The sequence below is a fragment of the Vipera berus genome (assembly GCF_964194415.1).
Source record: "Vipera berus genome assembly, chromosome: 1".
NCBI classification, from domain to species: domain Eukaryota; kingdom Metazoa; phylum Chordata; class Lepidosauria; order Squamata; family Viperidae; genus Vipera; species Vipera berus.
Window position 1 is genome coordinate 189,931,729 of NC_138202.1, and position 236,126 is coordinate 190,167,854.

At 41.6% G+C, this 236,126-nt stretch overlaps 7 protein-coding genes and 1 long non-coding RNA gene across 18 annotated transcripts in view; 4 read left to right on the forward strand and 4 right to left on the reverse strand.

Annotated features, from left to right (window-relative positions):
- Positions 1–6,630: 6,630 nt before the first annotated feature.
- Positions 6,631–38,826, reverse strand: LSS (lanosterol synthase). 2 transcript variants are annotated; one of them, XM_081318952.1, is made up of 22 exons: positions 38,721–38,826; positions 37,006–37,174; positions 36,433–36,571; positions 35,483–35,591; positions 30,111–30,232; positions 28,796–28,892; positions 27,420–27,555; positions 24,100–24,208; positions 23,063–23,181; positions 21,164–21,261; positions 20,081–20,108; positions 19,188–19,244; positions 18,693–18,764; positions 18,106–18,156; positions 16,622–16,771; positions 13,467–13,563; positions 13,100–13,205; positions 12,868–12,933; positions 12,443–12,523; positions 12,103–12,273; positions 11,213–11,291; positions 6,631–8,152 (listed from the first exon to the last, which is right to left on the reverse strand). In XM_081318952.1, exons 1-22 carry the CDS (start codon positions 38,729–38,731, stop codon positions 7,940–7,942), a joined length of 2,280 nt encoding a protein of 759 aa, XP_081175078.1. In that variant the 5' UTR covers positions 38,732–38,826; the 3' UTR covers positions 6,631–7,939. The 2 variants fall into 2 exon arrangements, with proteins under 2 accessions (XP_081175078.1, XP_081175079.1); XM_081318953.1 differs by lacking the exon at positions 38,721–38,826 and adding an exon at positions 37,472–37,529.
- A 522-nt stretch (positions 38,827–39,348) lies between these two features.
- Positions 39,349–52,173, forward strand: LOC308659936 (general transcription factor II-I repeat domain-containing protein 2-like). Of its 2 annotated transcripts, XM_081314089.1 has the most exons (4): positions 39,349–39,595; positions 48,007–48,086; positions 49,019–50,967; positions 51,055–52,173. In XM_081314089.1, exon 3 carries the CDS (start codon positions 49,026–49,028, stop codon positions 50,961–50,963), a length of 1,938 nt encoding a protein of 645 aa, XP_081170215.1. In that variant the 5' UTR covers positions 39,349–39,595; positions 48,007–48,086; positions 49,019–49,025; the 3' UTR covers positions 50,964–50,967; positions 51,055–52,173. The 2 variants fall into 2 exon arrangements, with proteins under 2 accessions (XP_081170215.1, XP_081170216.1); XM_081314090.1 differs by lacking the exon at positions 48,007–48,086.
- Positions 52,174–56,811: 4,638 nt separating this feature from the next.
- Positions 56,812–137,507, reverse strand: MCM3AP (minichromosome maintenance complex component 3 associated protein). Of its 2 annotated transcripts, none has more exons than XR_014026697.1 (30): positions 137,371–137,507; positions 131,516–132,737; positions 131,126–131,346; positions 127,357–127,435; positions 124,589–124,736; positions 118,891–119,087; positions 116,105–116,244; positions 114,033–114,230; positions 112,584–112,852; positions 110,972–111,134; positions 106,770–106,930; positions 105,765–106,006; positions 103,962–104,134; positions 102,613–102,713; positions 99,497–99,628; positions 98,705–98,818; positions 95,900–96,052; positions 93,919–94,116; positions 91,188–91,256; positions 90,088–90,222; positions 85,861–86,014; positions 84,494–84,752; positions 82,408–82,505; positions 81,089–81,479; positions 80,597–80,854; positions 76,753–76,882; positions 73,530–73,724; positions 60,844–60,994; positions 58,176–58,402; positions 56,812–57,637 (listed from the first exon to the last, which is right to left on the reverse strand). XR_014026697.1 is itself a non-coding variant. In XM_081329670.1 (30 exons), the coding sequence occupies exons 2-30, from the start codon at positions 132,675–132,677 to the stop codon at positions 57,551–57,553; spliced, it is 5,907 nt and encodes a 1,968-aa protein (XP_081185796.1). In that variant the 5' UTR covers positions 132,678–132,737; positions 137,371–137,507; the 3' UTR covers positions 56,812–57,550. The 2 variants fall into 2 exon arrangements, 1 of the variants encoding a protein (XP_081185796.1); XM_081329670.1 differs by having other exon boundaries at positions 58,274–58,402.
- Positions 137,508–137,655: 148 nt separating this feature from the next.
- YBEY (ybeY metalloendoribonuclease) lies at positions 137,656–143,499 on the forward strand. 5 transcript variants are annotated; one of them, XM_081315222.1, is made up of 6 exons: positions 137,656–138,021; positions 138,501–138,668; positions 138,866–139,108; positions 141,107–141,238; positions 143,028–143,096; positions 143,306–143,499. In XM_081315222.1, exons 3-6 carry the CDS (start codon positions 138,899–138,901, stop codon positions 143,390–143,392), a joined length of 498 nt encoding a protein of 165 aa, XP_081171348.1. In that variant the 5' UTR covers positions 137,656–138,021; positions 138,501–138,668; positions 138,866–138,898; the 3' UTR covers positions 143,393–143,499. The 5 variants fall into 5 exon arrangements, with proteins under 5 accessions (XP_081171348.1, XP_081171350.1, XP_081171349.1 ...); XM_081315224.1 differs by having other exon boundaries at positions 137,657–138,021; positions 138,501–138,610; XM_081315225.1 differs by lacking the exons at positions 137,656–138,021; positions 138,501–138,668 and adding an exon at positions 139,185–139,331 and having other exon boundaries at positions 138,969–139,108.
- A 288-nt stretch (positions 143,500–143,787) lies between these two features.
- On the forward strand, positions 143,788–170,241 carry POFUT2 (protein O-fucosyltransferase 2). 2 transcript variants are annotated; one of them, XM_081315220.1, is made up of 10 exons: positions 143,788–143,856; positions 144,021–144,251; positions 148,737–148,987; positions 149,451–149,595; positions 150,943–151,050; positions 152,196–152,262; positions 153,515–153,640; positions 158,942–159,122; positions 168,233–168,356; positions 169,394–170,241. In XM_081315220.1, exons 2-10 carry the CDS (start codon positions 144,100–144,102, stop codon positions 169,545–169,547), a joined length of 1,308 nt encoding a protein of 435 aa, XP_081171346.1. In that variant the 5' UTR covers positions 143,788–143,856; positions 144,021–144,099; the 3' UTR covers positions 169,548–170,241. The 2 variants fall into 2 exon arrangements, with proteins under 2 accessions (XP_081171346.1, XP_081171347.1); XM_081315221.1 differs by having other exon boundaries at positions 143,793–143,856; positions 144,088–144,251.
- On the reverse strand, positions 160,977–179,584 carry LOC308660708. 2 transcript variants are annotated; one of them, XR_014024803.1, is made up of 4 exons: positions 179,144–179,584; positions 178,004–178,043; positions 175,773–175,834; positions 160,977–161,095 (listed from the first exon to the last, which is right to left on the reverse strand). It is a non-coding gene; the product is annotated as an uncharacterized lncRNA (long non-coding RNA). The 2 variants fall into 2 exon arrangements; XR_014024802.1 differs by lacking the exon at positions 178,004–178,043.
- Positions 179,578–190,163, forward strand: IRS2 (insulin receptor substrate 2). 2 transcript variants are annotated; one of them, XR_014024801.1, is made up of 3 exons: positions 179,578–183,272; positions 186,547–186,634; positions 188,113–190,163. XR_014024801.1 is itself a non-coding variant. In XM_081315219.1 (2 exons), the coding sequence occupies exons 1-2, from the start codon at positions 179,960–179,962 to the stop codon at positions 188,115–188,117; spliced, it is 3,318 nt and encodes a 1,105-aa protein (XP_081171345.1). In that variant the 5' UTR covers positions 179,578–179,959; the 3' UTR covers positions 188,118–190,163. The 2 variants fall into 2 exon arrangements, 1 of the variants encoding a protein (XP_081171345.1); XM_081315219.1 differs by lacking the exon at positions 186,547–186,634.
- Positions 190,164–231,708: 41,545 nt separating this feature from the next.
- TNFSF13B (TNF superfamily member 13b) overlaps positions 231,709–236,126 on the reverse strand; it is a 5,713-nt gene continuing 1,295 nt past the window's right edge. The window contains exons 2-6 of the mRNA XM_081326473.1: positions 236,044–236,126; positions 235,346–235,402; positions 234,680–234,792; positions 234,449–234,599; positions 231,709–232,472 (exon numbers count right to left, since the gene is read on the reverse strand). The exon at positions 236,044–236,126 is cut by the window's right edge and continues 14 nt beyond it. Coding sequence (XP_081182599.1) covers positions 232,360–232,472; positions 234,449–234,599; positions 234,680–234,792; positions 235,346–235,402; positions 236,044–236,126 — 517 coding nt within the window. The 3' untranslated portion in view covers positions 231,709–232,359. The remainder of the gene's footprint in view (positions 232,473–234,448; positions 234,600–234,679; positions 234,793–235,345; positions 235,403–236,043) is intronic.

The window sequence follows — 236,126 nt, forward strand, 5'->3', positions numbered from 1 at the left end:
GTTTTTCTTGTTTTTTCAGTGAAGACTATATTCTCCTTCTCTGAATAAAATGATCAATTTAACCACTCCTTCTTTATCTTCCTTGCTACGGAAATAGTGTGTATTTCTATTCACAACTAATTATCTTTGTAAACTATCACCATTTTTATTAACAAGGTACACTGTATTCTTTCAGTTTCTTTAACCTTACAGGAAGAATACTCTTTTTCTTTTTTTCACCCTTTTTAAAATGTGAAACTTTTCTTTAAACACATTTCTAAAATCAAAACTTTCTAATGCATCTTTTTCCTTAGCTTCTTAATGTACAGGGTTTGAACTTCAGTATTAAATAAAGATCACTCCCTCCAAACTACCCTTATAGAATAATATTTTTTTTTTCTTTTATAAACATCCTTTTTAAAACTCAAAAATTTTCTTTAAACTATTACATTTTCTTTAACTTAACACAGATACTCTTAAATACATTTTCAATAACATTTTGCATACTTCAAGAGTTATGTAAGCATTATATATATATAAATTATATATATATATATATAAATTATATTTTCAAATTTTGGATTAAGACTTTCAGTTACAATTATCAAACAAGTAAAAATCCATCCTGGATCCCATTAATACATTAAGTTTAAATCACTCCTTCCAGCTTGTGTTCATGGAGTAAAATCTTTTTTTTTCTCTGGAAAGTGTATCAAGTAGTTAAAAGCCTCCCTTTTTATCAAGCATTTTTGACCTTGTTAATGTCCTTAAAGAAAAAGTCCTAAACTTGTCTTTTTAGTTGCAGATTTTCTTGAAGCTCTTCTTTCAGTTGTGTTGAGAGATTTATGTTTAAACCATCATAATAAAAGTTGGTGTCGGGTTTATATTCCAAAATTGTAGTTAATTCGTCTGCATTTTCAGCAACTTGTAAAGTTGCCTCAGTAATTTGGTAACTTTCTACATGTTTGCATCCCTAAAGTAGTTTGAGGGGTTTTTTATCATCCTTGGAGCACACAGCTGGTCAACAAACTGATGGATTTTATTTAGAGAATATCTCTAATAATAGCTCTTCCACCTTCACTCTCTCTTTGGTCAAAGAATAGCTTTATTTTATAAGTCACTTAGGAATTGCTAGGAGTTCAGGAATCATAAAAGTCAGAAAGTTTTAGCCACCCACAGCAAAGCAGACCAAGCTACAATTTAATACAATAATAAACTAAAACCACAGCTTTCAGTCTTTATGTTTCTCCATCAGCTTTTCTTTTCTTTCTTTGCTCCACACTTCTTTATTTTGGCTTGCCTTCCTTGTTGTTTAACTCTAAAGAAATCTGCAAAATGGTGCAGTTCTTCAAAAAGATGTAGCACGCTATGACTAAAAAAAGTCTTTCCTAACTTAACTTAGTAAAGCTTAATAGTCCTTAAAGGTAATTAAGAAATGAAAGGCACAACTTACTGTACATTTGAAAGATAAATTTCAAAACAGCGGCTTCTTCAACGACGAACAGATTGCAGCCCCTTCCCCCCAGCATTTGGCATGCAGCAGCTTCCAAGTGCAGCTCCTGAAGTTGCTTGCAGACCTCAACTGTATCAGAGGCTCTTGAAAGGTAATTTGTAGACTCTCCCTGAGCCAGGTGGGTCATAAAAACTGAAGGAATGCCAGTCCCTTCAGTTAGTAGTTGAAGAGCTACAGCCCAGGGAAAAACCCTTTACGCATCCCTTCTTGAGCATGGCCATCTTGGTGGGAAGTTGTTTATTTTCTATTTTCAAGCAGATTCCTCCCCCGCCCCAATTCTGTAATATGCAGAACCTGAATTGCCTATTGTAAGTTAAAAGACTACTTTTCTGTCTGTGACTTCAAATTCCATTCTGTGCTATGTATGTATGTATGTATGTACTGTATGTATGTATGTATGTATATGTATGTATGTATGTATGCTAATCTATTGGAGAACCCCATATAACTCAGGAAAAATAAGCATCCCCTTTAAAAAAATGAAGGTGAAAAAAAGGAATCCAAATGTCATGGTTCCAATAGATGAGACCAGTAGAAATAAGAACTCTGAGGCAATTGCTTTCCTCAAAGAATACTTTTAATGGCTACAAAGTATCAGCATGAACAAAGGTGAAACCAAGACTGAAAGTTCCCTCCCCCCAAGATACAAAGTAATAAGTTGAACTTCCCACCCCATAATATGTTATAAATAACAATCCCCAATTAACTACCTTGGCGGGCTTTCTAACGGAAGCTCCAGCCCACCAAAACTCATATAGCTTGACCTTGGTTCCCACAGGAAAGTTATTGTTATGGCTAAACTAGAAGAATACATCTCCCCCCTCCCATTGCTGTGGCAACCGAAAACAATGTAAAGATGGCTGCAGACAGAATCGTTTGAAAGTTGATAGTCGGATCCCCTAAAGAAGAGAGAAATCCTGTAGGTAGAAAAGAAATTAGAATCATATATCATCCCTAGAGTTATTTGGATGTTTATCATAAAATTTACATATTAATCTATCAGCTTTTACATCAGCACTTTTTACCCAGGTGGCCTCTGATAGTGGGTAACCTTTCACCTGCCCTAGATACTGTAACCTTCCCTTATACAACCTAGAATCAAGGATTCATTGTATTTCATAATGAGTTACTCCTTCCACTACAAGGGGACCAGGTGCCTGCTTTGGAGGAGGTCTCAGTAAGGACTCTCTGTATGGCTTCAATAGACTGCAGTGGAACACCGGGTGAACTTCCCCTAAAAGGGGAGGGAGCTTTAGTTCCACGGTGACTGGGTTTATGATCCGCACTATGCGGAAAGGTCCAAGGAATTTTGGTCCCAATTTTTCACTAGGCAGTTTGTGTCTTAAATATTTTGTAGAGAGGTAAACTTTTTCACCCACATGAAATAGCCTCTGTGGGGCCCTTCTCTTATCTGCCTGCTCTTTGTAGATTTTTGAGGCTTTTGTTAGAGCCACTAAGCATTGTCCCAAATGGTTTTCCAAGAAGTCACCCTTTGATCTAAAGTTTGAGAAACAGGAGGGTCTTGTGGAAGTTCAGGCATGGGAATAAATCCCCTACCAGTAGCTATTTTAAAAGGAGCAAGTGAGTCCAGTGCTGCTTTGTACTGTGTTATTGTAAGCCACCTCGGCAAAGGGGAGGAGGTCAGCCCATGTTGTTTGTTGGTAATCAACATAGCATCTAATATATTGTTCTACCATAGAGTTAGCTTTTTCAGCAGCTCCATTAGTAGATGGATGAACAGCTGATGACAGTCCCTGCATAGACCCAATAAGTTTCAGAAGTCTTTCCAGAACTTGGCAGTGAACTGCACCCCCCTATCTGAAATAATCCGCTTTAGAGCTCCATGGTGCCAATAGATATGCTTGAGAAACATTCTTGCTAGTTTCTTTGCAGAAGGAAGACTGGTGCAGGCAATGAAATGAGCTTGCTTAGAAAAAAGTCAATCGCAATTCATATTACCGTATTTCCCCTACTTTTTGGTGATTCCACAATAAAATCCATGGCAATTTCTTCCCAGGGTTGGGAAGGGTCTGCGACTCGCTGCAATAGTCCAGGGGGCTTACCTGGAAGTTTTTTCATTGTTGCATAAGTTGCACAGCTTTTCACATAATTCTCAACATCTTTCTTTAACCCTGGCCACCAAAACTGACATTGAATTAAATGTAAAGTTTTTAAGTGGCCAAAGTGACCTGCTTGTTTGCTATTGTGGCTGCGTTGGAGGCCCTGAACTCTTAGGGTTTCTGGTAGATACAGTTTCGACCCCTTCCAAGCCAGTATGGTTTTGTCAGGAACCAGGAATCGGTTTTTAGCCTCTTCGCTAATGGGCTATCATGTTCAGTTGATTTTGCCTGTATTGCCCTCTATTGTTACTTGAGTGATCAACTCCGGTTGAGGAATAATGGAGTTCACAATCTCCTCTTGTCGGCTTTTGGATTGAGGCAACCTGGATAGGGCGTCAGCTAGGAAATGTTTTTCCTCCCAGGATGTATTTTAGTGTGAAGGTGAAATGGTTACAATACTGCAGCCAGCAAACTTGTTTAGGAGATAACTTATGGGGCGGGGTTTCAATGCCTCTAGATTTTTGTGATCACTCTATACTTCAAACGGTAAATTGCTCCCTTCAAGGAAATGATGCCATGTAAGCAGAGCCCACCTTACCACAAAAGCCTCTTTTTCACAGACCGCCCACCTCTGTTCAGTGTCTGTTAATTTTTTAGAGGTGTAGGCACAGGGCTCCATTCTTGTTCTTTTGCAAGAGAATGGCTCCTACAGCCACATCGCTGGCATCAGCTTGGATGATGAATTGTTTTTCAGGATTGGGATGTTTGAGAATGGGTTCTGCTGCAAACAGTATCTTTAAATTCTCAAAAGCAGTCTAGCATTCAATGGACCATGGCAGTGGCTGGCAGGATCGTGGCTTCCCCCCGTTTTTCCCTGTTTTTAACAGTTCAGTAATTGGTAGAGCAATCTCAGCAAAGGAGGGGATAAACTACCAATAGAAGTTTACAAATCCCCCAAAACTCTGGACTTGCTTACAGGTTCATGGGGGCTGCCATTCTAGAACCACTTTCATTTTAGCTGGATCCATCTCAATGCCTTTGCTGGAAATCCTATACCAGGGATGGCGAACCTATGGCATGTGTGCCACAGGTGCCATGCAAGCTGTCCCTGATGGCACGCGAGCCATTGCTGGGTCACTTCTCCCTTCTTCCTCTTCATGCATGCGCAGCTCTTTGTGCTCTCTGTGCATGTGCAGCTCTTTGTGCTCTCTGCGCATGTGCAGAGAGAGTATAAAGCAGGAAATTTTGGAGGACACAGCATTTGCAGCAGAAAGTGCAAGAGAGAGGATGAGCGGACAGCGGACAAGCGACCAAGTGAGTGAGCCAGCCGACAGAGGTAGGTTTCAGCAGCGGGAGTAGTGGCGGGGGCAGGGGCGGGGGGTGCTTGCCTTCAATGGTGGGAGTGGGGGTCTTGCCTTGGCCTTCCTAGGCCTCCCTCATGCGATCCCGCCCCCTTCCTACCGGCCTTCAGGCCTCTGGAATGGCTGTTGCCGCAGGCCACTGCAGGCCCTCCATGGGTCCTGCCCCTCCCTACTGGCCTTCGGGCCTCCAGAACGGCTGCTGCTGCTGCTGCCACAGGCCCTCCAGAGGCCCAGAAGTTGCCAGCAGGGGCCGGGGCCAGTTGCAGCCTCCCTCCCACGTCCTCCCATCCCAATGGGACCACGGAGCTACCTACCAACGTGGCCAGCCTCTCAGGGTATCCAGACGAGGTAGCTGTGAATGGGACTTTGCCTTACTTCTTCCTGCTCGTCGGGCGGCCTGATGGGAGGGGGAGGAGAGCCTTGCAGGACGCGTATAGAAGGGAGACGGTTCAGTGAGGCGAGGGACATGGCTGCTGGTTAGGAATCACACAGCTGGGGGGGAGCTGCAGGGGAGGGCGGGGGGGCTGCTTCGGCCTTCCTACGCCTCGTGCAATTGCAGCTGTAAGGGCGGCGGGGGGGCTGTCTTACCTCGCCTTGCCTCATGCTCCTGCAAGGCGGCGGTGCCAATGGTGTGTGTGGGGTGGCCTGGTTGTCTGAAGCTGCCTCATCTGGCTGCTGTGCTCAGCAGGCCCAACGAGGCAGCATTCACACTCACTCAGCTGCCCAGCCTCATGGGGCAGTGGCAATGGTGTGTGTGGGGTGGCCTGGTTGTCTGAAGCTGCCTCAGCTGGCTGCTGTGCTCAGCAGGCCCAACGAGGCAGCATTCACTCACCGGCTGCCCAGCCTCGAGGCAGCAGCAAGGGATGGGTGTGCATGCAGCAGTGTGAAAAATGGTCTTAAGTCACTTTTTAAAGTGCCATTGTCACTTCAAACCATCATTAAGTGAATTGTTGTAAGATGAGGACTACCGTACTTTATCACTTTTTTTCCTTTTTTGGGGTCATCAAGTTTACATCAAGTTTTTGACACCTTGGTAGGTGACTGGAAAAGCCCTGTTACAGCACCCGGATTGCAGCTGCTTTCTTGCAGGTATGTGGAATGGCCTGGGACCCACAGGATTTACAAAGTTAGGTGGGGAAGTTGGTTACAGCTTTTTAGGAAAGATAAAATAGACAACCAAGAATGCTTCATTGACCATTCTTTGTTCAGATTTTATATCAGTTGCATCTGCTAATACAGGCGTTCCGCTACAGATTTCTCTGCTATTTTCAGTATCTGTTAAAATGAAGGAGTACTTTTCCAACACCTGTAAAATCCAGGACACTGCTTTCATTGTTTAATTCCCCCCTCCTAGATTGTTGATTCAGGGAATATTCATTTCTTTAGTGTTAACTAATATTTTTATTTAGAGATAGATTTGTATTGGTTTCTTCATATTTTTTTAATTTTGTGTTTTTTTAGACTCAAGTCTTATATACTCACCCAAAAATGACAACAGCAAAAAATCCAAAACAGACAGTGGAAGATCATTCCAAGAGGCCTGGATACAGTCATTTGGAGTGATTGAACACGGTGGTAAAACATTATGTGTCCTATGCAACGAAAGTGTTGTGTGTCACACATCAAGTGTCAGACGGCACTTTGAAACCAACCATAAAATGTAGCCCAACTTGGTGATAATGAAAGGAAAGAGTTTATTGAAGGGAAATCGAGGAGCTATCATTCCCAGCATCTTAGTTTTTCCAACTATCTATACAGAACCAATCATCTGACAGCTGCCAGTTTTAAAATTTCACTGTGCATAGCAAAACATGGTAAGCCCCTCTCTGTATGCAAATATGACCTTTTTGATAATGAGCCCAGAGAATTGAGGAAAGCTTGAAAACCAAAACTAAGCACATCAAAGATTACAAATGTTTTTTAAAACATTATTTATTAAAGCAAACCTATGATGAATGAAAAGTCAGAAAACTTGGATCATACAGTAGATACGAAAGACATTAAAAAGCATTTAAAAAGCAGAGATCAAGAGGAATTTAAAACTATTTAATAAGGATCTTAATAAAACCAATTCTTCAAGGGGGAGACAAATAGTGGACAGGGATAAAATATAGATAAATAGATAAAGTAGCAAAAGGAAGTAGGGCTATCTTAAGAAATATTAAAAGGAAGAAAGGAAAAAATCTTAGTAAAGGATGCTCTTTTGATTGAAGAAATCCTAAAATCTAGACATATGTAGCATTTTTATCTCCAATTGTACAATTTAATAATTGAAGAAAATGAAAATTTGTTTAAAATGCTTCATTTTAGCATAAGAAGACATTCTGAAGATCCTCGAGAAAAAGGAGAAAAAAACTCCTCCTCCTTGGTGTAATATGTGTGTATGGAGAGATATTTCAGTGCATCTTTGCCCAAAATGGTGAACAGAACTGAAGAAGCTTCTTGGATGAGAAGTGAAATGTCTTCAAAGATAAACAAGGAAGTCCAGTTGCTTCTTGAAAAAGCACTTTTGTGACTTCCAGCCCTGATTTTATATTCTAATTATGTCAACAGGGTGTGGAAAATAACAATTTTAGAAATAGCAAGTTATACCCTCTGACTCTTTGTGAGATAAAAGTTAGCACTTTTTCTTCCCATTTTTGTTTTGTCAAATAGGGCATATAAATGACTGGACAGAATAAAGGTGGATAATATTTTTCCTCCTATTTCCACTTAAGAAAGAGGAGCTTCAAGCAGTCAGAAGAGCAAAATTCCACAAGCCTTCAAATTTTCATTTCTTCCTCAGATGTGTTTGCCTTTGCCAGATTAGGGCTTTTTTTTCCAAATGCAGTTGACTTTCCCCAAAGTAGCAGAATTTAGGGACACCTTATAAGGAGCAACAATCAGCAGGGCAGCAGCAGGGCTTCACTGACTTCCATCTTCACTGGTTCGTTGGAAAAGAGTCCCTTGACTCAAGTGAGTGCTTCAGAAAGAACCTCAGACAGACAGGCAGCGCATTCCTTCAAGGTTGGTTATAAGCCCCACATTTACGAAGCAGCAAATGCTAAGCTATGTCCATTGGTCACTTCTGCAGCCAGTTCTTCCCCTCCATTTCTTATTGCCTTTGTTGAGCATTTGCCTGAAAGGGCGCTGGTAGGATATAGGGAAGAAAAGCGCCCCAGGGTCCAGATGGGGAAGACATTTCGATAGGAGTTATAATTGATAGCACAAGTCTTGTTAAACACACCTGCAATATTTTCCTGTAAGCAAAATAAGAAATACAATGTAAAGCTTCCCTCTCATCTTTCCTGTGCATTACATAGCACAAAACATCCTGCAGGAAAGGAAAATAAAACATGTGAGTCACCTGCCACCTAACATACATGACCACACATATATTAGAAAACTTCTGACAAGTTGACTTGCCTTGTATATCAAAAGAATAAAACGTCTAGAGACTTCCGGTTAGGTGTCGTGGAGTGATGGGCGCAGGAAGACGGAGCTCCGTCTTCTGAATTTAATTTCACCCCGCTGGGGACCCTAAAAAGGATCGAAAGTCACCCCGGAGAGGCGAAAAAGAAGGACGGAACCCTTGTTGATCTTGGAGGGGCGGGCCCCCCTATGTTTGATTTGAGGAAGCCCTCCAAACCAGCAGGGGAAAGACTGGCTACATTCGTGTGGCCAGTCAGAAGCTGCTGACAACCAAAGGAAATAGGTACTAACAAGCAGCTTTTGAGCAACGTGGATGAAACTGGGTGAGACTTTATGCTCTCTTTATAACTTTAAGACTTTTTCCTGGAAAAACCTGTCCAAAGCAAAGAATCCTCCCCGATGAGAGAGGGAAGAGGAATTTTTGCCCCATTCCCTCAGGAAAAGAAGAGCAGTGAACTAATTGCTAGGGGGAAAACAGAGAAAATTACAAGATTAATTTGGAATCAGTACAGATATATAGCTTTGAAATTTGGGGACTAAAAGTGATATTGAGACTTTTTTAGAAAAGAGACTTGAAAAGCTTTCAATATGTTTGGATTTAAAAAGCTGGAAGGCAGCGTCAACGACATCTAGTGGCAAACCACGGCACTACAATTTATTATGCTTAAAGGAAATTTGGCTTGAAGCCCAGAGTCAGATAAGACTTTTGTTGTCCTTGGAAACTCACTTTTGAAGACTGCAGCTGGGAAAAGGGGAAAAAAACTCTTGGACTTCTTATCTATGTGGCAGAGACGATAAACTATTTTGAAACTGGCCTGCCTGGATTACAAATATAAATACTAACTGACTTTTAGAGCTGTGTTGTGGAACTATTTCCCTATAAAAGAAACATGCATTACTGATTGAGATGGTGGAATACTTGGGATTATAAACCTTTGATTGATCAACAACTTTTAATTGCTTTTTTGTCTCTGGACAGAAAGAATATGTTTTTCATTGGACAGAAAAACTTATATTGCTTATATTTGTTTAGGGGAGGCTTAAGGATGGACTGATAGGCTGGCTGAATAATTTGAAGTTTACATGACAATTGACTGAAACTTTTAAAATCCCTAAATAGATTGGACTATAAAGACCACATACAAAAACAAAATGGATGTTTCATACTTAACCTTAAATGGTTAAAAAACCCCACTTGTCTTCAAAACTCCCAATAAGAAAATGTTGATGAATCTCAGAAAGAAATTCTATGTTGAAATCAATAAAAGAGATAATTGCCTTAGCTCATGATGAGACTAAAAATAATGCAAAGGAGATAAAAGAACAATTTTCTAATCTAAACCTACAAATTCAGAAAATGACTACAAATAAGGAACTAGTAACCCAGAAAACAGAAGGAAAATTAGAGGAAGCAAATCCAAGGATGGAGGACCTAAAGGAAGGAATCAACAGACAGACTCAAATAAATGAAGAATTAGAAGGCATAGGGATAATACTGGAAATGGAAAAAATATCTTACATCAAGATCTCAGAATACATTTGAGGATAAGGAAGAAGAGCTGATCAAATGTAAGATAAATCTGTTAGGAGAATTGTGGAAAATTGGAGAAGGAGGGAGACTGTTTAATGAATATAAATGGGCTGAGCGCTCTTCCAAAAATACTTTAATCAAATTGTCTTTCTTATTCCAAACAATATACACAAAAATAGAGGAAGAACTACTTGATGATTCAAATGCATTGACTTGAAAAGTTAGTTGGCAAAGGAAGAAAGCTAGAGTAAGCCTGAAGAAAATAGAGATTTGACTCATTAGATGGGATATTATACTATTAAATAGATGTTTGAACATGGCTAAGAGAATAGATAATTGTTAGAAATAAAACTAGAAAGATAGGATTTGTAACCAGAATAATATATTTTGGTATGAGAAGGAAAATGCCAAGAGGGTCTGAATAAGAGAAGCTTTTGGTTACCCAAATATAATTTATTATGAGAAAACTATAAGTGATAGAGACACTTTGAACATTGATGGGAAATCAAAAGTTAAAAAAGCAGGAAAACAGGATATTGACTGAATAAATGGATTTTAAGTACAAATGCAATTGAGATATGTTTCGGTTAGAAAAGATATTTTAAACTGACACTATTGATATTATGTATAATATTAGAAAAATGTGATAAAGATGTTGATATTCAGTTTATGTATTAACAGCAATTAGAATTGTATTTGCCTAGTGTGGAAAAATGTATATCATTGGAAGAAGAGAGGAAGTACTGGATGGTGTAGTATTGGATCTGGATTGAGTAGTTAATATGTACCACGAATTTCTAGTTTTACAATCATAAGTACTTAACAAACAACGTGTTATTTGGGTCCATTAGTGTGCATGATGTTACTTTTAATGATTGGTTCACAGTGATGTGTGTTTCTGTGACTGGTTCATGGCAATGTATGCTTTTCAGACTTGTGTAAAAGGGAACCCACTGAAAGCAGGGATATGCCCATTTTGGAACTTACTTCTGGGCAACAGAAGTCTTATTCCTTTCCCACCTGTCTGCTGTGGTTCATTGTGTCTGCGTTCCAGGTAAAAGGGCCTGGGCTTTCTGGGACAAGAGGACTCTGAGAACTAGACCTTTTAAGCATTAATAACTGCTGGCATGACGGTTCCTTGTGAGCAGCCTAACAGTGAGAAAGAGCATGCCACCTAACCAGGATGGGGCTATGCAGAAGACAAATAAGAACTTATCAGTAGGTCCTACACGGCAACAGCAAAGGAACTCCTTTGATGCTGAAAAATTTGCATGCAACCCAGGAAGGTTTATAAGGGCTAAGTAATTGAGGCATGATACTCATAGGTAAAGGCAGGTGAACTGAAGAAACATTTTACCTGAGGCCAGTCCCCATTAGGCAGCTGTTTCTCAATCAACAATTTAATTCCCTTTTCCAGAACTCGGACATCTGGGTACCTGCAAAGCAAAATGAACCAATCTGAGGCTGGACAGAAATGGAGCCAGTGAGTTCTAGTCCTCCCTTAATCACAAAAGCCGGCTAGATGACTCTGGGCTGGTCACTCATTCCCAATCTAATTCACCCCGCAGAGGGCAAGCAGAGGAGGTTGGAGCATAATGTGCATTGCCTCGAGTGCACCATATAAAGGCAGGAGGGAAATCCTCCTCCTCCTCCGCTTCTCCTCCTCCTCCTGCTCCCTAGAAAGCTGCTACAGGCAGGTTCAGGGAACTTAATTTGCAGTTAAATTTAGAGAAAGAAAAGGTAGCAGAGGAATCATCTATGTTCAGAAAAGCTCTTTCTGTGTGTTGCAGTATCCCAACCGCAAAAATCCAGGCCAATCTCTTATGAAAATTTCCATTAGAGGCCTGTGATTTGTTACCCAGTTCACAGCAAACAACTAGAAAGGTGGCTGAGGGCATTGCTGAATGCTCTTGTGTGTCTAATAGGTTTTCAGATTCCCATTCCCCTTCAGATTCTATTCCCAGCTCAGCACACTTTATGTGGAATTATAGAAAATGGACTGTGGATGTGAGACTATGGAGAAAATGCTGTTTCAGGAGACCGTCCTAAGGATACTATTTTGCACAATCAGTTACAATACCTATACTGGAAGTTGTTGCGTGGACCTGGAAGGGAACTCTGTCCATCCCCAGCTGCCAGATAATTGGAGTATCAAAATAATTGGTGCTACCTGACTCATGATTAGAACAGAGGCCACCGGCGACCAGAAATGGGAAGCCGGAGGCCAGGGGTCCTGCAAGCTCTTACCGGACAGCCATGAGTCCCAAGAGAGCCCAACAGGTGTTGTGGATCTGCGACGTGGTGCTCTGGACATATCTGCGTTGTTCACAAGACTCAAAGTCCTCTCCCCAACCACCATCCTCCATCTGCTTGGAGACCAAGAACTCACAAGCCCGGGACACTGCCTGACAGGCCACTCTAGGAGAGGAAAGGTGGAAGGATGGAAATTCAGGGCCGCTCTTGCCAAAGGAGGGATTGGAAGAGCAAGGCCAAAAGATTTTACCCTACGTTGCTCCTGAGAAATTTCTTCCACTGCCAATTTTTCCTCCCATCCAGCAGAAACGAAAGGAGAAGGGGGGTGACTCACCCTCCACAGTAGGTCTGCTGCATACAAGCATGTGCTTCCAATCCAAACCATGTGCCATAAGTGAAGCACACACCCCAGCTTCTGAAAAGGAGAAGAAATCAGTCAGCAAATTCACAGAGAGAGAGAGAGAGAGAGAGAGAGGGAGGGAGGGAGGGAGACACACACACACACACACACACACACACACACAAAGAGAGAGAGATGTGCCTGCCAGAGGCAGGAGTCGATCTTCCAAGTCCACAGTGTGTATCCTTCTGCTACAATGACAAAGGGCCACCAAATGCAACCCAGCAAGTGAGAAAACAGGATCTGTGAAGCAAACCAGGGACCTCAATATCTGCGCTGAGACATTTTCCTATCCAAAGAAATGTCTGAAGTGGACAGCCCTAAAACTGTCAACCTGCATTTATTCAGAAGATACTCACCCTTCCCAGGAGCCATCAGCTCTCTGCTTTTTCTGACAATACCTCAAGCCCTTTTCCAGTATCTCTCTAAGTAAAAAGGCAAACACAATGGGAAATCATTTCAACATATCCACTCTCCATTCTCTCCCCCCTAAGCAATCAAAATTTTCTCTCCCCTTAATGATGTTTCCTCCCCTGCCCCGATTCTGCAGTTTGTCCTCTAGCAGACTTTCTCAGAAGGAAGGTTCTTTACCTGACTTCCAGGGTTCTGTGTTCCGGGAAGAACTTGTGGAAGTGCTTCAGTGCCTGCATCACAGCTGAGGTGCATTCCACATAGGTATAGTCAACCATGATATCACCTAAACACCACACAACAAGTAGGTGAGCACAGAGTGGTCTGGATGTTGGATGCAGGATATACTTTTCTTTCTTCCAGTGAAATTCTGAGACGTATTTTAGATGGTGAAGCCACGAAAAGGCCAAGAAAGCTTTTTATTCTACAAAGGCAACAATCCCCTTGGCCAGAATAAACAGTAGCACAGACTGACATCAATTGTCCAGAAGGGGAGCTGAAGACCCTCTAGAGAAAATAAAGAAGCCATACAAGTCTTTATCCTTACCAAATACCTCTGAAGGATTCAATAGCTCCAGCAACCAGCCCCCGCGCATGGTTTCATAAGTTGAAAAGCCACCGTCAGCATTTTGCATGTTCAGCAACTAAAGAGAGAGGACAAAGAACAATCTGACTTGGCCAAAGAGGAATCTTCAAGAAGCTAAAAAAGTTTCAGAAGTTATCTGCCTTGAAAATCTTCTCTAATGGAGCCATCATTCCATCTGGATGTATATTCAGCCCTTATTTCCCTGTGTATCACAAGGTATGAATTCAGTCTAAACTTATTGTTTAGAATAGAATAGAGCTGGAAGGGACCTGGGAGGTCTTCTAGTTCAGCCCTCTGCTCAAGCAGAACCTATACTGTCTCAAGACAAGTGACTGTCCAGTCTTTTTTTAAAAACTTCGTGATGGAGCACCCATGTTTTCTGAATGTAAGCTTTTCCACTGGTTGATTGTCCTCGCTGTCAGAAAGTTTCTCCTTAATTCCATGTTGCTTCTCTCTTTGATCAGTTTCCAACCATTGTGCTCCAGGACTTTTGAAAGATATGGTGCAATGGTTCTGAGATAATGTCTGCCAGCTCTTTCAGAACTGTGGGTTGTAGTCTGTCGGGTCCCGGTGATTTATATTCATCAAGGTTGGATAGGTATTCCCTTACCATTTTCTTGTTTATTTTAATTTTTGGTTCTAATATTTCTTGCAATGTTTTTTTGTGTGTGTTTTGGGCTATAGTTTCTTTTTGTGTGAAGACTGACGGAAAGTATGAGTTAAGCAGCTCTGCTTTCTCCCTGTTGCCTTAATTTCCTTGCCATCTTCTCTCTTTAGTGGGCCTACAGTTTCCTTGATTTTTTTTTCTTGTTGTTAATATGTTGGAACTTTTTTTATTGCCCTTGATTTCTGTTGCAAGTCTGCTTGTTCTGAGCCTTTGCTTTCCTGACTTCATCTTTACATATTCTGGCTTTCTGCTGATAATCGGCTTTAAGTGCCCCTCTTTTCATTTTTTTGTATTTGTCCTTTTTATCTTTTAGTTTGTTAGAGAGATCTTTGTGCAACCATGCTGGTTTCTTTTTGGATTTCTTGTTTTTCTTTCTCAGTGGTATTGTGCTGGTCTGGGCTTTTATGATCACATTTTTCAGGGTTTCCCATGCTTCCTGTGTTTTTTTCCCCTTTAGGATTTTCATCGATGGGATTTTTCCTAGGTTCTCTCTTGAGTTTGTTAAAGTAGGCTCTTTTTAAGTTTAGGACATTGGTTGGATCGTTTTCTATTCCTAGTGTTTGCATTACCGTATATACTTGAGTATAAGCCGACTCGAGTATAAGCCGAGACCCCCAATTTCACCCCCAAAAACTGGAAAAAGTTGTTGACTCGAGTATAAGCCGATCCGCCGTTCTGCAAGCCTCTGCCGCCAGCAGAGGCTCGATCCGCCATTTTGCAAGCCTGAATACACAGGAATACACTGTGTGGCCGCGGCTCTCGGGGAAGCCCTGGCTGTCCGCTTCCTCGCTCCACGCTGCCATTCGGGGCCCGCGCGTTCCCCGGGCAAATCGCGACGCCCAGCAGGCGAGGAAACATGCCCGCTCCAGTCGCCCCCCCCTTCCCTCAGGAGACGCGAAGCAAGTGACCGCCCGGAGCTTACCGAAGACTTGCTTCGGTGCTTCCAGGATCGCGCGCACCTCTCCCAAGCCGCCGCCGTCCGGAGACCTGCCGAAGTTTGGGGAGGTTTGGGGAGGTGCGCGCGCACCTCCCCAAACCTCCCCAAACGTCAGCAGGTCTCCGGACCTCTGCGCCCTGCCTGCCTGCTTCTTTCCGCAGCGGAAAGAAGCAGGCAGGCAGGGCGTGGAGGAACGGAGACCCGGCGACATTTGGGGAGGTTTGGGCGCCTCCCAAAACCTCCCCAAACGTCGCCGGGTCTCCGTTCCTCTGCGCCCTGCCTGCCTGCTTCTTTCCACAGCGGAAAGAAGCAGGCAGGCAGGGCGCGGAGGAACGGAGACCTGCCGATGTTTGGGGAGGTTTGGGCGCCTCCCCAAACCTCCCCAAACGTCGCCGGGTCTCTGTTCCTCTGCGCCCTGCCTGCCTGCTTCTTTCCACAGCGGAAAGAAGCAGGCAGGCAGGGCGCGGAGGAACGGAGACCTGCCGACGTTTGGGGAGGTTTGGGCGCCTCCCCAAACCTCCCCAAACGTCGCCGGGTCTCCGTTCCTCTGCGCCCTGCCTGCCTGCTTCTTTCCGCAGCGGAAAGAAGCAGGCAGGCAGGGCGCAGAGGAACAGAGACCCGGCGACGTTTGGGGAGGTTTGGGCGCCTCCCCAAACGTCGGCAGGTCTCCGTTCCTCCGCGCCCTGCCTGCCTGCTTCTTTCCGCAGCGGAAAGAAGCAGGCAGGCAGGGCGCGGAGGAACGGAGACCCGGCGACGTTTGGGGAGGCGCCCAAACCTCCCCAAACTTCGGCAGGTCTCCGGACGGCGGTGGCTTGGGAGAGGTGCGCGCGATCCCGGAAGCACCAAAGCCTCGGCCGCGCACAAGTCCTCGGTAAGTTTTTTTGTTACTGGAGTATAAGCCGAAGTGGAATTTTTCAGCCCAAAAAGTGGGCTGAAAAATTCGGCTTATACTCAAGTATATACGGTATATTAAATTTCAGTATGACGTGATCACTTTCACCCAAGGTTCCGATAATTTCAATTCCCACTATCACTTCTTCTCTGGTTGTAAGGATTAAGTCCAGTATAGCTTTACGTCTAGTTTGTGAGCACACCTTGTATTGTTGCTCTTATTTGGCTATTATTGCTTTGTTATGTACCACCTAAAGTCATAATTGATCAAGGCAGCCTAAAAATACAGTTAAGAGAGAGCATATACATTGTTCTACTTCTTGTCTGAAAATCTCTACATGTAGTCATCGGGTTATGACCCTAATTGGAACTGGAATTTCTGTCACTAAGCAAAGCAGTCATTAAGCAAAACATTATAGGACCATGCCATTTAGCAATGATCATTAGGCAAGGACTTCACACTTCTCTGCCCTGCATGAACTGCCTCTGCTTTAACTCCTCCCCAACCCAAGCTATCTCCTTAGTATCTTTGCCCTTTTGGTTGCTCTGCAAAGCATGGCCAAGATGAAGATAGCTGGGGGAGATGGATTCGCAGGAAGAAATTTACTTTTCTGTGCTCACCACATTTACAGCATCAAAGAGACGACTGGGTGGGATGTGTTCCTTGATGAATGGGCACTTTTCCTGTAACAGTATCACAGACTTCAGACCTTCTGCAGTACAGTCAGCAACGATCCAGCCACAGTCGCGAGTACTGAACGGATATCCACCCTATTGGTTATTAGACAATATGGTTTAGTTTGGTTTGAAGCACAGAACACAAAAGAAAACAAATTTGCAAACTAAAATAGCATCAGTCATCAAGAAGAAAAAAATGAATTACATACCCTGGTTAACTAAAGTTTATGAAATATGGTGAAAATCAAAGACAAGCAAATACTTATAAAAAGCTACTGATTAATATGTAAACTATTAGGAGGAATGAATAAGTTGAATGAGGTGGGAAAAATAACCTTGAGAAATATGTGTCATAAAACAAAAAGAGACAAAATCAAGAATGTATGCTTAAATGAATATTAATTGAATGCAAAATAGTCAACACAAAAGATGTACATTGAGATTATAAAGAAAAACTCAATGAGCTGAGAGAAAGAGAACAACTAAAAAGTTATTGTATGTCTGGATGGAGTTGACGAGATTGTAAAAAGGAAAAATAGTAAATTACACAAGGCATCTATGCAGCAGTGTCAAAACATGGAATCAAGGATGACTTACAAGGATGAAAAAGTGAATGGTGGTGTTGCTGTAATCTAGGCTCAACTATTTTTCCTTTTTTTTCTTATTCTTATCTTCTAATTTCTCTGGCTTACTCTTTCTTTCTCTCTTTCGGCACTTTGCATAGCACTGTTTACCCCCAAAGGGCTATGTATGCATATAAATTACCTGCATGGCCACAAATGTTGATTTAAACACATTGCTCTAGCACTCAGACATTAGCAACAAGGTCATGAAAATACTGGAAATCTCCAATTCCTTCCTTGAGGTAAAAATTACCAGGCAATATACTCTATCTGCCTCTGTTTAACATGTATAGCTGAAGTCTAGATATTTGTTAACCTGTATCTAGAAGATGGCAGCAATGAAACTCTGCTTTTATAGTGATGATGCAGATTTTTGCAGCATGGATCCGATAGCTTTGCTTTAAATGCTTTGAGTGAATGAGAGTCAATAACTTATCATTACAATCAATTCCAATGCCACCATATTTTGCCTACTGGGGAAAAGAGAACAATTCTGCCACATCTAGAAAAAAGGGAAATGCTAAAATATGCCTCAGTGGCTACAGCCTTTCACTGAACAATCTCATGCACAATCCTACAGTGTGACTGTCCCTGATGTTTTACACTGTTAGATCATTCAGCATAGAAGCAGGAATGCAGAAAACGTCTTCAAACAAACCACAAAATCTACTCAACAATTACAAACCTACTTTGCTCGTTTCAGCCTTTTTATTCACCCTAGCTGTTCTGTTCTAGGGTACAAAGAAGCTTTCACAGCTAATTTAAGATCTTGTTTCCACTTTCTGTCACCTTGTATAATCATACCTTGTTCATCTGACGGTAGTACTTTTCATAATTAGGTGGATTATCTGGAATCTGGAGGAGATAGAAAATTATAATGAACACATCTTGCAGGAATAAACCACAAGAAAGCTACTTAGTTCTAGCTATGGGGTTGAGAAGAGAGAACCAGTTTGGTGTAGTGGTTAAGATGGTAGACTAGGAACCTGGAGACGGTGAGTTCTAGTCCCACCATAAGCATGAAAGCCAGCTGGGTAATTTTGGGGCCAGTCACTCTCTCTTAGCCCAGCCCACCTTACAGGGTAGTTGTTGTGGGGGGAAACTTGAGCTATTTACAAAAGTAATAAAGGCAGGATATAATAATAAAAATCAGAAAGGATGGGAGGTATCATTTGCTTTCTCCACAGTACTATTTCTAGATTCAGGGTTTTCATTTTCAAGAAGAGCTATGGACTTAGAATTTTTTATCCACTTATCATCTACTTTCTAAGGATCTTGGATAGGCAGATGTTGTTGATGTGCAACTAGACACAATGTCTGCAGTATATAGCTTGAAGCTCGCTGGGAAAGAATCCTTCAAGTATAATCAGGACTAGAATGTGACATTTTACCTGTGCGATTCTGAAGTGCTGATGTGCATGTATCAGACAGCTGTCAAATTCAGGGTTCTCCTGGGCACCAGCCTTTTAAATAAAAGAGTTTAACTTGAAGTAAAGCAAGGAGATCACTTTAGATTCCGATCAACTTCTGCAATTTTTTCTTTAATATTTTATTACCATTAATTTATGTTCAGGATTTATGGCTAGAGTACTATGTACAGTCACTACAAATCACAGCCAACATAATTATATTAATTATATCCATTTTAAAAATATAAATAAAATAAGGAAGGAAAAGAAGCCAGAATAAGGCTATCAGCACCCTGAGTAGAAGGTGATGCAGTTTCATTTCTTTCATTTTTCTCTCACAATTGCAACATGAAACTGGAAGAGCAGCTTTGGGGCAGGATTCTTGTTTAAATTATGATACAGGAAAGTGCAGCTAGTTAACTTCTCCACAAAGTACACCAAAATTAACAAGAAAAACCTGTAAAAAAAAGCTGTTACCTCCAGAAAAGCTTGAACAGCAAATGCTGTATCCCAAACCTGTGATCCATTGGTACCCTAAAAGAGAAGATAGTTTGAAATGATGCTTTTTGGTTGCATTCTGAAATATTCAGCATGCATACTGTTTCAGCCAGCAGACTACAAGCAATCAATTTCAATTCCAATTCCTTCCCAGAGTACAGTATGCTAAGGGATATTCTTCCAGGAACCCTTCCTCTAGCACAAACAGCCTTCTACTTGGAACCTTAATGTACTCTTCAAGACAATCTCTCTCTCTTGCAATATAACCTTTGATAATCCTTTGCTACTTAGGAATTGCTTTCTAAATGTACTCCTTTCCACACATGGAGCAAGAAAAAAATGTGTGTCACTCCTGCTCTCATAACTTGCTTTATCACTCTTGTTTTTTCACATTTAATGGCCCAGGTGGAGAGAGGAGTGAGGCTGAGGTGTGGTAGGGATTTGTCAGAAGATCAATCAGAAGAAGAGAAACAGTTCTCCAAATCCCTGATCCCAACTTTCTCTTTGGAAATGATTTTTAGACAGTCACTCATGCCTAGTCACATCCTGGCTTGACTACTCAATGCACTCTAAATGGGGCTCTATTTGAAGACCACCTGGAAGTTTCAACAAGTCCAGAATGTAACAACCTACAGGCAGCGACAGGCATGCCTCAGTATGCCCATCTTGCCAACGTTTAGCTTTTTGTTTTTTATTGATTTTATTGTAAGTTTTCATTGTTATGAAAAATTGATAGGATGACATGTAAGTTTAATAAATTACTATTGTTACTGCTAATTTTAAGCAGAGCTCTTGGCAGACACTGCAGCAGTCACTACCCTGTGAGATGGGTTCAGACCTCAGCAAAATAAAAATATGCCAGGAATTATTACCTGCATCTTCATGCCATCCAGACCTAGCCTGCAAGAAAAGAAAAAGTCAGCATGAGAGGCATGGCAAAGCACAAACAGAGGTCTGTAAGTTTCCCTACCATAAACAGTGAGTCCACTGCCATGGGTAGCATGAACACTGGGCCTCTAGCCATTCCTGGACAGGCCTTGTGAATAAGAGACAATGGCTGAACTAAGGACTGGATGTGAGGAAGGAAGCAGACTTGGCCTAGATCTCTCACCTTTACCTACTTACTGACCTTTTGCTCAAACTCTGCAGTGATCTCCTACATGGGTGGGCCACAACACAAGTGTAAGGACCTTGTGAGATTTTCTACCTGTACTTCAAGAGATATCTCTCTCCTACGATACAGATAGCCCTTGACTTACAACCACAGTTGAAACCAGAATTTCCGTTGCCAAGCAACATGGTTGTTAGGTGAGTCATGCCAGATTTTACGAACTTTTTGCCATGGATGTTAAGCAAATCACTGCAGTTGTTAAGTGAATCATGAGATCCTTAAGTGAATCCAGCTTCCTTCATTGACTTTGCTTTTTGGAAACTGGCTGGGAAGGTCACAAATGGCAATCATAGAACCCTGGGATGATGTAACCATCATAAATGCGTGCCAGCTGTCAAGAGCCCAAATTTTAATCATGTGACTATGGGGATGTTATGATGGTTATAAGTGTGAGGACTGGTTGTAGGTCACTTTTTTTCAGTGCCGTTGTAACTTTGGTCACTAAACAAATGGTTGTAAGTCGAGGACTGCTTGTATAACCTTAGATAATCCATCTCTATTCAGGAATTACTTTCTAAATGTATTTTGGAGTAAAGTATGGTATCTCCTAAAGGATATTAGGCAGTGGAAGTATTTAAGAGAGTCATGTTGCACTTTCAAACTACATAACAGCGTTCATAACATGGCATCTTTTAGCTGTGTTGCACTAGACTAGAATTCACACTTTGCAAAGTAAACTCCCAAGATACCTAACCAGAATGGCTAATTCTATAGTCCAACACATCAGGAAGATTCCAGACTGACAAAGTTTGCTGGACAGGTTTGGATTTCAACAAAGCCTTACCAGAGATAGTCAGAGATTCTGGAAACGTGTCCCTGGAATGCAGGAGACTTCTCTCCTTCCACATGCCAGCGCACTAGCATGTTAATTGTTTTAGATATCTACAAAGGCAAAGAAAGAACAACTATTATTTTCCTCCTAAAGTCTAAAGTCATCTGAGAGTAACAGCTGTGCTTCTTCACAAATGTAGCTCTTCAAAAACTCCTAAGAAAACCAGTATCTTCTGTTTAAGTACAGACATGGATGAGAAATATTTCAAAGTACAATCTTTTTCATAAAATCAAAAGGATGTGTTCAACGTAGCACTGAGTTTAACTCTGAAGGACAAAAATATTACAGAAAAGTACCTTGAAACATGGAATCTCAACAAATGCATTCTAGTTTTTTATTTACAAAAAAACCCCATTTCATTCGTTTTATTTAGAAGTGGATGAAATTTCTAAACATGGAATATTCCCATTTGATGAAAAATGCACAATGCCAACTGATGCATTTCCTTTCTTCAGGGCTGTAAGAAACCAGAAATACAGTTGACACCTTCAAGCCGCCCATTCAGGCTGATGTCCAAACACCATCATGCCTTTCTGGTGTAAAGGATGTTCAATTCATCTCCCTTAAAGCATCCTATGCATCCTTTCCATGCCAATTCTTTCCACAGCAACAGCACACACTGAGTAGTAACCAACAATACCATCCCTTACCCCACTGTAGGCTGGCATTAGTACATTGTTTCCCACCACTCATCACAGAGAGGTTTCCTCCCCAAAATCAACATTTCTCTTAATTATTGCTATGCCTAGAAGGCAGACCGGGGTGGCTGCAGAAAATATTAGAGACAGAAAAAGAGTAGTGGATTAGATGAGATGGTTGGGTAGCCGGAATGTTCAGAAATGATGTGTTCATTTTTTGAGAGTCCAAATTGCTCCTCCACATTTGCAGGAGAAAGAAACAAAACATTCCCCTTAAGACACACTCATAGCCTCCAAACTGTGCCTAGAGCTGCAGGAGGCTGCTATTTCTGTGGGAGGCGAACACAACAATTGACTGTCAAGAGCAATGAGTCTTCTCAAGAGATCTGAGAATTAGAGGCAAGTGCAACCTGATCCCAGCAGCAGATACTACATCAATTTCTCTTTCACTTTCAGTTTATTACAGTCTATAAACAAGTAGAGTGCTCTGTAAATATATATCTAGACATCTAGATATAGACACATATATAGATAGAAATAATGATTAAGACAAAGTTAAATTACATTTATAAAACAACCTAACCAACATCTATGAATTTACTACTTAAAATTGGGGAACTTTCTTCTTCCACGATAGTCAGCTGGATAATTAAAACCAGGTCTAGTTAAGGATTAATACTGAGGTTTAGTGGCTAGGCATAGACTTTATAATATTATACTTCATGATGTGGAGGAGACAAATGTTCTCCTCTCCCTCCTCCTCTTTCTAATGGGATATGTACCATCAGCCTGATTGCAAAGCATAATACACTAGGAAAAATGTTTTCAAGAAAAGTTGATGAGAATTCCGGGTACTTTCTAAAAACTCCTCTGTTCTGGCCAGGGCTAGTGCTTGTGCAAGATAGCAGATATCTGGTTCTGCACATTCTTATCAGAAGAAAACAATATCCTAATCTAGGAATAACCAAGGAGAAAACCACAGCCCCACCAATACTGGCAATGTAAGCTGCTATATAGAAACAGGGAGAAAACCCCACACTCACCAGCACTGACCATGATGCTTGCTGAGTAATGAAACTTGGTTGCAAACAGAAAATACCGAGCTCAGAGAGCACCAAGGATTCCACAAACTACGGTGTCTCTGATTTTCTGCAGAGCAATTCATGATACAGTACAGAGCTACTGAGTTAAATGATGATTAAAAACAACTTACAGGGCCAATGCTGATGAACTTGGTAAATTGGTCATCAGCCTTGATGTGATTATATAATTCCTCCACAGCTCGCTGTCTCAATTTTTTGCTGTGGAATTGCTCATAGATATTGGCTATTGCTGGAATAGAAACAGAAAGAGACCTATGGAAGACTCAGTTTACCTCCTGAAAAATCGGAAGCAAGTACAACAAAAACTGTTATTCAATCTATTTGCAAATCCAAGATACCCTTCCATCGTAATTCAAATTGCAACTGAGAAACATACAGATTTCTAATTCCCATTTAACATATTGCTCCAGGCAAACAATGCCTAGTTTTTACACCTTTCTTAATCTTCATTCCCCACCACCCCCAGCAAAGGCTTTGGCTTATAGCTTTGCCATTCCCTGTTAAATTTACAGGTAGTCTTCTGGTAATGATGGCAATCGGGAGTGAAATTTATATTGCTACACAACGTGATCATAAAGCCTAAGTCACATGACTGCATCACTTAGCAACAGCAAGTCCCTGTTGTTGTTATTAAACAAGGATTTTTAAGCAAGCACTTCCTTGCAACTTCCTGCCAACTTCCAATAATCAAGATCAGTGGGGAAGCCAGCAGAAAGCTGCAAGTCCCAGGTGCTCACAAGGCAGACAGCAGGTAGATAAGTGGCTGCTGCCAGGTGGGGGGGGGAGTGAGGGAGTATGCAGGTGAGTGAGGGAGTGCACAGGTGATCAGGAAGGCGTGGTGTAAGTGCAGTGGGGCTTGGGGTAGCTGCTGCCGGATAGGGGAGGTTGTGCGAGGGTATGCGAGTGACTAGGGAGGTGCTGTCAGGTAGGAGAATAACATATCTGTTACTATCACTTATTTGGGGGAACCACTAGGTACAATGAAATGTTAGGGAAAAACAACTGTTAGGCTTATCTTTCTTATATTCTGATGGACCCTTTTGGAATTACAGAGATGTTTCCTTGACAGCATTTTTATTCTGCAGTGAAACGGAATCCGGCAAGAACAAAGGAGGGGGCCCCTTCAGCAACAGGCAGGTTCACATACCATGGATCACTTTCAGTAGCCAGCTATGTGGTGTGTATAAATCCCCAGAAGCAATATTATTTTTTTGTGCTGGCCAGTCAATACTGTCATAATCTTCTACATAGAGTTCCTACAAAAAAAGCCCGGAAGGATAAAGAATTAGCATTTGAAAATCCACAAGAAATCTCAGTGGGTTTTGAACAGGCAAAATTGTTCCTTAAGGAACATGCCAAGAAGCACTGACCTCCAGAATGCCTTCAGGCAGATTCCACCTTGGTTTATCCTCATGAGACCAGAAAAAAACCAAAACAATTGTGCCTGCCGGTTATTTAACATTGTGTCCCAAGACAGATTGGACAATCATTTGTCTGAAATGTTATATTGTTAGCCAATAACAGAATAACGGAGTTGGAAGGGAACTTAGAGATCTTCTAGTCCAACCCCCTGCTCAGGCAGGAAACCCTATACCGTTACAGACAAATGGTTGTCCAGTCTCTTCTTAAAAACTTCCAATATTGGAGCATTCACAACTTCTGGAGGCAGGTTGTTCCACTGATTAATTGTCAGGAAATTTCTCCTTAGTACTGGGTTGCTTCTCTCCTTGATTAGTTTCCATCCAATGCTTCTTGTCCTGCGTTTGGGCGCTTTGGAGAATAGCTTGACTCCCTCTTCTTTGTGGCAGCCCCTGAGATATTGGAACACTGCTATCATGTCACCCTTGCCCTTCTCTTCATTAAACTAGACATACCCAGTTCCAGCAACTGTTCTTTGTATGTTTTAGCCTCCAGTCCCCTGATCATCTTTGTTGCTCTTCTCTGCACTCTGCCCCACTCACTCCAGCAGAAGAGCCTTTTTTGGATCCCATCTGCCAAGTAATTTCTTTGGCAGGGTCTAAGAGAAGAGCCTTTTCTGCTGTGGCCCCCAACCTCTGGAATATTCTTCCATTGAAGGTAAGGTTGGCCCCACATTCCTGGCCTTCCAGAAAAGCCTTAAAACCTGGTTCTGCCGGCTGACCTAGGGCTCCAATAGGGTGGCTGACAGTGCAGAAAGAATATCCCCACCATGTCATATGTCCCCTTGTTTTTTTAGTCTGTACTTAATCTTTCTTAATTTTTAAATTGTTTTGTATTACCTTTTTATTATGCTGCAAGTCACCCAGTGTCACTGTTACAGTGAGATGAGTGTCATATACATTTAATAAATACATTTAATAAATAAATTAGATTAGCCCACTGTAATGCCCTTCCACCTGCTCTTTTCGACAGCCAATTTTGCAGCACCGCTAAAGAACAGCTGAAGGAGAAAAAAAGAAACTGTGGGCCAGGTCCTGCTGTGCTGCCTCTTGGTAGAGATATCTGGACTACAATTTACAACCATTAGTTTAGTGACCATTCAAAGTTACAATGGCGCTGAAAAAAGTGACTTATAACTGTTTTTCACACTTACAACTGTAGCAGCATCCCCATGGTCACGTGATCAAAATCCAGCTGCTTGGCAACTGGCATATATTTATGACAGCATATATTTATGGCTTCCAAGAAATAAAGTCAATGGGGGAAGCGAGGTTCCCTTAACAACCGCATGACTCACTTAACAATTAACTGTGCTAAAAAGTTAATTAAATGGGGCACAACTTACTTAACAACTGTCTTGCTTAGCAATGGAAAGTTTAGGCTCAATTGAGGTGGTAAATCAAGAAGTACCTGCATGTGTATTTTCCTAATTACAACACATTTAGGCAGAACTAAGGATGATTTTCTCAACCAACATCTATTAGCTGATCAGGTGGAAATCTCAGGTAATATAGTGAGGTTCTGTATACTGCCTATGATGAAATGTAAACAAATGCTTCACCTCTGAGTATTCACATAAGATTATAGGTATCTTGATATAGTATTTCAGTTCATCATGCTTCTGTTTGGTACATTTATTTTATTATGACTTTATTTTAACTTGATCCCTAGTTTACGACTGCAATAAACTTAAATAGAATAAACAAACAAACATCATAAAATCAAAGCTGGAAGCAACTTAGTGCAGCACTGGGTTAGTAGTATTCTGTCACAAACTATTATTTTGATAAATCATTTTATCCAGGTAGAGACAAAATCATGTTATTTGCACTCTAGCTCCCAATTTATCACACACATATTCAGAAGATTCCAACTTTAAGGATTATGCAAAAATTAAAAAATAAGCATTACATGTCAATACTGCAGCATAAAACATCAGATGTAAAGTACCACATTATAAATAAAGAAAAGTGACAATGCAGGAACTTTTAGACTCACAAAATTTTATGTGTGTACAATTATGTAGCTTGAAACATGGTATTGTTCATAATTCAGAGGGAGAACCTGTTGAATTTGATCTTTACTTTTTTTCTTTTCAACCTATGAGGGCAATTCGGAAATAAATCTCCATTTGGTTATCAATGACAGACACTCGCAGATACAGAACTTTTATTATACACATTAGAAAACATTACATTACTTTTTGACATAATCACCATTCAAATTGAGGCACTTGTCATATCGTCTTACAAACAGTAGTTGCTCAGCGCCAAATCTGGCCTATGGAACTGCTTCAAAAGTTCTTGGGTGCATCTTGTGGTGTGTGGGCGAGCATTATTGTGAACCAACACCACACCCTGTCAACATACCCTGAGTCTTGTTATGGATGGCTTGTCTGAGTTTTCGTAATGTTTCACAGCAGACTTCTGAATTGATGGTCGAACCACGTTCCATGAACTTCACTAGCAGTAACTCTTTGGCATCTTCACATTTCGTGGGATTTTCTATGGCACCACTTCTGGTGTGGTGTTGGTTCATGCTAATGCTCACCCACACACCGCCAGATGCACCCAAGAACTTTTGAAGTAGTTCCGTTGGGATGTTTTTGATCTCCCCTCCATAGCCCAGATTTGTGTCAATTAGTTTTCTAATGTATATAATAAAAGTTCAGTATCTGCGAGTGTCTGTCATTGATAACCAAACAAAGGTTTATTTCCGAATTGCCCTTGTACATAAAGTAGCATGATGGAAATATGATTATAGGAAATGACTTTTGACATCGCTTTTCAACATTGTAAGGTAGACGTGTTCATTTTAATGGGAGTTTAAAATAAACACACTTTAATGCGACAAATGGTGTGCCTGGTGGGAGTTATATTTTATAAATATCAAAAGGATATTTTCCTATCAAATTTCTATTTTGGAGTGCTTTGGGGACTGTAAACCGGGAAACTGGAAATTGGCCCAACTCTGCATCTTAAGCAAGATCAGAGATTCCATTAACTGAAAGTCATTGGATTAATATGAAAGCTATGCTTTGGCAACTACCTGTCGAAGGCTCAAGATAAGTTCATCTTCTTCTGCAGTGAGGCGGACAGCATAGCAATAGGCCATTGGCAGGTAAACCTGACGGCAATGACACCAAAGTGTGGAAGGGTTAGCTGGCATCCATGAAGGAAACAACCTATGGTGAAGTAGAAAGAAGGAAAAAGCTCGTAATAGTGGATTGATGCTTGCAAAGACAATTTAACAACTTGACTGAAGGAAATCTGCAAAAAGACCATAAGAAAACACGGAGTGACTGCCTATGCACACTTCATTCAACAGGCTTTGAAAAATTGGCCACTGGCATGCCCATCTCTAGCATCTATCAGACCTCAAAGAGTCTCCATGAAGTTGTTCAATGTATAAATTTCACAAATTTCACATTTGGGGACAGTATCAAAAATTCTGGAATAAGATTGTACTCTTTTGGTCTTAGATGAAAGTTGTGATATAGTGAACTCCACAATACCGATTTACTCTTACTACTCTAATAGGTAGACAAGTTTAGAGAGCCATTTGGTCTAGTGGTTAAAGCATCAGTCTAAAAACCAGGAGATTGTGAATTCTAGTCCCACCTTAGGCATAGCTAGTGTCATTCTATGTCTCTATAATTCTAAGGTAAGGACAATAGGCATTCCACATGTTTGCTGATAGATAGATAGATAGATAGATAGATAGATAGATTTATGTTATGTTATGTTATGTTATGTTATGTTATGTTATGTTATGTTATGTTATGTTATGTTATGTTATGTTATGTTATGTTATGTTATGTTATGTTAATGTTATGCCTATTGTCCCTACCTTAGAATAATAAAGTCATATATATACTCTTTCTTGGGAGTGGGGAGGTAACTTTGGGTGAATTTTTTAAAGTAAATATAGGAAATTCCTCCTCAGCTTGTAGGAAAAAAAACACAGATGAGAACGTCAAGCAGGCATTTAGAGGATATTCAAGAGCCCGTATTGGGGGAAAATTCAAAAATGCCACAATGAAATACTACTCCCATAGTAAATATTGAAATAGATTCCACTAATAATGTGACTTCCTAATTCTCACAATGAAAATACAACTAAGAATTCATTGTGAAGCTTTCCCTATAACTCTTACCTCATAAATAATTTTTCAGCAGTTTAAACCTGTAAGTGGTCTGTTTTAGAAGGAGATAGGGGCCATAATCAGGGTTGAAAGGTAGTAAACTGATCTGAATGAATAGGAAATTAACTGACTGGCATACAGCACGTGCAAATTCTAAGACACATCTGTCTTTTGGGAGGGGAGATGATAAACATTTTTTTGGGGGGGGTCAGGTGTATCTATACATGTAGTGAAGACAGACAGAAGCTGGGTATAATTTTCTTGATGATGATTTACACACCACATCTCAGGAAGCAATGTATTCATTCCTTCCCAACTGTAGACATTCAAGACAGCCAGCCAAAATTTACCCCAGGAAGCAACTCCTACAGCACCACCTGAAGAATTTCCAAAATAGAATAATATCAAAACAGCTGCCAACTTTATAAAACATAAAACAGTTCATAATTATTACAGAGGAGTAGAAGGGGGAGAATTGATCACTCTAAGAGCTAGGGTTCTCCTTCTTCCCTCTGCCTGTGTGATGTTTCTTGTCCTCTTAGTCCAGAAAAGGCTCTTCCATCTAATAGGCTGGCTTCATCCTTCCTCTTCTTCTATTAGTCCTAATCATAACAGCAGTTTTTCTGTGGGTCACTCTCTACAGATAGACTTGCAATATCTCCTGAGGTTTCTGGCCAGGAAAATGTAGAATACAGAAAACACGAAGTAAAAGGTTGACTTCAATTTTAAGAGTCAGAGAGAAAAAAATAGCTAGTGAGTAATTTCTGACCTCCCATAGAACTAATACAAATATGGCAAATGACATCAATGTCAGATAGTAACTGGCTCCAAAAAGATCAAATGAAGATGGAAGAAGATATTGAAACTCTGTATAGCAGAGATGTCAACTTCCTTTTAGAAGATGAACCCTGTTTATGAGAACATCTAGAATTAGAAACCAAAAATAGATCAGCACACCAAGCATTACCCAGTTGGGAGACTACAGGAATTGAAAAAATATCTACAGAAACATGGCAAGCAACAGAAGAAAAATCTTTACAGGTCATAACCAAATTATCCCAAAATTGCAACTTTGGAAAATGACATTGTCCAACAGATCGGAAGATGCCAATTTACATATCAAAGAAAAGAAACTTAACATAATATGCAAACTAATATACGATATCTTTATTTTCACATGCTAGCAAAATAATACTTAGGATCAGCCAATATAGATTAGGGCCTGATATGGAAAGGGAGATGCCAGATGTTCAAGCTGGCTTTAGAAAAACAGAAGAATAAGAGACAGTTCTGCTGATGAAAACTGTATCACCAAGACAGCCCCAAAGAAGACAATAAGTCATCCATGGCTGGGGTTGATTACTGTGACAATAGAAACATCACTGGAAGACCTGAAGGGTCAGAATGGGGACAAATATTCCTGAAGACACTGTACCAACATGGTCATTAAGAGCTGACATCAACTTAATCCATGAACACAAATCTTAATGTATGATTATTCTATAAGCAGAGAGAGTCTTTTTTTTCAAAGCAAATGATGGTAAAATGAAAAATAAAAGCCACATTAATTTCCAGGCTCTAGCTTGTTTATTCACCTTTGCTGTGGAGGTTATTTCGAGCCTTCACTAAGTCTGGATCATCAGGGCTGACTCCAAGAATACGCATGGCCGTGTAGTTCAGAGCAGTAGAAAATACCTTGCATACGTCCTCAGTGTGTCTAACAGACAACAAACAAGAAAAGTGTTAGGTAGATGTGTTCACATAAGAAAATCCAACTGTTTTTCAAGTTCTGTGAATTTCTGAGAATTGGTTAAGCCAAAGAAGGCAAAATAAAAGAACGTGGAATAATTTTATTACAACTTGACTAAGAATGGCTATATTTTAGAGCTTTATTTTAAACACATAAAAGAGAAATATAATGCTACAGATTGAGATTATGTTGAATTACAGTTTGCGTGCAGAATCGATTCACCTGAAGTTGGAAAAATTAATATTGTAATCCCTAGGCATTCAGATGATAAATCTGAGGAGCAAAGCTTAATGAGCACTAGCAATAACAAACTCTATGGATTTGTTTCCTATTCATCTAGGAAGCCATATAAACATTAGGAATATGGTGTTATCTGGGCTATTTTGTGTTTCTCTCTATCTTCTATTAATTAAAAATTCTAAACAATGTGGAAGACAGAAGACAACGTCTTTTAGACAGAAAGTAATTTCTCAGCCATACTTGTGCAAGGAAGCTATTAGCCCATTTTAACAACGCAGTAAATCTAAAACTTCTTTCCAAGAAATATAACTATATGAAGGACAGCTTTCAAAAGAACACAAGTCTGGACATTTCACGATCTGTAGCTAAGATTAATGTATCTGTTAAGAGAAGCATTGGGAATGACTGCAGGAACCATCCAGAAGAGGAGTTCCCAGCCCACAGCCGGGTAGGAAGCATTTCAAAGTAACTCCATATTAATTGACCTGCTATGAATTTGTCCCCCTTCATGGATTACTGCCTTGTCGTGGCGAAGGGGCTTGCGTAATTCAATGAAGCTATGAGCTATGCCGTGCAGGGCCACCCAAGACGGACAGGTCATAGCAGAGAGTTCTGACAAAACGTGATCCACTGGAGAAGGAAATGGCAACCCACTCCAGTATCTTTGCCATGAAAACCCTATGGACAGTACCAAAAGGCAAAACGATATGACGCTGGAAGATGAGCCCCTCAGGTCGGAAGGCGTCCAATATGCTACTGGGGAAGAGCAGAGGGCTAGTACTAGTAGCGCCAGAAAGAATGAAGCGACTGGGCCAAAGCCGAAAGGACGCTCAGCTGTGGATATGTCTGGTGGTGAAAGGAAAGTCCGATGCTGTAAAGATTTTTTCTCCATAGGAACCTGGAATGTAAGATCCATGAATCAAGGCAAGCTGGACGTGGTCAAACAAGAGATGACAAGACTGAACATCGACATCTTAGGTATCAGCGAACTAAAATGGACAGGAATGGGTGAATTTAATTCAGATGACCATCAGGTATACTACTGTGGGCAAGAATCCCTCAGAAGAAATGGAGTAGCCTTCATAGTCAATAAAAGAGTAGGAAAAGCAATACTGGGATACAATCCTCAAAATGACAGAATGATCTCAGTTCGAATCCAAGGCAAACCATTCAATATCACAGTAGTCCAAGTCTATGCCCCAACCACCAGTGCTGAAGAGGATGAAATTGACCGGTTCTATGAAGCCCTACAGCACCTTATAGAACTAACACCAAAAAATGATGTCCTTATCATCATGGGGGATTGGAATGCTAAAGTAGGAAGCCAAAAGATAACCGGAATAACAGGCAAGTTTGGCCTTGGAGTACAAAATGAAGCAGGGCACAGGCTGATAGAATTTTGTCAAGAGAATACGATGGTCATAGCAAACACTCTTTTCCAACAACCCAAGAGACGGCTCTACACATGGACATCACCAGACGGTCAACACAGAAATCAGATTGACTATATGCTCTGCAGCCAAAGATGGAGAAGCTCTATACAGTCAGTAAAAACAAGACCAGGAGCTGACTGTGGCTCAGACCATGAGCTTCTTGTTGCAAAGTTTAGGCTTAAACTGAAGAAAGTAGGGAAAAGCACCAGGCCAGTCAGGTATGAACTAAATCATATCCCCGTTGAATATACAGTAGAGGTGACAAATAGATTTAAGGAATTAGATCTGATAGACAGGGTGCCTGAAGAACTATGGACAGAGGTTCGCAACATTGTACAAGAGGTAGCAACCAAAACCATCCCAAAGAAAAAGAAATGCAAGAAAGCAAAATGGCTGTCTGAGGAAGCTTTGCAAATAGCTGAGGAAAGGAGGGAAGCAAAAGGCAAGGGAGAAAAAGAAAGATACGCCCAATTGAATGCAGAATTCCAGAGAATAGCTAGAAGAGATAAGAATGACTTCTTAAATGAACAGTGCAAAGAAATAGAAGAAAACAATAGAATAGGGAGGACCAGAGATCTTTTCAAGAAAATTGGAGAGATGAAGGGAACGTTCAATGCAAAAATGGGCATGATAAAGGACCAAAATGGCAGGGACCTAACAGAGGCAGAAGAGATTAAGAAGAGATGGCAAAATTACACAGAAGAACTATACAAGAATGAGCTTAACGTCCCTGATAATCACAATGAGGTGGTCACTGACCTAGAGCCAGACATCCTAGAATGTGAAGTGAAGTGGGCCTTAGAAAAGCTGAGCAACAACAAAGCTAGTGGAGGTGACAGTATTCCAGCTGAGCTATTCAAAATCTTAAAAGACGATGCAGTAAAAGTGCTACACTCAATTTGCCAGCAAATTTGGAAAACTCAACAGTGGCCACAGGATTGGAAAAGATCAGTTTACATTCCAATTCCAAAGAAAGGCAGTGCCAAAGAATGTTCAAACTATCGCACCATTGCACTCATTTCTCATGCTAGTAAAGTTATGCTTAAAATCCTACAAGCTAGACTCCAGCAGTATGTGGATCGAGAACTACCAGAAGTACAGGCAGGATTTCGAAGAGGCAGAGGAACTAGAGATCAAATTGCCAACATACGCTGGATCATGGAGAAAGCTAGAGAGTTCCAGAAAAACATCTACTTCTGCTTCATTGACTATGCTAAAGCCTTTGATTGTGTGGATCATAACAAACTGTGGCAAGTTCTTAAAGAGATGGGAGTACCAGAACATCTTATTTGTCTCTTGAGAAACCTATATGCGGGCCAAGAAGCAACAGTGAGAACTGCACACGGAACCACTGATTGGTTCCAAATTGGGAAAGGTGTCCGGCAAGGCTGTATACTGTCGCCTTGCCTATTTAACTTATATGCAGAGCACATCATGAGAAAGTCAGGGCTAGAGGAGTCAAAAGTTGGAATTAAGATTGCTGGAAGAAATATCAACAACCTAAGATATGCAGATGATACCACTCTAATGGCAGAAAGTGAAGAGGAACTAAAGAGTCTCTTGTTGCGAGTGAAGAAGGAGAGTGCAAAAGTTGGGTTGAAACTAAACATTAAGAAAACCAAGATCATGGCATCCGGCCCTCTCAATTCCTGGCAAATAGATGGGGAAGAAATGGAGGTAGTGACAGATTTTATTTTCCTGGGCTCCAAGATCACTGCAGATGGGGACTGTAGTCAAGAAATTAAAAGACGCTTGCTCCTCGGGAGGAAAGCCATGGCAAATCTAGACAGCACACTAAAAAGCAGAGACATCACCCTGTCAACAAAAGTGCGTATAGTCAAGGCTATGGTCTTCCCAGTTGCAATGTATGGCAGTGAAAGTTGGACCATAAGAAAGGCTGAGCGCAAAAGAATTGAGGCCTTTGAACTCTGGTGCTGGAGAAGACTCCTGCGAGTCCCTTGGACTGCAAGGCGATCAAACCGGTCAGTCCTAGAGGAGATCAACCCTGACTGCTCTTTAGAAGGCCAGATCCTGAAGCTAAAACTCAAATACTTTGGCCACCTAATGAGGAGGAAGGACTCACTGGAGAAGAGCCTAATGCTGGGAAAGATTGAGGGCAAGAGAAGAAGGGGACGACAGAGAATGAGGTGGCTGGATGGAGTCACTGAAGCAGTAGGCGTGAGCCTAAATGGACTCCAGAAGATGGTAGAGGACAGGAAAGCCTGGAGGAACATTGTCCATAGGGTCGCGATGGGTCGGACACGACTTCGCAACTAACAACAACAACAACAAAATGAATTTGTCTGGAACTTATTTTTACGGCTTTCAAGAGTACACATTAAACTAGCATTAAGTAGCCTTCCTGAAATTCATGTCATTCTCATTTGTTGAGTTTACAACAGGACAAATGTTATTAAAAATAATAAACACAGGTGTGAACTATGTTGGATCCCAAAATTAATAAACAATAGCCAACATGACCAAAGACATAGATAAGATACACAATAGAATAAGCTAGAGGTTATTGCAATAGCAGATAAATTGAATAAAACAAATATTGGCAGAGAAAGAAATAAGGGATAAAAAACACAGATAATGTACAAGGATTAGAAAACAGCTTTTTTGGTTCAAGTTGATGTTTTGTATATCTCCTAGAGATAGAAGAATGTTAGAAATAACTATACAGGTAATTCTCAACTAACAACCATTTTTTTAGTGACTGTTCAAAGTTACAGCAGAACTGAAAAGTGACTTTAACCATTTTTCGCAATTATGACTATTGCAGCTTCCCTGTGGTCACATTGCTTGGCAACTGACTTATATTTATGATGTTTACAGTGTCCCGGGGTCACCTTTTGCAATCTTCTGACAAGCAAAGTTAATGGGGAAGCCAGATTCACTTAACAATCATGTTACTAACTTAACAACTGCAGTGATTCACTTAACAACTGTGGCAAAAAAGGTTGTAAAATGGGGCAAAATTTACTTAACAAACGTCTGACATAAGACTGAGAAAGATTCTCCAAGGCTATATAAAATCTTTCACTGCAATAGTAGATTTTTGCAAGATAACAAATTTCTACCACCCTTTCAAAATGTAGATTTCTTAAGGCATTAACACCACTCTTGGCCCATTCCTGAAATAGGTACCATCTCCTCCTTAGGAAATCCCAACCATTTCATCCCAAAGTAATTGGCTAGGCATTGATGCCCATCAGCAAGAAGAGCCTTTGCATTTTTATGGCATTGGCTCAAACATGTATGATATGCCAACTGTGTAATATGCTTACAAATTCACACTGCTCACACCAAGAGCAAAATATCAGTCCCTTCTGAGGCAGGATGGCACTTGCCAGCTGGAAAAAGGAGTGACTGTCAGATATTTACCATGAAAAAAAAAAGATTTGGGGCCATCTCTATTTAGTCTGAGGAGAACTGAACTGTTGCTGATGGTGCTACTGCTGCTGCTGCCGCCACTCTGATCATGAAATAGCAGAAAGCAGCAAAAGTCGCTCTGAAGCACCGGCTTTTGAGTTTTACTCACAGGCCCCATCCTCCATCTGGGAGTTGCACTGAACGCAAGTAGCGCACCATCTCCTTCCTACTTGCTTCTGGGAGTGGAATCTTAGCAATATGGCACACAATCAGAAGCCCTGTTGGAAGAAGACCAAGAAGGAAGGGAAGGGAAGGGAAGGGAAGGGAAGGGAAGGGAAGGGAAGGGAAGGGAAGGGAAGGGAAGGGAACCTTTATTGTTGTGTGGGCACAACACACATCAAAAATGAAATTTAGTTGCCCGCTCTCAAAGTGAACACATACATGACACATACCTAAACATACTATATACAAACATATACATACTATATACAACATATGTATAGACCTACACCCCAACATATACATATGAATATTAAACACTGTCCATCTTGAATATATAACGGAAGGAGGAAGCTTGATAGTTTACAAGGTTAATGCTTTATGGAACAAAACTGTGGCTGAATTTTTCCATGCTAGAAAAATGCGGTAAGGCTGGAAAACCTTTTCAGGCAGCAGCAACAACTAAGCTCCTGAAATAATGAATGGGAGCCTCTTCTACTCTCACTTCTGCTAAAATCCAAATGAACTAGAATGTTTGGACTTAAAAAATTCCAAGAGACCTGGAGACAGAACCATCATTTAAATTCACCACCATCATGAGCCAATTTCTTCTAGCTGTATTCTACATTAATGTAATAGATCCCTCTATTCCTTTTAAACCATTGTTGTTGTTGTTGTTGTTGTTAGTTGTGAAGTCATGTCCGACCCATCGTGACCCCATGGACTTTAAACCATTAGTCAATAGTAATGGGTAGCATGTAGAGAAACATTTAATTCTGATGTAGTTTCAGCCAATATAGCTGAGCAGATTTTTTTCCCTTTAATACAAAACACTGATCATTTGACCGATGCGTGACCATCTGTGAGAAGAAGCTCTTGGGACCTTTCTGGTAATGATACCTGGCAACAGAAAGAGAGGTCCTCCATAATCCTCAGCCCAATGACCATCCTCTGCTTGTAGGCCTGAGAAAAATTTCATCCCATTTAGCGCTGCCTCCGCTGCAGTACAGGCTGTAGGGAGGATTGGGAAGAATTTAGTCTGCAAAATAGAATGGAATTGGAACAAGAAATATAAATGACAGCTTCTTACAGTTTTGTAGTTTCAGAGGTTTTTGCCAGGCAAATCAAGCTCACCATATTTGCCCCTCCAAAATAAACTGAATAATAATAGACAAACTCCCCAGAAATAGGGAGCACTCTCCCATCATTACTATTTTCCCTTCTGCAAAGACTGAATCTGCTTCATAGCACAATTCCCAGACACTTGGGTAACAGTAGAGCTCCACAGATCTTCACAGTGTCTCACGTAATCCAAAGATGCACTGTGAAGTTATTCTCTTCTACAACACAGAAATGTTTTGTAACAGACAAGCTGGTCTTCTCTAAAGACTGAACTTGAAAGAAATTGCTGAGAATTGTGCAAGCTGTCTGCCCCCCTCCTATCCCATATTCACCACAGCATCAGCCACTTACTGTGTCCAGCCCTAGAGAATGAGCCTCCAGTGCAGTCTGCTCCCGCTCCACACCCTCGCCATCTGCGAGATATCGCCACTGCTGCCGACCCTTTTCATTACTCAAGCGCCAGCGGGTTAAGTCTGTGGCTGGTTCTGTCTTATATGGGCCTCCTCTTCTCCGCAAATATCTAACAGGAGTGAAAAGCAAACAGAGAGACACCAGGTGAAGCCTTCATTCTAGCATGCAAATGAAAAATATCCAAGCATTAGGATCTAAGCAGTGTGTGAAGCTTATAGTTAGGATTCCAATTTTAAACTATGGATTAACTGTGGATAAACTAAAACTAGCTATAGCCACATGAAATAGAAAATGTAAGGAAAGAAATCTATTGGAAAATTATCTGTTTAAATGTATAATATCAATATCCAATAAAAAATTAAATCAGGAAATAAAATCTCTATTGCTTCTCCCTGCATGCTTTCACCTTATTCAGCTGCTTGGCTTGTAGACTAGTTCAGCCCCATTCCTGCTCCTCAGCATTTGCATCCCTTCCCTTAATCATACCATGACACACAAACAGCCAATTATGGGTTATTCATCCAATGGTAATTCAATATGCCTTGGCTTAGATCAATGTTTATACTCAGCCAATATCCTTAAACTCTTAAGAGTAAAAATGCATCAGTAATCACTTGCACACATTCTGATGGTGTGATATTGTGGATTGTGTCAATTTCCAAAGATGCTGTGGGAAAAGATACACTTTAATTTAAAAGGGTTTCTATTGTTAGACAAAGTTCTAGATACTTCATGAGTAGATGACCCAAACAAACATCTCCACTACACCAAACTCCCCTCAAGAAGGGTGAAACGGCTGTTCCCTGGGACTGCCACTTAATTGGCTACATTGGTGACCTTTTTACATGTTTGGGAATGATCTACTTTCCAATAGCTGAGAATATATGTAGCTCAAGGTTAAACTATTGGGTTCTTAATGTTTTCTGAGCTCAGAATACCAAGAGTCCAACAACAGCCTTCTTTTGCAGGATACCAGTCTCCAAGCAGATGTGTTGCAGTCATTCTTACCAAACCAGCCTTCTTTGGTCACTAACTCCCTCAGCACCTCTATTTTAATGGATTATTTTTCCCATATATATTTTTCTTCTGCTATTTATATGGGATCTGTCAACTATACTATATTTAATCTAGAAAAAGATTATGGCTATTGCAAATCAATTCAAGATTTTCTATGACATAGTAGAGAAATACAATACAAGAGAAGAATAAAGATATATAAAGATTCAAGAATGAATTTGATGAATAGATATTATGAAACGTTATCAAAATTAACTCGTTTGTGAAACAAAAGGACAACCAAACCACAAAGAGCCTCTGTGTGATTTAAATTGTTTAACACGGAGAAAAAGCACAGGGCAAACAATTTATGTATCACAGAATATACATACCATACAAATATGTGTGTAAAACATTACATTTTAATTATTCCCGTTTTTTAAAAAAAAATCAGGGATAAGATGATCACAGAACATTCAAATCCCTTGTTCAGAGCATGGGAAAATATGTCATTTTTTTATCATCAATTATGTACTGGACTTTGTGTTTTTTTTCCTTGCATCGCCACAAGTAAAGCATCCTACTAATTTTTCCAAACAAAAGTAAAGCTAAAAGGACCTGGAAGAATCCTAAAATAGGAGAGATGTCAAAATACTCACGTCCCATCCATCCTGCCACTGAGCTAAGGTTAAAGCCTACAGGCAGTAACACAAGAACCAGTATTAAGTAAAATACTGTACAGCCAAGGCTGGACCTATCATACGCCTCATATTTCGACTGTTTCCGCGGCACGTTGGGATATGAAGTCTTTTGTGTGTCTCATGGGCCAAAGCAGTTCCTTCTTGAGGACTACAATTCCCAAGAAACTACTCGAAACATCCGATCTGAACTGACATAAGCCCATGAAAGTGCGAGCCAATCCAAGAGAGTTTAGGTACAATTGAAGGCGGGGACAGTTTCCAAGTAAAGCTGTCGGTTTTGGCGCTGCGGGTATAGAGAAACCTTTGCAGGGAGTGGCGTTTGTAAACCAATCGAATAAAGTCTGGACTCGCGAAGCGCTGGGGCAGGGGTAGGCAACCTCGGCTCTTTTATGACTCATGGACTTCAACTCCCAGAATTCCTGAGCCAGCCAAGCTGGCTCAGGAATTCTGGGAGTTGAAGTCCATGAGTCATAAAAGAGCCGAGGTTGCCTACCCCTGCGCTGGAGTATTGGCTGTGGAACAGTGATGAAGGCGATAGTAGCTTTACCGTAGCAAGCGAGAGGATCCAGAGAAATGCAGGGACTCGGGAAGTCGGAGCGCGCCGCTGGCACCATTGCAAATTCAAGGCCGAAGCCACTGAGGAGCGCGAGCCCTTCCGGGCTTTTCCTGGCATTCCCTCTTTGGACCTTTGAAGCTGCAGAGCTTCCATGCGGAGGAAGCGAATCTGGCTCAGATCAGTGACAGGAAAATGGGGATGGGATGAAAGCCGCGAAGGGCACAGAAGGGACGCTTCCAAAATAAGACGCGAGGCGAGAGGGGAATCTGTTAAAGAGGTACAACAATCATAGTTCGGGGCTACAGCCCTTTGGCAGGATATGAGACAAAACTGCCCAGAAAAATTGCTTTCAAGCCAGCCTAACCAATGAAAACTCCTCAGATACAGGCAATTGTAGGGCATTGATAACAGATGGAAATCTTCCGTGAAATATCGCATTACGCTGGGGATCTCTTTGTAGAATTTAAAGTGATTTACAGCTTCACAATGTTCCTGATCGAACCAAACGTGTTCTTGGATTATGCCTAACTCTTGACAAGATTGGAGGGCAGTTAACGACTGAAAAAGTTTGGTTAAGTTACTGAAATTAGCCTGTAGTGTGATTGAACAAAGTTACCATCTGCTATTGCTATATAAAGAGGTTTGGCTGGTTCACCTCTAAGAAAGTTGATGATTATTGCTACTTGCTGAGGTGTCCAATTAGCACAAGTAGGCCAAGGATAATTGGTCAGTTGCTGCAGTGTTTGTGCAAACATATTTATGAAAAGCTCACCCTTAAATGAATCCTGAACTGTAATGTCAGATGGATCTTAAATTCTGCATTCTGAATGATGATGTTCCCTACTGATGAAAGCTTTTTCCATTTAAAGAAAACCATTGTTGACATCCAATGAGAATTCTGTATGTTGGTGATAATGAGGCAGATTATCACCATATCATATGATTTCTGTCAAAGTATATGCCAACAACATTTGTTGAGTAAGAATACCCAAATCTTTCCATAAAGTGAACTGAAAAGACTTATATATCAGTCAGTACGTGTGGTCCTTGATTTATGACTACAATTGGGATTAGAATTTTCATTCTTAAGCAAAGTGGTTGTTTATTATTTATTTATTTATTTATTTATTTAATTTGTATACCACCCTTCTCCCGAAGGACTCAGGGCGGTGAACAGGGCAATACATAATAAAAAACAAGATACAAAAATTAAAAAAATAATTAAACAGCAATGCCCGTAATAAATTAGTACAGATTAAAAAGTTAAGACCGATTTATAAAACCAACCCCATCCCATCAGGCCAGGCCAGCTTGTTCAAAAAGGTAGGTTTTAAGATCGCGCCGGAAGGAGCGGAGATCAGGCGCCATCCGGAGCTCAACCGGAAGATGGTTCTATAAATCCGGCGCGCCCACAGAGAACGCCCTCCCCCTGGGGGCCACCAGTCTGCATTCTTTGACCGGTGGCACCCTGAGGAGGCCCTCTCTGTGGGAGCGTACTGGGCGGAGGGAAGTTGATGCCGGCCGCAGGTGCTCCCCAAGGTATTCCGGACCCATGCCATGTAGGGCTTTGTAGGTCATTACTAACACCTTGAATCTCACCCGGAAGACAACTGGTAGCCAATGCAGCTCGCGGAGCAGAGGTGTGACATGGGAGTGTCGGGAAACTCCCAACACAACTCTCGCGGCTGCATTCTGTACCAGTTGGAGCCTCCGAGTGGTCTTCAAGGGTAGCCCCATGTAGAGAGCGTTGCAGTAGTCCAGACGAGAGGTCACGAGTGCGTGAGTGACCGTACGTAAGGCATCCCGGTCTAGATAGGGCCGCAACTGGCGCACCAGGCGAACCTGGGCGAAGGCCCCCCTAGTCACAGCTACTATATGGTCTTCTAGGGAAAGCTGTGAATCTAGGAGGACTCCCAAGTTGCGAGCCCTATCTACGGGGGGTAATAACTCACCCCCCCATAGAGAGTGGTGGAATATCCTGAATATCCCAAGATGCCGGTACGCACAGCCACTCAGTCTTGTCAGGGTTGAGTCGAAGCCTGTTCCTCCCCATCCAGACCCGAACCGCCTCCAGGCAACGGGACATCACGTCGAGGGCATCACTGGGGTGGTTTGGGGTTGAAATAAAAAGCTGGGTATCATCAGCGTACTGATGATAACCAACTCCAAAACCACGAATGATCTCACCCAGCGGTTTCATGTAGATGTTGAACAGGAGAGGCGAGAGGACCGACCCCTGAGGGACTCCACAAACGAGAGGCCTCGCGGTCGACCTCTGCCCCCCTGCCAACACCGACTGCGAGCGTCCCAGGAGATAGGAGGAGAACCACTGAAGGACCGTGCCTCCCACTCCCAATCCCCTGAGGCGCCGCAGCAGGATACCATGGTCGATGGTATCGAAAGCCACTGAGAGGTCTAATAGGACTAGGACAGAGGAATATCCCCTGTCCCGAGCCCTCCAGAGATCATTCACCAGCGCGACCAATGCCGTCTCCGTGCTGTACCCGGGCCTGAAGCCCGATTGGTACGGATCTAGATAATCCCCTTCATCCAGAACTAGAGGGAGCTGATGCGCCACCACACTCTCAACAACCTTCGCAAGAAAGCGAAGGTTGGAGACCGGACGAAAGTTATTTAACACAGCTGGGTCCAAGGCAGGCTTCTTGAGGAGAGGTCTCACCACCGCCTCTTTCAAGGCGGCGGGGAAACTACCCTCACTCAAAGAGGCAGATATAACCGCCTGGAACCAGCCTCGTGTCCCCTCCCGGGCTGCATAAACCAGCCAGGAAGGGCACGGGTCCAATAAACATGTGGTGGAGCTCAGCCTCCCCATAATCCTGTCCACTTCCTCCGGAGTTACAGGATCGAACTAAGTTAAGTGAGTTATATAAGTTTATGACTTTTGCCATGGTTGTTAAGCAGTTCATTGCAGTTAAGTGAATCACATGGTCATTAAGTAAATACAATTTACTCCATTGACTTTGCTTCTTGAAAACTGGCTGGGGAAAGTAGCAAATGGCAATCAAGTGACATCCCCATGTTCCAACCTTCATAAATATATGCCAATTGCCAAGCACTTAAATGTTGATCATGTGTCTGAGGATGCTGCAATGATTGTGAGTACTGATTGTAAGTCATTTTTTTCAGTAGTGTAATTTCAAATGGTTACTAAACAAATGGGTGTAAGATGAGGACTACCTATACTTACAGGGGCCTTATAGAATTAGACTAACTGCAGTAGGAAGTTCTAGCTCTCATTTATTAGTGAGTTTAAGGCAGAGACTGAACATTTTGAATCTTCTTCCTGGACTGGACTGCCTTTTGCAAGATAGCTGCTAACAAACTATCTGCTGGTTGATCATGTGTAACAACATGGTGATTTCATCCAAAATTTTGGGTCCAATATCATAAAAAAATGTACGTCACTGATCAATTTGGCTGGTCTCAATATCTAGGAAACAGGCATGGCAGGTTTTTTTCCTGAAATAACATTTCCCCAAAAAGAGAGAACAAGGTTTCAATGGAAGACTTCCTTGCTACATCAGTGATTTCTATTCATATAAGCTGACAAGTTTCTTTTACTGGGAAACATGTTTCAGGTTCTTTTGCTAAAATATATTTCATCAGAGCAGAGAATTATTCTATGGGAGTGCTGTATTTCAAGAACCATTTTGTGACAGAAAGCTATCCTGCTATTCGACTTTGCATGTCGAATGGAACATACTATACAATGTAACTGTAGTCTCAACTAGGATTTGGGAAATTCTTTTGGTCAAGGGCCAGATCCCACCTCTGCCTTTGTAAGGTATAGATGGCAAGTCTGCAGGCCAGACAGCACAGTGCCCATTGGACATTGCCAGCTTGTCAGCAAGGAGGCTGCTGATAAGCCTTTATTGTCATCTAGGTCCTAGGACATTCACCCCATACACGGCCCTCGGCTGAGATATGGCACTGGTAATCTGCTGCACATTTGCCTATCTATTCATGGCTCATGGGCTATATAAAAACAAATGGCAGGTCAGATTTAGCCTATGGGTCATAATTTGAGGAAATAAAGCCTTCAGGTTTGGTGTCAATATATTAGACAGTTTAAATATAAGCTGGAAACTTGTCTTGGTGCATTCCCTCAAACAGCACCTTGACATATCAATAAATTGTTGTGTGCCCCATTCATCTTATCCTAATTGTTTTTAACTATACATTTTCTGTATAAGTTTTGGTATCAAGACTTTCTAGTTCTACATGATTGATTGGTTTGCCTATTTCTTCATGATTTTGACTGTTAAGGAGTTAGTAAAACATTGAGTGACACTGTTTTTGTGTGCCTATTAATTAGCTTTAGAACTGTCTTTGTGTAAGACAAGCAGATTCTACACAATCTAATAGCACCAATAACCTAATTGGGTGTATGAGGTGGCTGAGACCAGAAGATGGACATTCTCAGTAGTATCCCATTAATTTAATTTAATTTAATAATTTAATAATTTGATTTCTATACCGCCCTTCTCCCGAAGGACTCAGGGCGGTGAACAGGGCAATACACAGTAAAAATCGAATACAAAAATTAAAAAGCCATTAAACATCATGCCCATAAAATCAATCCATATTAAAATTAAAACTAGTTTTAAAAACCCAACCCCATCCCGTCAGACCAGGCCAGCTTGTTCAAAAAAGAATGTTTTGAGATCGCGCCGGAAGGAGCGAAGGTCGGGGGCCATCCGGAGCTCAACCGGTAAGCGGTTCCAAAGGTCTGGCGCGCCCACAGAGAACGCTCTCCCCCTGGGGGTCACCAATCGGCATTCTTTGATCGGCGGCACCCTGAGGAGGCCCTCTCTGTGGGAGCGCACTGGACGGAGGGAAGTTGACGCCGGCCGCAGGTGTTGCCATAGGTAATCCGGACCCATGCCATGAAGGGCTTTCTAAGTCATAACTAACACCTTGAACCTCACCTGGAGAGCAACCGGTAGCCAATGCAGCTCGCGGAGCAAAGGTGTAACATGGGAGTATCGGGAAGCTCCCAAGACAACTCGCACGGCTGCATTCTGCACAAGTTGGAGTCTCCGGGTGGACCTCAAGGGCAGCCCCATGTAGAGAGCATTACAGTAGTCTAGACGAGAGGTCACGAGCACATGAGTGACTGTGTGCAAGGCATCCCGGTCTAGATAGGGCCGCAACTGGCACACCAGGCGAACCTGGGCAAAGGCCCCCCTAGTCACAGCTCCAATATGCTCTTCCAAAGAGAGCTGTGAGTCTAGAAGGACCCCCAAGTTGCGGGCCCTATCTACGGGGGGTAATAGCTCACCCCCCATGGCCAATGATGGAATAATCGGAATTTCCCGGGATGCTGGCACGAACAGCCACTCAGTCTTGTCAGGGTTGAGTCGAAGCCTGTTCCTCCCCATCCAGACCCGGACCGCCTCCAGGCAACGGGACATCACGTCGAGGGCATCGCTGGGGTGGTTTGGGGTAGAAATAAAAAGTTGGGTGTCATCAGCATATTGGTGATACCCAACTCCAAAACCACGAATGATCTCACCCAGCGGCTTTATATAGATGTTGAACAGGAGAGGCGAGAGAACCGATCCCTGAGGGACTCCACAAATGAGAGGTCTCAAGGTCGATCTCTGCCCCCCTGCCAACACCGACTGCGAACGTCCCAGAAGGTAAGAGGAGAACCACTGAAGAACTGTGCCTCCCACTCCTAACCCTCTGAGACGTCGCAGCAGGATACCATGGTCGATGGTATCAAAAGCCGCTGAGAGGTCTAAAAGGACTAGGACAGAGGAGCAACCTCTGTCCCGAGCCCGCCAGAGATCATTCACCAGCGCGACCAATGCCGTCTCCGTGCTGTACCCGGGCCTGAAACCCGATTGGTACGGGTCTAGGTAATCAGCTTCATCCAAGAACAAAGGGAGCTGCTGCGCCACCATGCTCTCAACAACCTTCGCCAAAAAGCGAAGGTTGGAGACCGGACGATAGTTGTTTAAAATTGCTGGGTCCAAGGCAGGCTTCTTGAGGAGGGGTCTCACCACCGCCTCCTTCAAGGCGGCGGGAAAGCTACCCTGACTCAAAGAGGCCGTAATCACTGCCTGGAGCCAGCCTCGTGTCCCATCCCGGGCTGCATAAGTCAGCCAGGAGGGGCACGGGTCCAACAAACACGTGGTGGAGCTCAGCTTCCCCATGATCTTGTCCACTTCTTCAGGAGTCACAGGATCGAACTCTTCCCAGATTAAATCGACAAGGCCGCCCGTATCCTCTTCGTCAGACTCTGCCCAGTCGGAGTCCAAACCGGTCCGGATCCGAGCGATTTTGTCCGACAGAAAATGACTAAACTCCTCGGCTCGACCCTGCAAGGGTTCCTCCCTCACCTCCTGATTAAGAAGGGAGCGAGTTACCCTAAACAGGGCGGCCGGGCGATTATCTGCGGACGCGATGAGGGTGGCAAAGTGGTTAGCCACCCTCAACGCTGCGAGATAAGTTCTTGTAAACGACCTTAGTCGTAACCGGTCGGATTCGGATCGGCTGGACCTCCAACAGCTCTCTAGGCCCCGTCTCCGACGCTTCATCTCGCGGAGCTCCATGGAGAACCATGGGGCCCGTTGAGATCTGCGTCGGGTCAAGGGCCGCATGGGTACAACTTGGTCGAGTGCCTCTGTGGCCGCCCTTTCCCAGGCTTCCACTAGGGCACAGGTCGGCAACCCGCGGCTCCGGAGCCACATGCGGCTCTTTGAGCCGTCCCGTGCGGCTCCCAGGCCTCCTCCCTCTTGAAAAAAAAAGTGGCACTAAAAAAACAATCAATTTAAACTTCTCACAAAAAAACTTGAAAAGTTTAAATTGATTGGTTGGTTTGTGGGACCGCCCACAAACCGTTTGTGGGCTACCCACAAACCTCTTTGTTTTTTTACTGCACTTGGCAGAGTGGAGGAAGAGAGGAAGAAGTAAAACGTAAGTAGATCTGCTTCTTCCCCCCCCTTGCGTCCCGTCGCCGTGCCTAAGAGCCCCGACGAGCAAAATGCGCGCTTCGCCCCCCGCCCCCGTTGCCTCCCGTCGCCGGAGCTAAGAGCCCCGACGAGCAAAATGCGCGCTTCGCCCCCCTCCCCCGTTGCCTCCCGTCGCCGGAGCTAAGAGCCCCGACGAGCAAAATGCGCGCTTCGCCCCCCTCCCCCGTTGCCTCCCGTCGCCGGAGCTAAGAGCCCCGACGAGCAAAATGCGCGCTTCGCCCCCCCTCCCCCGTTGCCTCCCGTCGCCGGAGCTAAGAGCCCCGACGAGCAAAATGCACGCTTCGCCCCCCTCCCCCGTTGCCTCCCGTCGCCGGGCCTAAGAGCCCCGACGAGCAAAATGCGCGCTTCGCCCCCCCCGCCCGCCCCCGTTGCCTCCCGTCACCGGGGCGCTTCACCCCCCTTCCCCGTTGCCTCCCGTTGCCGGAGCTAAGAGCCCCGACGAGCAAAATGCGCGCTTCGCCCCCCTCCCCCGTTGCCTCCCGTCGCCGGAGCTAAGAGCCCCGACGAGCAAAAAGCGCGCTTCGCCCCCCGCCCCCGTTGCCTCCCATCGCCGGAGCTAAGAGCCACGACGAGCAAAATGCGCGCTTCGCCCCCCCCATCCGCCCCCGTTGCCTCCCGTCGCCGGGGCGCTTCGCCCCCCTCCCCCGTTGCCTCCCGTCACCGGAGCTAAGAGCCCCGACGAGCAAAATGCGCACTTCGCCCCCCTCCCCCGTTGCCTCCCGTCGCCGGAGCTAAGAGCCCCGACGAGCAAAATGCGCGCTTCGCCCCCCGCCCCCGTTGCCTCCCATCGCCGGAGCTAAGAGCCCCGACGAGCAAAATGCGTGCTTCGCCCCCCCCACCCGCCCCCGTTGCCTCCCATCGCCAGAGCTAAGAGCCCTACTTCTTCCCCTTTTTCCCAGCTCCCCCGCCCCCTCCTCGATCTGTAAAGAGGTTCCATAACCCCCGTGGGGATATTTGGGTGTTTTTCCCCCCTTCCTCTCTCTCTTTCTCTCTCTCCCCCATCTCCCCTTCTTGGTGTCTCCCTGTTCTTCTCTGTCTGCACCCCCCTCCCCCCTCCTCAGAAACCTTCACAGAACCCCTTCCCCATCCCCTCCTTTTCAGTTTTTCAAAGGTGTATTTTGTTTTTCCCCCTTTTTATCTCTTCGTTTTTTCTGTTTTTCTTCTTCTTTTGCTTATAAATGAATAATAACAGTCACCAAATGGGGGGGGCGTTTACTCGTTCCCAAGCAGCTGAGGGGAAACGGTCTTGGAGCTGCTCACAGCCACCTGTGTGCAAGGCTGGCTTTTTAAAAAGGATTTTACCTTAAGAACCTGGGTAAGGAGGCGCAGGTGGGGCTGCCATCCCCAAGGACTCGGGTAGGCAACCTTGGCTCTTTTATGAATCCTGGGCTTAAATTCCCAGAATTCCTGAGCCAGCCATACTGAGGAGAAATGGAGAGGTTTCCATACTGGCTCAGGAATTCTGGGAGTTTAAGCCCAGGACTCATAAAACAGCCAAGGCTGCCTACCCGTCACAAGGGGAAACCAGATTCATTTAACAACCTGAATACTAACTGCAGTGATTCACTTAGCAATGGTGGTAAGGTCGGAAAATGGAGCAAAACTCATTAAACAAATGTCTCACTTAACACAAATGCAACTCAACCAAATAAAATGGCTTCACAAAAAGGTATTCGTCTCTTAACAGTGATTTTTTGAAAACTGCTGGAATACTGCTGACTAAAGAAAAGGCCTATTTATTCCTCAGGTGACTGTCCTACTTTCCAAGTAAGTGGCAGGGAGGGGGGGGGAGGGAGAGAGAGAGAAGGAGAATATGAATATATGTGGTTGTCCTTACTAGACTTTTAGTAAAGAACTTTAATGAAATATTTTGATGTTTGTTTAATTAAGAGATGAGGTATGGCGCAATTATGCTGTATTTAAAGATGGTAATTAGCTGCTAAAATTGTTTTTACTTGTTGGGATGAAGGAGAAAGGGTTTTTTTCCCCTTCTTTCCTTTTCTACACACACACATCCCTTTTTTTCTTTTGTATTTTTCTATTTGTGGTTTTTATAGTTTGCACTGGCTTTTACTATTTTCATGTATAATCCTTAATATAAATATTTGAAAAACAGGACATAAAAATGTGACAGAGACAGAGAGAAAGAGACAGAGACAGAGAATAACCTGCTATAAGTGACTGGATGAAAATGAGTGCACCTGATCAAGCACAATTAAAGTTCTTAAACTTTTTTGTGATATCGATAGATGGTGAAGCATTTTAATGTCCATGTTAAACTCATGAAGAGCTGGCTGGCTGGGGAGGGGGGATCATGGCTCTCAAAAAATAAGCTGGCTGTGCTTCTTGCTCATGTTCACTTGCCTTCTGCACCTTGAGTGTGTGTGGGGGGAGGACGAGCTTTGCTGCTGCGGTTTGCTTGGCCATGCCCGGGCTATGTCCTGCCGCTGCCTCCCAACCTCCACCTTTGCCACTGGGTAAAGCAGCGGTGGAGCGCTCTGTCCTGGGGGGAAGCAGCAGTGGCAGTGGAACGCTCCATCGGGTGGGGGGGAGTAGTGGAGGCTGGGTGCTCTGTGTGTCGGGGGAGAATCTTTGCAGGAAACTGGTTCTTACATTATTTGATTCACAATACTGGTTATAATTTGCACCGTGCGACACCCACCAGCATGAGATTTATTTTGCTGTTTGCCCCTCAATAGGCCAACCATGGACAAATCATCCAAGAGAAGAAAAATTTCGGAAGAAAACAGAGTGTTTAATGATGAATGGGCACATTCATTTGCTTTCACCACTGACAAGACTGGTTTACCAGTATGTCTAATATGTGGTGAGAAATTTGCAAACAACAAGAAGTCTAATGTTGCAAGACATTTCCAAAATAAACACACAGCCTTTGCTGAAAAATACCCAGAAGGAGAAGAGAGAAAAAAAGCCGTTTCAGAATTGATGCGGAAGGTTGATCAGAGCAAGAATCAATTTAAGAAGTGGGTGACGTCTGCAAGTTCAACTACATATGCTAGTTTTGTGGCTGCTCAGGAAATAGTCAGGCATGGGAAGCCGTTCACAGATGGAGAATATATGAAGGAATCATTCATTAAGATTTCAGAACATCTATTCTCAGACTTCAAAAACAAGAGTGAAATTGTGCAGAAAATCAGAGATATGCCCCTCTCTGCGAAGACTGTTAAAGACAGAACCCTAAAAATGGCAGAAAACATCACCAGACAGCAAATTAAAGACATCAATTCAGCTGAGGCATACTCAATTGCCTGTGATGCATCCAAGGACACAGGTGATATTGAACAAATAGCGCTGTTCTGCCGATATGTGAACTCTGCTGGGCCACAGGAAGAAATGTTTGAGTTGATACCACTGAAAGGCCAAACAAGGGGAGAGGACATCTGTGAGGCTGTCTTGGGTTATTTTAGAACCAATGAAATCAACACCACCCACCTTGTGTCAGTGGCTACTGATGGGGCACCGAGTATGACAGGAGCGCAGAAGGGCTTTGTGGCTTTACTGCAGAAGTCGCTGGGTAGAAAGCTGCTAACATTTCATTGCATCCTGCACCAAGAGGCATTGTGTGCTCAAACATTTCCTCCAGAATGCACAGAAGTGATGAACCTTGTCATTCAGATTGTCAATAAAATAATGGCACAAGGTTTAAATCACCGTCAGTTCCGTTTGCTACTAGAGGAGGTGGAAAGTACGTATTCTGATCTCCTGCTGCACAACAAAGTCAGGTGGCTGTCCAGAGGGGAGGTGCTAAAACGCTTTGCTGCATGTCTGGAAGAGGTGAAAACGTACCTGGGCAGCAAAGGGCTCACCTATCCTGAGCTGGAACATCCAGAGTGGCTGGAAAAGCTACACTTCATGGTAGATATGACAGCACACCTGAACAAGCTGAACACAAGTCTTCAGGGTAAAGGAGGCACAGCCCTGCACTTGCTGGAGGAAGTTATGGCATTTGAACGCAAGTTGACAGTGTTTGACAGAGATTTACAGAGAGGTACACTGTCTCACTTCCCCTCTTTGAGAGAGTTCAAACAAGGTAGCAATGTGATAAATTCAGAGTATTTGCAGTCTGCAATCATTGCAATGCAAACATCGTTTGGGAAGCGATTCTGTGACTTCAAAGAGGAAAAAAATACATTATCTTTCCCTGTCACTCCCCTGACCAGCGATCCATCTGCATTGAATATGACTGCATTTGCAGGTGTAAGTCAACCTGATCTGGAGATGGAACTTGCAGACATAGCCGACAAAGAGATATGGGCATCAAAGTTCCAACGCTTGACAGATGCTCTTGAAGATGTTGCCCGTCAGAAGGCCAGTCTTGCACTGAATCACAAATGGAGTGATATTGAAAACCTTCCCAAACAGGACAAGCTTATATTTGATACATGGAATGCCCTCCCCAGCACGTACAGAAATATGAAGAAATATGCATTTGGAGTCCTGTCAATCTTCGGATCCACATATGTATGTGAACAGGTCTTCTCCAATATGAACTACATTAAAAACAAATATCGCTCACGCCTCACAGACAACAGCCTGCAATCTTGTTTAAAAATGAAGGTGACGTCTTACAGCCCTGATATGCAGGTGCTGTGTGCTGATGTTGAGAAGCAAAAATCACATTAACCAGGTAAAATAATTATTTTAATTTGCTATTATTTTGCAAATATATATTTGATGTTCTTCAGTGAAAGAGTGCTTTTTTATTCCTTGCCAGCTGACTGCACACTCCACTACAGATGGACTGGCAGACGGGCACATGGACTGGTGGACAAGCAGACGGACGGACAAGCGGACGCATGGGCAGATGGACTGGCAGACGGGCACATGGACTGGTGGACAAGCAGACGGACGGACAAGCGGACGTATGGGCAGATGGACTGGCAGACGGGCACAGACTGGTGGACAAGCAGATGGACGGACAAGCGGACGCATGGGCAGATGGACTGGCAGACGGGCACGGACTGGTGGACAAGCAGACGGACGGACAAGCGGACACGGGTAGATGGACTGGCAGACGGGCACATGGACTGGTGGACGAGCAGACGGACGGACAAGCGGACACATGGGTAGATGGACTGGCTGGCAGATGGGCACATGGACTGGTGGACGAGCAGACGGACAGACAAGCAGACGCATGGGCAGATGGACTGGCGGGCAGACGGGTGGACAGATGGACAAAACGACAGAAGCAGACAGCATTTTGGGTTTGCTGCAGGCGGATAAGTTAAGTTTGGATTTTTATTTCATAAATATGAGGACTCAAATAGACATTGAGTATTATATTTGAAATTAACATTTAACCCAGTGTCTTTTTTGGAGTTCAAAATGTATCTGTTGCATGCTGAAATAAAAATTGGCTATTATTTTGCAAATATTTATTTGATGTTCACTGAAACAGACCTTTTTTATTCATTGTCAGCTGACTGGACACTACAGTACAGACATATGGACTGGCAGATGGGCAGATGGACAGGTGGATGGGCAGACGGATGGATGGACCGGCAGATGGACAGATGAGCAGGCAGATGGACTGGTGGAAAGATGGCAGATGGACTGGCGGGCGGATGCACGGATGGACAGACAAGAGGACGATGGGCAGATGGACTGGCAGACAGGCGGGTGGGCAGATGGGCGGACGGACAGAATGACAAGCAGACAGCATTTTGGGTTTGCTGCATGGGGAAAAGTTAAGTTTGTCTTTTTATTTAATAAATATGAGGACTCAAATGGACATTGAGTATTTTATTTGAAAGTAAACCTTCGACCCAGCGACTTTTTTTGGAAGTTCAAAATGTTTTTGATGTATACAGAAATAAAAAATTTCTTTGTAGAAGTTCATTGATTTCATAAATTTTGCAGCTCCCAATGTTTTGTTTTTGGTGAGAAACGGGGACGCCAGGGTGTTCAAATCTGGGTGGGCTCCCAGCAAGCACGCACCAAAGAAGTGATGGGAAAAGGGGGGGGAGCGCCCCGTTTCTTCTTCAGGCAAAAACTCTGTGCTGAAGCCAGATTGGGGAGGGGGATGATGAGGAGGAAGAGCTGTGATTGACAAACTGCCAGCCAAACTCTTTGGGAGTGGGGGCGCAGGATGGAGAGGAGGGCAGCTTGCCTTGGAGAAGGAGGGGGGAGCCAATTTTAAAGGTTGTCCAGCTAAAAGGGAGCAAAGAATCTGGGCTGGAGTGCCTTGGAAAGGCGAGCAGGCAGCGCATCTGCACGGGCTGGTTGGGCTTTCTGCAGGTTTTGCCTGCAATTAAGGCAGGGTGAGTTTTTTGGCTCAGGGGAGGCTGGGGGGAGGGGGAGCTGATTGTGGGGGGACATGCCTGCTCACATAAGTGCAAATGTGTTTCTTCTGCATGGAAGCTGCTTTGCTGAAGGTTATATCTTCTTTCCTTCCTTTCCTTCCACATTCTTCGCCTCTCTGCTTTGTTCCGCCTCTGGGGATGGAGGGGGAAATTTACTCTGCACCTTTTCCTCATGTTTGTGTGTGTGTGTGTGTGTGTGTGTGTGTGTGTGTGTGTGTGTGTGTGTGTGTGTGTGTGTGTGTGTTGAAGCCTCCGTTTGCCTGCCTGGCAAGGCAGGGGAAATTTGCTCGGCCTCCTCTCTGGTGTATGTCTTGCTTAGGTAAGCTCCACTTTAATCAAATCCTGTTCTGCACATGTGCATGCACGTGCGCATGCGCACGCGTATTTTGCGGCTCCCAGGGGTTTTTTTAGTGAGAGAACCGGTTCCGAGTGGCTCTTTCACCGATTCAGGTTGCCTACCCCTGCACTAGGGCATCGACCGAGCTGTGAGCAAAGGAGGCAGGTGGGGGCCCAAGTGCCGTTTGGAACTGCTCAGGGTCCATAAGGCGTCTAGGGCGGAACCATCTTGTTGGCTCAGCAACCCCACGACAGGGAGTGGCAAAACGGAAGACCATCCGCAGGAGATGATGATCGGTCCATGACAGGGGTGAAATAATTGGAGAACCCCCCCCCCCCAAGATCATCTAACCACCGTCCGGATAGAAAAACCAAATCGAGCGTGTGACCCCCCCCCCGTGAGTTGGGCCCAGAATAACCTGCTTCAGGTCCATGGCCGTCATGGAAGCCATGAACTCCCAAGCTAACTCAGATGATCCCCCCAGGGATGGTAGGTTGAAGTCACCCAAAACTATAAGTTTGGGGAACTCAACCACCAACCCTGAGAGGATATCGAGAAGCTCAGGCAGGGCTGCTGCCACGTGTCTAGGTGAAACATACACTAGCAGCAAGCCCAACTGAGCTCTGGGACCACATCTCAGGAGGAGGGACTCACACCCGACTATCTGGACCATGGTGGCCTCCCGCGGACATAAGGTCTCCCTTGCAACTACTGCCACTCCACCACCCCTACCCTGAGCCCGAGGCTGGTGCAGCACCCGGAAGCCTGATGGGCAAAGATCAACCAGGGGGACCCCGCCCTCTGGGCCCAACCAGGTCTCCGTAATGCAAGCCAGGTCCGCATGCTCCTCCTCAATCAACTCCTGAATGAGAGGAGCCTTATTCATTACGGACCTGGCATTGAAATACACGAGCCTGAGCTCAGGTGGCTGCTCATCCTCGCTCCCGGTACCACGAGCCGAAATCAGAGGGTCGGAGCGCATCACCGCTTGAAGACAGCGGGGACGCACTCCCGGGTATTGATACGGCCCTCTGTTCATACACCTGCGGCCATTCCCTACCGCCGTGGGAATAGGCAATCCCACACCCCGCTCCGGGGCCCCGTAGGCCCCCAACCCAAGCCCCACTGCGGCGCGAGCAATCCCCGGCCTGGTCTGAGAAACGGTTGGTGGAACCCCCCCAGTCTCCAACCGAACCTTTTTAGAACCCTCCCCTCTCCCTAACCCCATAAAAAATTGAGATAAAAAATGCACCAGGGACCTCTTATTAAATTTGTGATGGAGGCTCCTGTCCTTGCCCTTGCCCAACCATCTCTCAGGGTCCCAGTAATTGGGCCCGTCATCAAGAGGATAGGTTGAAATGAAGGCCGGTCGCACCCAGGAAGGGGGGGCACCCCTGAGCACGAGTAAGTCCGTGTCAGAATAACGTAAGCGTGCCATAACTGGCCATGTGAGTTCGGGAAGTGGCAGTCAGATGTTGAAAGATGATGTCATATCAGGAGTATATGAGTCTAAAAACCGCCAGTCCAGCATCACTCTCACTTGTGCTGGGTACCCCAGAAACAGTCAGCAGTCGATCTCTCACCCCGACCTCGACGCTGATCTGGGAGGCAGATGGAAACCCCATCCAGGGAGAGAGAACATACCCCTCACGGATCTCTCACATCCGGAGAGGTTGTAGATGAAAAGAAACTGAGCCGCCCTCTCACAGCGACTCTTCACCCCGGGTCCTCCTGAGTCTATGGGGGATGGGAGAGATAGCATACAAGAGTCCATCTCCATATGGGCGATAGGCAAGCCCAGCTCAACTTGGAAGCCGTAACTCCAGGCCATGATTGAAAGCTGCCTCAGATCTCTTAAGGCAGCAAGTCTTAATCAACATAGGAGATCAACACCGTCCTGATCTTTCCCTCGATAGTCTCCAATGGCTGCTTTAAACCAGCGGTGGGTAGATAGCAGCAGGTAGCAGCTAGGAGCAAGCGAGGAATCGATGGAATTATCCAGCTCCTCCAACAGCATTCACCCATGCCGCGGTTTCTCCGGTTAATCCAGCCATTTGGAGCCATGGCTCTATCTGCCCCAAAACTGGGGCGTTTCAAGCCGTGGCTCCTCCGGCAACAGTTGCTTAAGCTACAGTTCATCCGGTTCCCCCAGGCTTTCCAAATATTCCAGGCTGGAGCATTCACTCCCTCCGCAGTTCCTCCAGCCATTACGAGCCGTTTCTGGTTAAGTTCAAACAAATACAAGCAGATTCAAGCCGTGGCTCTTTCCGCCCCGAAAATCAGCTGATCGGGCGTTTCAAGCCGCGGCGTTTCAAAACGGCCACAATCTCCCGGCAAGACCTCCTCTGCAGTTCCTCCAGCCATTACAAAGCAATTCTGGTCAAATTCAGGCCGTTTCGGTCTAATTCAGGCAGATGCAAGCAGGTTCAAGCCGCGGCTCTTTCCACCCGAAAATCAGCTGTTCGGGCGTTTCAAGATGCGGCGTTTCAAAACGGCTACAATCTCCCGGCCAGACCTCCAGCTGCCTCTCGCCGATATGGAAGGCACCAACGCCCCCAAAAACAGGGATGACAAAGCAGTCTAGTCATCCAGCCCTAATATGGAGGCATTATGCACTCCAAGGGCGCCCCCAAGACCACCAAACCACACCAAACTCACGGAGCTCAGCTCGACACGTCCGCCATCTTAGTTGAGCACCGGGAGGCCACCATGGTCCAGATAGTCGGGTGTGAGTCCCTCCTCCTGAGATGTGGTCCCAGAGCTCAGTTGGGCTTGCTGCTGGTGTATGTTTCACCTAGACAAGTGGCAGCAGCCCTGCCTGAGCTTCTCGATATCCTCTCAGGGTTGGTGGTTGAGTTCCCCAAACTTATAGTTTTGGGTGACTTCAACCTACCATCCCTGGGGGGATCATCTGAGTTAGCTCGGGAGTTCATGGCTTCCATGACGGCCATGGACCTGAAGCAGGTTATTCTGGGCCCAACTCACGGGGGGGGTGTCACACGTTATAGGCAAATTTGCTATCTTAAAGAGGACTGTTTGTAATATTCTGAAACATTGGAATAGGAATATACCTCTGCTTTAGTAAAAAAAGTTTTTCCAGAGGTAACCAACCAAACATATATGTAATTGAAGTCTTCCACTTTGTCTAAAAACATTTTCATTTTATATTGTAAGCTCTCTTAGAGAATGGAACAGTCAAATTGTGATTAAATTTAAAAGTATTCCAATCATGTTTAATGTACATCAGCTGCAAACTTTATCTGTAATTTTGATTGATTTTAAAGTTTATAGCTGATACATATTAAACATGATTTAAACACTTTTAAATTGTATTATAAAGTTAATGAGACATCACCAGTAGGAACTACAATTTCACCAAATTTGGATGGATTTTATTATTTATCTTAATAGCAATAGATTATAATATAGTGTATCTTAAATATATGGTAAATGTGTATATGTGCAATACCTGTCTATTTACATTGTAGTTCTGTTTTGAATTTTCTATATTTTTATATGCATCCTGGATTTTTGTTAATGTACTTATCTGATATTGTGTATTAATAAAAACAATGGAAAAATAATTAGCTGCAAATTATAAAAAATATATACCCTACCCGGTATGTAAAAAAAGCAAAACCTGGGGAATAATAGCTGATCACAATATAAATACCAGTTTCAAAACATTACACTTAGCTAATTGTTTTAAAAGAGAAATAGTTACCAGGTTTCTTAAACAAATAAGCTACTACCTACTTTACAATCTGTGTATTTAGGAATGTTTCCATCAGATTGATATTTTCTTGATAGATATTGCCCTACACATTAAAAGTATGTTGTAATATTTTAATACAGGTAGTCTTCAACTTACAACAGTTCATTTAGTGACTGTTCCAAGTTACAATGTCATTGAAAAAAGTGACATAACTTTTCACACTTACAATCGTTGCAGCATTCCCATGGTCATGTGATCAAAATCTGGATGCTTAGTAACTGGTTCATATTTATGACTGTTGCAGTGTCCCAGGATCATTTGATCACCTTTTACAATCTTCTGACAAGCAAAATTCAACGGGGAAGCTAGATTCAGTTTACAACTGTGTTACTAACTAAATAATTGCAGTAATTCACTTAACAACTGTGGCAAGGAAGGTCATAAAATGGGGCATAATTCATTTAGCAACTATCTCACTTAGCAACAGAAATTTTGGGCTCAATTGTCGTAAGTCGAGGACTATAAAGTCTGAAGTCAATTCATAAAATTATTCCAAAAGAATGAGTTGAATTAATCAACTCAGATTAGCATTTTTATAGATCTCAGAAATCAACATTTATGATAAAAAAAAATCCAGTCTCATGGAACAGAGGATGCTAATATCCCACAGCAGAAAAAATCAAGATGCCAAATGTTCTTGGATCCCCTAGGCTTCAAGTCTCTTTCACGACTGAAAGTAACTCCGTTTGAGATTCGTATCAATCTCTCTTCAATACAAATGTAAACTATATACCAGGCTATGAATTCATTCCAATATTCATAAAATTCCTATTGGCAAATCCTAATATGATTGAACTTAAGGAAGTCCATAAAATAAAGTTTTTAGCCTCCTCTTCTTCCACATTCCACATTGTTCAGAAGACCCTTTTCCAACTCCTAGGACCTAGGTGAAGTGAAGAGACAGGAAATGCTCTGACCATGAACATCTTTATATTAGTTTTTCTTAGAATTCAAGACTTTGCCTATATAGCATATATTACATGTCCACAAGGTAGCAACATACAGTTTACGGGATAGAGTAAATTCTTACATAGACACTATGGCTATGTAAAAAGTAACCATTAGAAATTGTTTATAATATAAGCTCTATAAAATAAAATTCCCATAAAATGCATCATGCAAAAAGTTGCCCCACTTTTCACAGCAGAGTTCCAGATAAAATCCAGAACCTGAAAATATGATTTGTAATGTAGACTAGCAATAAGAACTTCATTCTGTGTTGTAAAGCAGAGAAAGAGGTGCACAATTCAATTAAAAAAAGTAACTGAACTGGCTTTCATGAGAATAAATCCTATTAATATTAATGGAACATTCCCAGGAATACATATATAGCAAACTAACTGAATCAAAGAGCAAGACCAAAAGATGCATTCAACTTCATCAAGGAAATATTATCTATCCAAGAATTATCAGACACGTACTATGGCTTTTTTCAAGCAAAGTCTTGTTATTCATGTCTGATATCATACATCATCAGTTCTCTTGTTCTAGTTTAAGAAAATGCTGATTAAGCATCTACCATGTCTAGCAATGCAGACATGTGGAATTCACAAGCTATTTCTTCTTCTTTATTAACTTTAATCAGTTGTTTCAGGGATGCCAGTCTGCCGAATAAAGAGGTATCTCTGTCTCTCTTTTCTGTCCCAACCTGAATAGAGAAGCAAAAACTTTTTTAAAATCAAACTACATAAACAGTAATGAAAAGTGACAAATACCTAGAAACCTGAACAGGATATAATGGTGTAAGAAACCTGGGCTATATATGTTGGATCAACCCAGTTAATCCTAATATTCCCAAACATGCTGAGTATTTTTTGCATCAAACAAACGTAAGAAAAACCTATTTCAGCTGTTTTTGATGAGCACAGAAAACATGGAACTGAGGAAGCAGGAATCCTAAATCAACAATTTGTTCTATTATTATGGTTGATTGCATAATCAGCCAGATATTTAGACTGGATTTGGCAAAGACAGAGATTGTTGTTTAATAATATTAAAGCTATTCTTGCAGGATGTTATTATTATAGTTGGTCACACAATTAACCAGATGTTAAAAGTGGATGTGGCATTTTTATCCATCTACAGAGTCCTTCCCAAGACCCTGGGATAGGCAGAAGTGAATGTTTTATGGTGTTAAAGGTATTGCCACAGGATGTAAGCTGTTCCAATTTAAACTGCCTTTTGCAATTGACTGATGGTGATTTTTCCAATGCCAATAGTGTTTAAATGATGTTACAGTTCTTTTCGAAATGCACTCAAGGTGCCTATTACTATTGGTATTATCTTTGCTTTCTTTTGCCACAGTCATTCATCCATCCTAAAATGCTATTAATATTGACTATGTTATATTAATATTAATTACATACTACAATGCTCATTAATACTACATAAATGTTAGTTCAATGAAATCTGCATGAAATAATACAATGCATCAAGACCTAAACATTACAATAAAGGAAAAAATATACCCATTAACCAAAAAATGGAGAAAGAAATTGACCCTAAGTAGTAGAGAATGCCAACATTTGAGTCAACCACCATACCTTTTTTCACATTGCCATACCCTGTATTAGTGTAATGCCTAAATAAGATTTTAACTGGATACTGAGGTTGATCAAATGCCTAAAATAAATCATGTTTGGATTAGGGAAATACATTAAAAATTACTATGAATAGTGAGGTCAAAAAGATTAAGACAGATTGTGGCGGCATCCTATCCTTTTTAATGTGTGTGAAACACCAACTCGTATAAAACGTGTGGGACATCAATTGTTATGCTGCTATGGCTATCTTGACATTTTACTCTGCCTGTGGATGTGCTGACTACTATATAATATAAGCTATCATAAAAAAAATGCAATTCTATTTCTAGAATATAGAAATGTGCTTGGACCCAAAACTTAAGAGAGAATTTTTATAAAATGTTTTATAGGTGGCATTTAGACCCTAAAAAATTAGCAAGTATGTATCCGAACTGCCAGCCCAAATGTTGGAGGTGTGGTTGTGAAGATGCAACGTATTTTCATATATGGTGGACTTGTAAAAAGGTTAAAGCTTTTTGGATTAAAATTTTGGGGAATATGCAAAAGATATTTAAGAAAAGGATAAAGTTTTCCCCGCAATTGTTTTTATTGGGTATTATTACAGATACTACTGTTATAGATACAAAGTTGATGTTGAATTTAATTACGGCAGCGAGACTTTTAGTAGCACAATATTGGAAGAAGGAAGAACTGCCGACTATAGAAGAGTGGACTTTGAAAGTTTCTAACTTGGCGGAAATGGCAAAGATTTCAGCATATTTGAAAGATCAATCACAACAGAGATACATTGTGGAATGGAGAAGATGGATTGAATATATTCAGAATAAATATGGGACTAAAAAGTATCATTTAGCATTTGAATAAGTAGCGGATTTTTATGACGTATAATTAGTTAGTAGTTATTTTATTAATATTTTGACTATGGAGAGTTAAAGTGTGATAGAATTTAATGTTTTATTATTGTTGTTAGCATATTTTAGATTATGCTTGTTTGTATTATTATACCCTGTATTCAGCTCTGGGAAGTCGGGGAGGGGGGAGGGGGGGTTGGGGAGAGGGAAGGGGGAGGAGGGGGCTTTTTGTATTCCAAAATGTATTGTAAAACTTTCCAATAAAAAAAAAGAAATGTGCTTGGATTGTGCCACAATTTTATATGTTTTTATATTATGTTGATTCTGCCTGAGTTATAATCCCACATCTTTCCCAAATGAGTCAACCATCAAGTATTAATTGACAAGAACAGCACTATGGATTAAATACAGTGGCTTCACCTGATCTATGAGATTGCTCTTGCAAATCACTTCCAACTCAAATCTGGTGGTTTTGATGCAGCCACAAGGCCTAATCATAGCAGTTCCACTGCAATAAATGTGCCAGGTTTACAGTTTGCTGGGGATACCTACGAAGCTGATTGGGCAGAAATTAATGTTTTTGGCTCCTTCCTGTAACTGACTTACACCAGTTCTCAAAAATAGGAAGTCAAAGGAAGTGAATAGAGAGTCCAATACTGCAGCCCACCACCATTATATTTTAATTTATAGGTTACCTCTGGACTTCTTGATTTTGGAATTCTGATGAATGGTTGAATAATCTGAGGCATAGATACTAGAGATTCAGGAAGATAAAGAGGCAGAGACAAGGTGTCCTGGAGTGTCTCAGAATCTTTAACTAACAACCGTTGCAGTTGTTCATCAAATCTAGACAAAACAAAATGAAACATATAAAGAAAAAATTGATTGCTTCTCATGACAGTTCAACAGAGGTTCAAAAAGATTAATAATGAATTTAGACCATCATCATCATCCCAAAAAGGCAAAGATCACATGACATTTAAAAATAGATATTTAAAGTTTAGCATCCTACAATCTCACATTCAATGGCCAAGAATAAAAAAAGAGTCTGAGAAAGGAAATTGATATGAAAGGATGCAGCAAACCTAAAAAACTGAATCACACAAACAAGGGTATGGTTTAGATTTCTCCCTCAACAAAGAAACCCAAACCAAAATGACCAATGAATTGGCAATAAAAGCCTACACCATATATCAAATAACTCTTCTTCCTTGGTGGAGCAGTGGGCTAATGCCTCCTTAAGTAACACCAGCTGCCTGCAATTATTGCAGGTTCGCATCCCACCAGGCTCAAGGTTGACTCAGCCTTCCATCCTTCCGAGGTAGGTAAAATGAGGACCCAGATTGTTGGGGGCAATTAAGCTGACTTTGTAATAATGCCGCTTGAGGGAGTGGGGCGAAAGCCCTAATAAGCAGGCATATACATAGAATGAAGGCTATTGCTAAGCATATTTGATTTGTGCTTAGATTGTAAGCCGCTCTGAGTCTTCGGAGAAGGGCGGGATATAAATGGGATTAAATAAAATAAAATAAAATAAAATAAAATAAAATAAAATAAAATAAAATAAAATAAAATAAAATCTATGGCTAAGCTAAGGTATTTACTGGAGTTAATCAAATTGTCACCTTTCAAATCTGTAGAAAACAGTAGGTGATGTAGCAATAGTTGGTGATGTAGCAAATGTAGCAGTGGGACTTGTTATGAAAGACCTTCAGGAGGGCTTGAAACATCTAAGTCAAGAAGATGCAAGCCAGCTTGCTAGACACCAAACTTGTCTTTGGAATTAGGATGAAAGAAAACAGCATCTGTTTGTTTGACATTTTTATCTATGTTCAGTCAATGCCATCAAAAAAATCAGACTGTCTGGGATAAAAGGAGAAGATTTCAGTTTCTCCATACAGCTGAGCCACAGTTTATTAGAAATAAATGATAGTGAGGACAATTAATCAGTGGAACAGCTTGCCTTCAGAAATCGTGGGTGCTCAATCACTGGAGATTTTTAAGAAGTGATTAGACAGTCACTTGTCTGAAATGGTATAGGTTGTCCTGCTTGAGCAGGGGGCTGGACTAGAAGACCTCCAAGGTCCCTTCCAACTCTATTCTATTCTATTCTATTCTATTCTATTCTATTCTATTCTATTCTATTCTATTCTATTCTATTCTATTCTATTCTATTCTATTCTATTCTATTCTATTCTATTCTATTCTATTCTGTTCAATCACTGTAGAAAGAGAGCATCCATTTCAGAGATTCTGCTGCCCAGTGGGACTACCACTAGGAACACAAGTTTTGGTAAAAGTAGCATGGAGGAATTTATGCCAAAGTGTTTTGGATAAGAATTTACAGCACTAGATGTAGATTCTATAATGTGAAATAATGCAAACGAGAAATGAGTAAGAATGTTTTTCTGGAGAATACTCTTGAATCACACGTGAATTTCAGAGTTTGGAGAGCATTAAAAACATGGATGAAATATATTAATTCAACCACTAATCAGGACCTGATAGGATAGGAAAATACTTCTTGAGACCCACTTCTGCACATCAAACAGCTTGGAAAGGGAGTTTACTGGATCTTCTTGTGTTAAGGTGCCTCTAAGGAATCACCCTGTTTAGGGTGACTCGCTCCCTCCTTAATCAGGAGGTGAGGGAGGATCCCTTACAGGGTCGTGCCGAGGAGTTTGGTCAACATCTGTCGGATAAAATCGCTTGGATTCGGGCCGGTTTGGACTCCAGCTGGGCAGAGTCTGACGATCAGGACACGGGCGGTCTTGTCAACGTTATCTGGGAGGAGTTTGATTCTGTGACCCCTGAGGAAGTGGACAGGATTATGGGGAGGTTGAGCTCCACGACATGTTTATTGGACCCGTGCCCTTCTTGGCTGGTTTATGCAGCTAGGGAGAGGACACGAGGCTGGTTCCAGGCAGTTATATCTGCTTCTTTGAGTGAGGGTAATTTCCCCACCGTCTTGAAGGAGGCGGTGGTGAGACCTCTCCTCAAGAAGCCTGCCTTGGACCCAGCTGTGCTAAACAACTTTCGTCCAGTCTCCAACCTTCGCTTTCTTGTGAAGGTTGTTGAGAGTGTGGTGGCGCATCAGCTCCCTCTGGTCCTGGATGAAGCGGATTATCTAGACCCGTACCAATCGGGTTTCAGGCCCGGGTACAGCACGGAGACGGCATTGGTCGCTCTGGTGAATGATCTCTGGAGGGCCCTGGACAGGGGATATTCCTCTGTCCTAGTCCTATTAGACCTCTCGGCGGCTTTCGATACCATCGACCATGGTATCCTGCTGCGGCGTCTCAGGGGATTGGGAGTGGGAGGCACGGTTCTTTGGTGGTTCTCCTCCTATCTCCTGGGACGCTCGCAGTCGGTGTTGGCAGGGGGGCAGAGGTCGACCCCTAGGTCTCTCGTTTGTGGAGTTCCTCAGGGGTCGGTTCTCTCGCCTCTCCTGTTCAACATCTACATGAAACCGCTGGGTGAGATCATTCGTGGTTTTGGAGTTGGGTATCATCAATATGCCGATGATACCCAACTTTTCATTTCGACCCCAAACCACCCCAGTGATGCCCTCGCAGTGATGTCCCGTTGCCTGGAGGCGGTTCGGGTCTGGATGGGGAGGAACAGACTTCAGCTCAACCCTGACAAGACTGAGTGGCTGTACATTCCGGCATCCCGGGACATTCAAAATGTTCCATCGCTTTCTATGGGGGGTGAGTTTTTACCCCCCGTGGATAGGGCTCGCAACTTGGGAGTCCTCCTAGATTCACGGCTTACCCTAGAAGACCACATAGTAGCCGTGACTAGGGGGGCTTTTGCTCAGGTTCGCCTGGTGCGTCAGTTGCGGCCCTATCTGGACCGGGATGCCTTGTGTACGGTCACTCATGCGCTCGTGACCTCTCGTCTTGACTATTGCAATGCTCTTTACATGGGGCTTCCCTTGAAGACCACTCGGAGGCTCCAACTGGTAGAGAATGCGGCCGCGAGAGTTGTCTTGGGAGTTTCCCGGTACTCCCATGTTACACCTTTGCTCCGCGAGCTGCATTGGTTACCAGTTGTCTTCCGGGTGAGGTTCAAGGTCTTGGTGATGGTTTTTAAGTCCTTACATGACATGGGTCCGGAATACCTCGGGGACCACCTGCTGCCGGCGTCGACTCCCCTCCGCCCTGTGCGTTCCCACAGAGAGGGCCTCCTCAGGGTGCCTCCGGTCAGAGAATGTCGGCTGGTGGCCCCCAGGGGGAGGGCCTTCTCTGTGGGCGCCCCGGCCTTATGGAATCAACTGCCGGTTGAGCTCCGGATGGCACCGGATCTTCGCTCCTTCCGGCGCGGGTTAAAGACCCATTTATTCGAACAAGCTGGCCTGGCCTGATGGGGGAATGTTAGGGTTTTAATGTGTGTTTTTTTTAATATTTTGATTGTTTTAATTTGGGCAATAATTTAATCCTTTTTAACTTTTGTACTTCTATTTATATGCCCTGTTCACCGCCCTGAGTCCTTTGGGAGAAGGGCGGTATAGAAATTCAATTAAATAAAAATAAATAAAATAAAATAAATAATGCAGTGCAATATTTCTTGCGGTCAATAGCAAGATATAATGAGATTTGGAGACTTCCAGTTTGACATCGCTATTTTGCCCTGCTAGGGACCCTAAAAGGGTCAAAAATTACCCCGAAGAAGCAACGGAGGGGACCCTGATCGATTGCGAAGGGGCAGCGACCCCTCTGCTGGAGCGGCCCCTCCAAACCAGTAACATTCGTGTGGCCAGTCAGAAGCTGCTGACAACAGAAGAAAAGCACTAACTAGCAATTTCTGAGCAATGTGGATGGAACTGCGTAAGACTATCCTCTCTTTATGGCCCTAACATTACTTTCCTGGAAAAAAAGAATGCCCAAAGCAAAGAATCCTCCCCGATGAGAGAGAGAAGGGAAGTTATTGCCCTGCTCCCTCAGGAAAAGAAAAGCGGCAAATTAATTGCTTTGGGGAAAAACAGAGGAAACTACAAGATCAATTTGTAATATAAATCTATGGCTTTGAAATTTGGGGCTAAAAGTACCAGTTTGCAAAATAAGCTTGCATTTGGAAAGCTGGAAGACAGTGTCAATGACATCTAGTGGAGAATTATGGCACTACAGTTTATTATGCTTAAGGGAAACGTGGCTCGAAGCCAGATTCAGATAAGACTTTGTTGTTCATGAACACTTTCACTTTTGCAGACTGCAGCTGGGAAAGGGGAAAAACAAAAACTCTTGGGCTGCTTATCTGGGTTGGGGATCCTATTGGACTATAAAGACTACATTCAAAAACAAAATGAGTGTTCCATACTCAGCCTTAAATGGTAAAAAAATATCTTCAACACCTGTCTCCAAAGCTCCCAGCATGATATAACAACAAGAAAATGTTAATGAATCTCAGAAAGAAATTCTTTCCATGTTGAAATCAATCCAAAAGACTATTGTTTTATTTCAGGATGAGACTAAAAATAGTGCAAATGAGATAAAAGAACAATTTTCTAACCTAAACTTACAAATCCAGATAATGACTGCAAAGAAGAAACTAAAGACCCAGAAAAGAGAAGGAAAATTAGAAGAAACTGATCCAAAGATGGAGGTCCTAAAGATAGGAATTAACACAGAGTTATAGGCAAATGAAAAATTAGAAGATGCAGTGATAATAATGGAAATGAAAAAGACATACCTGGCAAGATCTCAGAACACATTTGAGGATAAGGAAGAAGAGCTGATTGAATGGATGATAAAGTTGTTAGGAGAAATGTTGAATAGTGACAAACAAGAAATGAAAAGAAAAACTGAAGAAGGAGGGAGGCTGTTTTAATGAATACAAATGGGTTGAGCATTCTTCCAAAAACACTTCAACCAAATTCTTTTCCTCATTCCAAATAATATATACAAAAATAGAGGAAGAACTACTTGATGATTTAAATGTACTGACTTGGAAAGTTATTTGGCAAAGGAAGAAAGCTAGAGTAACACTGAAGAAAATTGAAGTTCTAACCTATTAGATGGGATAAGGTAAAGGTAAATGTTCCCCCACACATGCGTGCTAGTCGTTTCCGACTCTAGGGGCCGGTGCTCATCTCCATTTCAAAGCCAAAGAGCCAGCGCTTGTCCGAGGACATCTCCGTGGTCATGTGGCCAGCATGGCTAGATGCCAAAGGTGCACGGAACGCTGTTACCTTACCACCGTAGTGGTCCCTATTTTTCTATTTGCATTTTTACGTGCTTTCAAACTGCTAGGTTGGCAAAGCTGAGACAAGTAACCGCGTCCCTGAGCCACTGAGCCACCACGTCCCTACATTAGATGGGATATTATACTACTAAACAGAGGTCTGAATATGGCTAAGAAAATACATAACTGTTAGAAATAAAAGTATTATAATTGTAACTAGAATATACTTTTCATGAGATGGGAAATATGAAAATTCTAAAAGAATTTGAATAAGGGAAGCTTTTGATTACCCAAGTATAATGTATTATGAGAAAATTATAAGCGATAGAGATATTTTGAATATTGATGAGAAATTAAAATTTTAAAGCAGGAAAAACAAGATATTGATCAAATAAATTGATTTTAAGTGCAAATACAATTGAGATATATTTTGGCTAGAAAAAATATTATAAAGTGATACTATTGATATTATGTATAATACTAGACCCCTTCATGGATTACTGCCTTGTCGTGGCGAAGGGGCTTGCGTAATTCAATGAAGCTATGAGCTATGCCGTGCAGGGCCACCCAAGACGGACAGGTCATAGCCGAGAGTTCTGACAAAACGTGATCCACTGGAGAAGGAAATGGCAACCCACTCCAGTATCTTTGCCATGAAAACCCTATGGACAGTACCAAAAGGCAAAACGATATGACGCTGGAAGATGAGCCCCTCAGGTCGGAAGGCGTCCAATATGCTACTGGGGAAGAGCAGAGGGCTAGTACTAGTAGCGCCAGAAAGAATGAAGCGACTGGGCCAAAGCCGAAAGGACGCTCAGCTGTGGATGTGTCTGGTGGTGAAAGGAAAGTCCGATGCTGTAAAGATTTTTTCTCCATAGGAACCTGGAATGTAAGATCCATGAATCAAGGAAAGCTGGACGTGGTCAAACAAGAGATGACAAGACTGAACATCGACATCTTAGGTATCAGCGAACTAAAATGGACAGGAATGGGTGAATTTAATTCAGATGACCATCAGGTATACTACTGCGGGCAAGAATCCCTCAGAAGAAATGGAGTAGCCTTCATAGTCAATAAAAGAGTAGGAAAAGCAATACTGGGATACAATCCTCAAAATGACAGAATGATCTCAGTTCGAATCCAAGGCAAACCATTCAATATCACAGTAGTCCAAGTCTATGCCCCAACCACCAGTGCTGAAGAGGATGAAATTGACCAGTTCTATGAAGCTCTACAGCACCTTATAGAACTAACACCAAAAAATGATGTTCTTATCATCATGGGGGATTGGAATGCTAAAGTAGGAAGCCAAAAGATAACCGGAATAACAGGCAAGTTTGGCCTTGGAATGCAAAATGAAGCAGGGCACAGGCTGATAGAATTCTGTCAAGAGAATACAATGGTCATAGCAAACACTCTTTTCCAACAACCCAAGAGACGGCTCTACACATGGACATCACCAGACGGTCAACACAGAAATCAGATTGACTATATGCTCTGCAGCCAAAGATGGAGAAGCTCTATACAGTCAATAAAAACAAGACCAGGAGCTGACTGTGGCTCAGACCATGAGCTTCTCCTTGCAAAGTTTAGGCTTAAACTGAAGAAAGTAGGGAAAAGCACTAGGCCACTGAGGTATGAATTAAATCATATCCCTGTTGAATATACAGTAGAGGTGACAAATAGATTTAAGGAATTAGATCTGATAGACAGAGTGCCTGAAGAACTATGGACAGAGGTTCGCGACATTGTACAACAGGTAGCAACCAAAACCATCCCAAAGAAAAAGAAATGCAAGAAAGCAAAATGGCTGTCTGAGGAAGCTTTGCAAATAGCTGAGAAAAGGAGGGAAGCGAAAGGCAAGGGAGAAAAAGAAAGATACGCCCAATTGAATGCAGAATTCCAGAGAATAGCTAGAAGAGATAAGAATGCCTTCTTAAATGAACAGTGCAAAGAAATAGAAGAAAACAATAGAATAGGGAGGACCAGAGATCTTTTCAAGAAAATTGGAGAGATGAAGGGAACGTTTCATGCAAAAATGGGCATGATAAAGGACCAAAATGGCAGGGACCTAACAGAGGCAGAAGAGATTAAGAAGAGGTGGCAAAATTACACAGAAGAACTATACAAGAATGAGCTTAATGTCCCTGATAATCACAATGAGGTGGTCACTGACCTCGAGCCAGACATCCTAGAATGTGAAGTGAAGTGGGCCTTAGAAAAGCTGAGCAACAACAAAGCTAGTGGAGGTGACAGTATTCCAGCTGAGCTATTCAAAATCTTAAAAGACAATGCAGTAAAAGTGCTACACTCAATTTGCCAGCAAATTTGGAAAACTCAACAGTGGCCACAGGATTGGAAAAGATCAGTTTACATTCCAATTCCAAAGAAAGGCAGTGCCAAAGAATGTTCAAACTATCGCACCATTGCACTCATTTCTCATGCTAGTAAAGTCATGCTTAAAATCCTACAAGCTAGACTTCAGCAGTATGTGGATCGAGAACTACCAGAAGTACAGGCCGGATTTCGAAGAGGCAGAGGAACTAGAGATCAAATTGCCAACATACGCTGGATCATGGAGAAAGCTAGGGAGTTCCAGAAAAACATCTACTTCTGCTTCATTGACTATGCTAAAGCCTTTGATTGTGTGGATCATAACAAACTGTGGCAAGTTCTTAAAGAGATGGGAGTACCAGACCATCTTATTTGTCTCTTGAGAAACCTATATGCAGGCCAAGAAGCAACAGTGAGAACTGGACACGGAACCACTGATTGGTTCAAAATTGGGAAAGGAGTCCGGCAAGGCTGTATACTGTCGCCCTGCCTATTTAACTTATATGCAGAGCACATCATGAGAAAGGCAGGGTTAGATGAATCAAAAGTTGGAATTAAGATTGCCGGAAGAAATATCAACAACCTAAGATACGCAGATGATACCACTCTAATGGCAGAAAGTGAAGAAGAACTAAAGAGCCTCTTGTTGCGGGTGAAGAAGGAGAGTGCAAAACTTGGGTTGAAACTTAACATTAAGAAAACCAAGATCATGGCATCCGGCCCTCTCAATTCCTGGCAAATAGATGGGGAAGAAATGGAGGTAGTGACAGATTTTATTTTCCTGGGCTCCAAGATCACTGCAGATGGGGACTGTAGCCAAGAAATTAAAAGACGCTTGCTCCTGGGGAGGAAAGCCATGGCAAATCTAGACAGCACACTAAAAAGCAGAGACATCACCCTGTCAACAAAAGTGCGTATAGTCAAGGCTATGGTCTTCCCAGTTGCAATGTATGGCAGTGAAAGTTGGACCATAAGAAAGGCTGAGCACCAAAGAATTGAGGCCTTTGAACTATGGTGCTGGAGAAGACTCCTGCGAGTCCCTTGGACTGCAAGGCGATCAAACCGGTCAGTCCTAGAGGAGATCAATCCTGACTGCTCTTTAGAAGGCCAGATCCTGAAATTGAAACTCAAATACTTTGGCCACCTGATGAGAAGGAAGGACTCACTGGAGAAGAGCCTAATGCTGGGAAAGATTGAGGGCAATAGAAGAAGGGGACGACAGAGAATGAGGTGGCTGGATGGAGTCACTGAAGCAGTAGGCGTGAGCTTAAATGGACTCCAGAAGATGGTAGAGGACAGGAAGGCCTGGAGGAACGTTGTCCATAGGGTCGCGATGGGTCGGACACGACTTCGCAGCTAACAACAACAACATAATACTAGAAAAATGTAATGTAGATGTCTATATTTAATTGTATATGTATTAACAGTAACAAAAATTGTATTTGCCCAGTATGGAAAAATGCATACTACCGGAAAAAGAGAGGACCAAGGAAGCACTGGATGGTGTAGTATTAGAACTAGACTGAGAAAGTTAATATGTACCAATGAATTATTAATAGACCCAGACAACACATTGCTTATTAAGTACTTATGATTGTAAAATTAGAAAATTAATAAAACATTTATAAAAAAATATACTGAGATTCTGTTCTCTAAATCTCAATTATACTTGGCAGTATTTAATTATAGATGGCAGGATCAAGTTACAAAACTAGTTAAACTGCATTAACTGAAAGAAATCAGCCCACAGGAAATACTGCTAATGAAGCAACTGCTGAGAATTGTGGCTAAATGAAATCTCGGCCAAAGGAGAAATGGGACTCTCCCTTGTTCTTTGAAAAAGTAAAGGCTGGTGAAGGGGGAACCTGCTTTCACACTTGCAAGATTCAATTACTCTGAACCTTACAACAAAAGTAGTATTGGTATTCATGGCTTTGATTTCCTGTCTGAACTATCTCGAAGAACTGATATACACACAACTAATATTTGGAGATTTCAGAGATTTGGTCAGAAGAATTGAGGTCACCAAAAATTAAGTTTAAAAGATAAAATCTCAAGGAAAACAGAAAGTGAATTCAAATGGAAGTTTCATTAGGACTTTGAAAAAATAGTTTGAAAGAACATAATGACAGAAGTATTCAACATACTCCTCTAAGGAATCTGTAGACTTTCCAAGTCTAGTCAGGCTAGAGGGCAGTTCAATCAATAATTGCCAACTTATGCTGGATCATGGAGAAAGCTAGAGAGTTCCAGAAAAACATCTACTTCTGCTTCATTGACTATGCTAAAGCCTTTGATTGTGTGGATCATAACAAACTGTGGCAAGTTCTTAAAGAGATGGGCATACCAGACCATCTTATCTGTCTGTTGAGAAACCTATATGTGGGCCAAGAAGCAACAGTGAGAACTGGACACAGAACCACTGATTGGTTCAAAATTGGGAAAGGAGTCCAGCAAGGCTGTATACTGTCGCCCTGCCTATTTAACTTATATGCAGAGCAGATCATGAGAAAGGCAGGGCTAGATGAATCAAAAGTTGGAATTAAGATTGCCGGAAGAAATATCAACAACCTAAGATATGCAGATGATACCACTCTAATGGCAGAAAGTGAAAAACTAAAGAGCCTCTTGTTGTGGATGAAGAAGGAGAGTGCAAAAGCTGGGTTGAAACTTAACATTAAGAAAACCAAGATCATGGCATCCAGCCCTCTCAATTCCTGGCAATAGATGGGGAAGAAATGGAGGTAGTGACAGATTTTATTTTCTTGGGCTCCAAGATCACTGCAGATGGGGACTGTAGCCAAGAAATTAAAAGACGCTTGCTCCTCGGGAGCAAAGCCATGGCAAATCTAGACAGCACACTAAAAACCAGAGACATCACCCTGTCAACAAAAGTGCGTATAGTCAAGGCTATGGTCTTCCCAGTTGCAATGTATGGCAGTGAAAGCTGGACCATAAGAAAGGCTGAATGCCAAAGAATTGAGGCCTTTGAACTATGGTGCTGGAGAAGACTCCTACGAGTTCCTTGGACTGCAAGGCGATCAAACCAGTCAGTCCTAGAAGGAGATCAACCCTGACTGCTCTTTAGAAGGCCAGATCCTGAAGCTAAAACTCAAATACTTTGGCCACCTAATGAGAAGGAAGGACTCACTGGAGAAGAGCCTAATGCTGGGAAAGATTGAGGGCAGTAGAAGAAGGGGACGACAGAGAATGAGGTGGCTGGATGGAGTCACTGAAGCAGTAGGCGTGAGCTTAAATGGACTCCAGAAGATGGTAGAGGGCAGGAAGGCCTGGAGGAACGTTGTCCATAGGGTCGCGATGGGTCGGACACGACTTTGCAGCTAACAACAACAACAAAGTATGTTAAGTCTGAGCCTCATGTTTAACCCACTAGGTAGGGGAAATATCTATGCCTGTGGAATCAAATTATATTACACCTGTACCATTGGAAAATGGGCTGTTAGGTATTTCATAAATTTGGTTGAGAGCTTGAAATTTCATTGAAAAGAAATCCAACCTGGAACTAAGAAGTTTCCTGACAGCAAGAACAATTAATCAGTGAAACAGCTTGCTTTCCAGAGTTGTGGGTGCTCTATTGCTGGAGATTTTCAAGAAAATATTGGACATCTATTTATTCATGATGATACATGGTCTCCTGCCTTGGGCAGGGTGTTGAACTAGAAGACCTCCAAGGTCCCTTCCAGCCCTATGATTCTATGTTTCCATGTTTTTTCTAGATTTTTAAATTCTACCTTTATCCTATTTTTTTTTTACAAATAACGTGTCAACAAAAACATACACAACATTCTTCCTCCTATTTTCCCCACCCAAGAATCCTGTGGGAGACTGACTGGCCCAAAGCTACCCAGAAAGCTTTCATGCTTAAGGCAGGACTAAAATTCAGAGTTTCCTGTTAGTCACAAGAGTCTTGATAATCTTGTGATTTATAAATCTCTTAAGTGTGGGAATGTTGGTAAGGCAGTTTGAACCTCACTGTAGACCCAAAGTTCTAGGAGGAACTGTGCAACTCGATGTCAGTTTTCAGGTGTACATATATTACCATTTGTTGGGTATCTGATAACCTGAAAAGATGCAGATTGGTATACCTTTCTTTCTCTGTAACTGTAACTCTCTTAAGATTTATTCCATAAAATATTTTTTTGCATTTCACCAAGGGTTGAACCTATTATTTTAAATGAAAAATATGCAGTAGTCTAGCTGGGAATACCCTATGATGACAAATATATGACCACTGATGAAAAAGAAGTTCAACATATTATTATAGCCCTCAAGTCTAGGTAACTGAGACTGTAATTTATTTGTTTCTCCTCTGGCCATAGCCCCGAGACTGGGGTACTGGTTACACTATCTGATGAACTGAGATAATGCTTTGGTAGAGAATTTAAAATAAAACCCCTATCTTATTTCACTTTCTATTTTGCATATACAACCTGTTTCCATTTAATCCAACTAATACCTCACACAGCCAGCACAGACTATTTGTATGAACCCTTTTCACACTTTTCTAATATATATTTTCTCCTTTATCATCTTTCTCAACTTTCCTTCTTCCTTTCGTATTATTCTTCCCTTATTCCTCTTGTACTGCTAAGCTTGTAAGCCGCCCTGAGTCTTCGGAGAAGGGCGGGATATAAATGGAATTAAAATAAAATAAATTAAAATAAATAAATATTATGTGTTGATTGATTTGATTTGCTGCCTCCCAACTCTAGGTAAATAGAATATCAGAACTATAATAAAATGAATGAAAACTGAATCCCATCATTTTATGTTTTTTTCTGTTCTTTCTACCCACTTAGTACTTCTTAGTACTTCTCAACATTTGTACAGAAAGAAATCTTACCTCTTGCTCTCTGCTTTCTCCAACTGTAGCTTAACAGACAGGCGCTCTGGCAGAAGATCTGCTTCTGAAACTGCCAGTGTGAGATCTCTGCCAGAAATATTGAGTTCCTTGTTGTTTTTAATTTCTTGGCTGACACAATGTTCAGTTGGAGATAATAAAGGAGAATACAATTTTGCCGTAGTCTTTAATTTAGACCTAGAAGGCAGGAAAACATAGCTGCTGTTGTTGTTGCTATTATTATTATTATTATTATTATTATTATTATTATTATTATTATTATTATTATTATTATTATTATTTGTTGCTGCTGCTGCTGCTGCTGCTGCTGCTGTTGTTATTAAATTGTGTATGCCATCCAACTCCCAAAGTCTCTGGGCAGCTCACAAGTAAAAACATTTAAAAAGAGAGAGAGAACAAAATAAAATAATAAACGATGGCAAGGGTTATGAATACCAGAGGGAAGGAAAAAGAAACCAACCCACGCAATCTAAGAGGCCTTCATTCACTCACGAAAGGACTGCATGAAGAGTCAGTTTTTTAAGGCCCTTGGAAAGGTGGGTATCCAAATTTCAGAGAAAACCTCATTCCAGAGGGCAAGTGCTGCTACAAAAAAGGCATACTTCTAGGGTCCTGATAGATGTTGTTTAATTGAATTGGCTGGGGAGATACTATGGGAGACAGGCAATCCCACAAGTAGCCAGGCCAACTGCCATGTATGGCTTTACAGGTAACAACTAGCACTTTGAATCATACCTAAAAGCAAATAGGTAACCAGCAAAAGTATTACACGAGCATTTTCAGACATTTTAGTATGTTTGTACATCACCAAAATACCGGTAAATTCAGTAGAGAGGTTTTTATTAAGTCTCGCAACATAAAAAGTAGCAGTCTATTTAGAATGATAAGCAACCCAATTCTTAACAAAATCCCTAAGTGAGAGAGCAGAAAACTAAGAACTTTCCTTAATTATCACCAGTATCAGATATTTGCAAGCATCCTGGCTTTCAAGAGAGAAATTCCATTAAGTTACCACCATTACATTGAACATTACAACACTTCCTTTTTGTCCTTCATTTAATCCAACTGCTTTCTCTTGAAACTGAGGTGCAGCATTAAGGCAACCAACCAATAATAAACCATAAATATCTAATATGAAGCCAGAAATAGAAAGGCAACATAAAAAATATGGCAGTGCATTTTCTGTGAGGCTAGTTCTGTGTACTACCGTGTTTCCCTGACAGTAAGACCTACCCCCAAAATAAGTCCTAGCTTGATTTTTAGGGGTGGACCTAATATAAGCCCTATCCCAAAAATAAGCCCTAGTTTTGGAGCAAGATGCACACCTAAAAATCAAACCAGGGTGGAGGTGGGGGGGGGGGGTGGAGCTTACCATTGCAGCCAGTCCTCCCATGTATCGACACTTGTCTCGCTGGAAGGAGCAGCTTCATTCTGCAGCCGAGAATGGAGCTCAGCCTGCATTTCGCAGTCAGAGACCTTTCCAGAAGGCCACTGCAGCCGGGAACCAAGTTATGGATCCATAGCTCGATTCTCAGCTGCAATGGCCTTCTGGAAAGGCCTTTGACTGCGAAAGGCAGGCCGGAGCTCTATTCTCAGCTGTGGAACGAAGCTGCTCCTTCAGCCCCAGAAGAAGTGGGCCGGCTGAGCGGGGCTGTCGGTGTTACCGCTGTGAGGTGAGTAGAAAAGACACCCCACCCCACCCCGAAAATAAGATCTGGTGCCTCTTTTGGAGGGGAAAAAAATAAGGCCGGGTCTTATTTTTGGGGAAACATGGTAAGACAATATCAGTGATGGCTGATAACAATATTGAGATCTTAAATATGAAAACAGGAAAGACCTTTGCCTTGCAAGGAAGTAATAGGCAGTAGAGAGAAAGCAGAGCTGCTTAACTCATTCTTTGCATCAGTCTTTACACACAAAAAACTATAGCCCAACCTCCCAAATACATAATGTATTTGAGGGGCTGCCACAAAGAAGAGGGAGTCGACTTATATTTTCTCCAAAATCCTCTCTGTGGCTCTCCACACTACGTTAATTTCAGAGAAAAATTGGAGAGATAATACAGGTAGTCCTTGACTTACAATCACCCCCAAAGCATGTTTCCACCTCCGTGTTTGACAATGGGGATGGTGTTCTTGGGGTCACAGGCAGCATTACTCCTCCTCCAAACACGGTGAATTGAGTTGATGCCAAAGAGCTTGATTTTGGTCTCATCTGATCACAACACTTTCACCCAGTTCTCCTCTGAATCATTCAGATGTTCACTGGCAAACTTCAGATGGGCCTGTACATGTGCTTTCTTGAGCAGGGGGACCTTGCGGGCGCTGCAGGATTTCAGTCCTTCACATGTAGTTTTGGACTGATTCCTCACTGTTCTCATGATCACTGATCATCACAAAGCGCGACCAATGCCATTTCTCTCCCATATCTAGGCCTGAATCCTGACTAGTATGTATGGAGTCTACATAATCTGTTTCTTTCAGAAACCTCTGGAGCTGCCGCACAACCACCTTCTCAACAACCTTCCCCAGAAAGGGAAGATTGGAGACAGTCAGAAATTAACCAAAAGGGTGGAATCCAGAGATGGCTTCTTGAGAAAAGGATGGACCAAAGCTTCCTTAAAGTGCCGGAGCACTACCCCCTCCTGTAAGGAAGCATTAATCACTGCTAGAGTCCACCCGCACATCACCTCCCAGGAAGCTTTCACAAGATATGGATCTAAAACACAGGTGCTGGCGTGCATACTCCCTAGGATCTTGTCCACTTCCTCAGGAGCAACAGGGTCAAACCGTTCCTAGATAACAGGGCAGAATCTGCCCTAGGGGCCCCCACTGGACCAGCAATCATGCCGACTGATTTTGTCTTCCAGAAAATCCACAAATTCCTCAGCGTGCCCTTTCAAGTGCACCTGCCTCCTCCTTTCCCAGGAGGTCAATTATGGTGCCTTAATAATTATAATTTCAACCCCCCGCTTCATAGATATTTACAAATTTTGCCCCAAAGTACATCATATTACATTTTCTTCTGTTAATACTTACTTCTGAATAAGGATATTGAATCAAGATGAAAGGAAAAGGACTCAGGGCAGTAGTAATAATAAAAAATGGCTTATTTCCAAGCCCAGCTACACTTTCTAGGATAAAAGGCAATTAAACAGAAATCTGTTGTTCATAAATACAATAGCTACACAAAAAGACAATCCTACCTTTCTTGATTTTGTTGGATCTCCTTCTGAGTTTTTAATCTGGCTTCCTCCCATGACAAAGGACAAATGAATTTTTGCAATTGTTCCTTTAAAAAATATACATGTATCTGTCCATCTTTACTAACTGCTTCTAAAAGATGCAAAAAAACACACAACCATCAGGAAATTAACAGCAAGCAGATTTTTCCAAGTTCATCACGATTTATTTATACTTATTTATGCTTATTTATTTACACTGGCCAACTCCCAGTGACTTTATTCTTAAAATGAAAATTGCATCCATTTATATAGAATGCTAACTTAACTAAGCAAGGAGACAAACAACAAATCTATGTTTCCTTTTATTTTACTATTTTCCTTTTATTTTAGTCTATGGGTTTAGTGCAGATATAGAATATGAACTGGAGAGCTTATTTGTTTAATTTTTCTACCCTATCCATCAAATTCCAAGGAAACTTTAGAATATAGGAATTAATAAAAAGTATTTAATATAATATAAAAAGTAACACAGATCTTTTCACTTAAAATGAAATTTATAAAGAAATCTGAGTACACTTAATAATTTTTAAAGAAAGAATATGGCATACTTTTTCATTTTTTCATATTTTGTTCTTGCACTAAATAAAGTAGAAAAATTAATTAAAAAGAAATGAATAAGCTTGGAATTTTTAATGTAAGTTATTCTTTCAGAAATTTTTATTAACTGATGCTACAAACTAGTTGATTTGACTTTCTCTTAATGGCATAAATACTTGTTTTTCTCAATGTGAATCCAACTAATATTTGATATTTTAAAAAAATATCAGCATCTGAAACAGGTTACCGTATATACTTGAGTATAAGCCGACTCGAGTATAAGCCGAGACCCCTAATTTTACCCCAAAAAACTGGAAAAAGTTATTGACTCAAGTATAAGCCGAGGCTGGGAAATGCAGCAGCTGGAGGCTGGATCCCCCGAAAGACGTCTCTGCTGAGATGAGAGAACGGGGTGGCAAGCCGCCGAGAGAATGGGGCGGTGGAGTGCTCCACCGAGAGAATGGGGCGGCTTGCTGTTCTCTCGGTGCAGCACGGCAGAGGCTGGATCTCGCGAAAGAAGTCTCTGCCAAGAGAATGGGCGGCAAGCCTCCACCACCCCATTCTCTCAGCGGAGCGCTCCACCGCCCCATTCTCTCGGCAGCTTGCCACCCCGTTCTCTCATCTCAGCAGAGACGTCTTTCGGGAGATCCAGCCTCTGCCGTGCTGCACCGAGAAAACAGCAAGCCGCCCCATTCTCTCGGCGGAGCACTCCACCGCCCCATTCTCTCGGCGGCTTGCCACCCCGTTCTCTCATCTCGGTGGAGACTTCTTTCGGGGGATCCAGCCTCTGTCGCCCCCTTTTCTCAGCTGGGCTCTGCCGAGACGAGAGAATGGGGCAGCAAGCCGCTGAGAGAATGGGGCAGTGGAGCGCTCCGCCGAGAGAATGGGGTGGCTTGCTGTTGGCGCGGTGCGGCGTGGCAGAGGATCCCCCGAAAGAAGTCTCCGCCGAAAGAATGGGCAGCAAGCCTCCACTGCCCCATACTTGGCGGAGCGCTCCACCGCCTCATTCTCTCGTCTCAGCGGAGACTTCTTTCGGGGGATCCAGCCTCTGTCACCCCCTTCTCTCAGCTGGGCAGCTGAGAGAAAGGGGCGGCAGAGGCTGGATCCCCCGAAAGAAGTCTCCGCCGAAAGAATGGGCAGCAAGCCTCCACTGGCCCATACTTGGCGGAGCGCTCCACCGCCTCATTCTCTTGTCTCAGCGGAGACTTCTTTCGGGGATCCGGCCTCTGTCACCCCCTTCTCTCAGCTGGGCAGCTGAGAGAAAGGGGCGGCAGAGGCTGGATCCCCCGAAAGAAGTCTTCGCCGAGAAAATGGGCGCTGAGACGAGAGAATGAGGCGTTGGAGCGCTCCGCGAAGTATGGGGCGGTGGGCAAGCTTCCACCGCCCCATACCTCGCGGAGCGCTCCACCGCCTCATTCTCTCGCTCAGCGGAGACTTCTTTCGGGGGATGCAGCCTCTGCCGCCCCCTTCTCTCAGCTGAGAGAATGGGGCAGTGGAGCGCTCCGCCGAGAGAATGGGGTGGCTTGCTGTTGGCGCGGTGCGGCGTGGCAGAGGCTGGATCCCCCGAAAGAAGTCTCCGCTGAGCGAGAGAATGAGGCGGTGGAGCGCTCCGCGAAGTTTGGGGCGGTGGAAGCTTGCCCACCGCCCCATACTTCCCGAAGCGCTCCAACGCCTCATTCTCTCGTCTCAGCGCCCATTTTCTCGGTGAAGACTTCTTTCGGGGGATCCAGCCTCTGCCACGCTGCACCGCGCCAACAGCAAGCCACCCCATTCTCTCGGCGGAGCGCTCCACTGCCCCATTCTCTCAGCTGAGAGAAGGAGGCGGCAGAGGCTGCATCTCCCGAAAGAAGTCTCTGCTGAGCGAGAGAATGAGGCGGTGGAGCGCTCCGCTAAGTATGGGGCGGTGGAAGCTTGCCCACTGCCCCATACTTCACAGAGCGCTCCAACGCCTCATTCTCTCATCTCAGCGCCCATTTTCTCGGCGAAACTTCTTTCGGGGGATCCAGCCTCTGCCGCCCCCTTCTCTCAGCTGCCCAGCTGAGAGAAGGGGGTGACAGAGGCTGGATCCCCCGAAAGAAGTCTCCACTGAGACGAGAGAATGAGGCGGTGGAGCGCTCCGCCAAGTATGGGGCAGTGGAGGCTTGCTGCCCATTCTTTCGGCGGAGACTTCTTTCGGGGGATCCAGCCTCTGCCGCCCCTTTCTCTCAGCTGCCCAGCTGAGAGAAGGGGGTGACAGAGGCTGGATCCCCCGAAAGAAGTCTCCGCTGAAACGAGAGAATGGGGCGGTGGAGCGCTCCGTGAAGTATGGGGCGGTGGAAGCTTGCCGCCCATTTTGTCGGCGAAGACTTCTTTCGGGGGATCCAGCCTCTGCCGCTCCTTTCTCTCAGCAGCTGAGAGAAAGGGGCGGCAGAGGCTGGATCCCCCGAAAGAAGTCTTCACCGAGAAAATGGGTGGCAAGCTTCCACCGCCCCATTCTCTCAGCGGAGACTTCCAGAGGTGGCGGCGGAGCTGCACGCGCAGCTCTCCAAACCGCCGCCGCCCGTTTGGAGAGCTGCTGCCTTCGTCCCTGTTTGACGAAAGCAGCAGCTCTCCAAACTGGGGGGTGGAAGTTCTTTTTTTTGTTGTTCACTGGAGTATAAGCCGAAGTGGATTTTTCAGCCCAAAAAAGTGGGCTGAAAAATTCGGCTTATACTCAAGTATATACGGTAAATCAAAAGACTGAAAACATAAAACATTTTCTTTATCAAGAAGCACAATGAGACTTTTAGAGCATAAAAGGAATGTTCCCCCCCCCATGAAGCTTCCAGAGTTGCTTCTGAGATTATTTTTAAACTTGGGTGGGACTAGTAAATAATAATTAAGTTTAATATTAAATTTAAATAAGATTGTGTCTCAAGCCCATGCATTTTTATGAATATTAACCTGAGAAGAGTTTTGCGCCCGATTAACATAAGCATTTTGCAAGCAGAGGATTACTACCAAAAATGTTACTTCCAAACTGGTGGTAACACTGAAAGTTCAAGAGTAGTAGTCTTTGAAGCCCTGGTGATTTCAGTGGGAGAAACATTTGAGAGGAAAAATCCACTTTCTCCACGCCATGCACAATTTTATACATCTTGATCATGTCTCCCCAAATAATGTTTTACTAAAACAACCAAAAATAAAACTTTTTCTAAAGTATAGGGTTCCAAAACTAACATATCAAATACAATATAAGAAGAAATCTGTAACAAAACTGAAAAATAATTACTCAAAGAATCTTTATTACCTGGTGCTACTGAAAGGTGAGGAGGGTTCCAGTCTCTCAATTTATGATTAATGCACAGTTCCAAAATATGATCCCAAGGAATTTCCCAAACAGAAGGGCCATCTTTTTCTGTGTTGGCATGTTTCTGGTCCTTCCACTTCAAGTAAGTGTTGCTCAACAAATTTTCTACCTGAGATTGGAGTATTTCCTGGGTCTGAAGAGAGCTAGCCATTTGGGACACATACTGGAAAATCATGGCACAAACAGGAAGCCAGGGAGCTGGGAGAAGGAGAACAGAAAAACATTTATTTTACTATGCCAAATTATGGGGAAATCACAGTTCTTGTTTTACATCCCAATTTTATTCAGATAAAATGTCTACAAGAAATCTGAGAATGGTCCAGCCTTAATCAATTGTAATTCCTTCGAGACATACTAACCCATGCCTGCTTATTCAATTTTAAATCTGTATGCACATTAAAATTGTGACTGCCCTTAAATAGAGGTTCTTACCACCAAAAGGAGGAAGATCCATTTGAGGAATCTGAAAGGACAGCAGAGCCTTCTTTAGCCATGCAAGATGGCTGGGTTTGTTCCACTGGAGGTGGGGAAGCCACCTGTTGCCTCCAGCCTCTGCAAATTCAGTTACAGGCCAGGACAAATCCCTGAGATCTTCCGAAGAGGCAACTTCAGCCAAGAACTGTATCATACTGTTGTACAGCTCTATTATGATGCTAGGGTCTTGAGAGGGTAACCCAGCCATGTGTCTCTCCCACTTATCTTGGTAGAAAGCCTGGGTGAAATTATATTGAAGGCCATCTTCAAGGTATTGTATGACGGTTTGGCAGCAAAGTTTGATAGATTGTGGACACTGAGAGACCAGCCACTGTACTGCCGCAGAGAGCTGTGGTTAAAAGCAGAGACAACAAATTCACAACCTGACAAGAAAAAAGCTAAAGTGCAAATCCTGTGTCAAATCCTTCCCAGATTAAGATTCTTGCTTAGACTGAAACATTTTAGTCCAGCTCTTCTTTTGTGCTACTTTGTTATTAGATTTATATTTGTTTAGAAAGTCAATGCACCATACAGAGCAATTCCTTCTCCCATTCCCCACTTCCAACAACAACATTTTGAAGTAGGCTCAAGTCAGTAAGTCACCTTCCATGACTGAGGGTGGATTTCAACTTGGGTCTCCGCAATACCAGTCCAGTGGCATTAGTACTACACCATTATTTTTAGCTCCTACAAACTATTTCCTTTTTTAAAAAATGTCAACGTTTTAGCCAACCTCTTAGACTTTTCTTCCCATGAAGAATGGAACAGAAGTCAGTATGCTGACGTGATCATTTCTAACATTGTCTAGAGTATGCAATACTCTCCTTTAAACATCAAATAATCAACTACAGAAAAACAAAGTAAATCATACATCCAAGAGCAAAAATCATAAATATGTGAAGAAACAAAACTAAAAATATCAATATCATTTAAAATGTTAGTTTTCAAGAATCAGAAACAGATGACACATTTACTTCCAGGATTCTTTATGAAAATTTTTTGCTTTGTTCTAAAAAAAACCCTGATATTAAATACAATATTTAAAATGTAATCAAGAATAATGTTTTCTAATTATAACAGCTGATAGACTTGTGCAAGACAAGGGTGTTTCAGTTCCACGGACGGGTGCCTATGGAGCATCTGTCAATAATTCCTTAAAACAATTGTGATCTTTCCAGCAATCATACGGCAGCCCTTTGCTGCTGCGATGGGTTCCTGGGGAAAGACATGGTAGTTCTGAGCATGGATTAAAAACTTCATCCATAGAAAGTTCTTACCTTGATGGAACCCTGCAAATCATTGACAGTATCTGGGATTTCAACAACACTGTAGTCTGATATAAGTTTAGCTGAAATCAAGTCAGGCAACATCAAACCTTTGAAAACAAGAAGCTGCACTTTAGTCACATAATGCAGAGAATAAAGAGGACGATCTTGAAGGAAGAGGAGTTTTACTGCCAAGGCAACAGGTAAACCCTGCTTAAACTCAGATGAGGAGGGAAGGGTATGAAAATGTCTAAAACAGGCACTTCCCTAATTTGTATGATACATACAGGTACTCCTTGACTTATGACCATATTGAGGTCCAAATTTCTGTTGTAAGCAATGCAGTGGTTAAGTGAGTAGCACCCCATTTTCTGACCTTTCTTGCCATGGTTATTAAGCAAATCACTGCAGTTAAGTGAATCAGGTGGTCATTAAGTGAATCTGGCTTTCCCCCATTGACTTTGCTTGTCAGAAGTCAGCTAGGAAAGTCACAAATGACGATCACATGATCCTGGGATTCTACAACTATCATAAATACATGCCAATTTCCAAGCACCCAAATTCTGATCACATGACCATGGGGATGCTGCATTGGTTGTTAAGCATGAAAAACGGTCATAGATCACTTTTTCCATTCCTGTTGTAACTTCGAACAGTCACTGAACAAATTGTTGTAAGTCAAGGAATACCTGTAAAAGAGGGAGGAAGGGAAGCACGTTTAGATTCACCAGATCCTGTTGCCACAGCAATCTTAATAAAAATAGTTTTAGGTCATCTAGGACTGACACACAACTTCTTATCCTCCCCAGACATTTATTATTTATTTTTATTTATTTTAATTCCATTTATATCCCGCCCTTCTCCGAAGACTCAGGGCGGCTTACAAGCTTAGCAGTAGCCTTCATTCTATGTATATGCCTGCTTATTAGGGCTTTCACACCACCCCCAAGCGGCATTATTACAAAGTCAGCTTAATTGCCCCCAACAATCTGGGTCCTCATGCACAAGAGGAAACAGGGACCCCTATACCAACAGTCCAAACTAGGGGGTGGTAATCTTTAAAGGCTTAAAGTATATCAAATGTTGAATTTGATTAATTACACGTTTGTGTACGTTTATGTCATTTGCTCTCCCCCACATATAGACGCACGTAGAAAACTTTTCATACACTCTCATAGGTAGCTTCACACTACATGAACTGCACTAACTTTTCCTCTGCTGAAGACAGAGAACTAGCTTCATCTGAATGAGAGCCAGAGAACTTCCTTTTCCCATTCCTAGTCCTTTGCAACCTTCAGCCCTTAACAGAACAGCAGGTAAAGGATGAAACATGAGGGCCTCAGCAGGTACTTATTTATATTTATATTTATTAAATTTTTATACCGCCCTTCTCCCGAAGGACTCAGGGCGGTGTACAGGGCAATAAATATCAAAATACGAAATACAAAAGTTAAAAAACATTATATAATTATGCCCGATATAATATATTAGTTAAAATCCATGTTAAAACCCCAAACCCCAAACCCATCAGACCAGGCCGGCTTGTTCAAATAAATAAGTTTTTAGATCACGTCGGAAGGAGCGAAGGTCGGGGGCCATCCAGAGCTCAACCAGTAAGCGGTTCCACAGGTCTGGCGCGCCCACAGAAAACGCCCTCCCCCTGGGGGCCACCAGTCGACATTCTCTGACCGGTGGCACCCTGAGGAGGCCCTCTCTGTGGGAGCGCACTGGATGGAGGGAGGTTGACGCCGGCAGCAGGTGTTGCCGTAGGTAATCCGGACCCATGCCATGTAGAGCTTTATAGGTCATCACCAGCACCTTGAATCTCACCCGGAGGGCAACTGGAAGCCAATGCAGCTCACGGAGCACAGGTGTAACTTATGGAGGCTTAGTACTAGCCAACTCCTTTTTGAGGGGAAAATACCAACCAACATTATCATCCATTTACAAAACAATTTATCCTGAGAAGATTCAGGTCTAGCTTTCCTTGACAAAAGCCTAGATTTTCTATTTAGAGTTCTAAATCTACAGTATTTATAAGCTAAATAAATTTGTTTCTATATAAGTGATATAAATTAGTTCAAAGTTCTTTACATACCTTCCTCTACTTCCTTTTTCACACTCTCATTTCCAAGACTAGGGACAAGGACCACAAGAGGCAGTTTTGGTTGGGAAGGTATTACTTGAAGGAGCCGTTTCAGCTGAAGTAAGGCTGAAAGCCAATATACATCTTCCTCTGCAGGATCATCACTTCTTACTTGAGGAGACAGAAGAAGGATAAGGCCTCTAGTTCCAAGTAATTCTTTCCCAGTTTCTGGGTCTTCAAGTTCAGAAGTGCCAAGTGTTCCACAAGCCACCTATACACAGGACATGGAAAACAATTTATTTCCATTTATAGAAAGAGCAAATAAGTGCCCACCTTAAAACTCAGAAACATTCTTCAAAATCTGCAGTAAGGTTTTGTGAATAAAAGAGTTCTCAAATCATTACAGATCCAAGGATTCAGATTTTTAAGTTTCAAATTGAATTTTTTAAAAAACATTCAGATGGCAGTTTATTTTTATTTTATATTTCTAAGCCAGACATGTCAAACTCATGACGTCACGTGATGTCGCGTGACGTATCGGAACTTATTCCCATTGCCGGCAATGGGATGGGCGCGGTTTCTCCGTGACGCTCTGGCCCGCGGCCTGGCAGTTTGACACCCCTGTTCTAAGCCATCCATCTCCCTCGAAGAGGGGCGCTAGTTGCTGAAATAAAGCCAGGGGCAAGCTCACTGTCTTCTAGCCTCATATTTTATTAAGATTTAAACCAATGTTTCCCAACCTTAGCTCCTGTATTTCTGGAAGTGTGGACTTCAACTCCCAGAATTCCACTGCCAGCATGGCCATTGATAAGAATTCTGGCAGGTGAAGTCCATACCCCTGGAAATGGCCAAGGTTGGAAGACATTGATTTAAACCCACCAGTCTTGAACTGAATCAAAATTCTCAGTGTTTCCATGGCTGTAGATCACAGGTGTCAAACTCACGACATCACGTGACATGGCACGATGTATTGTGACTTTTTTCCCATTGTGAGCAATGGAGTGGGGGCTGTTTTGGTGTGATGCATCTGGCCCACGGGCTGGCAATTTGACACCCCCTTGCTGTAGATGGACTTAAACCTGAGTTTTCCTGGTCCTTAACTATTAACCTAGATTTAGGTTCTGGTGCTTCTGTTTCTGAACCTTTCACTCTAGCACAGCTGAACTAAAAGTAACAATCAATCCACAGGCTCTGTTCAAGACCCTGTTCTCTGATTATGGATTTCATTTCTTTACCTATGTCCTGCCTTGCCATAATTTTTGAATTACTATAGCTACTTGGAGTACGGAAGGATACTGCCCTTGCTCAAAACAGAACAGCAGTATGTTTTATACTATCTGTTAAGACTGCAGCATCAGAAAATTATCACTTGAACAGACCTTTATGCATACACTAAGACAGGTTTCTTGATCTTCTCGTGCCTGGAGAGATGTATGCAGTGCAAGTGTCTGAATTCTGCTGTTTGCCTGAGATGCAGATTCCTTTTCATTTCTGTTGATTTGAAATTTAGCTTTCAACCATTCCATTAGAATCCTATAACCAGAAAAGAAATATTCAAAACTGCAACACATATTTGATTCCTAGCACTATGTCCAATTAAAATATTTGTTATTATACAATAAAACATTAATTTATCAAAGATTATAATGAAGACATATTTACTTAATATTAGTTAAACTTTGAACCTTACCTGGACTATTCATAGTTCTATCCACATGTAGGGAGATTTCCTCCTAAATACACTGTGTGCACAATTATTAGGCAAGTTATTTTGACCATATCATCATTGTCGTGCATATTTTCCACCTCCAAGCTGCTTAGTGGATATGAACTTATCAGGTGATGTCTATTTGTGTAATGAGGGAGGGTGTGGCCTAAGGAGATCAACACCTTATATCAAGGTGTGCATAATTATTAGGCAACTTCTCCTCAGGCAAAATGGGCCAAGAGATTTAACTGACTCTGAATAGTCAAAATTATAAAAACTCTTTCAGAGGAATGCAGCATTCCTGAAATTGCTAAGATATTGGGGCATGATCACAGAACCATCAAATGTTTTATTGCAAATAGTCAACAAGAAATGTGTTGAGAAAAAAAGACATACATTAACTGCCAAAGATTTGAGAAGAATCAAACGTGAAGCTACCAGGAAGCCATTATCCTCCAGTGCTGTCATATTCCAGAACTGCAACCTCCCTGGAGTGCCCAGAAGTACAAGGTGTTCAGTGCTCAGAGACATGGCCAAGGTAAGGAAGGCTGAAACCCGACCATCACTGAACAAGATAAGTTGAAATGGCAAGACTGGGTCAAGAAATATCTGAAGACAGATTTTTCAAAGGTTTTATGGACTGATGAGATGACAGACCAGATGGATGGGCCTGCGGCTGGCTCAGTAATGGACAGAGCTCCACTTTGACTCAGACACCAGCAAGGTGGAGGTGGGGTACTGGTATGGGCTGGTATTATTAAAGATGAGTTAGTTGGACCTTTTCGGGTTGAAGATGGACTCAAAATCAACTCCCAAACCTACTGCAGTTTTTAGAAGACACTTTCTTCAAACAGTGGTACAGGAAAAATGCTTCATCTTTCAAGAAGACCATGATCTTTATGCAGGACAATGCTCCATCACATGCATCAAAGTATTCCACTGCGTGGCTAACCGTAAAGGCCTCAAAGATAAAAGTATAATGACATGGGCCCCTTCCTCACCTAAACCCTATAGAGAACTTGTGGGCCCTTCTTAAATGAGAGATTTACGGTGAAGGAAAACAGTACAGCATTTTGAACAGTGTCATTTTTTTTGTAATGTCAGAAATGCTCATTTATACATTTTGAGATGTTTGTTTATTAGTCTCACTTTAATAGATGCAAATAAACAAGTTGGGCAAGTTTTCATTTTTTATTTAGTTGCATAATAATTCTGCACACTAATTGTTGTTAGTTGCAAAGTCATGTCCAACCCATTGCGACCCCATGGACAACATTCCACCAGGCCTTCCTGTCCTCTACCATCTTCTGGAGTCCATTTAAGCTCACACCTACTGCTTCAGTGACTCCATCCAGCCACCTCATTCTCTGTCGTCCCCTTCTTCTCTTGCCCTCAACCTTTCCCAGCATTAGGCTCTTCTCCAGTGAGTCCTTCCTTCTCATTAGGTGGCCAAAGTATTTGAGTTTCAGCTTCAGGATCTGGCCTTCTAAAGAGCAGTCAGGGTTGATCTCCTCTAGGACTGACCAGTTTGATCGCCTTGCAGTCCAAGGGACTCGCAGGAGTCTTCTCCAGCACCATAGTTCAAAGACTTCAATTCTTTGGCATTCAGCCTTTCTTATGGTCCAACTTTCACAGCCATACATTGCAACTGGGAAGACCATAGCCTTGACTATACGCACTTTTGTTGACAGGGTGATGTCTCTGCTTTTTAGTGTGCTGTCTACATTTGCCATGGCTTACCTCCCCAGGAGCGTCTTTTAATTTCTTGGCTGCAGTCTCCATCTGCAATTATCTTGGAGCCCAGGAAAATAAAATCTGTCACTACCTCCATTTCTTCCCCATCTATTTGCCAGGAATTGAGAGGGCCAGATGCCATGATCTTGGTTTTCTTAAAGTTAAGTTTCAGGGCAACTTTTGCACTCTCCTTCTTCACCCGCAACAAGGCTCTTTAGTTCCTCTTCACTTTCTGCCATTAGAGTAGTATCATCTGCATATCTTAGGTTGTTGTTAATAGTTGATAATAGTTCCCCAATAATTGTGCATACACAGATATTCTGCTACGAAAGCCAAAACCTTACTTTTTCTTTCTTAAATATTCAGGTTTCAGGTTTATTAACATTTTGGATTGACTGAGAACAAACACTGTAGTTCTTCAATAAGAAAATTAATCTTCCAAAATACATCTTGCCTAATAATTGTGCGCAACAGTGTATATTTTTTTTGTATTATAGCAAAATCTGAAGGCAGAGGTCTTCAAACTTGGCCCTTTTATGACTTGTGGACTTCAACTCCCAGAATTCCTCAACCATGCATGCTAGTTGAGGAATTCTGGGAATTGAAGTCCACAAGTCAAAAAAGGGCCAAGTTTGAAGACCCCTGGGCTTTCCCAAGCTTCTTGTTTATAGTTGTTTATAGTTGTCACATTCTGTTGTTAAACAAAATATATATAACATGATTTGCAGTTGCAAGATGTGTTTTCTCTGCTGTATTTTGTATTTTTGTGTATTTTTTGCATTTTCTCCATCATTTCTTCATTTTCTGAAGTTTTATTTGATTAAAAAGAGTCTAATCCCATACATGCTTATGCTGAGAAAAAAAAATCTCCTTTAATGTGATTTAAAGAATCCTAAGCTAACCAACCATTTTGTATTACTTGACTTGATTCTATATATGGTATAAAGATACCATAGTGGCATAGCCTTTAATTTTCTAGTCTGAGAGTTTTGTGCTAAGGAGAAAAGATTAGAAAGGAAGCATTTTGCTGTTATTATAGAGAAGAAAAAAAGTGCAGTATATAGAGAGAAGCCCACAGTCAAAGATAAGCTCACTGGGATATCTTCACCTACAGCAATAATAAGCCACCTTTAATGCAGTTGTTGAAGTTTATTTATATAAAACTGATAGCACTATTTTAACCTACTGGCTATCCAGAGGCAACTGTCTACATTGGCTAGTGACTGGCCTCTAAGTTATAATCTTCTCCTCCCTGCTGTATTTACAAAGCAGGAACTGTATTCAAGAGCTAGCCTGCAAACTGTAAACATGCAAAAGGCAGTTCACTTTTCCAGGCCACAATGATTTTGTCCTAGAAAACCTCTCTAGATTTTATGCAGAAAATGTTTTTCCAAAAATAATCTGCTCCTGCCATTCTAATGTAGGAGCACATAACCTGAAGAGTTTAATCCAGCGATGCACAACAATTTGGAGTATAGCCTCCACAACCCCTCCAAAATTTACCATCTAAAGGTAATGTTCAATGTGATAACATTAGGATAATATTAAATATATGGGAGGAAAATAATATCCTTAATTGAGCTTAATTTTCACTGAATGTAAATATAAAATAAATATGACTTACTTTTTGAATCTGTCCCCTAGATTCAAAGGTGAAATGAGGATATGAAAAATTTGAGCCCTAGTGTTGGGCAAGCCATCCCTAGTGGAGACCAGACAGTATAATACCTCTTCCTGTTTGGAAGACAGGAGTCAATAGGGGGAATTAGCCTCCAAATAGTAACGATTTTTCTCCTGATAGGAAAACAATAGGCAAGGGGAAAAAAGCACACGTGCTTGCTTCCTGCAGCAAATGAAAAAGCTCTCCTCAGGTGATAGCAGAGCTCTGAGGAACTGAAAATGTGGCAAATGGGCCAAATAAGTGAGAAATTAGTAAGCAGTTGAAAGAAATAGCAAAAGAGATTTTAAAAGCCCAACAAAACTTGTCCTAGAAGACTGAAGTTATGAACAATGTACTTAGGAGCATGTTTAGATAACTTCTTGCATGTTTAGATAACAACAAATTCTTACTACCAAGATATGAGTGGAAAAATATCACGTTCAATCCTGAGAACTGCACAATCAACACACTGACTCTCTTGCACTGTCTCAATTCAAGCAGTACCTGGTGGGATCTTCTACAGGATAATCATCATAACTTGGCAACACCAGCAGCGCTTTCCAAAAGATCTTTTCTTGTTGCATAGGAATGTTTTCAGCAATTAATGATGGTAGATCTAAAGGACTCCATGCTGCATCTCTAAGACACACAACATAATATTAAAATATGTAACCATGTTCATTGTATATTATATTTTCTAAAGAGTGTTTCAGGAAAAAGTAGACTACTTTTAAACCAATGCCACTTAAAATTAAGATGATTGTTGTAGCAGCTATTAAATTAATAGATAGGCTGTTCTGCAGACAAGTTTTCAAGGGATTTATTTTGGATTTATGTTCTTTATTATTAAAGAAAATAAAGAACAATAAATACAAAATAAATCCTTGAAAACATGTTTCCAGAACAAGCCTATCTATTAATTTATTAGCTGCTACAACAATCATCTTAATGGTTTAATAAACATAACAGTTAAAACATACTAGTTAATAACTTTTTTCTAAAAATATACTCCAAAGCCTTAGGGCATGTAAAAGTCCATTCTTATAAAATCTTGTTAAAAAGTACTTTTGCAGGTCATGCATTAGATGAAACATACTATAATATAATAATAATAGAGTTGGAAGGGGCCATGGAGGTCTTCTAGTCAACCCCCCTGCTCAGGCAGGAACCCTATACCATTTCAGACAAATGGTTGTCCAGTCTCTTCTTAAAAACATCCAGTGTTGGAGCATTCACAATTTCTGGAGGTAGGTTGTTCCACTGATAAATGATTATATCATTTATATAATTGGCAGTTATCTAAATGCATTTTAAAAGTCTTTGTACAGAGACAAATCTGAGGAGCTCTCTGGGCAGGGCAGTCAGTTTTTGATTTTTCTCCTGCATCTTGTCCAGTAATCCACTTCCGGTGACGTATATAACTCAGGCATCTCTTCTCTGTTCAAGTGTCACAAAACGTATTTTGCATAAAACCAGTATGGATTCTTTTGGGTTCAAAATACATATAATTCATAAATCTCTCATGACTTTAGTTAGATTAGAATGATTGATGGTAATCTCAAAGCTTGCAGCCTTTGTTGTAACATAATTAAAATTCAACATACTGTAATAATTGTTGATAAAAATGCTGTACTTTCATTTGGTGGATGGTCTTGTTCCGTATCCATTGAAACCTGAAAATAGATACCACTTTATGCATCACTTGCCTGTATCAAACAGCAAACCTTTCTCATTCATACTTAGTGACCACCTGGCGCCCTTTGATTTGTCCAATTTATAAGGACCTGTCTCTTAACATTCAACCCAAGTCAAGAATAGCTTCCTAGTTCTTGATGATACAACTAAAAATTGTTATAATGCTGTTGTTCATGTTGTGAACAAATCTGATACAACTTAGAAAAAATATCTGCTAGTTGTCAAAACATTACAGACGTGGATATAAATTAGAAATAATCATTATTTGCTATGCAAAGAACATCTATCAGTTTTTTAAAAAGTCCTCTTGTTAATACTCTCTTTGATACAATAACACAGCTATACTGTTTTTATTTTACGCAACTACAGATGGCAGGACTGAATACAAATGTAAAATACATTAACATCTCTGTATTTGGGGACTAGTTATCCTAAAAGCAAATCAATTTATTTAAAGGACCTCTCTCTCATGACTGATTTTCCACCATTACATACAGATAGTCCTCAACATACGACCACTATTGGGACTGCAGTCTTGATTGTTGAAAGAAGCAGTTGTTAAGCGAGACAACGTGTGATTGCCCACGTGATTGCTTCAATCAATAACTGCAATCTCATCACTCCTGTTTATGGCTGTTAAGTGATCATACGGGTTGTTAAGCAGAGTCTCAGGTAAGAGCATTTGATACCTCAGGTGTTGGGAAGACCCTGAGATACAGGTAATCCCCAAGTTACGAGCGTTCACTTAACGCTCGTTTGAAGTTACGTGATGAGCGCCCCTAGTGCTTACGAGCAAGTCCCGAAGTTACGAATATTGCAGCACCACAGCAGTCATTCACCCTTAGGAGCGACTTCAGTGGCACTGCAACATTCACCCTCACAACTGCTTCCCCCTCACTTCCTGCCATGCTGGACTCACTTACCTTGTAAAAATCCTCTCTGCCATGGTTTCTTTCCCTTTGAAGGAGAGGAGAGTCGGTTTAGAAATGTTTTTTGCACCAAGAATGGAAGTTTCTGATTTCGTGCGAGTTTGAAGTTGCGCCAAATCACGGACCTCAGAAACTTTCATTCTCTATGTGAAAGGTGCCTGTTTCCTGCTCCTGCCCCCAACTCCTTTCTGCCTGACAGCAAGCTGAAGCCTTCAACTGAGGGAGAAGTCCAGGCCCCTCACACCCTAATCCAGCCCGCCAGAGCTTGCCGCGCTGGGGGAGAAAGTGACCCCGTTGTCACTTATGCATGCCTCCAGAGCTCTGTTCCAGGGGGCAGCAGCTTGCAGCACTAGGCCCTCCATGGCCTTCCCTACCCTGAGATACCTCGTTTGCTTAGCAAGCCGCGTGCATTTTAAAGATTCACTCTACGAGTTTTCGAGTTACGAGTGAAATGGGCAGGCTCCATTACACTCATAACTCGAGGACTACCTGTATTCCACCCAGGAGCTGAAAATCCTTCCTTGCCGGAATCCAAACAGGATTTTCAACTCCTGAGCAGACAGGTATGTACGGCTTCTGTCAGTCATCCCAGGATCACTCCCATTGGCCTGTGACACTCTGGGGTCCTTGCCTTACGGTGCTGATTCTCCATTCTCTGCTTGGCTTTTGGCTCTCTCTTGATTCTGGGTCTTACTGAAAGAGCTGCCTGCTAAATAGGTTCAGCCCCTCCCCATGCATGAAAAGGAACACCTTCAATGGGCTGCAGGAATGGGGTTGAAATCTTTAGGAGTTCAGCTTCCCTCGGGAGACAGCTCTATGCAGAAACAAAAGGAGACCTCTTGCTAAGTGGCAACAGTTTGCAACCTTCCCTGCCAGTTTCCACATAGACTTTTTGGGAAAGCCAACAGAGAAAATTGCAAATGGCGATCACATAATGGAAGGCCACTTGGCAAGCAACTGTAAATCATAAGTCAAGGAGTAGCTGTATCAATTTAGATTAATTGATTTTAGATTTAAACTTAAATGAATAGAAAAGAAAGCTGGACCTTATTTAAGAATATATACTTTGAGGTAAGTAAGATTTAAACTAATCAACCAAACACAGGGTTGAAGGATCTGTGGCTCTCTGGAAGTGATGAATTACAGTTCTCAGCATCTCCCACTGTTAGCCAGCAGCATTGCTGTAATGGGATCCCTATTCAAGTAGCCACCTTACAACTTATCAGTCTGAGAACTCCTTAAAAGTTACAGAAAGTGCAACTGAAGAATGAGGAGAAATATACTGCCATCAGGAAAAGGATAGTGGAAGAATGGCAGGAACTCACAGAGGAAATATCCTGCTCTTCCCATCTCAAACAGCAAGTCTCCCCAGGCAGGCTGTCCTATAAATGACACATTGTTGGTTTGGATCTCAAAGTGTTTACACAAGCAGCAAGCAAAATGCTTGATATAGATGCATCAGAAATGACTGGCCCTAATTATCTCCACTATAACAGGAAGACAAGGGAAGTGATCAGAGAGAAAAAATGTGCTAATTGTCAGGATAATATACAAAGCATTGTGAGAAGTGGGAGTGAGGATGATATTGCATCATTTGCATGATGACATTGTACTGCACACATCATCATCCTGATACCATCATAGCATAGGGAGAAAAAAGGTAACTGCTAAATGCTCTTCTTTCATGTATATGGAGAAACACAGTACTTACTGCAGGCAGGCAGTACCAAGATTCCCGGCATGTCCCAAGTTCACCATTCTTTTAATTAGGTGCTCCATGGCAATTGGGCACTCTGCAGAGGGTGAGAGGGCTTTCAATTTATCTTTTGGGTCTACATAACATGGTGCTGCTGGGAATGCTCTCATCTGTCGTTTCAATTTCTTTCGGGCGAAAACAGCTTCCTTCCATCTTCAAGAGAATGTACAAGCAAGATTCATTGACTGCCAAAATACACAACTTGCTAGAACCACCCTTTCAGATAGACTGTATTCTTGATACCAGGTTATAACCAGTTCTAGTGGGAAAGCAAATGTTTTCTGCGCTGCTAGAAGACAGGAGAAAAAAGGCTGTACAGTCCTCTCTGTAGACCATAGCAATTATATGTACTCTTCATTCAACTGCTCACTTGCCCTATAATTTAAAAAAGGAGAAGTGATATGTGTCTTTCTTGTTGCCTTACTATTTTAGTCACCTTAGAAGAGTCACCTGCATGAGATGGATGAGAATGAATGAATGAATGAATGAATGAATGAAGTCCCCAGCTTTTTTCTCTTAAACCACACTTCATTTAGGAGAGCTTTGGAGTGGGACAGGATGTTGCTGGGGTATTTAGACAGAAAGAAAGAGCGGTCTTCTTTTGGCACTGATTACTATTTGACAACAATTGCACAAATGTCACATATCTTCACAGAATTCTTGGTGTATGCCTGAGGTCTTCAAAGAAGGGACTGATGGCAAATACTAGTTACAAAAGAACTCTTCTGTTGGGGAACTTTATTGAAGTAAATAATCCTAAAGCTAGTTCAGAAAGGTTTTGTCTTTTCCACTATAATAGTAAGCTTATGGTTTCACAAGCCTATTTTTGATACACAACATTGGTGTCCTAATTGACCAAAATAAATTCTAAAAAAACAACAAGACAAAAATAAAAAGGAGAGGGAAAAATAAAGAATACTCAAGTAATAATTCTTAATATTACATTGATCTTATAATGATTAGCTACAATGCATATAGAGTGTTGTAATAAACTATGTGCTTGGTCTTATTACAACTACAGAATTAAAACAATTCAAAAAGAAGAAGCTCAAATGCTCCTTTCTCAACCATGAAGAGAAGACCTTTTTTTAATCAAGTCGCCTTCTGACAAGATTATCAGAAAATAGACGTGTTCTATTGTGAGGATGTGACATTGTGAGAAGATGCTGGTGATCCTGTTTTTCTTCTTTCATCTTCTTCGTTACACTCTGGTGCAGTCATCTGTTACTGTCCAGCTGATCTGCACTCATTAGGCTATCATGATACCTCTGGCAGACTGATTTACTTCAGGAGTTAAGGCCTATGGCCTGTCAGACATTGCAACTTCTAGCATCCAGCACCCTAGATTAAGTTAATTGGGGCTATTGGTAAATGTGGACCAGCAATACTCAATTCCTCACTTTGGCTTCATTTTTGGATTTAGTCCCAAATCCCAGTTAGAAGTTTATCTTGGATGGACTTGTTAGGCAAAAGTAAGAATAGCTAACTTAATGTATAGTACCACTATAATATAGTACCACTATAAGTTCAGAGTAGACCAGGCAAACACATAAGGATATGTAAACTGTAAATGACCGTCAGAGATCACAGGAGAATTTGAAAGAAAAGTACTTCCAGGATTTAGGACTTAAACAGTAGAACACTGACACTGACATCCCCTAAACTTCCCTGAAGATGTTATGTAGCCTGGTAATGAAACATTCGGAAACCAACCCACAAACTCAGAGAATGAAACTTCACCCTCATCCTATACCTGAGCTACAGATATTCACCACTACTGCAGACAAGTTTTGTCCTATAGTTATGTCCTGTAGAATAAAATCACAAGAATAATGAAAAGATTTTACACATCCTATCCTGAGCTAATTAGTGGAAGAAATATAATACAAATAAGCATATAATTAAACAAGTGCCAACTTTAATACAGTTGACATACCTTTGTAAGTATTTGCAGAAGCACTGAAGTTCTTGCAGGGTCTCTTTAGCATTTTGGAAAATTTCATCCTCCAAAAATGCATCCACCATTTCAGCACAGATTTCCTGTGAACATCGGACAATGCGTGCCTTTTGATCTATTTCCACAGCATACCTAAGATACAGTAATTCATTTAATTTAACAGATATCTCAAGAAAAGTTATAACACTTCTGGCTTTCAGTCATACAACAGAAGGTTAGAAGATTTATTTCAAAGAACAATTCAAGAACTGTTTAAAAGCAAATGCTCTCACATATAAATTAAATAACTGTTTTGATAAGAACTGCAGTATAGTTTAAATGGAAATTATTGATCACTGCATACAAAATATTATGTCTACTTCTGCAAAACAAAATGGAATACATGGACATCTAGGTTGAACTAAACTATAATTTGTAAAATAAAAAGAAATTATTTATTATTCCTGCACCACCAAAAATATTTGTTGTAACTATTTATAGACAAAGGCTTAAAACCATAAAGCCAACAATTAAATCAGTGTAGTCTTGGACTGAGGAGGCAAAGTTAAAGGCACAGGCTTGGCTTGATTGCACAGATTGGAACGTTTTCGAAGATACCTCTGCAGATCTGGAAGAACTCACAGATACTGTAACATATGTTAGTTTTTGTGAAGACCTATGTTTGCCGACAAGAAACCTGTGAATATACAGTAAGAACAAGCCCTTGGTTCACAGCTAAGCTCAAGCAGCTAAATTGTGCCAAAGAGGAAGCCGACAGGGAAGGAGACAGAATGCTGTACAATAAAGCCAGAAATGTATTAACGAGGGAGATCAGAGCAGCAAAAAGAAGCTACTCTGAAAAGTTAAGGAATCAGGTCTCAACAAATGAACCAGCAAATGTGTAGAAAACTCTTTAAAATATTACTGGATACAACAAACCTCCTTTCCATGCTGAAGGAAATCGACAACTGGCAAATGACCTGAAGGTGTTTTATTGTAGGTTTGAGAGGAAACCACTATCACCTATCACCACCATCTCCATCTCAGATGCACCAACAACAGCCAAGCCTCCTACAGCTGACCCCCATTTTTGGTGCTCACAGAAAATGATGTGCAAGGTCTATTTCACAGACAAAAGCCTGGAAAAGTACCAGGCCCAGACAAGACAACTGCTTCTTGCTTGAAAGCTTGTACTCTTACCCACATCTTTAATAAATCACTAGAGATGTGATGTTATGTTCCTTCTTGCTTCAAATGCTCTACTATCATCCCAGTGTCAAAGAAACCCCATCAAGGTGCTGAACAACTACAGACCAGTTGCTCTGACATCCATAGTTACGAAATGATAGATTTTAGGAGAAGCCCTCCTATTCTACCACCTCTTACAACACTAGACAACACAGTATCAGCAGTAGAGACCTGCAAGGTTCTAAGTTCTATAATATCTCAAGACTTAAAATGAACACCTAACATCAAAAATGTGATCAAAAAAGCACAATAAAGAATGTTTTTCCTGCGCCAACTCAGATAGCTCAGACTGCCCAAGGAGCTGCTGATACACTTCTACAAAGGAATTATTGAGTCTGTCATTTGCACCTCTACAACTGTCTGGTTTGGCCCTGTAATCAAACAAGACACAGACTTCAACAGATAGAACCGCAGAAAAAGCAATTGCTACCAGTCTGCCTTCTATTGAGGACCTGTATACTGCAAGAGCCAGAAAGAGGGCTGTGAAAATATCTACAGATTCCTCACATCCTGGACATACACTGTTTTAATTTCTTCCCTCAAGACAATGCTATAGGGCATTTTGCACACCAGAACAACTAGACGCCATCACTCTGCTAAACAACTAATTCTCACAACACAGTCAAACTACCTAGTAAGGCTGCATTACTATTATTCTTCTCATCTTTCCTATTACCTATCTCCTTATCTTTTTATGACTATAATTTTGTTGCTTGTATCTTACGATTTATATTATTTTATTTAGTATCGTAGTATGATTTATGTTCTTTGTTTATTTAGTACCCTATGACTATCACTACGTGTTGTATCTTATCATTTATCATGAATGTATTGTTATAATGATTATGATCATGACTGAACACTTGTTGCTTGTATGTAGAATGAGAGTTTATGCACCGGAGACAAATTCCTTGTGTGTCCAATCATACTTGGTCAATAAAGAATTGTATTCTATTCTGTTCAGTTCAGTCCTAAACAGTGGCTGTGTGAGAAGAAAACAACTCATAAAAGAACTCTTTCTCCTCCACAGTTTCCAATGCCTCCCCACTTCTGAACAACTTGCAAGGGGAAACTGTTGAAATCAAGGTTGAGGCAATTTGAGCCAGATTCTCAGTTTCTTATAAATGGTTATAGCAACTATCTTTTATTTAAAAGCCTAAATCATTATGTTATTAAAGGCAGGGAAAGCCCTAAACGTAAGAAAGATATTACTTTTATTTAGATGCTTACTTACAGAATATTAGCCTAAGATACCTAGAAAAGAAATAAAAGTCCAACCAGCTGCTTGGAAACAGATATACATTTCATTACTGGAGCCAGAGTATTAGAAACATCCACTATAAGAAGAATGACAGATCATAAAGTGGCAGTATACAGTGACAGCAAAAAATATGTTATTTATTCTAAAAAGAAAGAGTGTTTTTATTTGATCTTTCATAGCAAAGAATCCACTGCAAGAAAATATGCATCTTTAATTATTTATGGAACAATCATAATAAAATTATAATGATAAAGATGTTACAATCGGCAAAGACGACGGGCCTGCCACTTACGTACTTTAGCTCCTTAACTGAAATTTCTTGTATTTCTTGCTTTATTACTTCTGCCATCAGTTCTGTGCCCAGCAACTTGCTTAACATTTGTGTCCTCTCTTCTTTTTCCCTTTTTTGCCTAAGATGGTGATGGAATGAAATCCAATCATTACGTCTTAGGAAAACTTCAGATACTTATCTTACATAACAAAGTAAATAAATAAATAGCTGCCTTAAAAATATTAGTATTAAGTATAACTTATGGAAACATGACTAAGATTCAAGTAATACTAAGAATATTCTATTTAACGTACATTTTCTGGTTATGTTGTATTATTTATTAAATACATCTGTCTGTGTGTCTGTCTGTCCTGAGCTGGACCAAGAACCATCTGCATGCAATCTATTGCCCTACAGATATGTTAGTGGTATTTAAATAATTCTCACACCATTGGAGCAACGTCTAAGAGAGAACATAAGAGCATGCAATCTACTGTTACCCATTAACAGACAGATTTCCCAGAGTATGAATGGTTTTACATGTTAACTGACCTACATATGTGTACGTTGGCCAAATGAATAACTACCAAGGTGCATGGTGAATAATTACTGTGACAGATTCAGGCAAGCCTAACTATTGAGGTGCTCCCCAACAGTCTCTGTTATGTATCACTGCATGTATAATTGAATAAATCTCTCTCTCTGTCATCACATCTGATTAGCTCAGAGAAAACAATACTGCAATATATTGTAGGACTGCAATTTGTACACACTGAAATTTTAAACTGTGACAGAACAAATGTTATATAAAAGTTACTTCTCTTTTTCGGCCTGTCGCTTTTCTTCTTCAAATCTTTCCCTTTCTTCATTTATTACAGCAGATGCAATTTGCCTCAAAATTCCAGACATCACTTCTGTAATTAGTTCACTTATAGTAGCATCAGAGACCCTATAGAAGAAATAAAATTCACTGTGAAGCCTTCATTGAAAGAACCAGCTGCACATTTCTAAATTTTGTAGAACTTCACCAGCTCCTCAAGATAGGTGTTTATTATTCACTTGCAGGTTACATGTAATAAGCCATCAATATTAAAACAAAATTTCATCTCCAAAATCAAAGTTAAATAAAAGAGCATAAACAGCCCAAGTATTTTAAGTAGTGTTGGTTTATCAGAAGAATCCCCTAGTCCAGGGGTTGGCAACCTTAAACACTTGGACCCGTTTCCCAGGGAAAATACTGGGAGCCGCAAAACTCACGTGCATGCATGCACACACACACAAGGGGAGGAGCTTGATTCAAGAGTTCAATTAAAAAAGAAATAGAGGCTGCTGTGCATGAATTCTCTCTCTCGCTTTCTTCCTCTCTCTCTCTCCCTCCCTCCCTCTCCCTCCCTCTCTCCGATCTTCTGCTCACCTGGCAAGCTAGCTGGCTTCACGCTGTTCTCCGAAAAGTTGACACACATTCTTATTGGGTTGGCTCTCCTGCCCTTGGTCTGCCAGTCCTCTTCCCCCAGTGTGTGTGTGTGTGTGTGTGTGTGTGTGTGTGTGTGTGTGAGAGAGAGAGAGAGAGAGAGAGAGAGAGAGAGAGAGAGAGCTGCTGCTTTCTGCTGCTTCCTGCAGAGATGCAGCAAAGGCAGGAGCCCCGCCCAATAAACTTGTCGGAGAATAGCGTGAGGCCACTCGTTTTTACACACACACACACACACACACAGAGAGAGAGAGAGAGAGAGAGAGAGAGCGAGAGAGAGAGAGAGAGAGAGAGAGAGAAGAGAAGCGCAAGTGCCTCTCTCTGTCTCTGTCTCTCTGCAAATGGCGGAGGACGACTGGGAGCCGCAGGAGAAGGCTGAAAGAGCCGCATGCAGCTCCAGAGCCATGGGTTGCCGACCTGTGCCCTAGTCCTATTACTCACATAAGTAAAAATACCCAGCACTTCTTTTCATCTTGCAAAAAAAGTACAACTTTTTAAAAGCTACAAATTTTGTGAGATATTTGCTTCTAAAATAATATATTGTAAATCTTATTTCCCTAGCAGAGTGAATGAAAAACTGTTGCTTTGGTGGGCCTAAGCCTGTGTTCACTGGCCTGAGAAATCTTAAATATGCCAATTCCCTCCTGATGTCTTTTCCAGTAAAGCTGGAATTATTGAGACTGCAGAGAGTGTAGTATAATTGCTCACAGAAGGACAGCATGGAATGTCAAAAATTGTGATCATTTGACTATGGAATGCTGTCATATTGTAATTGTGAGCTGGGCACCAAGAACCCAAAGTTCAATCATGTGACTGCCGGGATGCTGCAACAGCTGAAATATTGGCAGCCCCTTTCATTCAGCACAGTTGTAACTTTGAACAATTGCTGAACAAATGATCATAAATTAAAAACTATCTGTAGTTTTAAACATATACTACCTTTATTATAGCTATGTATTAAATATATTGGTGTTTATGCATTATTGGGAAAATTTAAGATTAGTGACCCTGGAGTGTGATCTCTGGTTACAGACATACAGCTGCATACGCTTTTTTCCTACACGTTTTAATAACTTACATTCTTTTTCTATCTACCCACAAGACTTCTAAGAATAAATTTTCCTGTTACACCCAAACATAAAAGACCAGTGGGTTTACTACATAAACCCAGAATCTCATTTGAATTTTAAAAAAACCAAAGATAAGATCTGAACATCACAGTCAACATGACCAGCAACATTTTTCAATTCAAAATAAAATTTGATATGACCTCAGAAACTTTTTAAAGAAGGAGTCTAATTTCAAAGTGCTAGGGAAGGGGGAAAAAGGAGTAAAAACATCATTATGATCAGATTTTGTATCTGCTGTATTAGAAAACACAGGACAGCATCTGACACAGACCAACCAATCACAGCGCAAGTAAATATCACTGCAGCATACAGAAACATACTGCCAGGGAAGGTGGAAAGATGAATGTCTCATGAAGCCTCATTCTACCACACTGGAAAAATCAAAGCCTAAAAGTTTGAGGTCCAATCTGAGAAATGATGTTCCCATATGATTTTCAATATATGCACACCCCTAGAACTAAGAATGTGTATCAGTAAAGAAACTGCTGAAAAGAGGCTAATGAAAAATATGAATGTAAATAAAATATGGGCAGTTATCCTTACGAGGATAAAATGAGGATAACAGACTTCTTTTGTTATAATCATTTACAGTTATTTTATCTATTTTATTGTAAGCGGCCCAGAGTCACCTAAGTGTCTGTATAAGAAAAATAAATAAATATACTATTGCATTTAAGCCACAATCTATCTTTTATGAGCCAAAAAACTGCTGCATCATCTTGTCATTTAGCTGGTTATAATAAAAGAATATCAGTATTAATTTCTTATCTTTCTTGGCCTATGGCAGAACGGGTGGAAAAAGCTTTTCTATGCAGAGAAAGATGTTACAATTCCTATAGGTGTTTTTCGTTAATCTGAAATCTATTATAAAAAATATTTATTTAACAGATTTGTATGGCTTCAAAACTTAAAACCACAACTTTGGACGGCTCAAAAGGACAATAAAACCACGATACCATAAAACCCATAAATGTATAGCTTCCTTTAGCTTACTTTCCTTGAACCTTCTGTCAGACAAGTATGGGAAGAGTTGTGCTGAAGCTGCAAGAGCCTTACAGATAATATAGAAACCCTGTTGAAAGAAGACTGAATATCTGAGGGATGAGTGACCAAAAAAGGCCTTCTTGAAATTCTAAAGCAATAAGCCCTTCCTATCTAGCTACAAGATTTGGAAGATGAAGAAGTGAGAAGAAAAATTGCTGTAAAGAGAACAGATGTCAGTTTTAATGCCAAAAGGCCTCAAAAGTAACAAAAAGATATGCCTACAATGACAAATAAGCAAACACCGACACCTGCTTCCAAAATATCATTAAAAACAATAATATTTATACATACCATATTGCCGTTTGTACATAGTCGGTTCCTACACTGCTGATTTCTTTGCATTCTTCTTCTAGTACCTCATACATAAGGTCTTTAGCTACCTCTAAAATGTCCTGAAATTAAGGAGGAGTAAGAATTAGACTTTAACACTGCTTTTTAGCATATGCTTTGCAATATTTGTAAAACCAAAACAAATAAAATGGTACAGTATATAGTAGCACAATATTAAAACTCAAACATTTGATGCAATAGAGAATTTAAGGCAATATTAAAACACAACAGGAGACCACTACTCAGTCTCTAAATATCAACATTCGTATCAGGGTGGTGTAAAGGCCTAGAAAGTTTTCCAGTTTTTACAGGAAAAACTGTAGTGAAATTTTCTGAATTAAAGAAAGGGTAAGTGAAAAGAAATGAAAAAGAGGGTTAAAACAGAAAGCAGGGTTCTGCTTATGGAAACGCATTTTTCAAAGGCTGGAAGACTGTTTTGTCTTTCAAGTATTCTGCAGGGAAATCTTCTCCTGGTTTGAGGACCAGCTTGATCTAGTGGTTAGGAACCAAGCTAGAAACTGAGAAGCTGCGAATTCAAGTTCCACCATAGCCATGAAAGCCAGCTGAGTAACTTTGGGCCAGTCATTGTCTCTCAGCCCAACCCACTTCACAGGCTTGTTCTGGTAAAAACAGGAGGAAGGTGTATTAGATATGTTTGCTGCCTTAATTTTTTTTTAAAAAAATGAAGATAAGATGCAAGCAAACAAACAGCCAAAATTATCCTTCCATTTTTTATCCCTATCAAATCCAGACCTCTAAGCAGTGGTGGAGTTCAAATACCTGAACAACTGGTTCTCTGCGTGGACGCCACTTCTGGACGTCCACTCACTTCCGGCAGTCTATTCTGGGCCTTGCGAAAAAGGGATAGGGTATCAACCGGTTCACCAAAGTCAACAAAGCAATAGCTATCGGTTCTACTGAACCAGTGCGAACCGGCTGAATCCCACCACTGCCTCTAAGGCAAGGATCAGAATCAAGAAATATAAAACCTTTCAGCTGAATGCAGACGTTTTCCTCACACTTATTCATTGGGAAGACTGGGAACAGGAAGGGCTACTGGCAAAGTTCCATAGGAGGAAGAAAGTATATGTGCCAGGAGAAGCTGTACGTTCTGAGGGATTGTATGCTCAGGTTTGAGGGCAAAAAAGGTCATTTTCTCAATCACTAGTATTATTTTTTAACCACGGTCAAACTTCAAGTATTTCTAACTGCTCTCATATCAAGAATGCTTATGTTAACACAAAAACAGATATATAAAATTATTTTTTGAAAAAGGCGTGATAATTTAAGAAATGTCAGATGCTTCTCACCATATCACTATATTCAGGCTGATGCTTTGGTGTGGGAGACAACAGTTGTGAAATGGGCTGAAAGATAGACTCTGCAGAGGAAGACACCAGTGCAGACGGGAATGGTGGAAGTAAAAATGAAGATTGAGATTGAAGTGCTTCTATTTTTACATTTTCCTCTCCCATTCTTGGTTCTGTGAGCAAAAACAGGAGGTAAAAGCTATTCAGCAAGAGAAACAATATTTTCATAACTTTTAAAAACATTTTTAAGGCAGGACAGACTTTTCCAGGATGGTTTCTAAAAACAAGAGTAAAGATATGATTAAATGTAAAGGTTCAAACTCAATCTCTTTATTTTCAGAGGTTTTAGGGGAATTACCTCAGAAACCTGAAATATTTCTGCCTCTCAAAGAGACACTGTCTATAACAGAGAATGCCCAGCCAGATGAATTAATACTCAGCTTTGGTATGAATTATTTTCACATTAAGCATTTATGTTTAACAATTTATATCAAAGAATAAATATGATAAAATAAATATGATAAAATAAATATGATAAAATAACTACACCCCATTGAATTTTTTGACAATTTCAAATTATTTCAAAATATAAATATTTGCTCTTTCATTTCTGCAATATTGATAAAGGGGATAGGTAAGGTAAAGGTAAAAGTTCCCCCGCACATTCGTGCTAGTCGTTTCCGACTCTAGGGGCCGGTGCTCATCTCCGTTTCAAAGCCGAAGAGCCAGCACTGTACCTTCCTCCGTGGTCATGTGGCCGGCATGACTAGACGCCAAAGGCGCACGGAACGCTGTTACCTTCCCACCGTAGTGGTCCCTATTTTTCTACTTGCATTTTTACGTGCTTTCGAACTGCTAGGTTGGCAGAAGCTGGAATGAGTAACAGGCGCTCACTCTGCTACGCGGCACTCGGGATTCGACCCGCCAAACTGCCGACCTTTTGATCGACAAGCTCAGTGTCCTAACCCACTGAGCCACCGCGTCCCTCAGCAAACACCTAGAGGTAAGCAAAGTCATTACCAAAAGCCAACATGGCTTTGTCAAAAACAGATCATGCCAGACAAATCTTATTGCATTCTTTGACCAGGTGACAAAATTAGTGGACCAGAGGAATACTGTGGATATAATTTACTTGGACTTCAGTAAGGCATTTGATAAAGTAGACCACAACTTATTACTTGATAAGATAGAAAAATGTAGGTTAGACAGCATCACCACCAGATGGATTCATAGCTGGCTGACCAGCCGTACTCAGCATGTGGACCTCAATGGAACTGCATCTACATGGAGGGAAGTGTGTAGTGGGGTGCCCGAGGGCCCTGTTCTGGGTCCAGTGCTCTTCAACATCTTCATCAATAATTTGGATGAGGGGTTAGAGGGGGAACTCATTAAATTTGCAGACGACACTAAGCTAGCAGGAATAGCCAACACTCCTAGCCAAAGGATAGGATCAAGTCAAAGCATTGAACTAACAAAAAAATTGGACCTTCCTTAAAATGAATTAGCAGCAATTCCATACAAATTATTTTTGATGAAAAATTCCATGCAAGAGCTTGGGACCTCCTTCTACATTAATTCATCTTGCTTTCTACAAATAAAGAATATATCATTTCAATCAGATGAATTGCAAAAACATTTAAAATAATCACCTGTAACAAGACTTTGTTGTATTTAATATTAAAGTTTCAGAGTGATGAAATATCTATAGTAATGCAAACTATGCCAAGCTAGTATATTTTTTAATAATAGGTTCTAGGAAACAATCGTATTTCCTATTGTCATTTTGTGACTGTAGTTTCTTACCTATTAAATCAACACTGACTTTCTGAAGATTGCTGGCTGAATCCACTACTGAATTCTCTCCCGTGTATTTGTTCTGAGCATTAAAACTGCACAAAGGTACATGAGGAGTCATGTGCTGTATAGGCCCCCCACTGACAATTTCTCCAACAGGCAGAATGAGCTTCTGCCCAACAAACAGGGATTTCTTTGGCTTGGGCAAGCTTTCTGGTTCCAAAAAGGCAGACCGATTCAACTCCACAGAACTGTGTAGAGAGTTAGGTACAGAACAAGATTGTAATGAACCATTTCACAACGTTTTTTTCAAAACACATCTATAATAAATTATAATAATGTCTTAATTTCTCTCTCCTTTGATGTGACATTTGGGGCAATGAATTAATATGAATCCCATTTAAAAACACAACAGCCCTGACACAAACTGTTGCACTGTCCAAATATAGCATATTAAGTATATTATATTTGTAGAAATTATGCATATGAACAATAAAAAACCAGTTCTTTGTAGAGTTATTTTAGATCAGTTTAAAAAAACATCTGTGGCAAGTGTTTTTCAATAAAAACCTAGGGCCCAGTGGACTTGGCATTTGATGGCAGGTTATAGAAATCAAATAAATAAATCTGCAGATTCTGTCAGATATCAGGTTTATCACAACATTTTTACTATTGTATTGTCCAATCATTTGTCAAAGACCAGCTCAAACAGTTTCAATATTTGGGATCTTGAATCATGGTCTATTCAGTCACATGATAACAGAAAGATTGACGCTAATATTTTATTATACAAGAGGAATGTGTGGCCAACATTAAAAATTAAACTAGAACAAGTTTCTGTGTCAGATACTATATAGTGCATAAAACTGAAACAATAATTTAAATTGGTCTTTGGGAATTACAGGTAGTCCTCAAATTCATAACCATAATGGAGCCTGCCCATTACTGTTGGAACTGTGATATGTGATAACCTCATTTAAACTGCCTATCCTGTAATGCAAAACAACCACTTACCCATCAGACACCCCCAAGCCATAATAACTTATAAAATCAGTTGCTTCTTCAAGGTTTCTAAACAGCAACATGCGAACTATATTCTCCAGTGGAAAGATAGTGGATCTCTGATAGTTCACAGTATAAGCAAAATTGAGACACTTTAGAGCATCTTTACGAATCTGAAAAATATTTTAAAAGATATTAACATCTTTACTACTTTATAATATTCTATTACATAATCATAACATTAAAAATATCTTATGGTCTGTGTCAAGTATCTTTTTCTTTTCTTTTTTTTGGAGTTGAATGTTTCATGAAGAGCTACAATGGATTTGAAAGTTGTATTGTATGGCCATAGGTCACACTGCATGGACCTTTTCGGAGAAAATTAAAGCTGTACAAATATTAGGAAAATCATATTTAACAACAAAAGTTTCCTTGCCTAGAAATACACCAATGACAACTTTAATCTGTGTTTATGAACTTTTTCTTTAAAAAGGAGCTGTTGAGAAGGTAGAAGTAAATCCTAAATGACCAAGCTTACATAAGTATGCACACTCCCTTTACATTTACAATTTCCTCCCATGGAATTTAGAAATTTACTTTGAAGTCTTCTGGTTTATGCAAAAGATAAAGAAGTCTATATTACTGATTCTAAAGTATCTCTCCAATGCTTTGAATACTGGAACCTCAAGAATACATTGAAAAGTATTCATGTCCTCATTGCTTGTAATATGTTTGTAGGCTTCTTGATGTGATTTTTTTTAATGTTTTATCGATTTTTAACAATCGATTTTACAATCTTTAGTGCTTAGTAAACATCATGTTGTCTGGGTTCACATATTTAACATTAACTTCTTAAACGTAAATCTGTTCAGTACTGCACAATCCAGTGTTTTTTCCCTGATCCTCCTTTCTTCCCTATATTTTTTCCATTTTTCCCTCATTACACGGTTACAATTCTTGCTACTGTTGATGCAAATAAAGTTAAATATAAACATCATATTTTACTAATATACAAATAATAATATCAATTCATAAGTCAATATCCTGTTTTTCATGCGTGTTAAGGTTTGATTTCCCACCAATATTTGAAATATCTTTGTCAGTTATGATTTTTTCAATATTAATTACATTTATATAGCTAAGAATTTTATTCATACCAGCCATTCTCTTACTTCCATATTTCCCATATCAAAAAAAGAAAGAAACAAAATGCTATTTTAATTCTAAATCGTATCTCTCATTATAAAAATCTAACGATATCTAAGGGTCATCTGTTCTTTTAATCATATTCAAAGATATTTAATCATATAATGCCCCCTCTAATAGGTCAAATCTTCTGTTTTTTAAGTCTAACTCTCACTTTCTTTCTTTGCAAGTACCGTATTTTTCGGACCATAAGACGCACTTTTTTTCCCCAAAAGTGGGGGGGAAAACAAGGGTGCGTCTTATGGTCCGAAGGTGATCCGTATGGCCAGCCCCAACCTCTGCAAGTGGAGCACGAATCGGCACATGCTGAGAAACGCCAATCTCACGCTCCTGCACTCTCCCTCGCTCGGTTTCAGCTTCCCTTGCTACAAGAGAAAGCAGGCTGAAACGGAGTGAGGAGATTGCCAGGAATGCGAATCGGCTGATCTCGTGCTGCTGCAATCTGCCTCGTTTCAGCTTGCTTTCTCTTGTAGCAAGGGAAGCTGAAACCGAGCGAGGGAGTTTGCAGGAGCGTGAGATCGGCCGATTCGCATTTCTGGCAATCTCCCTCACTCCGTTTCAGCTTGCTTTCTGGAAGAGAAAGCCGGGCTGCAGGGCCGCCTCCGCGGGTACTGCTCTAATGCAGAGAGGGAAGGACAAAGAGGAAGGAAGGAAGGAAGGAAGGAAGGAAGGAAGGAAGGAAGGAAGGAAGGAAGGAAGGAAGGAAGGGACAATGGGAGAGGGAGGGAGAGAAAGAGAGAGGGAGAGAGAGAGAAGGAGAAAGAATTTTTTTTCTTGTTTTCCTGCTCTAAAAACTGGGTGCGTCTTATGGTCCGGTGCATCTTATGGTCCGAAAAATACGGTAGCTTTCCAGGTCAAGGCAATTAAATCACCCAGGAATTTTCTTTCTATTTTTGTAAAAGTTGCTTGGTGTGAGGAAGACAATTTGGATAGTTGTCTTTTTTTTTGGGGGGGGGAAGTCCGCCCATTTATATTCCTTAAGACATTCCCACTTTCCTTCTCCCTCAATTTTCTAATTGTAGATTTAATTTGGAGAATTGCTCATTTATATTATCTAAATTGTTTCTATGGTTCTTTCTGTGTCCTCTTTGTGTGTGACAATTGTTTGGTGAATTAGTTGAAGCATAGAGTATATTTCCTTCTGAAAGGTGTTTATTTTTTCTTGAGGCATCATTCCTGGAGATCCTTGATTAGCCTGGGTGGGGAGAGCTTCAAATGGAGGTGCAAGGTATATTTTTTTACCACTTTTAGCTGGGTGTAAAATATCCATTTTGTTCCCCCCCCCTCCCGATAATCTGTCAAAACATTTGTGTTCTCCAAATACAAGTCTTGTCTTGTATCACCAGTCTTAATAAGAGTAGAACGAAGTTTCATGTAGTTTTCTGATCTTTATGTGTAGCCTTCATAATCCAATAGGTTCCAGAATATAGGTCCAGTCCTAAAAGCAATGTTTTGTAGTGATCCTTTGTCTCAGGCATACAAGAATTGTCAGTCAGACAAGGTTGTAATCCACAATGTTCAAAATGTTCAACCACCCTGAAAATAGTTCAAAAGTTTCTCCCAGCCAGATGTAGTCAAAAGCCAAATTTTTCTTTCTCTCCCAATAGTTCTTTAGATTAGTGGTCCAAGCTCAATATGTCTTTATAATCCAAGAAGGTCAGGGTGATAAATATGCCAAAATATTTTCTTTTATTGCCAGCGGTTCTTCATTAAGCTAGGAGTCACCAAGCAGCCAAGAAATTAGTTGCAGTGCTATTCTCAAATCCACCGGTAGATGTCATTCAAAATCCATTTTCCACTCTTAAAACAAAGGGTTGATTTCTTATATTTTACCTCAATTTTTTCCCCAAAGAGAAAATCCTAACAATTATCTCAGTTCTCAAATTTATACAAACTGTAGCTTTATGTTACTTCCACTTCAGTATTATGTATTTCTGTCCCCCATAAAAGAAATTAAAACGCCGCTTCCGTTCCTCTGGAAGGGTGGGGCTATCCCCTTCCTTCTCACATTCGGAGGCTTTTAGCTTCTTGGGAGCCTTTCCCAGGAAATTCAGTTGTAAAATAGTAAAGAAAGGATCAATATTCTCACCCAGTTCCAAACATGCTGTTTACAATCTGCTAATTGCTGTTTTTCTTCTTCAGTTGTCAGTGGCTAATGGCTGGCCACAGGAATGTAGCCAGTCTTTCCCCTGCTTGTTTGGAGGGCTTTCCTCGGATCAAATGGAAAGACCGCTTTCTCTCTGTGACTGACAAGGCACTCCTCCTTCTTCATCACCTCTTCAGGGCGACTTTAGGCCCTTTTGGGGGGCCCAGCAGGGAGAAATTGGGCACGGAAGGCAGAGCCCTGCCTTCCTGCATTCGTCTTGCCATGACGCCAAACCGGAAATCCTTGATGTGATGTCTTCAATTTAAAGCAGTGGTTCCCAAGCTTTTCTATACCCCGCACCCCTAGAACGCTTCTGATATATTCTCGCACCCCTTACAAAAGTTCAAAATGAATTATGCATATACACTATAACTTTGAAACTTCTAAACCCAAGTTTTTGCACCCCCTGGAATATCGTCTCACACCCCCAGGGGGTGCGAGTGCCCCCAGTTGGGAACCTGTTTTAAAGAATAGCTCAGTGCTAACTCATAAAACTATTCTACAGTTATAAAACTATTCTACAGTTATCCTTCAAAAACACCAACCATGGAATCATATCTGATGTTCTGAAACTAGCATCAATAACTGTCCACCAACAGAAATACTTGGTCTACTACTCTGCTTAGGTCTGTAATAAAATTCACACACTTAAAAAACTAAGCGGGAAATCATTACCTTATCAGCATTATCAGGATTTTATCTGTTTTGCAAAAGGCAAATTCATTATCCATCAGGTTGCATGAGAAATTTAAATAGTCTGATATAAGAATACAGAAGTTGTCTGTTATGCAATGTAATGTAATACAAAAAACCCTTTATTCTGCATAGTATTATAAACATTAAAATGGCTGTTATTTCTTACCTGATTGAAATAGCAATGAAGTAAGCATGCATTCAGATAAGATGCTGTTTGGACAAGTTTGAAAAATTTGACAAAATTATTGCTGTTTAATGCAGCAAAAGCTTGAACTGCAAATCTAACTTCAGGGGAGTTTCGGACAGATGGACGAAACTGTTGCACTTCTCTGTTGAGATAAAGATTGAAAAGAGTTCACTTACTTTTTTATTCACAATGGAAGTTATCTGCATGGAACAGGTACATTAAAAGAAGTTGCAAAACACTGGGATAGTTGAGCTTGAAATTCATACAGAATTATGCATTTAAATTTAAAACTGCCACAATATATTTGAAATGTTTATTCCAGTATCTAAATACTTTATTTTAAAATATATGCATTATTAATGACAGATGGATAGCTATGTTAATATACTAAACAAAAATAATGGCTGGACTAATTATTTTTAATTCAAGGTGCTATGAATCAGTGATCTGATTCTCAGATAACACTAACTCACATCATGGCAAGCCAAAATAAATCACATTACACCTAAATAAAACATGTGAATAAATTTACAATGATTATTATCAAAGTAGTCTTTAGACCAGAATCAATTTCATGATAGTTTTCCCTAGGCCTGCACATAAAAACAGATACTGATAGATATAAGGATTTGATCGAACAATCAAAAGATACAATAATGAAGTCAATATAAAACAATGAAAACAATCTCTTGCACCTCTCAATTTTTAGGTCAACTTACCATCTTTTACATCAATATTATGACAGTAGTCAACTTTTTCATGAGTCTGATGCTGATGAAAGTACATGTCATAATTAATCTATTAACCTTTAAGGTGCTTCAACTCTTTGCTTTTGAACTAGCTAACATAGAACTGTTTTATTCTGGTTTCAAGAACATATTTTTGCAAAAATCCTTCTCTGTAAATTTATGAAATGTATGAATTATTCAACCTTACTTTTAAGTACTTCTTTTTATTATAAAAGAGAAATGGACTCTTGGGGACAAATTATTATCAATGTTTATCTACTAAGAAGAACCCTACTACCTGGACAATTTAATATTACTGAACTGAAGCAGCTATCCTGTTCATTTCAAAAACAGGAAATAATTTGTCATTAGCAGCCAGTACGAAACACTGTCTGTGCTAGATGATAATTTAAAAGAACTAATGTTAGATGGATGGTTTTGTCTTTGGCAGTGTTAGATGATGATAAACCTTTGGTGTCTTCTAATCTTGCACTATGAAAATCTGCAACAAGTTCAAAGGATGTCCAAAGATCCTTTGCATATGACCCACAGAACTCTTATAAATGTTCCCAGGAAATTGTAATAATTAATACATTATCCAATGATATTTTTATTAATTTAAAATAATAAATATTTTAAACTGCATTTTTGCTCTTACCTATTACTGTTCTACTTCTTAATCCTGGCTTGTCTATCTTTTGGAATGCAAATCCTAGTCAAAAATCACTGAACACCCCATCATATAATTACATTTCTCTACATTAAAAGTGATTAAATCTTATCGTTCTAAATTCATGAACAATGCAATCAAATGTTTGCAGTGAAAAAAGTCAAATCAATGTTGTAAACATTTAAAAAGTCACCTGAGAATATCCCCTTTGTTAAGGTTCAGGAGGACATTGTATCCCCTAAATTCTGCTTCACCCTTGCAGTAAATACCCTTATTTGCAAGGTCCTGATACATCTCCTTCAGGCTCTGGAGACATTTAGTCATGTTTTCGTTGTTAATCTTTGCATCAAATGATGACATGGGTTCTTCACACAAATGATGAGAGCAGTGAATATGAAAACGGGCACATTTTTCAATCAAAGAAACAGTCAGAGGAGAACAGAGATGTTGTTGAGTTATATCCTAGCCAAACATAAAAAGGCAAAATGTTAGAACAACAAAATTCAACAAAATAAAACTCATCAAAATCTTCTTAGAAATTTGATGTGGCTATTCTTAATTATATATTTCTATAAATCTCAGTTAATGCTTTATGTAATGTAACCGAAAGTATTCCAAATACCTCCTGAACCCAACCCAAGAAGTGTGCAGTTAATAGAGATCACTTTTTTCATTGGTGGAAAAGCAGATGAAAAGGTGATGCAGATTAACCAATAATTCCAGGTACAAGAGGAAGTGGAAATGTTAAAAAAAAGAGGCAAACAAGAAATCAAGCAGCAACTAAATTTCATTTTTGATGTGTGCCGTTGTGCTCACAGTAAAAAATGGCAATAAACGTTATCTTATCTTAATTAATGTTCAAAGACAGCGAAAGAGACAGCGAAAGACCAAACCTCAATACCTTCCATATGACTGTAAGCTGCCCAGAATTACCCTGAGGTTAGAAGGGCGGCCTATACATTTTATAAATAAGTAAGTAAGCAAGCAAAGTTTGAGAACAGGTAAGCATTATCTTGCTATCTCCACAATGTGTCTGTCAGAACCCACTTCAATCCACATCTTAAGAAAGAAAGACTCTTGGAGACAAGATTATCCAAGCAGGAACTTTTACTAAGATATAGATGATAGAGGGTATAATAGACAGGATCTGAAGAATCCCCTCAGAGATTGGTATTTTTAAAGTGTCCCCAAGCAAACTCCACCCCTCAGTTCATTCGGTCAGTTCCGGATCAGCCAAACTCCAGGTGGCAAGCTCCTCGTGGGACAAACAGGATCATTCCCACCCCCTCACATTTCATGCGGAGAAACAATCCAGATTCCTCACTTACCACCCCCTTTCTTAGCTGTCCGCAAGATAAGAGGGGAATGCCTGGTAATTGGTTATATTGTGATGGATAGCAGGCAGGGGAATACACAAAGTTTACAATTAAAGAAGTGAAAGTAATAAAATCCCATGCTTGTTCCCTTTTCTCCTTGGGAATGGCAGAATCCAGGGAAGGGTGAGATTTGGGGTTTGCACAGAAGAGACAGAAATGAAATACAAATGGAATCTGACAGTGTCCCTCTTCCTTTCCCTCATCTTTTATTTCCTTCAGTCTTACCCTTCTATTTGTATTTATTCTGGGTTTTTTTTAATGGTTACCTTTCTTATCCCTCGGGTTCTGTTCCAGACAAAATCATACCACTCCCTGTAGTTCCCTTCTCCTTTGTCCATGATATGAGATACTAAATAGTCCATGGTCATGCTTAATACTTCCGAAGGCCTCAGTTCATGTGGTAAAGGTTCTTCCTGGTCTGCAGAAGACCTACTATACTCTTTTATTGCTGCTGCATGGTCAACCTTAAAGAAAGAAAAACATTTGCACCGTAAAATTCTAGATTGAAGTTTATATCCCACCTTTTCGTCAGCAATCCAAGGTAGCTTAAATGGACATCTTTCATTTTTCCTTTGCGATGACTACCTATAAGAGAGATTGGGCTGAAAGACAGTGATTTGTTCGAAGTCATATACTGAGTTTTCATTGTTCAGAATGGACTCAAAGCTGGATCTTCGCAATGCTAAGCAGCACCCTATATAAGAACAGACGGGTCTTCACGTTTCAATTGTAACATAAGGAACAGGAAAAAAATTGTCAGTTCAATCTTCATTACGGAAATTAATTCATTATTGTAAAGAATGGTTAAACAGTAGAATGGTTTACTAGAATACGGTAGATTGCTGGAGATTTTCAAACAAGATCTGGTAGCTACCTATCACGGATACTGTAGTGTAGTAGATTCCTGTCCTAAGAGTCCAAATCAAATGATTTATAAGTATTTAATCTAGTATGTAAAAATGTGATTACATCTTCTCCAACAGAATCTAGATTTTGATTGATATGGCATAATTTTAAAATATTTTATAATTAGTGAAATGAAGAATTTTAGGTCAGAAAGAACTCTGGAGAGGCGTAACGAGTTCAAATTCTGGAACCTTTTCTCATACTTTTAAAAGATTTTCAAGAGTCTTGTATTTAATATTAAATATTCTATTTTGATGGTTTTGATTTTGGATGAGGATATAAACCATTCTTCAGCTACTGTAAATCGTCCCACTAATGATATATAATAAAGCTTCTTAAGATATGATTGAACCCATATAAAATCAAATAAGAATTTGTTACTTTTAACAAAACACTTCAACAGAGTAACTATCTTTTTTCAAATCTGTTTAAGCAAGAACTGAAGGAAAAAGAATCAAGAACTAAAATCTATTCACTTTTTTCAAATTTCTCATATATTTTGTAAATACAGATCTGTAACAAGGAAGTTTTTTAAAGTGGAAAAGAATGGAACTCACAGAATGAAAGCATACTCCTAAATTTAATTTGAGTCCAATAAGTGTTATTTGATTGCCTAATCCACAGGTCAGCAACCCGTGGCTCTGAAGCCGCATGCAGCTGTTTCAGCCTTCTCCTGCGGCTCCCAGTCGTCCTCCAGAGAGAGAGAGACAGAGAGAGGCACTTGTGTTTCCCTTCTCTCTCTTTCTCTCTCTCTCTCTCTCTCTCTCTCTCTCACACACACACACACACACACACACACACACACACACAACAGAGTGGGGGAAGAAGACTGGCAGACCAAGGGCAGAAGAGCCAGCCCAATAAGAATGTGTGTCAGCTTGTCGGGGAACAGCCTGAAGCCAGCTTGCCTGGTGAGCAGAAGATCAGAGAGAGGGAGGGAGGGAGGGAGAACACTCATGCACAGCAGCCTCTATTTCTTTTTAATTAAACATTTCAATCAAGTTCTTCTCCTTGCGCGCACCGGCTCCCAGTGTTTTCTTTTCTCTGGGTCCAAGTGGCTCTTTGAGTGTTTAAGGTTGCCGACCGCCGGCCTAATCTTCTAAACTGTCTTAAGTAAAAAGCAGTAAAATAAGGTTTGGATCTGGAAATGAAAATCTTCATTATGGTTTTGTTGGTGCTACATAATCTATTTTTTATATTTGTGTAAGAAAAGAGACAGCTCTTTACCATGTGCAGAATTAAACAATAGACAAAGGAAATGGGAATGAATGAAGTATCTTTAAAATGTGTCAATAACCTTCAGCAGGTAAAACATAGCTCTAAGTCAAAGACATGCTTAAGAGTTTGGATGTAAGATCTCGTTGTGTCCAAACACAAATAATAAATCTGAAGTTGGAGAATTATTGCTTGGAAAGTATTCAATTATTTTTACCTTGTCAGTTCCTGGTATCACTTCAAAAGAACTAAGTTGGTTCCTTGTTTCTCTCATGTAACGCTCTTTTTCTGGACACATATCTGGACATGTGCCAACAAAGGTTTTAGCTTTGCCAAGATGCATTTGTTTTACTCGAGCTAGATACATAAGGTATAGAGAATTCATTTCACTAGAAGTACACATGCAAAGAGAGGATCAATATTTATAATGATGAAAATACAAGTAGTTTTTGACTTACAACTACAATCAGGCCCAGAAATCCAGTCATAGGTCATTGTGGTCGTACATCCAGGCAACCACATGACCAGGCCCATTTTTCAAACATGGTGGTCATTAAGCAAATCATCGTGGATATTAAACAAATCATGCAGTTGTTAAGTAAAACCATTCTTCCAAATGTGTTTTTTTTGCAGAAAACAAAAAACATCATAAATCATGGTCATGTGATCATGGGACACTGCAACCAATCTTAAATGTCAAGCACCCAAAGTGCAGTCACATCCCCCTGGGAGGGGTGCAATATTTTATAATGACCAAAAATGCTTTACAAGACATAAAGCACCCAATTTCAAGGCCATCGTAATTCTGAATGGTTGTAAAACAAGCTGTCATAAGTCAAGAACTACCTGTGGTGAATGGTGCCACTTTCTCTGTCTTATATATACAAAGTGGTATAAACATAAACATTTTCCAAAAATAAACTTGCTACATTTTCATGGAAAAATGTCCATGTTTAAAAATGCTAACATATCCATAAGACGTACAATTAGTAAAATGGGAATTTTTAAATTTCAGCAACTTTTTTATTATTCTAGCTTTATTCTGCCCATGTATAATAAAATTGAATTGCAATTACCAGTGATGTCCCACAATAGCTATTTATGAAGATAAGGAAGCTATAAGAGTTCTATGTATCTGGCACTAATGGACCCTTGCAACTCTATTTTTTTAAAAACTACATTACACATGCATTATTGATTTTCCTGCTAGGAATTATAAATGTATATCTTGAACCTTGACTGCCCAGGGGATACTTTGTTGTTCAGGTGGTAATCAGGATGCAGAAGAACAGTCACGCTCAAACCTAGCAAGACTTAGTGGATATGGGTATCCTGCAGTCTTATGAGCCTTGGTGGAGCAGTGGGCTAATGCCTCCTTAAGTAACACCAGCTGCCTGAAATTAGTGCAGGTTCGAGTCCCACCAGGCTCAAGGTTTTTTTATTTTATTTTATTTTATTTTATTTTATTTTATTGCATTTATATACCGCCCTTTCCCTGAGGACTCAGGGCGGTTTACAGGGAATTAAAAATCAAACATACAAAAGTTAAAAGCCAAGTTAAAAAATATTAAATTAACCCTGTACTATTAAAAACCCCAATTAAAATAATTTTCTCCTCAGCCTGGGCCCGAGAGCTCAAAGAGCCAGGTCTTCAGGCCCCGGCGGAATGATCGGAGGTCGGGGGCAGTCCTCAGCTCCACCGGCAGCTGGTTCCAGAGGGCAGGCGCTCCCACTGAGAAGGTTGACTCAGCCTTCCATCCTTCCGAGGTAGGTAAAATGAGGACCCAGATTGTTGGGGGCAATAAGCTGACTTTGTAAAAATGCCGCTGGGGGGGCGGGGGCAAAAGCCCTAATAAGCAGGCATATAGATAGAATGAAGGCTATTGCTAAGCACATTGATTTGTGCTTCTTAGATTGTAAGCCGCCCTGAGTCTTCGGAGAAGGTCGGGATATAAATGGGATAAAGAAGTCTTATTCTACCATCCCAAGTATTGACTGGACCACTGAAAGCTATTCAAAAGCTACAATCTCCACAATGCATTTACTGATATTTACTGATGGATGAAGACTACTATTCACACAAAATACTGGAGCAGCAAGCTTTATACTGGTTTCCAGGTCCACTTCAAAGTACTAGTTTTGATCTTTCAAATGCTACATATGGTTTAACACCCAGGTATCTAGAAAACCACCTTTTTAAAATAGATTCTGCCCATTTGGTGAGCATGTTGTAGAAGTAGATGCTTAAGGTTCTTCTCACTATGTGATCCAGAGGAAAGCAAGAAATTCCTGTTTTTCATCAATGGGACCTACTTTATGGATATCCTCCCATTAGAAATCAAGATGACTCCATCATTGACTTTTAGAAAAGACTTAAAAACAAGGCTGTTTGGAAGATCATTTAAGACCTGTCATCAACACACTTTTTTTTTTGCTGCAGTAACTTAAGGTATGATTTGAAGCTTTAAAGGTTATTATTTCTGTATTATTTATCTATTACTGTTATATTTATTTTGGTTTATTGTTATCTGAGTAATTTTTTGCATTTCACAACATGCAGTACATCTTGTGCCCCTTAGGCACATAACCAGCAGAATGATCTTGGCCCAATCACCTTCTTCCAGCCCTAGGAAGGATGCAAGCCACTTTTGAAAAACCTGCCAAGAAAACTGCAGGACTTGTACAGGTAGTCTCTGGAAATTACATATAACTGAATACCAACAAAAAATGACTGAAAGAAAGCTCACCTGATCTGATTTTTGTTTACTGTACACTGCCACAAGTCCAACTGGAAATTGGCAGAATGAAATATAAAATAAAATACTATAGGGAAAATACAGGAAGTATTAAAATTCTATACTCCTGAATAATGTAGAATTGTATATCAATAGCTAATATCTTCATTGTTGTGTAACAATAGTTATATGGCTTTATGACTTCACAAATCCTCTTACCCAATTTACATTTCAAGTATTATTATCATAGTGCTTCAACAACTCTTACCTTGACGCATCATTTTATCTCTCTGGTCTAAAAGGCGGTACTTATCCTCAGAGGTTTCTACCTCCATTCCTATAAGATTGTTGAAGGAAAAGGCTGACACTTCTGCATTCTCTGAGCCCTGACCTTCAGATCCACAATCAAAGGCATATGGCTCAAATTGCAAAGACTTTTTAAGGCCAGATTTCTTAGCTGGAGAACTGTAAGAAGCAAGACATAAAAAAGGAACATTTCTTTACCTAGTGCACAAGAATACATGACCTTTTTTATGCCAAGTCTCTGAGAGTTAGTGTGTGTGTGTGTGTGTAGAGTATATAGATCACCTGATGAAGGAATAGCTTTATTTCTTTTGTGTTCCTTGGATATGGCTGTCTGCTTGTAATGATGTGAATTAGCTATGGTCTGGAATAATATAATTAAATCATGCTAGTTACTTCACAAAAACATTTTACTCATGAAAAGATGCTTACCATTCCTTGGGACTAAAGTCTAAAAATGAATGTAATGTCAAATTCATCTGTAAAATAATGTACGGGTTATCGTTCAAAATGTCTGAAGAATATCAGGTTGCCTACGACTGGGCAATTTCCATCTTCCATGTTCCCTAACATACCTGTAGAATTTCAGCTTTCCAGTTAGCATTTAGCATGCCACTTGTGAGATCATGAGAGTTATGTAGTACACCTAGCAGGTTTCAGATTCAATACATCACCTCCATCCACCAATTGCTTCTTTAATAATACAGAATAGTGAAGGGATTCACCTAGGGTCCCATCTTATTTCTGGTGCTATTATGTACACAGAAGGATTAAAGCTGGACTAATCAAAGGCCACTTCCTTTGGAACAGCCCATGCTAATTACCCAGAGCAAATGTAATTATTTTTACAGTGCTTAGCCAACAAATAGATAATATAATAATCAGCAAATAAGCAATTACAGCAATATTAGCCATAACATTATTTCCAGTGGCTTTGGAAAACCCCGTGTCCTTTTGATAGTTATAAAAAGTAACATGGGCAAGAATCTACATTATCTATATATTTTCTATAGAAGAGAATATATGTAGCTCAAAATTGAACTGTCAAATCCTTGCTATTGTTTGCTTGCAGATGTTTCATTACCCAAATATGTAATATCACTAGTGTAAGTAAAGTGTGGGATTTACTCCGTTTATATACAGTAGATTGCTCTGCCAGTGCTGGTGAGGGCATGGTTTTCTCTTTAGTAGTTCCTCGATTGGGATATTGTTTTCTGTTTGTTTGCCTGGTGTTAATTCCTGCTTATGGATGTGGTCACTGTAGAAAATACAGTATGGCCTGTTTTTTTGTTCTCATCTTAGCTTTTGTATTGTGTCTTTTGAATGTTACATAAGAATGTCTGCAAGCAACTAACCAAGCTTAGAGAGGTGCATATATTCTCTTCTATTGGAAATATATAGATAATGTACATTCTTGTTCATAGTTCATGCTTCTTTCTTTCATTGCTTCTGCTTGCCTTTTATCCCATTTTGTCTGTTAACTGTTTTGAACCTTGTTGGTATTTAATACATGAATAAACAAACATCAATTATATTTCACTGAGTAATACGTGTGCTTGGTTTGATCTAGATGTAGGGATTAACTGAGAGTGTACTGGGTACCAACTAACAGAAAATTACATGGGGAATGGGAAAACTACTATAATCTCTTAATACATAATAATGGAAGCTGATGAGGTAGGAATCTCCAATTCTAAAGGGAAGTGGGTAGAGCTATATTATAAACGAGAGACAGTTCGCAGAAAGACACTATGCAAATAATATGGAGATTTTCAAATTGGGAAAATATCACGCTTAGTGAAATAGAAGAACAATCTTACCTAGCATAGGACAATTTCTTCTGTTCAAATTAATTATATCCCTATTTCTTACTCTTTAATAATTTGCTGTTCTAGTGATGGACATAATTTGGTTAATTACTTAAAGAAGTGATTAACCAAATTAGGTCCTTCATCACTAGAATAGCAAATTATTAAATAGTAAGAGATATCTTCTCTGTATATTTGACTGAATAATTATAATGGCAACTGCCTTAGTAGCTGTAATTGTAAATATCTCCCTAAATATAATTATCCAAATTTTTGAGAATGTAATATAAAAACAAAACTTGGTTTCTTTCACAATTAGCTTGGCATCAGTCTTCTTAGTTTTCAACTGACCACAAAAATCATAAAACTATCCCTCCCAGTGGCAGTTCTATTCAACACTACCAAGCCTACAGCAAACTCAAAATGAATATGACAAATAAATATATAAAGGCATACTACAGATAGCCCACAGAATTGAACTGAATTGAATTGAATTGATTAAATTTATATGCCGCCCTTCTCCCTAAGGACTCAGGGTGGCTCACAACAATAAAAAGTTAAAAAACATAAAATACAAAATTTAAAAAAAGAATTAAACAATAAATGTAATAAATACATAACAATTAACCCAATAAAACCAAATTTAAAACTATAGTTAGTCCAGGTCCAATTGTTGGAACATCCATGTCGTCAGGTCACGGCAGAAGCAGCTCCGGAGGCAACTCATTCCAGAGGGTCGGCACGCCCACAGAGAAGGCTCTCCCCCTGGGGGTCGCCAGCCAGCATTGCTTAGCCGACAGAACCCTGAGGAGGCCGACTCTGTGGGAGCGAACCGGGCGATGGGAGGTTGACAATGGCAGCAAGTGGTCTCGCAAATACCCCGGGTCTAAGCCATGTAGGGCTTTAAAGGTAATTACCAGCACCTTGAATCGCACCCAGAGGGCAATCGGAAGCCAATGCAGCTCGCGCAGGAGTGGTGTAACATGGGAGTATCGAGAAACTCCCATAAGCACCCACACGGCTGCATTTTGCACCAGCTGAAGCCTCCGGGTGCACTTTAAGGGTAGCCCCATGTAGAGAGCATTGTAGTAATCCAGGCGAGAAGTGACAAGGGCGTGGGTGACCGTGCATAGGGCATCTCAGTCCAAAAAGGGGCACAACTGGCACACCAGGCGAACCTGTGCGAAGGCCCCCCTGGTCACAGCAGTTAGATGATCCTCCAAGTTAAGCCGTGAATCCAGGAGGACACCCAAGTTGCGGGCCCTTTCTGAGGAGGGCAATACCTCCCCCCCATCAAAAGAGATGGAACATGTTGCACAATATGAGATGCCGGTATCCACAGCCACTCGGTCTTGGAGGGGTTCAGCCTGAGCCTGTTCCTTCCCATCCAGACCCGCACTGCCTCCAGGCACTGGGACATCACGTCAAGGGCATCACTGGGTTGGCTCGGGGGAGAGATGAACAACTGGGTATCATCTGCATATTGGTGATACCTCACCCCAAAGCCACGGATGATCTCACCCAGCGGTTTCATATAGATGTTAAACAGGGGGGGAGAGAACCGACCCCTGAGGCACCCCACAAGTGAGGGGCCTCGGGGTAGATCTCTGCCCCCCTGCCAATACAAACTGCGAGCAGCCTGAGAGGTAGGAGAACCACCGTAGAACAGTGCCTCCCACTCGTAACCCCTTGAGCCGTCGCAGCAGGATACCATGGTCGATGGTATCAAAAGCCACTGAGAGGTCAAGTAGGACCAGGACAGAGGGACAACCCCTGTCCCAGCCCCGCCAGAGATCATCTACCAGTGCAACCAATGCCGTTTCCGTGCTGTAACCGAGCCTGAAACCAGACTGGTGCGGGTCCAGATAGTCCGCTTCATCCAGGAATTGCGGGAGCTGACGCGCCACAACACTCTCAACAACCTTCGCTACAAAGTGAAGGTTGGAGACAGGATGATAGTTATTCAAAGAGGCCGGGTCCAGGGCAGGCTTCTTGAGAAGGGGCCTCATCACCGCCTCTTTTAAGGCAGAGGGGAAGACACCCTCCATCAATGAAGCATTGACAAATGCCTGGAGCCATCCCCGTCACCTCTCCGGCGGCCGAAACCAGCCAGGAGGGACATGGGTCCAATAGACAAGTTGTAGCGCTCAGTCTACGCATAATCCTGTCCACATCATCCAAAGACACAGGGTCAAACTCACCCCAAATGGTATAACCAAGACCTGTCCTCTCCACTCCGCCGGATTCCGCCCAGTCGGAGTCCAAACTAGGCCAGATCTGAGCGATTTTGTCCTGCAGATACTATACAAATTCCTCAGCCCTACCCTGCAAGGGGTCATCCCTCGGTCACTGATTAAGCAGTGAGCGGGTCACTCTAAACAGGGCAGCTGGGCGGTTATCTGCGGATGCAATGAGAGCGGAAAAGTAAACACACTTTGCTGCTTCCATCGCCACTAGGTAAGACTTAAGATAAGTTCTTAGCTGTGTTCGGTCAGATTCGGATCTGCTGGACCTCCAACAGCTCTCTAGGTGTCTTTTCCGGCACTTCATCTTTCGGAGACCCTCAGTGAACCAGGGGGCCACCCAGGATCTGCGCTGGGTCAGAGGCCGCAAAGGCACAACTCGATCCAAGGCCCCAGCAGCCGCCCTCTCCCAGGCTTCTACTAGGGCCTCAGCTGAGTCGTGGGCAAGGGAAGCAGGAAATGTCCCAAGCCCGGTCTGGAACCTCTCAGGGTCCCTCAGGCGCCTGGGGCGGAACCACCTGGTCGGTTCTGCCTCCCAGCGGCCGGGGGGGGGGGGGTGGCGTACTGAAAGTCTAGCCAGAGAAGAAATTGATCGGACCATGAAAGGGGTTGGATGGTTAAATCCCCCCTACCCAGATCATTAATCCACTGTCCAGAGATAAAAACCAGGTCGAGTGTGTGCCCTCCATTATGGGTCAGGTCTTGAATTACTTGAGTCAGATCCATGGCTGTCATGGAAGCCATGAACTCCTGAGCCAACTCAGACGCCTCACCCGCGGAAGGCAGATTGAAATCCCCCAGAACTATAAGCCTGGGGAACTCAATCGCCAACCCGGGCAAGACATCGAGGAGCTTGGGCAGGCCGATGACACGCAGCTGGGAGACAGGTACGTAATCAATAGGCCCAACTGAACTCCAGGACCCCGCTTCAAAAGGAGAGACTCACACCCGCCTATCTGAGGGACAGTGGCCACTCGCAAAGACTCTCCCTAATAATAACCGCCACCCCCCCACCCCTGCCCTGGGCCCGCAGCTGGTGAAGCACCCGGAAGCCCGGTGGGCATAGTTCTGAGAGGGGGACCCCCCCTCTTGGCCCAACCAGGTCTCCGTGATGCAGGCCAGGTCCGCGTTCTCCTCCTCAATAAGATCATGTATGAGGGGAGCCTTGTTCACTATGGACCTGGCGTGGAAATAAACCAACCTGAGCCCAGGGTCCTGCAATCCTATGCCCCCAGGGGAGCAAGAAGAGCCACAAGGGCGGGAACAGGCAACCTCTTGAAGACAGCGGTGGTCCGTTCCCCAACTGCGATAAAGCCCTCTGCTCCCACACTCTCTGCCCCTCCCAATCGTCAAAATAGAAAGACCCTCCTCACTCGGAGCTGAGTCCACCGCTAAACCCCTACTCCCCCCCGCGACCGTCCGATGGTCTGGACTGCTGCCCAGGTCGAACTCCCCCAAGTTCGTTCCGGATCCCTTGGGCTTCCCCCCTTCCGGATCCCCTTAAAATTTTATATAAAAATTGCCCTTCTAAATGTTAAGTTATAATATAATTTACTAAATATATAAAGTATCTATTAATTTTATTTCACAAAGACTATTGAGAAATACACACCTTTTGTTTGACAGATTTCCACTTCCAGTAGGGCGGATTAAGGATTTAGAAAATAAAGAAGGCTGATGACTCAATTGTTCACTGCTTTGCCTCCCATCACTTTCATCTAGCTTCTCCTCCTTAGGTAAATAGTCTTTCTTATTAGGACCTTTCCACATTGAGAACACAAAAATATTAACATGTTTTACTACTTAACACTACCATTGATAAATGTACAGCAATTCAATGTTTAAATATAATCTCACAGAATCTATCTCCTAATACAGAAATATATATATAAAAGCAGACATATGAAGATGGGAAAAAACTGTTATGTTCCCTTTTTTCCTCTTTTAGTATAGATACATTTCAATGGATTCACTGGACAATGAAAACTTTGCTTCCTGAACACTTTTGGGCAGGGGTAGGCAACCTCGGCTCTTTTATGACTCATGGACTTCAACTCCCAGAATAGCTGGCTCAGGAATTCTGGGAGTTGAAGTCCACGAGTCATAAAATAGCCGAGGTTGCCTACCCCTGCTTTTGGGAGTATCGTATAGATTTTTGACTGCTAGTCATGAAAATAACCTGTAATTTAACCTATTATATACCGTTGTATAGAAATCTTCTGTTTTTACACAATAGCAATGTATACCCTTCAGTACCTGTGAGCTATGCTCATACATGAAACACATAGAAACATTGAATTATTATTGAAGCACATTCAGTACACCAAGTACACCTGAAATATCCCTGGAGATCTAAAAGTAGTGGCTCTGCTGCTTGGAAAGCAGCTCAGATATACCAAGTACTATTGTGGCATATGCCAATGGGACAATGTTATAAGAGAGTCACATTACATTAAAAATAAATGGCCACTCTGAAAGAATTTGGTTCCAGGATAGAAAAATGTGGCACATGAAACACTTGTTGACCCGAGAAATATATTTTTGCCTCCATTTCACATAAAACTCTAACTGGTGAAAAATTTTGTGAAAGCAATGAATAAGAACAATGAAGGTTTTTGTTATTTGAGACATGTTTCAACAATAACTGATGCCAAGATTAAGAAAAGCATTCTGTTGGTCCACATATCAAATACATCATCAGTGACAAGTGGTTTGAAGATCTGTTACTGGGGGCCAGAGAAAATCACCTGTAAAATATTTAAGGATGTCATTGAGAAGTTTTTTGGTGAACTACAGAGCACCAAACTGCATTTAGCTGATCAACAAACTTCTTATAGCATACAAAACCATGAAATGCAACATGTCACTGAAGATTCTTTTCTACATTCACACTTGGACGCCTTTTCCGAAAATCTAGTCAGTGATGTACATGCTGAAAGATTTCACCAGGACACTGACACAATGGAAAATCAGTGTCAGGGCAACTGGAATCCATTAATGCTGGCTAATTATTGTTGGACACTGCAGCTAAATGTATCAGACACCGAGTAGAAACAAAAATCAGCAACAAAGCACTTTTAGCCCTGTTGAACTCATGTAGTGAGTTGGAAACATTATGTGATTAAATACATTATAGTCATTAAGAGTTAATTTCATATTTGTCCAGGCATCTACATTTACTGTTAATCTAAAATTGTATTTGTGTTCAGTTTGAAGGAGTCTATCATATCAGCAAAAGTTTTCAGGAAGCCAAACCTTCGGGGGGGGGGGGGGGAAATTGTTGTCCAGTATTACTGATAAACTGAATTTATTTCAGAAACATTATGAAACATAATCTAGAAAATGAAACACTTTGGAATGGATTTAAAATGTAAACATATGCAGACATTAAAATAAGTTAGGCAACAGTACAGAATGACAACCACTGCTTTAAATATTACTTCTAGTTTAAGTGGTGAATTTTGTACCTAATTTACTTGCTCTACCTTTATCCTTCTTTTTAAGACAAACAGTTTCCCAAACAGTATCATAATTAAAAGAGAAAAAAGCTTCCTGATCTCTTAATGCTGTGCTATATAATTGTTCATCCTGCCTATGTAAAAAATAAGAGAGTTTTGAGAATAAAGGAAATGTCAACATTGCAGTTAGGTTGTGACTTCTACCATGCTCTAGTTCTGCACTCTTGAGGACTGAGGCCAGAAAATCTATACCGTTGTTGTTGTTGGTGGTGGTGGTGGTGGTGTTGGGGGTGGGGGGTGGTTCTCTTGTTTTAATTTGTATGTGACAGGATTAAAACATGCTCATTTTGCTATAATCCCTCCAACTTTCCCCTCAACCCCTTCTACTTTCTCACTTCTTTTAACCCGAGTGTTTTTCTGGGGTGCAATTTTATTGCATAGCACAAAAATAAAATACCTCTCAGACATTTCTCATGTTCAGAATGAGTAATACTAGATTCCCCCCATCCCTAGCCTTAAACTTTCCTTCTCCTGGCCTAAAAGAGGACAAAGTAGAGTTCAGAAACAGTAACCTTCAGTTCTGAGAGTCTGCAACTTTTAGTACAGCCAATTTAAATAAATCATTTTAATAAACCTCCATTGATTAAAATTAACCATTGCTTGCTAGTTTCAAATGACATAACAAGTGATAATTAATCAAAGGCTGAACTAAAATCTTTTCATACAGGAAGAAATGATGTGGGAAAGCTAAGGAGGTTACACTGCTCATACATGTCTCACTAAGTCACAAAATGTAATAAAAGGTTCAGACATTGCCAGTGGACCTTTACAAAGAATCCCACAATATACAGTATATAGTCTCTATGAAACACAAAATATTTACAATATTTTAATATTGGATCTTTAAAGCAAAGTAGCTTACTTGGTTTCTTTTTATGCCAATTTGTCACTATATCTTTGTGTAAGTCTTTTACTTTCTTTCTAGCCAAAACAGCAGATGCCTAGAAGGAGAAAAGGTTAGTTAGGAACAAAGTAGCATACAAAATGTTATATAACATGATTTAATGACAGCATCTGTTTATTATATAAGGAAGACTTTTAAAAATTACTCATCCTTAATAGGAAACAGGATTTTTTTGTGAGAGGAAATATTCCAATATAACACTAGAGGCAGGATTTACATGAAATGTCCATATTCTCTAATGAAACAGAGTCACAACTTGAGATAAGTTGCATATACATTTCAGGCACAAAATAAAGCAAATTATTAGGATAAGGAAATCAAGAAGTAAAGTAGTGAAAAACTGCAACACAGAATATATTTATTTAATGGAAGAAGATGGACATGGTTTTAAAATCTGAAGATAAAACATCAATAATCTGCACTATGATAATGATATTAGTCTCATAGCTAAAAATGTAAAGGATCAGCAACCTCTAACAATAAAAGTCAAGGAGCACAATGAAAAAAACAAGACTAAAATTAAATGACCCCCAAACTAAAGATAACAGAAACAACAACCAGACTTAGAACAGACAACTGAAGCGGTGGATAGCTTCTGTTTTTAAGGATTAACTAAAAACAACAGTAAATGAACAAGCAGTCAAGAAATATGCCACAAACTAGCACTTGGTAGAGCATCTATAAAGGCCATGGAAAAGATATTCAGATGCCTATATAATTAATTTGTATAGGGTTAGGGTTTTTTAAAATAACATTCTTAATATTTAGCAAACAGCATATTGTCTGGGTTCATGTTTTTTAAAAAAAGTAAGAATTAATTTCTATATGATCATAATTAATGTTAATCGCTCAATAGTCTTCTTCTTACTAGTATATATTCAATGTTACATAGTACATATACTTTCCTTTCTCTCTAACTCACTTTTCTAAGCACTGATAAAAATTGTCCCATGTTCTAAAGTACATTGAGTCTTATTTCTCTCTTATCTTTAATATCAATCTGTTCGTTTCTGCACAATCTAAAATTTTCTTAATGAGTTCTTCTTCTGTTGGTAGGTTTTCATTTTTCCAATATTGGGCAAATACAATTCAGGAATGGGTGAACTTAATTCAGATGACCATCAGGTATACTACTGCGGGCAAGAATCCCTCAGAAGAAATGGAGTAGCCTTCATAGTCAATAAAAGAGTAGGAAAAGCAATACTGGGATACAACCCCCCAAAATGACAGAATTATCTCAGTGTGAATCCAAGGCAAACCATTCAATATCACTGTAGTCCACGTCTATGCCCCAACCACCACTGCTGAAGAGGATGAAATTGACCGGTTCTATGAAGCCTACACCTTATAGAACTAACACCAAAAAATGATGTCCTTATCATCATGGGGGATTGGAATGCTAAAGTAGGAAGCCAAAAAATAACCAGAATAACAGGCAGGTTTGGCCTTGGAGTACAAAATGAAGCAGGGCACAGGCTGACAGAATTTTGTCAAGAGAATACGATGGTCATAGCAAACACTCTTTTCCAACAACCCAAGAGACGGGCAAATACAATTCTTGCTGTACTTAATACATGTAAAATTAAGTATATACAATCTTTCTCATAGTTTACTTCTTTTATGCCTAACAGGAACAGTTCTGGCTTGAAATCTATATGTTTATACTTATTGATGCTTTTGAACTTTACTATTGGAGTAAACGTCTGAGAATACCATGGACAGCTACAAAAACAAATAAACGGATCATCAAACATCAAATGACCAGCTCAAATTACCTCCTTTGGATACATGTGTGAAGACCTAGATTTCTGGAGAAAGCTCTAATTCTGGGAAAGACAGAAAGAACAAGAAGAGGACAAGCAGCAGCAAGTTCAATGGACTCAGTTATACTGGTGATGAGTGCATCGTTGGAAAACCTGAGAGACCAGATTAAATACAGATTGCTGTGGAGAAAATCTATCCATGTGATCATTAAGAGTTCACACTGATTTGAAAGCACATAATCAGTTAATTCAGTTTATATATTTTAATATCAGGTATCTATCAGGGAAACCAGATATGGGTGCAAAAATATAAAGCACTCTAAAACCAGGATCCCCACCTTTAAAGTGAAGTGGGGATATTTGGAGTATGCAGTCCAGGTTGAAAAATTATTTGCTCTTTGATCCCAAAGTGATAATTGAAAGGACATAAATGCCATTGAGCTCTTTTGTGAGAAGGAAGGATGAGCTTACTGCTGCAATACTGAGAGATATATAAACATGAAGAATAATTTAGGACAGAGATTTGTACAAGTATTGCTTTTTCCAGTAGGGAAAAAAAAGTAAATTATAGATTGGGGCAGGATAGAAATTTGAAGAAAAAATTATATATTATCTATTTATAACTAACTATAATAATTGTTTATTATTATGCTATGAATTAATATAAAAGCTCCTACAACTGAGGTGCTTTTACAAGCTTTATTTTCAATTAGCCAAAAACATTTTACTGTTTCATATAAATATCAAAAATGCATACAAATGTAAATTAAGGAACTCTCATCTGAAATTATATGAACTTTCTTTCCCATAATTTGGAGGCTGAATAAATAATGTGGAATGAACTCGATACAGGAGTCCCTTTCTTAAAATGGAACATTTTCTAGTCCTGGCAATCTCTTATAGGAATCTAAAACAATGCAAAGATGATTTTCTTGAATTTTTAGTAAAATCTGATCTGAGGAAAATGGCAGAGCAAAAAAGAATAAATTGTGCATCAAGTTTCTCATTCAGTGAAATGTGAAAGATAACCAGGCTTGATAAGATCCTGGAACATTTTGCTTTACCATAAGATGCTCCTACAATTCCCCCCCCCCCATACACACACACACACACACACACACACACACACAGAGAGACACAAAGAAGTGCAATAATGCCAAATAATTAAAATATTTTAGAACAGGTCCAATGAGATTTGTTTGTCAAAGTGTAAGAACTGAGAGGGAATACTCTTTACTAGAAGATTTCATATATCTTCTGCCATCAGAAGCTATTGGGAAAAATCATCTTCTCTATAGAGGTTTTTCTTCATTCTCCCCCAGAATTCATATAGTATTGATAATTATACTGTCCATCTATCCCATATTTATTAAGTACATGGATATCTGGAGTACAATGAAAAAAGTTGTATCTGTAGTAATTATTATAGTATCTAATTAGCACACGTACAGCCTACATCTTGTATGAAATCCACTCTCACTCATTCACTGAATGAGGAAATTGGTCCCTCAAGAGGGCAAATGTCTGTTTGATATGCCAATAGTTTTTCTGTCTCAATTTTCCACAATAATTTATTTTTTCCAGGGATTTTTCATTTAAAAGGATGCAATTTCTACTATTAAGAAAATGTCAACATGCAGACCTGATATCATCAATTAGAAAGTTTTATGTCATGAAGTTAACTATTATTTGGAAAACAAAAATATGTTTTTGAAGGCTAAGTAAAATAATTATTTTATAGTCACCATTTCTATAATACATATTATAAACTGCAACTCAGAATAGCCACTGATATCCCAATAATTTTAATGAAATTTGTGTTTAATTGCAACTTAGTGTGGCCAAGATTAAATTGCAAAATATGACAACAGCCAACCAACTTTAGAAGCATACAGAGTAAATTTCCCTTTAAGTCTAATATATATCCTCTATAGACATTAATCTTCTGATATTTTAAAACTCACATGATCAAAACAGCGTACAATGGCAAGCTTTTTGTTACGGTTGGTACGGATTTGCTGGATTTTAATAAACTTCTCAAAATGTTTGTGAAGAACATTTCTGTCATTTAGATGATCAGGAATATTTTTACACTGGATGGCTGTCAGTTCACTTGGTGAGCATCTGAGGCTTTCTATGCTCCCAGTGCTCCGATTTCGACGCAAAGGGTTTGAGGCAGCAGAATCTGGAAGTAATCGAATAGTGATTAAAAATAAGCACTTATATTTCAAAGTCACATCTATCTATCAATTAAAATGCAAAATGCTCTACTTATAAGCAGACCTCTACTTACAATGTAATTAATTGCAACCATTTCCACTTTCATTTGATTCTTTTTAAACTCTGCTACTTACCATGTTTCAACTTTCCCTTTTCTTCTTTTCTTAGTGTTGATAATGGTTTAGCCATTATAAAACCAGACTGACTTCCCCCTGCCACACTTGTTGATACCATTTCTCCAGATTCAATGGGAACACGCTCAATTTTAGATTCCTTTTTGTTGCTTTTCAGAACATCTTGTAATACTCTACCAAACAGACCTTGTGTAGGCGGACGATTCAATCTAACAGGACGCTTATTAGAAGCATGATCACTCCTTGATGGAGGTTCTAGTTCATCAGTGTCATAATCATGATGCCTTAGGGAAAGCTCTTGTTCTTCTTTCCTTTTCATTCCCTTCCCAAGAGTGGGAAGTGGGTCACTTGGGATTAACAAATCTTCATGTTCCATCTTGTTAGCTTTGTTAACTTGGAAAGTATCTCTCAAAGGCAAAGATGAGTTTGAAAAGGAAGAAAAACTACCAGGACTTGTAAAGAGAGCCATAGGTCTTTTTTTATCATCTGCTAGAGTCTTACTCGGTAAAGAAGTACTGAAAGAAACTGCTGAAGTACTGCTACTACTGACTGGTTTGGAAAAATTGAAACCAGTATTAGTTGAACTGCTGCTTTCTTGAGAAATGACAAAAGGGGTTAATTTTCCTGCACCACCTGTAAAAGAAAAAGAAGAAACAGCCGAAGTTGGTATTTTCTCTTGTTCTGAATTAGTCCCAAAGATAGGTTTGAACACTGCATTTTCAGGACTTTTGAAACCAAAATCTGATCTCACAAAACCACCACTTGAAGTTTCTCCAAGCACAGTTCCAAAAGCAGAAGTATTCTGAGAATTGCCAAGATTTGCAGGTGGTCTGAAACTAAACCCAGGTTTGCTGGGAACAGAAGAAGTCATTGGTGCAGAAGTCACAAATGTTGTTGTTTGTCCAAGAGAACATGACTGTGTAAACCCGGGAAGTTGCCCAAATCCCACGCCTTGCCCTGAAGAATTATGCAATCCTGAAGAAACAGTAAAGTCAGACAAGTGAGTAAATCCTGGATTCTTTACTCCTCCACTGTTCAATCCAAAGAGAGAAAGCTGATTAAACTGTAATGGTGGCTGACTTGAAAACATTCCAGTTGACACACCAGATGATGCTTGAAACACTCCTGATGGATGTCCACCGAAAGGAGTATTTGGATTCATTTTTGGTGTTAATATATAAACAGCTTTTGTCTAGACTCCTTTGGCTTTCATCTTTTAGTCCTGGAATATACAATGTAAGTCATAAAAATTAATGAACAAAACAATCCTTTTAAGCTGATTTTTTTTTAAAAAAAGAAAGACAGTACTGTATTTTATTTGTTCCATTTCTATCCTACTTTAATCCAAAGCAACTCTTGGGCTGATTTGCAATGTTATTTTCCAACAAGACATATTCCAATTTAAGAACTGAATAGTGCTATCTAAGGTATACCTCCCCTTCATGGATTACTGCCTTGTCGTAGCGAAGGGGCTTGTGTAATTCAATGAAGCTATGAGCTATGCCGTGCAGGGCCACCCAAGACAGACAGGTCATAGCAGAGAGTTCTGATAAAATGTGATCCACTGGAGAAGGAAGTGGCAACCCACTCCAGTATCTTTGCCATGAAAATCCCATGGACAGTACCAAAAGGCAAAAAGATATGATGCTGGAAGATGAGCCCCTCAGGTCGGAAGGCGTCCAATATGCTACTGGGGAAGAGCAGAGGGCTAGTACTAGTAGCGCCAGAAAGAATAAAGCAACTGGGCCAAAGCCGAAAGGATGCTCAGCTGTGGATGTATCTGGTGGTGAAAGGAAAGTCTGATTCTGTAAAGATTTTTTCTCCATAGGAACCTGGAATGTAAGATTCATGAATCAAGGCAAGCTGGACGTGGTCAAACAAGATGACAAGACTGAACATTGACATCTTAGGAATCAGTGAACTAAAATGGACAGGAATGGGTGAACTTAATTCAGATGACCATCAGGTATACTACTGCGGGCAAGAATCCCTCAGAAGAAATGGAGTAGCCTTCATAGTCAATAAAAGAGTAGGAAAAGCAATACTGGGATACAACCCCCCAAAATGACAGAATTATCTCAGTGTGAATCCAAGGCAAACCATTCAATATCACTGTAGTCCAAGTCTATGCCCCAACCACCAGTGCTGAAGAGGATGAAATTGACCGGTTCTATGAAGCCTACACCTTATAGAACTAACACCAAAAAATGATGTCCTTATCATCATGGGGGATTGGAATGCTAAAGTAGGAAGCCAAAAAATAACCAGAATAACAGGCAGGTTTGGCCTTGGAGTACAAAATGAAGCAGGGCACAGGCTGACAGAATTTTGTCAAGAGAATACGATGGTCATAGCAAACACTCTTTTCCAACAACCCAAGAGACGGGTCTACACATGGACATCACCAGACGGTCAACACAGAAATCAGATTGACTATGTGCTCTGCAGTCAAAGATGGAGAAGCTCCATACAGTCAGTAAAAACAAGACCAGGAGCTGACTGTGGCTCAGACCATGAGCTTCTCATTGCAAAATTTAGGCTTAAACTGAAGAAAGTAGGGGGGGAAAAGCACTAGGCCACTCAGGTATGAATTAAATCATATCCCTGACAAATATACAGTAGAGGTGACAAATAGATTCAAGGAATTAGATCTGATAGACAGAGTGCCTGAAGAACTATGGACGGAGGTTCGCAACATTGTACAAGAGGTAGGGAGGACCAGAGGTCTCTTCAAGAAAATTGGAGAGATGAAGGGAACGTTTCATGCAAAAATGGGCATGATAAAGGACCAAAATGGCAGGGACCTAACAGAGGCAGAAAAGATTAAGAAGAGGTGGCAAAATTACACAGAAATATACAAGAGCTTAACGTCCCTGATAACCACAATGAGGTGGTCACTGACCTTGAGCCAGACATCCTAGAATGTGAAGTGAAGTGGGCCTTAGGAAAGCTGAATAACAACAAAGCTAGTGGAGGTGACAGTATTCCAGCTGAGCTATTCAAAATTGTAAAAGACGATGCAGTAAAAGTGCTACACTCAATTTGCCAGCAAATTTAGAAAACTCAACAGTGGCCACAGGATTGGAAAAGATCAGTTTTCATTCCAATTCCAAAGAAAGGCAGTACCAAAGAATGTTCAAACTATCGCATCATTGCACTCATTTCACATGCTAGTAAAGCTATGCTTAAAATCCTACCAGCTAGACTCCAGCAGTATGTGGATCAAGAACGAGAAGTACAGGCAGGATTTCGAAGAGATAGAGGAACTAGAGATCAAATTGCCAACATACGCTGGATCATGGAGAAAGCTAGGGAGTTCCAGAAAAACATCTTCTTCTGCTTCATTGACTATGCTAAAGCCTTTGATTGTGTGGACCACAACAAACTGTGGCAAGTTCTTAATGAGATGGGAGTACCAAACCATCTTATTTGTCTCTTGAGAAACCTATATGCGAGTCAAGAAGCAATAGTGGGAACTGGACATGGAACCACTGATTGGTTCAAAATTGCGAAAGGAGTTCGGCAAGGCTGTATACTGTCACCCTGCCTATTTAACTTATATGCAGAGCACATAATGAGAAAGGCAGGGCTAGACGAATCAAAAGTTGGAATTAAGATTGCCGGGAGAAATATCAACAACCTAAGATACGCAGATGATACCACTCTAATAGCAGAAAGTGAAGAGGAACTAAAGAGCCTCTTGTTGCAGGTGAAGAAGGAGAGTGCAAAAGTTGCCTTGAAACTTAACATTAAGAAAACCAAGATCATGGCAACCGGCCCTCTCAATTCTTGGCAAATAGATGGGGAAGAAATGGAGGTAGTGATCGATTTTATTTTCCTGGGCTCCAAGATCACTGCAGATGGGGACTGTAGCCAAGAAATTAAAAGATGCTTGCTCCTGGGGAGGAAAGCCATGGCAAATCTAGACAGCACACTAAAAAGCAGAGATATCACCCTGCCAACAAAAGTGCGTATAGTCAAGGCCATGGTTTTCCCAGTTGCAATGTATGGCTGTGAAAGTTGGACCATAAGAAAGGCTGAGTGCCAAAGAATTGAGGCCTTTGAACTATGGTACTGGAGAAGACTCCTGCGAGTCCCTTGGACTGCAAGGCTTTCAAACCGGTCAGTCCTAGAGAAGATCAACCCCAACTGCTCTTTAGAAGGCCAGATCCTGAAGTTGAAACTCAAATACTTTGGCCACCTAATAAGAAAGAAGGACTCACTGGAGAAGAGCCTAATGCTGGGAAAGATTGAGGGCAAGAGAAGAAGGGGACGACAGAGAATGAGGTGGCTGGATGGAGTCACTGAAGCAGTAGGCATGACTTGAACGGACTCCAGAAAATGGTAGAGGACAGGAAGGCCTAGAGGAACATTGTCCAAGGGGTCGTGATGGGTCGGACACGACTTCGCAGCTAACAACAACAAGGTATACCTCAAATGCATCTCATCTGCATCTAAGATACAAATGCAACATGGTATCTCATTAAAACTACACAACTCATTAGAAAACACTGAGCACTTCTCTCACCGTCAAACCTAATTTGAAACTAAACTACAATTTTAAATACAAGTATCTCACCATAAATCACTTGTGGAATAACAACTTATTATTCTGTTTACAGGCCCAAATCATTTAAGATAATGGTTTAAAAATCAAGTTGTAAAGAAAGAAAAATGCTAATCAAATTTACACTAATATATATATTTTTATTTATTTTTATTTTAATCCCATTTATATCCCGCCCTTCTCTGAAGACTCAGGGCAGCTTACAATCTAAGCACAAATCAATGTGCTTAGCAATAGCCTTCACTCTATGTATATGCCTGCTTATTAGGTTTTATATGGTTTTATTCTCACAAAAAATACATCTTCAGTATATAAGAAAATACATAAGAAAATAAATAAATACTGTATTTATTTGACTTATATATCACCATCATGTAACTCACTAAACTGTGGGGAGGTACATAAAAGCTCATTTCTGCCATCCCTCATCAATCATCCCTAATTACCATCTTGGGCTTTCTGAAAAGCCGCGTTTTCTATTTCTTTCTAAAGTAGAGCAGGGATAGGGCTGAACAGACCTCTGGGAGAAAGGTAACCCAAAGGACAAGAATGACGATAGAGAAGAAAGCCATCCAGGAGCTCACAAAATGGCGTTGTTTATGCCAATGTTTCACAGCTATCAGCCTTGGGAGGTAGTCACAAGGTAGAATCACACCCAGAAGAGTCTTATCCAACAATTCTCCTGGCTATGGCTCTTCCTCATACTTCCCAGGGTCATTCTCACACACAATTACATACAACAACCTTCGCAGCTTAAACTCCCCAAATACCCCAGCCAGTCGAATTTGAGAACTACTGGCTTCAGTGATGGGACTGGACCTTGCTCAACCTGCCACATTTGTAGCATGGGCAGAGGCAATTGGAGAAAGATGGTGCCATCGCTACTCCAGCCCTGAGCCACGTAGGCTTTTATGGTTGAGAACCCAACACCTGAAACTGTAATTTAAACTCGATACGCTTGATACTGCACAAAGCTGAACTTCTTTTAATCTGTTCTGAATCTTACGCCAACTCCACTGGATAACCCTTTATTCATAAATGAATAGAGAATTTCTACACACGTTAACCAAAGTTGAAATCTAGCCCAAGCATGGAAGTGCTCCCCTCTCTTGATCATTATGCCTGCCATTTGTAGTCCCAGCAACATCCATCGTAAGTACAAAGCAAGTGGCACACCATTACTTCCCTTCATCAGTCCGTAAACCTCCGACCTGAGATTTAACTATCTGCGTTGCCCGGGCCCAACAACGAGGAAAAGGAGAGAGAGAGAGAGAGAGAGAGAAGATACCTCCGAAGATGTACAGAGGACACTTTCCTCAACACTATACAATTAAGCGTGAGTCCCGAATTCCTTCTCTGTGTCGCATAAACAAACCACCATTAACCCGAAGAGGCGGAGGAGTTCAGCTCCACCCACAAAAGGGCCACCGCGCAGCTTCCCGGCTGCTCCCGCGCAGTGCGGAAGTGACGCAACGCAGAGAGTCGCATGCTCTTGCAGGATAGAATTGCAGCGTTTCTGCGGAGAGCCTAGGACAGGGGTAGGTAACCTCGGCTATTTTAATGACTCATGGACTTCAACTCCCAGAATTCCTGAGCCAGCATAGCTGACTCAGGAATTCTGGGTGTTGAAGTCCATGAGTCATTAAAAAAGCCGAGGTTGCCTACCTCTGGCTAGGATTCCGTTGTACACCTCTCACTGAAAATGAAGAGTCCTGAGAACAAAACAGTTTTAAAATTTAAAGGTTTCTTTTAATGGAGCTTCGTCCCTCTTTTTTTTACGAATTCTCTTAGGTTTTTTATATTTTTGCGAGAAATCGTGGCATATTTGAAATAGCGACTACGTCCACTTGTCGATGTGTGCGTGAGGAAGGACCCGGAAGTAGCTTTTTATACAGAGTGATTAGGGAAGTGATTAGCACGGACGAGTTTTGCGGCAAAGGTATATTCACGAAAGCCCCACTTCTAGTTTGAATGTTTTGTTCTGGATTAGAGCAGGGTTTCACAACCTTGACAACTTTTAAGATGGGTGGACTTCAGCTCTCCGAATTCCCCAGACACATACTGCGACCACCTATCTTAAAGCTACCAAGATTGTGAAAGCCTGGGTTAGGGCATTCACAACCACTTTCTAAATTACAATGTCCCCTCGCAACTTACAATAACGTGTTCGTAGCAGTTGGTAGAGGGAAATGTTTCTCAACATTAGGTAACATTTCAAAAAGGGGGTGGGTAGGCACTCCTGTTTTTTCGTCTTTGCTTTTTTGGTGGAAGAGCATGGCTCAGGCACAGCAATCATAACAGTTCGGTGTTAATTCTTGTCTTGCCTATATAGACTCACAAAAGCTGGGGAAGATAGAAGCATCACCTCTGCACTGTAATAGTTTTTTATGTCTCTATCTTAACATTCTGTCATTACAGATGCTGTCTTCAATTGAAAAGGGATCTGAAAAGGGCTCTGGGCACTGAACTCTAGTGAAGAAGCAGTAACCCCACAAATTTTATTGTTTAGCTTGAAGAGTGCTTTTGCTGTTAGTATATCAACTTCATCTCAGAGCCAGTTGGGCCATTTTATTCTTGATCATTCAGGTTTCATCTTCCATTCTTTTACTTTGCAAAAGCTTTTTAGGGGGTGCCTTTTTGTCTTGGGAAACCTGGCAACTCCAAAGAAAATAAGAAATATGCTACAATTCTTTTGTTATCTAAAATACTGCATTACTTCTCATTTTAAGTTGTTCCACCTGCTAGTAATTGATAGTGGTGTCTAATCATAGTCTACTTTGCAGGGCTGTGTAAAGTTCTTCACCAATTTTTATGAGATGAGCCTGATCATACGTAATTTGCAGAGAGCTGTTCCAATCAGGAGAGTCCCACTTCGCAAGAACATAGAACAACTCCGTTCTATTTTGGGTGTGCAAAAGTTTGATCTTGGTGTAATTTGTGTTGGTAATATGTACATACAGCAACTCAACAAAACTTACAGACAGAAGAATATCCCTACTGATGTGTTATCTTTTCCTTTTCATGAGGTATGTGTTTGCTCATTTATTCCTTTAGAGCTTTGCAGTAATTTTATCAGAAATCGGGTATTAATACATAGAACAGTATCTTCTTTATTTATATATGAGGACAATGAAGTCAGACAAATTAAGGATGATTCAGGTCCTATCCAGAAATCTTCATGTCAGAGGAAAGGACAATTACTGTGGCACATCATAAATGAAGTCCCTGAAAAACAGCACGGCTCATTACGTAAGGGTACAAACAAAAATGCATCAGTATTCATTACTGGATATTTCAGAATGTGTGAATAAATCTATACATAAAATATTACTTTTTTCAAGCTCAATTTTATAACTATTGTAATTAATACGTATGAGAAGTAAATGTAAATTTTAATGTTAATATTTATCTTAACATTTTGATATTTTATCCTGTTTTACTTTCTAGAGTCAGCACTGGACAAGATGGGCTATATATAATAAATGAATAAATGTTTTATTATAAGTTTCTGTAGGGGGATAGCAGTACAACTGATCTCCACATTCTCTGTAATTTACTTCTAGAATTCTTGTCCAAAGCATGTTTAGATGGAAATAAATCCCATTGAAAACAGTGAATTATACTTCTGAGACTATACCATTGGGCTTATATGGTTATACCTATATATATAATCCTGATATATAATTAATACTAAGTCATAATATAGTTTGCTTTTGGCTTAGTCCAATATGGAAATTTGTTCCAAGAAGGAAGCCATAGCTTATAAGGCTTATAAGGCTTCGACTCAACCCTGACAAGACTGAGTGGCTGTTCGTGCCGGCATCCTGGGAAATTCCGATTATTCCATCATTGGCCATGGGGGGTGAGCTATTACCCCCCGTAGATAGGGCCCGCAACTTGGGGGTCCTTCTAGATTCACAGCTCTCTTTGGAAGAGCATATTGGAGCTGTGACTAGGGGGGCCTTTGCCCAGGTTCGCCTGGTGCGCCAGTTGCGGCCCTATCTAGACCGGGATGCCTTGCGCACAGTCACTCATGCGCTCGTGACCTCTCGTCTAGACTACTGTAATGCTCTCTACATGGGTCTGCCCTTGAGGTATACCCGGAGACTCCAACTTGTGCAGAATGCAGCCGCGCGAGTTGTCTTGGGAGTTTCCCGATACTCCCATGTTACACCTTTGCTCCGCGAGCTGCATTGGCTACCGGTTGCTCTCCGGGTGAGGTTCAAGGTGTTAGTTATGACTTACAAAGCCCTTCATGGCATGGGTCCGGATTACCTACGGCAACACCTGCGGCCGGCGTCAACTTCCGTCCAGTGCGCTCCCACAGAGAGGGCCTCCTCAGGGTGCCGCCGATCAAAGAATGCCGATTGGTGACCCCCAGGGGGAGGGTGTTCTCTGTGGGCGCGCCAGACCTTTGGAACCGCTTACCGGTCGAGCTCCGGATGGCCCCCGACCTTCGCTCCTTCCGGCGCGATCTCAAAACATTCTTTTTTGAAAAAGCTGGCCTGGTCTGACGGGATGGGGTTGGGTTTTTAAAACTAGTTTTAATTTTAATATGTATTGATTTTATGGGCATGATGTTTAATGGCTTTTTAATTTTTGTATTCGATTTTTATTGTGTATTGCCCTGTTCACCGCCCTGAGTCCTTCGGGAGAAGGGCGGTATAGAAATCAAATTATTATTATTATTATTATTATTATTATTATTATTATTATTATTATTATTATTATTATTATTATTATTATCATTATTATTATTATTATTATAAATCATAATGCATAAGTGTATATTTATTGAATAAGAAGCAACCAAGTATATGTCAGAAATGGGCGAAGGAGAACAAATTAAACTCATATCTCCCTGATTCAAGTACAGTCATGCCATGTCTTTTAGTACCATAAACTCTTTAGAAATTAATATTGTATGGTCTGTTCTTAACACCCCTATTTCATTTTCTACATGGCATCTGTTTTACCAAATTGAGAACATGTATGTTACTGAATTTTCTTTGGGGATATCATAGAATCTGAAAGGTGGAGAGTTACCCCAGCCGTGTATGCAAGATGACTACAATTTGGGAGACATTTTTCTAGGAGTAGAATATATCTATCAACAGTGTGGACAGAACCACAGTGATTATACCAGTATTCTTACGGTAAGTGTGCATTTATAAAAGCATTTTTACCGTATTTTAATAAAGTTCTGAAATGTTCAATCAAATGATGTATAAAAATGAAAATATTTTCATGGTTATTTCTCCAGTTATCAATAAACTTTTTGATGTCAGAAAATATGATGTTAATGTCTCGGTCCCACTGACAGAAATCTTTCACATTTAGAATAACATACATGTAGTACACAAATCCAAATGATCACTAGATGGCAGAAACAAGTTGTCTATATCCTTTTGCTACCATCTAGTAGTTGTCCAGATTTTGGCAGCACAATTCTGGTAGCCCTTTGTTTTTTGAACCGCAGTACTACTCAAGTTAGCCCATAACATGCTTGCGTTGAGTTTGTTTTTAGCTTTCTCATTTTTTCTAGCATGTTTATTGCAATATTTTTGTCTTAAACAAGTCACTAGCCTTTTTCCTTTCATAGTCAAGCTACTTAAATCATTATGCCAATTCAAAATATGAATAACTCATTAGTGAAAGCTTATGGTTACCACTCTTGTGCTTCTCAGTTGAACTTGCCAGCTCCAGTAATGTTGCCAGCTCATTTCTAAGATCCCCACACAGCTGGTCACATGACTCAGTGGAGCTATTATTAAGAAGTTGGTAAGAGTTCCAAAAGTCATGTTTTCCCTACCCATTTAATCTTGGTGAAATCTAGCATTGTTTTAAAATGATGTGCTATGAGGATCTAGGCTAGAAACTGGGAGACATTGTGTTCTAGTCCCACCTGAGGCATGAAAACAATCTGGGTGACCTTGGGCCACTCATTCTCTCACCCCAACCTACTTCAAAGTGGGGAAAGTAAGTGAAGGGAGGAGTATTAGATATGTTGGCCAGCTAGTTATTTTTTTAAAAAAACATAATAAAGGCAGAATTAAAACATCTAAAATAAAATATAGGAATAAGGTGAGTTGACAAGCTGAGTTCTCAGCAAAACCTCTTCCCAAGAAAGCAGAACTCTTGGAACGGAATTATCCCAAAAGGAACTTTTATTAGGAGAAGTTGACAGCAAGCATAGAAGGCAGGATCTGAGGGTTTCCTGCTCAGTAGGTTAAAGGAGCAAAAAGCAAACCCCAACCCAATAGTTCATCCAGTCAGTTCAGACCAATCCCCAGGTGTTGTCTGCTGTGGGAATGAGGCTGATAAGACTGTTCCCAAGGCTGTGAAAATGTTGTTGGGTCTTCGCACCTTTTCTTCCGCAGCAAGAGATAAACCAGATAGCTGGAGGCACATTCCTTTCTCACCCCAGGTTGGCATCAAGGGGAGAACAGTTCAAAGAACAAGCAGACAGAAGAAGCAGAGAGGATACATTGTAGCAGCTAAGCAAAAAGAAAAGATGCAAGAAAAGGCCCAACTAGTAAAAAGTTTTTCCCCCCCAACCAAAGAAAGGGGTTCTGACATGGGCAGATGGCATGTCCAATGTCTGTCATGCTCCTTAGTCTGCCAGCTGTGTCCATTGAGGCAGAGGAAGGGTGGGATCTCACTCTTTATGAAAAAAGGGTTTGCCAACCCCTTTAGTAGAATTGCTAGCAATACAAAATGCTGTTTAAACTGAATGGCATACATTGAATAAATTTGTTCACTCTACGATTCTAACTCCTTTCCACTGACTAGGGAGAAATCACAGTGACATTTTCACAGTATTCTTTATAAATGATGACCGTTTCTATTATGATTTTAAACTATTCTGATGTGGGATTTCTCTAATATTCTATTTTGCCTGTCAGGAATATGTGAACCATTTAAAAGCTTTTTTCCCTTAAATAGGTGACAATTGCCCATGGTATGTGCCACTTGCTTGGTTATAAACACAATACAGAAACAGACTGGCAACAGGTAAGTATTCTGATTTGACAAATTCTAATTTTTCAGTTTTCTTTAGTGTTCAAAAGCTTCAAATGTGAGCTTATGTAAATGCATCCTAAGATTTTCTGATTGACTTGTTCAGTATGTTTAAATTCCAAATTTCAAATCCAAGTTTGTAAGATCAGATGTATTATTTGAAAGGAAACGTGTGCATTCACTGTGGCCTTGCTCTTTTTCAGATGTATGAAAAGGAAACACAAATTCTGCACGAGTTAAGCAAATTGACAGGCACAAACTTTGAACCTCTGTCAAAACACCATTTCTAAATGTTGTATATATATATATATACTGTTTCATTAAAATAAATTTTCTCAATTTCTCCTTCTTCCTCAGTTGAATACAATTACCCCCTGAACCAGTTTTGCTAGAAAATCTACTAATCACACCAGCAAAATACTTTGAAAGCTCCTAATTGCCCTCCTGCTTCCTTTTCTACCTTCAACCATCACTGCTGCTGCTCCCCCTTGAAAGCTGTGATGGCCAGGTAGTTGAACTGCTTCAAGACCAAAGCTGTTTTTCTCTTCCACCCCCACCCCTACCCAATAGTTGCACATCCAGAATAGAACCCAGCAATATCCTCTTCCACTGAAAGTCACAACTATAACTCCTCTAATCTGAGTCACACCATCCCAAATGTGGTTGCTTTTGATTATTTTTCCCCAGAAGGGAACAAAACAGAAGTGGAAAGTCATCACCGTTCCTTAAGCACATTCTGCACCAGCTACTAAAGGTACCCTCCATTTCTCCCTTTATCACTGTCCCAGAAGAGAAGAACGCGAAGCTGTAAAGTGGATTCCATATTGTGGGTTAGGGTTGAAAAGTCCTGCACTCGAAAACGCCGACGAATGCCCATTTCTCCGTCAAGCACGACAGTCTCGTCTTCCAAATTTCAAGCCAGGTTTTGCATCGGACCTTCTCTGCCCGCCTCCAGTCCAACTGAGCCCGCCCCTTCTCTCTGTAGCAGAGGCCCCAGATGGCGCTGCGCGGGAGCTGCGGATTTCTCCGCCTGTCTCCCGTCCTCGTTCTTTTCGTTCTCGCCACCGCCCAGGCGACCTTCGAGGCCTTCCAGGCGGGCCACAGTGCCTCCTCCTTGCCCGCTGCTGCCGTGGCGGCGCCTTTTAGAAGGTGAGAGAAGCAGCGCAGGCGCCGGGCCCAATAAGCGCGTTTGCAGCCCGCCCGCACTTCCTTGACTGACGGGCCGAGGAGGCGGGGGGCCCGGGTCATCCCCTGCGACTGAGGGGGTCCAACCCGCGTTCTTCGGCCGCTTCCTCTTTTGCAGGGAAGAAGCCCGAAGGAGACCTCCGAAAGGACCCCTGCGTCGGTTTGTGGGGATGCGAGAGCGCGGCCGAGCTTGGTCCGGATTGTGGCTTCTTACCCTGGCTTTAATTCCTCAGGGTCTGATTCTGTTTCCCGGGTCAGCCTCTTTCTTCTCTGGTTCGTGACCACGTCCCCAATGCTGGAAACTTTAGCAGCCTCTTCACAAGTCATCGTTGTTTCTGATTTGGACTCTTTTGTTTAATCTTGTTAATATATTGAGGAAGTTTTAAAGTAACACAATGAGATTTGCCTGCTTTCCATCTCCATCCCATCCCCACAATTGCCTCTTCCAATAATAGCTGGATTGGAGGTGTTTGTACCAGTAACAGCTAACTTAAAAGTATGTCCCAAGAAATACAGGAGTCCTCGACTTATGATCACAAGTGAGTCCAAATTTTCTGTTGCTAAATGGGACATTTGTTAAGTGAATTTTGCCCCATTTTACAACTTTTCCTGCCACAGTTGTTAAATAAATCATTGCAGTTGTTAAGTTAGCAACATAGTAGTTGTAAATCTGGCTTCCCCATGGCCTTGGAACACTGCAACCATGGTAAATATGAGTCAGTTGCCAAGTATTTGCATTGTGATCATGTGACCATGGGGATGCTACAATGGTTGTAAGTGTGAAAAGGGCCATAACTCACTTTTTCCAGTGCCGTTGAACTTTGAACAGTCAACAAATGAACTGTTGTAACTTGAGGACTACTTGTATTAACATAGTAACTCTTACCTATATAATATAGACATACAGAGCATATTTAAACAAAGTGGTTTAGATAGGATTACTGTTTATATGCAGTAACTTGTACGTCTCTACTGAAACAAGTACTGCACATAAAAATAGCAAATCCCACACTAAGTTCATACTGCTGTTACCTGTTTGGGTAACAAAATGTCTGGAAGCAAATAACCACGCTCAGGGAGCACCAAGAGCACCACAGAGAGACTTAAATACTCATGAAAGCTAGGCTTATTGAGAGAATAAGATATCTAGTGGTTTTGAACTAAAACTTTGCTGCAAAGTTGTAATCAGAGGAACTAGCAGGATTTGAGGGGGTAGGGTGGGAAGAGAAAGAACAAGCTATTGGACTCATCCCTAGTCCAATCCCAAGGACAAGATACAAGGGCAATTTGGAAATAAGCCTCTGTTTGGTTATCAATGACAGACACTCACAGAGCCTTGGTGGAGCAGTGGGCTAATACCTCCTTAAGTAACGCCAGCTGCCTGCAATTAGTGCAGGTTCGCATCCCACCAGGCTCAAGGTTGACTCAGCCTTCCGTCCTTCCGAGGTAGGTAAAATGAGGACCCAGATTGTTGGGGGCAATAAGCTGACTTTGTAATAATGCCGCTTGGGGGCGGGGCAAAAGCCCTAATAAGCAGGCATATACATAGAATGAAGGCTATTACTAAGTACATTGATTTGTGCTTTAGATTGTAAGCCGCCCTGAGTCTTCGGAGAAGGGCGGGATATAAATGGGATTAAAAAAAACATACAGAACTTTTATTATACACATTAGAAAACTACAACATGACATTACTTTTTGATGGCACTTATTATGTCTTACAAGGTTTGAAATTCTTTAGTAGTTGCTCGGCGCAAGTCTGGGCTATATGGAAGTTATCAAAAACATCTCAGTGGAACTGCTTCAAAAGTTCTTGGGTGCATCAAGTGTTGTGCGGATGAGCATTATCGTGAACCAATGCCACACCGGAAGTCAGCATGCCCCGACACTTGTTATGGATGGCTCATCTGAGTTTTCATAACGTTTCACAGTAGACTTCTGAATTGATGGTTGAACCATGCTCCATGAACTTCACTAGCACTACTCCTTTGGCATCTTCACATTTTGTGGGATTTTCTATGGCACCACTTCCGGTTTGGTGATCATGATAATGCTCACCCGCACACTGCTAGACGTACCCAAGAACTTTTGAAGCAGTTCCGTTGGGATGTTTTTGATCACCTCCCCAGCCAAGATTTGGCACCGAATAACTACTACTAAGGAATTTCAAACTTTGTAAGACGTTATGACAAGTGCCTCAATTTGAATGGTGATTATGTCAAAAAGTAATGTAATGTTGTAGTTTTTAATGTGTATAATAAAAGTTCTGTATCTGCGAGTGTCTGTCATTGATAACCAAACGGAGGTTTATTTCCGAATTGCCCTTGTATTAGCGAAGTGAAGTTTAGCAGGCCAAGCCAGGCTGCGGCCCCTGCGCTTTCAGCCTGCTAAACCTCACCTCACTAAATCGGACAGAACTTCAGCACCCAGCATAACCAGGCTGAAAGGGAGCCCATCCGTAAGCCAATCACCAAACTGGGTGGAGCCCTCCAATAAGCCAAAAACCAATGGGTGGTGCTCCCCTCTCCTTTCAGAGTGAGGCGTGTTCTGCTGCTGTGAAAGTAAATGAGCAAAACTTTTGCAGTGCAGCAGACCTGCGGTGTCAAGATGCCATGCATGGTAATTGAAACTCACTCAGCTGCTGCCTCAAAGCCATGTTTGTAGACCCTCTGAAAGAAAACAATCTGGAGAAGAACAAGCGATGAGAAAGAAAGCCTGTCCCTTGCGGGGTGGAAATAAATGAGGAGGTGGTAGTTTATTTATTTATTTAATCCCATTTATATCCCGCCCTTCTCCGAAGACTCAGGGCGGCTTACAAGGAAGGGGGTGGGGTTAGGATTGAATGCTGGGAAGGCGGGGAGAGAACTGAATCGCTGAGGATTTGAGACAGAAGTGGAAAGAAGTGCAGAGAGCTTGGGCCGTGCTGCAGGAAAAGGAGAGCAATCCCTGAATTAGACCCACTAATATTCTACTCAAGGGACTTGTAAAAGCTGAAACCACATTCACTGGTCACCTCGGACCAAATGGCTTTGGTGCGGTAACAGTATCTTTTTTTAAAATCCCATTTATGTCCCGCCCTTCTCCGAAGACTCAGGGCGCTTACAATCTAAGAAGCACAAATCAATGTGCTTAGCAATAGCCTTCATTCTATGTATATGCCTGCTTATTAGGGCTTTCTCCCCCCCCCAAGCGGCATTTTTACAAAGTCAGCTTATTGCCCCCACCCAACAATCTGGGTCCTCATTTTACCTACCTCGGAAGGCTGAGTCAACCTTGAGCCTGGTGGGACTCGAACCTGCACTAATTGCAGGCAGCTGGTGTTACTTAAGGAGGCATTAGCCCACTGCTCCACCAAGGCTTTTCTACCTCATTTGTACCATGCAAAACTATAGTTCCTATGTGTCCCCCTTTCCTCCATGCCTCAGCCTCCACCTGCTACCGGTGCTGCCGCTGTGGAGCGAGTTGGGGCAGGGGTGGCGCCACGCTGCAGCCTGTGTGCACTGGGCCCCCGCCATCCACCTCATCCTCCACCCACCACCCCATCCACAACGGCCCCAGGGAACAGGAATTGCAGGGAGCCCTGTCCCCAAGAGGCAGCTGGGACTCCTCACCCTGTCCAAGTCCAGCCCCGGAGCTGCCCCATGAGGCCCAAGAAGGTTGGCAAGACTCCTCCAATGGATCAGGCCCTGGGCCCGCCCTGGTTCCACCCCCTTTGCTGGAGACCCGTGGATCCCCCCCAGCTCTGCTTGGACTCCCCCAGGTACCCCTCCAACGCAAGTGATGTCAAGCTGGCCACACCTCCCCCCACCTTGCAAACAATGCTGGGGCTTATTTTTGGAGCAGGGCTTATATTACGAGCATCCTGAAAAACCATGCTAGGGCTTATTTTCTGGTTGGGTATTATTTTCAGGGAAACACAGTATATATCACTATATCAATACCACACCAATAATGTTGTTTAAACTTTTCTTAGGATTATTGAATAGTCACAAATAGTGAGTTTTTGAATACCTGAAAAGAACATTGTTTTGATAACGATTAAGGACAAGGATAGGAGTCATAGACTTAATTAGCTTGTCTTAGTGCAAAATATCTCTATACCAAAGCACACGCAGAGAATGACAATCCTTCCTGAGCATATACAAAAATTGTTTATTTGGAGCTTTCTTAGCACTAAGAAGAAAAAAGCATCAAAGCATAAAAAAGAAACAATGGTTTTTATATAACCATGGAGATTTATTTTTATATCATACAGTAGATGTTACATTAAGAGAAACCATCATAGAATGTCAAAGCAGCATGTCATTATATTTAACCAACTTTTTCCAAATGTCTGAATTCAGAATCCTTCCAAAAATGTAGCTGTTTAGCTTTTTCTCTCCTTTAAAATTGAAATGATTATAAATCATAGTTTAACAGTAGTTTATTTGTAATATTTCTTTTCTCTAGGTACCTTTTGTATGATGTTAATCCACCTGAAGGTTTCAATCTACGTAGAGATGTATACATACGAATTGCATCTCTTCTGAAGACTTTATTGAAGACTGAGGCATGGGTGTTGGTTCTTCCTCCTTGGGGACGTCTTTATCATTGGCAAACTCCTAAAATTCATCAAGTCCAAATTCCTTGGTCCAATTTTTTTGATGTTCCAAGCCTCAATAAAAACATACATGTTATTGAGTATGAACAATTTCTTGCAGGTAACATATGCTTTAGAAGAACCAGTATAATATGAAATCTTAGTGTAGTTTCATTTGGCTTTTTCTATGCATTAAGATAGGTGAGGTGTACTTTTAAGATACTATTTCAACATTTAAACTCTAATGCACATCTTTTAACTCTTTCAGTAAATCTTATGCATTCTCCATTTAAAACTTTTGGTATATGTTTTCACTGTTGAAAAGCACAATGATTGCAAGCAAAGTTCATGAATTTAGTAGTTACAGGCTTGTTATTACATTTGTGGTGGGGAGAGAGAGAATACAATTTTATTAACTGTTCAAACACTTTGTAATCTTCTTTCTGATCTAAGTTATTCACCTCTCCCCTTAAACATACATAGCTATACTCCATTTCATTGTACATCTAGTATTGTACATCTATTATGTGTAACAAGATATATGGTTATATTTGTGTACTGATTTATATTGAATTGTCACTCAGAGTCAGGTGGTCCTTTTATTGATAAGATATATGTCCTGCAAAACTATGCTGAAGGATGGAAAGAGGGGACATGGGAGGAGAAGATTGATGAGAGACCATGTATTGACCAGCATATGTATTCAACAGATAAAGATAAATATTACAGGTATACTAATCTTTATATTGTTATATTAACATAGTCTCTAGCTAAAAATTATTTCCAACCATGTTTTCTGGGGAGGAGGGAAGTATTTGGGGAAAAAGGGAGAAAAATGTTTCAAAATTGAAAATTGGCCTCTTGGGATAGGTATAGTGCAACTAAAGTCAAAATTCAAGTGATACTTACAATCACTCTCCTTAGAAGACATATCAAGATGAAAGCATCATAACTGAGAAGATGAACTTCTAATTCCAAAATCTCAGCCAGCAGAGCCTAAAGCCACAGAACAAGTAGAGCAACGTGAAGGGATGGATGTGAGGATGTCTAGGCCAGACATGTCAAACTTGTGATGTCACGTGACATTGTGCAACGTATTGGGACAGTTTTGCCATTGCTGGCAATGGGGTGGGTGCAGCTTCTGCGTGACACGTCTGGCCCATGGGCCAGCAGTTTGACACCCTTTCTCTAGGCCAGACATGTCAAATTTGCGACATCACATGATGTCGCGCAACGTATCAGCTTTTTCGCCAATGCTGGCAAGGGGTGGGCGTGGCTTACTGATGATGCATCTGGCCCACAGGCCGGCAGTTTGATACCCCTGCTCTAGGCTACTAGGGTGTTAAAAGTCCTCATCTTATATTGATAGATAAATCATGGTAATTTAATTGTGAAACACGATTCTCTGTTATTTTGTGATAGGAAACGTGAAACCATTAGCCTTAAAACAGACTTAATACAGCTTTTAAAAATTCATTCCAAAAACTGAAAAAATAAAATTTCAGCCCAATTTACAGACACTCCTACTGAGCATCCATGTTCCACAAATTGCAGCCTTCTTTTTCTCTTATCACCTGGCCTACTCAACTTTGTCCATTTGGAAGCCAAAAGAGTTTTTTCTGCCATGATCATATCAGAAAGCAAAATGAAAGTGACACTAGTTATTTACTTAAATTTGACTTTTTAATAAACAATTTTCTTTACATAGCATCTTTCCTCAGTGTGGTCATCTTCTATCGAATTGCCTTAATGAGTTAGAAAAAAGGGGGGGAAATCCATGGGAAATGGGTAGCAGCAGTTTTATCTACAGAAAATCAGGGAATTGATGGACAGGGTAATATATGCAAAACCAAAAAGGAATATAAGAGAAATGTGGTTCATGTACTGTGTTTCCTAGAAATACTGTAGGAACCCACTTCTCCTCAGAGGATCCAAATTTGTACTGTTTTCAGAAAATGAATGGTAATTTTTAAATGAAAATAGACTATCAACTTACATTGAGCTATTATCAAGATTTATTTCAGGTTTATTACTACTTTGTATTCATGTATCTATTAACTCTACTTGTTTTTACAGGGGATGGTTCTGGGGTTATGAAGAAACTCGGGGCCTTAAGGTAGTTTGTTTATCTGTCCAAGGTTCTGCCTCTGTTGTAGCCCCTTTGCTTTTGAATTCATCCAGCAGGTGAGACTTCCTGAATTAATTTTTTTTATTCCAGATATTTGCCATATTATTTTAGCTTAGAAGAAGAAAGAAAGTAGGGAATTTTATGTTTTCTCATGCATCAAACCCAGTAATGATGAAGATATTGATTATCCCAGTTTACAACTACTTTGAAGGGAATATAAATCGAAGATTGGGGCTGAGGAGCATCTTTTGGATTTGTGAAACTTTCTTATAGTTATAACAGAGCTGGAAGGGACTCTGGAGGTCTTCTTGTCTAACCCCCTGCTCAGGCAGGAAACCCTATTTCAGACAAGTGGTTGTCCAGTCTCTTCTTTAAAACCTCTGGTGTCGGAGCACCCACAACTTCTGGAGCACTTAAAAAGAACACTTTATATTTTGCAACAAAAGTTGACTTTCATTTGTAATTCCATTAACAATGAGAAAAAGTATACTGTTAGAGTTTTAAATTGTACTTAATATCAGAAATAGTTTTTCCATACTGATAACTCTCCTGGCTGAAGGCAATGGGTGTTTGGAAATGTAGTATCATCTGGAGGGTTTCTGACCTAGGAAATACATTATGTTGAAGTAAGTGGTATTGCCATGTATATCATTCACTCAGGAATCATGAGTTCTGGATTTTGGACACATTCAGTAAGTTAGCCTATTTAAAGTAACTTCATTCAAAACCTGTTTTGCCCAGATAAAGATCATGGCGAGAGTTTTAGTAGTTTATAGGTGTATGCTGTCCTATTTTTTAATCGGTTTTAAAATTTATATTTATTATAGTATACTTTTGTTGAAATCTTAAAAAGTTAAGCAGGTTAGTTAATAAGTAATTAGAAAGTAGGTTCTGGTTAGTAGAAGGTGTAAATATTTCAAATTTATTGAAAGACTATCAGTTTAAAGTTAAGTAAGTTAACTGTTTAAAGTTAAAGTTTAAAATAGCAATTCGGAATTCAATTTAGATGGGAGCGTAGGAAGTGACAGGTCTGTAGATGAGATTGGGAAGTTAAAAAAAGATTCCATCAAAGGAAAAGTAAATCCACTTTCATTCTGTTATTAAGAAAATGCCATGGATATATAGTCAATAGTTGTGGAGCTCACAGAGGACATCTATCTTAATGTATCTTTACCTTACTTAAGTTTTCTCTTTTTAATAGGTCAGTAATGTTAGACAGAGCTGAACATCTTCTTCATGATCATTATGGTGGCAAAGACTACTGGAATGTGAGAATAACATAATTATTTTATTTATATTATCTGCATAATAATGGAGTAGTCATTTTTAATACACAATCTGTTAAATATTATTTTTATTTATGAGGACCAACTACTCCCATTCTGTGATTAGCTGTGCATTAGCCTTAACAGCTGCTTGCAACTGACCATATCTCAGTAGTAATCATTGAATTTGATTTTATAGCACATAAAATTTCAAAATGCAAAATGCACCCATCACTTTAAGGGATTCAAGGAATATCTATTAAAATGTAATTAAAATCCATTAGGAAAACATCTCTAGAATTCTGCATTCAGTACATCTTTCATTTGTGTCACAAGAGCCTGGTGGCATAGTGGTTAGAATGCAGTATTGTAGGCTAACTCTGCCCACAGCCTGGAGTTTGATCCTGACAAGCTCAAGGTTTATTCAGCCTTCCATCCTTCCACGGTTGGTAAAATGAAGACCTAGATTGTTGGGAGCAATAAACTGACAATGTAAATCAGAGTGCTGTAAAGTATTATGTGGTGGTATATAAGTCTAAGTCCCATTGCTATTGCTAATGCTATTGCTAATTAGAACTTTGTGTTGTATTAACAGAAGATACATACTACACCTGAATTTTCAGTTGAATTCCTTTAAGTATTCCCATAAAATTTGAAGTGTTTCCACTGAAAGAGGATCCTTTTTTTCCAGCAATTGTTAGCACTTCTAATTTGTCCAAACATGTCCCACTGCAAGCATGTTGTTTAAATTGTTCTTAGATTAATGTATTTATTTGTAATTGCTAATGTAATGAACTGCAATTTAACACAGGCATGGCCAACCCATGATCTAAGGGCCACATGGAGCCCTGGACAGGTAGTAATATGGCCCAGAAGATTGTAAACTTTGAACATTATTATATGGTTTATAGACAATAACTATATTATATACAATTCATGTGAGAGAGAGAGAGAGAGAGAGTGTGTATTATATACAACTATATTATATACAATAACTACAAATTTTATATGTATCTCAGGACAATTGCTGTTCACTCAGTGCGTCCCAGGCAAGCCAAAAGTTTGGTCCCCCATTATTTAACATGAAACCACTATTCTTTTTTTTAACCAACAAATTAACACTCTAGCAGCCTGACTGATAAAACAATTATTTCTTTCAGTTTCCTTTTCCTGTAATTTTATGTATTCTAGGAGACCTTTGTAATTATGCTGAAATACGTAAGCTAGTTCTCAATAACGTGTTTATGTCAAACAGACTCGTCGAAGTATGGTATTTGCCAAACACCTCCGTGTGGTGGGAGACACGTTTAGAGCTAAATATTTAAATTCTTCTGATGAAAAGGACAGAACATGGTACTCTGAAGATTGGAGAAATTTGAAGGTAATGTAAGTAATGTACAAATTGATTTTGAATTTAACAATATTGCAGGCCTTTGTTTTATGTTCAGTGGTCACTAAAATCCAGGTAAATGGCTTAAACTGTAAGATATAGAAAATGAGCACTGGATTAATGTGTTATTGATGAAGAGTATACTAAATATTTCTTCTACTTGCTTCCAAATTTTCTCAGTATTGCTTATATTTCTATGGAAGTATCTCAGCCCTTTTCAGTCATATAATGAAGTAGACATTTAAAAAAAACATAATTAAGTCAAACTGTTGTGATTCAGGGTCAGCCTGTGGGTTCGGCAGTTGGGTCGGACGACTCAGAGGAGGAGGAGGGGGTTGTTGAAGACCTTGCTGAGGGGGTTGAAGATCTTGCTGATGAGAGCCCTCAGCCAGGCCCCTCCCACTTGGTCACCACGGAGACCCAGCTGTGTGAGCCTGACAGCGTGGATGAAGATGACCCACAGCTGGCCCTGTTCAAGGACGCCCGACACAGAAGGCAGTCAATTAGGAGTAAACAGAGGAAAGCAATGGGGCTTCTCAGAAGGAGGCAGAGAGAAGCCACGCCCTGAACTCTATATAAGGGGAATGTGTGGGGAGGGCTGGTTTGCTGAAGGCAACCGCTTGGATAGTTCATGTTTCTTAAAGCTCCTGTTTCTTGGTTTGTCTTGTTCCATTTGTTTTTGTGGTAATAAATTTGGCAGGCGTAATTCCAGCCTCTTGCCTTCTTGTAAAAGGGGTTGTCCCTGCCTTTTCTGCAGGGCCGGTAGCAGGCTGGTACAGAACACAAACTTAATTTAAAAATCATAATAAAATTCTGTCAGGAATTATAGCTAAAAGGAGAAGAGGCTCATGGCTCGTTTCTATCCTGAATCGCCTGCCACCTGAAAACTGACCTTTAGCAATTTAATAGCAGCAAAACTGACAGTGGGCAAAGATTCTTTACTTATTTCTTCAATAATGAAAAGGGAACAAGTCCAATGTTTTATTTATACCCTCAATGATCATATACCTTCTTTGATTTTTTGTTGACATATGGAGTTGGAATTTATGAGTAAGATATAATTAATATCTGATGAAAAAATAACAATGATTCAACACTAATGTGTTACCATGTTTGCCTGAAAATAAGACCCGGTCTTATATTTTTTTGCCACCAAAAGAGGCGTTAGGTCTTATTTTGGATGGGATGTCTTATTTTTTTCACGTACAGGAGGCAGCGAGTGCGGGGGCTACCAGGAGTGAGAGTGGCCTCTGCCCACCCTGCCTGCTGGCCCTGCTCCAGCCAGAACACTTCTTGGCCGCAGCAGGCACCATGCAGGGCACCAAGTGGCTGCCCGTGCTGCTGCTGGCCTTGGGGGGGGGCTCTTTGCTCTCCTGGCCGCTCTGCTCTCAGCCGCCCTTGCCTGTGTGTGGGAGTGGGTCTGAAGCATGACTCACTGTAGCGGCAGGATCGGCAATGTGGATAAAGCACCAACCCAAGGTCAGCCTGGACCCGCCTCTCGTTCCATCTCTGTGGAGGTGTTTCCAGTGCATTCTCGCCAGCCCCCACCATGCCTGTGGCACCAGGCCACTTTGTCACCAAGGGCCCCTCTTCCACAGCTCACCTTGTGACTGGAGCAGGCAGCGACCAGAGTTTGCATTCCACCTTCAGTCACAGTGGCGCTGCCCAAGGGCTTGCCTGTCCTGACTACTGTATGCCCCGGCAACCTGCCGCCTGCTTCCCCCCTCTTTTGTCTTGTGCTCTGGGGGAAGCAGGCCCTCTACCTCACCTGTGGCTGCTCTGCCGCCGCCTCAACTTCTGCCCAGCCCGCCACCAAACCCCGGATCTCCAGTACGATCTCTGGAGCATCCCCCCGCTGCTGGTCTGCTGCCACCAGAGATGAGGCAAGGCAGGTGGTGGGCAGGTGGAACTGCCTCCCTCTGCCTTCCAGACACCAGTCAAAGCGGGAGGAAGTGGAGGCTGCTGGGTAGCATCCAGGAAGGATCCGCATTCTGCAAGAAGTAAACTTTAAAGAAGTCTGGCAGTGAAAATCCAGCAGTGGATCTCATATATGGGGAATCTGCACCGCCTGCCTCCCCCTCTGCCTCTGTACTTGGCCTACTAAGCCTCACTTCTAGCCGTGTGATTGATTGAGCGAAGTGAAGGCACAGGGGGAGGTGGGTGATGCAGATATGTGAGACTGGGGAGGTTTTGCCACTGCTGGATTTTTGCTACCAGATTATTTAACTTTCTTTAAAGTTTACTTGATGCAGAATGTGGATCTTTTCTGTTCAGCAATATTGAAAAAAAGCTTTGGAGGAACCTTCCTGCGATTCTGTTCTGCTGCTGGTCCCGATTTTCCAAAGAGGCATCTCTGCAGGGGATCTCCCTCCCTCCCTCTCACGGCGGCCTCCCCTCCCCAAAGTCATGCTTGCAAGCAAATGCCCCATTTCAGTTCACGAGCAACAGCAGCGCCTGGCACTCCTGCCACCTCCCTGAGCTTTCGTGCCATGCTTTGGGTCATGATTACAGCCCCTGCGCTTTCTGCCGTAAGAAGCACCACCGCCCAGCAGCCCTTGTTTCCCTCAAGCATTTCTTCGCTAAGCTGTTTTCCATCTCCGTCACGTTTCTCCGTCTCCTTCGCATTGTGAGACTACCATTAAAACAAAAAAGTTCAATCAGACCCTTCCAACTTAGTGAGATTTTTTTTTCACAAGTTGGAAGGTCTGGTTGAACTTTTTTGTTTTTAAACCGGTAATCCCACAAACCAGTTTTCCTGCACGTGGCGGCAGAGAAACGTGACAGAGAAACACGAAGGAGACCAAGAAACATGACAGAGATTGAAATCAGGTTAGCAAAGAAATACTTGGGGGAAGCAAGGGCACCTGGGGGGTGGTGGGGCAAGCTCTCCAGCTCCACGATGGCAGAGAAATGAAATGGAGCTGGAAAGCAGGTGGCAAGGCAACCACCACCACCCCCGAGGACACCAGGCACTGAAACGGACCCATCTCTCTCCAGCAGCTACCCAGGCCCACCAGAGGGAAAGCCGGCATCTACTGAAATGTGGCGGCATTCCGGCTATGGCAGGAAAGGGGCAACTGGCACGGGTGCTGCAGGCAGGACACCCACTCGCTTCAGCACCCTCCCCAACCCTCCGGGGCTCCACTTGCTGCTTTGGTGGCTCTCTGTGCAGAGCTGCAAAGGTGGCCAGGGGCCTAAACCACCAGCCCAGTGACGATGCAGAGCTGCAGGCCCACAGAGCTGCCACCATTGAAACTGCGAACGGGGATCAGGTGGCGCAAGGCAGTGCCGCAGGACCGAAACGACAGGTGAAGGTGGTGGCAGTGGCCGCCGGCGGGCAGATGATCTGCATGGCAGGGGTGACAGCTCCATCCCCCACCTGCCTCGCCTCAACTCGTGGCTGCAGCACCGGTGCAGTCTGGGATGGAGTGAGCAGGGTCTTAGCTGGGGCTTATTTTGGGGGTAGGGCTTATATTAGGCCCACCCCAAAAATCAGGCTAGGGCTTATTTTTGGGAAAACACTGTATTTACCAAAACATCATTCCTATTGTAGACATGCACTCTCCCTGAAAGTGAATGGTACAATAAGCAGTATGTGATGAACAGTCAGGGCAACCTCAGGTACTTGGGTTTACACACATTGTCAACCCCCTTTTTTTAGCCTGTTTGAGTTTTCCAACTGTAATGACCAAACATTAGTGGCATGCTTTCATACCGTTTTGAGATGAAAAGTGTACCAAAATTGTTGCAGAAGGCCTAAAATACAGTTTTAAAATATACTCCTCCGTACCCCAGTGGTGGGGACAGAAAATCTCAGTCTCATGCAGCACCGTTGCCTACAAGTGGCCTTCAATCACTTAAAAAGCGTTAATTCCAGGCATCAAAGGTTGCCCACTCCTCCCACTCTTGTCCTAGGCTAAGTAAATGTAGGCTTTAATCTGTCTGCCTATGATAACCAAATAAACTTTTCTTCTTTTGAAACAGGATATAAATTGCTAGGCTGCTGTGTATTTCATTTAAATCTTTGATTAATCCTAGAAGTTCATGATACATGATTCCTTTTCCTTTGGATGTTTATGCTCTTGTCAGAAAAATAGCTCTAGAAGGAATTCTACTGTTTGAAAGATAGTCCTTTATGTATTTACTTTGTTTATGAAAAAAGAATCTGACTTAAGGACATGTTATCATGAAATATGAAAAACAGACTGCTATCAGTTCTGTGGCAATTATAATTGCAACAAGGAAAGTAGGGAGTATTTTATCTATTTAATAACATTTTAAACTTCTGAAATGAGGTTTATCCAATAATAGATGCTTAAAAATTATATTCTTGTTTTAAAATATTTATGGTAAGAGAGACATGCTTCTTCTGTCTGAGGAAAGGAAATTAGCTTGGCACAAGCAAGATTAAGACAGCATTCAAAACTAGAAAGGAAAACTGCCATAACTTTCTCATGTCTGTGCAGATTAAGTACCATATTTCTATTTTCCTCAGGAAAGTAATACAACTTTGTGAATATGTAAGTAGAGTCCTTTTTTAAGACTCTCTGTACCATATTTTGCAATGACCAAATTTCTCTAGATTTTTCATTTGGTTACCAATTAAGAAATTGAACAAAGATTAATCTGCAATGTTAGAATGCACCCTCACTCAAAAGACCATGGAATGCAAGACTAGGATTATCTATGGAAGCAGAAAAACATGCCCATACCTGATAGGTACTTGCAAGAAGGGTTCATATAAATGCTTACAAGAAATCAGATAGACAGCCTTGATTCAAAAGATATCACTCTGTTGATAAGAGCTTCTTAACTTTGAGTAATGTGGCACATACCACTGGACTCATGAAATCTGTATGGCTTTCAGCTCTGGAAATACACACATATGCTGAAGGACTCATTCTTCTATCAAAGGCAATGTATTTAGGCTTGTTACCATTGAAGACTGTATATGAAAAACAGCATATCTGAACACATCCCAACCACACCTAACTGATAAAAGTATAGCTGGGTAGAAGTGCATGCACTGCCGAAGAGTGGGCACCAATATCACTTGCGGTTTCTTACTAACAACTGATTGTGACATTTTTACATTACCCTACTTCTCAACTGAAAGGGGTTTACATAATAATTTATGAATATTGAAAGCTTTATCAAATACACATTTACTAAATATATCAAATTTATCCTTAAGCAGTGTTACAGAAAATATGTTCATGAGTGGAGTTATATTCTTACTGAATCAATGCCATTTTATTTCAGTTTCAGCATGTACTGGTTCTTATGTGCTAGGTAAAACCGGGCACAGCCATTGGTGGCCCATACCTTGGTGTTCATCTCAGACGAAAAGACTTCATCTGGGGTCACAGAAGTGATGTGCCCAGCATTCGGGGAGCAGTTAAGAAAATCCACAAACTCATGAAGTTGTACAAGCTGGAGAAGGTTTTTGTGGCTACTGATGCCATCGTGCAAGGTATGTATTTTTTCTCTAATTAGCAAAATATTTTTGATTCTGTTATAAACAGAATCTGTTCATTTAGCATTATACTAAACACATTAATCTGTGTCAAAGATAAAATCACTGCCGGATAAAATAATTTGCAAGACATAATTGAAAAGTTTTAGGTTGCATCCAAGTACAGGAGCACAAGAGACTACCATTCCTACTGGAATATTTTAAGTTGCCTCTCAGTGGGCAACAGCTGCCTCCACTGTCACTTCCTTACTTGAGTTAAACAGGATAATGCAAGAAATAATTGTGTAAATTGCATTTTGTGTGCAGTATATATCTGCAGCCTCAAACACATGGTAATCTAGACCATGCAATTCATAGTAGTCTTGATATACAGTGAACTAGAAAGTCCTAAAGGGATCCATACTTGATTATTCATAAGTTATCACTACAGTGCTAACTCCTTCAGGATATTAATCATGCAGTTTCTGTTGTGTTTTGTTGCCGCTGTTGCAATTCAGCAAACTATTAAGGAAGACCTTAGTTTTATTTCCTTTGAGAACAAAACTACAGAGAAATGAATGATTTAATGAGACAATGATCTGCAATATTCTTTAGAACAGGGGTTCACAACCCCTGGTCCATGGACCGGCACTGGGCTGTGGCATGCCAGCAACCAGGCTGTGCAAACAAAGCAAAGTCCCATCCACGTCCCTTCTTTTTTTTTAAAATCCCATTTATATCCCGCCCTTCTCCGAAGACTCAGGGCGGCTTATAATCTAAGCACAAATCAATGTGCTTAGCATTGGTCTTTCTCCACAGAAACAAAAGGGGGCCGCTGTTGTGATTCAGGGTCAGCCTGTGGGTTCTGCAGTTGGGTCGGATGACTCAGATGAGGGGGAGGAGGGGGGTGTTGAAGAACTTGCTGATGATAGCCCTCAGGCAGGCCCCTCCCACTTGGTCACCATGGAGACCCAGCTGTGTGAGCCTGACAGTGTGGATGAAGATGACCCACAGCTGACCCTGTTCAAGGACGCCCGACGCAGGAGGCAGTCAAGTAGGAGTAAACAGAGGAAGGCAATGGGGCTTCTCGGAAGGAGGGAGAGAGAAGCCACGCCCTGAACTCTTTATAAAGGACTTGTGTGGGGAGGGCTGGTTTGCTGAAAGCAACCGCTCAGATAGTGTTTCAAAGCTCCGGTATCTTGGTTCGTGTCTTGTTTGTTTTTGTAATAAATTTGGCAGACGTATTCCAGCCTCTTGCCGTCTGTAAAGGGGTTGCCTTTTCTGCAAGGCCGGTAGCAGGCTGGTACAGAACAGCTGCTACTTTAGAGCAGACATGTCAAACACAAGGCCCGGGGGCCAGATCCCGCCCACAAAGTGGTTTCATGTGGCCCGCGAAGCCATTCTGGAAACAGTGAGGGAATGGCCCCCACTGCCTTGGCCCTGGCCCAGAGACCCTCCTCCTGCCAGAGACCTTCAGGTCTGTCCCACTCCTGCCCAGGTCCCCATAGGCACCCTTGATGCGAACGATGTAGAGCTGGCCATGCCCACCCAGTAGGCCATACGCACTCTAGCCACGCCCACCCAGTAGGCCATGCCCACCCTGGCCATACCCACCTGAGGGCAACCGCAGTGCTGATGCGGCCCTCAATGAAATTGAGTTTGACACCCCTGCTTTAGAGATATCCAGTGTGTAACATTTAATCCACTTATAACTTTGTTTATATTGTACACTCTAAAACTTGATGTTGTAAAACCTGAAAAAGTGTAGAAATGGACAACAAAATTTAGCATGGTTTAGCAGTTCCCTTGTAATGAAAGATTCAAATGTTTACAACTTTTTATTGTAGAAAAGAGACCAGTAGGTAGAGTTCCATTGCATAATACTTGTACATAAAATTATACATGTCATGGATAAATGTAAAGAGAAAAATTTAAGTCCTGTGATAATATTAGTATCCAGAATCATCCAGGAAAGCTGAACATCAGAAGATCTAAGAAAGACAAAAGTAAATACTGTGAAATACATTGTTACCCACCTGGATCGATTTTAATAGGAAAAGAGAAAAAATCATTCTAGGACTAGGCAGTAAAGTTAAGGCACTAGGAGCACAAGTAGTGTTCTCATCAGTACCCCCTCCCTCCCATTGAGGGGAAAAAAGAATTCTAGAAATAAACCACTGGCTAAAGGATTAGTGTTGCCAAGAAAACTTTGGTTTCCTGGATCATGGATTGCATTTCGAAGGACTTGGCAAAGGATGGGCTGCACTTCACTAAAACAGGGAAAAATGTACTCGGAAAAAAGACTGGCCCAACTCATCAGGAGGGCTTTAAACTAAAATTGAGGGGGAAGGGTGACCAAACCAGACATAAATCCCAAGAAAACAAATCAAACTATGAGGTTTGGAGTGATGAGAAAAAAGAAAAACTCCAACAACTACAGGAGATGCAGGAAACATACCCATGGACAGGCATAAAGGTCTTTAAGGTCTTTATATACAAATGTTCAAAGCTTGGGGAACAAACAGATTGAACTAGAAGCAATAATACATGAGGGCATTAGTTGGCATTACAGAAACCTGGTGGGACGAAACCCATGCCTGGAATGTAAAAATTGTTCAAAAGAAATAGATCTACAAAAAGAGGAAGGGGAGTTGCACTATATGTAAGAGAACACTACATAGCTACAGAAATGCACATGATCAAAGATAAAATCCCTCCAGAATGTTTATGGGTCAATATAAAAGGGGGGAAAAGTGACCTTGCCATAGGTGTATATTACAGGCCATCCAACCAATAAGAAGAAATAGATGAACTCTTTGCCAACCAGTTAACAAACGTATGTAGGATGCATACCACAGTAGTAGTGGAAGACTTCAACTATCCAGATATCAACTGGGAGACAAACTCTGCAGCGAGTGGGAGATCAAACAGATTCCTAACCAACCTAGCCAACAATTTTGTCATCCAAAAGGTAGAGGAGGGAACTAGAATTAAAGCTATACTGAACCTAATCCTTACTAATCGAGAAGAAGCGATAGAGGGAGTTGAAGTTGCCGGAACCTTTGGTGAAAATGACCACGTCATGCTGAACTTCAATATAATGCAAACACAAACAATAGAAAATAATCCAACCAGATTCTTAAACTTCAAAAGAGCTGATTTTAACAAACTCAGAGACAACTTAGGAAAGATTCCATGGATGAAAATCCTAAAGGGGAAAACAACTCAAGAAGCATGGGAAACACTGAGGAGTATGATCATAGGGGCCCAGTCCAGTGCAATACCACTGCAAAAGAGAAACAAGAAATTCAAGAGGAAACCAGCATGGCTGCACAAAGCTCTCTCAGACAAACTGAAAGACAAAAAGGACAAGTACAAAAAATGGAAAGAGGGACACATAACTAAGGCTGATTATCAGCAGACAGCCAGAACATGCAAAGATGAAGTCAGGAAAGCAAAGGCTCAGAATGAATGAAGACTTGCAACAGAAATCAAAGACAATAAAAAAGAGTTTCTTTCAACGTATTAATAACAAAAAAAAGGTCAAGGAAACTATAGGTCCACTAAAGAGAGAAGATGGCAAGGAAGTAACAGGCAACAGGGAGAAAGCAGAACTGCATAACTCATTCTTTCCATCAGTCTTCACACAAAAAGAAATTATAGCCCAACATACCAAAAAAACTACTCCAAAAGACAAACTAGAAACAAAAATTAAAATAAGCAAGAAAATGGTAAGAGAACACCCATCTGAACTTGACAAATATAAATCACCGGGACCCGACAGATTACATCCCAGAGTTCTAAAGGAGCTGGCAGATGTTATCTCAGAACCATTGTACCATATCTTTCAAAAATCCTGGAACACTGGGGAAGTACCTGATGATTGAAAAAGGGCTGATGTGTTTCCTATGTTCAAGAAAGGGGGAAAAACAGACCCAGGAGACTACAGACCAATCAATCTAACATCAATACCTAGGAAGATCTTGGAAAAGATAATCAAAAAACAGATCTGTGAACAACTAGAATCAAACAAAGTTATAACCAGTAGCCAGCACGGGTTTGTCAAAAACAGATCATGCCAAACCAATCTTATTTCATTCTTTGATAAAGTAACTAAATTAGTAGACCAGTGAAACGCTGTGGACATAGTATATTTCGACTTCAGTAAGGCATCTGACAAAGTAGACAACAACCTGCTGCTTAGTAAGCTAGAAAATAGTGGGATAGACAACAACACCATCAGATAGATCTGTAGTAGATCTATAGCTGGCTGACAAACCATACTCAGCGAGTAGTCCTCAATGGTACTACATCCACATGGAGAGAAGTAAGCAGTGGGGCACCACAAGGCTCCGTCTTAGGCCCAGTACTTTTCAATATCTTAATTAATGACTTAGATGAGGTAATAGATGGGGAACTCATCAAATTTGCAGATGACACCAAACTGGCAGGAATAGCCAACACCCCAGGAGACAAGCTCAGGATCCAAAAAGATCTTGACAAACTTGAACAATGGGCCCTACCCAACAAAATGAGTTTTAATGTGGAAAAAAGCAATGTTTTACATTTAGGCAGGAAAAATCAAAGTTTTAAGTACTGATTAGGCGAGACCTGGCCCAAAAGCAGCAACTGTGAGAGGGACCTTGGCGGCCTAGTTGACGATCACTTGACTATGAGCCAGCAGTGTGCAGCAACAGCCAAAAAAGCTAATACACTCCTGGGTTGTATGAACAAAGGCATAGAATCAAGATCACTAGAAACAGAGCATCGGCACTCATGGATGGCTGCCAGAATCTGAATTCTCCTCCCCTTAACACATCATATCATACAGAATATCCCTCCCTTAATTACACGTCATAAATCACATTCACCAATTAGTTTAACACACAAAGTTTCACTTCCCTTCTGAAGCACGCTCTTATCTTCTCAAAACATCTGGGTTGAATTCCTCCTGCGCTTTAGTGATTCAAAGCCAAATAGTTAAAGCAAAAGGCTGCCTCTTATATTGTCAGTGCAAAAACATGTCAATGTTTGCAGCATTGACATCTAACATGGTGGTAGACCAGTTGCTTCCCTCCTCCTGCCAGGCACCTGCCCCCGCCCAGATGCCCTTGCCTCCCCCAAGCATTTTTTTATTAACCTGCCTTTCAGCTGTATTCCATTTCTTCGTTCACTTCTCAGCCTTTGCCGCGTGTTTGTGGGACTATCAGTAAAATAAAAGAGTTCCATCAGACTTTCTAACTTCTTGAAATCTTGTGAGAAGTTAGAAAGTCTGATGAAACTTTTGTTTTACCAATAGTCCCACAAATGCGGCGAAGGCTGAGAAGCGAACGGAGAAATGGAATGCAGCTGAAAGGAAGGTTAGTAAAAAAACGCTTGGGGGAGGTGAGGGCATCTGGGCGGGGGTGGGCACGGCAACCTTACCCTGCATGGTGGCAGGAGGGTAGGGCGTGTGCCTTCCCGTGCCAGGCCAGCCCCTGCAGCCCAGGGGCAGCTGTGCTGGGCAGCAATGGGCAGGGTGTTGAGGTGGGGGCTGGCAGGCCGACCAAAGCAGCAGGTGGAGTACCGAAGACACAGGGAAGGAGGGTGCTGAAGTGGTCAGTCAGGCCATTGGCAAGAGCAATTGCCTTTCTTTCCTTACCTGACTCCCAGCTCCGTGCTGTTTCTCCTTTGCAATCCGCCACCGCTACCGCTTGCAAAGAAACAAAGGAGGGTTTTTTTGGGGGGAAGGTCAATCAATCAATTCCAACTTCTCATGAAAGATTGCGAAGTTGGAATTGATTGATTGACCTTTTTTACCCCCAAAAAAACTTCATTTCCTTGCACACAGTGGGGGCAGATCGCGAAGGAGAAACAGCATGGGGCTGGGAGTAAGGTAAGGAAAGAAAGGCAGTTTCTGGGGGGAGCAAGGATTTCTTTCCTAACCTGCACCACGTGTTCCAAGGCCGCTTTCCGCTCAGATGCATTGCTCTTGTCAATGGCCCGACTGCCCACTTCAGCACCCTCCCTCCCTCCGGGGCTCCACCTGCTGCTTTGGTGGCTCTGTAGGCAGAGCTGCTAAGTTCTCTTCTCTGCCAGAGAAGATAACTTTGCAGCTCTGCCTACAGAGCCACCAAATCTGTAGCTCAGACATGTAAAACACAAGACCTGCGGGCCGGGTCCAGGTCAAGGAGGGCCTAAATTTGCCTTCCCCCCCCAGGGGCTGTCCCAGAAATGACAAGGGACCAGCCCCCGCTGCCCCAGCCCTGGCCCACCCCAACCCGGCTGGGCGCCCTCCTGGCACACGCTCAGGAAACTATGAGCGCTCGGGGGCTGGTGGAGCTCATTTGCCTCACCCTGCCTCACCCCACCCCTCCCAGCCTTGCCCATCATGTCCAGCCATTCCCCACTTTGCCGGGCCTTTCCTCGTCCGGCTCTGCTTTGCTGCACCATGCCCTTCCTTGCTTGGGCCTTAGCGTTCTGTAAGCCTAGTGCCCCAGGGCCTCCCCGGCCTGCGGGATGAAAGGCACAAAGATGGGAGCCCACAGTGGCACAAGCCGAGCATCGGCCGGCTCCCATTCGCCCTCTCCGCCATGATGCAGGGGAGTGGAATGCAGCAGTCATGCAGAGCCACAGCCTGGAACTGCTGGGCCTGGCAACGTGGCGGCTGGAGAGAAAGGGTGAGAAGGAGGAGAAAGCAGGAAGGGTTTCTCTGTGTGTGTGAGAGAGAGAGAGAGAAAGAGAGAGAGAGAGCCAGGTGGGGAAGAGGAGGAGAAGGAAGCCGAGGTGTTACAAAAAAGGGAAGCCTCCCCCTTTCTTCCCTCCTTCTCTTTTTTTTTAACCTCCTCCCACTCCGTTCAGGTTCTGCTGGAGGAAAAGGGCGAGAAGGGGGAGAAAGCAGGGAGAGTTTTTGTGTGTGAGGGAGAAAGAGAGAGAGAGAAAGATTGAGCCAGCAGGGAAGCGAAAGTGTGGGGAAAGGAAAACATTGCAGAGTAAGCAAAAGCAAACTTACAAAAAGGAGATCTCTCTCTCTCTCTCTCTCTCTCTCTCTCTCTCTCACACACACACACACACACACACACACGTGCTGCGTCAGGGTAGTGGTGTGCAGGCAGGTGAGAGCGCAAACTCGCAGATTGGCTTTGTGGTCTATTTTTGGCGCCTCACCTCCGTAAAATCATAGTACTCTTTGGATTGAAGGGAAGTTAAGAGGAATTGGCCTGAGTTGAAATTAAAAGGCCAAGTCAACTCCCCCCCCCAATTATTTTGTCGGAGACGTGGAAAGTGTTTCTTGCTTCTACTTCCTCTCATCTGCTCTTTTATAATTTAATCCAGCCTTACCCAAACTAATGTCTTTTGGGTATCATGGACCACAGTTCCCATAATCTTGTGGCTATGCTGGCTAGAAATGCAATACCTTATTTTCTCTGCAGTATGCGCCTAGGAGGCAGTAGGTTTGTGGGATTTAGATGTGTTTCTTCTGCCTAATTTATTAAGCCAACATCTAATTTGAAATTAAACGTTTCTGAGAAATCCAGGGTGGTTTACAAAAAAACTCTCAAAGACAGCTATTGTAAAGCATCACCAGCACTGCTTAAAACAATACTAAAAGTATTTTAAGAAAGAAAAATATTAGTAGTAATTTACTTAGTGCTGTTTGACCATAAAATGTGGTGTTCTTCTACATATGCCTGGCCGAACAGTGTTTGTTGTTGCCTCTAAACGGGTGAGGGATGCACTGTTCATATTTTCCTTGGAAGAAAGTTCTATAATTGGGGTGCTGTCCCCGATAAGGCTCTGCTCGTGGCCACTGTTCTATAAACCAAACCAGGGGGACCATCTGGTCTAAATGGATGGTAAACATAGATTATGGGGCTGGAGGCTAAAACATATGACAAATGTTTGTGGGAATTGGGTGTGTCTAGCTTAGTGAAAAGGACATGATAGCAATATTTTATGGGCTGCCACAGAGAAGAAGGGGTCAACCTATTTTCCAAAGCATCAGAAGGCAATAATAGATGGAAACTAATCAAGAAGAAAACCAGCCTAGAACTAAGGACTTGTGAAAACAACTAACCAGTGAAAAGGCTTGCCTTCAGAAGTTGTGGATGCTCCATCACTGGAGGCTTTTTAGTAGAGATTGGATATTCCATTGTCTGGAATGGTATAGGACCCCTGCTTGAGCAGGGGGTTGGACTAGAAGACCTCAAAGGTCTCTTCCAACTCTCTTACTCTTTGAGAGAAGCGCTGCCAAGGAAGGAGATGGGAATGAAAAGGAGGGAAAGAGGGGAGGGAGGGAGGGAAGGAAGGAAGGAGATTGGAATAAGGGGGGGAGGGTCTGAGAGAAGTCCTGCCTTAGCACTTGGCCACCAGCAGCCCTGTTGCCCTTTCACCATCTCCTGGTGGTCTCCCATCCTATTGCTGAGGATGCTTTGGTTACAAAGCCAGGTCTCGCGTGGAGAGGGAGTGGGCCTCCTTCTGATCCACGCACTTTGCCCTTCTGCACCCACCATGAGCAACCTGGCCAAGGAGAGCGAGCACAGAAGCAGTAGCCTTCAGGAGGAGGTAAACGCAGCTGGGCACCCCCTCAGGGAAGTGCAGCTAGGCTAGGCAGGGCTGTGGGGTCCTGGTGACATGGGAGCTCAAGGGCCGGGCTGGGCGCTTGACCTCCGCGGCCCAGGGCTCCGGGCAGTCCATGCCACCGTCCAGGGGCCCCCTGCATGGCCTGAGGCTCAGTGAGGTTCCGCCAGTGGACCATGCCCCGTTGCTCACCCAGGCCCACCCCCCCTCCACTGGAGACCCTCACGTCTACCCCAGGCCTGCACAAGTGCCCCTAACATGAGTGATGTTGAGCTGGCCATGGGCCATGCCCATCCAGCACCCGACAATAAATAAGTGGGGTTTGGGTTGCAGTTTGGACACTTGGTCTTTAAAAGATTTGCCATCACACATATAGCTTCTCCTGCTTAAGCAAGGGGCTGGACTAGAAGACCTCCAAGGTACCTTCCAGGTTCTATTCTATTCCTTTTATTAAAATCCTTAATCATTTTATTAAAATCCTTGGGCAAAAAGATGGTTTTGTTTTAATATAAGTTGGGGTAAGATGAAATTTGCCACTTGAAGAATGTTGATTGAGTGTATTTTTCCAGAGGTTGAAGAATTAAAAGTACTTCTTCCAGAGATGGTGAGATTTGAACCTACGTGGGAGGAAATGGAGCTCTACAAAGATGGAGGAATAGCAATTATTGACCAATGGATATGTGCACATGCCAGGTAACACTCTCTCTCTCTCTCTCTCTCTCTCTCTCTCTCTCTCTCTCTCTCTCTCTCTCTCTCTCTCTCTCTCTCTCTCTCTCTCTCTCTCTCTCTTTCCCTCTCTCTTTCTCACACACACACCCCACACAGAGTCTTGCTCCAGCTCTTGCCATCCTTGCAGTTCAGAAGCTTGCAAATACTAGTAGATAAACAGGCACTACTTCAGTGGAAAGATAACAGCACTCCATGACATCATGCTGGCAACATGACCACAGAAAGGTCTCTTGAGAGCACTGGCTCAATGGCCTTGAAACTGAGATGAGCATCACCCGGTTAGAGTTGGCAGAGACTAGCAGAGTGAAGTCCACAGAGACTCCCTTACCTTATTCCTGGACTTTTATAGTGTTTTGTATATAAGACTACAGATACACATTTGAAGACTACCCAGAAGCAGTCCAGAATGTAGTGGTCTGGGTGATGGCTGATACATACTAACCCTTGTACTTGTATTTGCTTGTTTCTACACTATCAGCTTTCCACAGGCTATTTAAAATGAGACTTTTCAGAGAGCATTTGAACTAGGAATTGATACTCTTGGTTGTAGTATTTTGAGTCATTAGGATTGGTCTATTTGCATTATTATTGTTATTATTATTACTATGATCACTTTATTATTATGTATTGATGGATGTGTGGATAAATCTAATACATGTATATATGTGTTTGATTTAGCAAAACTGAATGATTTTATTATCCCCATAGCATTAATGGAGTTATCCTGAAGTAAAATGGGTGGCCAATAAATTTTTATTTATTTTTATTTTATTTTAATTCCATTTATATCCCACCCTTCTCCGAAGACTCAGGGCGGCTTACAAGCTTAGCAGTAGCCTTCATTCTATGTATATGCCTGCTTATTAGGGCTTTCACACACACCCCAAGCGGCATTATTACAAAGTCAGCTTTTACAAATAAATAAATAATCGATTATAGAAAACTGATAGCAAAATTTTTAGGAATACGTTTCCTTATCCACTGATATTTTCTCTTCACAGATATTTTATAGGAACCTCAGTCTCAACTTTTTCTTTCCGCATTCACGAGGAAAGAGAAATTCTGGGTTTTGACCCCAAAACAACTTACAACAGATTTTGTGGAGATAATGAGAAAACCTGTGAACAGCCAACCCACTGGAAAATTGAATATTAATATATTCAGTCAGTGGAACAACAGCTGCCACTTCACCAAAGAAATTAAACAATTATTTTTCTGGAAAGAAATTGGTTTTAAATATGTTTCCCTTTTTTTTCACTGTTTCTGGTGATAAACATGTGAATGGTGCTACTGTAGCTTATTTCTTAAACTATTTACAGTGGTCAGTATTATGGTTATAATTCAGAAAAAAAAACCAAGATGTTCAATTTGCGTCTAATCAAACCTTCAAGTTGGGCCAGTTCAATTGCTTCAGTAGAAAATCCAGCAAAAGTGACCATTAAAAGCTCTCAAATGGCACAGCAGTTTGGCTGAGCTGAACCTTTGGAACTACAGATCCCTGAACACTGCAAAACAGCCAATGTCAGTAATGGTTTTGATCAAAGCAAAAGGCACTTCAAGGATTCACACATCCCTAGTTTTAACTGTTGACACTTCTGAGAAGTCCCATTTTTATCTGATGAGATAATGTATTCTAATGCAATTAAATTGTTTCTAAAAGGTTTTGCTGGAACTAATTTTGTTTACAAAAACAATATGTTAGATATAAATAAAGTGTGTAAGAACGTGCGATTCGATTTTATTTGTGAACTGGGAAGAAAGTGCAAGGTGTATGTGGCTAAACAAGTTGGATGTCCTAGTCAAGTTGATTATATGAGAAATATTAAATTGCCTAAATTGGTCTCTTTCATTTATGTCATCTTTCTTTTGTCTCAAGTTAATTGTCCTGCTATCCATGCATGTCTCAGAAAATCAAATGTAAACTTACCAGTTTATTATGACTAACAGAATTGCTTTACCTCTACATAAAAAGATACATTCCTGTGTAGAAAGTCAGCACACACACCCCACCGTCAGAATGAAATATTTTGGGGTATATTAAAAGAGGCAGAACGTTATATTTCCCCTAAAGGAGAAATAAAAATCTTAGGGGAGGCAGAAACACCCCAAGTTTCCACAGGCAGAAAATGAGCAGGCCAGTTTTTAGAAATGCAGATTTGGGGCACACCATAAGCAAAATGCCTTCAGCCTCCATAAGAATTTACATTCCCCCCACCCAAAATCTAAAGCACATGACCTTTAGAACATAATAGGATTAATCCTACACCCTCTTCAGACTAGCAAAAGACACAAAAGCCCACCTCTGAACAACCCAGAAACATTTCCACTTCAAAGTTTCAGAGCCCTATAAAGATCCATCCGCTCTCAACTCCATTGGGTCAGTTGTCCCAGAACTGCATGATGTAGGTTCTGCTCATCATTAAACCTTTCCAAACAGCCAGCCCAGTGGTAGGATTCAGATATGTGAACAACTGGTTCTCTGTGTGGATGCCACTTCCGGAAGTCCATTGTGGGCCTGGGCAACAAAAAATTAGCTACCGGTTCTGCCAAAGTGGTGCAAACCAGCTGAATCCCACCACTGAGCCAGCCTCCATTTTATTTCCAACGTCTTAGCTTCCATTTTATTTACTCCCAGCTTGGAAGTGGACCTGATGATTTTTCTTTCAACACCTGGATAAGATAGGCAAAACTGGTATTATAAAAATAAGGTTATGCCTTTTCATATCTCTAACATATCTGCAAATTGCAGTCACCTGATCCATTTTCTACTGTAGTAATCTTGGCATTCTTGTAATTTAGCACAAAAAAAAGAAATTGGCAAGGTATAGCAACTGTGGTGCTAGAGAACAAAATAGGTTTATGGACATTCCTTGTCTGGATTTGGGGTCTTTTAAATCTGTATTATAGGATAAGAACAGTTTTATCTTTCTAAAATATTGTATTTCTGCAGACATTTTACTATCAGGTAAGGTAACATCAGTGCAGGAAACGTCTGCAGGGAAAGAAGCTCAGAATAGCAAGAACCCAACAGCTCAATTCTGAGTGACACGTATTCTCTACTGTTGGAGTAAAATAGCAGTCTTTCTCACCCTCATACTTTTCTTGAAGTTACTTATCCTTTGCTCACTATTTCTCTTGTATCCTTTAACCTGCTACTAACTGCAGTAGGAGATAGTTGTCTTTATCAGGTAGTTGTCATATTTAAAGGGACGCGGTGGCTCAGTGGGTTAGGACGCTGAGCTTGTCGATCAGAAGGTCAGCAGTTTGGCGGGTCGAATCCCGAGTGCTGCGTAACAGAGTGAGTGCCTGTTACTTGTCCCAGCTTCTGCCAACCTAGCAGTTCGAAAGCACATAAAAATGCAAGTAGAAAAATAGGGACCACTACGGTGGGAAGGTAACAGCGTTCCGTGCGCCTTTGGTGTCTAGTCATGCTGGCCACATGACCACGGAGACGTCCTTGGACAAACGCTGGCTCTTTGACTTTGAAACGGAGATGAGCACCGGCCCCTAGAGTTGGAAACGACTAGCACGCATGTACGGGGGAACCTTTACCTTTACCTGTCATATTTAACATGTCTTGGAATCCTCTTTAAAAGCAATAAGCAAACAATGCCCTAACAATTCTGTGTCTATCTGCAAACTACTTTTTCTTGTCCTCTTTTCCAAACTTTAAGTTAAAATGTGCCATAAATGAACATTTGCCAATAATAAAACAGAGGCTTCCTAGTTATGGAGATATGCACTGCCTCTGTCTTTTTCTTTCAGTTCTATTCTGCCGAACTGGTGCAAACCAGCTGAATCCCACCACTGGTGATATTATATCTGATGCTAGCATGTTAGGTTTCTATACATATTTTCAGTAGCACTCTCTCTCAGTAATGAAAAGTTAGCACTTTCCAGAAGTCTTCTGGGCAGATAACTATTTCTACAATTATTTGCCCTTGCCTTGCTTTGCTTAGTGCCTGATAATACCTAGTTTGCTCAGTGCTCTGCTAATACAGTAGCTCCAAACCAGAGCTCCAAACTGATCAGAAAACTCCCAGAGATCATCCAATTAAGTGAATAGTGAGAAATTGAAATAAGAAAGCATGATATTCCATATCCATTACACAGGGATGATTCTTTACACTCCTGCCTTGCAGTTGATAAGCCTCTCTGAATAGGGGAAGGAGATGGTAACAGTTGCAGACACCCCTCCTGAAAAATATATAAACCCTTGCTTAGGAAAGGCTGGTTATCTTCTGAACTTAACAAAATTGACAATGCTTCTCTTTCATTTCCTTTTATTTTTTCTTGTCCAGTTACTTCTCCCCTTATACCATTTCCTCTTGGAAAAGCTTGATTTAAATTGAGGGCAGTCTCTGAAGGAGGTAGGGTAATACATAAAGTACAGAGACTATTTCACTATCAGAAACAGGATGGATTTACGGGATTGTCAAAATAGCATGTTAAAAGCTAATTACATTAATTTATATCAAAGCAGATGTTGTTATGTCTACTGATTTGATGGAATGTAGTCTGGATTCCCAGGAGGGAGAAGCTGCTTTCCAGAGGGCAAAGAGGTAGCAAAACTTGGAAAGTTTGGTTGGCAGGAAGAGGATTAAAACAGCTGCACCCTAGTTATTCCCAAAGTATTAGTTATGCAAATAGTTGGTTTAGTCTGGCAAGATTCTGTCCATAGGTGAAGAGCAATAAACTATTCATAAGCAACTCCAATGCTGACAATGTCATTATCGGTTCTTGCAGTCTGATAGCTATAATTTCATTCACACAAAATGCTAAGCCAATGGCTGTATCCCTTCATATGCTGAACCATACATTATTAATCCTTTTTATATCATAGCTTAATGTATTATGTGAACTCTAGACAAATGCAGGAAACCATGGTTCAGGATTAACAAGTTGCTGTGTTAGGTGAACACTGCTACATTATATTTCTCAGTATCAATTGCTGATACACACAACTAGGAAAGTTATTACACTTTCAAGAGGCATCTGGTTGGCCACTAAAGGAGGGAAATTTATTCGTTTTATATTCTGTTTTATGTGTACAACTTGGGACAACAAACAAAGAACTACTGCATCCTCTTGCCTACTGAAGAACAATCCAGCTGGTGGGTTGAATTGAGAGTGAAAGAGTGGATCAGAATCATCCAATCATTTTTTCTGTCTAAGGAAGGACTAAATTCACAGTCTCCAAGATCACTGCAGATGGGGGACTGCAGCCAAGAAATTAAAAGATGCTTGCTCCTGGGGAGGAAAGCTATGGCAAATCTAGACAGCATACTAAAAAGCAGAGACATCACCCTGCCAACAAAAATGTGCATAGTCAAGGCCATGGTTTTCCCAGTTGCAATGTATGGCTGTGAAAGTTGGACCATAAGAAAGGCTGAGTGCCAAAGAATTGAGGCTTTTGAATTATGGTGCTGGAGAAGACTCCTGCAAGTCCCTTGGACTGCAAGGCAATCAAACCAGTCAGTCCTAGAGGAGATCAACCCTGACTGCTCTTTAGAAGGCCAGATCCTGAAGTTGAAACTCAAATACTTTGGCCACCTAATGAGAAGGAAGGACTCACTGGAGAAGAGCCTAATGCTGGGAAAGATTGAGGGCAAGAGAAGAAGGGGGTGACAGAGAATGAGGTGGCTGGATGGAGTCACTGAAGCAGCAGGCGTGAGCTTAAATGGTCTCCAGAAGATGGTAGAAGAGAGGAAGGCCTGGAGGAACGTTGTCCATGGGCTCACGATGGGTCAGACACGACTTTGCAACTAACAACAACAAAACTCACAGTCTCCCATTTTTTTAGTCCAGAACTTTGATCATCACAACAAACTACTTAAGCCTTTGGTCAGATCCAGCACAATCCTTTAATTGTGTTCTTAGGAATGAGAGAAGTTACTGGAATCTCGGAACAATTTATAAAATCTATTTCCTGGCAATTATTCCATCAGATATAGTTTTCTAATGCTGCTAACATTAGACTAAATTATCTAATGTGAAATGTGATAATTTTATTCCAGACATATTTTTTTAAACAGCAGGTATCACTTTCAGTCTCCATTCAGATTGCACATATCCTAAATTTCAGTATTATTCTCTGAGCATTCATCTAATTTCCAAAATATTTTCCTGATAGAAGTCTACAATGCTGGAAAAGATGGAAGAAGAAAAAAAGATAAACAGCAGCAAGGTGGATGGACTCAGTTGTAATGGTGATGGATGTACAACTGAAACATCAGAAAGAGTGAATTGGGAAAAGACTGTCCTGGACAACATTTATCTATGTACTTGCCAAGAGTCAATACTGACCTAATGGCACATACTTGGTCAAAGCATTGGAGTGATGCTACTTATTGCAGGACAGGTTTTGTTGCCCTACTCACTGTTACTTTTTTAACTCACTCAGTGCTTATTGATATCACAGTAGTTTGTCCTTAATATACTTGCATTCAACTATTCATTTGTATTAACTTTTCTCTCATGATTTGAGGTGTAGCATACGCTCACAAAACACATTACTTAATTAGCGTCATAAATTCTTCCAGCATCTGCATGTTTTAGTACAAGTGATATCTAGCAGTCTCAGGCTGATTACTCTGATAGCAGACTCATCCATCATGTTTCATTCATGCTCAGTCTTAAAAGTTAGTTCTATTCCACTCATAATATATGCTTGGATGCTCTCCAGATTACAATGTTTCCTCTGGTGCTTCCACAATCAAATTACTCTGATTCCAAACCATTCCTTAATTGTATTTTTCAAATTCAATTAGTATTCTGACATTATTTTTACACTATTTCATATCTAAACTTGTAAGGCATAAAAATAGGAAAACATACAGTAAAATGCACAATATATGTGCAAAGCAAATTGCCAAAGTCAAATAAACTTGCCACCAAATTTCAAAGTGTATCTGCAAGTAGATAACATACATAAAAATCATCCAGAGCACCTGGGAATTTTTGAAATGGGAGACTATTATAGCACTTTGGATGTCTCAATCGCACTACTTTTTAAAGGCTGTTTATACACACCTCACCACATAGGCAGTGTCTCACTTTAGCAATGCATTAAAAGGCACAAGAGTAAACACTCTGCAGTGCCTTAGAACAGTATGTTATGATACCATGCTGCCTAGGATAATGTAACCAGATCCCAACTTGAGGACTTTTCTCTATTGTGTTCCTATCTGTAAGTCTGCTTCAACAGCTCTTTTGCTCTGTACAGTCTATTCCCATCAATATTTGGGATATCTTTCTCAAGGAGCAGGTCAACTTTTAAACAAAAATTTAATGTCTTCATCAATCTTCATCTAGACTTTTATTCCACAACTTATGGAGTTACATGATTTGCCATATTAACCTACAGAGTTTTATTCTTACCTCATCTTCCATGATTCTTGAATTTGGATCACACTGGAGGGTGAAACTATTACTTCATGTTACTATTAAGATAAAAATTAAGTTTTAAATCTAAAAAATCATAGGATCTATTTTCCTCTTATTCTGATAACAATGCTATGAGATAGGTTGGGCTGACAGACAGTGACTTCCTCAAAGTTATCCATTAGTGACATTTTATGGCAGAGTCTGGATTTCCCTGGATCTCACACCCTACCCCATCCTAGCCCAGCATTTTAGTCATTGCATTCACACTGGCTCTTTCAAATTAGAAAAACTACACAGTTCTTCCGTTTCAGTGAAAGATCTTTGATTTTAAATTATATGAAGAAGACAATGTCACGAAGAGTGACATTATAGATTCTTTTTTAAAATCACCTAAATTAGGAGCCTTCATATCTAATGCTCACTGTAGATAATATGCCAAGTGTAGTCTCACTGTAGATTTATATAAGGCAGTCCTGTTTTATTTTCAGTTCCCCTTCTAATGGTCCAAACATAGAATGTGCCTTGCTTCACGGCAACCATGCACTGGGTTCAGGTTCTCATTGATTTGTGAGGATTCCAAGATCCCTTTCCTGGTCCCTTTTTTCATCTCACATTCTATTAATGTACCAGTGATTTTTTTTGTCCTTTCAACCAACCTGAATGGATTTCTTGGGGGTTCTTCACAGTCCGTTTTTGATATCATCACTGAAATTGCCATCTTACTGCTCATCCCTAATTTTGGATCACTTATAAGCAAATTGAAAAGAACTTCTCCAAACTTCCAGTTTTGCATTGCAGCGAGATGGACGCAGGAAGGCAGGGCTCTGCCTCCCATGCCCGATTTCTCCCTGCTGGGGGCCCTTAAAGAGCCTAAAGTTGCCCCAAAGAGGCATTGATCACGGAGAGATGGTGGTATTTCCGTTTGATCCGAGGAAAGTCCTCCAAACTGGCAAAGGAAAGACTGGCTACATTCTGTGGCCAGCCATTAGCTGCTGACAACCAAAGAAGAAAAGCACCAATTAGCAGTCGTAAACAGCATGTTTGGAACTGGGTGAGAATATCAATCCTTTCTTTTTACAACTTTTACAACTGAATTTCCTGGGAAAGGATCCCCAAAAGCTAAAATCCTCCAAAGGTGAATGGAAGCAGCGTTTTAATTTCTTTGATAAGGGACAGAAATACATAATACTTAAGTGGTAGTAACATAAAGCTACAGTTTTGATAAATTTGAGAACTGAGATAATTGTAAAGATTTTCTCTTTGAAAAAAAATTGGGTGAAATATAAGAAATTATTCCTTGTCTTAAGAGTGGAAAATGGATTTTGAGTGACATCTATTGGTGGATTTGAGTATAGCACTACAACTAACTTCCTGGCTGCTTGGTGATTCCTAGCTTGATGGAGAGCAGCTGGCAAAAAGGAAAATATTTTGGCATACTTATCACCCTGACCTTCTTGGATTATAAACACTTACTGATCTTGGACTTTTAATCTCAAGAACTATTGGGGGAGAAAGAAAAATTTGACTCCTGGGCGACTTAATTGCCCTGGCTTGGAAAGCTACTTGGCATAGAAAGAAAGCGAGAGTTAGATTTAAAATAACTGAAAATTTGACCAATTAGACAGGGCATTATATCTTTAAATATTTGTTTGAATATGATTAAAAAATGGATGATATAGATATAATTAGACTTTTATAATGAAAGATATAATTTAGAATTAAAATAGCATTTTGTTTCTTTTTTTGATATGGGAAATATGGAAGTAAGAGAATGGCTGGTATGAATAAAATTCTTAGCTATATAAATGTAATTAATATTGAGAAAATCATAACTGGCAAAGATATTTCAAATATTGGTGGGAAATCAAACCTTAACAAGAGCATGAAAAACAGGATATTGACTTATGAATTGATATTATTTGTATATTAGTAAAATATGATGAGGATGTTTATATCTAACTTTGTACACATCAATAGTAGCAAGAATTGTAAATGTGTAATGAGGGGGAAATGGAAAAAATATGGGGAAGAAAAGGAGGATCAGGGAAAAAATACTGGATTGTACAGTACTGAACAGATTTATATTGAAGAAGTTAATGTTAAATATGTGAACCCAGACAACACGTTGTTTACTAAGCACTAAAGATTATAATTCTTAAAAATCAGTAAAATATTTTTTTTAAAAAAAGAAAAGAAAAGAACTTCTCCAAATATTCAAAACTCACAGGTTTGCCATCAAATATCTCAAGGATTCAATGCTGACATCTTTAGAAAAGATTTGAACTTTAGGTGACACAAAACTTCCTTTAGTCCTTTTTAGTAAATCCCATTCTTATGTATATTTGAATGTTTTTACTTTAAATACCTTGTAGCATTTTATGCAGAAAGGACATTAAGCTAACATGTGTATAGTTTTGTATCTTATCTGGCTTTTTTTTAAAAAAATGCACACTTTACAGACTTTGGGAACAAATGCTCGTTTTTGCAAAAGAATTATTTATGAACGCTCAGGCAAATACCATTTGGATATCAGGATTTCCTTATTTTTAATTTGGCAGTAGGCATATGACTTCATATTATACGACTAATGTTTTTCAGTTACTTTGATTCTCTTCCTGAAAAAAACTATTTCAGGCATAAACTTGTATTATACAGTATATCCTCCCAAACAAAGATGAAAGCAAATACTTTATTAACTGTGTATGCACTATCTAGCATATTTTTATTGTTTCTGTCATTTAGCAGCTCAATAGTCTCCTTGGCAATTTTCTGTTGTTTTATTTTAATAGAGCCAGTTTGGTGTAGTGGTTAAGGCACCAGGCTAGAAACCAGGAATCCTGCCTTAAGCATGAAGCCAACTGGGTGACTATAAGCCAATCACTTTCTCAGCTCTAGGAAGGAGACAATGGCAAACCACTTTCAAAACCTTAAGAAAACTACAGGAAATTGACAGGAGTCAACACTGATCAGCAGGCACAAATATGTATGTACCTATTGAAGGTATATACACACACACAGGTGTCTTTGTGTGTATTTCTTCGTGTAAATGATTTTCCCCCAAGATGAAATTATTCTTGCTTGGTAGTAATAATAAGTTTAATAGCGATGAGCCAGCAAAGCTGTTCAACCACCAAATTATTTAAAAATGGGGGGGGGGAGCGGATTCTGAAATTTTGCGACTAGTTGTTGATGTTGATATTCATAATGTCCTGACTTATGAATATTCAGAAGACAGCAACTAGATGGTTCCAGGCATCTAGAAACAAGTCCTGCGAGGAACAGTTGAAGTAAGTGACATGTTCCAGTGCAAGAGAAGAGTTGTATAAAATCTCTTTTTTCCTTTTTCAGCTTCCGTTTTCTCCTACCTTAGTCCTTTCAAACCTATCGCGTCCACCTCCTTACCAGGAGAGCAGAAAATGTCCAATTGCTCTTCTCTTTCCTCCATATTATGGCTTGCTGTAATATTCCAGTCCTTAGGAGAGCTTTCACGTGATGTTGTAATTCACGATGAATTCTAGTATGTATGCGCGTGCCTCCGAACACAAATTATTACGTACAGCTCTATCTAAAACTGTGCTAAAATAAATAATCTACAGTTTAGGTCTTCGGAGCGCCCTTGGAGCTAGAACCATCAAGGCAGAAATCGCAGCTCATTGCGCAGCAGGTGCTCTGCCCGGAAACAAGGTTGCAGGGACAGGTATGGGGGGGGGAAACAGGAGCGACTGATAGGCGTGGCAGGAAAAAGACGCCAGCCTCCAATCCAATAATATCCTAGAGGCCTCGAGGCGGGGGGGGGGAAGCTTGTGTCTTCCACGCTATTGGTGGAGCAAGCTGCCTTTTACGCGGTGTGGCACCCAATGTGGAGCGCGGTGGGATGAAAGGGCAGAGGCGGCATCTCCCGGCAACCCCATCCCTCCGTGTGGTTGAGCGTCTGGGTAACTGCTGGGTAACCGGCTGTTCACGTGTTGTTTTGCTCTTCGCGGGGACGAGCAAAGTGCGAGAAGTAACTCGCTGCGTCCGTGGTGCTGAAACTGACGGAGCTTGCGCAGTAGCCTCGGGCGGACAGAGGCGAAGGAGCTCCAGCTGACGGCACGAGCAGACCCAGAAGATACCAGGGACAGGTGCCGCGCGCCGCGGAAGCCCGGGGCTCGCCCTCCCGGAATACCGTCCCATCCTGGGGGATGGCGACCACCCCCGCGCCGGAATCGCCCAGCAGCTCCTCGGCTGGCCCCAATTTCAACAACAACAACAACAACCAGCAGCAGCAGCAACAACAGGAGCAGCAGCAGCAGCCACCTCCGGGCGTGCGCAAGTGCGGCTACCTTCGCAAGCAGAAGCATGGCCACAAGCGCTTCTTCGTGCTTCGCGCCCCCAGTGGCGGGGCGGCAGCGGGGGAGGAGGCGTCGCCGCCGCAGCCGGCCCGACTGGAGTACTACGAGAGCGAGAAGAAGTGGCGGAGTAAGTCCACGGCTCCCAAGCGGACCATCGCCCTCGACGCCTGCCTCAATATCCACAAACGAGCCGACGCCAAGCACAAGCACCTCATCGCCCTCTACACGCGCGACGAGTACTTCGCCTTGGCGGCCGAAAACGAGCCTGAGCAGGAGGCCTGGTACCAAGCGATCACCGAGCTGCTCCACGAGGGCCGGGCCTCGGCACAGGGCTCTCCTCGGCACCCGTCCCGGTTGGCCTCCTGCGAGGACTTCGGCTACGGGCAACCGGGCTGCAGGCCCCCTTCGTCCGCCGCCTACCGCGAGGTGTGGCAGGTGACGCTGAAGCCGAAGGGACTCGGGCAGAGCCGCAACCTGACGGGCGTGCACCGCCTGTGCCTGGCGGCGCGCACGGTCGGGCTGGTGCGGCTCAACTGCGACCGGCCTTGCGTGACGCTGCAGCTTATGAACATCCGCCGATGCGGTCACTCGGACAGCTTTTTCTTCATGGAACTGGGGCGCTCGGCCTCAACGGGGCCCGGGGAGCTCTGGATGCAAGCCGACGACTCGGTGGTGGCGCAGAACATCCACGAGACCATCCTGGAGGCCATGAAGGCGCTGCGGGAGCTCGTAGAGTTCCGCCCGCGAAGCAAGAGCCAGTCCTCGTCCTCCTCGTCCGGAGGCGCCACCACGGTCGCCGTGACTGCGGGCGGCGGCGGGGGATTATCGTCTATGTGCAGCCGGCCCATCTCCGTTCCCGGCCGCCGCCATCACGCCCATCACCCGCTGGCGCCTCTGCCCCCCAGCCAGACTGGCCGCCTCCGCCGTTCGCGCACTGACATCTTGGCTGTAGCAGGGAGTAGCAGCAGCAGCAGCAGCAGCGGCAGCCACAGCAGCCGGGTGCGGACGGCCAGCGAGAGTGATGGAATTAGGGCTGACTCGCTGTCTGACAGCCCCCTGAGCCCTGAAACGGGGCAAATCTCACATCGCCTCGGAATCAGAGGGGCCCCTAGCCCACTGGGAGGGCCAACGGCAATCCATTCTGCTGGCTCTCTAGGGCATTCTTCCTCCCTGGGACCAAAGTTGACCACAGAGCCGAGCTTGGCCTCTCGGCGCTTATCTAGTTGCGGCGCTTCTGCTTCTGGTTCCCCCAGTGACCTAGCTGGCTTTATGACTTTTGAGGAATTAGACTCCAGTCCAGCTGGAGAGCTACTGCCTTTCTCATCTTCTTCAGCGACAAGCCACCATAGCAACACACCTGAGACTCCTCCTGGCTGGCAGTTGGATGGTTACATTGCTATGGAGCGGGAACCCCTTCGCCACCAGCTATATCTTTGTGGAGAGGACAAGGTTCCCAGGAAGCGCACTTACTCTTTGACAACACCAGCACACCAAGGCTCCTTGCCTCCTCCAGTCTCCTCTGCCTCCCTCAACGAGTACACACTCATGCAGGCCACCCTTTCAAGAGCAGGATATTCACCAAAGACAACCTATACTCCTTATCCCGAGGATTATTGTGATGTGGACATTGGGTGTGGTGGTATCGGCAGTGATAGGTCACACATAGGTTGTACTGTGCCCAAGGAGGATGGCTATATGCCCATGAGTCCCAGCATATCATCTGTCATGTCATTGCAGACTGATTCTGATGGCTATATGTCTATGCACCCCACCAGTGTGTCCACCCCACAACAGATTGCACAGTCTTATTCCTACAAAATCAACAGGGAGAGTTCTCCAGATGATTGTGGTTACATGCATATGTGGGGTACCGGAACCAGGCTGCCTGGAGAGAGTCCAGAAGAAAGATTGGCCAACGATGACTACATCAGTATGTCCCCTTTGCTTCTGCCCCCTTTGCATGGACCTTCTGCTTCAGATTCACCTATGCTCTCAACTGATCATTTCAGTGCTTTGAGGCTTGGAAACCAGGCTGGTTACTTGGGTAGCCTGTTGCATGCATGCCAACAACAGTCAGATTCTCATGGTGAGAGAAAGGACAGTGACCAGTACATGTTTATGAGCTCTTCAACAGGCAGACAGAATTACACTCCCAAAGGGAAATTCTTTCTTGCTCCATGCAACAATACTTCAGTCCATTTATCCATGCATCACAATCAAATTGAGAACTCTTTCAGCCAAAAGACAGGCAATACCCAGTCCAGTCACCCTTCTCTGGGGATTTTGCTATCCAGCATGAATGAACAGCCTCTTCTAAAGGAACCTCAGAGTTCCAGTGGAGATTATGTTGATATTGGCTACTCACTGGCACCAGCCTGTGAGGGTGTATCTTCTCTGCTTAACCCTGGCTTAGGTGGGCACAATGGCTCGAGGATTTCCAATTATATGAACCTCAACTTTGATGGTCCACAGACAAGTGCCATCTCTCTCGGGTCCTTGGAAGAAATACTGATGCCAGTATCTTGCCCTAACCCCGGGCAGCTAGACAAGCATTATTTAAAGGTTGGAATGCAGATGGCTTACCTTTCCAGCCCTACTTCCGAAGCTGGTGACTATGCAGAGATGATTTTTAACACTGCCACCGCACCACCCCAGCCCATCTCACACAAGCCAGAAAGTGCTTGTGTGACTGGCCCTGGCCCTGGACTGAAGCAACTTACCCTTCCTGGGGTGGAGGCTTTTGTCTTTGCTAGTCCTCCTTTTGATCCCAATCATGGAGCCAAAGTCATTCGTGCTGATCCTCAGGGGCGTCGAAGGCACAGCTCAGAAACTTTCTTATCTACTACCACAGTGACTCCTGTTTCTCCTTCCTTTGCACACAATCCTAAGCGGCAGAATTCTGCCTCTGTAGAAAATGTGTCCCTCAGGAAAAACGAAGGTTTGGGAGAGGAGCAGAACAGTAGCCCCATGTGCCGGGAAACCTCAGCTGGCTTCCAGAATGGCCTCAACTACATTGCTGTTGATGCATTGCATGGAAGCGATCTTGCAGTTGGAGACCAAGTTGAGCACAAAGACATGTATCCTATCAGTGGAAATATCAACAGTACCTATGCCAGTATAAATGCTCTGGCCCACAATCTGAAAAAAACATCTTTAGTGAAAGGTGAGTTTGCAAACTTACTCCTGCTTCCCTTTCAGTAACTGAGCTTTTGAAAGAGCCATTAGAGCAAGAAAAAGCACTAAATCAAAATACTTTGCCTATTTACTTTAAATTATTTTGCTGAACTTTTGTGGAGATGCTAGTTTAAGATTATATGAAAGTATTCCAAATTTAAATATGTGAATCTCAGCTAGTGCGTTATTTCTTAGTCTAGTAACTTGTTGATGCTCCAATTCTAAAACTAATTCCTACTGAAAAAGAATGTAGTTTAGAGTAAGTAGGTAAATTCTCCTTACGATGGAGCTGGATTCCTGGTGATTTTATAAATATGACCATGAAGTTTTCTTGGCAGCAGAATAGAACTCATTTGCCGCTTCCCTCTTCCAGGTTGTTTTTTCAACTTTTCAATCTTAATCCACTGCATCTGCAATATACTCAGGAGTACTCTTGCCCAAATACTAATCTAGGACTACCATATTATACCAAACATCAGGACAAGTATTTGAGGGAGTTCAGAGATAGGGAAGATGAATACTTTGCTGCTGGATTAAAAGCCCAGATTTTTGCCATCTAGATAATGGACCAGATCGTTTTGATTTTTGAGATGAGCCAAGCTGGCTACATTCAGAGTAAACATAAATAAAATTGTGCTATTGACATTTTTGCCCATGTAGCTTTTTATTTTGCTATAGAGATCTTAAATCAGTCATGCTTTTATTCTCTCTCTTGTATGTTTTCTCCCATTGGGGAATTCTTATTGCTCTATTCTGTTATGGAATGGTAGCACTATTTTTATTTATTTTTCTGAAGAAGAAACACAAGAGAAAAAGAAACATATCATGTACTATGAATGAACAATATGTACTCCATACATAATACAAGAAATATAAAACAAACCCCGAAAATGTATATCAAAAAAATTTTCCTCAAAAGTCCTCTTCCTTGGACCTTTTTTTTTTTAAAAAAGGACAAACCCAATAGGTTCAGATGTTGACAAGAAATGGGTCTCAAGCATCCACTGCTGTGAACTGTGTGTATATTTATTAACCAAGGGTTACACGATCATTACTTTGGTGCCCTCCCAAATGTGAAGTTCACGTAATTCCTGATACTTTGATAAATGCAGTGTGGTTAATTATTATGGAATAGTTACATTATTTTTATGTGCAGTGGTATGCATTTTTGTTGCAAGTTTCAAAAAAGTCCAAACAGTAACAGGTCTATAAATTTGAATTGTTTGTTATGGAAACCTAGAACAGTGGATACAAAATACACTTTCAGTGTTATCTATTGATGTTAAATTTAAAATTATGCCCGTCGCAAATAATAATAAGGAAAACATAAGGAAAATGCTAGCATTTAACAGAATAACTGTAGTAATCAATAACAGGAATGGTAAGCTTGGTGTATCTCACAGAAATTAGCAGTTATGTTTTGTTTGGCACAAAATTTGTAAACGATAAAAAGCTGAAATAACTGTGATCTTGAAAGTGTATAAAATAATATCAAGTGTAGGTGTGTTTGCCTTTTCCCCAGCTGTATGTTACTTTGCTCCTCCAAATGCCCTCTTGATTCAACAATGTTCAAGTTTATTCTTTGAACTTGCTGAACCAGAGAAGGTCAAGTATATTTCACAAGATAAGCAAGACACTGAGCCATTCACCTAGTATTCGCCAATCCTAATCTGTACAATGTCATGCTGTTTTTAGTCACTTCCAAATGACTAAGGGCTGTGCATTTGTTATTTAAAAGAATCTTTGTCTACTGTAATTTTTAAGCTCTGCACCTTCTGCTTCAGTTCAGCTCAAAAAATAAAACAAATGTCTTAACATCTAGAACAGACACGTCAAACTTGCGACGTCACATGACGTCACACAACCTTTTGAGACGGTTTTGTCATTGCCAGCAATGGGGTGGATGCAGCTTCCGCATGACACATCCGGCCTGCGGGCCGGCAGTTTGACACCCCTGATCTAGAATATCTAAAAATCTTTGTCAGCTAAAAACGTACAGAACAGGTGTGTATTCCTCAACTTACAACCATTTATTTAACAGTACTTCAAAAAGAACCAATAAAAAGAAAAATTGTTGTTTCATAGGTAGCAAGAAAATGTGGTTAAATCTGTGGATATAAGTAAAAGGTTGCATTGAAAGTAGAAGAACTATATAATGGGCATTTATACCTAGTTTGTCTATGAATCTTGACAATATGTACATAGGTAACTGAATTTCTAACATTCTGAAAAGTGCCAGATATTAAAACAGTTAATACAGTGCTAAAATAGATTCCTAAATGACCACATCCAGAAAGATCACAGACCACATGACTTTATGTCAGGTTGGAGACATCAAAGAGAATGCTACAGAGCCCTTTCCTCTCATCTCCAAACCAGAGCCAAAACTGAATCAGAGGGGTTTTTTTCACCTTCTTTTGGCCAAAACTTGGCAGTAACTGAGCTAGTAATATGGGGGAAGGGAACGGGGGGGGGGGGGAAGAGAAATATCCCTCTACTGCTGGCCCTTTATCAGGTGGGCATACTTCCGCCCCCTTTCTACTGCATGCATGTCAGAAGATTCAGTAATGGTTAAACCAGCAGAAACTTCCCATAACTTTGCAAGTAATCATCTGAGCCATCAACATGCATGAGTAGCTAGCATAGTTATCAATATAACCAGGGTTGGGGTGCTTAGCAACTTACAAGATCAGCATTGGCCTGCAACACAACATGGGGAATTCCCACTTTAGTCAGTACCTGCCAGATGTGCAGAATGTTGCCAGTTGTGCATAATGGTGGCTCTGACTGCAACAGAAGTAAGTTCCAACTTCGTATAGCAGTAATCAACTCACAAACTACCCATTGGTGCTAGGGGACTCCTACCTTAGCTCCTAGCAACTGCCTACAAGTTGCTGAGGGCTTCTCTCATACAGCTTGTTGGTAGCCATGCCATTGGGTTGCAGCTGTTGCAACCCAGCCATCGCACCATGTGGGGCATCTGTTGGATTCTCCTCACAGTGTGTAGGCAGGTGTCAGCTTTTCCAAATAGATCAGATTGGGAAGCAATCTCCACTGGAGGACCAGAACTATACTTTATGAAAAAGGCTGCAATGAGACAATTTTGCAAGTCTGCCCATGCCTTCCCTTCTCTCCCTCTTGCAGCCAAAGGAGTGAGAAGAGTCTGGAGTTTCTTTGTGATGCTCTTCTGCCTCTTTGGACCTAATGCATGTTTCCTCTGCACCTGGTGTTTTTCTAACAGTATTTCAATTCTTTCTCCAAAGTCATTTCCACAGGCTTCCTACAATAGGTCATATGGGGGTGGCACTTGCTGAACCAGGACTCTTTGCTCAGCCTCTGTCTACACACATGGTATGGGAAAGTCATGTGGGGAATCTTGGAGGAGAGAATAGATATTGCTGTTCCCCAAAACCCCACACACAAAACAGGAGATCTAGGAAGAAAGCCTCTCCTATTTTCCTGGAATTCCTCCCCCAGATCAGCCTCCTTCCCAAGTCCCAGCCTCAGCCCAAATTAGGGGGAGGGATCAGTAGATCTTTTTCATTAGCAGAAAAATCCACCAATCACTGCACCATAGCTTGCCCTACAGTAAATTACTAAAACAGCACCATTCTCAACTTTTGTTAACACTGTGCATCACAGTCTGGTTATTTTGACAGAGTAAATTTATGCTGGCATACTTTATACTAGCTTAAGGAATGGAGGTTAGTAAGTTAAACTGGCTAGCATGATGTCTCTAGTCAACCACAAGAGTCTTCACAGCATGAAGTTCTAATACAGGAAAACATATTATAAAATATTGTGAAAATAACATCATTCAGTCCAGTAAATTCAATACTGCCAGCTTTTGTCCATGGTGGTGCTATCAACCTGTTTGCTGCTTGCTCTTCCATAATGCTCTTGATACCCATGGGATGAGTGGTGCTCTCAGTCAGTCTGTTGATAGGTTGATCATTACAGCTGAATGATGCTTGGGTGACAGCTGAGAAATTATACAGCTGCTTAAAAGAGTTGCTGAATGATGCAATTTTCTTCCTACACATTCCAAGTATATTTTCTAAATTATTCCTGATGCATTGTAGACCACCAATATGCATAATATTGGTGTCCCAATACTCATAACTTTGTTCCAAACCATGGAAATGGATGGTTTTTAGTCCCTAATGTCATAATAGTTTAGTTTCTAAAATAACTCAGTTTTGCTTGGGTTGTTGTTTTATTATCTGTCTTGGAACATTCATCATATTTCTTTTCTTTGTCAAATTGTCCTTTGCAACTATAATGAAAAAAACTGTACTAAGCTTGAGCAGGGGCCTGGACTAGCTCTATTCTATTCTAAAAGTAAAACAAGAAGAAAGCTGTGAAGGAGAGAGTGTCAGGACCCAGTGCACCATAAATCTCCATTTTCTCTTTCCCAAATAGCATGTAGTAAAGAGCTCAGATAATTCAGAGAAGAGTCTTTTGTGTGCCCTGAAAAATTGCTTGCTTACGTTTATTTTAGCTTTAGTAGAGGAAGTGGATAGTTCCTCTTCTGATCTCCTATTCCTGGTTCTAGGAGAACTGTGGCAGTGATACTGAAGGGAAACTTACCAGTGTAATGTTAATGTTAGATGTGCAGCATCTTCTGCGGCAGCTAATATTTCTGGAGCAGCTCTGAATTCCTAAGAAGGTTTCTTAGAACTAAGAAGTTCCTTAGAATTTAGAAATCAGCTATGCCTACGTTAATCAGTAATTGAAAAAAAACCTCAGTAAATTAGTACATAAGGATAGTCTGTACCTTTGGTTACTTTTGATTAGAACTTACTGATTCGTTTTTTTCCCCTTTTCAGAATGAAGAAGCCAGTTTCATCCTTACACTTGGTAGAACTGTCATCATTTTAGATTTAAGCTGCTATAAGATCCATTTTTCTCCCTACTTCACGTAGCTTTGAGAACATTTCTTCATTATTATTGGAGGAGAAGCAACCTGTCTCATTTACCAGGATCTTTTGCAACACCGTGCCGCTGTTTGCTTAAACTGTGCTCGGCGTGATATGTTTTAGGACTTTGGACCTCAGCTGATGGATTGTGATCATTGCCTTTTCAGTACCAATGAACTGTACTTACTCTTCAGCATGTTAAGAGGTTCTGCTTGCACATGCTACAGCAGTAAAATTTGGCGTTTGCTAGCATATTTTCAAACCTCTACAGCACTACCTCAGTTAAAAGTCAAACTGGATTTGTACTGTGGCTTAGGATGGCTGACATTTCCTTTCTCTCAGTGGCATAGTACAGTTGTCAGCCTTACCGAATCTATCAAGAACTCTGCTACTGGCTGGCTGCTTCTTTTACTTACATGCAAACGGAAAATGGGACCTGAAAAACTTAAAGCCAAGATGAAACTTGATAGATTAGATTTCTATCACTATATTTCTGATAAATATAAGATCTGCTGTGGAAGCAGCAAAACTTGGTACCATTAAACTTTAGTTTCTTTTAAAGTTTTGCAGACTTCAGAGATCTTTTATCCTATTTGTATGCTTATGTTTATCAGCCTATTCTTGGTATTAGCTTATTTTCTTGCCACTAAAATTTAGAAATGAAGGGTAATACATGTCAAAAAGATGGCAAACTTTTGTACAAAATTCAGCATATTATTCAGTAAAGCTGAATATTTTTCTTCAACAAGAAATAACAATTTCCATTTTAAAAAAAGCATAATATTTGGGGAGAGAACAAAATTTTCAGGCAGTCTCCCAAAGATAGTTCATAAGAACATACATATTCAGTATTTTGAAAATAACAGTGTCAGAGCTGCTATTTTTACATATCTTCAAAGCTTTGGTGGTCCTCTTCTTGTTGCTTCTGATCCATTTTTGATTCAAGAGACTTTTTAAAAATGTATTACTATCATTACTAAGAGCAACTGTAAGTTATTCCTTGAACGTGGTCTGTGTTTAAGCAATGAACACAACGTCACCAAAACCAGTACTTTCTATCTTTACTGAGCTATTGCTCAGGATAATTCAAAATTCTCCTGCTTTCATGCTGAGCAGTGGGACAGAAGACTCTGTAGAACGATGCATCTGAATGTAATCTCTACTCACTTAAGGTTTTTTGAGGAAATGGGAGGACAGTATATGTTGAAGAATGGAATTATCAAATAAAAGCCAAAAAAAAATACCCCACATTTCTGCAGAAATTTTTGACTGCAATTTCTAATATTCCTGATTAATGCCCATGCTGGCTTGGGTTGTGGAAATTGTGATCCAAAACATCTTGAAAGCATTATGTTATGGGGGAATATCATAAATTAAATTAATGAAGATAGCTGGATATCATGTCCTCAAGTAATGGAGCACTGCTTCTAATGACTTCAGGGGGAAAAGTAAGTCCCTGAGACCATAATAGTCAGTTTAGTTTGTTTCTAAAATAAATGAGCTTGAATATATACTGACATTGTCAATAATTTACATTTCACAAGGCATATGCAAATAATTACATTCTTAATCTAGTTTACAATATGAAACCAAAATGTATAAATGTTAAATTTGCTAACACTTTGCTATGTACATTGGGTCTTTGTAAATTCAGCCTAATTTTACCTTAAATTTTAAAATATTTTTTGCTATGTAACATTAACAGTTATAAGCAGTGTTTTCTTTTTAGAAATATAATTGTTTCTGGACATTGAGATAGTAAATATATTTCTTGGCATTATGCTAAGGCAAAATACTTAATTTATCTTGCTGTGTCTTCCAATGCACACCATGTATATAGAAATAATCAGTGATGCTGCTGGGGAACAGAAAACATGGAACTAAAATTTAGTCTTTAGTCTTTACTGATCTTGGCTGCTATCCTTAATAGCCATATGCAATAAAATATTATTTATTGAAGCATTAAAGTCCTTGAAGGCCTGTTCTTTTTTTTAATCAAAATTGTTCTGTATTATATACCTTTCTGCTATGTTTTGGAGCCTCTTGCTCAATCTACTTCTCTAGTCAAAAACTCCATTAGTAAAAAGGACCAATTCTGTCTTTTGCTTGAAAATGTGCAGTCTAATCCTGGGAAAATACTTTCAGATTTATTAATAACAGCACTTTTAAACAGATGTTTTGTCCCATCAATCCCTGCAGTGATGACATTAATTCAGAAAATTATTGTCAACTTTTTTGGCAAATAAACATCTCTGCTAGTGTTACCACTTTAGGTAAGTAATATCTTAGAAATTAATATTTTTTCATCTTATTGACTTTTTATTATTTATAGCCATGTATTTTAGTTGTATTTTGAGAAATTGTATTTAGTAGCTATCTGTTTGTTTGATTGCTTGTTTAATATTAGACTTCTATGCCACACATTTTACCAAGGCGACGCTAGGCAGCTTACAGTCAAACAATTATAATACAATTTAAACATTAAAATGCTAAAACAATAAATACCAGATAAAATTCAATTAACCATAATGGAAAGGAAGGGAACAAAGTGTGCGTGGGGACGAGGTGGGGTCTGACTAATCCAATACCCTCCAAGACAATTCCACTATCAATCTCATCCAGATATCAGGGTTTAACACTAGAAATCTTTGATCTAATAAAATATTCATTTGTAAAATCTTGTTTTATTAAACTTCAATTAAGTATAAAATATTTACTTTTTAAGGGATACGGTGGCTCAGTGGGTTAGGACGCTGAGCTTGTTGATCAGAAGGTCGGCAGTTTGGTGGGTCGAATCCCTAGTGCCGCGTAACAGAGTGAGCGCCTGTTACTCGTCCCATCTTCTGCCAACCTAGCAGTTCGAAAGCACGTAAAAATGCAAGTAGAAAAATAGGGACCACTACGGTGGGAAGGTAACAGCGTTCCGTGCGCCTTTGGGATCTAGTCATGCCGGCCACATGACCACGGAGACGTCCTCGGACAAGCGCTGGCTCTTCGGCTTTGAAACGGAGATGAGCACCAGCCCCTAGAGTTGGAAACGACTAGCATGCATGTGCGGGGGAATCTTTACCTTTTTATTTACTTTTTACAGTATGCAAAGGGACCCATCATTTCTGCCATCATTATACCAACCATAGAAAATTCTGATCACTTTAGAAAAAAATGCTGCAAAACAATTATCTCTAAGAATGAGCATAATAATGTATTTTCAAGCATAAACTGGGCAGAGTGGATTCTGTGAAAGATTTAAGGAGGGGAGACCACAAACGTAGTATCTGATATTCACTCAGCCATCCATTTTTTCCTTGATGCTGTTCTTCTCTTCTCATTGGCTATAACATCATCACAATTTGTCATCAGCAACATTGGCAAGGGCTCTGGCAGGTGGCTTTTTTTTCTCTCACCACAGACACATAAAATTAAACTCTCTGCCTACCCCAAAGTCAGCCCAACCTATGTAACTTGCTTACCAGCACAAGAAAAACTTGGGTTAATCCCAAGTTATACCTTAACTTCCTCTTCTTCATAACAAAGCTATCAATACATTTCAATCTTCTAAACAATGTTTTGTTGTAACTAATTAATACTTTAAAATGGTATTACATTTGTTTTTTTACAAATTCAAGTGCCTAACCTGATAATACAGGAAGGAAGGAAGGAAGGAAGGAAGGAAGGAAGGAAGGAAGGAAGGAAGGAAAGAAAAAGGAAAAGGAAAGGAAAGGAAAGGAAAGGAAAGGAAAGGAAAGAAAGAAACGGAAGGAGAATTGGGCACAATTATCTTTAAATTGATCAAACTCTTAATCTTAATCCTTCATTCCCTGTACTTCTATCACTTAGATACCTGAGGTAATAAATAATTCCTAGTAGACATTTTTCATTTAAATTTCTTTTTTTAAACAGTGCTAATAACTTATTGTTTTATCAATGTATAAAGTACAAAGAAAAAGAAAAATAGGAAATTAAGGGAATAACAAATCTAATTGGCAAAACCAAAGTTAAAGTTTCATTTTTTTATCACAAGCATAAAATCCCGAAGTGATATCCAAAAAAAAACATAAATATATTTTCCTCTTTGAATAGAACAACCAATTTAACCATTACTGCTTTATCTTCCTTGCTGTTGAAATAATATGTATTTCTATTTGCACTTAATATTTTTATAAAATATCACCATTTATATTAACAACATTCACTATACTCTTTCAGATTCTTTAACCTTAAAATATTTTTATCCATTTTAAAACACTAAGCTTTTCTTTAAAAACATTTCTAAGATTAAAACATTCTAATGCATCTTTTTAAAAATTTTCTCCTAGCATACATATTTTAAAGTTCACTTTCAGACCAATAAAATTCCAACTAACTCGAATTAATTCATTAAATTTTGATCACTCCCTCCAAGTTACCCTCATGGAATAATAATTCTTTGTGTATACATCCTTTTTAAAGGATGTTTTTTTTCTTTAAGCTAATACATCTTTTTCTTTAACTTTCTCTCAACATACAGTATTTTCAAATACACTTTCAATAATATTTTACATACTTTAGGAGTTATTTAAGCATTAAATACCTTTTCAAACTTTAGATTAATATTTTCTTTCAATTATAAATATCAGACTGATGGAAATCCATCCTAATTCCAATTGACTCATTAAGTTTAAGTCAGTCCCTCCACCTTGTCCTTATGGAGTAAAGTCTTTTTCTTCTCTGGAATGTTTGTCAAGTAGTTATAAGCTTCTCTTTTTCTCAAGGATTTCACAACCTTGTTAATGTCCATGAGGAAAAATTCCCAAACTTGTCCTTTTAAATGCTGCAAATTTTCTTGGAGCTCTTCTTTCAATTGTGTTGGGAGTCTTCTATTTAAGCCATCATAATAAAAGTTGGTATCAGGTTTATTTTCCAAAATTATAGTTGACTCCTCTGCATTGTCAGCTACATGTGAAATTGCCTCAGTGGTTGGTGATTTTCTACACATATTTACATGTCTGAAGTAGTGTGAATAGTCTTTTTAACATCCTTGGAGCATAGCTGATCTATAAATTGATGTATTTTATTTAAATATTTTTAAAATACATCAGTAATAATTTGCTCCTCCATTTTCTTAACTCCCTCTTTAGTCAAAGAGTAGCAATTTTTTTGTAAGTCACTTAAGAATTACTGACCAATCAGGAATCATAAAAATTGGAAAAATTTAGTTTTAGCCACCTACAGCAAAGCAGACCAAGCTATAAATTACTAAAAATGATAAACTAAAATCCGACTTTCTACCCCTATTTTTCCTCATCAATTTTTTTAGGGATAATCCACACTCCCTTATTTTAGCTTTAGCACAATTTACTGTCCATTTGAAAAATAAATTCAAAATGATTGCTTCTTCAACCAAGAACTGATTGTAGCCTCACCCCGTTTTCAGCACACAAGCTGCTTCAAAGAGCAGCTCCTGAAGCTACTTGCAGACCTGTTGCTATATTGGAGGCTCTTGAAGGGTAATTCTAGGACTTTCCCTAACCCAGGAGAGTCATATAAACTAAAGAAATGCCGGCTCCTTCTGTTGATAGTTGAAAGAAGCTACATTCCAGGGAAAAACCCTCTCAGGGATCCTTCCCTCGGTTTGTATTCAGTTGGCCATCTTCACCAGAAGTCAACATTTTTCATTTAAATTTCTACCATGTCCTCCAGTACTTCTGCATGGGGATTTTATTTTTTTAGAAGCCCTCATCCAGATCCACACTGTTTAGCTAATAAGCAGCAGGTTTCTGCCATAGGTCATATCAGAAACTTTGCTGTAGCACTTGAGTAATAATTTTATTATTTATTACTAGAGTTTACTTTTTTCAGGTAAGAGGCTTCCTTGCAACCACAGGGTGGCCTCCTGAGTCAACTTCTGAGTCTGATTGCCAAAAGAAGAAGCACTATGTAGAAAGAGTTACTCTGAGGACAGATGCACAATTTGGGCATCTCCGACATATAGTTGGACCCCAAAGGCAGCCAAAGACCAATGGGAGGTTGAGTGGCTAAACAATTCTTCCTAAACTCTGAGCAAACAGATGTTCAAGGAGGTAAGTTTCAATGATCATTTTTATTTGGGAGGAGGTGGTACTCCAATCCTGTCTCCCTCACTTCTTTTAATGTGAACTTTCAATATCCATCCCCATTTTAGAAGCAAACAAAAGACACCTGTATAAGTATAATGTAGCAGCTGCTGCACCGCATACAGTATAGCTTACCCCTTAAATCATATGTAAAGGATACTTCCATTGTTACTATGTCTATGGTAGTAAACATGGTTATGTTCCTAAACTTGAAAAACTGAAGAATATCATGTTGAAGGAAAGCAGCCAACCCATTCAACAGTGGCCAATTATCTACAAACAAACACCAGTCTGACATATACAGGTGAAACTCGAAAAATTAGAATATTGTGCAAAAGTTCATTTATTTCAGTAATGCAACTTAAAAGGGGAAACTAATATATGAGATAGACTCATTACATGCAAAGCAAGATAGTTCAAGCCGTGATGTGTCATAATTGTGATGATTATGGCGTACAGCTCATGAAAACCCCAAATCCACAATCTCAGAAAATTAGAATATTACATGCAATCAATAAAACAAGGAGTGTACATAGAACAATATTGGACCTCTGAAAAGTATAAGCATGCGTATGTACTCAGTACTTGGTTTGGGCCCCTTTTGCAACAATTACTGCCTCAATGCAGCGTGGCATGGAAGCTATCAGCCTGTGGCACTGCTGAGGTGTTATGGAAGACCAGGATGCTTCAATAGCGGCCTTCAGCTCTTCTGCATTTTTTGGTCTCATGTCTCTCATCTTTCTCTTGGCAATGCCCCATAGATTCTCTATGGGGTTCAGGTCAGGCGAGTTTGCTGGCCAATCAAGCACAGTAATCCCACAGTCATTGAACCAGGTTTTGGTGCTTTTGGCAGTGTGGGCAGGTGCCAAGTCCTGCTGGAAAATGAAGTCAGCATCCCCATAAAGCTCATCTGCGGAAGGAAGCATAAAGTGCTCCAAAATCTCCTGGTAGACGGCTGCATTGACCCTGGACTTAATGAAGCACAGTGGACCAACACCAGCAGATGACATGGCTCCCCAAATCAACACAGACTGTGGAAACTTCATGCTGGACTTCAAGCATCTTGCAGTGTGTGCCTCTCGATTCTTCCTCCAGACTCTGGGTCCTTGGTTTCCAAATGAGATGCAAAAGTTGCTCTCATCAGAAAAGAGGACTTTGGACCACTGAGCAACAGACCAGGTCTGTGTTTCTTTAGCCCAGGTAAGACGCTTCTGACGTTGTTTGTTGTTCAGGAGCGGCTTTCACCTGTATACTAAGCCCATTACTCACTTTATGAAAAAGCCCCAACTTCCATGGTCTAGATTGTACTATTCAGACACAAGTTTATCATCCCATTCAGGACCAATCTAATATTGATAGGATAATATTTTTCTAGTTAACAAAATGCCAGAACATTGGAACCATTGGAAAGATGTTTAATTTCTTTCTTTACAATCATTTTTCCTGTTAAAATTTTTCCCCAAGTTGCTGGTTGCTCTACAGAGGAAATCTTCCCTGTGAAACATACCTTCATTAAGTAAGGGATAGTAATTTTGATTGGAGACAAGGTAAATACATCTTCTTCCATTGCTTCAAAGTGGCACTTCTTCTCTTCCCACGGATTGATTACCAGGTGAACAAGGAGATCCGCCATGACGCATGAAATCCTCAGCCTCCTCTCCCTCTAGCCTCCATGTTCTTACTATGAACATCCAGGAACAAACCCATTTTTATGGGAAATAAAGAAAATGGAATACTAAGTCAATGATAGTTTTAATGTGCTTATAGCTCATGTTATTCTCTTGGAAAGGGGAATTTGGGTTGAACAATCCTAGAACTTCTCCATAAATGATAGATATCACCTTATCCACAGTACTATATTACCCAAAGTAGTATAAAAAAGGACACACTTAAGATGCAAAACATTTGCCCACTTCTGAATTACACAGAGACTCCCAAAATCCAAAAACTGATTTTAAAAAAAATCCATCAGGAGATATCCTGAACAATACATAGCTTGGCTTTGGTAATAATAACATTGAATCTGAAGACAAACACCTTTACCTTGAAAAATGACCTATTTTTTAAACTTTATTATTAAAAAAATAATAAATTCAGGCAATTTTTCAGATTGCGTATTTTTTGTCTTTTTAATGGGGAATACATATAGAAAGGAATGCACTAGCACCACCAGCTGCAAAGTCCAGTATAGAAACAACCCAGTGTATTTCCCATTGTGCACCTGCTTACTCTCTTGCAATCCCTTCCTCTCTAATCTCTTTGCTCAGCAAGAGGGGAGTAAAGGAGGGAAACAAGTTGTTTCTGTACGCAATCTTTTCTCTGTCTGCCCCATTTCCTCCCAGTATACTCAGCCAAGATGATATTGTAATTCAAATGCCTTCCAGAGGATCTCTGTTTTAAGCAGCTTCAAGAACCCAATCAGAGGCAACATGATGCCCATTCCAAAGGACTGGCACTATCAAAAAGCAGCACTTCTAAGCCTCATCTTCTTTCAGGTGGAAAACCACTAAGAGCTTCTGGAATGGGAATATGGTCCTGCAGATAACTTGGTCTGAAGGAAAAAGATCAAATGTGCTGGAAGTTTGTTAAATCAGTCTTGTGGTTCCAAAGGGCAGGCACACCCACAGAGAAGGCCCCCTCTCTGGGAGTCACCCGCCGGCAGTCCTTCACTGGCGGTACCCTAAAAAGGCCCTCCCTGCGAAAGCGCACAGGACGATGGGGAGTTGATGCCAGCAGCAGGTGTTCCCTGAGATATCCCAGACCCAAGCCATTTAGGGCTTTATAGGTCATCACCAGCACCTTGAATCTCACCCGGAGGGCAACTGGAAGCCAATGCAGCTCGTGGAGAAGAGGCATTACATGGCAGTATCGGGAAACTCCCATCACAACTCACGCGGCTGCATTCTGCACCAGCTGAAGCCTCCGAGTGGTCCTCAAGGGCAGCCCCATGTAGAGAGTGTTGCAGTAGTCAAGCCGGGAGGTCATGAGCGCATGGGTGACTGTGCATAGGGCATCTCGGTCCAGATAGGGCTGCAACTGGCGCACCAGGCGAACCTGGGCAAAAGCCCCCCTGGCCATGGCTCCTATATGATCTTCAAAACTGAGCCATGAATCCAGGAGGACGCCAAAGTTGCGAGCCCTATCAACAGGGGGTAACACCTCACCCCCCCACCATTAACGATGGAACAAACTGGTTAACCCGAGATGCCGGTATGCACAGCCACTCAGTCTTGGCAGGATTGAGACAAAGCCTGTTTCTCCCCATCCAAACCTGGACCACCTCCAGGCAACGAGACATCACATCGAGGGCATAACTGGGTTGGTTCGGGGTGGAAAGAAAAAGTTGGGTATCATCAGCATACTGATGATACCCCACCCCAAAAGCACGAATGAGCTCACCCAGCGGCTTCATATAGATGTTGAACAAGAGGGGAGAGAGAACCTACCCCTGAGGAACTCCACAAACGAGAGACCGTGGGGTGGACCTCTGCCCTCCCGTCAACACTGACTGCGAACGGCCCAGGAGATAGGAGGAGAACCACTGTAAAACAGTGCCTCCCACTCCCAGCCCCCTGAGACGCCGCAGCAGGATACCATGGTCGATGGTATCAAAAGTCACTGAGAGGTCTAATAGGACTAGGACAGAGGAACAACCCCTGTCCCGAGCCCGCCAGAGATCATTCACCAGCACAACCAATGCTGTCTCCATGCTGTACCCGGGCCTGAAACCCAATTGGTACGGGTCAAGATAATCAGTTTCCTCCAGGAACAGAGGAAGCTGATGCACCACCACACTCAACAACCTTCGCCAAAAAGCGAAGGTTGGAGACCGGACGATAGTTGTTCAAAATCGCCGGGTCCAGGACAGGGTTCTTGAGAAGGGGCCTCACCACCGCCTCCTTCAAGGCAGCGGGGAATACACCCTCCCTCAAAGAAGCAGTTATTACTGCCTGGAACCAGACTCGTGTCTCCTCCCGGGCTGCATAAACCAGCCAGGAGGGGCACGGGTCCAATAAACAAGTGGTGGAGCTCAGTCTCCTCATGATCCTGTCCACGTCATTGGGGGACACAAGATTGAACTCTGTCCAGATAACATGCTCAAAACCGCTTGATTCCTCTGCATCAGACTCTGCCCAGTCAGAGTCCAGACTGGCCCGGATCTGAGCGATTTTGTCCACCAGATGATGACTAAACTCCTCGGCCTGCCCCTGTAAGGGCTCCCCCCTCATCTCCTGATTAAGGAGGGAGCGAGTCACCCTAAACAGGGCGGCTAGGCGATTATCTGCGGACGCGATGAGGGCAGCGAAGTAATTAGACTTTGCCATCCTCATCGCCGTGAGATAAGACCTTGTAAAGGTTCTTAGTCGCAATCGGTCAGATTCAGACCGGCTGGACCTCCAATCGCTCTCTAGACCCCGTCTCCGATGCTTCATTTCCCGGAGCTCCACAGAAAACCATGGGGCCCAACGGGATCTGCGCCGGGTCAGGGGTCGCAAGGGTACAACATGGTTGAGTGCCTCGGTGGCAGCCCTTTCCCAGGCATCCACCAAGGCATCAACCGGGCTGTGAGTGAGGGAGATAGGTAAAGACCCAAGTGCCATCTGGAACCGTTCCGGGTCCATTAGGTGCCTGGGGTGGAACCACCTGGTTGTCTCCGCAGCCCAGCAGCGGGGGGTGGCATAGCGGAAGACCAGCTGCAGGAGATAGTGATTGGACCATGACAGGGGGACAATAGTTGGCAAACCCCCTCCCAGATCATCCAACCACTGTCCAGATAAGAAAACCAGGTCGAGAGTGTGACCCCCCCCATGAGTCGGGCCTTGAATTACTTGGGTCAGGTCCATGGCCGTCATGGAAGCCATGAACTCCCGAGCTAGCTCTGATGACCCTCCCAGGGAAGGCAGGTTGAAGTCACCCAGAACTATGAGCCTGGGAAACTCCACCGACAACCCTGAGAGGGTGTCGAGCAGCCCGGACAGGGCTGTTGCCACACAGCTGGGTGCCAGGTATGTTAGCAACAGGCCCAACTGAGCTCGAGCGCCGCACCTCAGAAGGAGGGACTCACTCCAGCCTATCTGCACAATGGTGGTCTCCCACGGACATAGGTTCTCCCATATAACCACCGCCACCCCACCACCCTTACCCTGAGCCCGTGGCCAGTGTAGCACACAGAAACCTGGAGGGCATAACTCAGACAGAGGGACCCCTCCCTTCGAGCCCAACCAGGTTTCCGTAATGCATGCCAGATCCGCGTGTTCCTCCTTGATCAATTCCCAGACAAGGGGAGCCTTGTTAACAACAGATCTGGCATTAAAATACACTAGCCTGAGCTCAGGGGCCTGATCCCCCTCACCCCCGGACAAAAGGGTGCCAACCGGAGGGTCGGAGCACGCCACCACTCGAAGACAGCGGGGGTGCGATCCTGGGTGTTGATATGGCCCTCCGTGCAGACACCTGCTGCCATTCCCAATCGTCGTGGGGATTTGCAATATATACACACATACATATATACACACACACACACACACACACACACACACATATATATATATATATATATATATATATATATATATATATATATATATATATATATATATATATATATATATATACACATATATATATACACACACACATATATATATATATACACACATACACACACACACACACACACACATATATATATATACACATATATGTGTTAAGTATTTGTCAAGTCTTTTTGAATACCTTGCTAGTTAAATCTTCTTTCCTGTTTCAGCCTAGCCCAAGGCTATCCGCAGGCTATAGTCACAACTTACGACAGGTAATTATTTGTGTAAATTATTCAAATTGCTAATAAAGAATTTGGGAGGCTGATATGGCCATTTCGAACTTATTTTGTTCTCATCAGTCAGTCATACCCTTTATCTGAGATTCGAACCTGGGCTAATTATATATTAGGCAGTTGTTTTAACCCCTAGGCCACAGGCTCTTTCTCTCTTTATTAGCTAGGAAGCAAGGGAGATATATGTGTTAAGTATTTGTTATTGTAAATAATTGTAAATAATTGTAAATAATTAACTGTCGTAAGTTGTGACTATAGCCTGCGGATAGCCTTGGGCTCCCCTTCATGGATTACTGCCTTGTCGTGGCGAAGGGGCTTGCGTAATTCAATGAAGCTATGAGCTATGCCGTGCAGGGCCACCCAAGACGGACAGGTCATAGCTGAGAATTCTGACAAAACGTGATCCACTGGAGAAGGAAATGGCAACCCACTCCAGTATCTTTGCCATGAAAACCCTATGGACAGTACCAAAAGGCAAAACGATATGACGCTGGAAGATGAGCCCCTCAGGTCGGAAGGTGTCCAATATGCTACTGGGGAAGAGCAGAGGGCTAGTACTAGTAGCGCCAGAAAGAATGAAGCGACTGGGCCAAAGCCGAAAGGACGCTCAGCTGTGGATGTGTCTGGTGGTGAAAGGAAAGTCCGATGCTGTAAAGATTTTTTCTCCATAGGAACCTGGAATGTAAGATCCATGAATCAAGGAAAGCTGGACGTGGTCAAACAAGAGATGACAAGACTGAACATCGACATCTTAGGTATCAGCGAACTAAAATGGACAGGAATGGGTGAATTTAATTCAGATGACCATCAGATATACTACTGCGGGCAAGAATCCGTCAGAAGAAATGGAGTAGCCTTCATAGTCAATAAAAGAGTAGGAAAATCAATACTGGGATACAATCCTCAAAATGACAGAATGATCTCAGTTCGAATCCAAGGGAAACCATTCAATATCACAGTAGTCCAAGTCTATGCCCCAACCACCAGTGCTGAAGAGGATGAAATTGACCGGTTCTATGAAGCCCTACAGCACCTTATAGAAGTAACACCAAAAAATGATGTCCTTATCATCATGGGGGATTGGAATGCTAAAGTAGGAAGCCAAAAGATAACTGGAATAACAGGCAAGTTTGGCCTTGGAGTACAAAATGAAGCAGGGCACAGGCTGATAGAATTTTGTCAAGAGAATACGATGGTCATAGCAAACACTCTTTTCCAACAACCCAAGAGACGGCTCTACACATGGACATCACCAGACGGTCAACACAGAAATCAGATTGACTATATGCTCTGCAGCCAAAGATGGAGAAGCTCTATACAGTCGGTAAAAACAAGACCAGGAGCTGACTGTGGCTCAGACCATGAGCTTCTCCTTGCAAAGTTTAGGCTTAAACTGAAGAAAGTAGGGAAAAGCACTAGGCCACTCAGGTATGAATTAAATCATATCCCTGTTGAATATACAGTAGAGGTGACAAATAGATTTAAGGAATTAGATCTGATAGACAGAGTGCCTGAAGAACTATGGACAGAGGTTCGCGACATTGTACAACAGGTAGCAACCAAAACCATCCCAAAGAAAAAGAAATGCAAGAAAGCAAAATGGCTGTCTGAGGAAGCTTTGCAAATAGCTGAGGAAAGGAGGAAAGCGAAAGGCAAGGGAGAAAAACATAGATATGCCCAATTGAATGCAGAATTCCAGAGAATAGCTAGAAGAGATAAGAATGCCTTCTTAAATGAACAGTGCAAAGAAATAGAAGAAAACAATAGAATAGGGAGGACCAGAGATCTTTTCAAGAAAATTGGAGAGATGAAGGGAACATTCCATGCAAAAATGGGCATGATAAAGGACCAAAATGGCAGGGACGTAACAGAGGCAGAAGAGATTAAGAAGAGGTGGCAAAATTACACAGAAGAACTATACAAGAATGAGCTTAACGTCCCAGATAATCACAATGAGGTGGTCACTGACCTCGAGCCAGACATCCTAGAATGTGAAGTGAAGTGGGCCTTAGAAAAGCTGAGCAACAACAAAGCTAGTGGAGGTGACAGTATTCCAGCTGAGCTATTCAAAATCTTAAAAGACAGTGCAGTAAAAGTGCTACACTCAATTTGCCAGCAAATTTGGAAAACTCAACAGTGGCCACAGGATTGGAAAAGATCAGTTTACATTCCAATTCCAAAGAAAGGCAGTGCCAAAGAATGTTCAAACTATCGCACCATTGCACTCATTTCTCATGCTAGTAAAGTCATGCTTAAAATTCTACAAGCTAGACTCCAGCAGTATTTGGATCGAGAACTACCAGAAATACAGGCAGGATTTCGAAGAGGCAGAGGAACTAGAGATCAAATTGCCAACACGCTGGATCATGGAGAAAGCTAGGGAGTTCCAGAAAAACATCTACTTCTGCTTCATTGACTATGCTAAAGCCTTTGATTGTGTGGATCATAACAAACTGTGGCAAGTTCTTAAAGAGATGGGAGTACCAGACCATCTTATTTGTCTCTTGAGAAACCTATATGCGGGTCAAGAAGCAACAGTGAGAACTGGACACGGAACCACTGATTGGTTCAAAATTGGGAAAGGAGTCCGGCAAGGCTGTATACTGTCACCCTGCCTATTTAACTTATATGCAGAGCACATCATGAGAAAGGCAGGGCTAGATGAATCAAAAGTTGGAATTAAGATTGCTGGAAGAAATATCAACAACCTAAGATACGCAGATGATACCACTCTAATGGCAGAAAGTGAAGAAGAACTAAAGAGCCTCTTGTTGCGGGTGAAGAAGGAGAGTGCAAAACTTGGGTTGAAACTTAACATTAAGAAAACCAAGATCATGGCATCTGGCCCTCTCAATTCCTGGCAAATAGATGGGGAAGAAATGGAGGTAGTGACAGATTTTGTTTTCCTGGGCTCCAAGATCACTGCAGATGGGGACTGTAGCCAAGAAATTAAAAGACGCTTGCTCCTGGGAAGGAAAGCCATGGCAAATCTAGACAGCACACTAAAAAGCAGAGATATCACCCTGCCAACAAAAGTTCGTATAGTCAAGGCTATGGTCTTCCCAGTTGCAATGTATGGCAGTGAAAGTTGGACCAGATCCTGGTCCAGATCTTTAGAAGGCCAGATCCTGAAGGTGAAACTCAAATACTTTGGCCACCTAATGAGAAGGAAGGACTCACTGGAGAAGAGCCTAATGCTGGGAAAGGTTGAGGGCAAGAGAAGAAAGGGACGACAGAGAATGAGGTGGCTGGATGGAGTCACTGAAGCAGTAGGCGTGAGCTTAAATGGACTCCAGAAGATGGTAGAAGACAGGAAGGCCTGGAGGAATGTTGTCCATAGGGTCGCGATGAGTCGGACACGACTTCGCAGCTAACAACAACAAGCCTTGGGCTAGGCCACGGGTCGGCAACCCGCGGCTCCGGAGCCGCATGCGGCTCTTTGAGCCGTCTCCTGCGGCTCCCAGCCGCCCGGTGCGCGCGCACCTCTTCGAACGGGCAGTGGTGCGCGCGCACCTCTCCAAATGGAGAGTGGCACCGCCCGTTTGGAGAGGTGCGCGCACACATCCCCGAATGAGCAGAGGTGCGCGCGCACCTCCCCAAACCTTTGGAGAGGTGCGCGCGTACCTCCGCGCGAAGGGGCAGCGGCGCCGCTCTTTGAGGAAGCTGCCGCGGCCCGTCTGCAAAGCTGCCGAAAGCGGTAGCTTTGCAGACGGGCCGCGGCAGCTTCCTCAAAGAGCGGTGCCCCTGCCCATTCCGGGAGGTGCGCGCACACCTCTCTGAACGACCGGAGGTGCGCGCGCACCTCCCCAAACCTTTGGAGAGGTGCGCGCGTACGTCCGCGCGAAGGGGCATGATTGACTGATGAAAACTAATAAGTTTGAAATGCATATCAGTCTCCCTTAATTCTTTGTTAGCAATTTAAAATTTACACAAATATGAGCTGTCACCGGTGTGACTACTGCCTGTCGATGGCCTTCAGGTTAGGCTGACACAGGAAATAAAGATTTGTCCCATGTTTGGGGCCTAGCAAGGTAATCTAAAATAGTTAACAAGCATTTGACACATATCTCCCCTTGCTTCTCAGCTAACAAAGCGAGAGAGAGCCTGTGGCCTAGAGGTGAAAACAACTGCCTAATGTGCAATCAGCCCAGGTTCGAATCTCAGAAGGGTATGGCTGACTGATGAAAACTAATAAGTTTGAAATGCATATCAGTCTCCCTTAATTCTTTGTTAGCAATTTAAAATTTACACAAATATGAGCTGTCACCGGTGTGACTACTGCCTGTCGATGGCCTTCAGGTTAGGCTAACACAGGAAATAAAGATTTGTCCCATGTTTGGGGCCTAGCAAGGTAATCTAAAATAGTTAACAAGCATTTGACACATATCTCCCCTTGCTTCTCAGCTAACAAAGCGAGAGAGAGCCTGTGGCCTAGAGGTGAAAACAACTGCCTAATGTGCAATCAGCCCAGGTTCGAGTCTCAGAAGGGTATGGCTGACTGATGAAAACTAATAAGTTTGAAATGCATATCAGTCTCCCTTAATTCTTTGTTAGCAATTTAAAATTTACACAAATATGAGCTGTCACTGGTGTGACTACTGCCTGTCGATGGCCTTCAGGTTAGGCTGACACAGGAAATAAAGATTTGTCCCATGTTTGGGGCCTAGCAAGGTAATCTAAAATAGTTAACAAGCATTTGACACACACACACACACACACATATCTATATCTATATCTATATCTATATCTATATCTATATCTATATCTATAGGGACGCGGTGGCTCAGTGGGTTAGGACGCTGAGCTTGTCGATCAGATGGTCGGCAGTTTGGCGGGTCGAATCCCGAGTGCCGCGTAACAGAGTGAGCGCCTGTTACTCGTCCCAGCTTCTGCCCACCTAGCAGTTCGAAAGCACGTAAAAATGCTAGTAGAAAAATAGGGACCACTACGGTGGGAAGGTAACAGCGTTCCGTGCGCCTTTGGCGTCTAGTCATGCCGGCCACATGACCACGGAGACGTCCTCGGACAAGCGCTGGCTCTTCGGCTTTGAAACGGAGATGAGCACCGGCCCCTAGAGTCGGAAACGACTAGCACGCATGTGCGGGGGAACCTTTACCTTTACTATATCTATATCTATATCTATATCTATATCTATATACACATATACACACACACATGTATACATATATAAATATATATACATATATATATATACACATATACATAATACACACATATATATACACATATATACATATATATATACATATATACTTATATATACACATATATACTCTCACACACACATATATATACATATACATATACATACATACATACATATATATATATATACACATATATGTATGTGGAACCTTCATAGTTTTGGGATCAGAAATACAAGGAAGGAATCATCAGAAATATGAACTTCCTACAAGGACAGAATCAGTAGATGATACTGGTTAAGTCCCTCAGTTGACTGCCTCCAGTACTGCTTCCTTTGCCTACTGAATTATACAATAACCACACTGTTTTTTTTTTGTATATTTAATTGGAAACCTTCTTAGCCAACAAAGGGGATGGGAAAAAGTTTACTTTAGAATGCACTAAGACTGAAAACCACAAAAAAGTAAATGAATAAACATATATTTATTTATGAATTCAGAACAAGTAATCTAGAGAAAAATAAACAATGAGCTCAAAGATTTAACCACAGTAACTCCCACTTTCATCTCTGTCCTTTTAATAATCCTTTCTGACATTCTCATCTGAGGTCCTTTATCACAACTTAATTGTACCCTGACAATACAGATCTTCCCCTGCAAGCCACAGTTTTGTTCTCCTCTCATTTCTAGCATGAATGTTTTAACTTTATGCTGTTGCAATGTGTACCTTAAACTGATATATCTCCACAGATCTACTCCAGGTTTTCCAGCCAGCCCGCCCAGTTCCTGAGTCCAAATGTGTCCTTAGAGCTAAGCCGCTGCTCTGACTGCTGCCTTCCCCACCTGCCTTTCAAGTTGGGATATACTACAGCTGCTCTTCAACTTTAGAAGGAAAGACGCCCAGACCCCAGCCTGTAAAAAATCACAGACTGCAGCTTCTTCTCCAATTGGTCCCACTTTCCCTGCGCAGACTAAATGGGAGATCTGCTCCAGGTTTTCCAGCCAGCCCTGTCCCTAAATTTTCAGCACCCGGCGTATAAGACAACCCCTGACTTTTGAGAAGATTTTCATGGGTTAAAAAGTCGTCTTATTGCCGGAAAACTACGGTACTTTATGGGATTTACCCAAAATGTAAAATCTGCAAAATTATTCTTGGAGAGATAAAACTTGGTATAGGCAGTCCTCAACTTAAGACCATAACTGAAACCAAAATGTTTGTTGCTTATTAAATCTATTTTAATTAAGTAATAATTAACCAAAATCTTGTATCTATAATGTTGTATTTTTCATATAAGAATATTGAAAACTTATTATATTTCATGTGAGATATCATTATCTTGCTAGGTATTGAAGATAATATTACCTTGCATACTCTAAATCAGAGTTTTGATTCAGAATACAGAATAACAAAGTTGAAAGGGACCTTAGAGTTCTTCTAGTCCTACTCCCTGCTCAACCAGGAGATCTTATACCATTCTGGACAAATTTATTCTTAAAAACCTCCAGTGATGGAGCACCCACAACTTCTAGAGGCAAGCCATTCCACTGATTAATTGTTCTCATTGTCAGGAAATTTCTCCTTAGTTCTACATTGCATGTCTCCTTGACAAGTTTCCAGTTATTACTTTTTTTTGTAAATATTTTATTAGAATTTTTTAACATAACACAAATCATTATAAAACAGAATGTTGTCTGGGTAACATTTATAAGACAGTCCTTAACAATTAATTTCTATAATCTATATTCCATATGTTAATTATTTGATTTCCCCTTTCCCCAACGTATCTTTCTTTGCAAAACATTACATTAAGACAGTTTTATTTGCTTAACAACAGTTCAATATATAGTTTCAATAATCCTGTATATCATTTTAATTGCCTTATCATAAATCCTGTCACCATGTTTATTTCAGCTTATTTCTCCTCTTTTTTTAACACTTAACTATATTTACCTTGGTGGATTTCATTCTGTTTTTTCCATACCCTCTCATATTTTTATATTTCCCAATCAATAAGTAAAAAATAAAAATAAAATAAAAAGAAAGAGAAACAAAAAAAAGAAAGAGCAGCTTATTTCTCCCTCCAAATTCTAAATGTTTTTACAAATAACAATCAGTTCAACATTCAACTATATTTACATTAGTGGATTTAAGTACTAGACTACAAAAGATAACATATGAAAATATGTATTTCTCCTAATTTAATATATATTTATTCCCTCAATTTCTCATTCTTTTTAACCACAGCTAAGAATGTATTTAGTCTATTTAAACTTTGAACATTCCATTCAATAGTTCTAATCATCTAATCCTTTAAATCTCATTCAAAACACATTTTTTATATTTTTCTTATCATCACATTTAAGTAGCTAAAACCTTTGCTTTTGTTTAAATCAATTCAACTCAGAAGAATAGAAAAAAACAACAAAAAAAAAAACAAAAAAACAAAACACAATTATATTGATTTGGAGGAAGAAAAAGAAGAAAAAATTTCCCTCTAAGAGTAGTATATTTCAAAATTTTCCCATTTCTTAGCCATATTCAAACAATGTTTCTTTTTGAAGTATTCTTTCTGATATAGTCCATCTTTTTCCTGATGTTTCATCATCATTTGTTTCCCTAAAGGGAATTTTTTCTCATTTTTTTTCCTTATCTTCAAAGTTGTTTAGACGTATTAAAATATTTCCCAATTAAATTAAATCATAATTTTTTATTTTATATGATTCCATCTTCAAGTCTCTATTCTCAAAATTATATTTAATCTTCTCTGCTGTATTTTCCTGAGAGAGTTCTTGAAGTGAAATTAAGTTGAGAATAAGTTGATTCATGCTCTCAAAGTTCTTCTGCATTTCCTTGTAATTTAAGGTCATTGTCTTTTGAAATTTTTGCTGCTTATCATATACTTCCTTTTTTGAAATGAGCGTTTTATAAGGTTCCTTCTTTGAGTCTCTATCTTCAGAATCTTGTTCAGTCATCTCTACTGTATTTTCCTGAGGAATTTCTTGGAGTGAAATTAAGTTGAAAATGAGTTGATTCATACTCTCTAAGTTATTCTGAATTTCTATGTAGTTTAAAGTCATTGTCCTTTGAAACTATTGTCGCTCATCACATGTTTCCTTTTGTAAAGTATTCATTGCTTCAGCTGTGTTATCTTTGTTTAAAACAGGTGCATTTTCTGAAAGCTCAAGGGGAAAAAATTTCAAGGGGAAAAAAAGAAAAGAAAAGAAAAGAAAAATCCTCATCCACCAGCAGGTGTCAGCATTTGCTCATTTTTCATGTCTTTCTAGTTGTTTTCTTTCTCTAAAGCAGGGGTGTCAAACTCAATTTCATTGAGGGCCGCATCAGCATTGCAGTTGCCCTCAGGGGGCCGGGTGGGTATGGCCAGGGTGGGTGTGGCCTACTGGGTGGGCGTGGCCAGCTCTACATCGTTCGCATCAAGGGTGCCTATGGGGGCCTGGGCAGGAGTGGGACAGATCTGAGGGTCTCTGGCAGAAGGAGGGTCTCTGGGCCAGGGCCAAGGCAGTGGGGGCCATTCCCTCACTGTTTCCAGGATGGCTTCGTGGGCCACATGAAACCACTTCATGGGCCGGATGCGGCCCCCGGGCCTTGTGTTTGACATGTTTGCTCTAAAGGATAAATGTCACTGCCCAACTGAAAGGGAGGGAGCGAAGTCCCCCTCCCCCTTTCCTTCTTCAGAGATCTCTTATTTTGGGAATTTTCTTCTTCAGGAAAGTAGGTAGGATAGAGAAAATCAGTATTCTTGCACAGATTCAAGCATGCTGTTTATTATTTTGCTTAGTTTAATCGCTTATGACTTCCCTTGCTTCAGCTATGACTGGACATGGAGTTAGCCAGCCTTTTCTTCCGTTGGTTTTTTGGAGACTTCTCCTGGACTGTTTGGAGAGACCGGCATCTCTCCTAAGTCCCTGGGATTTCCTTCCTTCATTCCACCCCTTCAGGGTGGATTCTGGCCCCTTAGGGTCCCCAACAAAAAGAAATTTCAGCCGGAGGATCCGACATTTCGAATTCCCCAACTGCTCCGCTGAGAGACAGGAACCGGAAGTCTCCAGTTATTACTTTTTGTCTTGTCCTTAGGTGCTTTGGAGAATATGTTGACACCCCCTTCTCTGTGACAGTCCTTCAAATATTGGAAGACTGCAATCATCACCAGTGGTGGGATTCAGCCAGTTCACACCAATTTGGCAGAACCGGTAGTTAATTTTTTGTTGCCCAGGACCAGAATGGACTTTCAGAAGTGGCATACACACAGAGAACCAGTTGTTCACATATTTGAATCCCACCACTGTATATCACCCCTAGTCCTTCTCTTCATTAGATTAGACATACCCAATTCCTGCAACCATTCATCATATATTTTAGTCTCTAGTACCCTAATCATGTTTCTTGTTCTTTTCTGCACTCTTTCTACAGTCTCAACATCCGTTTTTATCATGATGACCAAAACTGGATACAGTATTCCAAGTGTGGTCTTACCAAATCAATGCAATGTGGTACTAACATTCACGTGACCTTGATACTATTCCTTTGTTGATGCAGTTCAAGACTGCATTGGCTTTTTGGGAACTGCAGCATACTGCTGGCTCATATTTAAGTAGTAGATCCTTCTCACAGTTACTGCTTTTGAGCAAGGTATTACCTGTTTTATACCTATGCATTTGGGGTTTTTTGCCCAAGTATAAAACCTTACTTTTCTCAGCACCGAATTGCATTTTGTTGGATAGGGCCCAATGTTCAAGTCTTTCAAGATCCTTCTGGATCCTGAGCCTATCTTCTTAAATGTTGGTTATTCCCTCCCAGTTTGGTGTCTGCAAATTTGATGAGTTCCCCTTCTATCCCCTCATCTAAATCATTTGTGAAGATGTTTAAGACAGAACTTTGGGCATAAGACAAAACTTTGGGGGTATCTCACTGCATACTTCCTTCCATGAAGATGTAGTTCCATAGAGGACTACATCTTGAGTATGACTGGTGAGCCAGTTACAAATCCCTCTGAGTAATGACGCTATCTATCCCACATTTTTCTATCTTACCAAGAAATAGGCTGAGGTCTACTTTGTCAAATGCCTTACTGAAGTCTAAATATACCATGTTTACAGCATTTTGCTGGTCCACTAATTTAATTATTTTATCAAGGGATGCAATGAGTTTTGTCTGGCATTATCTGTTTTTGACAAAGCCACGTTGGCTTCTAGTAATTGCTTTACTTATTTCTAGGTGTTCATAGATCTGTTGCTTAATTATCTTTTCCAGGATCTTCCCAGATATTGATGTGAGGTTGACTGGTCTGTAGTTTCCTACATCCATTTTTTTTCTTTTTTGAATATGGGAATCATAGCAGCTCTCTTCCAGTCCTGTGGTAGTTCCCCAGTGCTCCAGGATCTTTGAAAGGTATGGTTTAATGGTTCTGAGATCATGTCTGGGATGTAATCCATCTGATCCTGGTAATGGGTAGGTGTTATCTTACCATTTTATTACTTATTTTGACTTGTATTCCTAGTCTGTCTGTTATGGTGCTACTTTTGGTAGGTTAGACTATTTTTTTTTCTTTTTTGTGTAAAGACAGAGGCAAAGAATGAATTAAGCAGTTCCATTTTCTCCCCGCTGCTTACCATGTCCTTGCCATTTTCTCCCATTAGTAGACCCATCGTTTCCTTGATTTTTTTCTGGTTTTTATATGTTGGAAAAAACTTTTTTATTATTATTTTTGACATTTGTTGCAAATCTTAGTTCATTCTAAGCCTTAGTTTTCCTGATTTCATCTTTGCAGATTCTGGCTATAAGCTAACATATAGCCAGAATCTGCAAAGATGAAGTGTCCCTCTTTCCATGTTTTATACTTGTCCTTTTTGTCTTTCAGTTTATTAGAAAGCTCTTTATGCAACCATGCTGGTTTCTTCTGGGGTCTCTCTCTCTTTTTTTTTCAATGGTATTGTGCTAAACTGGGCTTTTATAATCTCATTTTTCAGAGATTCCCAAGCTTCTTGAGTTATTTTCCCCATTAAGATTTTCATCCATGGAATCCTTCTCAAGCTTTTTCTAAGTTTGTTGAAATCAGCTCTCTTAAAATGAAAGACTCTAGTTTGACTTTGTTCTATTGCCTATGCTTGCATAATGTTGAATTCTAATTCAAAGTTCTTGCCGCTTCAACTCTTTCTATCATTTCAACTCTACCATTTTCATTCTTAATTATATATCACAACTATTATCTATCATCTATCTATCTATCTATCTATCTATCTATCTATCTATCTATCTCTATATCTATCATCTTTCTATCCTATCATTTCATCTTCAGTTAGATGCCGGCATCAACTTCCCTTCGTCCAGTGCGCTCCCACAGAGAGGGCCTCCTTAGGGTGCCGTCGGTCAAAGAGTGTCGACTGGCGGCGCCCAGGGGGAGGGCATTCTCTGTGGGCACGCCAGACCTTTGGAACCGTTTACCGGTGGAGCTCCGGATGGCTCCCGACCTTCGCTCCTTCCGACGTGACCTAAAAACATATTTATTTGAACAAGCCGGCCTGGTCTGATGGGTTTAGGGGTATTTTAACATTTTGTATTAATTTATTTAATTGGGCTACTGTATTTAATATTTCTTTTAATTTTTATATATTGTATTTTATTGTATTGCCCTGTACACCGCCCTGAGTCCTTCGGGAGAAGGGAGGTATAAAAATTAAATTATTATTATTATTATTATTATTATTATTATTATTATTATTATTATTATTATTATTATTATTATTATTATTATTATTATTATTATTGTTGTTGTTGTTGTTGTTGTTGTTGTTGTTGTTGTTGTTGTTGTTATTTTAAATGAAGGCTAAATAAATAAGCTTACCAGGATTATTGGCAGCTTCCTCCAGAACCAGAGATTTTATATGATGCTGAATGGTAAGAACAGTAGATGGAGGATGCCAAAGAATGGGCTGCCACAAGCAAATGTATTATCTCCAACATTGTATACCATATATATGAATGATCAACCAGTTCTCAAAAACACATGTCTACTCATCTATGCGGATAATACAGCAGTGACCACACAAGAATCAACTTTTGATGAGGTAGCTGGGAAACTTATGATAGCACTTGAAGAATTAGGACAATACTACACCATCAATCATTTAATCCCAACAAGACCCAAATGTGTGTTTTCCGCCTCTGAAATCAAAATGCAAGCAAAGAGTTGGATGCTATGTGAATATTATGTGTTATGTCCTCCTGCTACCAGGGAGAGAGAGAGAGAGAGAGAGAGAGAGAGAGAGAGAGAGAGAGAGAGAGAGAGAGAGAGAGAGAGAGAGAGAGAGAGAGAGAGAGAGAGAGAGAGAGAGAGAGAGAGAGAGAGAGAGAGAGAGAGAGAGAGAGAGAGAGAGAGAGAGAGACTGGGGCCAAGGTCACCCAGCTGGCTTCATGCCCAAGGCAGGAATAGGACTCACTGTCTCCTGGTTTCTAGCCTAGTGCCTTTAACCACTACACTAAACTGGCCCACGTAGTAAGCATACACAAATGTACATATTATGTACTTCTCCCATATAAGACCATATAGGGAAACAAGACAAACACTTGACAACCACTATCTCTATCAAGTCCTCTTAAACCTGTCAACAGTAAATTAAACCTCAGCACACAACCTTTGGACCTGGCAGGCTAATCAGATCTGAATGACCTGTGATGTTCTTTGCAAGTGTTGCCCAGGTGACTTGAAGCTGCCCATTCAAGTACACTGAACCAACCAGTTTGATAAATGATACTTCCTAACACAAGAGGAAGTCCTCTTTTTATGCTGTTCCATGATATCTGTCTAAGGTTGTTTCCACATCAGCAATGGAAAAATCTGCTCTTCTGTTTTAAATATTTTGTAGATGTCTTTGAATTCTTTGTAATTTCTGAGTTTATTTATTTGTTTTCTTGTTCTATTTGTTTATATCCTGCCTTTGTGATATAAGGATTGTCTGTTTCTGTGTTCATGTTTTGTCTATATTTATATTTGTAATTCTTATAAAATCAATATTCTTCGTTACATTACATCATTTTATGGGTTTATCAGCTGCCTGAGATGTGAGTTAAAAGCATCCTTACAGATTGTGACTTTCCAGAGATGGAGAGTTAGGCAGAGCAGTTTTAGAACAGCTCCTGACCTGCCTGATTACCAGAAGCTCTAATTGTTGATCAACATGTAGTCGCACTTTGTATCTTGCCCTTCTAGGACAGATGCACAGTTCTGGGTAAGATAAATTACAAGGTAAAGAAAACAGGAGTTTTTATTTATTTATTTATTTATTTATTTATTTATTATGGGACTTATATGCCGCCCTATCTCCCAGAGGACTCAGGGTGGCTAACAACAATAAAAAACCAGCAGTACAAAAGTTAAGAGAAGATTAAATAACAGCCCCAAATATTAATTACACAGTTAAAATTAAAACTTTTAAAAACCCATCATCAATCCAGGTCAGCCTGACGGAAAAAGAACGTCTTGAGGTCGCGGCGAAAGGACCGGAGGTCCGGGGCCATCCGAAGCTCAAGGGGGAGTTGATTCCAAAGGGCTGGTGCTCCCACAGAGAAGGCCCTCCCCCTGGGGGTCGCCAGCCGACATTGTCTGGCCGACAGCACCCTGAGGAGGCCCTCTCTGTGTGAGCGCATGGGGCGATGGGAAGTCGTCCCCGGCAGCAGACGGTCCTGCAGATATCCCGGGCCCAAGCCATGTAGGGCTTTAAAGGTTAGTACCAGCACCTTAAATCTCACCCGGAAGACAACTGGTAGCCAATGCAGCTCACGCAGGAGGGGTGTAATATGGGAGTATCGGGATGCTCCCATCACTACCCGCGCGGCAGCATTCTGCACCAGCTGGAGCCTCCGGGTAGTCTTCAAGGGCAGCCTCATGTAGAGAGCATTGCAGTAATCTATCCGAGAGGTAACGAGTGCATGAGTGACCGTACATAGGGCATCTCGGTCCAGATAGGGGCGCTACTGGCGCACCAGGCGAACCTGGGCAAATGCCCTCCTGGCCACGACTCCAATATGATCTTCAAAACTGAGTCATGAATCCAGGAGGACGCCTAAATTGTGCACCCTATCAACAGGAGGCAACACCTCTCCCCCATAACCAAAGATGGAACCTCTTGGACAAGACGAGATGCCGGTACGTAAAGCCACTCAGTCTTGGCCGGGTTGAGCTGGAGCCTGTTCTTCCCCATCCAAATCCGTACCGCTTCCAGGCAACGGGACATCACATCGAGGGCATCACTGGCTTGGTTCGGGGTGGAGATAAAGAGCTGGGTATCATCAGCATATTGATGATACCTCACCCCGAAACCACGGATGATCTCACCCAGCGGCTTCATATAGATGTTGAACAGGAGAGGCGAGAGTACCGACCCCTGAGGCACCCCACAACTAAGGGGCCTAGGGGATGACCTCTGCCCTCCTGTCAACACCGTCTGCGAACGGCCCGAGAGGTAGGAGGAGAACCACCGTAAAACGGTGCCTCCCACTCCCAACCCCGCCAGACGTCGCAGCAAGATACCATGGTCGATGGTATCAAAAGCCGCTGAGAGATCTAAAAGGACCAGGACAGAGGAATAACCCCTGTCTCGGGCCCGCCAGAGATCATCCACCAGTGCGACCAATGCCGTCTCCGTGCTGTACCCAGGCCTGAAACCTGATTGGTATGGATCCAGATACTCAGTTTCCTCCAGGACCAAAGGGAGTTGCCGTGCCATCACGCTCTCAACAACCTTCGCCAGAAAGCGAAGGTTGGAGACAGGACGAAAGTTGTTTAGAATAGCTGGATCCAAGGCAGGTTTCTTGAGGAGGGGCCTCACCACCGCCTCTTTCAAGTGGCAGGGAAGCACCCCTCACTCAAGGAAGCATTTATAACTGCCAGGAGCCAGCCTCGTGTGACCTCCCGGGCCGCATAAACCAGCCAGGAGGGACACGGGTCCAACAAACACGTGGCGGCACTTAATTTCCCCATGATCCTGTCCACTTCATCCGGAGTCACAGGATCAAACTCTTCCCAAATATTATCGGCCAGACCCATCGTTTCCCCTTCATCAGACACTGCCCAGTCGGAGTCCAGGCCAGCCCGAATCTGAGCGATTTTATCCACCAGATACTCACTAAACTCCTCGGCCCGTCCCTGCAAGGGGTCCTCTCCCGTCCCCTGATTTAGGAGGGAACGGGTCACCCTAAACAGGGCGGCCGGGCGGTTATCTGTGGATGCAATGAGGGTGGCGAAGTAAGCACGCTTCGCCACCTCCATTGCCACAAGATAAGATCTAGAAAAGGATCTTAACTGTGTTCGGTCAGACTCAGACCGACTGGACCTCCAAATGCTCTCTAGGCCCCTTCTCCGGTGCTTCATCTCCCGCAAGTCCGCGGAGAACCAAGGAGCAAGCCGGGATCTGCGCCGGGTCAGAGGCCGCAAAGGCACAACACGGTCGAGAGCCTCGGAAGCCGCCCGTTGCCAGGCATCAACTAAGGTCTCGACCGGGCTGTGGGAAAGGGAGGAAGGAATCAGTCCAAGCACCGTCTGGAACCTATCTGGGTCCATCAGGCGCCTGGGGCGGAACCACCTGGTCGGTTCCGCATCCCAGCAGCGGGGAGTGGCATGACGGAGGCCCAGCCGTAGGAGATAATGGTCTGTCCATGAAAGGGGTTGAGATGTTGGAGTAACCCCACCCAGACCATTAAGCCACTGCCCAGAGATGAAAATAAGGTCGGGCGTGTTTCCCCCCTTGTGAGTCGGACCCTGAATAATCTGGGTCAGGTCAATGGCTATCATGGAAGCCATGAACTCTCGGGCCACCCCCGACGTACCACCCAGGGAAGGCAGATTAAAATCTCCCAGAACCATAAGCCTGGGAAACTCAACCGCCAACCCTGAGAGAGCGTCGAGTAGCCCGGGCAGGGCTGTTGCCACGCAGCTGGGAGAAAGGTACGTGAGCAACAGACCCAACTGACCCCCAGGACCCCACCTCAGGAGAAGGGACTCACATCCGCCAATCTGAGGGGCAGTGGTCTCCCGCGGACAAAGGGCCTCTTTAATAACAACTGCCACCCCCCGCCCCTACCCTGAGCCCGAGGCTGGTGAAGCACATGGAAACCTGGTGGGCATAACTCAATCAAAGGGACCCCTCCCTCTGGGCCCAACCAGGTTTCAGTAATGCATGCCAGGTCTGCGCCTTCCTCCTCAATCAAATCCCGAATGAGGGGAGCCTTATTCACCACAGACCTGGCATTCAAATACACCAGCCTGAGCTCAGGTACCTGTCCTCTCCCACCCCCGGAAAAGCAGGATGAAGCCAGAGGGTCGGAGCACGCCACCGCTCGGAGATAGCGGGGGCGCGATCCCAAGTTTCGATATGGCCCTCTGTTCATCCGTCTGCCGCCATTCCCGATCACCGTGGGGATCAATGTCCCCACCCCATCCCCTTGGGCCCCAAGACCCTCCCCCCCACCGCGGCGACCATTTACCAACCTGGATTGGGAAAGATCCAGCAAAGTCCCCCCAACTTTCTGCTGGAACTTACATCCCTCCCCCCTCCCTAACCCGTTAAAAAGTTTACATAAAAAATCCCTAAGCCTCCTCCTTGTGCCATGCCACCTCTCGGGATCCCAGGATCCTTCATTAAGGAATCGGCGGCACAAACCAGAGGGCCACACCTGGGAGAGGGGGGAATCTCTCAGGGCAAGCAACGTGCCCACGGAATAAATCATCAATAAGATGGAAGAAATACAATAAGCTAAAAGCAGGAGGAAACGGATTGGCTAAAATCAAGACAACAGCCATTGATGGTAAAATTATAGAGCTGGACAGTGAATCCCAAGCTAAGTCACCCTCTCACAGTGACAAAAGATCTTCCGGCATCAGGGAATGTCACCATCCAATTCCGAACAGGTCGCAGAGAGGGAGAAGGAAAATCCAATGACTAGGAGGTAATAATAGTCCATTTGTCGGTGGAGGCATCCATAGTTCTAATAACGGATAGATACAATCCAGGTCTCTGGCTGTAGGTTCCAGGTCCGGCCAACCACAGCCGGGCCCTCCTGCAGCCGAACATCGTTAGGCCCCACCGACAGCACCTTCAAAGCCACCCCAATGGAAAATGGCAGCAACAGAGTTTGACCAGTCATGCATCCCCATCTCCAGTTGAATTCACGACCAAAAGGCTGTAGCAAGCCACAGAATTTAAATATCGTCCAGGGAAATGGGTGGTCTCACCATGGTCTTCTTCTTTGGGCGGTATCGCCGGCAGCCTCCATCCTCCAAAAAATGGCCCCAAGGGCCTTCAGGGGAGGAAAAGCCCATGGCTCCTCGGTTGGCATGTCTCCACCCCTGCGGAACTTCCACCGGAGGGGAAAGTCCACCAATCGACCATCAGATTGAGCACTCGGCCATCCCAGGCCAAGCGCCCCTCCGCCCAAATCACAAATGGCCACACGGAGATCGTCCTGGCCGCCACAGGTCCTGGGCGTCTCACCGCCCGGATCACGCCTCGAGCGGGGCCCACAAGATGTTGCTGCAGTCATCGTGGGCCGAAAAGCCTCGCCGAAGCATCCTGACTGCCGTAGGTCCCGGCGCCTCGCCGCCCAGTCAAACTGCCGAACGGCCTCAAGGCATCGCCGCGGTCACCGCAGGTCCCAGGCGCCCCGCCGCTCGGATCGGATCGGCCACTTTAGGCCCAGGTTCCTCACCGCCCGACACATCTCCTGCGGCCTCAAAAATGTTGTAGCCGCCACGGGTCAGGCCCGGCACACCCGGACCGCCACACCGACATTTCCCACAGCCTCGGCAAGTTGTTACGACACCGAGAACTCCCGGTGCCCAGCCGAGGCTGTGCAGCAAGCAACAGCCTCCTCAGGGCTCAGCCAGCCAGGACTCACCCTCCCGCAGTCTTTAGCTCAGCCGCGGGCCGCGGCCATCTTCTCCGGAGGTAAAAAAAAATATGTCCAAAGATGTCATAATCATTCCAAGAAAATGAAAACCAGCTTGGCGGGGCTAGGAAAGCATATAAGAGAAAGAATTGTCCAACATGTTTAAAAGGTTTACTTTATTGAACCAGAATTATTCATATGCTTCTAATTAGAGCTAGCTTGCTGAAGATTGCAGCATTATAATTAGCGATAATCATTCAGTACCTCCACCCCAGTCAGTATCACCAGCCTACTTGACTCTCTGTTTTCCAAAGACTGCTGACTTGCTTTGGTTCGAAGTTGACTCCCACAGTTTATTATGAGATGTAATTACCACTGACAGATTACACCTGTAGCAATTGGAACTTATTATGCACATCACTTTTGTATCAAATTGCATCGTATGATCTCAGGACTGTAAACAAATAAAGCATTTTTCCCTAGTGAAAATTTCAAGTCCTGAAAACAAAGTGTTCTACTTAATTAGTACTGAATCTCAAGCAATTTTGGCATTACTTATTTCACATTTTCATTAAAACAGGTCTAATAGTTTCTAACAGCATTCATGGTAAATAAGGCCAGTGTTTGTTGTATTGCTAACCCATGGATGGATATAAGTAACGGTTGCTGGAACTGGGTATGTCTAGTCTAATGAAGAGAAGGGCAAGGGTGACATGATAGCAGTGTTCCAATATCTCAGGGGCTGCCACAAAGAAGAGGGAGGCAAGCTATTCTCCAAAGCGCCCAAAGGCAAGACAAGAAGCATTGGATGGAAACTAATCAAGGAGAGAAGCAACCTAGAACTAAGGAGAAATTTCCTGACAGAACAATTAACCAGTGGAACAACCTGCCTCCAGAAGCTGTGAATGCTCCAACACTGGAGGTTTTTAAGAAGAGATTGGACAGCCATTTGTCTGAAATAGTATAGGGTTTCCTGCCTGAGCAGGGGGTTGGACCAGATGACCTCCAAGATCCCTTCCAACATTACTGTTATGATGATGATGATGATGATGATGATGATGATGATGATGATGCATGATAAACAGGTCCTGGGCAATCTGTAAGTTTTGATTTTGTGGACTGATACTCAAACAACTAATGAGGAAAGCTATTCCAAAAGTCCAGTTGAAAAAGGTCTGAGACATTTATTTTCTTAATTCATTACAACTTTTTGCAGGATTTTAGCATTTCCTCTAGTTTTAGAAATGAGAAGAGTCCACATTATCTAAATTTTCAAGTTGCAGGATAAAATATGTTACACATCAGCAGTCCTGAACCTTTCCAGGTTGGTGGACCAGTGGTGGTAGCAGTGGCTGGAGAGGGAGGGGATTCTGCACATGCTGCTTTGCACGCCCTCACCTCCCACCTATGCATCTGGATTCCCACTGGGTCGCAGATCGGATCCAGCTGCAGACCAGGGATTGGGGACCTGTTATACATCTTATAAAAAATTGAATTGCAAATAGTGGGGAGAACATCAGGACATGTAAGGTCCCACCCCAATCCATGTCTTAGGAAAGAAGAACTCTTGGAGACAGAATTGTCCAAAAAGGAACTTTTACTAAAACATAATTGTCAGTGGGAAATCTAGACAGGATCTGAAAACTGTGTTACAGATTGATACTTTTAAAGTGTCCATGAGTGAAACCCCCTCCCCTCAGTCCATTTGGTCAGTCCCGGATCAATTAAGGTTCAGGTATCAAAACCTTCCAAGGGAAGAGGGATCTTCCATGCTTTTACGACATTTCCTTCCTCCCTTTCAAATTCTAATCGGAGATACAAACCAGATCTCTCCCCCCTCCCTTTCTTTGTTCTTCTCAGTTCAAAGGTTCTTCCCCTGGTCTAATGACGGCCTCCAGGCAGCCTGAAATAAACATCCTTGCATCAAATGGATAGGGATGGCCAATTAACATCTTCTCTTCTCCTCCTTGGGAATGGCAGAATCCAGTGAGGGGTGTAAGATTTTAGAACATACAGATAGGGATTTATGAATGGGATATAAATGGATTCTGACAGGACATAGGTTTTGTATCCTCACATTAATGTGAATTGCCACTAGAAAATTATATTAATGAATGCAGCATGTTTCACATGCTTGGAGTCATGATCTAAACTCTGCGAGTCCCTTCCAACTCAAGCGTACATATTCTGGGGTAAAGTGAGGTGTCCCTTGATTGTGGCAGTAAAAATCATCAGCCAAATCTAACAATTCTTCTTGGAAGAGCAAGTGCTAAAGATTGGCTTGTTAACAATTTGTCCTTAGCTGCAGCTCCAGGACAATAACAAAGTTGTCAAGTCAAGGCAATTTCCATTTCACATGGAAACTGAGTAGTATCGTTTGTTTTTCTTAGCTGACCTTCTGTGCTAATAAATGCACTCTGTGTTTTGCTGCTTCTGCTACATTCAACATTCAGGAAACTAATAATGTACAATGACTACCTTCCTGTATTCAGTTCTTAAATGGAGCCAAACAGATGGATAGCAGTCAGGCCTCCCCAGCAGTTCCTGTGAATCAGTGCTGAACACAGCAAGAAAAACAAGTGGATGCTTGATATGGCTATTGATCTGACAATGTTAATTATGCTCAAATAGAGGGTCAAGCACAAAGAAAGGTAAAAGAAGTGTATGTACAAATTGTTGCCATTTTAAATTAGGCCTTCAATTTAATATGTTTAATCAGTGCATTGAGCTGTGACTTTTAAGTTAATAATTATTACTGCAAGGTCCCAGTCCCTTACTTGAACTTGAGATATCATATCAATCTAATCAGGTAACCCAAGCGGAGACTTCTTGATCAAGCAGCACTTTATATGATCAAATTAAGCAGCTGAGTGGCAAATAATCTGGAACTCTGGCAGAGTTACGTCCAGAAGTGCCACATCTTAGAAAGTTAGTAGCATTACTTTATAAACTTTGTTAGGCAATGAAAATCAGACAATAGAGGGGGCTGGGCCAGCACCACAGCGGGACGAAACATCCTTTGGGAGCTCCCGAAGGATTGTCACTTTTCAGCTGTTTGGGGGGTCTGTCTGAGTTCCAGACAGATCAGAAACATCCTGTAGGGACGGTGAAAAGGGGAAGCACAGTTTGGCAGCACAGGAGGGATCGCAACCTCCTGGAGAGCCGATGGAAGCTTCCTGGACCAGCAGCTGTCAGACGGCCATTGCGAGCTGTCACAAGCTGGGGCAGCCACTTAGAAGATCTGGAAAGTAAGTTTGGAGGACTGCCTGGGTGAGACGATTGAGAGACCTTAAATGCTGGAAATTGTGGGGGAGAAAAATAAGAAGAATTTGAAGCCGTGGAGAAATGGGAGGGGGAGCAGACTTTTAAGCTGCTCCTCTTCCGGAACTGCAGCGGCAGACAACAATGGAAGGCAAAAGAAGGCAATGAATCAAGTATCTCGTCTGAGAATACTCTTGAAGCTTATGAAAAAAATAAGGGAGAGTATGTGACCTTGAATGACATCTGCTGGACTCACTGATCAGAAGTTTGCAGAGTCTGTTTTTTAGTTTGCGGAATAGTGGAATGTTTTTCACTTTGGAGACCATATTTTTGATTTTCTCTTCTTTTGGACTAAGGCATGGAGATTCTGAAATGAACAAAGAGCGTAACCTGTATGGATTAATTTTTTCCTCTTTTTTTTTAGATATAAGGATATTTGGCTTTTTCCTTCTCTTTTTCATTCCTTTTCCCTTTGTTCTCACCTTTTCTTGTCACTGAATTTTTTTGTACTTTTTTATTATTATTTATTTATTTATCTTTTGTTGGAGCACATTTGGATTATAATACCCCATCGACATTTGGATTACAAACTACTGGAGAAAATTAAGAAGACTACAATACACCCAGTAACAGCTGCACTAATATCACAGAGTCCGGTGGCACAGAAATCACTGGACAATACAACGCAGCAAGAGAGATCTAAAATGGAATTGAAAAATATGATACTGGCTCTACACACAGACTTCAAAGAAGGGATTGGCAAACTAGAAGAGGACCTAAAAGAGGTCAAAGAACTGATGGAGAGAACAAGCATAAAATGAACTTAATAGAAAATGAAGAGGTGGCAATGAAAATAAAGGCAGCTAAACAAACCTTTTTTGAACATGCAAACAAATCAGGGAGATGGTTGACATACAAAATTAAAAAGGAGAAAGAGAAGAGATGGATTAAACAAAGAGATGGATTAAACAAGCGGTTGGAGATCCAGCCGATCTGAATCCAACTGATTGTGACTAAGAACCCATATTAGGTCTTATCTCGTGGCAATAAGGGTGGTGAGGTCTAATTACTTTGCTACCCTTATCGCGTCCGCAGATAATCACCCGGCTGCCCTGTTTAGGGTGACCCGCTCCCTCCTTAATCAGGAGGTGAGTGAGGAACCCTTGCAGGGGCGTGCCGAGGAGTTTAGTCAACATCTGTTGGACAAAATCGCTCGGATTCGGACTGGTTTGGACTCCGACTGGGCAGAGTCCGACGATCAGGACACGGGTGGTCTTGTCAATGTTATCTGGGAGGAGTTTGATCCTGTAACTCCAGAGGAAGTGGACAGGATTATGGGGAGGCTGAGCTCCACCACATGTTTATTGGTGTTGTGATTCAGGGTCAGCCTGTGGGTTCAGCAGTTGGGTCGGACGACTCAGAGGAGGAGGGGGGTGTTGAAGACCTTGCTGAGGGGGTTGAAGATCTTGCTGATGATAGCCCTCAGGCAGGCCCCTCCCACTTGGTCACCATGGAGACCCAGCTGTGTGAGCCTGACAGTGTGGATGAAGATGACCCACAGCTGGCCCTCTTCAAGGACGCCCGACGCAGGAGGCAGTCAAGTAGGAGTAAACAGAGGAAGGCAGTGGGGCTTCTCGGAAGGAGGCAGAGAGAAGCCACGCCCTGAACTCTTTATAAAGGGAATGTGTGGGGGAGGGCTGGTTTGCTGAAAGCAAACGCTCAGATAGTGTTTCAAAGCTCCTGTATCTTGGTTGGTGTCTTGTTTGTTTTTGTTAGTATAAATTTGGCAGACGTTTTTCCAGCCTCTTGCCGTTTGTAAAGGGGTTGCCTTTTCTGCAGGGCCGGTAGCAGGCTGGTACAGAACAATTGGACCCGTGCCCTTCCTGGCTGGTCTACGCAGCTCGGGAGGGGACACGAGGCTGGTTCCAGGCGGTTATATCTGCCTCTTTGAGTGAGGGTAGTTTCCCTGCCGCCTTGAAGGACGGGGTGGTGAGACCTCTCCTCAAGAAGCCTGCCTTGGACCCAGCTGTTTTAAATAACTTTCATCCGGTCTCCAACCTTCGCTTTCTTGCGAAGGTTGTTGAGAGCGTGGTGGCGCTTCAGCTCCCTCTGGTTCTGGATCAAGCAGATTATCTAGACCCGTACCAATCGGGCTTCAGGCCCGGGTACAGCACGGAGACGGCATTGGTCGCGCTGGTGAATGATCTCTGGAGGGCTCGGGACAGGGGATATTCCTCTGTCCTAGTCCTATTAGACCTCTCAGCGGCTTTCGATACCATCGACCATGGTATCTTGCTGCGGCGTCTCAGGGGATTGGGAGTGGGAGGCACGGTTTTTCAGTGGTTTTCCTCCTATCTCCTGGGACGTTCGCAGTCGGTGTTGGCAGGGGGGCAGAGGTCGACCTCGAGGCCTCTCGCTTGTGGAGTCCCTCAGGGGTCGGTCCTCTCGCCTCTCCTGTTCAACATCTACATTAAACCGCTGGGTGAGATCATTCGTGGTTTTGGAGTTGGGTATCATCAGTATGCTGATGATACCCAGCTTTTCATTTCGACCCCAAACCACCCCAGTGATGCCCTCGACATGATGTCCCGCTGCCTGGAGGCGGTTCGGGTCTGGATGGGGAGGAACAGGCTTCAACTCAACCCTGAGAAGACTGAGTGGCTGTGCGTACCGGCATCTCGGGATATTCAGGATATTCCATCTCTTTCTATGGGGGGTGAGTTATTACCCCCCGTAGATAGGGCTCGCAACTTGGGAGTCCTCCTAGATTCACAGCTTTCTTTAGAAGACCATATAGTAGCTGTGACTAGGGGGGCCTTCGCCTAGGTCCGCCAGTTGCGGCCCTATCTAGACCGGGATGCCTTACGTACGGTCATTCACGCGCTCGTGACCTCTCGCTTGGATTACTGCAACGCTCTCTACATGGGGCTGCCCTTGAAGACCACTCGGAGGCTCCAAATGGTACAGAATGCAGCCGCAAGAGTTGTGTTGGGAGTTTCCCGATACTCCCATGTTACACCTCTGCTCCGCGAGCTGCATTGGCTTCCAGTTGTCTTCCGGGTGAGATTCAAGGTGTTGGTAGTGACCTACAAAGCCCTACATTGCATGGGTCCGGAATACCTTAGGGAGCACCTGCGGCCGGCATCAACTTCCCTCCGCCCAGTACGCTCCCACAGAGAGGGCCTCCTCAGGGTGCCACCGGTCAAAGAATGCCGACTGGTGGCCCCCAGGGGGAGGGCGTTCTCTGTGGGCGTGCCGGATTTATGGAACCATCTTCTGGTTGAGCTCCAGATGGCGCCCGACCTCCGCTCCTTCCGGCGCGATCTAAAGACTTACCTCTTCGAACAAGCTGGCCTGGCCTGATGGGATGGGGTTGGGTTTTATTAATGTGTTTTAACTTTTTTATTGTGTTTTAACTTATTGTAAGAGTTGTGGGCATTCTGTTTAATTCCTTTTAATTTTTGTATTTTGTATTTTGTCTTTTAACATGCATTGCCCTGTTCACCGCCCTGAGTCCTTCGGGAGAAGGGCAGTATATAAATAAAAATAATAATAATAATAATAATAATAATAATAATAATAATAATAATAATAATAATAATAATAATAATAATAATAATAATAATAATAACTGGAAGATGCTGAGGAGACTTTACAACACCGAAATGAAGAAAAGGAAAAAATAGCTTGGGAATATTATGAAAATTTATATAAGCGACAAGCAGTTTCAAATGATAGGATAAAAAAAATTCTTGGAAAAAATAGAGATACCTAAAGTACCGGAGAAATTTAAAAAGCTACTAGAAGGGAAAATAACAATGATGGAATTAACAGAAGCAATTAAAAAGCAAAAGAATGGCAAAAAAACCAGGACCAGATGGGCTACCAGTGGAACTACTGTATATAGAACGTTGCAGGCAGTGCTTTCTTTCTAAAAAAAAAAAAAGGTGCCGGAACTCAGAGGTGCTGTCACTGGGAGCGATGCCGGTGTCTTGCTATGGCATCGCCACCTGTCCTTTGCACCCCTGCCCCTGCGGCTCGGAGCCACAAGCCATGGGGATTCCCCTCCCTACAGCTGCCACAGGGATTCCCCTCCCTGCAGTTGCCACACCACGGCCTGTGCTGAGCCCCCACCCAGAGCTGCTCCAAACCCCAACCCAGAGCTGTGTTCCTCGTGGCAGTGGTCTCCGGTGCCAAACAGCTGATGGCCTCCGGCACCAGCACTCATTCACTTACTGCCCTGTCGCTTCTAAATGCAGTAAGTGAGCGAGCGAGCAAGTGGCGTTTGGAAGCATTTGGAAGCGTTTGGAAGCAATGGGGCAGTAAGTGAGTGAGTGAATGAGCAAGTGGCATTTGGAAGCGTTTGGAAGCGTTTGGAAGCAACGGAGCAGTAAGTGAGTGTGTGAATGAGCAAATGGCATTTGGAAGCGACGGGGCAGTAAGTGAGCGAGTGAGCAAGAGGCCTTTGAAAGAGACAGAGTGAGTGGGGGAGAGACTGAACGAGGTGCCTTTGAAAGAGACGGAGGAGTGAGTGAGAGCGACTGGAGGCTTTTGTGAGCAAAGTGTGAGTGAGTGGGGGGGCTTTTGCAAGTGAAGGGTGAAAGAAAAAGGGAAAAGTGAGGGGGAGAAGGAAAAAAGAAAAGGCACTGACTTCTGACTTCCTCTGTTGCAGGAGTAGAAGGAAGCATTAACATTGAACCTCAACTTTTTGCTTTTCTATAATATTATAAACTAGCCATTTCTATAACAATAAATGAATCTAACCAATGAAACCAAAATACCCCCCCTTTTTTTAGTGAACTTTTTGACACCTTGTTAAGCACTGGTGGTACTTGAATATTGTCATGTCCTAAAAGTGGTACAATTTCTGAAAAGGTTGAAAAGCCATGGTGTAAATGCAGCCAAAATTGTTTATTGCCATCCTATTTGCAAATAATATCTTAGTTACCTAGTTGAGATGGTGTAGTTGGGCAGCAGGGAGGGGGTGCAAAGTTTCTGCCTTCACTGCAGACAACTTGCCTGTGCAACGTTTGCCGACCGGGTTTTTTGGCACACTCAGCAGCAATTCGTATTGGCTTTCGAAAGCCAATAGGCCAGGTGTAGGCAACCTTGGCTCTTTTATGACGTGGACTTAAACTCCCAGAAGATGTTATATAACATCACATCAACTGGAAGATGTTAAACTGTCCTGTTTCTTTCCTTCCCAAAAATTGTGGTTATGAGTCCTCTCTAAGCTCTGCTGATCAGCTTATACCGGGTTGTTTTGCTGCAAAACGGAATGGTTCGCAAGTTGCAGTTGAGACAGCCCATCTCATTTTAGATATATCACATATAATTGAAGATTGTAATTAGTTGCGTGTGCACGTTCAGCAAGTGTAGTGTATTTGTGCTGGCATTTCTAGGCCTCTTTCCAACCACATCCAGAAAAATTTGTAACAAACATTGGAATTCTCAAGGCCATGTTTGGTATTTCCCAGCAATCTGTTACTGGAAGGAAAAAGCAATCCCTGCTGCGTTACAGATCCCAGAGAAGCATTTGCATGTATGCAGGTATCCTTAGGCTGCCATAGTTATGGATGAGAAATACTGGTTGCAAAGTTGGCATTTCTGGATGTAATACAGATATGTTGGACTTTTTTTGTTTCTTTGCATGTTTGATATTTTTAAAAAGCCATATGCTATTGACTACGCTTATGCACATATGTAACATCTTTTGCTAGGTTACATGACCACTGCTTGCCCAGAATGTGAAAAGTGAAAGATTGTGACTAAACAAAATTTTAATGTACAGATAATACCACCAGAAATTATTTTAGCCTTTTTAATAAATGTTGTTATTGATGTTAAGCTCTCCATGGAAAACATCGTATATTGTTATGTATATACTAGGTTAATTATTTAAAGACTGAAGTGCAACATAACTAGATTCTAAATAATCTATTTTTCAAAACATACAACAGTCCAAACAGTAAAAGTACAGTCCAAATTAAGAATATTTCATTCTTAAGAATTGTTTAATTTAAAGTGGAAACTTGACAGTTTAGTTGTAACAGTGTATGTACAAAAGATACTATTTTTTCTAGCATCAGCTAAATTAGACATATTACATTGAGAAAAATGTTTCTCATTTCTTTCCTGTTACCTTTATTGATTTCATTGCAGAGATGTTAACATAGGAAATAGATTATTTTGTTATCTAATTTTACCTTCCAAAAGACAGAAGCAGATGAAAAATGTGAGGTTCTTTTTGGCTTTTTTGAATTAGCTGTTTTAGATTCTAAAAGTTTAGTTCCTAAAGACGTAACCTTGTAAATAATTTTAATGTCCTCCTGTAGTGCAGGGTAGGCAACCTTGGCTCTTTTATGACTGAAGGACTTCAACTCCCAGAATTCCTGAGCCAACATGGCTCAGCTTGGAAACCTCTCTCTTTCCCCTCAGCTTGGCTTGCTCAGGATTTCTGGGAGTTGAAGTCCACGAGTCATAAAAAAGAGCCAAGATTGCCTACCACTGCAATAGGCTTTTGAAAGCCAATAGAGGGAGCTTTTTCTTTTCTTTTTTTCAAAAAAAGGTGCCGGAACGCCATTCTGAGCGTTCTATGAGAAAAAAATCCCTGGGTATATGTGTTGATTTGTTTGAAGAAATGGAAAAATAAAAATGAAAAGAAAGAAAGAAAGAAAGAAAGAAAGAAAGAAAGAAAGAAAGAAAGAAAGAAAGAAAGAAAGAAAGAAAGAAAGAAAGAAAGAAAGAAAGAAAGAAAGAAAGAAAATCAGACAATAGAGCAATTACATCATAAGGAAGATATCAATCATTCCTGTACAATCCCTTATTCCCTCCTTCAGTACATCGCATCCATGTACATGTTTCCCACACTTGCATGACATTTCCCTGGTGCAAAAGCCAATTACAAAAAGCAAGAAAGCAACAGTTAGACTAAACAATTTCCCTTTGTTCCAGAACCCTTCATTACTACTCTTGAAGAAAGCTCATGAGAATTCAATTGCTCCTGTAACTTTTGTTTACAGTGAGATGTTTTTGAAGTGAGCTAAAATATAAATAGCATTTTCAACTTTCTGTCAAAGAGACTACTAGGGTTGTTTACCATGCATACAATCTTTTGTAATGCAATCTGACACATCTCCACTTGGCCATGTGTGACACTGAATCCAGTGTTGCTTACTGCATTCTCCAACCATCCCTCCAGAAGCACTGGAGCATTCACTGTCACCCAGCACAGCCAAAGGTTTTGCTGGCTGAGAGCTCATGGCTGCTGCTTCTGCTTTGCCAGAAGGCACCAGGCTGGGGAAAGCTGGCATTCTACGGGTTTATTTATGGATTTTTACTTAGAAGTGCCTGGAGTTTATATATTTCACATGAGCTCTCCCTCAGGATTACTATTTCAAGGGGATCTGGCTGTTAACAGGCATAATCTCTCTAGAGTTTGTATGGTTCTCTTTACTATTTTAGAAAGAAATGGCCAGCTTAAAATTCTTTGGCTCAAGCTACCCAGCAATTCCCAATCCAATGTACCATGCATTGCCATGTTTTTACTATGCTTTACTATTTTACTCAATAAAAATTAATCAGTGTTAAGGACTTACAGTATAGGAAGTAAGTATACTTGTTCAGGATTAGAGCAAGAAGGAATCTTCACATTCCTTAAAAACTTCTTTAACTTTTTGAAACCTATCTGATCCAGGTCCCTGTTCTCTAAAATTTGTACAGTACTTTCAGTGTGACAGCAGGCTTCCTATATACATTCCAGCATCTTCTTTTGACTAAAGATTATGAGAATAGCATATATATTTTTTCATGATGCATGCCATAATGTTTAAAAAATAATACTTCCTCTGATTGACACATTTGATGTTACTATATCTGGTAAAGATGAATACGGTATATCTGTTGATTTCTTTTTGGTATGCCTGAATAATTGCTTAATTCTGCAGTTCAAAGCATTGCTTCTATAAACATCTTTTTTTTAAAATGCATGTTTGATTTGTTTAAATTACCAAAAATTAAGCTGAAATATTCAGATAAATATGAAATGCCAGACAGCTACAGAGGAACTATAGCAGGAAGATCTCCTGGACAAGGAGAAGGCTGGAATGTGAATTAGGTGTCAAGAGTATTGGCAAATACATTACTAAAATAACTGAATGTGGATGCTATATTTGATCCAGGATGAATCATTGTTAATTCTTGGGATGATTTGGTATAGTTAAGAAGCCGTGGTAAATTTTCTATGAGTTGATTATAATAACAGTTTGTTAACAGAGGTGTTTGAACTTTTAATCTTGTTTTATTATTGTTCTTCTTGCTAACTATTTTGTCATTAATATAGTATATAGTTGACAGATAAATAATTTGCAAATAGAATTAATAGTTTAGCAGTTTAAAATATTTTGGGCCTGTTTCGCAAGGAGTGGGAAACTACTATTGTTGTAGTATATTAATCACTATTCAACTGGGGGAAATATGTATATATGTGTTAGTTTTTTATGCATATGTTTAGTGTCTTGTTTGTAGGGACGCGGTGGCTCAGTGGGTTAGGACGCTGAGCTTGTCGATCGGAAGGTCGGCAGTTTGGCGGGTCGAATCCCGAGTGCCGCGTAACAGAGTGGGCGCCTGTTACTCATCCCAGCTTCTGCCAACCTAGCAGTTTGAAAGCACGTAAAAAATGCAAGTAGAAAAATAGGGACCACTACGGTGGGAAGGTAACAGCGTTCCGTGCGCCTTTGGCGTCTAGTCATGCCGGCCACATGACCACAGAGATGTCCTCGGACAAGCGCTGGCTCTTCGGCTTTGAAATGGAGATGAGCACCGGCCCCTAGAGTCGGAAACGACTAGCACGCATGTGCGGGGGAAACTTTACCTTTACCTTTAGTGTCTTGTTTGTTTTGTGTTTTTTCTTTGTCACTTAAATTTTTTTTGTGCATTTCATTTTACCTTTTTTAAAAAATAAAATTAAAATAGATGGAACAAAAAGAAGAAAGTGGCATAAACAAAAGCACCAAGTCCCAAACTTTCAAGCTGCTGCTCTGAAAGTTAGCTAATCATGTCTTGGAGCCTGAATGACTGACTTGGCATCATTCAATGTTTATCAACAAAGTAAATTCCAGCAAAGAAAAATAGCAATTAGCAAAAGGAAAATGTTGTGAAATCTCCAGTCAGTAGATGGCACTGAGGTTCAAAATGGCATTTAGAAGTTTAAAGGAAGGAGTTCCAGTAGCAATTAACTGGACGCTTCTTTTTGAAACACTGATATATTCTGTGCTTTGATATTATGCCAGGGATCAAGAAATGCTGGCAACAGTATGCTTAAGGGAGAATCTATGCTTTCTTTGGCTTCACTCCATCTTGACACCTTCCCATCATGTCAGCTGTCATGACTAAATAAAAGGGCTCTAAAACTGAATTGTTGAAACATGAGAATTAGCAATTCAACAGGCAATGTGGAGGCTTAACAATACAGGGAGAAACTAGCAATTTATTATAATTTTAAGTAAAGAGGATCAAAGGTGGCTTAGCGCAGATCAGTTGCTAGCTGCCTAGTACACAGGTATTGATTGACTTGACAGCTCATGATCATCTTTATAGATCTGCTTGTAGTATGGTGTTGTATGAATAAATCTGAAAATAGTTTGGGAAGCCAATCTTGGACTTATTTTAAACAAGATTCAGAAAGATTGTGAGACAGAAAGTCAAAGTAATAAATCTGAAAATGCAGTGTAAAGCTTCCCACAAGCTAGAATGGTGCTCAGAGGAACCTTTTGCAAGATATCAAATGGGGGGGGGCATCAGTGTGGGCTCTCTCAAAGTGACCTGAAAAACTGGTTGGGATAGCTCCTGATTGTTCCTTTTGACATACCAGGTCAAACTTTGAAAGAGAGTGATCTTTTCCCCTGCCCCAGCTCCTTGATAATCATTTCAAGTAATCTACCAAACCTTATAATACAAGCCATATTTTTCTTTCACTATAAAGAAACAAAGAACTACTCAACAAATAAAAAAATTGTTCTGAGCTTTACCCCAGAAGCTGGAAGTGCAGCACATTTTTGAGCAGACTCCATTCTCATCTTTGCTGGGTTTTTTTATATTTCAAAGACAATATAAATGAACTAAAATTTACAGTGAATGCTGATACACATATTCAGTATGAATAATAAGTGAATGAATGTTTAAGTACTTAAAATCAAGAATATCTGTAGATTATTAGTAAATAAGATGAGTGGGTGGACAAATGGAAAGTACACCCCATGGCTTGCCTAGCCCTTTTAATATAGCATTCTAGTATAGTTACTTGAATAAGAATCACATAAAAATTATTTTATGTTCGTATTTGAAACCATCTTCATGGGTGTCCTAAAGAGGAACCGTGTACTTCCTGCTATGGTTCATGTTTTTATTGCTCTCTGTAGGACACTTGATGCTGTTCAGATGCAGTATGATTTCTTTCTTCCTCTTCTGCAGATTGCAAGATGTGAATCTTGGTTCTCCAGTTGCAGCTGCTTGGGGAAAATGTAGGCAAAGTTGAGATATTTACACCTTGTCTTGTCTGTGACTTTGCTGGGCTCAGAAGTATGACCACTTGTGAACAGACATTGCACTCCAGAATTGATCCAACAGAAGTTCAACTCTTCTTACATAATAAAGCTATTTATATTTTCACAAGAAAAGTTTCATTTCTGGTAATCCACACATGAGAGGGTAGTACACGACAAGCATGAGTAGGATTTCCTCTTTCTGAATAAGTTAATACCTTTTTTTTAAAAAAAACCACCCATCACTCAACTTACTAAAGAGGTAATATGCAACAAACCCCCATAATGATTTCAAATTATTTCATAATTCCTGAAATATCTTGATGCACTGGAAAAAGCCAGGCAATTAATAACATCAAAAAGACTTTCACAGAAGTCTGACTGCACCAAAAAATGTGACATCTCCATTCAAGACTATTCTGGCACTTGTGCGTGGTATGGTAAGCTGAAGTTCATCTCCTTCTTCTAATTTTGCAACACCTGCCAAAACATTGCAATCATTTTAAGTACAACAGTCTAATATACCAAAACAAAAAAAAAGGCTGTGATTTGGCTAGTCCTTAATTGACAAAGCTGCCACCTTCTTTCATTTTGTGGTTAAAAATGCATATTATATACATTATATACACCTATAAATAAGGTATATATAAATAAATATAGTCCTCAAGGTACTACAAGCCATTTAATGAACATTCAAAGTTATAACAACCCCTTCCCCCCAAAAAAGCTATATACAAATTGTTTCAAAGTTACAATGCCTGCAGCTCCCCCATGGTCAATGGCCCATAGACCGACCACATAGACACTGCAGCACACCCGCCCATTTCCCCCACCCCATCCTGCTTGCTGGGTCTCCATAGATACTGGGCCTGCTTTGCCACCCCACCAGCTTCCACACACTCCTCCCCACACCCAGTCACCTTTCTCCCACTTATCTTTTGAACATATCCAGAACTCAGAAAGTCAGGGTACGGAAGGTCACTTGATTGTTGGGACACATGACAAAACTGAGGAGAAGAAATCCTGTTGGTTTTGCTTTCTTCACTATGCTTTGTTCCCCCAGGGCCAGCAACACTAATGTAAAGCTACCATTGCTGGCACTGTGGGAAGAAAATATTGTGAGGAAAGCAAAACCAGCAGGATTTCTTCTTAGTTTCTCCAGCGTTACCAACGCTAGCATAAAGCTAGTGCTGCTGGTCCTGGGGGTGCAAAATGTAGCCAGGAAAGCAGAACTGAAAGGATTTCTTCCCCTCAATTATGCCATATGGCCCATCAGTGGAGCAGCCTTCATTACTCCAACTTCCTGGACTATGGATATCCTTGAAAGGCAAGCGTGTGATTGTGACAGGGAGGAAATCATATGGATGTGGGGAACCCAAGGGGCAGGAAGTGAGCATGTGGTATCTCAGAGGGTAGGGGGAAGCCTTGGGAGGTCCAATATGGGTGGGCCTGTCCCTGCACTAGGCCTCCCATGATCTCCCCCACCTAGGTCACACCATGCTCTACTTAATGACCCATGAATTTCATTTCATGTTTAACGAATGCATTGGGGAGAGCAGGAATGGGGAGGTTATTAATGGCACAGTTCATTTTACATAGATCCCAACCTCCAGCACTAATGAGCAGGTTCCATTACTGTTGTAAATCAAGGACCACCCGCTCTTTTCTAGAGGGATCTTGACTTCCAACATGGATGGAAAGGCAGACTAGTGGGGTGTAGCAGATATGAGGTATAGTTTAAGATTATGGAAGCTGCTTGGGGAGGCTTGGGATTAGTCACTCTTTCTGATTCCAGCCTCTTCTGAAGAATTTTCATGAGGCTCAAACGATGGAGGATCATGGACATTAGTCCATAAGCTCTTTGGGGAATGGTCAAAATATAAACAAATCAACATCACTCAATTGCAAAAGGCAGCCTTAATTGGAACAGCTTACATCCTGTGATGATACCTTTAACCTCATCAAACAATAATATCTGCCTATCCCAGTCCTTAGGAAAGACTTAAGAGATGGACAAAAGTAGGCAAATCTAGTCTAAACACCTGGTTGACTATGCAATCAACCATAATAATAAAACATGCATTTCAATTATTTCAGGGGTTTGGGTCCATTCAGCAGCAGTGCATTTTCTAAGTCCAGAATGTTCTTCGCCATTCCTAGCAGATTTTATATCTGTGTTCATCAGGCAGTCCCCAGTTCTATGCCATTTTCCTAACACAGAAAGATGTGCCAAAAAAGCAAAAAGCAGTGTATGTTTGCATCTGGTTCTCTACCAGAGGTTGCTGCCTGCCACTGAGATTAAGAGAAAGAATTAACGGGAATTCACCTGTATGATGTAAGGAGTTCAGCATGGCCCACCACACCATCCACAACCATCCTTTTATATGGCTAATTCTCTTTCCTACCAGCAAAATTCTTATCTAGGCCAACAAATTTAGGATGTTTTTCATAATTACCTGCTGTATAACAAGAATTGTTAGGAGAGGTTTCAGGCATGTTTTGCAGGCAACGAAACAATGTAACCAGACTGAGATCATCTCCAACGACGTGGGCTTTTTTCCTCTGAATTAAATGTCCCATTACAAACATTTCATCTGTATATAAAACCTGAACAAATAAATTTCATTGTAACTTTAAATTAATACTTCAGACAGATTAGTAAAAGAACTTTTTTCTCTCTATTTTACCTGACCATATATGAAGAAGTAGCCAGTTTCTCTGACCAGTATTTTATTTCCATGTTCTTCTAGAGCTGTTCCTCTTTTAAAGCTAAGAAGCCAGGGAACTATACTTGAATCATCTGAAAAATTATTAGTATCTCATTAAACATGGATTGACTATTTTCCTTATATACTTCCTATGATTTTTTTTAAAAAAGAAATAATCATTATGCCTTTGAGATGAGTAACTCAAACAGAAACTAACAAGTATTAATGTTTGATGAGAAGTTCAGATAACTAAACCATCCATGGCTAGTGGTTGAGGATACTTTTGATGCTTTTGTATCATCTTGCTTTTTTCAACTTTCTTTTGCAATTCAATATTTGCTTTTTTCAATATTTCTTTGTACTCTATCTCAGTATTTTAAAAATACATGTGGATTTTAAAAGAGAGATAAGTAGCTTTTGTACATCAAGGTGAACTCCAAAGATCTTCAAGAATAGCTTTCCTCTAAAAGTGGGAAAGGTGGAGTGGTAAAATGATAATAAATATAACTGGATTTGCCCTTCCTGCATTACTTAAGAACCTTTAAGAACAAGGTTGCATTTGAGCAATTATAATGCAATGGCAGAATCTGTTCACTCACAGAAAATTGGGTTGCACTAAATCACGATAAGAAATTAGTACATTACCATGTTGCTGAATGGCACTTTTGCTGTCAGCCATCAATTGCAGACACGACTGTAATACTAGAAAGAGATATTTCAGATTAGAGAGAAGTTGAAAAAACATACAAGGAAATTAACGTGGGATTCAAGTAAAGGAAATTAAAAATAATTAGTTTCAGGAAAGTGTGGGTTGTAACTCTTCCTACCCTACTAATGAGTTGTTAATTCAAACTAGTTCAAGGGAATTTGAATTCATATTCTATCATGAATACATGTCGCTAGGGGCCCATTCAAACTATTCCTGGGGAAAAAATGACAGTTTAGAATTATAGTATTGCTAATGTTATATTTTGAAAATAAATGAACCATGTTAATAAGAGCAATTATAAAATGTAATACACAAGACAGGTTATTTCACCTTTGATTAGATGTACATGAATTGAGTGGGAGAGATAACTGATCCGGAAAAGGGAGAGAAGGATTAAAGTTCATCAAGCAACAACTCATCTAAAGGGTGGAAACTTGAAAGACACCCATCTTTTCAGCAGGAAAGTTTGCTGTTACAGATACCTCTGATCTACCCTATCAGCATCTGTTATTTTCACCATATAAGACCCTCCATGCTCAGCCACAATTCTTAATGTCCTGACCTGGGGTGTTTTCCCAGAGACCACTGTGAATTCCAATCAGATCTTACTTCATCCAACCAGATCTTACCTTACCTGTTTCTCCTCTCTGAGAGGGGGATCTTTTCCCCCTGTGTCTGTCTCCAGTCCACATTATGTTTTGGTTTCCTCCATGTGAT

Bases quoted from the DNA above. Each gene is read 5' to 3' on its own strand.
- YBEY (XM_081315222.1), top strand. From the start codon at position 138,899: ATGAGCCTGATCATACGTAATTTGCAGAGAGCTGTTCCAATCAGGAGA. The intron at 141,239-143,027 runs GTAAGTGTGCAT...TCCCTTAAATAG, and splicing joins ATTATACCAGTATTCTTACG to GTGACAATTGCCCATGGTAT. The intron at 143,097-143,305 runs GTAAGTATTCTG...GCTCTTTTTCAG, and splicing joins CAGAAACAGACTGGCAACAG to ATGTATGAAAAGGAAACACA.
- IRS2 (XM_081315219.1), top strand. From the start codon at position 179,960: ATGGCGACCACCCCCGCGCCGGAATCGCCCAGCAGCTCCTCGGCTGGC.
- MCM3AP (XM_081329670.1), bottom strand. From the start codon at position 132,677: ATGAATCCAAATACTCCTTTCGGTGGACATCCATCAGGAGTGTTTCAA. The intron at 127,436-131,125 runs GTGAGTTTTAAA...TTCTCCTTCTAG, and splicing joins TTGTACGCTGTTTTGATCAT to GCATCTGCTGTTTTGGCTAG. The intron at 114,231-116,104 runs GTAAAAATAATT...TCTTTCTTTAAG, and splicing joins TGATACCAGGAACTGACAAG to GTTGACCATGCAGCAGCAAT.
- LSS (XM_081318952.1), bottom strand. The intron at 36,572-37,005 runs GTAAGTGGCTGA...TCTATTTTGCAG, and splicing joins ATTCTCTAGGGCTGGACACA to ACTAAATTCTTCCCAATCCT. The intron at 12,934-13,099 runs GTAAAGAACCTT...CTTTTTACTTAG, and splicing joins CACAGAACCCTGGAAGTCAG to AGAGATACTGGAAAAGGGCT.
- POFUT2 (XM_081315220.1), top strand. From the start codon at position 144,100: ATGGCGCTGCGCGGGAGCTGCGGATTTCTCCGCCTGTCTCCCGTCCTC. The intron at 144,252-148,736 runs GTGAGAGAAGCA...TCTTTTCTCTAG, and splicing joins GTGGCGGCGCCTTTTAGAAG to GTACCTTTTGTATGATGTTA. The intron at 159,123-168,232 runs GTATGTATTTTT...GTATTTTTCCAG, and splicing joins TACTGATGCCATCGTGCAAG to AGGTTGAAGAATTAAAAGTA.
- LOC308659936 (XM_081314089.1), top strand. From the start codon at position 49,026: ATGGACAAATCATCCAAGAGAAGAAAAATTTCGGAAGAAAACAGAGTG.